This window comes from Salminus brasiliensis, chromosome 2 (assembly GCF_030463535.1).
Source record: "Salminus brasiliensis chromosome 2, fSalBra1.hap2, whole genome shotgun sequence".
NCBI classification, from domain to species: Eukaryota; Metazoa; Chordata; class Actinopteri; order Characiformes; family Bryconidae; genus Salminus; species Salminus brasiliensis.
In genome coordinates, this window is record NC_132879.1 from 24,490,952 (window position 1) to 24,763,632 (window position 272,681).

The 272,681-nt window shown below is 39.8% G+C and overlaps 9 protein-coding genes across 23 annotated transcripts in view; 6 read left to right on the plus strand and 3 right to left on the minus strand.

The window, feature by feature from the left end:
- Nucleotides 1-16,028: 16,028 nt before the first annotated feature.
- wasla (WASP like actin nucleation promoting factor a) lies at nucleotides 16,029-35,731 on the plus strand. 2 transcript variants are annotated; one of them, XM_072671317.1, is made up of 11 exons: nucleotides 16,029-16,433; nucleotides 21,289-21,423; nucleotides 21,622-21,708; nucleotides 22,128-22,224; nucleotides 23,311-23,334; nucleotides 28,460-28,640; nucleotides 28,808-28,850; nucleotides 29,613-29,766; nucleotides 32,150-32,682; nucleotides 33,450-33,558; nucleotides 34,546-35,731. In XM_072671317.1, the coding sequence occupies exons 1-11, from the start codon at nucleotides 16,329-16,331 to the stop codon at nucleotides 34,605-34,607; spliced, it is 1,530 nt and encodes a 509-aa protein (XP_072527418.1). In that variant the 5' UTR covers nucleotides 16,029-16,328; the 3' UTR covers nucleotides 34,608-35,731. The 2 variants fall into 2 exon arrangements, with proteins under 2 accessions (XP_072527418.1, XP_072527427.1); XM_072671326.1 differs by lacking the exon at nucleotides 23,311-23,334.
- Nucleotides 35,732-36,060: 329 nt separating this feature from the next.
- On the minus strand, nucleotides 36,061-38,775 carry lmod2a (leiomodin 2 (cardiac) a). The gene is made up of 3 exons (XM_072673394.1): nucleotides 38,500-38,775; nucleotides 36,318-37,547; nucleotides 36,061-36,090 (listed from the first exon to the last, which is right to left on the minus strand). Exons 1-3 carry the CDS (start codon nucleotides 38,773-38,775, stop codon nucleotides 36,061-36,063), a joined length of 1,536 nt encoding a protein of 511 aa, XP_072529495.1.
- Nucleotides 38,776-40,227: 1,452 nt separating this feature from the next.
- Nucleotides 40,228-48,588, minus strand: asb15a (ankyrin repeat and SOCS box containing 15a). Its single transcript, XM_072673714.1, has 9 exons — nucleotides 48,491-48,588; nucleotides 48,343-48,380; nucleotides 48,036-48,167; nucleotides 46,625-46,783; nucleotides 46,270-46,515; nucleotides 44,090-44,261; nucleotides 41,672-42,209; nucleotides 41,403-41,556; nucleotides 40,228-40,388 (listed from the first exon to the last, which is right to left on the minus strand). Exons 1-9 carry the CDS (start codon nucleotides 48,586-48,588, stop codon nucleotides 40,228-40,230), a joined length of 1,698 nt encoding a protein of 565 aa, XP_072529815.1.
- Nucleotides 48,589-51,458: 2,870 nt separating this feature from the next.
- iqub (IQ motif and ubiquitin domain containing) lies at nucleotides 51,459-62,043 on the plus strand. The gene is made up of 12 exons (XM_072673716.1): nucleotides 51,459-51,865; nucleotides 52,240-52,374; nucleotides 53,562-53,729; nucleotides 53,850-54,037; nucleotides 54,480-54,635; nucleotides 54,714-54,924; nucleotides 55,308-55,483; nucleotides 56,508-56,678; nucleotides 56,922-57,098; nucleotides 58,331-58,564; nucleotides 58,841-59,026; nucleotides 61,069-62,043. The coding sequence occupies exons 1-12, from the start codon at nucleotides 51,595-51,597 to the stop codon at nucleotides 61,234-61,236; spliced, it is 2,241 nt and encodes a 746-aa protein (XP_072529817.1). The 5' UTR covers nucleotides 51,459-51,594; the 3' UTR covers nucleotides 61,237-62,043.
- A 5,169-nt stretch (nucleotides 62,044-67,212) lies between these two features.
- On the plus strand, nucleotides 67,213-75,162 carry slc13a1 (solute carrier family 13 member 1). The gene is made up of 15 exons (XM_072671427.1): nucleotides 67,213-67,314; nucleotides 68,118-68,246; nucleotides 68,656-68,792; nucleotides 69,100-69,290; nucleotides 69,380-69,419; nucleotides 69,522-69,582; nucleotides 69,667-69,827; nucleotides 69,920-70,039; nucleotides 70,484-70,582; nucleotides 71,697-71,798; nucleotides 72,075-72,169; nucleotides 72,342-72,436; nucleotides 73,890-74,051; nucleotides 74,165-74,302; nucleotides 74,625-75,162. Exons 1-15 carry the CDS (start codon nucleotides 67,213-67,215, stop codon nucleotides 74,766-74,768), a joined length of 1,776 nt encoding a protein of 591 aa, XP_072527528.1. The 3' UTR covers nucleotides 74,769-75,162.
- A 4,247-nt stretch (nucleotides 75,163-79,409) lies between these two features.
- cadps2 (Ca++-dependent secretion activator 2) lies at nucleotides 79,410-213,159 on the plus strand. Of its 9 annotated transcripts, XM_072671339.1 has the most exons (30): nucleotides 79,410-80,012; nucleotides 102,857-102,970; nucleotides 129,987-130,319; nucleotides 141,110-141,190; nucleotides 141,819-142,049; nucleotides 144,010-144,131; nucleotides 150,406-150,517; nucleotides 151,095-151,234; nucleotides 156,441-156,507; nucleotides 156,715-156,823; nucleotides 158,055-158,264; nucleotides 163,127-163,254; nucleotides 170,675-170,862; nucleotides 175,958-176,059; nucleotides 176,947-177,010; nucleotides 177,704-177,827; nucleotides 177,961-178,064; nucleotides 183,992-184,148; nucleotides 186,382-186,523; nucleotides 186,890-187,009; nucleotides 187,653-187,682; nucleotides 190,390-190,545; nucleotides 190,738-190,885; nucleotides 192,552-192,566; nucleotides 194,376-194,450; nucleotides 194,815-194,898; nucleotides 194,975-195,007; nucleotides 200,391-200,498; nucleotides 212,033-212,137; nucleotides 212,258-213,159. In XM_072671339.1, the coding sequence occupies exons 1-30, from the start codon at nucleotides 79,695-79,697 to the stop codon at nucleotides 212,426-212,428; spliced, it is 3,891 nt and encodes a 1,296-aa protein (XP_072527440.1). In that variant the 5' UTR covers nucleotides 79,410-79,694; the 3' UTR covers nucleotides 212,429-213,159. The 9 variants fall into 9 exon arrangements, with proteins under 9 accessions (XP_072527440.1, XP_072527458.1, XP_072527448.1 ...); XM_072671357.1 differs by lacking the exon at nucleotides 194,975-195,007; XM_072671347.1 differs by lacking the exon at nucleotides 192,552-192,566.
- Nucleotides 213,160-218,036: 4,877 nt separating this feature from the next.
- Nucleotides 218,037-222,730, plus strand: fezf1 (FEZ family zinc finger 1). The gene is made up of 4 exons (XM_072673717.1): nucleotides 218,037-218,934; nucleotides 219,450-219,584; nucleotides 220,357-220,489; nucleotides 221,305-222,730. Exons 1-4 carry the CDS (start codon nucleotides 218,218-218,220, stop codon nucleotides 221,559-221,561), a joined length of 1,242 nt encoding a protein of 413 aa, XP_072529818.1. The 5' UTR covers nucleotides 218,037-218,217; the 3' UTR covers nucleotides 221,562-222,730.
- Nucleotides 222,731-225,289: 2,559 nt separating this feature from the next.
- Nucleotides 225,290-239,587, plus strand: aass (aminoadipate-semialdehyde synthase). 3 transcript variants are annotated; one of them, XM_072671440.1, is made up of 24 exons: nucleotides 225,290-225,561; nucleotides 226,135-226,386; nucleotides 226,489-226,665; nucleotides 226,874-226,958; nucleotides 227,299-227,366; nucleotides 227,600-227,746; nucleotides 227,872-227,950; nucleotides 228,076-228,203; nucleotides 228,747-228,895; nucleotides 229,876-229,998; nucleotides 230,407-230,518; nucleotides 230,842-230,901; nucleotides 231,121-231,188; nucleotides 233,165-233,286; nucleotides 233,420-233,549; nucleotides 233,799-233,909; nucleotides 234,053-234,161; nucleotides 234,431-234,571; nucleotides 235,457-235,624; nucleotides 235,961-236,056; nucleotides 236,647-236,762; nucleotides 236,867-236,955; nucleotides 237,052-237,228; nucleotides 238,768-239,587. In XM_072671440.1, exons 2-24 carry the CDS (start codon nucleotides 226,168-226,170, stop codon nucleotides 238,884-238,886), a joined length of 2,793 nt encoding a protein of 930 aa, XP_072527541.1. In that variant the 5' UTR covers nucleotides 225,290-225,561; nucleotides 226,135-226,167; the 3' UTR covers nucleotides 238,887-239,587. The 3 variants fall into 3 exon arrangements, with proteins under 3 accessions (XP_072527541.1, XP_072527555.1, XP_072527549.1); XM_072671448.1 differs by lacking the exon at nucleotides 225,290-225,561 and having other exon boundaries at nucleotides 225,571-226,386; XM_072671454.1 differs by lacking the exons at nucleotides 235,961-236,056; nucleotides 236,647-236,762; nucleotides 236,867-236,955; nucleotides 237,052-237,228; nucleotides 238,768-239,587 and having other exon boundaries at nucleotides 235,457-235,923.
- A 1,950-nt stretch (nucleotides 239,588-241,537) lies between these two features.
- Nucleotides 241,538-272,681, minus strand: part of ptprz1a (protein tyrosine phosphatase receptor type Z1a) — a 58,445-nt gene continuing 27,301 nt past the window's right edge. The window contains exons 5-30 of one of the 4 annotated variants that reach the window (XM_072671485.1): nucleotides 271,186-271,278; nucleotides 269,833-269,899; nucleotides 269,050-269,207; nucleotides 265,293-265,443; nucleotides 262,787-262,971; nucleotides 262,151-262,277; nucleotides 260,162-260,202; nucleotides 259,321-260,065; nucleotides 256,477-256,621; nucleotides 253,461-253,552; nucleotides 252,172-252,257; nucleotides 250,410-250,430; nucleotides 250,117-250,213; nucleotides 249,932-250,017; nucleotides 249,274-249,408; nucleotides 249,033-249,167; nucleotides 248,684-248,847; nucleotides 247,936-248,071; nucleotides 247,330-247,476; nucleotides 247,121-247,214; nucleotides 246,857-246,930; nucleotides 246,622-246,750; nucleotides 245,524-245,676; nucleotides 244,023-244,165; nucleotides 242,527-242,662; nucleotides 241,538-242,412 (exon numbers count right to left, since the gene is read on the minus strand). In XM_072671485.1, the coding sequence (XP_072527586.1) occupies nucleotides 242,269-242,412; nucleotides 242,527-242,662; nucleotides 244,023-244,165; nucleotides 245,524-245,676; nucleotides 246,622-246,750; nucleotides 246,857-246,930; nucleotides 247,121-247,214; nucleotides 247,330-247,476; nucleotides 247,936-248,071; nucleotides 248,684-248,847; nucleotides 249,033-249,167; nucleotides 249,274-249,408; nucleotides 249,932-250,017; nucleotides 250,117-250,213; nucleotides 250,410-250,430; nucleotides 252,172-252,257; nucleotides 253,461-253,552; nucleotides 256,477-256,621; nucleotides 259,321-260,065; nucleotides 260,162-260,202; nucleotides 262,151-262,277; nucleotides 262,787-262,971; nucleotides 265,293-265,443; nucleotides 269,050-269,207; nucleotides 269,833-269,899; nucleotides 271,186-271,278 (3,684 nt within the window). In that variant the 3' untranslated portion in view covers nucleotides 241,538-242,268. Of the gene's footprint in view, nucleotides 242,413-242,526; nucleotides 242,663-244,022; nucleotides 244,166-245,523; nucleotides 245,677-246,621; nucleotides 246,751-246,856; nucleotides 246,931-247,120; nucleotides 247,215-247,329; nucleotides 247,477-247,935; nucleotides 248,072-248,683; nucleotides 248,848-249,032; nucleotides 249,168-249,273; nucleotides 249,409-249,931; nucleotides 250,018-250,116; nucleotides 250,214-250,409; nucleotides 250,431-252,171; nucleotides 252,258-253,460; nucleotides 253,553-256,476; nucleotides 256,622-258,030; nucleotides 260,066-260,161; nucleotides 260,203-262,150; nucleotides 262,278-262,786; nucleotides 262,972-265,292; nucleotides 265,444-269,049; nucleotides 269,208-269,832; nucleotides 269,900-271,185; nucleotides 271,279-272,681 lie in introns of all 4 variants that reach the window. The other 3 variants (XM_072671466.1, XM_072671494.1, XM_072671477.1) reach the window with 3 other exon arrangements.

Genomic DNA, 272,681 nt, shown 5'->3' on the forward strand with positions numbered 1-272,681 from the left:
CAGGCTTTATATTTGAAATATGACCAAATTGAATCCCGTATAAATTACAAACAGATCAAAAGCACACACTATATATTCAGTGGAGGAATAGATATTAGATTCTAAAGGTGTTTGTCCATTTTTTTCATTTTTCTCCCAATTTAGTACTGCCAATTAACCCACGCTTTAACTCCCCCTAGCTCTAGCAATGCTCTCGACACTAGGAGGGTAGCATATGTCTCTTCAGATACAGGCAAAAACAGCCATGCCTCTTTTTTTAAACCTCACAGAGCATCTGACACACTCAAAGGAAAGCCCAGGGTTTTCAACCATGGTGTCCTTCTTGGTCGTCTCCCATGAAGTACACTTTGGCTCAAACAACGGATCTTGCAATCTGACACTGATGTTCCTTGAGCTTGAAGTTCACCTTTAATCTCTTTAGAAGTTTTTCTGGGCTCTTTTGTTACCATTCATATTATCTGTCTCTTTGATTTGTCATCAATTTTCCTTCTGCGGCCACGTCAGGGAAGTTGGCTACAGTTGGCTACAGTCCATGTTGAGTGTGGTACACACCATGTCACCAAACAGCACAGTGACTACCTGTAGCCCTATATATAGGCCCACTGACTGATTACAAGATTGTAGACACCTGTGATGCTAATTCAAGGACACACCTTGATTTAACATGTCCCTTTGGAAACATTATTTTCAGGGATCATTTTTGTCCAGGCCTATTTAATGAGTTTACTTTTTAGAATAATTCTGCTGAAGCATGGTTCAAAATCAATGTCGGATTTTCATTTGTTCATTTTCATAGTTATTTCGTTGACCATTGTTGGTTTTTCTTTCATCCGTCATGTATCAAATGTCATGTAATCAAATGTCATGTAATCAAATGTCATGTATCACTTAAAAGTAGCACACTTTATCAGGAATACTGTACTAATACTAGATATGGCCTCCGTTTTGCTTTTAAAACACCCTCAGTTCTTTGTGTCATGGAGTCCACAAGATGTTGGAAATATTCTTTGAGATTCTTGTCCATGGTGAAGTGACTATGTCACACAATTCCTGCAGATTTGCATTTTCCTGCTGCAAATCTCCCATTCTACCACATCCCGAAGTTAATCTGCTCTATTTAGATCCAGTGACTGGAAAGACCACAGGAAGAACACTGAACTCATTATCATGTTCATGAAACCAGTTTACCTTTTGCTGCATCTACTTTTGTGACGTGAAGCATTATAATGCTGGAAGCAGGAATTGTTCTCATGATGGGATGCACATGGTGAGAAAATAGGTGGTATTTAAGAAATGATTGACTGTCATTAATGGGCCTCTTATAAGAAAACATTCCCCACACCATTACACCACTTCCCCCCGCCTGGACTGTTGACACAAGACAGGTTGGGTCAATGGAATTGAGATGTTGACCCTACCATCTGTGTGCCAAGATCCATCAGACCAGGCTTTATTTTGCCCAGTTTTGGTGAGCCTGTGTCCACTGCAGCCTTAGCTTTTTGTTCTTGGTCGACCTGCATGTTGTGTATTTTGAGAGGCTTTTCTGTTTACCACAATCATACAGAGCGGTGATCGCAGTCACTGTACTGTACTGTACCACTGTACCCATCTGGCACCAACAGTTATGCAATGCCAGGAAAAAAATGACATGTTTGTTGTTGTAAACGATACCTGCAGGTGCTGGCCCGTATCTACACGATTTTATGCATTGAACTGCTGCCACATAATTGGCTGATAGATGACTGCATGAATGAGTAGGTGTGCAGGTCTTCCTGATAAATAGCTTAGTCAGTGTATGCCAGAAAGGAGAAATTTAAACAGATGCATTTGCAAAGAATGACTTCAGCCTTGTGGAACATGTAGGCCTGTTTAATTTAATTCTTTTGCTTCTCGGAATAAAAAGGAGTTGAACCAGTGGTTAAAAAGGATTTCACTGCTTTAAATGGTTCCAGGGCACAAAAACTATGTCAAGAATAAGGTCATGGTTTAAGGATCATTTTAGGGGCTTCCACCACTAATTGTAATTGATCGCAATCATCATATTCTGAGTGTAATTTCCCTATATTTAAACTAGCCCGCTTCTCCGTTCAAAATGGAAATGGAAAGGAAACTAAGTGAGTGGCAAAAAATGACATGTGTTTTGCATTATTGTTCTGCTCTAATCTCACTACAGTTTACTTCACACCATTCCTAAAGAGTCCAAAGAGTTTCTGTGCTGCATTTCCTGTAAGGACTGCGATGGCAGCGAGACTTGCCATCTCAAGTTGTGCCTGAAGACAACAACATGGTGAAGTCACCATGGCTCTCCTCAAACCACAACAATGCAGCGTGCCCAACCACACAGAGACCTCCTCAAAAAATGATGTCTGCAGCTAAATCTCCACTGTTTGAAGTTGCAGTTTCCTTCAACAGGCCTAAGTGACATAAGGGCCTTGTCCTGTTTTATTTGAGCAAGGTCTGATTGAATCCAGATGAAGGAGGTTATGTTCCTCATACAGTACTGATCTTTCCATCATGTTTGATTCTCTGTACACTTACTGTAGCCTTCCCAGGAGGCCCAGTAACCCAGGCCTTGGAAAGAATTTTCAATGAGGAGTCTCTGTTAACAGATTCCTTTAGTCTAGGACTGGGCCTATTCTTTAACCAACCCTTACTGTAATAATGCTTGTCAGTATCTATAAAAAGTATTAGAATAATGCACCTTGCCAAGTTTGTTGCAATTTGGTCAAATGTGCTGACCCAGAGAAATGTGCGGTATTTCGTCTGATTTTTACACTGCATTTCTTACCACTATGTTTTCTATCAGCAAATAAGGCAATAAATCAGATGTAATTTTCTGCAACCGGTTATTTATTGCAAGCCCTCATAAAATGCTAAAACCTACAATATTTCTCCTAAACTTTGTGGCAAAACAAAAACACTACTGTCATATCATTACTGTGTGTGTGTTTGTGAATGAGTGTCAGTGTAACAGTCATAATAACATGGTCTGAAGGAGCAATCAGCTTCCCCCTTGTGCCTTATCTTAGATGTTTAGCATATTACACATTTCTTCCAAGGAGAAAAAATTCTGAGTCTTGATCTTGAATCTTGACTGTTCAGAAAGTCAAATATTATTCTCTAAGTTAAAAACTGACTCTGTCACACTGCTTAGCATCTCTATCTCACTTTACCACATTGCTTCATGTCTATGATATTCTCTCTATGATGTTCATCTATAGAACTATAGACAAATTGTGGATGACAAGGAATAAGCCTCCAAGCCTGTTCCTATTTCTGAGCCAATTACCCAACCTACTGGTTAGAACTCCCCCTATCACATCCCAACACTAGAGGGTGAAGACTAGCACATGAAGTCAGCCACTGCCTCTATTTGAACTGCCACCAATACAGCATCACTAGGCAGCCAATGCGCTTCAAGGAAAGCGACTACCCAGCTCTGACACAACAGCTAACAGACACCTGTGCTACTAAGAGTGATGTGGGGAAAGATAGTGCTCTCTCAGGCTCCGTCTGCTGATGGCAAAGCAGCATGATCCTCAGATCGTAGTGTCAGTGTCTTAGCCTGCTGAGCCACTCAAGGCCCCTCTGGAGAGCTATCATTTATTGGCTGAATGAGGTGTGGGTTGGATTTGAAACCTGCATTCAGTAGATTTTCACTGGTATTAGTTAAGAGATGAACACAATGAGCCATATCAATGGGCCTGATTCACCAACCTCTTGGGGAAAAAATATCTCTTTAAACCATTTGAACCACCTGACATTCACCAGTGTTCTCTTATCTGGGATTTGTTCAATTTAGGAGGTTCATTATTATTCAAGCAGGGCTGTGAACAATTCTGCAGTTTAAAGCACATCATGACTCTGACATAGACATTTTGTTAGGACTTTTCTGAAGAACAAATGGTAGAACATGTTTAGGAAGATATTGGTGAATGAGGCCTGGTGGTATATGTGGTGGATATCAGGTAGTGGTCTTGCTGTTGTACTGGTCAATGTCAACATTAAAGTGATTCACGTGAAGTTGACCTAAAGTGTGTAGCATTGTCCCACTAAGGTTCATATGTGTATTTGTGTTTGCATTGAGTGTGTTTGTACAGTAAAACTGTGGGGTGAGGTGTGGGGTTCGGATAACAGTGTTAGTGTGGGAATAGAAGTAAACATTTGGAAAGCCAGAAACCACCCTCACCCTCAGTGATGGGCAGAAGAAGTGAGTCAGCTGCTTTTGGGTCAACTTGTGGAAAGATGAGATTACAGCCATTGTTTTTTTCTCAGCAGTGTTGCAGAGAAGGTTTTTGACGTGTGTGTGTATTCTGTTTTGCTGTAGTCGTGGGAGGCAAATTTAATCTGGCTGGTAGGAAAATGTGGCTTTTGCTTAAAAACAAGTGTTGGTTAGGTTAATGTTAATGTAGTATTATGTTGAACTACATATCTAAAGAGCACAAACCCTATTGTCTGCATGGGTCAGTGGAATGATTTCCTGCTGTCAGAGTTAAAAGTGCACTGTGCACGGCATAACATGGATGAATGGATGGAAGTCCATTGGTAAATGCTCTATTGTTCACTCTAACAGGTTGTGGTTACAGTGAATGAATAGGAACTGATGCTGCAGCAGAAAAACACATATTAAAAGCCCCTCATCTGAGAACATAGTGAACTTGTCAGTTTTCCAGTCCTCATTAACTGAGAGACTTAACTCTCTCTCATCACCATACTCTCTCTCTCGGCTTGTTTCACTCTCTATAGTTCACACGTCTCATCGTCCCACTTTCTTTTTATTTTTTCTCTCTCTATCTCATCTCTCCCCTTATTCCCCTTCTCTCACCCACTCTCTTTTTCATTCTCTCCTCATTCTAACTCTTGTTCCTATGCTCTCTCTTTCTCTCTCTCTCTCTCTCTCTCTCTCTCTCTCTCTCTCATTCTCTCTCGCTCTCTTTCTTCCACTTTTTCTTTCTTTTTCTCTCTTTCTCCTTCTTGTATTCTGTCTCACTCCTTTGGTCACTGTTACACCCCCCCCCCTTAAACTCTTTTCCTGCACCCCCCCTCCCTCTCTCACACACACTTCTCTCTCATCATTCTCTCTCTCTCTCTCTCTCCACTCTCTCACTTTCTTTTCATTCTCACTCTGTTCACTTTGGTCTCTGTTTCTTTTTTGACCCTTCTCTCACTTTTCTCTTTTTCGTGCTCTCTCTTTAGCATCTCACTCTCCCTCCTTTCTTTCTCCCTTTCGCTTCTCTCCCTGTTTGTCTCCCATCCCTTTATTTTTCTCTCCCCACGGTGTCTTTCTCTTGTTCTCCTACTTTCTCCCATTCTCTCATCCCTCCACTTCTCTCTCTCCACTCTCTTTCTTTCTTTCTCCACTCTTTCTCATTCTTGTTTTCATGCTCTCTAATTCTCATTACCTCGTCCCATCTCTCAGCCCCCTCATCCTTCTTTCTTTCTCATCCATTCTCTCTTTCTTGCTCATTCATATTTTTCTTACTTATCACTCTTGGTCTCTTCATTCTCACTTTTCTTTTTATGCTCTCTCTCTCTCTCTCTCTCTCTCTCTCTCTCACTCTCTTATTCCCATTCACATTGTCCTCCTCAGCTAAAGGAAAAGACATTTAATCACCAACCAACTCTTTCTGTATCTTGTATGTCAGTAGCACTGCTAGTTCTAAAACTTGACATGCTATAGCCTACCATGATACGAACACTCTCTAGTCATCCAACAGGGATGTCCAGTAACGATAAAGAACTTGTTATCTGTCTGTACATTCTGAATGTTTCTCAAAGCCTCCAGTACCATTACTACAATTCCTAGGACTTCATTGCCATTATAGTAATACATATAGTGAGTCACTTACCTCTCCAATCTACCAAGAGATACTGTGGGTTTCCTGTGAACCACGAGATAACCTTGAGGTTCAGAGGTACTTGTACTGTATCTGCTGTGTCCTTTTCCAAAAACTCCCCCTTTAAAAGGATTATCACATCATGTGTTCATTTGTTCAGGGCTGGTCCTGTGCTGATGAGATTCTACATGACTCTGTTATAGCTTTTCTGTGCCCCTTGGTGCATGTGCATGCACGGAACCAACATTTGCAGTCTTTTGTTGTTTGATTATAGTAGCCCCTCCTAGTCGCCCTCTAATCAAGCTGCCAAATAGGGTCAGCGGCACTGACCCAACACAACTGACATTAGAGAAACATGCAGTCTGACAAACAATTAAAACCTGATGAAAATACAGTTTGCTAAACAGAGAGAAACTGGTTCACAGTTCGGAATTGTTCAGCTGATACAGAGTACACTCTAAAAAGGGATCTTTAGTAAGGCTGATGGTTTTATATAGAACCCATTTGGAGGCTTACAAGCTTATTTGACTGGTTAGATGGTTCTTTAGCTTGGGGGAAACATTTTGTAGATAGGGTTCTATTATTACAAGTCCTTTTTTAGTGCTATACACAGGAGGGACCCTGTGTTTTACACATGCACACTGTAAGAAACTTAAAGCCATGCCAACATAAAATAATAAAGTAACTTAAACTGACAACTGAAGTATTTTTTTTTTTTGTAATCCATTCAACTTAGTTTAGTCAAAAGTTAACTCCTAACTCACATGTTTTGGTTATGTGTCTCAGTTTGGTAAACAACACATATTGAATGGAGCCTGAAAATCATTAGTAAATGTTATGCGGCTGAAAAAGCTTTTTAAGACTTTTTTTTAAGATTTAAGATTTTTAGTGTCCCTCAAATTGTTTATTATAAACCCTACTAAGACCCAGACTTAGCTTGGTGTGCATTTTAAATCTCTCCTATTGTAGGACCTAACAAGTATAAAACCTAAAACAAGTATAAAAACTAGACTAAGTTTTAGTTTTTGCCAAAAAAAACAATATGAGGCCAAAAGGTCAAAGTTTTAAAAAATGAACTATCATGGTGCAGAGAAGCAGAAATGCAATGTCCCCATATGAGGATACAGATTCTCAAAAGGTTAATACCCATCTGCAGATCCGGACTGCCCCCAACTCTGATCACATGAGGGGGTCGTATGAGGGGCGTATTCTGACACCTGACCGTGGAGGGCAGACAGTTAAACAGTTGCACCCCCCTAAAGCTGTTAAACTGACTACGTATCTGTGTCCAAGAGCATATTTACTCAGAACTGGTTGTATGTCACATAACTTCACAGCTCAAGAACAGCACAAGAGTCTAACTGCCAGCTCATCAAGTATAAAAAGATCATCAATTCAAATCCCTGCAAGCACTCCATTGTCAGATGCCTCCTAACCTACAGATAAACAGAAAATAATCATAGAACAAAATATTTAACCAATGATCAATCAAATCAGCTGCTAAAATTGGCTCAACTCGGCTTCTGACCAAAACAAGATGCGGAACAAAAAAGGTGAGTTAGTTAAGAAGTGCTCTGAAATCAATTACTATATTATTTGGCCTGCCTTGGCCTTTTAACAGTGCAGATGGTTCATGTGGGTTCACCAGAGTGTCTAGAACCCCAAGGGCAGGTGGATCCATCTGCAATATTCAGAGAACCACAGCAGTTGCTCATGCACTGTTGGAGGAACTTCTTAAGGTGCTTTGAGGAACCTTGAAGAAAAGGCTTGCTGAAGAAAAAGGTTCCTTGAAGGTTCCTCAAAGCACCTCGAGAGGTTCCTCCACAGTTTCAAACTGTAGCACCTCCAAATGTTCCTCGAGGACCTTATACGTTTAACAGTATGCTATGTGTTTTTTAATGCCTCAGCCAGCTACTACTGGCGTGCCTATAACGCGCAATATTGGATGCCTGCAAAATATGCCTACGACAGCAGCAAGTGCTACACCTGATATTTCCACTTATTTAAACAGATGTGAAAACATGGTTTCATCCTCTTTGCCTGTAGTAATGTGATAGCATCATTTTAACACTGGATAAGTCCCTTATGTCAACTGTTTAGGCTGCAGGGTGGGAACTAACATCCATTGTGGTCACGCAAGAATACCTGCCAGTTTTTTTCCCGGCGGGGAAGGGGGAAATTTTTTTGCTAATGCATGAGCCCTGAAAGCACATTCTTCCAGCTGAAGTATTTCCCCCTCGAAATCTGATGAGAATTACTTCTGAAGTGGGTGGATACAGTTTAATATGACTGACAGCCATAAAAAGAGAAAATCTGGTGGTACACTGACTGCGTTTATCAGACTGTGTTTAACCAAGATGGAACTAGAGTAAGGTCACAGCCCCACAACACACACACACACACACACACACACAAGCTGCGAAAACGCAAAAACTGCCTACCTCAGCATTGTCTGGCACCACACACAGATCAGAGACAGTATGTTGGCTTGGGGTTGCATATTCTAAACTAGCTAGTTAATGCTGGCAGACATTTGTGTCCACAGGGCTTACTGCAAAACATGTAGTGTAAGATTCAATATGAGGAATTTTTTTAAAAAACAGTATATCTGTTGTGTATGCACATGTTTGAACACGTAGGATATTAGATTTGTTTCTTGCATATTACTAAACAAACAACCTAGCTAAATGTGTTTTCAGGCCTAGTTAATTAGTTCGTTTAGGCCTAATGTCTCAGTCTTCAGAATTAAAGCAACATTATGTAGCATTTTTACTTTAATGTATCAGTTTAGCAAGCTGATAACTGCAGGATAACGCTCGCGAGAACCGCATAATGCTGCAAGTCATATTTGGTCAAATCCTGTAATATTCTACAGTGTTAGTCTGCATGCTTCTTTCAGTGACTGTTCTGTATCTCTCAGCTTGTCCTGAAACATGTGTCCTTTAGTGGCTGCTCAAAGTGCAAATTATACTGTAGGGGAGGCCCAGGAGCAAGAAATGCCATTTTCCATAGTGTTGCTTTAAGATTCCTAATGCAGTTCTAAGAAACTGGGAATGCAGTTCTAAGAAAACTCTTTAATGAGTATTGATCTTGTACCTGCTGCTAAGGTTCTTTCATCTTAAACTAATCATACCTAACGTCCCAACCTTTCAGTATGGTTCTTGACATCTAACTATAGAACCTTTACTTTATGTAGAGCTAATTCAATCTTCTACATAAAGTAAAGATTCTATATAAAGTTTAATACTTTTCTACAACTAACTAACTAAGAACATGTTAGGAACTTGTTTTCTGACTGGTTGAGGGGACAGGTTTTAGGACCCATCTCCCATAAGACGACAAAATTATATTTTGGGGGCTATATATGAGGGCTACATCTCAGTGTGGTGCTTAGAGACCTCCACAATCCAGTGTTCCTGTTTACCTGCTGTGATCCATACAACTCAGACAAGAAACATCTACTGTAACCTTTGTACAGGTGAGTTGCAGGTCATGGTCATAATAAAATATTATGGTCATGAACATATTTAAAAAAGGCTATTTGTATTTGTTAGGTATTTGGTATTCTAATAAAATAAAGGTGCTACAAAAGGTTCCCTAAGTGATGCCATAGAAAAACCACCTTTGCTTCTATAAAGAGCCATATTTGTTGGTAGGAAGGTACATTTTTAAACATTTAATCAATCCTTTGCAGCAATTTTTATTTTTAGGAGTGTAGGCCTGAGAACGGTGAGCCAGAAACCAGAAAGTGTTCCTGGTTGTGTCCTTGAGTAAGGCACTTAACCTTTACACATTAAAAGGTGTTTGTCTTCAGTCTTCACTCAACCACTTTACAAGAGAAAGGGAAATGGTAAATAATTCATTTGCTTGGCTAAGCTGCACTCCCTTGGTTCTTGTGGTCATCATTAGAGGGGTGCATGCCGCCATCTGGTGGTCAAAAGAGTCTGCTACATTTAGCTGCTATGAAGGACAGTGTCTGAGGAATGGTTCATTGTGTTGAATTGAACTTCACTGAGCGCGTATTATAATCAATACTCTTCAAGGCAAACAAGGTGATTAACGCTGAAACAGATGCAAAACCTAGCTGTAATGAGAACTGAATGACTTTAGAGGAGATTTAGGCCTTTAAAAACATCTCTCTCTCTGTCTCTCTCATAACATAATAATAATAATAATAATAATAATAATAATAATAATAACCTAACCTGTGACACTGTTTAAATAGCCCCATAATGAAGAATCACACTATGCATTGTCCTCCTCAGTCATGCAGGCCTGTTCCTCTTCCATTCAATGCATATCTGTCTTCCTGCAAATTACATGATTAGTTGTAACTTCATTGCTGGTGTGCAGACAACGCCGCACAGATTGGGATTGTGTCTTAGGAAAGGCACATTCTCAAAAAGAAGAGGTCTTGGGAACAATGCAATAACAGGGCTACGTTTTGGTTCCCTAAAGAACAGTGCATGTGATTTCAGTTGGCTTCTTTAATGAATCATTCCTTCACCATTTTTTTGGAGTTATCAAAGTGGCCTGTCTATGTTGTCACTTACAGTTAGAGCTCCTTCTGGCACCTTATTAACTATTTACTACTGTATTGCAGTGCATTGTGGAAGTATGGACAGTATCCACTGAAACACCAGTGATATCAGTCTTGTGTCTTGATACATGGTAAAATGTGCACATTTCACATTATTACAATTATTAAATTATATCACAGTGGTGATCATTATAATGGTATTAGAGGAATTCTATCTCATAATAAAAAAAATACATTCAACTACCACCATATTAAACACAACCAGAATATTTACTAATGGTAAATCCCTTGTGGAAGGGACCACAGTTTTATGAATTGTACACAGAATTATGAATTATACTTTAATTGTACTTAAATTGAATTGTTATAAACTGTGAATAAAAACTATAACAAAAATGCACTCATTTGGTATTTAAGGAATGTTTATGTAAATTGAAATGCACATGTATTACATAAAACGAAATGATATGATACAGCGTTTCTGACTGGTCTGTGTGTTGTTGTGAAAGTAAGCAATTAGAGGAAATCTATCTCTATCAAAAAAAAAATTAACCCCTGTTCTCCTTTTGAATTCTTTACAACCTTCTGACACAAGCCTACTAATTCAGAAATCTTGTATTTGGGAGTTGGATCTCATAATAATGTTTGAGATATAATGTGTAATCTGTGCATTAAAAACCTTCAGAAAATGCTGAAAGTTTCAGCCTACCTTGTATGTAAACCTGGAGAAACTAAGCTCATTGTAACTCAATGATCAAAATCGCTTACAAAAAAAAAGTTGCTTTTATGGTACAAAATCCTGAGAAATATATCTGTTTAATTGCTGCCCAAATTCTTAAATTACTATGGGGGCATGATATAATGATGATGAAAAGCATGTTTAACTTGAAAGAAGTTTAGGTACATTTAAAAACTACTGTGTTACTTTGTACTCTGCATTCGTCTGTTCCCCACTTTACCATACCATTTCTTTTATTTTGTCATTACGAAAAATTGTGGTTGGACTCTGCTGGTGCAATGCTGCAATGTTTGCTTTTGGTTATGGTTTGCCGTAGATAATCCTCGTTTTGAGATTATGACTATACTATCAGTGCAAATCCTTCGGGAAAATGGCAGTGGCAGTGTAGTATAAGTTGAAGTATAAGTTCAGCAAAACCTAACCAGCGCTGCAGTGGTAAAGATCTGTATCGGTGTCAGAATATTATATGTTGATATTTTTCTCTTTGATAACTTCAATACTAAGCTACTAAGGCATTTTTAAAAGGAGGCAGGCTCCTGGCAAGACGCCCTTTTCAGACAGCTCTCCATCTGGCCTGATCTTTTTTCTGTCCCTTCATCATTTGTTTATCAGTGGGGAGGAACAAGGTAAACTCAACGCCTGGTGGTTTTTGCGTAAGTGCCAGAGCGGTTATTCTTTTCATCCTTATTCATTAGACTATCATAAGATAGAGGCCTGTGGATAATGCAAAACACCCAGGGCTAAAACCTATACTGTGACTGGGCTTATAGTATGGTAGTTCATGTACTAATGTTGCTGATCAATATTGCTGACTATTCAAGCCTGAAAAACGTTTTTTTCACGAGGAACCTTCGTGACAGTGTAACTTTAATCCATGAGGGCAAATAGTGGTGCTTACTATGGCCCTAAAGCCTTGATTTGACATTAATGTTTGATACATTATTAAATGGTGTCCCACAGCCGGATTGAGCCTAAGCCTAGACTAAATTATTTGTTAAATATATAAGCGTAACATGACTGATATTTGCAATTCAGTCCATGTAAGAACATATTGAACAGTCCACATTGCGATATTTCTCTCCATGTGTTTTGGAAGTGACCTACCAAAGCTAAATTATTGAATTATAGAATTATTTGATTGTAATAAATGTAGTGGTGACAATCTTGTACCTGCCAGTCAGAACCATGTTTTGACTAGTAAACTATGATTATGTTCTCTCATTACATGGAAACATGTGTGACATTAGCTGGGTTTAGAGCTAATTTCAACCTCAGCCATATTTAACAAAATCAAAATATTTACTAATAGTAAATCCCTTATGCAAGGGACTCTCTAAAGCTTTTAAAGTTTATTTTTCTGGTATTTATGTGTTCATTGCTATAAACTGCTAATAATAGCTATAATATAAATGCTCTCATTTATATTTAATGTATGTTTATGTCAATTGAAAGGCATGTGTATGAAATAAAATTAAATGATGTAATACAACACTTCTGAATGATCTAACTACTAACCAACTAACTAACTAACTACAACTAAATGAACCCTTGTTCTCCTTTTCATTTCTTTACATGCTCAACCCTCTGGCACTTTCATCTTGTCTTTGGGGCATTACTGACAAAGCAGTGTTTCATAGAAAGAGAAGATGTGCTTCAAGATGCTTGCTGATAGCATGTGAGATAAACACATTAAAATAATAATAATATAATGTAACATACTAATGTATAATAACTATAATATATAATAATGTAACATGTATAAATGATTTACATACATACTGTAACAGTCCAATACTTTACTCTCACTATATAACTGCATTTATACAACTGTAATCCTGTACAGTGAAGTAACTTGCATACTATTTGTAACTATTTTAAAATATATATATACAGTGCCCTCCATCATTTTTGGGACAAAGCCTTGATAATGTTTGGGACATAGCAATGATAGGTACACTAAAGCATTCATGTGCTCACCAAGTGATCTCCTCTGGTGATGCTTTGCCAATCCTCTAATGCAGCCATCTTAACCTCTTGCTTGTTTCAGGGCCTTGTTCTTTTTTCAGCATGTGAAACGCTTGCTCAAATATATGTAAATCAGGTGACTGCCAAAAACATTCAACTTTTTTACTTTACATTAAAACACCTGTGTTGCCATATTATCACCCATGGTTTGGAATTAACTCTTCCCATTACATCAGCTTCACTTACCATGTAGAAGCTCTGTAGTTCTATAATTACACACTGTAGTCCATCTGTTTCTCTGCATACCCTTTTACCCCGTTCTTTAATGGCCAGGACCACCAGAGAGCAGGGGTTGTTTGGGTGGTGGGTTATTCTCCAGGACCACCAGAGAGCAGGGGTTGTTGGGGTGGTGGGTCATTCTCAGGGCAACACACACTAACACACCAACACCATTTCAGTGTCACTGCAGTGCTGAGAATGACACACCACCCAAATAATATCTGGTCTGTGGTGGAGGTATGGGGTCCTGACCATAGAAGAACTGGGTGAAAGGAGGCTAACAAAGTATGAAGAGAAACAGATGGGGACACCTGCTTATTTATTGTTTCTGAGTGTCGTGGTGAAATGCTGTGAGGATCAGTAAATGAGGTCAGGATGTTGTATGATTCCCACCCCACCTCATCCAAAAAAAGTACTGAATAGAGCATCATTAGAGAACACAGTCCACTGCTCCGCAGCTCAATGCATTTACATTTAAGGCATTTAGCAGACGCTCTTATCTAGAGTGACTTACAAAAATGGTTGTTAGGGGCTTTATACCCCTCTAGGCCACGCCTGGCATCAGGCATGATGCCAATAAGTTCATCTGCTATAGGCAATCTTTCTCTACAGGGACTAGACAAGCTTCTTTTCACTTATTTTGAACAGACAGTCATTTGTTCAACCTAGTGTTGTATAGTTCAGTCTCCCTGAAGTTGATGAACAGCCTTTGTTTGTACATCAGTTTATGAATCTGTGAAATGTCAACAGCAGCATACTGAATGTGTTTTAGCACACATACCCTACAGCTGTCCACGCGGTCATCGTCCGATCCACCACGGTTTCAGAAAAAAATGAAAAAAATGAATCCAGAATGTTGGTAAAACTTGTTTATTTTCAACCGCTTCACTTAAACAGAACAGTGAGAGATAAAGAATGAAGAAACCTAGGAGTCACTAGAGACCCAGAGAGAAGGAGGAGGGGTGGGGGAGACTAGACTACAGTCACATGTGCTTGTGAAATTAACGTGTTTACCCTAATAGCGTGTACTGCTTAATTCTCCATGCTCTGTAACTGTGTGCTTTGAACCATGACAATTCACCATACAATTACTGTTACACCCCTATATATATAACAGCTACTTGTTGTATACAGTCAAGTGAAAAAATTAGCACATTCCATTAAAACCATTGTCTTTTTAAACATGTCGTCATTTTAACAATATTGACAGATGGAGGTAATATAACTAAACAAATAAAACTAATAATGATTAGTAAAATGTAATTAAAAATGCTCTTAAAATGTTCTTGTAAGGAAAAGGTTAGGACAGGTGCAGCACATCAGCTGCAAATATTTAGGTAGGGAGAGTTTTAAAAAGTCTGTCCTATTTAAATCTCAGACATTTAAGTTAGTTTGCTCTTGATTATTTGTAGCACTATGTTGTATCACTATGGTGGGATCCAAAGAGCTCTCTTTGCTAGTTATATTACCTTCATCTGTTCATCTTCACCTTCTATTGTTAAAATGAAGATCAAATGTCCATGTGATTAAATATGTCCAAAAAATAGTACTGTGCTAAGGTTTTAGGCAGCTCTAAAATTAGAATTAAAAAGCTCCTTATCTGGGCAGTAAGTGTAAGTATTTGTTTTGTAAAACACTAATATTAGAATACATACAAATAATATTTATATAAAAGTAATGGTGCATGTGTGTATGTATGTCACTGAGCTCATTGAAACATTTCAAAAGTTATAGTACTATTTATAGTTATCATCCAACACCTAGTTTTATTGATGGTAAATCAGGTGAGCTGGTGATGGAATTGAACACACCCGTGTCTGGCTGGGGGCGTCCAGGAGAAATCTTTCTTTTCCTCAAACTGGCTCACATGATATCAACTACTTTCTTTATGTATACTTGCGGTACCTTAGAAATTATATATATATATATATATATATATATATATATATATATATATATATGTGTGTGTGTGTGTGTGTGTGTGTGTGTGTGTGTAGATAAAATAAATATATATGTATATATATATATATATATATATATATATATATATATTACACACTTTGGACTATGTACATTTTGTTGAAAGAGGGCTCTGTATATGTTTGCTATGCAGCATTACGTTAAAAATGTTTGGACTGATGTAAATTAACTGTATTTACATATACATTTGAATTCTCATCTCTTGTTGTTTGCTAAAGGAATGCTGATTAAATACTTCGCTTATTATCAGTTTAGGGAAGTGGTTTACATTTATGAACAGTGGTCAGAATACACTAAACACTGACTTTATGACTTTATGACTGTCGCTGACTTCATGAAGTAAACTTCTTACTGAATGCGTGTTAAACAGCTCACTGTCTGCAGCGAGGCTCCTCCCCTCCAGCTCCCAATGGCCCCGCCCCTCTGTCGCCTCCATCCGCAGGACTGCAGAATACACGGGAAAACAGGAGCGAACCATTTGGCCGGGAGAGGTGTACTTCATTAAAACGCAACATTACTGAGGTTTTTAACAAGCCCCTTCCCACCTAAAACCACCCCGTCTGTAGCGAGACTGGGGGTACAACAAGGACACTAATTAATGCTGTTTTTCATTGTGAGGATAAACATTTAAAAAACCGCTGATCCCAAGCCTCCCCCTTTCGCCAAGTCTTCATCGGGGCGTCCACCCCGCTGCCATGTTGGATTGAGGGATCGTGTTTGCTGTGGGAGTTGGAGATGAAAGTTTATTTTGTGCAGTTTGGCGATTATTGACACCTTCAAAGTGTCGTCTGTCCGCGGAAGTAGAGGATTGGTTTCTGGAGGGCTTGCGCAGTGAGAAAACGCGCCGACCGGGTCTCTGTGTTTGTGGAATGCGGGTTCCAGGATGAGCCGAGTGCAGGCCATGATGACCAGTGATTGCACGTATTTTACATAAAATACTCTTTTAGCAGACAGACATCTCAACTAGTTGTCCTCGTCTCTTGACAATATGAGTGGACATCCGCCTCAGAGGAGGGTGGCGAATGTCGGGTCTATGCTTCTGACCCCTCAAGAGAACGAGTGTCTCTTCAGCTACCTTGGCAGGAAATGCATCGTAAGTTGTGTGTGTGTGTGTGTGTGTGTGTGTGTGTGTATGTATATATGTGTGTGTGTGTGTGTGTGTGCTCTCATGATGGTCATCCCGTGCTCTCTGGAGTTCAAGTGAAAACCGGCCCCCGTGTAAAATGATTAACCTCGCGTTGTGTGCAGGGCGTCGCTGCTGAATGTTTACTCTGTAGCCTGAACCTGTCACAGCAGCGCTAACGTGGATGCTAGCCCTGTGCAAGCCTGCGGTGCATTTGGGCTGACTTTAGGGAATCCGGCCAGTTTTTTTGAGGAATCTGCTTCCCTTGGGGTGTCTTGTTCTGATGGGGGGGGGGGGGGGGGCGGCGAAGGCATCATTCCTCCTAAGCCATCTCCGGGCTGCTAGTCTAGTTAGAAACCACTGAGGCTTGTTTCCTTCAGGCGAGTAGGTCAGGCCTGGTTTGTTTACCACAGGCCAGGCATCCAGGTGTCAAGTGATCGGCAACGTAACTGTAACTTATTAGTGATTAAACACACTCAGCTGCTGCCTACGCTGTGCCTGCTTGGTAGGTTTTACTGAACCCTTATGTAACTTGCCGGTTGTAACCTTATAAAAGATTATGCTGCTTTCTTCCTTACTCAGTGACATAACATTAGATCATTAGGCAGGAGTTTCAAAGTACCTCCAACATTGTTCTTTGGCTCAATTTGAGAGCATCACCTTCACTTTCAGATCCTGCTTCTGATCCAGATTGGCAACATATGGGTTTTATATCCAAATGCTTCTAGGAAACACGCTGGGGACTAATAGCCCGGCTTGGGATTTGAACTATTTCCTGTCCTTTTTGCTAGCAGCGATAAATCACTCACAGGGAAGCATTATCCACTTACACTTCCTTTTTCCCCCGACCATCCAAACACGAACAGGTAACCCCTGTGCCTCGAGGCTGGGGTGCGCAGTTCCTGTTCAAGAGCCTATAAAGTTCTTCCAAAAATGTTGGCGCTGCAGTGCTTTTGGGTGAAATCTTGAGCAGATGTGAGTTTGTGCTTAGTCTGCTGCGTTGTGGCACAAATATTTTGAGAAGTGTCGAGGGAAAACGTTCATTACCCCGCTGATCTAGAGCACACCTTCATATTAAAGAAAATGACTGTTATTTGAGATAATATTTGACTCTTGAGCTGAAGACCCAGCATTAAAGGATGAGACCCGGGCTATCTCTGTAATCTTTGCTGCAGGAATTCAAATACAAGTGCCGAATTGCAAATTGTGGGGTTACATAATGGCTCTGAGGCAGGGAATAAGGATAAGCTTGCTTTTGTGAACCCAGAGAAGTGTCCTAAAGTCCATACGCTTTGTGGCTTACGGGCTGTGCTGATGGTGCTGGTTGTGTTGGCAAGTTCTGAATGATGCTTTATGTCCTTGTTATTTGTAATTGGGAATGACTGCTGGTCACAACTTCTCAATCTTAAACCCGCCTAAATATCTTCACTGTTTATGACTGACCTGAAGAGGGGATTGTCACTACGAGAGCCGTGTCTGCCTGGGAACTGCAGCCAAAGAGCCAGGCTATAAAGTGGGCTTTCATAAAGGATGACTGAATATGAGACATGATGGCAGGGCCCATTTCCAGCAGTCATGGGTCCATTCATCACTGTGTTCCGAACCAGCTCTGAAATCCGAGGGCTGAGAGTGGACCAAGTCCAATTCACACAATGGGTAGGGGGGGCTAGAGGGAAGCAGGGAGGAAGAGAGGGTGGAAAGCTAGAGAGAGACAGAGAGGGGCAATCAGGGACAGTTGTGCATGATCAGCAGTCTTTGCGGACAGGAAGTGAACTGATCTGCCTCTTCAACACCAACGTTTTTGCTTGGATGAATAAGAATGCTGAGCCAGTGCTGATCTATGATCGGATTTCCACATACCCCCAACAACCTACAGCTCCAAATAGACCAAGCTGCTGGTAGATTCATACAAAACAGCATTTTTGAAGTGAAGTCCGGCATACATACATGAGCCATGTTCAGTGTAAAGGTGAGGCGAGGTCAGGGTTTCTGTCATTATGAAGGTTGGGGTTATGCAGTTTATGTTCTGCATTGACGTTCAAAGAAAGTTATTCATTGGTGGAAATGCCTTAAGATTATGCAGTGTCACACAAACAGGGCAAATATCTGTGAACCAGATGAACCCCTTCCCCACAAAGCATCTCTAAAAAGGCCTCGCAGACACGCTTGCCTCTCTGTTTTGGATCCCTGGAATCGACCCACCCACCAAGCTTCCCGGGACGTTTACTTTAGTCAGAACTTTCTAATGCTGAGAGTGCGTTTTTCTTTGAGCATGAGGAAGCAGTTTTTTTCCCTTTGAGGTGAAAAAAAACTGTGTGTTGTTACTGACGTGGCAGTTTTGTGCATGGATTGAATTGCTTTCCTTTATTATTTGTGATAGTTATTTGCGTACTCTCTGTTCTTTATGAGTAGCTGTTTGGTCAGCCAATTACACAAGATCCAGCCCAGTTAAACCATTTAGAATTATACTGATTTAAGACGTTTAATAGTTGACTTCTGACAGTTTTGAGTGTGTGCATGCCTGTGCGTGTGTCTGTGTGAGCAAGCACACTTGTCCATGGAAAATATTTCATCTTCTGAGATCTTGGCTGTCTTCCCTTTGACAGTATTGCCAAGAAGCTGGCCTATTTTTTTCCCCTTGGTAACCCGTGTCCTGGAGGAGCACTTACTGCTGCTCTCTGTCACATGGACGTAGCACAGATGTGTATAGAAAAGTGAGATACTTGGACTAGGTTTGTGTGTTCTGTAATTTTTTGTTTGTTTGTTTTTTGCATATTTAATTGCAAATAAAGTTTCACTCATTTCACCGGTTTATTAAGCCGATATTCATTGCACATAAAATTGTATAAAATTCTATAGAAAAGCAATTCCTGCACAAAACATATAGCATAAGAAGTTAATATTAAATATTAAAACTGAACATTTGAGCATTATAAAAAACAGAGCTTCCAGGCAGTATCTATAAATACTAATTTTGCTAATAAATAGACCAATCAGTGTTTTAGGGGCTGACACAGATTCACGATCACCTTTCAGCTCAATTGGCTGATTACCAATGCTGATCGAGGGCTGGCCTGGATGCCACATTAGCCTTTCCAGGCAAACCTGGTAATGCATCATCTTGGGGGGCTTTTGTAATGTTCCCTGCATCGTCTCTCGAGATGAAATGCACTTTGCTTTTTGGAGTCAGCCACCTTTAAAACGTTGAACTCCATGCACGTGCTGCGAGAACTGCACTGTGTGGTTAGTGGTCTTTGCTAGCTCTAGTGTGTTGTGATACTGTACTGGGCTGAGTGAAAAATCAGTATCAGCACACAGAGTGGAATTTCAACACTGGCTTTAATGGTGTTCTGCAGCAGCCATGAGTGATGTCCTGCAGAGTGAACTGCAGCATATTGTGACCTTGGGCAGCATTGCACCAACTCATAAAATATGGATTATATGAGCTGACCAGCTTTTTCAAATAATAGATCAAACACATAAACAAGTTTATGATCGCATGAGAGACTTAACTTCAGGATATGCAGTATGATGATCACCTGTTTGTAGCTTGCATAGAAGTACACACAGTTTTGTAGTGCTTTTTGCCAGATACCATAAAGATTGGGTCCCAGAGTCTTCAGCTTGTTTCTCTGCATCTTTAAACTCACAAGCTATAGTTCTCAAAATGCACAGGCTCATACATCCAGAATTACTTTGTGATCAGGCTAGGACAAAACGTGCACATTCTTTCCCCACCTTTAACCTTACTGCCCACAAATAATTGTGCCTCTTCAGGCGAAGTTGAAGATGGACTATTCTGTTCCACCTTAAATGGGGCAGCAGTTACGTTCTGAAGCATGTAACGGTTCAGTGGAAGCTGTGCACACTCTGAAATCTACAGATGCTTACACGGGCCAACACTTAAACAGAGAGTTTGATGTCAACTCTGATTACAGACCGGTCAGATAATCGGTTGACCCCTTGTAGTGCCATCAGGGTCTGTTGTATTAGGTCACGGCATTTGTAATAACTGCAGTGACCGCTGTAATGTAGTGTACAGCCCTCCCAGTCCCCACTGTTGTTATATCACTAAGAGACTCCTAATGCTTGTTTTCTTGTTAAGGCCACCCTTTCTTGGCCTCTTGCTTATTAACCCTTTTTTCTTAGTTTCAGATTTCATTGGCAGTGGTTATTTTTGTTCAGTATCCAGTTACCAGTCTACTTCCATGTATTCTTTGAGTAAAATATGTGGAGTTTTTAGGGTGTGTATACAAACAGCTGTCCTGCAAGATTTTAAAGCCTACACACATTTCTGATAAATATGTTTAAATATAATTTTATTGTTTGTATTGTTATGAATGATTGTACCTATGACTCTGCTGTGATATAAGGATATATTGTTTGCATTTAAAATTGACCAGTGCACAGTAGTGAAAATAGTGATGCTCAATGTTGTGCGGTTTGTAAGCAATAATTATTCAAATGTAAAATTAAACTCCTTAACTGCAATGTTTTGCTCTCTATTAAGGTCCAAATTGTAGTATAGTAGAAGGCATTTGATTTGTTAGACATTTTTATGGGTTTTTCTTTGTCATTCTACAGTTGCATCTTTTTGCTGTCAAAAAGGCTGTGTTTCCAAGACTTTGGCTGTAAAATAAAGAAATACAAGTCATTTTATTAATAACTTGAGATATAAGAATGCCCATGCAATATAAAAGGTAGCCGAGGGACTGCAAATATAGAACATATTCAGTGTATTTTCTGTCTTGCTCATCAGTTTGAAATTGCTTTGAGGTTTGGGAATCTGTATGAATGACCAGAAGGTTTGGTTCTCTTTTGGCAGACGTTGTGTTCCGCAGTGGTCCAGGTGTATGCAGCAGACAGGGGCCCGTCCTGGACCAAAAGATGCTGTGGTGTGGCTTGCTTGGTGAAAGACAACCCTCAGAGGTCTTATTACATCCGTGTGTTTGATATCAAGGTGAGCCAGCTGCAAGGTTTTTTTTTAATTTTTTTTTATTTTTTATTCATGGCATTATGACCTTGATGAGCTCCAATTGCTGATCATGGATTGCACATGTATTTATAGGAGGGAAATGGTAGAGAATTAAAAAATATTAGTAGCTGAAATGGGCTATCGTTTACATCTGACAGCATTTTGTTTTTTTGTTTTTTGCAGGATGGAAAACCTAAGTTTGAGCAGGAGCTCTACAATAATTTTACAAGCAGTAGTACGAGACCATACTTCATTGCATTTGCAGGAGATGTAAGTCCTCCTTTTTCTTATAGTGCTCTACAAGATTTTGTAAAACTGTTAAGAAAGGTGAACGGTAGTACTGAACTGGAGAGAAGGTCCATGTCCTACTCCAATAATGTGCCACTTTAGTGACCAGCAGGTAGGCAGTAACATACGCCTTTCCACTGTGTGTGTTTAACAAGCGAGGTTAAGATAAAGGTAAGAGCATTGCTACACACTGATGACTAAGCAGAGCTCAGTGGTCCAGTGAGCTTATTGTTACTCAGAAGGCCCTGTTTTGTTTTGTTTTTTCCCCAAAATTGGAATGCCTGATGCACTTCTGTTGCAGCTAGTTAACAACAATCACTGTTCGGAAATATGTGATTGTGAACATGCATCTTCAGCTATTAACATGACCATAAGCTAACTGCATCTTCTGCCCTTCTCAGTCTTGTCAGGTCGGCCTGAATTTTGCCAGTGAAGAGGAAGCGAAACGTTTCCGTGCTACACTAAATGAACTGCTCAGCAGACGACAAAAGAAAACCGGTGAATATGCCTGTCTCTTTATTTAGCCTCATTTACATTTTTCCATCTTCATCCAGCTGACGCAACTACAATTCCAACTAAATTACCTATTGATTGATCCCTGTTTATTCTTCATATCTAAACACTTTCTACATGAGTTACATTGTCATGGGCACAAATCTTAATGCTGCACTAGTGAATAGACAGGTGGCTTCATTCTTTCATGTTTTCTTATGATTTTGGGGACTATGCCTCTTTCCTTTCAATTTCTCTGCTTTTCTCTGTAGCGAGGATATTGGGGCTCTGTCTGTAGATCCTCTAGAAAATGCTTCATAATGGCCTTCCCCTCTCCATGATCCTGTCGTAAACACAGTGGTGGCCTTGCGCTCTCTCTCTCTCTCTCTCTCTCTCTCTCTCTCTCTCTCTCTCTCTCTCTCTCTCTCTCTCTCTCTCTCTCTCTCTCTCTCTCTCTCTCTCTCTGTCTTCTGGCTTGTGTCCGGTACTTCTCTCTCCGTTTTGCATGCTGGGCTTTGAAGTTTCAGGTTTTCTCTGTGTGGACTGACTTTTAAAGGAGGGCCCGGTGCTTACTATCGCTCACCCTTCCATCTCCTTTTCCTTTCCCAGGCTCTTTACTATAAGCATGTGGCATAATTGAGAGTGTGCTTAGTGACTTAAGTGCAGAGTGCTTTAACATCACTCGAATTGAGCTTTGTATAACAAATGAATATAAACCAGTAGGATTCTGTTCCCATATAAACAGGAAATATACACTCTTATTGCTATGATGCGTTTAGCATTTACATTTCACCCTTTTTGAGGTGGGATTTGATCTTACCTGGTAAATGTTGTACAGTGTTGATGTCATGCGCTGAGGGATTAACAAAGTACTTCATATGCATTACAGTCTCGGTGCTCAGGGGCTTATCACACCACAGCACCTTAACTTAAGCCTCTCATTCCTCTCTGTCTGATCCTTTGCAAACTAACCTGACAAAAAAAAATGACCTTTTTTCATTTTTCCTTTCTTCTTAGAATTTACTCTCTCTGACTACACACTTGAGTTGAATTGGCCCCAGTATTTTAACAATGTTAATTTTGTTTTTGCAGAGAAAAGGCGTGATCCACCAAATGGTATGTCCTCTAGTACTTACATTCAGTGATCAATTACTTCTGACTTAATTATTCTAATTGGGTAGCAGTAGTTTCACCTAAATTAGGCTGCTCTATAATTCTCCTTCAAGAGAGAAGAGAAAAATATACTGTTTGTGTGCCTTCATGCATGAGGGCACAATAACACACATGCCTATACATGACCTAGATTAGAAGTGTTCACCCTTTGTGTTGAACCCTGGGCTAAAAAGTACTGTGCAAAAGTAGTAATCAATAGGGAGTGAGTCTTTGCTGCTAAAACTCCATACAGTTCCCAAAAGATTAAGTCATCTCTTTGGAATGACCTGGATTTTGCCATTGATCAGTAATAAAATATGGTTGCTGTCTAAGTTGCAATTATAGACAAACACAATCTAACTAAACTAATAACAACCAAGCCATTGTGCTATAAAGTTGTTGTTTTTTTTTTTCTTGAGCACATTGAGTAGACCTCCACAGTACAGGCTGAAAAAAAGTAAGTGAACCCTTGAGATGAATAAACTGTAGAAACCCTGTCATTTAAAAGCTTGGACTAGGTCCCTCCAGATGATCGTCTTGGGCATTCCTTGGGTATTCCACTGTATGAATTCTGTAACTGGAAAATAGGATTTGCACAATGTTGAGGAGGAGGTTTGAACTATCTCTTTCTGCAAAGGGAATTTCAGTTCATCAATATTTTTGGGATGCCATTTTTTTTTCTTGTTCCCTCAGTGATTGCAAGGCATCCAGGTCATGAGTCCCCAAAGTAGCCCCAAACCACAATGGTTTTTTGGGGTTTTTTTTTACTCTGCTGCATTGCTGGGAAGTGGTTTTGGTGTTTTTGTGCTAAAAGTTATTATTTTTTGTTTGTTTGTTGTTGTTTTTTTGTCAGTGCAGAGCACATTTCTAATTATTATTATTATTATTATTATTATTATTAATATTGGAGGGGGAAAGAGTTAAGAGTAATCAGTGCAGAAATCTAGGCAGTTCCAAAGGGCTTACTTGCTGTTTTTCTGATCCTGTGTAGCATTAGAGTCAGTACAAATAAACATAAATATAGTAAAAAAGTGATTGCTTGCTTACTTGTTAGTAAAGCTATTGATACAGGTTTGACTAAAAGTCCAGTCTCCTAAGGATTTGTTTAGGTCCACCATCTAGACATTGAATAGTAGCTAACTACTGGCATTTTTTGATGAGGGGTAAGGAAATTGTTAAGCTCACCCTCTCTCACATCAATTCACGGTGTATTGTTAATTGGTATCGATTCTATTGAGTCTAATCATTGTTTCTTTTGCTTTTCATGTCCGGCAGTTTGGTGTTTGTTTGTTTTTTTTCTCAAACACCTGATGTAGCTCTGTTAATTACCAGGTTTACATGGGTGTGTTTGAACAGACAAATGTCCAGGCTGTGCTGAGCACCAGTTTTCCAGGACTAGGATAGATGAGCTATACTGGTGAACAGTACTTTTGCACAGTGTTCTACACATGTACACATTTAATGTGTTTGTCCCTAGCTAGTTCCCTAACCTGCTCAGGCTGATGTCATTAGTCACCTTAATGCACTTAACAGTATGCCACAGATTTCTCGATTAGATGTAGCTTAGCGGGAATACGTCCCCCCACCCACTTTAGCAGATTTTTACCATTCTAGCCCTAGCTTGCCAACTTGCAACACAAGAAAATGAAATGATGGCAAGCAGCTATTCTTTTAAATAAGCATTGCAGCTGGTAAAGAAAACACTACCAGTGTGACCGCTTTACATTTTAAGATGGCTATGCTACTCACTACAGTACTCTGATACAAATTGCATTTAGCAATTACATGAACAGGCCACAACAGATCAATGCAGGGACCAGCTACTCTGTTCCCGTATGTGGCTGTGTCATGTGCACAGTGCAGTACTAGGTGTGTACTGTACAGTGTGTAAACCAAGGCATGATCCTATTGGGTATTTAATATTGTGGTACTTCAAAACAATGATGTTGGGGAGGAAAAAAGAGATTTTATCTTTTTTTTTATTGAGTGGATATATGGTTGTGTAAGCTTTTCAATCCCTTGGTTCTTCTTTTGAGGAGTATGTGACCAGAAACCTTGAATGATCTGCTGTGGATCCTAGTGATGACGTTTTTAGCAGTAGGAGTTTTTGTGTGTTCATTGTGAGTTCAGAGTAGGGACCCACGCACACACATACACTTATTAGAAATAGCGCGTGCGGTTCCCAGCTGCAGCAGACATGTAAGGCCTGAAGCAAATTTTAGAGCTTAGATGGGATTAGCTGTGGTTTTAGCGATTTATGTAATATTCTGCAGCATTTGTAATTTATCAGGATTTGACGTCCGTCTTGCTTATTGGTCGGCGTTTGGTTCCTCAAAACCGATTCCGAATGGTTTAGAGCCTCACAGTTGGGCACAGGCGTCAGTTAGAATGTGTCTGAAAGCTGATTCATGTTACTCAACTAGCAGGTCCTGCACTTAGCATGCTTTTCTTTTTGCTGGGCCAAGATGATGTTCTGCACAACTTTCCTGTCTGCCCCATCTGAGGAGTTTTTAGAGACCGTTTCCAAGCCTGAGGGTTGCCTTGCACCTCTTCACTGTGTGGTGTTGTCAGGGGATGAGCTTTATGCACCTTTAGTCCAGCCATGTCTGCCTGAGCTGTTGGCACAGCACAGTGACCGGGCATCCGTTTTAGCAGCAAGTGTGCTCTCGGAAGCTGCTGTGAGCTGTTTGCCATCAAAGAGGAATGTTTGTAAAGGTTGTGAGAAGAAAATCATAAAGGACACCCAAGGTAAGAGGCTGGGGTCATGTGGTTTAATGTAATGATTCATTGAAAAGTTGTTTCCAAAAGTTCCTTGGTGTTAAAATCAATGATTTTAAGTTATAAAGTTTGCAGAAAGAAAAGGAAAGTGGGATTTCTCGCAGGAAGGTTCTGAAATTCTGGGCCGGTGGTGTTCATATAGTAATGCCATCACTTTCTGTCCAGGTTTCTTACTTTTTTAGCTCACAATATGGAGAGCATCTTGTACCTTATGTTAAGAAAACTGTTATTCTTATTGTTATTAATACATCTTTGGCTTTATTTAGTAAGGCAGATTCAGACTTTTCACAGATCTGATTTGAGCAGCAAGGATTTTGTCTCATTAAATCTGACTTTTTTCCCCAGTCAGGCTCTTACTTGTTTTGTTGTTGCTTTGTTTGTGGTGTGGTGGTTCTTAAAGTTAGAATATGTGACACGAAGGTCAATCAGAGCTTTTAGTATGCACATAGATGTCATTTTTGCTGTGTGTATGTTATAGTTTTACAGTGACACTGAAATGCACAATCTGTCTCTGAATATTAGAACATGTTGGCCTGTTAAAGTTATCTGCTGATAGGCTATGGACTCATGTTCTGTTCATGTTATGGTTGATAAGAAATGCAATGTTGTCAGTAAATGATAATGAGAGCGGAATGATTCTGTTAGCTGGTTATAGTCGTTAAGAGCATGCCTTGATACACGTATGAGCTCATAAATGAGTTTTGCCAGCTCCTTCTTAGTCTAAGTACTCACACATGCACTGTTACTATGGCAACCAATGTAGACATGTGAGCAAGTGCGGCAATGCAAATTGGATTTGATCCCTAGTAACTTAAAACCCCAATGCTCTGTGTGTATACGAACCCAATCTAATTGGGCCTGCAGTGTGAACAAATAGTTAATGGTGGTGATTCCTTCTGATGAATGGAGGATAATAATGAGATGTTAGGTACTTCAGTGTTTCAGTATTGCCCACAGTCATGGAGTTGAGCCAAACAGACCGTGTTCTGCGGCCTCTTTTTGTGGTTCATTAATATGAATAGTGCGTGTTGGCTTTTTTGTGTCCTCTCAGACTTACTCTCAACTAGCGGGCTGTTATAGGTCAACATGTGATTTCCACACCGATCAGCCATAACATTTAAAACCACAGATGAAGTGATGGCAATAGTAGGCAGCAAGTGAACAGTCAGTTCTTATTGGTGTTTTGGAAGCAGGAAAAATGGGCAAGCATAAGGATCTGAGCCACTTTGACATCTTACAGTTGTGATGGCTAGACAACTGGACATCTCCAAAACATCTGGCAGGTCTTGTGGGAATCTTCTAGTATGTTGTGGTCAATACTTACCAGAAGTGCTTCAAAGAAGGATAACCAGTGAACCAGTGATCCATAGAGGCCCCACCCCACAACTACTAACGCCTTGGTACCAGATACCACTGGATGTCTTCAGAGGTCTTGTGGAGTCCATGCCTCCATGGGTCAGGTTTTGGCAGGATGGGGGAGGGCTAGGATGTTCTGGCTGATCGGCGTATATTTAAGGTTGGGTGCTGGTGGACGCATTTCACAAGTTAATGTGTGCCACAGATTTAGAAGACTTTGACTAATTTAGCTGTTTGCTGCCTTGTCTCACTAATCTAGTAAACATCTTTAGTGTGAAGAAGCTTGTAGTTTGTTCCACATTGTGTGGAATTAAGTATAGTCGCAGTACCCTTTTCACCTTGCTAACATTGCACTTCATGTACTTCAGAGATTTGGCTGTCACAGATGGAACGATGTGTGAAGGGTCAAAATAAAAACTTAACATCAACACTGTTCATGAACAGGTTAATTGAGACATTCTGTATTGCAGCTCTGAAAGAGGTTTTATGCAGAGCTGTTCGTTTGAGTCAGTCAGCAGCCCATATGCCTTATCAGTAAGGGAAGATGTCATTTGTCAGTCAGCTAGACACTGTTTAACTTGTACACTTTAGCCAAATGCCAAGGATATGTAATCCACAACGTCAGGTTTTTCTGATAAAACTGGTCATTGGACTGCATGTGCAATTACAAATCCAATGACCAGCTCATTCTCATGTTTGAATTTCAGTACTTTTAAATCTTTCAGGAATGTGTGTGAGAGAGAGTGTTCTCTGTGGATAGTCGGTGAAACACCCCCTCAGTGTCTGTGAATGGAAAGAATAAGCTGTTGTTGGCAACACAGATGCTGAGAAGCTCGGCAAGCAAGCAGTATTCTCTACATGCTCAGCAGTATTCATAGTGGAGTTATGATTCTAAGGTTGTAGCTAACTACTGCCCTTTTTTATTTATTTCTTTTTTTAAATGTGCTGTGTGCAGGACCCACGTTGCCAATGGCGACCGTGGACATCAAGAACCCGGAGATAAACAATGTGCGCTTCCACAACAATTCCCACATGAACAACATGGTGCACAGTAGCTTTAACAAGAAGGAGAAAAAGGTGAAGGGCAAGAGGAAGAAACTGACAAAGGCTGATATTGGGACACCAAGCAACTTCCAGTAAGTGTTCTATATAAAGTATAGAGATGTTATGTATTTCCATATTTACCCTCCTTCATTTGCCTTTTTTCTGCACGTGCTTTACCATTCATTGTTGTTCGTGTCGTGACTTTTGCATCCAGAAGTGTCTGTGTGTTACTGATATTGACTCTCCAATCTCTTTTTAGGCACATTGGCCATGTGGGCTGGGATCCGAACACAGGCTTCGATGTGAGTACCATAAGAAGGGCTTTTTGTTTTGTCACTTGTGCTAACCCTCATACACATGCACACACAAACACACACATACTGAAGTGGCTCTCGTCAACAATGCAGACCTGTGTGGCTGTGACATGATAAAGCATGAATGGCCTTCTGTTCACACAGACTGCGCTCAAACATCTCATGCCGTCATGTAGCTTCCCATCCCACTCAGCAATGTGTCCCAGTCACTTTTATGCCCTTTTCTTGAATCGTAACCTTTTATTCTTTTGATCATGCGTATTGTTACTCATAGCTGTAGGATATTCATTATTTAGAATATGCATCCTACAGACAAATAAATAAATAAAACGTGTGTGTATGTTCGTCATAGAGATACATTCATTCTAGGGACATTAACCTACTTGCCATAACATGAGTGTCCCTGTTTTATGTTCATCATTTTGTAATACAAGGTCATTTCTTCAAAAAGTCTTATTCACCGTTTTACCACAGGGTGTCAGGGCTACATCAGGGTTCAGATGTTTCTTTCAGACAAATCAGGAAAGCGTCTGTTGAAGTGAATGAAATACACGCTACCTAATTAAGGGTTCACTGACTTGGATTCACACCCATTTCAATTAACCATTCTGTTAATGTTTGGCTTTTATGGCTTCATCTTTTAGGTGAAGCAGGTTGAAGTCTGACTTGTCGGTCCTTCATAGATAAGCTTTTCCATTTTTTTAAGTTTGATATGAAAGAATTTCCTGACTTGAATATGTTTGATTTCAGCTAAATAACCTGGACCCAGAGCTGAAAAATCTGTTTGACATGTGTGGCATCTCTGAAGCTCAGCTCAAAGACAAGGAAACCTCTAAAGTGATTTATGACTTCATTGAGAAGAAGGGGGGTGTGGAGGCGGTCAAGAACGAACTGAGGAGACAAGGTTAGCGCTCACTACAGCTTATTTACATCTTGTCATGTAATTAGCTTTGACAGCTGTAACATAAAGACATGGGAAGATTCAACTGGATATATTGTTAATTTTGGAGCAGTTCTGTTGGTCCATTCAGATTCAAATGATGTCCAAATCATCAATAAAAGTAGCATAAATAGAGAAGTTTTTTAAATGACCCAGGAATGTGATCTGATTGACAGCAGCTTAAAGTAAAATACTTAAGTAAAATCCTAAAGATCTTTATCTGAAAATGTTTTTGGGACTGCATAAGAAATTAATGCATTTTTTCATGGATGCACATCATTAGAGCAACCAACAATATTTATGTATTGGGAATGAAACTGCAAAATAAGTCAAGAGCTGCTCTTTCTGGCCTACTGGCACAACAAAGCAGAGACATAAGGTGGATGTTTTGCTCTGGCTGGGTAGCTCTTCATCTTCCGATTGCATGAAAAAGTGCACCGTCTACAGAAGACGCCAAATTCAATGCTTCTCCTGTGTCCTCCTATCTGTGCTAGGTCATTTGATCTTGTACCGTTCATGCACACACCCAACATTTAAAAGCATTGAACATTGAACTTACCAGCCTGTTAAATGTTCACTGAGACAGTTAAAACATTCGTCTCTTGTGACTGTGCTCTGTGAATAGTATAGTACATGCCCTGCTGACTTTAAAATCCTCTATAAAATCTATATATAAACTCTTTGAAATAAAAGAATCCAACAGTTCATTTGCTCAGTGCTCACTGCATGTTTATATTTGATATTTGATACATCTTTGTGGTCTGTCTGTAGGTCCCCCCAGGTGGAGTGGTAGGTTTAGCTCTTTTGTTTCAACTGAAATATAAAAGTAGATATGCATGCAGTAGGTGTGTGTGTGCAGTGTGCTTGATGCAGTTGTTTGCTTATATTGACTTTGGAAGAGGATATTTTCAGTGGATGAGAAGGCTAGGCTGCAGGTTTTGGTGTGTATGTGTGCTTAAAAAGTGATGCAGAACACTTTAAACTGAAGGTGTCTGGTGGTGCATGGGTTGATCGGAAATAGTCCTAGTATGAAGTCATTAAAATCCCACTCTAGAAGGAACTGTCCTTGAGGCAGTGGTGCAGGTTTTCATTAGGACTGTTGTCAGCAGCCCATGCAGTAATAAGAGCCTGTAAGAGGTGCTTGGATGAGTCAGAAATAACTGAAGTCTGGGTAAAAAAAAATTTATAAATAAAAGTCTGTATCCTAAAATTAGCCCCAAAAGGAAACAATGCAGACCTGTGTGGCTGTGACATGATAAAGCAATTATGGCCTTGTGTTCACACAGACTGCGCTCAAACATCTGATGCCGTCATGTAGCTTCCTATCCCAATCAAATGTGTTCCAGTCGCTTTATGCCCTTTTCTTGAACCTTTTATTCTGTTGATCATGCTTATAGTTACTCATAGCTGTAAGTAACAGTTTAATTTATATACATAATTATTTAGAATATAAATCCTATAGAGAGACCAATTAAGTTTGTGTGTGTATATGTTCATCATAGAGATGCATTCGTTCTAGGAACATTAACCTACTTGCCCTAACAAAAAAAATAAATAAATAAAACAAATGTGTTTTAAGCCCGGAAAGACAAAATTGCAAGTTATATTTAGTGAAGAGCTCCCTCTACAGACGTAGAAGTATTTAGGTGTGTTTTTTGGTGGGGTTTTGTTTGTTTTTTTCTGGCTGATGTGATTGGCAGATCTGACTATTTACAAATGCATTACTTTCCACCATAGAATAAGGGAGAAAATATGCAAGTCAACAGTTCAGTGAAAAACCTCAGTGATTTTGTTTAATTTTCTTTTGTTAGGCTCAGTACAGTAGTTGATGTTAGGCAGGTCCAAAAAACTATGAAAACGCTGAAATCAGAGGTTTTAAAAGGAAACCCTTTTTTAAGCTGCTTCTTCTTTTGGAGTCCTGCTTTTATAACTCTTGCAAATTGTTAAATATCAAAATTAAGCACAATACATATACACAATATATGATGGTTGAGACAAAATACTAATACAATGCATGTTGTGGCTGTGATTTTTGTTTGCACTATATTTCAAAAAACAAAGCATTGGTTAATCAATATGTGATATGGTTAAGGATTGGCCTACATTCTATTGGTGAGCATCTACAGAAGCGATAATCTGTAATGGTCACTAAAAGGCATTAAAAATGAAATTGTTTATTACTGCATCCTTCTACGATATCAGCATTTCAAAAGCCAGTTTGCCGATGACGTTAACAGTGTATTGTGCAGTTCTGCTTGAAAGTTTTGCTATTGCTTAAACACACAGGAACAACAACAGTGACTTACCAGTAACACTCCCTCTCCTTTATTTTTCTTCCTTCCTTCAGCACCTCCACCTCCTCCATCACGTGGTGGTCCACCTCCCCCACCCCCTCCACACTCCTCTGGACCTCCTCCTCCGCCGCCCCCTGCCCGAGGACGAGGGGCCCCGCCACCCCCTCCGCCCTCTAGGGCCCCAACATCTGCACCTCCACCCCCTCCTCCGTCCCGACAAGGCATGGGAGCCCCTCCGCCCCCACCTCCGAGCAGGGGGCACCCACCACCCCCTCCTCCTGCTCATGCCAGCATGCCACCCCAAGCACCCCAGTCTCATCCTCCGCCCCCACCCCCTCCACCATCTGGAGGAAGCGCTCCTCCCCCTCCTCCTCCTCCACCTCCTCCACCTGGGCCTCCACCTCCACCCGAAATGGATGGAAGTGGAGATTCCGTGCCCTCTCCTGTGGGGGGTAAGTCAGCCCTGCTGGAGCAGATCAGAGAGGGCACCCAGCTGAAGAAAGTGGAGCAGAACAACAGGCCGGTGTCGTCTACGGGGCGCGACGCCCTCCTTGACCAGATCCGACAGGGCATTCAGCTCAAAACGGTGAGCGCTTCGCTTTCGCCAACAGCCAAATCCCACACATCTAAGCCCTGTTCCGGTTGGATGGCTTTATCGGGGGAACCTGTATTAAACATTTACACATCTCTTCAGTGATCAAACTACCACGACAATGTTTGCAGCACATGATCAGGTTTCCTTCCCATAGAAACATTGAGGTACAAGAAAAAATGGTCCTTTTTTTTGTGGAGTTCTGTAAACAGTTTCATTCAGAAAGGGCTAGCAGCGGACCTCTCGTGGATACCTGCGACTAAATACAGTGTAGCAGCAGCCAAAAACCTTTTTTTTTTTTCTTTTTTTTTTTTTCTCAGCATGAGCCAATATTTGCTTGTAAAATCCCAGAGATTTGTATTTTCAGCAGGGACTAAAATGATGAAACCATCAGTGAACAACAGTAGGTAATTCAGTCAGGAAGGAGAAAAACGCAGACAGACATGCTCAATCCGGACAGAAATAAAATCATAGAGGAGCTTTTGTGAAGCAAATTGCCTGAGAACCCCATGTAAATTTAATCCCTCCGAATAGGGCTTAAGACTGTCTAAACAGACACATGGGCCTTTGTGTAACAACTGGCTTACACACACAATGATGTAAGATGTTCCAGATCTAACAGCAAATTAACGCTGCACAAATCAACTGGAATAACTAAACGAAAAAAGATTCACTCACAATTACAGTCTGCTAGATGTTATTGCACATACAGGCTTTAAAAAATGTGGTTATAAACTATAATTTTCCCTTTTTGTTTTCAGGTATCAGATAGTTCTGACTCAGGCCCACCAACTCCTGCTCCCTCATCAGGCATCGTTGGAGCACTAATGGAGGTGATGCAGAAGAGGAGCAAAGCCATCCATTCCTCAGGTAACAAATCTCATTACAGTTGTTGGTAGTTTGGTTGTTTTTTTTAAACATGTTCATTTTAAGTTTTCACGCCTGCAACTTATCGTCGTTTTTCACTTAGGGCAGGTGTGAATACAGTAATCATAAACTGATCAGACAAGCATAAACTAAACTAATAAACCAATACTAAGCAGAATAAATGATGGTAGATGCATTTCAATGCTGTACTATGACCACAAGAGGGAGATTGTGGCTACTGTAACCAGAGACGGGTAACATTTAAAAGAGCCCTGTTTTAATACAGGGGTATGCCTGACTTTGGCAGTGTTCAATAGCTGGACTTATACAGAACTAAAGCTGCTTACAGCTGAAATAAATAATTTAACAGAATGTTGGGTGGTCTAAGACCCATTCCACACCCAGACACGGTAAAGGTCGTACGCAGTTTGCTCCCATGTTAGTCAGTTAAGCCTTTCACACGAGCGCTGAAGTGCAACCATGCGCTTTGTATCTATTTTTGACATGTGCTACGCAGCAGCCTAGCAGTTTCTACACTGTACATTTAGTGAGAACACTGCATTTTGTACTGTTTTAATCTAGGCCAATTAACTTATTAGCAAATGCCTAACTGAAGCTGTTATAGACAGGGCAACGTGTTTATCTGTAGCCCACAACAGTCTATTTGCCACCTGAGATTGTAAACAACAGCTCGATAGCTATCAAAATCAAAACACTATGCTCAAATTTGGTCTGCATATTAATTCATACTTTTTTAAGTGGTGGAAAACAATGAAGACGTTGGTAACTTGCTACTTTTGCCTGGGTGGATGGGTAGGGGTGTGTGTCCGCTTCTGAAACTATGAAATATCCTTACTTAGTATTATCTTAGTGTTTTAGTTTCTTAGCACCTGTCTGTTATTGATATGGTACTGGCCCTGTGTAGGTCATGTGGCCACACACTAGTAGAGTCTTGAATAATACGGTAATGCAATTTGTTTTGGTTCCCAGATGAAGATGAGGATGATGACGATGAAGAAGACTTTGAGGACGATGATGAATGGGACGATTAGTCCTTGTCTCCTTATGCTAACCCCACCCAGTAGAATAACTGACACTAAATTTCTCATCTTTCCAAATTGTACTCAAATTCTGTACATGTTCTTTCAAATCGCTGTATATTTTTGTTGCCTTTTTTTTCTTTTCTTTTCTTTTTTTTTTTAATAATTTGTGCAATACCTCATATAATCTGTAAAGTATTGTCATGTATCCTCTGTAAAGTAATCTCCTGGAATAACCATGTGAAGTTTAATGCCAGGCTGGGTTTTCTTGACTAGTTGATTTGAATGTTTTTGTTCCCTCGTTAATGAGGAAAGGGAGATGGACAGGATCCTCGAAGTTCTTGTTAATTGTTGATTAATGATTGAAAACGCTATTTTCATACCCTACTTTTCTGTACCTTTCGATTTTCTTATTCAAATCCTAGTTTAGCACTCTACGTTTTGGTAAGAGGTTCTTCTATCAGAATATTTAATCCCTCCACCCTCCCACCCACTTCTGTATAGTTACTATGTAAATGTACACTAGGCTGATATACTGCGGTTGTTCTGTTTTGCACGGATGTCAAAACAAAAGTCACAACTATACAACACTACATTCGCTGCATTCTCACCAATTATTCCCTGTGACACTTACTTCAGAGATAAGACTTCACTCAACACTGCACGTCACACGGTAGAGTTTTGAGTTTTGAGTTTTTCTTTTTTTTCCTTTTTTTTTTTTTTTTAGTTTGTTGCTTTTTGTTATTATTAAAAAGGATAATGCTGTAGTTTGAAACCGGCAAAGTTGGGAATGCAGCTTGCTTCTGGATATGGTCAACCCCCCCTCCCACAACAGGTTTTTATCTCAAGTCATATCATGCAAAAACACTACATGAAGCATTCGGTGAACTTAAACCATTTACTAGAAGCTTTTCAAAAGCCAATGCTTGACTGACACCTACATGCAAGGTAAAATACAAGGTAAAAAACCTTTGTGTAGCAATTAATGCTGTTTTAACAGTGTTTGTTTGAATTTTGCTGTCCTTCAAGGATTGTGCTGCATTAAAACTATAGAACTGACTTCAAACCTTACAAATGGGTTGGAATGTGGAATGAAAACACTAAATTGTGTACTTAAATAAATGGTAATATTGGTTCATTTTCTCCGTCATTTGTGTGTCTTGAAGGCTCTTTAAGTAAGGAGACAAATCTATTGCTGTGTGGTGCATCTGAAAAACGCAGCTATATTTGTGTTTGTACAGGAAGGCTGAAACTAAATGGACATGACTCATGACTTCTCAGAAGTGTATGTATAGTCCAGAAAATGCAAGAAATTCACCAGTAATTGTTCTGGACTCCTTTAAAAGGTCTCATTAATACTATTCCAGTAGTCAGACAGACATATTTATGTTTTACATAATTGTTCAGAACAACAGGGTGAAAACCGAGAGAGAGACGTGCTGTTAAACATCTTGTCAATGTTGCGTCATGAATTCTGTTGGCTTGTGGCGCTGACCTGTAAGGAAAAAAAAATAATAATAATAATTTATGTAACTTTCATTTCTAACAGACTGCACTGTGTATTTTCAGTGAGGCTGTGGAAATTTAAAGTGAGTGTCCAGTAAATCCCTGTTTCCATTCAGTGCGTCTTTGACTGTGTGGCGTCTCATGAATCATTTCGAAATGAAACATTTATGTAAGGCTTTTGTTGAAGTGATTTTGGACAAAAGTTGAAAGGCTTACCCTATTGAGTGTCCTGCGGTTGCTGCGAATGGCTGCCATTAGATCACCATGCACTGACTGCTGACCATTTCGGGCTTCTTGTTTTCTCCTGGGTGGTTGTTTTAGAGCATGTTTCATTTCCCTCAGGACATCTCCACTCTCCTTTTCTTTTGCCTGGCTGTGCACCTTCTCTGCGTTGTGTTTGTTTAGGCCCTGTGTATCTGCTGTGATCTCTTGTAATTTGCCCATTTCAGCAAGATTTCTGGTAGGTGCGTTCTTCTCATAGTTCCTTTCAGCATTAAGCAGTTGTGGTTTAGGGTTAAGAAGGGAACTGTGCTTTGGCACTTGGGGAAATTGGTCTGGTGTCTTGTGAGGCATGCTCTGAGGTTTTGAAATTGGCCCATTTCTTTTGATGTGTGTGGTTTGATCCACCATTGCTTCTGACATTTTGTGCTGTCTTTGCAACTGCAGTCGTGTTTGCCTCTTGTGGTCCTGATTGCGGGTCAGGATGCTTGTTGCGCTCATCCTAGGACCTGGAAGGTCAAACTGGTACCCCAGCTTTAGTAAGGTGGTGTTTTCTCTCAGAAGCTTCACCATCTCCATCTCCACCTGGCCTCCACAGATGTGTCTCTGGTTTTGGAAGCGGAGCTCCACCAAGCTGGTGTTCTGCTGGAGTGACCTGATCAAGGCCAAGATCCCTCTTCCTGAGATGAAGTTGGATTCAATGTTGAGGCTGGTGATGCCATAGTTCTTCTTGAGCATGTTGGCCAAGGCAAAGGCCACTTGGTCATCTGCGTGGGTGTTTGCAAGACTGAGGACTCGAACATGCATGTTGGAGGTCAAGGCCTCTGCAAAGCTTATCAGCATCTCCTGGGAAAGGTTTTCAATGTTATTCAGATTGACCTCAGTCACGGATTGATCGTTCCTAAGGATCTTCTCCAGGATGCCATCGGTATCGGTGGGATTTCTGCTTGGTCCCTCAGGCATCAGGTTTAGGTTTGAGCTTAGTTGGTAGTGGATATCTTTTCTGGCTCCACTAAGCTTGCCTCTGCAGTGACCGTTGCTGTCTGTATCCTTGCCGTCTGGTTGAGATGAGCTAATGAATATTTGGTTGGAGTTTTCTTGTCTGCTATTTCGTGCTAAGTTCTTTTTGTTGTTGGGAAGATGCAGTGTACCCTGAGAGGGTTCAGTGTCACTCTCACTTAAACATTCCTCTTCACTCTTATCTGTCTGACTCTCATCCATGCTCTCCTGTGTACCATAACGGAATGGAAAAAGAGGTTGAGCCCTGGCATACCAGGCATACTGAGACCTAATGAGGAATACCCTGGAACCCCCAATGTTGCTGTCAGTCACTCTGAAATTAGTAAATTAGAAAGTAGCTTAGGTATTTTAACCCCTTGAACTGCAGGACTATTAAGGTATTCAATTTTAGCACAGTAAATGAGTTATAAACACTAATCAGCCATAACATTAGTTTTGAGTAGGTTCCCCTTGTGCCACCACAACAGAGCTGACAATTCTTGGCATAGATACCAAAAGACCTCTGAAGGTGTACTGTGGTCCTGGAAGTGGGACCTCCATGGATCGCGTCAATGAGCCGTATGACCCTGACGCCAGTTCCCTGATGACTCCTTTCTTAAACCACGTTTGGGAGGTACTGATCACTGCATGCTGGAAACACCCCATAAGACCTGCTTGATGTTTTGGAGATGCTCTGGCCCAGTTGTCTAGCCACCACAGTTTGGCCCTTGTCAGAGTGGCTCAGATTCTTACACTTGCCCATTTTTTCCTGCTTTTAACACATCACCTTCAAGAACTGACTGTTCATTTGCTGACTATTATATATTCCACCCCTTAATTATATTACTTAATTATATTACCTTCATCTACCGACTGTAGATGAAGGTAATCAATGTTTTTCACTTCACCTAATGAAGGGCTAATGTAATGGCTGTCTGTGTGTATATATATAAAACACTATTACATTGTGTAGTTATGTGAGTGAGGAATTTGAGTGTGTGCCTACAAATTAGCCTCTGCAAGTTATGAAATTAACACAGGCTACATTACATACAGCAAATGCACAAAATCTTGACAATGCAGCAATACAGTATACTCCTCGAATCATGTCTTTTCCAGTATGAGCATGAACATTTGCAAACTACTTGTTTTGTATCACCTCTTTTTTCCTACCACTTACCTGTTGCAGGGCAAAGTGTGACCCCTCTGTCTCTCGTAGTTTGAGAGTTTCCCTCTGCCAGTGCTTCAGCAAAGCCTCCCTGCAGAAAGGTCCTGTGGGCTGTTTGGCTGTTTGATCCCACTGCCTCATTCCGATGGGAGTGTTTTCATCTGGATCAATTTCAGCCATTTCTCTTTCTAGTTCCTGCAGCTCTTCGCTGGTAAGGGTGGCCAAAAGTTCATCCTCGTCCACATCTTCATATTTATGAAGTTCCTCTTTGTAGCCAAAATTGCTCATAGTACTGACAGTAGTGCCAGCTCTCCACCCTGAACAGCTCTCAGCTCTTTGTGTGAGGAGTTGCAGCCTGCACAGGATATAAGTGTGTGTGTGTGTGTGTCAGAATCAGAAAAGCCCACTGTTAATCTAATCTATGAGCCCACTAAAGAAGATTAAGAAAGGAGGGTACAGAATACATTAGCTGCCAATGATATCACGTCCCTGTGATATGGGTAGGATGATAGGGTTTCATAAAGACTGTGAACTCATTTGTCTGTAGTCAACAATTGATAACTAAGAAATACCTCAGTGAGGCTTATTCTTAGATAACTAAGAAATACCTCAGTGAGGCATCAAATAACAATATGGCTTTAGATAGAACTGGTATAACTGGTGGCTTTAATTCAAGAGTAAACATGTTAGGATACAGTGGCTTGGGATGCATGTTTGTTTCATGATTAAGAATAAATGTCTTTCATAGGATTAGTGGAACTGGAAACTAGCAGAAGATTATTCAGGTTTAAGCAGTCCATACATTTCAGATATCGGACATATCATTAAACATTTCAATCATAGTAATAAGAGTGGGAAATGAAAAAAGGTTCACATTAAGGCCTGTAAAATTACTCCATTTAATCAAAGAATGGTTGGGACACTGACAGTCAATATTGAGTGTGAAGAAATTCAAGTCAGGCATTTTGAAAAGCAATGGCATAATGAATTATGCCATTGCTTTTAAAAATGCATCATATCATCATTATGAGTAACATGGTGAGCTCAGTCAGGAACATTGCTGATATTGACAAGTCATTAATATATTTTAGATATGGCGTTGCTGCTTTCATTTTTAAAAAGCAGATGGAATACCTGAACCCAAAATGTATTATTCTGGTAATAATTCAAATGAAGAAACAACTATCATAAATTTGGAGTCCCACAGGGATTTATTTAGGGTATATCTATGAATCCAATGTTAAATGTGGTAGTGATGTGGTAAAATAGGGTGAATACCTGTTGTGTGGGCCTATGTACAGAGTTTAAGGAACATGCAGTGTCTAAACCCACATCCACGTGACTAATGACATTGACCAACATTTTAGTTTATTGACTAAACACACAAAAATGCTGTTCCTTTGCCAACAGCACAATGGACATGGTCTTGTTCAAATATTTACAGTATTTGCCAAGTTACAAAATCTTTACAAATTTCCATATATTCATAAACAAAGAGCACTTTCTGATAACTCTTTTCAGATGTAGCACCAAAAACCAGCCTTTTAAAGCATAGACCTTTCAAATTGAACTTCACCGTTAAGACTGTCTGTGCATTATATTAACTTCCATACAAGAACAGTTTGGCTCTGTGTCTACTCTATTAAATATCTGTTTCAGTGCTGGTTTATTCAAACAACAGTACTATTCAAATGGGAAATAACCCCATATGTCTATCCTACTCGTGTAATTTCTAAGCTTTTAGACTCTGTCATACAGATCATACTCTCTATACATCAGGTAGCCCTTAAGTCCAGGTGGGAAATGAGCAGAGTTGAAAATGACTGGGTCACCCAGTCTCTTCGGAGTCATCCTTCTCCTAATCTCCAATCGGCACATGTGCTTCAGGGCACGAGGGTTTCCTGTAGTTCACAGAAAAGACATTAACTGCACCAGATGGCCATTACTGTTTTAAATAAGTTTTAATATGTTTTTTTATGTTGTGCATCATTTTAAAGGAGTAGCTCGACCACATATTGTATCCTTCAAAAATGAAATGCAGCTTCAACATGGCCAGTCTACAGGAGAAGTCAGAACTGTCTTAATTCTTTATGTGAATTAAAGTAAAAAGACATTATAAGTATTTATTATAAGAAATAAGTCATTTTGGAATATTGGTCCTTCATCATGAATTGTTTACACAGATGTGAAGTGCAGCTGGTGTGTTCAACTAATGTAGAATAGAAAATGACAAAGAAATAGAGATAAATAACGTTAACAACATTTTTTGACTGAATATTCCTAAATATTCTAGATACCCCTCCCCCCTATTGATCCACCTTATATGGTTTTATTGACCAAATCTTTGAATTCACTTCATTTTAGAGGAAAGATTCAAATGAATCTTTGAATGAATCTTTTTTAATGACATATAGCTTCAGAAAGTCTGAGATGAAATGCTCATGCTCACCTAAGCATAAATAGGTGATCTTAAACAGGAGGGGGGGGGGGGTAGGATAATTGTAAGGGCCTGTGACAGGGAGCCTAAATGTTTTAAATGAGTATTTTGGCAGACTTGCCATCCCTTTCAGTAGATGGTTCTTTAAATAAATAGTTGTAAATATGATTTTTAAGTTAACTGACAAGGAGCCTAAAAATGTTTTACTTTTACTAGTATTTTGGCAGACTTGCTAGAATTGTGGGGCCCAGTGTACTATCGTTTAATCGGGCCCAAAATGTCCTGTGGTCTGAAGAGGTGGATATATATAGATGCCTTGGTTTTCGTAGCATTTCAAAAGCAGTACACTTAAACAATGCTATGTTAACAGCTTCCTTTCCTGTGGATAAAATAGTCGTGCCAAGGCACTATGCTATGAGTGTTTTTTACACAAACCAAAGTGCAAACTAGTGGTGTCATAGTTTTGGTGGTCGTTCACCTAAAATGTCACAAATTTCTGGCCATTCTTTATGCTTCCCCAGAACCATTTTCAGCTTGGAACAGATGGGGACGTAGATGACATAGTCCAGAAGAACCCGCACAGCTCTCCCTGCATACTGCGCCAGCCACGAGACACTGATGAAGTCACAAAACTGCACAAAAGATGTGATGGAGGCTTTACTGTATATATTTATATGTGAACAAGGCAATAAGTACCCAGTATACCAGAAGAATTCACTATTTAAAAAAAAACCCAAACAAACTCACAGGGATCTTTTCACTCGAATGCTCTGAGTGGTGAACACGGGAGCTCCGTGCTGAATCATGAAGACAGCTGAAGCATTTGTCTGCATCGTAGCCACAGTTCAGTATCATTCGCATCATCATCTCGTCCCTGAGGCAGTACTGTAGAGCTGTGGGGAACTGTGTGTCACTCACTGCTGTGAAGTAGCAGTTCACATCAGCCTGCTTGGCCAGGAGCAGCTTGACTACCTCATACCTCCCGGCTCTCACTGCCACTAGGAGGCAACTCAGTGGATCCAGGTCAGTTTTAGCACCAGCATTCAGCAGTAGTTCAGTGCAAGTGACATCTCCATTGGAGACCGCGAAGAACAAGGGGCTTCTCCTCATGTCCCCATAGTTGTCAGACATATGTTGCTCTAGGGGGGCATTGACATCAAAGCCTTTCTCCAGTAGAAGCTCCAGGCACTGAACATGACCACCATCTGCAGCTGAGTGAACTGGGCTTTGGCCAGAAAGTCTGAGAGCCCTTTTTGTAGTTACTGGGATCAACATCCTCAGTGTGCTAAGGATAAAACATAATAGTTAGGTTATGGATGCAATGGATGTACAGTGAGTCCAAGAAGTATTTGATCCCTTGCTGATTTTCTTCGTTGGCCCACTAATAAAGACATGATCATTCTATACTTTTAATGGTAGATGTATTCTTACATGGAGAGACAGAATATTAAAAAGAAAATCCAGAAAATAAATCTAAGGAATATATATTAATTGATTTGTATTTCATGGAGTGAAATAAGTATTTGATCCCTTAGTATTCATTAGCAGTTCTGGCTTTTACAGACCAGTTAGACACTCCCAATCAACTTGTTACCTGACCTGAAGCCACCTGTTCTCACTAATCACTTGTGTGAAAAACACCTGTCCACAGAATCAGACAGATCACACAGATTTCAAGTCTCCAACATGGGTAAAACCAAAGAGCTGTCACAGGACCTCAGAGTCAGAATTGTTGACCTTCACAAAGCTGGAATGGGCTACAAAAAGATTAGTAAGGTGTTGGATGTGAAAGTAACAACTATTGGTGCAATTATCAGAAAGTTTAAAGAGTATAACATGACAATCAACAGACCTCGGCCCGGTGCTCCAAAGAAGATTTCGCCTCGTGGGGTGGCAATGATGCTGAGAACAGTCAGAAATCGTCCTGCAACCACTCGGCAGGAGTTAGCAAATGACCTGAAGGCAGCTGGGACCACAGTTTGCAAGGAAACAATTGGCAACACTTTGCGCAACAATGGATTCACATCCTGCAGTGCCCGAAAGGTACCCCTGCTGAAGAGAGCACATGTGGAGGCGCGCCTCAAGTATGCCAATGATCATTTGAAAGATGAACCAAGTTATTGGGAGAAGGTTTTGTGGTCAGACGAGACCAAAATTGAACTTTTTGGCCTCAACTCCACCCGCCATGTGTGGAGGAAGAAAAATGCTGCCTATGACCCCAAGAACACTGTGCCCACCGTCAAGCATGGAGGTGGAAGCATAATGTTTTGGGGGTGTTTCTCTGCCAAGGGTACAGGGCTACTTCACCGCATCACTGGGAAGATGGATGGAGCCATGTACCGCACAATCCTGAGGGACAACCTCCTCCCCTCTGCCAGGGATCTGAAAATGGGCCGTGGTTGGGTCTTCCAACATGATAACGACCCTAAACATACAGCAAAGGCAACAAAGGATTGGCTCAAGAAAAATCACATTAAGGTCATGGAGTGGCCCAGCCAGTCGCCAGACCTCAATCCGATCGAAAATCTATGGAGGGAGCTGAAGGTCAGAGTTGCCAAGCGACAGCCCACCAACCTTCATGATTTAGAGAGGATCTGCAAAGAAGAGTGGGCCAAAATTCCCCCTGGTGTGTGTGCTAAACTTGTGGTTAACTACAACAAACGTCTCACCGCTGTGCTTGCAAACAAAGGCTTTGCCACTAAGTATTGAGTGTGTTTGGCAAGAGGGATCAAATACTTATTTTCCTCATTGAAATACAAATTAATTAAAATATATTCTTTAAAATTATATTCTGGATTTTTGTCTTGATATTCTGTCTCTCCATGTTAGAATATATCTACCATTAAAAGTGCAGAAGGATAGTGTCTTTATTAGTGGACAAACAAAGAAAATCAGCAAGGGATCAAATACTTCTTGGACTCACTGTATATAATGTATGGATGTTCTTTGGGGCGTTTGATTCTACAGACAATCTTTCAGTGGATGGTTCTTTGAAAAAAAAGTTGTAAATGTGATTTCCTTAAACTGTACATCCAAGCCAAGAACCATTTAAGAAGCTAGCTGTATTTTTATAATGCACCTTCCCACATCATACCACAATGATCCATCAGACAATGATCACAATCTGACAGTTAATGTGGATGTGCCTCTCTCTCATATACTTACAGGTAGTGCCCTTCATAAGCTGCTCGATGTATAGGAAGCTGTGAGGAGAGATTGGCGATGTTTGGGTTGGCCCCATTTTGAAGGAGAAGGTCAATACAGTCAGGATTACCAGACCCAGCAGCATCGTATAGAACGCTATCACCGTTTGGTGCCTGGGCATTTACATCAGCACCTATTGGTGTCAAAGACAAAAAAATCTCTGGTCATTATGGTAATTACAATTAGATTCTACCACTTCTCTTGACACATGAGCATTACAGCATTTTTACACGTTTTCTCCTTACCCTAAAATAGTAGTGATCTGAAGCAGACTTGTTTATGTGACTTCTGACACTACATGACATGCTTCTGTAGATAAGGAGGAGGGGTAGAACTTAAAGAAGCAGAATTAGACTTAGACTTAGACAGACTTTACTATTATTCAAATTTACACTGTACATAAGAACGAAATTGTGTTGCATTGACTTGAGGTAGTTGTGAAGTCAACATATATAAATCAATATATAAAACATATATGAGACATATATGAGACATATATATATATATACATATATGAGACATTTTATAATATATTGCACATTCCAGTGCAATATATTATAAATTATTACTGGTATATATATATATATATATATATATATATATATATATATATATATATATATATATACAAGCAATAATTTATAATATATTGCACTGGAACTCCTACGTATGGAGTGATGAACATATGTATGTATATTGCACTGGGTTCAGCAGTTTTATGGCATGTGGAAAGAAGATATTGTTCAACCTGGTTGTTCTGTATCAAGGACTATGAAACCTCTTTCCAGAAGCCAGCAGCAAAATCAGGCCATAGTGGGGGTGGGAGGGGTCTCTGTGTATGTTCTGGGTTCTGTTCAAACAGCAACTTTTCACAATGTCCTGTATGAGACAACGTGAAATCCCAGTAATTCTTTCCGCTGTCTCTTCCACCCTCGGCAGGGACTTCCAGTCAGAGGCACTGCAGGTTCTTTCCCAGACTATATTATGCTCTCTGCAGTGCCTCTGTAGAAGGTGATGAGAATTGGAGTGTGTGCTCTTTTCATCCATCTCAGGTAGTGCATCCGCTCCTGAGCTCTTTTAACCAGGGCTTCAAGGTGAGTGGACCAGGTCAAAGTGTCCATTATCTGTACCGTTATCTCTGACATTCAGGGCCAGGTTGTTTATTTCACACCAGTCAACCAGGTTGTTCACTTCATCTCTGTAGTTCAGGTCATTGTCATTCTGTTGTGTCGTCTGCAAACTTCACAATGTGGTTGGTAGTGGGCCTGGTGCCACAGTCATGGATCATCATGGCAAAAAGCAGTGGGCTCAGGACACAGCCCTGTGTGGAGCTAGTGCTTAGAGGGATTATGAGAGAATTGTTTTTTTTTTTTGCTCCTGGGCTCCCCCTGCAGGTGGGGAGTGTAATTCACTTTTACTTCACTGCAGTAAATACAAATCACGCTTTGAGCCCACCCCCCATGGTACACATACATTCATCAACCTACTAGATACAGAACCGACATAGAAAGGGAAAGAATCATGTTGACGGACAAGGCCAGCAGTCTTGTGCATTTTAGTCTTATCATTTTTGCTTCACCAAAGTTACATGGTGCAGTAGCCAGCTGAGCCTGAAGCGGCAATGACAGAGATGCTATTTTCTATTACAAATTATTTTATGTAAAACTGCGACATACTGTTGCTTTATTTATACCTTAGAAAGTTAAACTGTATTTTCCTTGCGATAGTTGAGTAATAAAAGCTTGATACATGGAAATGGCAACCTCAAACACTGTTGTTTTCTCGCTCCAATGCAAATTCAACAAAAGCAAAAGACTGCTGTAAAAAATGTCATACCACAAGCTGTTTCATAAAAGTCTTGACTCCACCATATGTGCACCCCCAATATTTACATACACCAGTCCACATTCTAGCTCTGGTTTATGCTAGCGTGGTAACATGCATTTTGTAGTCAGTTTGTTTGAGATAATCATTCCCAGCTCATCCATCAGTGTGTGCTGTTTGCCTCCCATCTTTCGTGCAAGACTAAACAAACTACAGAACATTAAGGTAAGGTGATCATTCTCTAAGTTAGATTATTGCCCAAACTTTATTCACTTTATTCACCCACAGCAGGTTTTCATTTAATAAACATGTCTTACCATTGTGAATCAGGATATCTAACACCTCTGCTTGGGCATACTCTGCAGCGATGCCCATCGGGGTCACCCCACACTGGTCTGTCTCTGAGATCTGGCCTCCATACTGCAGCAAAAGCTTCAGGATGTCAAGGCAGCCTACTTTGGCAGCCTCATGCATGGCTGTCCACTTCTTCAGGCAGACCTGGTTTACCAATGCGCCTCGAGTTAAAAGTGCTCGTGCAATATCATACGCGTCTGTTCTTACAGCTGCAACAGAGAACGGCATTTTAGATTATTTGGAGGGTGGACATTATCTGAGTCTCATAATGTTAGAATTAATGATTTTGGAAAAATGCAGAGTGAAAGATAGACCTACCTAGCAGTAGAGGAGACTCGTTCTTCCGATTGGTTCTGTGAGGAGAAGCTCCATGTGCCAGCAAAGTCCGGACAATCTCAACCAGCCCGGCTTGAGTAGCTAGAGTCAGAGGAGTCTCCCCATCTTCTGTTTCTTCATCAAGGCTCAGCCTGTAAGAAGCTGGCAAACAAAGGGCTGAGAAGCCATTGGGTTATTCCATGCAGCTCACTTCAGGCCTGACTGGTCACAGCAAGGATTAAAAAAAAGTATATAATATAATTTATATATATACAACAGTTTCAGATTAGATTTGATTTAACTGGATGCTGATTTCAATCCAATGTCCATACCCTTTAATGCCAATGGCATCTCTATTACTATTTAATTTAAACAACCATGCAATATTTCAATATAGTCCTTCTAAGTGTTCATTAGTACCGATTGTTAATACTAAGTACTAAGTACTAATGTACTAAGTTTAATTTTTTAAAAGAGTTAGCTCTGGTCACACAAGCGGATGGGTTGAGAAGCAAACACAACACTGTATCTCTCCACGGAACACCGCTGCTATAAATCATATACTGAACAAAGAAGTAATGTACAATCTCTGAGCAAAAGAAAACAAGAAGGAACCGAAACTATAAAAGGATTAATACAAGAATAAACACTAACAAACTATAAACGGATGAAGAAAAAGTGGTAAACAGAGCTGGAGAAGGAGCTGTGCAGTGAGTTCGGTTCAGTGATGTAGCAGCAAGAAGCTTGTTAAGGAGCTTTAATTTGAAAGCCATTAAAAGCTATTAAATGTTAGGTTTTGCTCACGACTTAATTGATTTATTTCATATGTTACTTTTTCTGAAACACACTGCCTTTAGTTTATATATAATGTATATTTTACATATTATATATTAAATTGTTTCTATATTATGATCGTTTAACATACAGCTCTTTATCTAAGACATACCATGCCATAATGATTTTTTGTGAAGCTTGAAATATATAGATTAAAAATATATTGCAATAAATGAACCTGTTGTGGGCTCTGTTGTAACATAAAACTAGAATATTTCAAGTTAATTATATTCTTGAACCTAAATTTAAACCCATTTAATGTTTCAGCTCCAATCAGATTTCAGTATTCAATATTTAAGATGTGATATGAGTTCACCTTCTAAAGTTGTAAATTTGAATTCTAATGGGATTTTCTGGAGTACATTTTAGAAATATTGCATGGTTGTATAAAAGTTAAACAGAGCTATAATGGAAATCTATGGTGTGACCTGTCTGGCCTTGGATAAGCTGAGGTGGAATATCCCCACTTTAGATGAATGTGAGCTATGAGGAACTCTCTAGCTTGTAGCTGTTACTTACTACAACCACATTCCTTAATCACTGACTGCACACAAGTACTTGTTACAGTGTCTTTGCTTACCATAGAGCACCATCTCAAGCACTTGGACTGACTGTTGTACTACTGCTCTGTGGAGTGGGTACCAGCCTTTGGCATCCACCTCAGTAAAGGCAGCTGGGTAGTCAGCCATCTCCTGGAGTGTAAACAGGTCACCTGGAATCAAAATGAAATACTTGTTTACATCAGTTTTTCATTAGACATATTTTCAGCACCTTCCCATTATGCACTACTTACTACAACAGGCAAACAGTACACCTGCTCATGCAGTTTATGCATATTTATGAATGGTGTTTGCAGCTTCACAGCAACCATTGGCCTATAAATTTACCTCTTCTGATCGCATCCAAAATCTTTTGATTTTCCACACTGAAGTTTTGGCATAAAATAAAGAAGATTGTGAAAATGACATGTACAGATACCAACAATGAGATAGAATTAGAAATGATAATTTCTCATGTTCTTTTCTGTTATTATACCTTGCTTGAAAATCGATACTGTTGGATTCCTGAAGGCTCAGTTGGATTGCATAGTTGAGAAGCTGCTCATCCTCATCTACATCATCTGGGGCATCCATTATTCTGAGAAAAAAAAGAAGATTATTTTCCACCTCTGCACAAGCCTGTGTGCGCTATTATATTAGCCTTTTATTAGTTATGTAGTGAGGATAAGATCATAAAGGGGTAATGTCACGGCTAATAACATTTTCCCAACATTTATTTCAATAGACGTTTGACGTAGTTTGTAAATGCTGTTAAAAGTTCAAAATTTATAATTCACTTCCCACTCCATACAGTCCACACATACAGGCTAAGCTGCAGAAACAGCCCATTTTGAGTGAACTGATTTTATGATGTCATGAAAACCAACAGATTCACAAGAATCTTTATATCCAACCTTGAGAATTTGATTCCCACCCACTCAAACTGAAGCTATAAATGATTTCAGTTCATTCTTAGCATATGAACTATATAAACATCAACAATGGACCATAAGTGGGAAAAATATTATTTCAGTAGGACACAGGCCCTTTAATGACTAAACAGTGTAATATGCTACATTGATTCTATATGAATATATAAAGGGGCACACATGTAATATGACCAATATTATTATAAAAAATACAGACTATAGGTTATTGATAAAATATTTATTTATTATTTGCATATACTGAAAGCATGTTTATCATAGATGTACTTTATTATACAGACAGCTAACAGAACAGTATTTAGAGCATTGCTTAAAAATAGCGATGTCTAGAGTCTCTGCCCGCTGCTCGCAGGCCATATCATGCTTAAAGCGGCTCTAAAGATGTACTGACCTGATTCATTCAAGAGCAGATCTGACTCTCTGTTTGCTTTACTGTTATAATAAACCAATGCATTCACACAGTTCTACATTTTTGCACATGTAGAAATAGATAAAGGCACAACAATAATAAACAGTTTTTTTTTTTAAGTGGTGGTCAAATACTGCAGTCAGCATAGTGCATTGTTTTTAACATTAGGCCACTGAGTAACCAGACTTGACAAGGTATTGGTATCACTGTATATTGCAAAGTCTGCAGCATTGTACATCGTCAATGTTAAACCTACAGTGTTCATAGAAGCTGCATACAAATGAACTACGTTTTAGCAACACAATACAAGTCCAATATAATTAGTCAATGCACCAAAGGATCCCTGTGGGTCCCAACTGAGATCCATTCAATCGCTAACACATACACTAATCTCACCTTTTGAGATAGAGTTCCAGTAAAGTCACGGGTCTTGTACTGCTTGGTTTAGCCGTGCCCTATCTAAACTGACTGCCCCTACTCCAGACCCCCTTTCACCACACACATCTATTTTTGGCTGTCACCTGCTTTCGGCACATAACAGTAAGCTGAAATATTATGCTTCCTTGCTCGCATGCTTATTTTTGAATGGTAATGCTAACAATCTATCGCATTTCTAGGTCAACAGCCTGCACTGCACAGTGACCGACAGACTGAAAGTGAGATGACCTCAACAAGAATGTCCTAAGTGGTCTATGGAGGATTTGCCTTTCGCCTCTTTATGGACTTGACAAGTCAAGGCTACTACATGTCTAGCTGTGTTAGAGAGGGTTATAGGTTGCATAGACACTGTGTAAATGAATATAGTCAGTCTGCTGAATTAACTAGTTGTGTCATTTTGACAGGTTGCAAAAAAGGCTTTAACCAGTTTATGCAAACCATACAGTCGTCTATCCATCTATCCAACCTCGACCAAATGCTGTCAGTACAATCACTTAACTACTCATTTTTAAAAATTGTATAAATATATAAATAAATATATATACAAACAAAACATTTTATTGTCAAGACACACTGTGTGTCCAAAAGTTTGTAGATGAATGCTCATCTCATGTTTCTTCTAAAATCAAGGGGATCACTAAGGAGTTTGACCCTCTGTTCTGCAGTAAGACTCGACATTGGCTTTGAGTCACAAATCCTAGTGTAACAATGACCCTAAATACAACCTTTAATCCATCACGAAAAACAAGAACGTACTTGGACTTTGGCCAGGCTGATGGAGGGCCCTCTTTGTTATCAGGATATTCAGCACTATGTGAGTGACTGGAATAATGTAGGTCAGTCAACTCGTGACCTAAATATACTATGATGCTGACACTTAACAGATAACATCCTTCATAAGCAGTTAAATGAACGGAAAGGTTACAATGGTTACAGGCTCCATTTTTTAAACAGACAGTTCACAGACACAGTGTAGACTGCCTGAGATAGCTACATCTATCCACACTACAACACAGATATTCAACTGTGGTATAATCTACATTTCACTGAAATGTTACTCAGCTCAGTACACAAGCAGTACAGGTAGCAGAGGCTATGGAAGCTTAACTTGGGTAATTGGCGAAATTTATTCTGAAAAAAAAAGTTGTTTTTTTTATACTTGTTTTGAGCCTTTAGAAATGACATGTGACATGAATGACATGAAGTCACCAACAAGAACACCAACAAAATAGTTTTAGGGGAACCAGCAGAAACAGCGCTCTCATTCTCTATCCCACCATCATCGCTTAGTGCTTAGTGTTTGGGCACTGCTTTGGTAAATAAAAAAAATGTTCACATTTTTAAAGGAAACAAACAAAGCTGCTGAACAAAGAAAACAAATGAATTTTATAATGAATTTTTCATAAATTAAATACATTTAATAAATAATTATATTAAACAAATTAATGTTCTTATTATTTATTAATATACGTCCATTTTTATATGTATCGTATAATGTAGTTATTATATGTATATATCATATTTATATTGATATATTTCCAGTATATAAATATACAGTGGTCAGAGTGTAAAGCGACGCAAACCTCGCTGAGCGCCATTTCTCCTCCAAGCTGGATCACGTGATGGCGCAGTTACCATAGCAGCGCCCAAACACTCAGCGGTGATGGCGGGTTAGAGGACAAGAGCGTCGTCTTTCTGCTTGTTCACTTAAAACTACTCTGTTAGTGGTGACTTCCCTGTTTGTCTGTGTAGTTAGACAGCTAGCTATATTAGCTACATCAGCTTCTGAGTGTAGGTCTGTCCGAGATGGAGAAACGTGACACCGCCTCGGAGACGAATGAAAGCGCGAAGGTGGGAAACTTCAGTTCTTCACAAACACAAACACAAGCTGAGCTGGAGGAAAAGGCTGACGAAGGTACAGATGCTCAACCAGAGATGAAAGTGGTGATCAAAACTTTACTGACATCAGATCAGGAAATCCAGTTGGATTCAGCACTTCCGGTCCCCAGTCAAGACAGACTGTGTGAAAGTCAAATAACCCAGACTTCTGATGATGTTGGAAGCTCAACAGCAACAGGTAGCTAAGTTTGCCAGTGCTTCTGCTACTGCTTTAAAACATTGCTCATCCAGCCAGTTGTGGAGTGGTAGAGCTGCTGTGTTCAATGGGAGCAACGTATGCAGTTATTATTTTAACTGACAATACATTAATCTTCACCTTACTCTGTTGCATTCTGACAACCTTCCAATTCTTCATATTCTTAGTGCATTATATGCTTTAAACCTGACTGTTTAATTGGGTGCTAACATTATTTTTGCCTGATCCAATTCTACAATCATGTTGGCAGACTTCTCTCTCTCTCTCTCTCTCTCTCTCTCTCTCTCTCTTTCTCTCTCTGCTGGAGGTGGAAGAACTGAAAGCAGAAATTCTTAACCCATCTTCTATTTTTACAGTGAAAATCTTGCTTATGCCAGAGGGGCACATGATGACCATGGCCTTTACCATTGGCCTCACAACTCAGGACCTGAAGAATCATTTTGCCAATGAGCTGAGAGTACCTTCAGACATCATTCAGATCACACTGAATGGTAAATTGCTTCACTATTTTCCTTGACAGAAATGGCAAGCTGTTGTCTAACATTGCGTCGCTAATAGCTGCTGCTGTGTTGAAATGAACAAAGGTGAAGTTCGACACGGTCTATTTCATTGTACAGAATGTGAGTGATAGGCACGGGCAGGTCAATATTTCCCATCTTAACTATTTCTTTTGAGAATTGATCCTCACTCCATGAGCAGTAATCTTCATGTCTGTGATTTTATGAAACGTGTATTTGATGCTGAAAAAAGTCAGTGGCTGAATTGTAGAAAGATTGCAAGGGCATGGTGGGATAGGGGTGATTTACTGTAGCTGTACTTCTTTTTAAGCAAAAGTATTTCCACATTCCAAATTGTGGCCAAAAAGTTCTTCAGGAACTTTGTGGTGAGGATGTAGGATTACTCTTCCATGAAGGCTATATTTGTGCAGGTATCACTGCACAGTAGAACAGCGCACCACCTCTCCAGAGTCTGCTAAATCTTCCTGAAATCTTTCTTTTTCAGTCAAATTGGGGATTTGATTTGCCTCTCTTGCACTCCTATGAGCAGTTCTCTCTATAGGTTTTCTCAGCCTTTCATACCTCAACATGACCTTCACAATTCCTGTTAATGGACTTTTCAGCTGTCTGTTTAGAGGAGCCTGTGGCTGCTGATTGTTGGGATAAGGATGGAGGAGTCAGAGTATTTGTAAAGCTTTTAAATTTGCACCAGCTGGCTTTTCCTCATGATGATTGGGAACAAGTCATAGCACTAACAAGCTAATTACAATCTGAGACCTTGGAGAAAGATATCTCTTTGGAGAAAGAGCTCAAAACTTCTGGGTTGCCTAAACTTTTGTATTATTTGCAAATAATATTTTATTATTGCTTAAAAAAAGAGTGGTTCATGTTCTACTCACTCAATTATTCATACTAACAGATTGTTTTTCATGCCTTTGTTTAGGAGGAGCAACAGTTTTTAAATGGGGATTATTTTTTATCATTTACTGAATGGGGAGGGACAGCATCCCCTTGCAATCAGGGCCCTGATTGCAGCAATGATTGTAGGAAATAAACAGACTAGGATTTTTGTAAGAATGTTGTTTGTCATAAATAAATTTCAGTTGAAATTGGTGTTGCCTTCATTTTCCTGCACAGGTCATATGCAAATTATGATCTGTCTTTGCTGTTTTGGTTGTCAGGTAAAGCTATAGAGGACCAACAGACGCTGATGAGCCTGGGAGTGCAGCCCCTTGGCACAGTCCAGTTTGAAATGAGCTCATTAGATCCTGAAAATTACCCCATTAAACCAGTTAAGCCACAGCAGGAGTGCAGCATGCCTGATGTCATTACTGTCAGAGTGCAGACAGGTCAGGCCCAGGTTTTATTCTCCAAGCATTCACACGAACGTTTCTTATTTCTGATGTCCAGTTAAACAGTTTCGCCTCTCTCTATTATGGTCTCAGCCTCACTGTCTCCCTCTGGTCTAGCTTCATCCTCAGATGTAAACACCTTTCAGGATGTGGTGGTTGAGATAGAGAGAGCTACTCAAAAGAAGCCTTTCCTGGGAGGATATCGCCACAAGATCACTAAAACTGAGTATCACCATGCTGCAGTGCAGACTATGGCCAGGAGGAGGCCTGACAGGGGTGTGGAGTTGTTCAGCAGGGATACACAGGTGATGATTAAGTAATAATAATTATAATTAAGCGTGTTTTATTTGTCAGTGTAAAGTAGCTTAACCTCATAAACTGTAGGTTGAAATATGTGGTTCTCATAACTATATAACTGACATATTAGTTCCATAATAGTAGTTTAACAGTAATTTATAGTTGGCACAAAATAAGCTATGAGGGATTTGTCCTCTATGAATTAGAATAATGAGATAATGAGACCAGAGGTCATTTATGAGATAGAGCCAGTTTTATTAATTTCGTTCAGTTTGCAGTCAGCAGCACTAGGTCTCATGTGGCACAATTCAGGATCCAGTGACCGCATGACTTTAGGACATAAACCTCATAAAGTCTTCATGAAGCCCATACTATACAGTTGGTATAGCCTATGCAAGTGTATAGCTTCTTTTCTGAATACTGCATAAACCTGTACTCTCTTGTTTATAGACAGTGAACATGAAGAGCCAGGCTCAACAATGCACCATCAACACATCCACTCAGATGACTAAGATTGGCTGCTATATGTCCAACATGAAGGACAAACTCCTCACTCCGGGCACCTACATCACTGCAGATGAGTTCCACAGCAGGAGGCTGAAAGCTGTATGTGTGTGAGTGTCTGTGTGCCTGAGTGCCTGGTGTCGGTCATTGTTTTGACAGCATTTGTGTGCATGTTCCCAGGTAATAACAATACAGACATATTTTCGGCGCTGGCAGGCCAAACGGCTGACTGCTCAGCTGAAGCTGGATAAGGAGCTGTGGCTGGCCTGTGCAGAGAGAGAAGAGAGGCGGAAAATAGAGGAGAAGGAGGAGCAGATTAGGGATGAGTACCACAGGAGAATGAACCCAAGGAAAAAGGAAGACTTTGCCTTGCTCTACAGTGCACTAGAAAGTGAGGCTGCATGTGTGTGTCTGTGTGTGTGAGTGAGTGAAATGGACATATCTACAGCTCTCTGTCTGTCTGTCTTTCTGTCTGTCTGTCTTTCTATCTATCTATCTATCTATCTATCTATCTATCTATCTATCTATCTATCTGTCTGTCTTTCTGTCTGTGTCTATATATAAATATGTGTGTGTGCTTGTTTGTGAAGTAATCTGTGAATTACTGAAATGTCATCGACTATATATATATATATATATATATATATATATATATATATATATAAATATATGTATATATATACAGACATATTTTATCTGTATGCTGTAGCATTTGATGCCACTGGAATGTATGAGCATTTCTATGCGTTTGCACTCTCTGACTCTGTGTGTTAGAGTGGAGGCAGGACGAGTTGGAGCGTATTAATGCCACTCTGAGTGGAGCAGAAAGGAAGGCAGCGCTGTGTGCTCTTCTGGAGGAGGAGACGCAATTCATTGCTTCCATTGGATGCCACCGCACTGCTGCAAGAGAGAGGAATCAAGAGGAGGCAGTGCAAGCCTTCCTCAACAAGGTCTGCCTCCCACCGAAATCCAACTTTATATCCAGCATATTATACAGACACGAAATCATGTGCAAGAAATGTGCAAGTGAAGTACCTCAGACATGCCAGCAAAAGACTATTCTATCTGTTACAGTCAGGATAAGCACTTTCTCCTCCTGAAGGCCAACGCCGAGAAAATGAGGAGGCTATGAGCGGGCCCTCAACCAGGACAATAACTAGGAATATTTACATACACTTTTACATAGAACAGGACATTCATCTTCAAATATGTACACCTGTCATCTATAACATTAGCACCACAAATTGAGTATTTCCCCTTTGTATCGCCACAACTGATCTGATCATTCAAGGCATGGACTTCACAAGACCTGTGAAGGTGTCCTGTGGTATCTGACACTAATCACAGACTCTTAGCAGCAGAACTTTTATGTCCTGTAAGTTGTGAGATAGGGCATCCACAGATATCATCAGTGAGCCTTGAGCCAGTGAGGGCCCACGACCCTGTCACCATTTCACCGGTTGTCCTTCCTTGGACCACTGAACTGACCACTGCATATCAAAAAAAAAAAACACACACAAGACCTGCTTGCCAGTTTTGGAGGGGCTCTGACCCAGTCGTCTAGCCATCACTATCTGGCCCATGTCAAAGTGTCTTAGATTCTTAAGTTTGCCCATTTTCCTGCTTTTAGCACATCACTCTTTACTTGCTGCCTAATATGTCCCATCACTTGACAGATGTCACTGTAGATGAAGATAATCAGTGATTTTCACCTGTCAGTGGTGCTATATGTTAGGGTTGATTGGTGTATATTACTACAGTATTTATTAAGCTGTTTACTACTTCCTAATCACTGCACACACACTTTTTGCGCTTTATACCTCAACTTCACAATTTCTTACTATATCCTCATCCTTCTCCTGCATCACACATTAAATCTGTAGACTTTTCTGTATATTTCTGTATATTCATATCTATACATATTTCTATTTTTGAACCATTATATTTTTTATCTTGTCTTTTTCGATCTTACAGTGTGCAGCCCCTAAGACATGGCAAGCGTTTGATGGAATGATGACCCAGATGGACACTCCACAGAGCATCAGGGCTAAAGAGCTCCGAGACCTCTACAACAGCATCAACTTGAATTACCTCAGCCAGGATGAGCGTCTTGACATCCTCCTCACTCTCAAACACACTGTCAAGGTATCATTTCTGTACTCTTAGGCTGGCACTTCAATTCTGCTTTCATTACTATCAACTACATTTATGCTACTGGATGCTCAATGTCAGAGATGCTTTGTTCTGGTCCTGGTGATCTACCTACAGAGTGTATCTCCAAACCTAATCTAATGTTCAGGTGTCTGTTCTGATCTGGATCTGATCTCTTCAGGGTGGTAGACCGCTTCACCAGACTCCAGACCTTTTTTTGTGTTTGTGTGAGAACAGGAGCATGACTCCAAGCTCACCCAGCAGATAGTGGAGTTGATTGACAGAGAGGCTGACCTGCTGATGAGAGGGGTGAAGGAGAGTAATCTGGAAGGGCTGAGAAAGAGAATATCCACCCTCTTCCTCCAGTACATCAAAACCCCCACTTTCAACCCCCAGGTGGCCAAATTCTTGCGGGTATGTTCTGCTGGCTGATGTCTTCTCCACCTTCTAAAACTCCCTCCAACTTCTAAAACATTGAATTCACTCTTAGTCTAGCATAACGTTTCTGAATAGATGACTTATTTATTCCACAGGACAGAATTGCACTTAAATCAGTGTACTAAACCCCAAGATGCATTAAATGACTCATTAAATGAAACTACTCAAGCATAATTAATTGTTTTCAAGTGGAATCAAACGTAGTGGAGTTTTGGGTCTACTTCTTATAATACTTAGCATGTTCTGCTAAGTATAAGACTTAAAATATGTTCTGATGATGACCGCCCCTGTTTTGGCATAAACATGGCCCATTATATCAACTCCACTTACCATATAGGAGCACTTTGTAGCTCTATAATTAGCTCTAGTCCATCGGTTTGTCTGTATGCTTTGTTAGACAACTTTTACTCAGTGGTCACAAGGGTCATTCTCAGCCATGCAGTGACACTGACGTGGTGGTGTTAGTGTGTGTTGCACTGGTTTGAGTGGATCATAAACAGTAGTGATGCTGGAGTTTTTAGCTGGATTTCTGCATCACTGCTGGACAGAGGAACAGAGGAGCTTCTGTCTCTGACTTTACATCTACAAGGTGGACCAACTAGGTAGAAGTGTCTAATAGAGTGGACAGTGAGTGAGTGAGTGGTGTTTAAAAACTCCAGTAGCACTGCTGTGTCTGATCTACTCCAACCAGCACAATGTTTTCATTACAATTAAAATTATTTGACAATGATTAAATTAACCACATTGTCCTCTCTGAGGCAGAATAGGGTTTGATTCTTAAGCCCACCACACTGTAAGGCCAGATGTTTTTTTGCAGCATTAAGTGTATTTTTCTTCTTGGTTTAATTTAAAACAGGTGATCCAATTTAATGGCTAGTTGTGTGACTTTTTGAAGTACGTTATCACATCTGGGTGATTTATTCATGCCATTCCAAAGAGTATGTACTGTTTTAATTTGCAAAGACTCTAGAGATCTCTTATAGATCCATCTATTTCAAAGTCCTACATTTAAGAGCTGAACTTCAAGGGGTTCTTCTAGGGCCCTCATGTAAGTTCTTCTCTCATATATCTACAATTTCACAGCAAAGATTAAAAGAGACTGAAGAGCTGAAGTCTTTCAGTCAGGTCTAGTGCACATTAAGATTTACAGTGCATGAGGATTTACAGCCTGATTTACAGTAGTTTATTGTCCTGTTCTCCTGTCACAGGTGCCACAGGATCCAGCACAGCTGAAGAAGAACATCTACTTCTGTCGCAGCTGCGGTAATTACCTGCTCGCTCCTGCGAGCATACGGGTGATGGGGCTTTGCCTGCAGTGCTCAGAGCTGGACAACGAGGCTCGATGCCGAAAGGATTTCTCTCATTACAAAACCATCCTCAAACGCCTACACGAATCAGAGGCAGAATCCAGCCCAGATGCCAAAATCACTTACCTCCTTCAGGTAGCTTTTACATGTGTCTCACCCGAAGACATCTTCTATACAGAGAACAAAACTTAAGTGGTCTTTGCAGCACAGCATCCGGGCAAGAATAATGCAAAGAATAAAAAACACTGGAGTGTACATATAACACATGTATATCGCACATATCATCACCCTGCAGATTATTATCAGCTTCTTCATTTTTTGGACCATTTCCTATAAATTATGTAGTAGAAGACCACATCTGTGACCTTAGTTATACCTTGCTTGTATGGCTTGTCTGCATGTCTTTACTAGGAGCAGGATGTGTGCTATCTGGTGGATGTGGTGTGGAGGGCTCAGTCTGCTCTGAGTGCCTGGAATGACCTGCATGATCTGGTTCTGGTGCGCTGGGACAGGCAGTGGGAGTGGAGCCCATGGAACTGCATCTTACTCACCAAGGACGAGGCTTCTGCACACCTCAAAGTTGAGAATATAGAGAAGGTATATACAAATCACCATATTGCACCATATGGTGCTGAAGAATGCCTTTATTCAGTATCCAAGTCATTTAATGTATAAATAGTAAGTATGTAACTTGGGTTGAGGAATTGCCTTGTTTAACAGCCCTGTGGTGGTTATGCTAGAATTTCCTTTCAATGCAAAGACAACAGTGTTTAAGGTTTACAGTATGTTTCACAGTTCCATGTTTTTTGTTATTTAAGCCTTATTACTTTTGTTTTACTATGCCTTTCATATGCACGTTGCATGATAAATCACACTCAGTCTTCCACAGTAAATTACTAGTTATAGAGAATTGCATCTGGCTAATGGTATAATCAGGACATAGCTGCAGCATCTAACGGTTCAACAGCCCATAGGGCCCATAATTGGGCCCACATTACATAACTATAAATTATAATATAAGTCCCATTAACAAGGGTGTATAAAATCAAGCACCTAGCCATGCAGTACCTTACAGTAGCACACAGTACAAACATCTATGATAGAAAGGGTCATTCTAAAGACCTCACTGAATTCCCGCATGGTACTTTAATAGGATCAACAAGTACATAATATATTTTCCCTTCTACATATTCCACGATCAACTGTGAGTCGTATTATTAAAAAGTGGGACAATTGAAGTGGAATAATTGCTTCACAAGGCCTATAATTACAATTACATCATCCATCTCAGCGTCCAAATAAAAAGGGGTCAGTCAGAAATGCATGTAAGCAGAACTAATAGATCACATATAGGGTGTCTATGACTGCATGTGTGCCTATGTAAAGCAAGAAGAAATTAGCTCCTCTAATTCCAACAACAGCAAATCAGTGACTAATATTTGTAGAATTGTCCAAATGTCTGCAATGGAGCCGGTCTGAAGACTTAACTACCATCATGAAAAGTCCTGCACTTGATTAGGGGACCTTTCTGGCTAGTGACCAGCAGATGGCAGTGTTGGTAAAGTCACATTGCCACATGGCCAGTGAAATGATTTGGTTAATTGTTGCTTTTTGCAATGAAACAGACCACTAAGACTGCCTATAAATATTTTGTAGGTCCTCATATACTTTTGATGAGTGCCTCTCACCACCCTGTCACGTTAATGTTTTCTTTAAATGATACAAAGGAAATGCTTCCTACTCTCCTCTAGTGGTGGGATTTCTCCAAGTATTTCTCAGCACAATCTTAGTCAAACTCTCAGTCTTTGCCCCAGTTTATCCCTTAATGAGCAATATGGCATCTTGCATTGTCTTGCTGGCATATCAAGTTTAATAAATTTTTCATGCTTATCCAGAGGGTTATGTGGTATCAGCATTTTTTCTGCATTATTTTAAAACCCAAAAACGATAAAGTTGGGTCACAGACAAAGTGAACACACTTCACACTTCAACATTTAATACTTGTTAATCCATCAGTTAGCTTAGCTAGCTTCGACCGCAAATCCATCAAGTATCAGACAGCTCAATGCAGCTGCTGTTGCCTAACTGACACAAGGTACTGATGATAAACTCGAGCGACTGGTGTTAGAGTGTCAGAAATACGAAATGTGACCGGTATTGTCATGTTTTCACTCGAAGTCAGCTAGCTTAGCTTAGCTAGCTAACAACAGGCAGTGCAGATCAGAGAACTCAGCTCAGGATTCCTAAAGAATAGCAGTCATGATGCAAACATCACGACTTTGGCAACAATGTCAGCACCTGGGATAATTTTTACTATAGAGTGAATCTGATACGACAATGAAAGAAGGCAGTAAATCTCATCGTGTCTCTGCGATTGGTCGGCTGGCTATACTATGCTTATCCGCTCATCAGTTAACTCCCTCATCCTGAAATAAAGTCATTGTACAGTTGATTTTATTTCAGGCTGTCAGGGATTCCCCCTCTGAGAGATCAGAATGCTGCACATGAAAGATATTGCACTGGTATTGAAGTTGTTAATCTGTACAAACACTCATACAGACAAGGCCATCTTTTTGTGTATTACAAACAGAAGTCGAGTTATAAGCTCTCTCTGATACCATCACATCTCTGCTTTGCAGGCATATGGCACGGCATTTATCCACAACATCAAGCATAAACACACTCAGGCCCGGAAGTACTTCTCCCAGATCCCTGTGATGGCTGAGTACCTTCATGATGTGGACTCGAAGCCTGCAGCCCACAGGGACCTGATGGTCACAAAACCCATCACTACGGCAACCAAGTAACATCAGCAAGACAGCACCCACAATCCCTAACGTGCTCAGGACTGTCTGCAGCTTGATGTCTTTCTGTTTGTACGACTCTTTTTCAACACAGTAAACAGAGCTACACACACTGATTGCACTGATGTCTGTGTTGTGTCTAGATTCATGCAAGAGAGGCCTTGAGTGTCTTGACTCACTCTTTAATGGATTTCTAAAGCAACACCCAGCATGAAAGAAAGCTATTGAGCTCCATTTTTCACAGCTTAGCCTTTTACCATAAAAAAGTGTGTCATTATGCTCCATTCTACTATATTTTCTTGTCACACAGATTGACGGCTCATGCGTGGTGCATTACATACGAGGCAAATAAAGCAGGGTATCAAAACACACATCTGTGTTTTTAGAGAATACTATTTTGCATCTTCAAATGACAATATAATGCGTATGAATTTGCCATGTGTAGACAGCATATAGCAGTGCATATCAAGCAGGTCTACGACTACAGACATAGTTCACCATTGATCTTTTGAAAACTAATTTGTTGTTGCCTAAAATTTACTAATTACACCTTAAGGAATGAAATAAAATCCTGGTTATTATTGAAAGATGAATATGCAATAAGGGGAAAAGGTCAAGAACTTGCTTCTCATTTACTGCATGTGAAAAAGACTGTCTGAATAAGAGTCACAGCAAGATGTTCTGTTTCTCTTCTACCTGTCTTCAGGTGGCATCCAGTTTTTTGTTTTTTTTTATTGTAAAATATGGTCGGGCGGTATCTACTTTTTTCATATTGCAATACCACCTCAGATTATCATTGCGGTATACAGTATTACTGGGCCTAGGAGTAGCATAAGTAGTGCAGGTAGCGCAGATGGTTCTGTGTTTACGTGGCTTCGCATCCTTTTATTTTAAAAACAAAAAAAATCCAATAAATTACAAAGTTCAATTTGCTCACAGGGTGATAAGCTAAGTGAACACTGTGCAATTTTAAATTCAATAGATGTTAAATAGATGTTAAAGCGTCAGTTTGACAACAATTGTAACTGCTCTGAACCAGGAGAGAGAAGCTGGTTAGCCTTAGCTTAGTTAGCATGATAACGTTCTGTTCACCACAGAACACTTGCGATTCTGGCTGCCTGAAATCCCACTTAGAAACGCTTAGACAATAATGACTCAGAGCCAATGTTTATGTTCTAGACAATCATTTATTTTGTTTTGTTATTTAGTAAATTAAGTAAGAGTTTGATTTTTGCTTTTTAATGTTTTTTCCACCTGTCTTCAGAATGTGACATGACCAATTAGAGAGTTCCCACAGTGCCCCCATCCTGTGCCTCTCTTAAATGCACACGATGCAATGAGCTTATTTGATCGTGTACTAGATAGACACATCTGACACATCCAACATGTTGTGATTTTAAAATACCTTGAGATTCCTTGGCTTCCATGTCTCAGTACCCCAAGCCTGGTGATTGCTCTACTTTGTTTTTCACTTGTTTTCACTAGATAGAATTCACAATAATTACCCAGCAGTGTAACACAGCCAAACTGGCACAGTTTCATTTTGTGGATTACAGAGGTGGAGTCAGGTTTTAAATTTAAACTGCCTTTGTCCTATGTTAATTACAATTAAATGTGTATGTTTTAGTTTTGCTACAAAAGAACTCAAAGAACTGTACTCAGGAAGATAAGTAAAACTTTGGAAAGACAGCATAGCATGGTGGCTGGTATCCTAGTGTTATCAGTGGTAAGTTAGCAGCCCAAGTGTCAGGGATTTAAATGCTAGGATTGACTGGGTACTCCTGATTGTGCCTTTGGGCACTAATCCTCCCACCGCCCAGGCAGCACTACTCTGTTGGTAATGCTGTATTGCTCCTGGACTGGACACGGGAAGCAAAATTATGCATGTTCCTGTAGTAAAAAAGTAAAAGTAAAAAGTATAAATTAACCTAAATCACATAGTAATCATATGGTACATAATGAATTTAGAGTCAGAGTGTCAATTTCTGGACAGAAAAGGTCAGTGGACAGACAGGAAGCAGACAGGGACAGGAACTACAGTCGGCTGTACTTTAATTAACAGTAGGACTTATATATCTAGTTGTAGAGGCCTATGGGGATGTCTGCCATTTGAAATTTTATAAACCAGACCCCCAGATGACTGCCAACCTGTATGAAACTTTAGCAGAGTCAAGAGTGGTGGTGCACCATTCTACTGTGCAGCGTTGCTCTGACATACATCATCTTCATGGAATAATCCTGAGAAAGTATCTGCTACCGTATCTGCTAACTCATCAGAAAACTCAACATATGAAGTATGCTACAGAACCTATAAACTAGCCAGGTTGATTTTGTAAACACATGCTGTGGACTAATAAGGTTTAAATTGGCCACAAGCAGCAAAAACGTACTGTTGGAGGGAAAAAAGCCACTGCATTGCTTTAAAAGAACACATTGCCTGTAAAGCAAACTGTAAAGCATGGGGGTGGATCTATAATACATTATTAATATTAGCCACATTGCACAGGTGGAGGGAAGAATGGATTCCACAAAATATCAGCAAATATTTAATTCAAATGTCAAAACCACATGTGATGAAAAGGCTAAAGCCTACAAAAATGATGACTTTCACAACAGAAAAAATAACTAGTACCTTAAATCCACCAGAGACTAACTAAAAAGGCACAAACGAAATCTTTTGTAACTGCCTTCTTCAGCATATTCACCGTCTACAGTGCCAGGTTTAAACTTAAAACATGCTAACAGGATGAAAATGCTTGGATTCCAGAGCATTTTATGTCCAGAAATGGAAAACAAAATACTGGACAGGTCAGGAAAATCCTGTAAAACTGGATATTTTAAGTCCAGATTTTCTTTTAATTTAAAGAGAATGTAAAATTAAAACATAATAATAATAATAATAATAACAAGATGAAGAAGATTTTCTTTGATAGGGTGCAGGCAGGAAAAGTAATATCACATCCTGAACATAGCAACGATAACAGCATGACAGATTTTAATTCACTCTATTTTGATTGTAGATTCATTTACAGACATTCAAATGATTAACAAACAATCTGGCAAAAAGTCAGTTGATTCATAACAGAGTTAGGGGTAGGGTTAGAACCAGGGGCTTACGGTTGAGGATAGATTATGTGTTAATGTGATAGATACTCAAAGAGTAAGTGTCTGCAGTCCCTACCCCATGCTAATCAACATGGCTCTGTATGACCTGAATATTCCCATTTTTGTTGAAAGGTAGCATGTAAACTGTACACGAGTCAGGATTTCACAACAGGGACAAACACCTGCAGTCCAGCACTTATATAATCATGCAAATCAAGTAACTTCCAATTTTGAACTGAATAAATCAGCTGTATCTGCACAGTCACAACTTTCATTCAGTCTCTTATCAATTATCAGACAAGAACAACACTGAACTCTGCTGGGCGCATAAATAGACTGGCAGTTTATCAGCAACTGCATGTTCACAGCTGGTGAACTCGACACTGACATATTTTTATCTTGACAATAGTGACACACAGGTAATTAGAGAAAGTTGACAAAGGTTGACAGGCCTATCACTACCGAAATGAATTACTGAGGAAGATGAGTACTGTGTACCACAATGGCAGCACATAACAGATCTCCTCAGAAGTGCTAAATAAAGCTTCAATAGAATTTCATTTGAATTTCAGTGGAAGTCATGTGGTTTTTATTTACTGCGTGCAATCCTAAGCCTTTGCAGAGGGGCCATCATTTTTCCATAGCATTTTACCTGAAAATCACAGCTTCAAAATCATTGTGACGCTCCACTGACTGTAATAGGGAGAAAAGTGTTTCTATTATTCCCAATCTGTGCAAAATCTTGTAATTTTACTCTACAGCTGTGTCTGAAACATAAGGAATGCTTTCTTCTCAGACTGGACACCCAGTCCTGTCTGAATGGAAGGTTAGTTATTTAGCCTTCTATTTTATTGTGCAAAAAGGCTAATGGCTAATGGCAACACAGCTAAACGTCAGGACGAACTGTTGCCTTTGTGATTCAGTTACAGAGACCTTCATCATTGCACTGCCTTCTGAGACAGCGTGGACAGCAAGGCATCAGGTCAGCTATAGGTGCCTCCAGTTTTAGACAACCTACACCGTCATTCAACATGCTTCTTTCACTTCCGGTTTTGTATCCCTCAGCTTGTAAACTGGGTGTAAAAAGAATGTTTTTTTTAGGGGTGGCTCAAAGGGCGAATTGCACATCCCGATTGAAGGGGGAGGCCAGGAGCAGGAAAGTCATGTGCCTCGCATGGCGCTGTTCTTATAGACAAAAACAGTAGCGAAAGTGCTCTTTGGTCAGAATTCATAAGACACACTTCTTAGAATATGGTTAGAAGCCCTAATTCCAGTCAACTGCTTGTTCTGCGAACAGATTAATGAATAGAACAAGTTCATGGTAAAAGTAGTCCAGTTTGGGTTTGTTCATAGAAGCAGCTTAGTCCTTTTAGCTCTTTGCTGTTTTTTTTTTAATGTTTACAATCTGGACATTTTTAGATGGTTTGCTGGTTGGGAATGCTGATATACAGTATCTTCTCAGGACTTTGGACATTGGAGAGCTAGTGTTCCTTATCTTCCACTTCAAGGACAATGTGAGAAAAAACTGTAGATCACTGTACAATTTCTGGTGTGTATAGTAGAGGATACTATTATATAAATTCATTGCAATGCTTTTACATTTACTCCGCTTTGAAGTTAACCACATTTACAAACTGGTCAACCAACCAGAGGAGGCATTCAACGAGCCTTCAGAGAGGGAAAGATTAACTAACCCACCAGAGGAAGAGTGTGAACACACATTAGGCCTAACCCTGCTCAAAAAACTGAACATGTTGTCTCTGTGTAAATTGTTCAGAGCGTGGCTGATGCAAGTATTTTCCTGTCCTCGTCTGTTCCTTTTTTCAATCAATAATTAATCAATCACACTTAATGTGTGTGAACGCTGGACCTGACTGGCTTTATAATCAATGCATGATAGCATACCAGATAAAGTAAGATGTCAGCTATGTTCTAAAGGAAATGTAACGGGAAACAAGAGTAGAGATCTGTTCTGCGCAGTGACATAAGCAACTGGTTTATCTTTTTTAGGAATGTCGGTGGTTAAAGTTAAAGATAAACAATCTGTTTACTACTTGAACACAGATAACAGATTAATACTGCCCATGCATGACGGGCGTATGTATGATGCACCTAGTCCTTCCAAGAGATCCCCCTGACTGCAGCAGAAACCTCAACATGCATTTAGTCATGGGTTTGTGTTGTTTTAGGTGGCATCGTTATTCGTTAACAGCACCTGAGGAGCAGAGTGATCTTTGCTTTAGGGAGAAAGAATGGTCTGTTTCTGTAACAGCTGATCTAGGAAGAGCTGCTTCTTAGAAGCCAGCGTGGAAATCTACTTTCTAAGCATCTCAGTGCTTTGCCATGTTAATAGAAAGCAGCCTGTTACTGTATACCTATCCTAAAAGGTCTTTTTTAGTTATCTTGATTCAATTAATTCACATTACAGCATGGGCAGAAATTAGAAGATGAATCTTTGAGACCCAAATACTCAAATATCATTAAAAGTTTCGATTTTAGATTTTTGCACTTGATCCGTAAAAAGTCTTTGATAAAATAAATGTACAAATAAATATACAGAATTCTGCTTTGGAAATGCTAAAATGTGTGTTATAATACATCTGCTGTTTGTTTTCATTGTGTCAGTTTTTCTTTTTTTGAAAATGATAAGTGTCATTGGGGTCATGCCATGCTCCTCAAGTAAAGCGTCAAAATTCTCTGAATGTTAAAGCTTAATCTTCTGAGTCATTGCTTTATGACTGGCTTGAGATGAGAGGGCCGGCAACAGTGGGAATATAGGTTAAGGGTACCTCCAGGGCAAAGATTAATCACTGGCTACCTATTTAAGTTCCTCCAGGAGACACAATCCCTGACTTCACATCGTCCAGGGACACCATGAGGGCCTTTGTTGGAGGACTATGGAGCTATCGCAGTCTGCTCATCATCATTCTCACACCATTGTTATTGCTGCCGCTGCCTCTGGTCATCCCGACACAGGTACTGCACATACACACCATTGTATGAAGTACATAGTCTATAAGTCTAAGAAACATGAATAGAGACTATTACTATTGGTGTACTGTTAGTAAATGCTCTTAAGTAGAGAATAATGTGAAAAATGAAAAAGAGTGAAAAATGAAAAAAAGAATTTAATGCAAAGTAACCAAAACTACTACTACACTGCTCAGCATTTCTAGCATTTGTAACTGATAGCATTTACCATAGTGCAAACAGCCACAAATTGCAGTAAACACTATTCTTAGTTGGACTTTACCTGCAGTAAAGTCGACTTTCTTTTCAAATGCATTTGCTAATATTAATATCATAATTACTGAATATCCTGAATGCAACAAATAAAGCTTATAAAACTTTTAAGACTCTCTAACTGTACACATAAACAAAGTATAGAGAAACAGACACAGTATGTTTGATAATGATAAGTGATAGTCTATCACCTGTTTTAATAATGGCTAGTAATAAAGGACTATTCCAGTAATGATTCCAGTCATTAATCTTTAGATTTTATTATCTTGTGGCATTTGAGAATATTGATTTATAGACTTACAACCCATTTTGTGGCTTGTGTATACCTTACTACTCTACCTGTAAGTGTCCAGCTTAAAAAACAAATCTACTATTTACCCTTTCCTATATGCATAAAAAAGTAACTAGTTGCATTTAGAGTAGGAATACCAGCCTTTTGTCACAGTTAGTTTAAGTATAGAGTACAGTACTGACTGAAAAGTTTTGTATGTCTTCACAACTGGACAATCTGTAACCATGCATATATTGTCCAATAGGTGGCACAATGTGCATTTACCCTTATTCTGATGGCGGTGTTCTGGATGACGGAGGCAATGCCCCTATCTGTTACTGCCCTCATTCCAGCGCTGCTGTTCCCTCTCTTCGGCATCATGAAGTCCTCAGTGGTAATCTTCTCTCAACTTTTGAGTGCTCAAGAACATGACTATGGAAATATTGGATAAGCAACATCCACAGAGTACATGTGTTTAATTCCAATCGCAACAGTTTTAGTCCCACATTTATTATTATTTTATTACTGGCAAAATGATTCATCATGTAGCACTGAAATTTATTGTGTGTGGAATATCAACTCCCAACACCATCAAACAAACAATGGATGCAAATTGCTTTTAATGCATTTTTCATATCTTTCAAACACAGTATTTCCCAGACATGGTTATATTGTGTGCTTAAAACAAGACTCGACGTCACAGCATCCTGCAACAAATGGAAGCAAACTCTTCCTTGAATCAATAAAGGATGTAATTGAACTGTTTAGATCACCTTCACTCACTTCCTGTACTTTGTACCCAGGTTGCAACAATGTATTTCAAAGACTTCCACTTGCTGCTACTTGGAGTCATCTGTCTGGCGACCTCCATTGAGAAGTGGGGTCTCCACCGCAGAATTGCCCTCAAGCTGGTCACTATGGTTGGAGTCAACCCTGGCATGTAGGTCTTCTCTTATCTTCCTAATTTCTTCTCGCATTCCCTCTCTCCTCCAGGGCACACTGGAATATATTAGATATTAAGAACCTTTTTTTATAGAGCTCTGTATTGCTTAACACCCGTGCATGCCTTTGATGTTCAGTAATTTATTTTTGAACAAAAAAATTGGCCAAGGAAATTATTATGATGGGAGCTTTGTAGTATTTGTTGGAGGACATAAAGGCTTGAGAATTTGCTGGCCTACTTCTGAAACTCCTGTTCCTGTTCCTAAGGTGATGTATCACCTGATGCATATGAACTCTCTCCCCAGGTTGATGCTGGGCATGATGATAGGCTGTGGCTTCCTCTCCATGTGGTTGAGCAACACATCTACTGTGGCCATGGTGATGCCCATTGTGGAGGCAGTGATGCAGCAGGTGATGAGCGCAGAAGGTCAGGTCAGCAGCAATCAGGAGAAGACACAGTCAGGCATCTGCAACCCTGCACTCCAGATGGAAGGTGGTGCGCTCGCTTCAACTCCAACTCCAACAATCATTAAGTCACACTGTTTTTCAGCATTTTAACCTGTAACTTATTCTTTGTGGTCACAGATGCTGACAAACAGCCCGAAAAGGCCAAAGATGTGAAAAGGTGAGCAGGATCAGAATGAAGTGCAGGCTTTTATGGTTAACTCCTTATTTTGCACTCATTCACACTCTTCATTCTGAATGATGTTTTTGACCCCATATATAGTGCTGATCCAGTCATCACCGAAATAGTTCTGACTGTCCCTGAGGAGGATCATGCCACAGAGGTAAGCCTCTGTTCACACTCATATATACTGCCCTCTATTTGTCTGTTTTTCCAACTGCATTTTTTCACTTTTTCTGTCTATCAGGCTCTGCCAAATTCACCATTAAACTCAAAGTACAGGACCCATAGAGATCACATGATGTGCAAAAGTTTGTCCCTCTGCATTGCATACTCCGCATCGATCGGTGGACTGACCACTCTGCCAGGAACATCTTCAAATCTCATCTTTGCTGAATATATCCATCAGTAAGTTCTTAGAATTTTAACTGCTATTAAGGCTATTAATTTAAAATTATTTTTAAATATAGAGAAATTAAAATTGTTGCTTAATCTTACAGGTTTTACCCAGGGTGCAAGTCCATCAACTTTGGAAACTGGTTTATTTTCTCCTTTCCAATTTGCATCCTTATCCTGTTGTCGGCTTGGGTATGGTTACACTGGCTGTTTCTGGGCTTAGAGTGAGTGTTCATTATTTCCCTCAAACCCCTACACACCATTTCTGCTTCATCTTTTTTTTTAAGTAAAGTTCTCCCAGTAATATATAAATAAAATATGCGATTTTTAGACCAGCACTCTGAAATGACTGATAAAACAGTCTATGATTTGACCTGACTCCCATCCTCCCTCTCTTCCCACCCTGACTATTCTACTTTCACAGCCTGTCCTCAATCTTCTTCTTCAACATTGTCCGTATGCATCCTTCCTCATCTCTCACATTTTATTACATAATTCCTTTGTCATGGTTTCACACGTGTGGCATGTGACTAGATTGTGTGTGACAGTATTTTCCCTGTACTTTAGTAGTAATCTATAATCAGCTAATCCAGGTTGTCAGAGCTGTGGATTCACACATGAATGGCATATGCTGGAAATCTAAAGTGAATCTCCTCCCCTCTCTCTAGTTTCCGCTACATGCTGTGCCCCAAAGGAGGCCGATCCGAGCGAGAGAAAGCCGCAGACAACCTCATCAAAGATCACTATAGCGCGCTGGGGCCCATAAGGTCAGACTGCACAAATAAACACCCTGTTCATGTCGATAAGTCTTAAATCTGGGTGTTAAACAGGAGGGCTGGAGTTCAGCTCAGTTGTGGTGATTTCCCTGCTTTAACACAACCCATTAAATCTTTTAGCTGAATCAGGTGGGTAAGAACAGAGAAGTCCACACTATGCTGGATTCTCCATAATTAGACTTTGACGTACCAAACTTGGATCTCAAACATGGATCTGGGTCTGGAAGAACCTTCTAGTGTGAAAACGGGCTACAATTTTAATTATTTGTACCTAAAATACGCCTTAAAATCAAAGCCCAGATAAGTTCACTTAAAAACCTTTTGTTGAACAAATAAAGCTGAATGAGGTACTAAACAGTGAAAGATGACATTTCAAGTTCACCTAAAATCTGAATGAAAGGTGCATTTTTATGTGTAACTTTTTTCTTTCATTCCTTAATTGACTAATATTAACCATCTGCCAAACACTGGCAGTAGAATCCTGTGGCAGCACAAGAGTGAAGAGGATAGCACTATAGAGTCACATTCAGCAAAACAGTAACTTGCACTATTGCCTTCACCACTGACACTAGGCAGTCATCCAAAAATATCAAATATGTAAGGACACGTAAAAGAATATAACAGGGGGGGAACGTCAACACACTGACAATGAGGTGTGTGTGGTGTGGGGGCGGGGGTGTCACACCCAATATACAAATAGATGGTGCCAGAAGCCAATGCTACAGATAAATGTTTTACTCAAAGAGAATGTATTGCACAAACTAAACCTACAGGTCTATATATTATTGTTATGTTAAAACAGTCTATCTTACAGACACAGTAATTAAAACAGCATGTTTAATTATGAGCAGCTAAGAAAGGTCAAAATGTCATAAAAAATGTTGACTATTTTTGGTACTGTGAAAATAGCTATAAGCAGACATCAGGGAAACAGATAAATACAATGACATCTAGAATATAGGGCCTTTAAAAAAAAATAGTTATTGTAAACAATGTGATTTAATCCATAAATAGACTTGTTTTGCATATTCCTGCATATGAAACTGGACAGAAGAGAATGTAAGGGTTTGAGTTCTCTTATTTGCAATGTCTTTGCTCCCACTAGCCGGCAGGAGATGATCACCCTTGTTATTTTCATGCTGATGGCAGTGCTGTGGTTCGTCAGAGATCCTGGCTTCATGCCAGGCTGGGCATCTCTATTTTCTGAGTGAGTTTTCTGTGGACACATTATATTCTCAGTAGCTTTCGGTTGTTAACCTTAACATTGGCACACTAGCGAATCAAAAAATAATGATCATTATTCAGTTACGCTTCGCTAAGTACACATCTGAAAGGGGACGTTTCAGTTTTCTGAGACTTTTCCAAAAACATTTGCCATTTTTTCATTGATAGCCTATCAAAACACACTCACTTCTAATTGCTCTGAAAGTGCTTCTCATTTACTCTGCTTAATTCTCATTAGTGAAGTCTCCTTTCTCTGCAGTTACCCAGGCTATGCCACTGATGCCACTGTGGCTCTCATTCTGGGCGTCATGCTCTTCATCATCCCTGCTAAAAGAGCCACTTCGGACGGCTATGGTATGCTTTTAATCTTTTACATGTCTACAAAAACTGTACAGTAACCTGTGAGCAAGTGTGATTTACTTGTGGTATGCTATTCATTTTATGAGTCATTGGCTTTGTATATACAGTGCTAGTCTTTTACCACTATTCTTGCCTTAAGTACATTTCTTTGTCATTGTTCTAACAGAGGCTATGATCTCATGGAAGGAGTTTGAAGCTTGTATGCCTTGGGAAATCTGTCTACTCGTGGGAGGAGGCTTTGCATTAGCAGAGGGCACCAAGGTAACATTATTTCAAGTTATTAAGAATGTTCTTTTTTTTTAATATATGCACTTAACAATCACTTTATTAGGAACACTGGCACACATATTTATTGATGCAATTATTTTATTAGATAATTGTGTGAAGGCAGTGCAATGCATACAATCATGCAGACACAGGCCAGCAGCTTTGGGTGATGTTCACATCAACCGTCAGAATGGGAGAAAAAGGTGAATGTTAGTGTGCCACACAGGCTGCTTTGAGTATTTCTAGAACAGCGGATCTCCTGGACGTTTACTCAGAATGATGTAATATAGAAAAACATCCAGTGAGCGGACGTTCTACTGGCGGAAACATCAGAGGTCAACAGAGAATAGTCAGAATGGACTGAGTCAACTGAGATAACCACTGTGAACAATTGTAGTGAGCAGAAAGCATTTATTGAACAACACATCAAACATTGAGGCTGATGGACTACAACACTTCTGTCAGCCAAGAACAGAAAGCTAAAGGCAGTCAGCAAAACTAGACAGTTGAAGTTCAGAAAAATGTAGCCTGGTCTGATAAATCTTGATTTCTGATCAGGCACATAGATGGTAAGGTCCGAATTTTGCCAACTGCAAGAATGCATGGACCCAACCTGGCTTGGGTCAATAGTCCAGACTGGTGGAACTGGTGTGAGGAACATCTTTATGAACATGTTAATGAGCTCTGTGTTCTTTAGTGGCCTTCCCAATTACAGAATCTGAATCCAATAGAATGTGGTACCTTTAGAATGTGGTAAAATGGGAGATTCGCAGAATGGAAGTGCTCCTGACAAATCTTCAGGAATTGTGTGAAGCCAATAAGTTCACTTGGACCAAAATGCCAGAGGAATCTTTCCATCTTGTGGAATCCATGCCATGAAGAATTTAGGCTGTTTTGAAAGCAAATTATCCTCGTAATGATACAGTATAGTATGTATATTATTTGTGACTGTCTGAACAACAACAATTCACTTGTTCTTCTATAAGCATTTAAAGGTCATATCATCTTGTCACTCTTTCTACATATATATCTTCAATAATTTAAGCGTGTAGCATTACCTATAACATTAGCATGACATGGCTGTGATGCCACGCCAACAAGCTGTGAAACATACACTTTTCTTTATCAGTTCAGTAAGCTGCATTTGCTCTGTCAGTGGGTTTGACGGATAATGAACACCGTTTCCTCTTAATATTCTTCCAGCGTAGTAGAATGGGGTCTGGGAGGGGCAGGGGTGGGGTGGTTAAGCATTAAGGTTCCTGCGCTCTTTTGATCCAGCTTTCCAAATGTCATGGTAAGTCCAGGCTTTAGTTGCCTCAAAGGAGGAAGGTTGGCAGCTTTGCTGGACTTTGAGAATTTGAGCCAGGAACAGCTTACAGTCTAAGGCATATCTGACTAATGGCTTTCGTCACCTTTTTTTTCCCCTCTTCTCTTGTTCTCCCTTCAGGTATCTGGTTTATCCTCCTGGGTAGCAGAATTGATGACTCCATTGGGAAGCCTCCCTGTACTGGCCATCATTACTATCGCTTGTGTAATTGTCACCTCAGTCACTGAAGTGGCAAGCAATCCAGCGACCATCACCATCTTCCTACCCATCCTCTCTCCTTTGGTATGTTAGCTTTGGGTGAAATATGAAGGCATTTATTATGCAGCATAAGGGTTATCAGTATATTCATAAGTTCATAATTAATATGTTGTATATGTTACTTATACCATTGCCAGGCTGAAGCAATCAAGGTCAACCCCCTCTACATGCTGATACCTGCAACACTTAGTGTCTCGTTCTCCTTCTTACTCCCATTCTCCAACCCTCCAAATGCCATTGTCTTTGTCTATGGACATCTTTCAATTATGGATATGGTGAGTCCTCATCAAAACAAGTTTAGATAAGTGAATAAGTTCAGGCTGTCGCTACCTGTTAGGGTGAAATTGGGACACTTTGTAGACATATAAATATATGGCAATTCAGTATAAATGGGTGTCTATTGAGCTGTTTCCTACTTTAAACCAAATCAATGAAAGAAATGAAACATAGACATTATCTTCAAGCAAACTGCTGATGTAAATGTTCATAGATTTTTTAAATCAAATAACTGAGTTTACCCGTTTAATCTTTACAGCCCTATTATCAATATAGAAAATTCCACAGTAATGGATGGATGTCTTTTTTTTATCTCTTCAGGTCAAAGCAGGACTAGGCTTGAATGTCATTGGTGTTCTTGTAGTCCTGTTAGCTATCAGTACATGGGGGACATCAATCTTCGATCTGAACACCTACCCAGACTGGGCCTCCAGTCAAAGTCTTACAAACACGACTGGCTTCTGAGCACTTTCAGTATACTGTGCAGTATAATGAACAATGGCAAAGAGTGGCTGATTGATAATAAGTAAATCGCCACTAAATAGCAGGACGTAACTGGGTCTGAGTGGCCTGAAGCCACAGTGGTTGTGAGTAATGTGTGCTGTTCTGTATATAGAACTTTTTTTTTGTACAGAAGCTCCTTTAAAGTAATACTAGAATAATAACTTTATTTATATGAGCACTTTTTATACATTGCAGTAAAAGTGTGCTTTATAAAGGCATAAAAAAGAACTGGAAAATTATTAAAGAAGATCCATTGAGAAGTTGATTAAACGATGTAGGAAAAGAACGAGTCTTGATCCAGTACAAACTGCATTTTGCTTTTTATCCTTGTGTGTGTGTGTGTGTGTGTTACAGTAGTCTAGGCATGTTGAAACAAAAGCACTCAGTTCTTCTCATCTTACATTGTGAAACAATTGGTGTAACTCAGAATGAAGAAGATGAATAAGCAGTTGTCTTACTTGTGTTCTTAAATGTGATTGAAAACTATGTTTGTTTGTTAAAACGCACCGGCACTTATCCCGTCTTTTGTTATTTGTCTTATTTCATGTCATACCTAGAAAGGTTTTATAGCTTATAGTGTTTTTTATTAAGACAATATTTTGGCTATTTGAAGATTTGAAGACCGTATTGAAGGTATAGCTGGACGCCTGGGCCAGTCTAATCTGAAATTCTAAACTCTTTTCTTGAGCCAAGGTTTTTGTACATCTAAAAAATATCTGTAATGGGCAATGTCTTGTGCTTTGCAACACATTTCAGGAAAAACATGCTGAAAATGGATTCAGATAAGACTTCATTTGTGAGGCTTTTTTCACATAAGAGATTCAAGGATGAGTAGCTGTGCTTGCATAAGTACATAATAGATTATTTTACTCTTTCAGAGACTGAAAGCTTAGGTGTGTGATGAAGCTTATTTGTGTGACTTAATTAGACTCAGTACTGAAGGTGGAAGCAATCTCCACTCATCAACAGCTAAGTGGTGATCATAAAATCTGTATAGTAAATAATGCATTAAAAAAAAAGGTGTTTAGAATCCGAGTACAGTATCTATGAATGTCACTTTTATTGCGTCACACAGCTAAGGCTATGCAGGTGAATTTGGTACCTAGCATCAGATTCAGCAATGAAATAATTAAATATCATTTACACTATATGGACAAAAGTATTTGGATTGTATGTATTGTTGGACGTATTGTTTCTTCTGAAATCAAGGGTGTTAAAAATGGGGTTTATCCTGAGTATCCTATCTCTATTGTCCGGGTAAGGCTTTCTACTAGATTTTAGAGCACTGCTGTATGGATTTTATTGCATTCAGCTACATGAGCGTTAGTGAGGTCAGGATATTGGATGATCACAATCCCACCTACACTCCCAACTCCTCAACTCATCCGATGTATTTAATGGGGCACCATCACTCCAGAGAACACAGTTGCACTGCTCCACAGCTCAATACAGGGGGGCTTTATACCCCTCTAGGACATGCTTGGCATTAGGCATGGGGCCAATGGGCTCATGGTTATCTGCTCCAGAGAGTCCTATTGTATTGTCAATACTTCTCCACAGGGACTAGACAAGCTGTGTGTGTGTGCATTCACACATCTGTGTCGGCAATGAGTTCACAACTTAAAGTAGCTGAATGTATTAATTAGGAGGGTTGTCCATAAACATGTGGACATATAGGGAATTCTCAAAATGGCAATATATATATATATATATATATATATATATATATATATATATATATATATATATATATATATATATATATATATATATATATGCATATTTGTCATAAACACAACTCATACATATTGCAATCTCACATTCCTGGATGATAGCAACATACACAACTTGGTGAAATGAAATGAAACATTTATTATGTTTACACACAAATGTCTCTAAAGCACAAATGACACAGATAAATTAGTTTTAGTTAAGCGTGCCTGTGTGAGAGAGTGGTACTGAGAGTGTTTGCAGGTGTGTGTTGGTGTGTTTGTGCAAAAGACCAAGGGACAGACAGTGAGAGGGCCCCCTCCCACAGGGAGGGAGTGCATGTGCAAGAGAGCTGAGAGATGACCGAGAATGGCAATGTCCCAATTCTGAGTCCTGAGGCACTCCTTTAACTGAACACTTTAGTTATGTATTGAAAGGTGAAACAAAGGGGCGTAAGCATTTAAGTGGATGGATTACCACCAGTTGTTTCCTCTGCCCTTGTTAAAACCTAATACCAGATAGTAAGTTGTTTGCTATATTGGTTAAACAAAGCTGTGAATGGGCAAATTTAGATGACTAAAGCACATACATTCCTAAAGAAACGGCTGGGTACAAGCTTACAGTCTCACAGGTCGTAAACACCAACCCTAATAGATGCCATCGGACCTATTTATTACTATTTATGTTTACTTTAAAATTTGACTTTAATACTTTTTTGGTTTGGCCTCTTATACATTTTACTACTTTAGATTAGATTTGACTAAGTAAAGGCCACAAATAAGTACAATATTTAATGGACACACCTTGCTACTGGCCACAGTGTGCCTCTTTGATGACGCAGGGCATTTAATGAATTGGAGTTCCCTGAATCCTCATCCCACGGTCAGTGTGTAGGGTTTAGAAACCTGGTGGAAATGAATGCAGCTTCTGAATTCAAGGCCTTGCTAATTTGTTGACTGTGTTTAAAGAGGCTGTGACAATCATCACAAAGAGTTGATGACCATTAATTGAAACTAAACATAATACATTAATTAATTAATTAATTAATTAATTAAAAACAAAAATAAATCTTTATTTTCTGTCGAAGGTTGGGATTTCATCCTGTGGATCAGAGAGGTAAAGTTATTTTCAACCAGGAGTGACAACGCTAACAAGCAAGATGCTCTATGTAATCGTTAACTTCTGGCTGGAGTTCTGGCTGTCAGTAACAGTCCTCCTCTCAGAGTGAGCTCCTTTAACATGTGAGCACACGCATATGCTAAAAGTTAGGATAAATGGTTATTCTTCATATCAGATCTTCATAAGAAATCTCTTTTTTCCACTTAACCTTTCTATTGACAAAACAAGTGATATACCTTTGGATATCATACTGTACCTGGCTTCTTTTATGTACATCCCCAACCTGTTACATACATCCAGCCCACTAGCGAAAGCCTTGCTGCTTTGGACATTTAAAGCTTTGATGTGCTAAAACTGCCACTCCAGGCGAATATGGTGGTGTTGATGCAGGTAGTAGGCTTTTCTGAGACAATTCTGAGACAAATCAGCCATAATTATGCATCAGTAACACTGGAGAGATGCACACCACTACAAGACGCAAACCAGGCCTCAAGGCGGCTTTGGTTGCGCAAGTGTCCGCTGAAAGGGAGCTCAAAAGCAGGGCGCAACGATGTGAAAGCCGGGTAAGCGAGGAGGAATCTATGCTAAGCTAAATGCTAATCATAGCCGATCAGCTTTACCATCTCTTCAGGAAGATAAACTGCACCGATAGAATAACAGCACTATCTCGTTAGATTCAGGAATAAATACTTACACTGTTCTTGTTACAGGGCTCAAAATAAAGCTATGCTATGCAGCGTCTGTGTGAGCAACCATTAAAGGAAAATCAGGCAAAACAATAGCAACGTTGTAAAACTGCATTTGGGCATTTTTTCCATCCCCAACCAAAGTGACATATTTTCTATTAATACACCAAAGAACAACTACAAATACTCAATAAATGCAGTCAGTTGTCTTTAGTGTCAATCTAATTAGTAAAGGATGCTCAGACTTTTGCAATGTATCTGATGCAAACTACACAGTGTTAAAACAACCCTGTGAGTGTTAAAATGTAAAACTTCATTTAATACTAACAATGTTCATTTAACACTGGCAGATTTGCCCCGTCTTGTCCATGAGATGAGATCCAGTGGCCGGATTTAGAAAAGTGTCTTAAGAAAGAAATGCTTCTTTAATATGCTCTTATTTTTCTCATGCTTAAAAAATCGTATTTCCTCCTAAAATATATATATATTATTAAATAATAAATATTTTTTTTCTTGTCTTTCACTGTAAAAGTGCAGAAGGTAAGTCTCTAAAACGATCAGTTTAAATAGTTGAATTACTAGAATTAATGTCTAATTTAATAGGATTAAAAGCTGAGAGCTCTTAAAGTACTGTTAGTTTCTACATAAGAAAAAATCTCTGGCTCTTGTTTACGGAACATGTTTGAACGCTTAGATCCTGTTTTTCCTCCATTTTGATCCCCACTGCATGTATTTATCTGAATATTGGAAAATGTAAAATGTAATTGTGCGTTGTTTCTGAATTTTTTTTTTTTTTGATAATTGCATTTAAAAACATTTAAATATCTTCGTGTTTTTCTTAGGAAAACTTTCGTGAATCCGCCTTGATTAATGAAACTAACACATAGCGGTATTTATCGCTTGCCTCTAATCTTGCGCTGTGTGTGTGTGTGTGTATATATATATATATATATATATATATATATATATGACAACGACTGATTGATGATTTCTCTTCTGAAAGCAGGTAGGGTGTGTGCGCGTGTCCCTGCTGGCCCTTTAAGAAGCCTCCACCGTCCCACGTGTTGCTCGGTGCTACAGGTTGTGTACCTGTCTGCGGTAGCTCCGCATAGCGCCACTCAGGCTCGCGCTCAGGCTCGCGGTGGGCGGCAAAAAAATGAGCGGAAACCCGAGCAGGGGGGGACTGTGTGGCAGGGTAACTCCGCCCCGGCGCTGACACCGACACCGACACGTTCACACAGAAACTGGTTTCGCGTCTGGAGAGGAGGAGAGAAAGAGAGAAAGAGAGAGAGAGAGAGAGAGTACCAAAACACCTCTCTTCTCCCTCGCTTCTTCTGCAAGTTCCAGGAGTTCTCACAGCCTGGTGTCGACCATGCTGGACCCGTCCTCCAGTGAGGAATCCGGGGGCGAACTACCACCTGAGGATGAGCCGCCGGTCCAACCTGAAAAACCCACGAAAAAGAGCCCCAAGTCTGCAAAAAGCACAGGAGCTCCGCGCATACCAGCCAAGAAACCCCCACCACCTTCTTCTTCTTCTCCTGCGGACGAGAACGAGAACGAGCAGGAGAGACTTCAGAAAGAGGAGTCCGAGAGGAAAATCAAACTCCAGATTTATGTGTTCGTGCTGCGGTGCATAGCCTACCCTTTCAATGCCAAACAGCCCACGGATATGGCGCGACGACAGCAGAAGGTGAGTGTGTGTGTGTGTGTGTGTGTGTGAGAGAAAGAGAGGGAGCGCGCGCGCGTGTGTGTGTATGTGTACACTACCTGTTTCTAGCCGGCTGGGCAAGTGCAAGTGCAAAATCCCCTTCTTACAGCACCTGTTACACTTCCCTTCAGCATTGAGACACAACAGCTGCAGGCGCTTGTTATTGCACACCACACACACACATACACACACACACACACACACACACACACACATACACACCCCAGGCTTCCACCTGAACACCAGAACAAAAACCTGGGAACTGCCAGAGCTGATGAATCCCAGAAAAGCCAGAAGTCATTTCTGCCCCTTCTAAACAGTGAACAGGATGTAGGGCTTCCCACGTTTTAATAGCAGAATTAGAGCTGGCGTTTCTTTCCTCTGCCTAGACTGTGTTTGACTTTAGCCTCTCCAGAGAATCAGCACTGATGCTATTTTTACTAATCAAACACCTACGAGCTCCTAGAGGCTATCACATTTTAGGTGCTTAGCAGCAAAGAATTAAAAGACCACAACAAACAGAGAAAGAAGGAATTTAATGAGAGATGTATCAGATTGAAGCATCTTTTTTTGGTATGATTCCAGTGGCTGTTTCCTCTACAAGAGCTTACAGATTCTTGTCCCCCTCCACCCCCCCCCCCTTAAAACATAAATGTCAACCCATCAATCAGTCGGTCAAACATCCATCCTTACAAAATCAGGTTCAATTTTTCAAGGTAATGCTTCTACTTTGTGAATGCAAACATAATGTTTTGCCTTGTCCAATATGTAATCTCACCTGAAAACCTGCTGTGCGTCAATCTGTCTGAACACCTTTTGACCTAACCGGAGTCAGGCAGTTGTTCTTTACATACAGGCAGTTGACCTGTCATTCCAAATGACTGATCCTTTTACATTTACTTCCACTGAAAGTTAGGAAAGTCATGCATAACCTTTTTTGCATGGCAGAGATCTGATTCATTCAGAAGTAGGAATTCTGCAAAGCACTTTAAGCTTTCTCTTTTTTTTGTTATTCAGTGGGAAAAAAAAATCCTTCTGCAGTTCTATAGAGAACCCTTTTTGCTGAGAGCGTATCTGAATAAGAAGTTCAAGAATGTAAAAGCCAGTGCTACTTCTCTGTTCACACTCCTAAAGCCATTTGCTTGTGAAAGCGCTGAGTAGGAATGGGAGCAGGCTGTGGTGCGCTGATATACGAGTTCTGGAATGATTCTGACGTCAGATTTTTTCTCCCTGCTTCTCTGAAGTGTAGAAACTGGAATCCTATACCAGATTTCTATCTATCTATCTGTAGAGCATAAGGAATGTGGCCCTGCATTGCCGAAGCATGGTGCTCAGTCGGAGTATGATAAAGACTTCATCCATCAAATAACGGTCCAAATATCGCTCAAATCTAATTCTGATTCTAGTTTCCAACTCTAATAAGCCACTGTTGATCTTGATCTGGTTCAGTTTTAACCTGGCAACCTTCTATGTTTCATTTACTTCAATTAATGTCATTTGTACAGTTCACATGTGATTTGATGTTGATACACATGTGTATGCCTGTTTGTACACAGCTGTTTACCACTGTAAAACCCTACTTAGATTTCAAATGATTTCTTGTACCAAACCGAGTACTTTAATAGCACACTTGTATCCACTACATCAGCACTTATCGCACTTATAGAGCTTCAACACACAGTTCTGTACCATACTAAGTTGCCGCTGGCCTGATGTAAGCAACAATATAACTGCTTGCTCTCTGTTTGATTAAAAAGTTCATCAAACCAAATTAAGAATTGCCCCCCGGTTCTGCTGACAGAAAGCATCCCGATCAATGCAATAGATTCTGCATGATGTGATTGGGTTATCCTCCAGGTGCTGACGGCTTTGTATCGTCACAGTGTCCCAAAATGGGTTATGCTGGTTCTTTCAGGACCGAGTGATTTAATTAAAGCTCCCTGGCAATATTTCCTTTATGTGTGGGGTTCTGTGGTCGCACCGCTCCACTCTACACTGCAGATGTTGCTGGCTTCATGTGTACACATGCTGCTGTTATTGACTAGGAAGGTCACTGCCTCAGAGTTATCTGAAGGCATTCCCTCTGCCTGCATTTGTAAATCTATGGATGTTTGCTCATAAATATGCATGTGTGGATGAATGCAGCGAAATGTAAAGGTACTGGTTAAATGTCAACATCAGAAAGGCCTTTGTTTTTTTCTTTTCGTTCTAAAGGCGGTTTAAGCACTATCTGAAACGTGTAGTAAAGTGACTGCAAGCATACTTTCCCCTATTGCCACAGGCCTTTTATGCTTCTCCTCTGTGGGTTTAATTAAAACTTGAGTTTGACATTTATTGCAATTTCTTTTAACACTGATCCTCTCCTTTACACTGTTTTTCTGATGTTGCTTATTAACCTATATTAACATACACTAGTAGTTTATCAGTTATATTATGAGAAGAAATCACATTTATTCTTACTAGGGATTAACAAGTCATGTTGTTTCTATGGCCGACTCCAGTTTCTTTACAACCACTTTGGTTAATTGGTTGGTTGGTAAATCGACCACTTGACGATTGCCTGTTTGGGGGCAGAAATTGGTTGATTTGGAATTTTAGGCAATGCCGATTGTACACCTCTTATTTTAGCCTTTTTTTTTTCTTCTACTTTATAAGCTGTTCTCAAACATCAGGATTCCAAAATATTGTGATAAATATCATACATCACACATCATAATGGCCTTGATAACATTATAGTGTGCAGTGTGGCATGCAGTAGCATTGTTTGCATTTACAGTTACATTTACAGCATTTAGCTGACGCTCTTATCCAGAGCGACTTACAAGGTTACTCATATAACACAGGTGGGCCAGTGTAGTGTTAGGAGTCTTGCCCAAGGACTCTTATTGATGTAGCGCAGCATAGTCACTCAGACCGGGAATCGAACCCCAGTCTCCCACATGGTCTGGTCGGCCCTTCTCTGAGCGTAGCTTCACCCAGTCGACTAGCATTTCCATTCAGCCATGCCAGGATAGGGCACCTTTAAAGTTTGCTAACAACCAGCAGTAATCAACACCCAACTCCAGCACAGTCATGTCATGCTCTGCAGTCCTCCTGCCTTCCAGCTGTCTTCCAGTCTCATCAGTTTTGTGCAAATATTAAATTATGAACCCTTAATCCATGGGTGGATTTCAATTGTAAGCTGAGTGTATCATTACAACCATGTCATTTGAGTATGTTTTTTTGCCATGTCATATCACTAAGCTCTTGGAGGATTGACATTGGTGGTTTTGGAATGGCAAGTGTTGATGGAGACATTGGTTAATGTATTATGTTGGCTTGTGTCAGGAACTTCTGTTTCCGTTTCCTAATCGCCAAATGTAATAAGATGCAAAAAAAAGTCCCCATATGGCCATCTGTCTCTGAGTGAACGGACTGTCCCCAGTGCATAATGCTATCTTTTAGCTGATTCTTGTGGAGGAACATTTTCAGTTGAAGTTTTAAGCCAGAGGAAAGGAGGTTTAAAGGAAATGCTAATTAAGTTCACGTAATTACCAGGCATGATTCAGCTTTAGCGTGTGTAAACAAGAAAGCTCCTGTGTACTTGCTTGAATCCTTATTTGTGTGTTAGAAAAACCTTTTAATCTCAGTAGGCAAACCGGTATTGTGCGAAGGGCTTCATTGAAAGGCCTGTATTCTATATCCAGGTTCTAGAAAAGTGCATTTATTCAGAATTGGACTGTTCGTCATGAGAAGAGGATATGTTGCATTAGGTTAATGTGTATAGTTTATTCATCGCTCTGCTTCATTGTGGTATGAATTGGGTAGCAGATACTCATACAAATGGCATTTCATTCTGTGCGCACTCTGCATGAGTAGTAATTCTCTGTGTGAGTGCCTTCTACATTACTGCTGCTGCCTGCAAAGCTCTTTGGGTGAGATTTGAAGAGGAGCAAGCAATTGGGAGGCCAGTGCAACATTTTATGGAATATTTTGTTTTGGATAATGACCAGTCAGTAAAATGGCAGCAAGAATTGCTTTCTTTTTCCTTGTGGTTAAAAAGAAATGCCTAGCGGTTCAATAATTCCATTAACATTTTGATATTAAAGCGTGAACCTCTTAATGGACTGTGTAGCATGCAGTTCAGCATGTACTGTAGTACTGAGGCATGGTTATCTGCTGCAGTTAAAAGTGCATGATCTGGAAAATGATCGCAGTTCTTTTTCACAAAACACAAGATGCATCACAATAAGTTGTCTGAGGTTTGTTTAACAAGTCGGAAAAGACAAACTATGCTGTAAAACAGAAGTGCTAGGAAATTTTTAAATTGCTATGCATAGAATAAGTTCATGGGATAATAGGCTGTCATCTGATCCGCTGCTTGTTGGTCTACAGAGTGTTTGTTGCTGTTTACAGACTCTTTAGAATTGGCCTGTCTTTGAATTATATGCAGTATGTTTGCTTTTCAGTGACCCTACCAATGAAATAGTATTGTGAACTTCCTTATAGTCTTATTGCCTTCATTACGCAGAGAGCAGAGGTGTATAGAGTAGCCTGAACCCATGTTCAAGTCAAAGTATTGTTGCCAATTAATGCAGGCAAAAGTACCATTCCTAAAACAACGTAAATAGAAGCATACACGCAGACGCTTTATCAACTACTCAAGTACTGAGGACGTTCTTCATTGTGTTGGTATGTTTTCAGTGTGCCCCTGGTAAATGCTATACGACTCGCACTGTTAAACGTTCCTTGAGGAACGTTTGGAGTTTTGTTCCATTAGAAACTGTGGAGGGACCTCTTATAGTGTTTTGAGGAAAAGGTTTTTAGAAGAAGAAGGTTCCTTGAAGGTTCCTCAAAGCACATTAAGAAGTTGAAGAACCTCTAAAAGTTCCTCAGTAGCACAGTGTATGTGCTATTTGTCTGGTTGTGAACGATATGATTCATCTGATTTGAATCGCTTCAGTTCAGTCCAGTAGATTGACGATGCTAAATGGAATGTATGGGGGTTGGTCTGAGCTGGACTATCTGCTGAATATGTAAAGTGAATGTAAATGTAAATACCTAAACCCACTGGGAGACCACTCTTTGCTGATGAGCCAGGTTCTCTTTACACAAGAGCCAGATCTTGTGTGCTCAAAGCACAGTTTTCCTTGTGCTAACCCATGAGTGGGCTGACTGAGGCGCTCTCAAAGTCTCTGTGTGTGAGTGTTCCCCTTTCTCTTTCTCCTTCCACTATTCACTTTCTATTTTTAATCCTGCCTCTTTTTCATATCTTTTTCTTTTTCATTTTCTTTTTTATTTATTTTTTTTTTTGAAGAGCAGCCCCATGTGTTAGCCCTCACGTGCCTGATGTTCTAACAGGTTTTCTACACTTGATTCTAACTGACAGGGAATGACAGGCTGGAAATCTCACTGAAGGATGTCCCACGCTTCCCTCCACATATGTCTAATCCTTTGGCACCTGATTGTTGGGGTGTTAGTTTTTTTTTCTTCTTCTGAAATAGGTTTTGTGTTTGTGTTTACATAAGCAGATCTCCCTGCTTCCCACCACTACAGACTTCTTCAGCGGAGTGGGGGAGACTGGCAGTGAATACCTCGCCGGAGGCAGAGTCCCATCCTCTTTGTCATATCTCTCTCTCCCTTGTCACTTTAACTCTCCATGAGATGCATATCTCTACACTGAGTTATGTAAGAGCATCTCTTTGGTATGCAGTGTTGGTGAGTCATGGTGTAGCTCAGTGGGTTTTGCCCTTCTTCACGTTTTCCTCTGTGGAGCACTTTTAGGTAAACGTTGCCCTGTCTGCCTTCAAGGGGCAGGAAGTCCGTTGAAAAGAAGTGGGTCTTCTACACAAATGCTGCGTGGTTGCAGGAATAAATAGCACACAGCAAAGGAAAAAAAACTGAAGCGGTGGTCTACATTCTTAAGAATGCATGTGCCAAAAGGGTTATTTGAAGCACTTTTAGTTCTCTAAAGAAACTTTACTTTCTCTGGAGTTCTTTAAAGGAATATGGCCTTTGTTGTTGTCTTTGTGCGTGTTACCCCAAGGCAAATGCCATCAAGAAATATGAGATCAATTTCCGTAGCAATGCTGGCTATACGCAACTATATGTTTCTGTTCTTTGAAAAAATCAAGTATGTTGACAGGTTTTTAGCAGTTAACTATAATATTGAAAGCTGCTTTGGGAATCTAGGTCCTGTTGCTTTGTTTACCAAATCTAAAGTACAGAGAAACTGTACTTTTTTTGATACTTCCAACTAACCCACCCGTTTGTAATTCCCCCCAGCACTAGCAATGCTCCAGACCCTAGGGGAGTAAGGGCTTGACGTGTGTTTCTCCCAAAACACGTAAAGCCAGCCAACACCTTTTTATTTAATTTATATATGTGCTGCCGATGCAGCATTGCTGGGAAAAGCCAGTTGTGCTCTCTTAGAGTCCGGCTGCCGATAGCAAAGCGGTATGGCTCGGGATTTGAACTCACGACCCCTGGGCCGTAGTGGCAGCAAATATTTAAAAAAAGGATACTGTTTCATGCTGCACACACCAGAGTTAAATTTTAGCATTAGGATTATTGCTACACTTAAGAGTTTTCCATTTCAGAGGTGTAAAAAGGTTTGTTTATGCATTTGTTACAAGTAGCATTTGTTAGCAGTGCAAGTCTTTTTTAACTGTGTTGTTGTTGTTGTTGTTGTTGTTACTGTTACTTCTCCAGCTTTTGTCTGCCACCAAATGCACCAAACTTTCTTCCTCATTCTCCTTCATTCACAACAAGCTATCCTGAGTTCCACAGTGTTTTCTGATTTTAGCATCTTTTCACAGTTGAATTAAGGAGAGCCGTTGTGTTTAGTGTATAGAACCTTGCTTCATCACGGCAACACGAGTAATTGATTCCCCTAAAACCAATTAAAACAAAGTGATTCCCTTAACTGCTTCCCTTCATGCACTGGCTTGTGTTTAATGCATGCTCACTTTCCCCATGACTATGTGATGCCAACAAAAAAACATCAAAAAACATAAACAACAACAAAGCTTTACGCCTGATATATGATGAGGATGTTGAGCTCAATATAACATTATTTGCCTTATAAGAAGTTTCCTGACTTTTGATTCACTCTGTAGAATAATGACCAAAACAGTACAGGCCAAACTCCACAAGGGTCCGGTCCACTATCTTGGCACTTTATAGCCGCATGTTGCTTGTTAGTGATTTGTTTGTTTGTCTACTTGACAGATTGGATGTCCATGCATCACCCACCACCCCCACTGGTCTGTATAGCAAATGGTTCCGGTCGATGAGTCCTGTTTCTAATGATGCCCGTAGAGGCACTTCAATGCTTCACATCATGCACTACAAGTGCTCAGGTGACTGTTCAGGCTTAGCCCAGGTCTGGAGAGGTTGCCTCCATTTTTATAAAACAAAGTGGTTTGGACAAATATGCATAATCCTTCTTTCTCCATTCATCCTCTATTGTTGTGTTTCATGCTCTAACTGGTAAAAAAATCGGGGCTTGATAGTATGCACTTCTTCTAATTGTGTATCTGTATTCATTGCTATTGTTTAGTCAGTGTACAGATGAGGTACATGCAGTATTTGTCCAAGTGGTTGTGAACACCCCTTCTAATGACTGCATTCAGCTACTTTAAGCTCCATGGACTGCTGACACAAATGTGCTCACACACACATGCAGCTTGTCTTGTCCCTGTAGGGCGGTACTGGCAATAGAATTGGACTCTCTGGAGCAGATGAACATGAACCTGTTGACACCTTGCCTAATGCCAGGCATGTCCTAGAGGGATATCAAGTCCCCAGCCCCAATGTTGAGCTGTGGAGCAGTGCAACAATGTTCTCTGGAATAATAGATGGTGCTCCATCCAATACTTTTAGGATAAGTTGGGGGTGACATGGGTCGGTGATCATCCTACATCCTGACCTCACTAACGCTCTTGTCATAAAACCAAATCCTTACAGCAGTGGTCCAAAATACATGGAAAGATGGAAATTGCTGTAAAAGACCAAGTCTCATTTTGAAGGATCTATACCTGGCCCTTCATTTGCTTCACAATCGCCATGGTGAAGTACAGGCAAGGTGATATGCTTTGGATCACGAGCAGTTTTAGTTTTCCTACTTTCCATGCTAATACAATCACTGCATCTGTCTGTAAGAGTTCTGTAAATACTTGGCTGGCTTTCCATGTGCTGTGATTTTTAAAATGATCTGTGTGTAGTATATTATCTCTTGACAGTTGTCTAGAGATATATCCCTAGATAACATGCCCATGTAGGACCTGTATGGGTAGCCCAGCTGAGAATCAGAAAGTTTTATCCATGGGTTCCATGTTGGCCTCACATATGGATGCTCACCAGGTGTCAGTGATGGGACCAGAAGGGGTTAAGCATGGGTCCCATCTGGGTTGTACACTTCTCATTGGGGCCTAGATGGGACCCATGTGCGATAAATATGAGCTGTAATGATGGGGCCCATCTGGAAATCCCAACTGGGTCCCACTAACATGGGTACAAACATACTCCAAACATACACAATCCCATGCCCACCTGGGGCCCACCTAGCCCATGCTACACCCATGTGAGCCCCAATTAAGCATGGTGACAACTGGGACAGTTTTCTTGATCTGTTGAACAGTGCAGTTATAATAGAATGACCACATTCATCCACACTGTTTCTTTGGTGGTCTTCCAGGTTGTTTAACTAATGATTGGTAAATGTATTTGCTAGCACTAAAGTATGTTTTAATTTAACTGATTAGCATTTGATTATCAAATTATTATTTTTCTTATTGTCCTGGGAGAGCATAGACTAGAACGGAAATGAAGTGTAATTTGCAGGTGATTGCTCATCTTTGATGACAAAACCGATTCAGCGACAGTTCCCCAAACACCTGTGACCAGTCATCTCGGTGCATACAGCTGCTGTGGAAGGTAATTTGCTAGTCCAGTTAATTATCTTGTGGGAAATGCACCAGTATTCTGGGCTGATGCTCATAATTTGATGTTTCTGTGTCTGCATTGTCTGACACTGAGAACGGTCATTTAGATGAACTATGTTTATGCAGAAATGTGAATAACAGATCAGACCAAAGGACCTGAGCAGCTTTGCTGTGAAAATGAACAGTAGATTGTGTCTGCAAGGTGCTGCTTGCTATTCTAGGAGATCCGTTTGTTTGTATGAAGAACCTAAGTGAATATTTTGCTTGAAAGGAGTCCAATATTGATCCCATGTCTGTGTAACGTCACTGTTAAGGTGGAAAAAAAAGTTTACAATAACTTGTTCTTCATTAATTTGACATTTTTTGAATAATTTCTGAGCAAAAGCTATTCTTTCTCTCTGCTGCTGGAGGGCTGCTCATGCCGTGGGTGTAGCCGACACATTAATGTCATTTTGTCTTTCTTTCAAAATTACTTTTGAAATGAATGCTGATCGGGAACAGAAGGTTAGCATTTATCTTAGGCATTGTCAGAAATTGGAAGATTTTGAAGTTTTCTGTGTAATGTTATTAACCAGCATCTCACTGCTGAACTGCATGTGCATGTGTGTGTGTGGTGTACCTAAACTCTTGATTGAACAAACACAGTGGCTGGTTTGGCAGATCTGTTTCTGTGAAATTGAGAATGACACTTTGTATAAGCAGTCGCTTTGACTTTCATGGCTCGTCCTTCAGCTTGCAGTGTCTTCAGTCTGCATTTTCATCAGTGTGTGCATTTATGTTCATGTCTATACTATGATTTAATGATTAATGTTCAGAAAGTCATAATGGGTTATTAGAGTTTGAAGACTGGACTGCCCGTTATGACCCTGACAAGTCCAATTCGGACCCAGCATACTGTTTTTATTCATTGTATTTTGATGGGAAAGCATAAAGGGTTGCATTTTAAGTGCAGTCATGGCTACATCTTCCTAGAGAAGCCCAGTCAGGTTGTAAACAATTAGATTAGTTAGAGTTTTAAATACACCAATAGTATCTGATAGCGCTGAAACCATACTGGAGCCAGAGAAAACGTCATCCAGAGAGACGTTTAGGGCTCATCCTGCAAGAAAATCCTGTCCAGACCAACCCGGCACTCTACGCTTTAGCTCTGTTAGCTTGTTAGCTTTGTTTCACTTTGTTCAAACTCCTTCAAAATGAGGAAAATGGGGTTTTAGTGCCTTTTTTGGGGGTTTTGTTTTGTCTAACCTTTTCTTCTGTTGTTCTGACAGGATTTCGAGTAGTAGTTTGAGTTTCTCTTTCTTTTATTCCAAGCTTAGTTGTTTGTTTGTTATTTTGGCATATACTCACTCCAGTATTCGTTCTTTTACTGATTAACAATGAATTCATACTGGTTCACATAATTATATGGCGTTTGGTCTGGCAGATGGTTGAGTCGTGATCTCACTCACATTCATGCTCTACACCAGGTGGTAACAGTTTGTCTGGAAGCGTGATGTTATTTAAGCCCTGTGAACCCTAGTATAACAAGGCATTAAACATAGACAGACAATAGTTACGTTTGGTGCGTTCTATCGTCTAGATTAGCGCCTGTGTGTTTTCTCTTTAGGTGCTTGTGCATTGCGCAAGAGCTGCTGCTATTGTATGCCTTTGAAGGTTTGACGTCTAAAATTCTCTCATACTTTTGATGCTTTGGATCTTTATAAACATTTCAAATCCTATTTCACAACCTAGCCGGACTCTGCTAGGTTTTAAAACTAGCTTTTAAAGGAGCCGTCCGGGCTGGGGCCAGAATCGACTGACTTTATTGGTCGGTTACATTGTGCGACTGAGGGAAACCTTTGTTATTTGAACTTTTTGAAGTGTTCTCAAAAGCTGAAATCATAAAACTGATGCGCGGCCTTAAAATATTGGCCATCAACCATGGCAGCTAATCGCAGCAGCCCTACAAAAAAAAACCCTGTGAAGCACCTTTATTTTTATGACCGTGTAGTATGGAAGAGTGAAGTGCTTGGTTATTAATTAAGTGACGACTCCCTTGATAACATTTGAGGGGTGTTTGGGACACATTATGAAGAAATGGCTGGGAAAAGACACCAACATTATGCAGCATCTTTCATTGAAAACGCCTGGATCTGCTTCAACCTATTTAAAATATTCCCTTCTTGCCAGGGCTGCTCTGTGACAGTTGCCTTAAAATTCTTGCAGTTCACATTCCTTATGGTCCAGAGGCCCACATAGTGTGCATGAATTGGGGACTCCTCCCCCACGATTCATATGACTCAGTGAGGATGAGAGAAAGATGGAAGATGGAAACGGAAAAGGGAGTTTAAAGAAGCTCTGGCTGAAGGAAAGAAGAGGAGCGCAATTGCCCATAAACCAATTGCCTATCTCTATGCTGATGAATACAGCTCAGTAAGCCTCCTACATACTCCTCCACAACAGCATGGCAGCCCTGCATTCAAATGAGACTGTAAACCAATGATTAGTCTGTTTCTGTTGAATGACTGCTGTCAAAAAAAACAAAACATGTTGCTCATTAGGTTCACTAGAACCTTTTTTGGTTCCTCATTGTGTAAAGCATTTGTTTTAAAGGGATCATGAAAATGGAATTTGCCTCATAATTTAGATTTGATGTAGTACATAAACACTTAAGAGTTTCTCAACAATCACAGTTTGGTCCATATATTGTCACGGTCACCCAAAAACCATTGCCATTCCTCACTTTTTAGCATAATTTGAATCTGGCAGTAGTTCTTTACATCATCATATCAGAATTTCTTGATGAATAAACCAATAGAAATGCTCCAAAAGTACTTGAAATTGGAACCTTTGTCATTTTAAAGTAAGTTTCTATTTTGGCGATACAAGTTTTTATTAAAGACTACAATGATGTGGAAAACTGAGCTGCAATGCATCACAAATTTATGTATACCTATGTGGCGTTTATTAGTTTAGCCTCCCCCATTGAGTTCATTCATCTAGATCAATCTTTAACACACAGTAACAAAGACATCCTGTTTAAATGTAAAGACTCGAGAGGTTGGAAAACATGTACAGTAGCATGTACGAAGTATGTCACAAATTATGTTACAATTTACAATACTTAAGCACACCAATATCAAACAGTACTAAAACACACCAGTGGGCCCTAGAGAAAAAATAACATGTACAAGAAAAGCTGGGATTTGCAGATTTCCATCCCATTATCCTTCTCTGAGGCAAAACCATTTACATAAATTCTCCCGGTTCACTATTTTTATTTATTTATTTATTTTTTTGTCTAATTAATGAGCAATGCGAACCTTCTACAGATCAAGCACACTTATTTATTTATTTATTTTTTGGTTGCAGCCAGTTTCAAACCTGTGGGGTTCTGTGACGTCACTTCTTGTGAGCCAATCACCTTAGTACAGTTGAGATTGCGTTACCGCAGGACTGGCTCTATTCACAACCACTGCTTTGACACACACTTAAAGAAGGCCAGGGTCTGAAAACAAACCTCCACAGCTGGTAACATGAAGTGGGCGCCCTTCTGCATAGGCTCAGCATGCTACTGTTTATCAGCAGAGAGCAGACAGCAGCTCTAGGCCTACGGGAGTCGTGACGAACCTTCAGGACGCTGGGCTACTCCATCTCTCCTCCCGCCTTCCTCCTCCACTCATATGTGATCTTCCACATAACATATATGATGCTTTACTGCAGCAGTAAAGACCCACATCCAATACTTTTTTACCCTCCTTTGCAAACCCTGGCCTCTATTTATGACCTTTAGCTGGATATATTTCCCAGTCATAATTCATTTTGGACTACTCTAACCTCTTGTTATCCCTAACAATGAAACATGCTGTATTTGTTTCTGTATGTTTAAGGAGGATAAATACAAGTATCCTTCCTTGCATCATCGTGCCTCATTTTTATTACCATCTTTTACAGTTTCAGAATAACAAAAGAGAAGAAGTAGGCATATCACGATTCTTTCATTCTCGATTTATCGTACAATATATGGACGTGACCTCAATATTTATTGTTGACCTCAGTGTTGGCATTTGTGTTTACTTGTGTGTATTTTAGCAGAGATGTTGATTTTTGCCAGTCGTGCTGTTCTGTTCTCTCCTCAGCTCTCTGTCAGAGTCTGTGAGCAGACAGCAAAATGTATTGTGTAGGTAAAGACTGCAGTGTTCGCAGTGAGCAGTACATCCATAATGGCGCCTCCATAAAAACACAGTAGACTGCGACATTTTGCAACATTTTTAGCTTGTATTCCGACCCATCACAAACTGCAACCACCTCGCAATGCACTGCAAAAATGTTCTTCTATTCCCCTGTGCGTTCCGATAGAAAAAACTGTAAATTATGTTGTCAGTCTGTCAGGTTTGTTTTCATTTTAAAACTCAGCTAAAGCTACTGTGAAATGGGTAACACTGTAAAACTAAGGGACCTCTTGGGGGAAACATAGCAAAGACTACACCACTAACTAGATACACACCAAGAGTACAGTGAGTACTCCACAGCTCCAGATTGTTTTGGCTTTAAGTTGTATGAGTGAGGAGAGCCCTTTAATTAGAATAGGCCATTAGTGTTTTTACTTTATTTTATTTTTTTATTTACAATATTCAAATACTATATATAAATAATATTTGAATATTGTAAAATGTGAAAAATGAATAAAGTAAAAATGCTAAGTCGACACATAATGGCCTAATATAATTTAAAAATAAAAAATAACTAAATAAATATAAAAATATTCTTCTTTTTAATATCCCAGTTTCAACATCTGAATATTCGTAATAATTGGAAGGGTATCGTTCCTTAAAAGGATGTAAGCACATTATTATGGTTTACGTTATTATAAAATTCTTAAAATGACTAACATTGTTTATTGCAATTATTGGCTTAACAATAACAAACTTAACAAAATAAATGATCATGACAGGCAAACCTGCAAGGTCAGGACTTCGTAACACCCTCTATAGCAAGCATCAGTGGCAAGCACAGTTGCACAGGTTTTTCCTGGTCTTCCATACCTCAACCTTTTGAAGATTAGTTGATCATCTACTTGCATAACTTCCCAAAGAAACTGGATTTTTGACCATGGTTACTCAAATCTTTGCAATCCGCTGTATCCATTTATTATATCAGACTCTTAAAAGCATAACTTAACAGTTATTTATGGACAGATATCTGGTAAACAAACTTACAAGACTATAATTTGTGTGGGTTTACATGTTATATAATGAATAGAGACGTAGACTGTTTGTGATTGTATTGAGATATGTAATGTTCATTGGGTGCTCATTTTAGGGGTTATTCACATTGTGACATTATCACATGCTATTTTCATTCTGGCATATCTGCAGGCTCCAGTACCATTTCTGTCTCTTTATTGTTCCTGCTAAGATTATTATTCTGCCTCATTTAGTGCTTGTATCATCTGCTGCTTAATTGTGCCACTACTTAGACATTCTTACATCAGCCTTTTGTTTTTAGATAGTTGTGTATAGTAATGCCTTTTTAACTGATGTTATTAATGTTGCGGTGAATGTTGTCTTTTATTACCTAATATCAGCCCTTTCTTCTCCCACTTTCTACTTAGAATACTGCTTTCTTCATTTCCCCCTCTCACTCTTATGTTGTTAATCTCTACTATTCAACACTAACACCTGAACACAAAGAAAGGAAATAGCCGAGTAGGCAAAACACCCTGCACAGCTTCCTTCCTCCCGACGGTGCTGCTGAGATAAGATTAAGGGCATAGGACAAGAACAAGACAATTCCTAAACGGATGTAATCGGAACATGGCAGAATTTCCAGTGTAAACTGTTCAGTCAGCTAAACAGCGCTCCATGCGTATTGTAACAATAAAAGTATTGTTGCTTAGGGTGACCATATGAGAGAGAGGGAGACCTAGAGAGAGACCCATAGACCTAGACACAGAGACACAGAGACACAGAGACACAGAGACACAGAGACACAGAGAGAGAGACGAAGAGACAGCGACACAGACCTAGACAGAGAGAGATACGGAGAGACAGACACTGAGAGAGGGAGAGAGACAGAGACACTTAGACCTAGAGACAGAGACCTAGAGAGAGAGAGGGAGAAAGAGAGACCTAGAGAGAGAGACCTACACACAGACAGAGACACCGAGAGAGAGAGAGAGAGACAGAAACCTAGAGAGAGAGAGAGACACAGAGACCTAGAGAGAGAGGGAGAGGGAGAGGGAGAGGGGGAGGGGAGAGAGGAAGGGAGAGGGAGAGACGGACAGAGAGAGAGAGAGAGAGACACGAAGAGACAGCGACACAGACCTAGACAGAGAGAGATACGGAGAGACAGACACTGAGAGAGGGAGAGAGACAGAGACACTTAGACCTAGAGACAGAGACCTAGAGAGAGAGAGGGAGAAAGAGAGACCTAGAGAGAGAGACCTACACACAGACAGAGACACCGAGAGAGAGAGAGAGAGAGACAGAAACCTAGAGAGAGAGACACACACAGAGACCTAGAGAGAGAGGGAGAGGGAGAGGGGGAGGGGAGAGAGGAAGGGAGAGGGAGAGACGGACAGAGAGAGAGAGACACGAAGAGACAGCGACACAGACCTAGACAGAGAGAGATACGGAGAGACAGACACTGAGAGAGGGAGAGAGACAGAGACACTTAAACCTAGAGACAGAGACCTTGAGAGAGAGGGAGAAAGAGAGACCTAGAGAGAGACCTAGACACAGACAGACACAGAGAGCTAGAGAGACACACACAGAGAGAGCTAGAGAGAGAGACACACACAGAGAGAGCTAGAGAGAGAGAGACACACACACAGAGAGCTAGAGAGAGAGAGAGAGAGCTAGAGACACACACAGAGAGCTAGAGAGAGAGAGAGAGAGAGAGAGAGCTAGAGAGAGAGAGAGAGAGAGAGAGAGCTAGAGAGAGAGCTAGAGAGAGCTAGAGAGAGCTAGAGCTAGAGAGAGCTAGAGCTAGAGAGAGAGAGAGCTAGAGAGAGAGAGAGAGAGAGAGCGCTAGAGAGAGAGAGCGCTAGAGAGAGAGAGCGCTAGAGAGAGAGAGCGCTAGAGAGAGAGAGAGAGACACACACAGAGAGCGAGAGAGAGAGAGAGACACACACAGAGAGCTAGAGAGCGCTAGAGAGCTAGAGAGAGAGAGCTAGAGAGAGAGACACACACAGAGAGAGCGAGAGAGAGCGAGAGAGAGCGAGAGAGAGCGAGAGAGAGAAAGCGCTAGAGAGAGAGCTAGAGAGAGAGCTAGAGAGAGCGACACACACAGAGAGAGCTAGAGAGAGCTAGAGAGAGCTAGAGAGAGAGCGCGCTAGAGAGAGAGCGCGCTAGAGAGAGAGCGCGCTAGAGAGAGCTAGAGAGAGACCGCGCTAGAGAGAGAGACACACACAGAGAGAGCTAGAGAGAGAGACACACACAGAGAGAGCTAGAGAGAGAGACACACACAGAGAGAGCTAGAGAGAGAGAGAGAGACACACACAGAGAGCTAGAGAGAGAGAGAGCGCTAGAGCGAGCTAGAGAGAGAGAGCTAGAGAGAGAGACACACACAGAGAGAGCTAGAGAGAGCTAGAGAGAGCTAGAGAGAGCTAGAGAGAGCTAGAGAGAGCGCTAGAGAGAAAGCGCTAGAGAGAGCTAGACACACAGAGAGAGAGCTAGAGAGAGAGCTAGAGAGAGAGCTAGAGAGAGAGCTAGAGAGAGAGCTAGAGAGAGAGCTAGAGAGAGAGCTAGAGAGAGAGCGAGACACACACAGAGAGAGCTAGAGAGAGCTAGAGAGAGCTAGAGAGAGCTAGAGAGAGCTAGAGAGAGCTAGAGAGAGACACACCGAGAGCTAGAGAGAGAGGATTGCTATTGCTAAAGTAACTGTAGTTTTGTTCATTTTATTTTTTTCATTTTACTGTACAAACCGCAGTGCAAACTGAACCTTGACTTTTGTATATTACACCCTTAGTCCCCAGTGTCTACTTTTATATGTAAACTGCATAGTAAATATTAAAATAGTCACCCTATCATTGCTATATTTTTACCTTTTTGAAATCATTGTAAAGCACATTTCAGAAGTGAAATGACTGAATATTGATCATATTTACATTAAAGTTAAAAACCTTACATCTCCATTTTGAAGATACAAGGTTTTGTTATAAAAGCATCAATATGCCAAGTTTTGTAATTCTGTGCTGTTTTCCTCCTAATGGACTCTTAATGCTTTTGCTTCATGCTGTCGCGTAACAGAGGAAGTCATTGGGCTTGTTAGCGCTGCGTGTGGTCTAAGGATACATTTTTCCCCTGTTCTCCTCCATTAGCTAGCCATGGTGTGTATGTGTGTGAGTCTGTGAATGCTGCTGATGGGAGGTTGTGCACTGTGCTGGTATCCTGTCTTCTGTGTGGAGTGTGACAGGTTATTAATACATGCCAAATTTGGAGAACGTGTTTGTTATGTGGGGTGGGTGTGTGTATTTGATTACTGGGTGGAATGTGTGTTTTCCCATGACTCGAGAGAACAGCGGCAGCTGTTCCTTGCTGTTTGTTAGCTCCACTTGCGGAATAATCTTTAGACACACTACAAAGAGAGAACAGGCTTAAATCAGACAGTCAGTGTAATTGTTCTTAACCCTTGTAAAATATTTCCTTAATACCTAATCACTACAGCAAAAGACAGCAGGCTGCTTTAAATCTCAGAAGTAAATGTGTGCCCTTGTGTCCAGTCCTATCCACAAAGGGCTGACGTAGCTGCAAGTTTTCATACAAGCTGGAACACAGACTTCAGTTGCTTAATCAAGTCTTACCACAGCTGCTGTGTTTTGGAATAAAAAGCTGCACATACACTGACCTTTTGTGGATGCAATTTAAACACTACTGCTGTATTACTTAGTAGTTTTTACGAGAGACAGACAGAGAGCGAGAGAGAGACATGTAGGTAAACATTGTGGGGGAACATCACTAACTTTTACCAATGGGTAACTCTCAGAACATGATGTCTGTCTGGATAGTATATTGCTGCTGTCCAATGAAAACATGCATCTTCATTTTTGTCTGTTCTTCATTTCTAAATAATTCTGGATGAATAGACCAATAGAAATGTTCTTGAATAGAAACGGGGAAAATAAGGAACAAACTCTTATTTTATATTAACTTTTTTTATCTCCTGTAAAATCACTTTGGAGATGGTTTTTTTTGGACAACAGCAATATACAGATTTCATACTTTCATATATATGTATCTGTGTGTACACTTTTTTTGACATCACTTCAATTCTAATCAGATCATCATTCTTGTGCCAAAATGTCATGATTATTGACCAGTAGAAATGCCCCAAAATGATGGGATTACTATTTTTTTTTACATTTACATCAGTGGTACATTGAACAAATGCTCTCCTTGAGCACTGCTTTGCTTCTGAGCCTCCTGTATGTACCTCTCTGCCATGAATGGATTGTAAAAAAGGCAAAAAAGCAGATCCTATTCAAACCGTGCAAAAGGCTTATGTAAAATACAGTGAGAAAACTGTCTCTCAGGCACAAAGCCTGAAAAATGTGAATAATATAAATATTTATGAATGTATCGTAAATAATAAAATAAATATACAATAAGCAGAAGATCTAAACAATATAGAAATACCTTTGTGTAAAGTGGCTTTTTGGGGCATTTGAACACTTTGGGCGCCTGCTTCCAATCATGACTGTGGATGTTTATGACTCTCTAGAACAGAGCACTTCACTTCCAACCACTCGTAATGACTTTTGTTTATGTTTTGATCATTAAATTCTGCAGCTGTGTTGAGAAACAGGTGGAAGCTTTCTGTAAGTTCAGCTTTCTCTACACACATGGTTCGCATTCTGTGCTAGTATGTGAGCCTCAGGTGTATAGTGAGGAAAAGCTTGAATAGAAGTGTTGCCACACAGTTGACACACTTGCTCCTGCAAACCAATTACCATGCTTCACCCTGCATCCATCTGTGTTTCTTTCAAGAAAGCAATTGGTAAACCTTGATAATAAGCCAATTATTTGAATTCACAAGACTGTAGCAGTACAGTTTTCCCATAAGTGTTCACCTGTTCTGTGTGAATGTGTGATGCTATATAATACAAATATGTATAGAGGAATGCCTGTAATTATCTACTTCAACAGCAGCTCAGATTCCCTGACATGGCTAGTTTGCGTTCTTTTGACTAGGCAGTAGAAGGTCCAGTGCTAGTAGTGTTAGCCATGCTCACCCTGATATAGAACAACAACGCTGCACTTAATGTGCTGTTGCCTGGCTTGTCCTCAGAAACCGAGTCTTGCCACGCGGTGGGTGATGTTGCCATGACAATACAGAGGACTGTCATGCTCAGGGAGTGGCAAAGCAAAACAGCATCAATGAAGGACAGGAGTAGAGAGCAAAAGAGCTCTAAAGTCTGCCAGGCAGGCCAGAGGAGCAGCACTAGACTCAAGCAAATCTGAACATCATAAATCTGTCTGAAAAATGGATCTGTGATTGCAGTCTGTCTGCCAGCTCGATAAATATCAACACAGATCTATCACATGTTAAAGTGTAACCTCAAATAACGTCTTGTTCTGGATGGTTTCCTATGACATACACAGTGTGGTGTTCTCTGGAACCGTAGCAGTTATAAATCCAGTAACATTTCATCACTGTTGCTCCAAAATCTCACTTCTATAAGTGAGAGAACATTCATGACAAATGGACCAATGAAAATGGTCCATGTTATTGATTGAATAAGGCACTGCATCTGCACTGTGTGGCCGATTATCATGGACATTCATTTCAGTGTGTTTCCCTTTATTTGGAAAAGAACATATGAGCTGCTGATGCAGAGCAGACCCGTAAAGGAAACCATAGGGTAGTTGCCAAACATTTGCCAGTAATCATTTATGAGAAGCATGACTTTATCTTAAACTCTGTAGTTGAACATATAGTATTTGTAAATGAATCTGTGTAACTGTATAATTTGTTGCTGCGTGATGAACACTGATATTATGTCCATGTTTGTTTATGGATGGGTGGGTGGTTGAAGGGAACTAAGCACTGCCAACAAGACTGTTCCGAAAGAAATCATACTTTTTATACTCTATCAGTTGGCGTACATAAAAGTGTTCTTCCAACTGCAGCTGTTTTTTGTTTTTGTTTTATTCCCTCCCCTTACTTGTCTCACTGTCCAAAAACTGCAAAACGCAGCAATCTGTCCGAATCACTTGGTGCATCCAAACGGTTTACACCATTTGCCAGATCAGCAACATTTAAGACCATCTATATTATCGCATGAAAATATTAAAATATGATGTCAATACAAGTTTTGCTAAAAGTCAAAAATTTGATTGTCCCTCCAACTACAGAAACTGGGAGTGACACTGAGAGCAGATAGCAGCTGACTGATATGAACATCACAATATATCTATTCCGAATCACTCTTGTAAGAGACATCTGGCAGGATGGTGGATGTTTAGTGGAAATTTGAATAAGAAAAAGACAACAGGATACATTTCACTTGGAACTTTTTCCCTCAGTAGAAGAAGAAGGCTGACTGTGATTCTTACAGAAAGGTGAAGAATGGTGAAGCTCTGCAGCATGAGAAGATGTGCGAGACACCAAGGCCGTGCGAGTGAATGGCAGACGTGAGAGAAGTGAATTTTGCACTGTTGCTGGCTGCTGATGTCACATCCCTGCACTCGATTGCACCTCTTAATGACTGTCGCTGCCTGTAGGCTGCATTAGTGCTGCTCCAGCAGAGACTTTCACTGTCTGAAAGGAAAGCAAGACGGTGGCAAAAGCTATACAGAATTTCTTTCTACTAAGCTTCTGTTTATACAAATCTGTATTAGGTGTTTTTTTTGGGCCACCATGAAGCATGAAGTTATTAAAGCAGTGCAATAATTAAGAGTGGAAACGCTTTTGTTTGTGTATGTTAAAAGGAAGAGATATTGGCTCATGCCAGTCTGTTGGTCTTGATGCATAAACACATGGATTAGCATTACAGAGTGTCATGTGTGTCCCTCCCTTGCCCTCATTTCTGCACACCTTGGTCTTTGTGTCTGTGTTTTGCGTTGCTCCGCTATGTGCACTGTAGCACATGGCTGTTTTGTCTTGGCCCTTGTCTCCGCCCCAGCCCCGCCCAATCTTTAGTGTTCCCACCTATTTTCTGCCTATTTTCTATCCCTGTCCTCTTGTTATCCTCTGCAGGTGTTCTAGGTTGTTTATTGGGTTCTTGTACCCTTTTGCTTTGCATTGTTGGATGTTGACCTGTTAACTGTTTAATGTTGTTACTAGGGCTGTGTATTGGCAAGAACCTGGTGATATTTTGCATAGCACGAATTAGCGGTTCTGATTTAATGTATTGTGATACTGTAAGCATGGTGACATTTTGAGATTTATTTTTTAAATTAAAATTTAGCAAAACTGTCAGTATAAAAAATCATATATGCCTAAAATCTGAGTAAAAAAAGTTGTTTATGCATTCAGAACAGTGGGATCTGAAGACAACACTTTTCTCTGGCTTTCAAGGTTTAAACACAACACAGATTGAACCACTGTCTTCCATGTTTGCATGTGAGCTATTCATTAAAAGTACATACTGTGTTTTTGAGAATCAGTATGGCAGTTTAAATATAACATTGCGATATGTCTGGTTCATGTTTCACTGGTTTGGTATTTGTTGCTCATCTTTCTGGTTTTTATTTTGAGTTTGTATTGTTTTCTTTATTTTCCAAGTATTGATTTAACATTTGTCCTTAGCTCAATGAACAGTGAACTGCCACCTTGCCATAGATACACCGGGAACACTGGGAAATCCAACAAATTGTACAACAATTTACAAATGTAATATGAATTAAAACCTGAAATTTTACTTTAGGTGCCCAGCATCTCCTAAACAACCTGAAGCTAATATCATATGATCCAGAAATAAGTTACATTAAGTTTGTAGTAGTAGTAGTCGTTGTCATCGTCGTAATCGCCGTATTATCTGACAATTCCAGTATTGTTGTCCAATCCTTAGGTCCTTAAAAATCTAATGTTTAATGTGTGAAACTCTGTATGAGTTTCTACTACAATACCCCCCAAGTGATAAAATCCCCAAAAGCTCTTTCCCCCCTTCATATGTTCTTTATTTATACAGTTCTTTTGTTATCCTTTAAGTTAGTATTCGTCTTCTCTGACATGAAAGTGTGTTTACACTATATATATATATATATATATATATATATATATATATATATATATATATATATATATATATATATATATATATATATATATATGATAATGCAGATCAAATATTGTGAACATTTCTTCATAACATTACAATGACATTTACGTTACATTACCTACATAATTTTAATTTTATTGCATTTATCACACCGCTCCACCAGGTGCCTCTGTGAACACTGAAAAAACTACTCCCACCTTCACATTTCCGTATTATGAGTGCACAGTAGATGTTTTTCTGACTAATAAAGTTTTGTGTGTGTGTGTGTGTGTGTGTGTGTGTGTGTGTGTGTGTGTGTGTGTGTGTGTGTGTGTGTGTGTGTGTGTGGTGGTTTTGTGAATAAAAACTTATGGGTTGGGAAATGATTCAGTTCAGTATCCACAGAATGTTCGGTAATTTGAAACTGCATTAATAAAAGCTAATCATTGTGCCACAACTAAAACCTGTAACATATTATCAAACCCAGGCTACCATTATCAGCATAACTGTCTCTGAGGCTAAAGATGGATTTGAGTGTGAAATGAGTATGATTATATTAGCATTAGCATAGTCAATTGCTGAAGAAATGTTATCTTCCATATCACTGGGCATTAGGAGTTACAGTCAGGGAGCTGACTAAAAGTATTCACTTATTAGCATTTGGTCATGTTCCTGTGTTTTCACTAATGCTCTTTCTTCCTCTGTGTTTTCTTCTTCAGCTCAACAAGCAGCAGTTGCAGGCAGTGAAGGAGCGCTTTCAGGCATTCCTAAGAGGAGATACGCAGATTGTAGCGGATGAGGCTTTCTGCAATGCCGTGCGCAGTTACTATGAGGCAAGGCTTTCCTATTTTAAACACCTGTTTTTAGCTGGAAAACATCTTAATGATCATCTGCTTGTACGTGCTCAGCCATGGCTGTGATTAATTGTCCAAAATCCCAATTTCTAATCTTCTATTGTTTTATTTTGTGTGTATAGATAAAGTGAGATCTTTTTTACTTAGTTTGATTTATTTTATTTTTTAACAAATGGAGTTTACAAAATTATGAATTACAAAAAGGAGTTATTAGTGCATCACATACTAACTAAGAGTGGTCAAATGCTGTCACAATATTTAAAGACATCTTCACAGTACACAGTACTTATAAAGCAATATTTTGACAACAAAATCAGTAACAACTGATTCTTAAAAACCGCTGTTCATATACTGCCCCACACTTGTTCTTTCAGCACTGACGAAATCCATGATATGTTCAGAAAAATCTATTGTTTATCACAATAACACATGATTTCACAATGACCATTATCTGGTTAAAACATTGTCATATTGCTTCCCCCCTAGTCAAACATACATTTAAGAGGCCACTTTAAGAATCATCACATAAAAATACATCTGCAATGATGGTTGCAGTTGTTTGTTTTATTAGCATGTGCAAAATGGTATGGTATATTTATATTTTATTGTTGCCAATATGTCAATATTCGCAATACTTGCAGAAAAATGTGTGCAGCTGTATAACTGAACAACAGGTAGCATTAGTTTAATGCACAACCCTGTATTAGCAATGTAGGATTATTCAGTATATGATTATATGTATTATTTTATGCATTAAGTCAAATTCAGTTTTAAATGCTGAGGGTGTTTGATGGTCTAGTGAGAAGAAAGGTAAGCCAGCAAATGGGAGAGTTCTGGAGGCTCTGCCCCAGGCAACACCACACTGCTGATGACAATGTTCTGCTCCCAGTCTGGCACAAAGATCATTAATTAAAAATCACCAAAAAAAAGAATTCCAAAAAAGGATGCCTGTCTGTGTCCTAAAATCTAAGACCATGTACTATTAAGATTGTTTAATACTTATTTGAAGCATGTGTTTTTGGGCAGATTGAGACTTTTAAGGACCTGCAGACAACCCTGAAAAGAATCAGGTCTTGCCCTTCCATATCGTAATACAGCCTGTGTCTGAAGTCCCTGAAGAGCTCCTTCACAAAAACAGTGTTGTCTGTGGTCTGATCTTTTCACCACTGTTTCTTTTCTATCATCAACACTGGCAAGGGTTCAGGTACACCTGGCAAGCGACACCTCTCTCCTTCCCTAAGAAGTTTTCATTTCGATGTTAAATTAGCATCAGAAAATGTTTATTTTGAGGTAGAAAATGGCCTTGGTGTGAGGAGCGATGTCCCATCCTTTCCCTACTTTAACCCCAGCTAACAGATAATATATGAAGAATCTGCTGTTTCTAAGTCTGCACTAAAACGCCATTTCCTTCTAGAGTTGAGCTTGACGCTCTTCTTATAAGCATCTGGTAAAGGATTGGAAATCAATAGGCTGTAATGGTATGTGTGGGATGCTAAACAGGAACACTCTTGTATGCAGCCTTAACCCTCTCTCTCTCTCTCTCTCTCTCTCTCTCTCTCTCTCTCTCTCTCTCTCTCTTTCTCTGCTCTTTCTCTGCTCTTTCTCTGCTCTTTCTTTGTTCCTTCTTTGTTCTCTCCACTTCTGTTGACATCTAGAACGAAACAGGCACAGTATATCACATAAAAAGCTTGCCACATCAGATCATTCATCTTTTTAATGTTAGAGAATGGGTAGGACCCCATTTGAAGTTTTTTTTTTTTTTTTCCTGGTAGTCAGTCATGTAGAGTTGAGTTGGGTGATCAAAGACTCTCATTGTTATGCAGTGGATATCTTGCACGTATCAAGGCAGTTCATCGACTTTCGTTTTCTTAACGCCAAAAACATAAGGAGCAGAAGTGAGTCACCAGGGACATCAGTGTCCTGCTATAGACATTACATTAGAGTCATAACTTTGAAATATGGAGTTTGCATCGTTACACTGGCTTCTCTTGGGTTTGTAAACAGACTGTCGAGTTGTACAAGTCCCTTTGGACTTGTTTCAACGATATGCCGAAAAACATGTAAGACTATTCAGTCAGCAGTTACTGTTGTTTTGGATTTGTACACAGACTGTTAAAATAGAATTCAGCAGTTTTGAGTGTACACGCCTCCAATGTGGGTAAACATTGTAGGAATTACCAATTTATTCTTTTTTTTTTATTTTTTTTTTATTATTGTTATTTTTTTTTTTACATATTTCCCATTTTGTTGAGCAAAAGTAAGTGGACAGTGTGTTGCTCATTAGCTGTTTAATCAATTTCGAAACACTCTGACACAGTTTATATATATCTTTGTATATATGCAGTATAAATGAGTCTAACCGTAGGCAAGTGACCAGAGAGCTGGTGCACCATGACATATAAAACACATCAAAAGTTTCAGCATGTTAGCTAATTTACTTGTTAATTAATTCAAAGTGAAAAGTGGTAATTTATTTTCTTTTCTTTTTTTCTTCTTCTTCTTATTATTATTTTTTTACATATTTCCCATTTTGTTGAGCAAAAGTAAGTGGACAGTGTGTTGCTCATTAGCTGTTTAATTAATTTCGAAACACTCTTGACACAGCTTAAAAATAATACTTGCAATTGCTGGAATGTATGTAATATACATAGCTGCTAATTCTCCCTAGGATGTGTACTGCTTTCACTGCTGGTCTCATAGCAACACATACATGAGAGTTTTGCTCAGTTTAGGTTCCAGTGAACCTAAAGGTTGTGGTACTTCAAACACATCACACTGTGCAGTGTCCAAACAACTCCCAGCTTTACATGCCGCCAGAATCATTCACCGTTTATTGGTTGTGGCTTTCCATGACTTAAAGTACCATTTAATTTCTCTCAGAACTTTACAAATATGCTCTTGTATGCACTTTTAACAGCAGTACAAAATTATTACCAAACACATGCATCTCTGAAACTACTAATGATTAAAGGTTCATTGTTCTTTTAAAGTGTAATTGTATTATTATGCTGTTATTTTATCAATATCAGTAACATAAAATGGTCTTAAAATAACAACAGTATTTTTAATAGTATTTTTATTTGGTCTTTGTTTCATTTTAAAGTTTTCATTTATCACATTTTACTTTTTAGTTGCAATTTTAACGGTTTATTCAGATTTATTTTCTACTTTCATGACTTAATGTTTAATTATTATTTTTAGCTTTTCATAAGTTGTTTTTGCTTGTTTTTACTACTCTTATTTCTTCTATCCCTGATTTCTGTATAGGGCCAGCTACATTGTAAGGGTCACCCTTAATGTAATTACAATTGTTCTGTGATTAAATAAAGGTGAGTGAGTGGATGGATGCATTGAAGTAAATTTAATAAACCTTTCTGTCCAGTCTGTGTGTGTGTGTGATGGCCTTAAAGTGCAGAAGAGTAAGAGAACCGTATAACAGTGTAGAAGGTGCGGCTTTCATAATTGTGTAATTTTTGTCAAAATGGGACCGAATGGCTCGTCCTCTCATTTTGGTCGCTGACCCCAGTAGTAGGCAAAGGTCTGCAAAATAGAAGATCCTAGGAGTACAAGAATATAACCATGCTCGAGTATAGCTCAGGAATGGTTCAGGAATGCATGTTTTTTAAACATGCAGCTGCCAAGGTTGATCCCCCAAGGAGAAAGTGTTTGTTTTGTTTTTTTTCTTCTTCTTGATTTTCAATAAACGAGTCTTAGCCAGTTCCCACGCATGTAGGCCTATATTGTGGTAGTGTTCATTATGTCAATGAACAGCAAATATTTAATCTTTGTATATATGCAGTATAAATGAGTCGAACCGTAGGCAAGTGACCAGAGAGCTGGTGCACCATGACATATAAAACACATCAAAAGTTTCAGCATGTTGGCTAATTTACTTGTTAATTAATTCAAAGTGAAAAGTGGTAATTTATTTTCTCCTTACATATTCATGACTGGTATCTAGGGAGTACATGGTTGCGTAAATGCTGATTAATTTCCGACTAATTAACATTTTGGTGATGGTTGTCACATAAATTTCACACACTGACAGAAATATTTTTTATCCCCTTTTAACACAGTTATGCAAGAGTGGCTTGGATTTAAGGGTCTTTTGCGTCTCTGTGTGCCATCACTCCAGCATATTTCTGCTCAGTGGTTCCATTCACTCATTTCTGAATAATGCTGTAATATCTAAATATACTGTTAAACATGTATGATCAGTGTGTCTGTAAGTGTTCAGACAGGTACAAGTATTGTTGTTTTGGATGGTATAAAGGGCAGGGTGACTGCAAGAGGGAATACAGCTTCAAGCTTTAGCTTCAGCTTTAGGTGAACCATGCAGGAATTATAGCTGTACTTATATATAGATGTCTCATGTTTTAGGAGACCAAAAGTATGCGGACAGTTTGTTGTCCATCAGAGTGCTCACAGAAGGTATAGATCTATTCTACATTTGAGCTTGAAAATAACACTTTTGTGCCTTCTGATATATTAAGTTACACAAAGTTCTTTTAATACATGGTTCTTTAAGGTGAGTGTGAGAACAGACATGTCACACACATGAAACGCAAAGAACTTTAAGACTATGTAACCGTTCTCACACTCAAATCTCTCTTTCAAACATGGTTCTTTAGATAACCAATGTGGTTCTTCAATAGCCTCACTCAAAGGTCGCCCTTTGTTGCACCCTTACTCTACACTAAGGAAAGCAATGCATGAAGCATATGGCAACACTTGATGTAGATGTTCTTTTATAAGACGATTGACACTAGACATGACAGTGGTGCTTGACCATTTTAGGAGAATGTAGACTATTGAATGAGCAGGAACGGTCATCTGCAGGAAATCCCAGGCCTTATCTTTTATTCAAAATATAGATTATTTTCAAGGTCATGTTATGTATATTTGTAAAAATGCTTTCAGCTCCTCTAAAGAAGAATTTTCCCTTTGAGTTGTGTGTAAGGCTGTATGACGCATTTTATTTTTACTTTTTTTTAGGTGTTGAATGACGTAAAAAATCAAGTTAATTAAAAAATCATTAGTTATTTTATACTTTATTGCAGCCCTAGCAAGCAGCCTAGTCTGGCTTTTGATAAACAATGAATACATTTAAGAGGAAAACATTTCTGTCCTCCCAGGCTGACATCAAATTTCAATATAAGTATAAGTATAAGTAAATATAAGTATCAAATATATAAGGCATATAAAAATACAAACTATGATACATATCAGTTCAAGATCATAGTTTTCTAAACAAAAGAGGACATGAAACGCCTGTAGAGTATTTGGACAAGGTTGAATGGACAGATAAACTGAAGATCAACCTGTAGCAGAGCTTTGGGAAGAGTACCGTGTAACGAGGGGCAAAAGAAACGTGATTCATAGAAACGTGGTAGCCTGGCTGACAATGACTGCTAGTCAAATGATGTGACGGGCTACCCTGCAGAAGCAGGCTGAATTCAGTTTACTGCTCAGTTTGAACTATTTTAAATGTTTAAACTCCTCAAAACCCACTGGATGCCTCTTCACATTCTGTTAAGAGGTTTTCAGGGCCAAATGTTGTTGTCTGTCTGAAACAAAAAGGCCCTAAAACAAACTGAAAAGGGCTGCATTACAGACTTTGCAGAGCATCTGGAGTTTTCATTGGCTTCTGGCAGTCTTGGATTTTATGAAAATGACAGAATATCATATTTGCCTTGGCATAGCTGAATTCAGTTGAGTTGAGTGTAGTACATGGCACTGACTTACCGTGAACACCTGCTATGTCTTCACTGAAAAGAAAATCCAGCATAACCTGGGTTGTTTTCTAACAGTTTTGATTTATATTTACACACTCAAAATTTATGTAAACCTAGCCCACTCATGAAAGCCCTAATCAAAGCTGGCAACGCAGGAAAAAACAATGGTGACTTCAGGAGAAAATTGTGTTGTTGGTACTGAAGAGCAGCACATCACCACCAGACTCTGCTAGTAATGGTAATGTAAAGGAGATTCAACCAATAAAGACGAATACCCTCTAAGTAAAAGTTAGGTGTCAAGAATCAGCTTAAGACAATTCCAATTCCAGTGTGTAAACCTTGTGTTAACACAATAACCATGGACTCTTTTACTCAGCTCAGAGGATCTGAGTCTAACTAAGGGCTATCAAAATGCTTCTAGCTCAGAAATGTAATCAGAATGGTGGACAGTGGAAGTCAAGACTTGATCTGGACAACCCTCAGAATTGTGTTCATTGTGTTATGGAACCAAAATTGGTCTTCTATAGAAAACATTGTATTGAGGAATTGTCTATGTTTAGAGGCACAAAATGAGCAACACTGGCAAAATGGAACCACTTACCAACTGTTAAACATATGCATGGATCTTTTTAAGGGGGTTGTGACACAGGGAACATCACACATGTAGATGGAATGGTCAATTCCTCTACATATCAGCACATTCAGGAAGCAAATGTAACAGACTGTCAAGAAACTGAAGAAGCTAAATAAAATCTACCACCATAGGGCGGTGAACCGTGGACTGTGTTTGGGTTCAAGATCACATGATGAGTGAGCCAGTGAGGCATAACTATCTTTTGATCTCAAAACCAGATGCCAGAGGCCTTGCTATTACAGTACAGAGACTCCACTACTTCAAGAAATGCAGACTAAAGCTTTTGAAATAGTTTCCTGACTTAAACATCATTCAAAATCTATGGCTAGATCTTAAATATGCTGAGCTGTAAGATGTGCTTAAGAATACCACAGAACCAGAAGCGTTCTGCAAAAGGGAATGGGTGAAAATTCCCAAAGCAAGAATTGCTTTCATGTGAAATGATTTCATGTGAAATGATTTCATGTGATTTCTTGGAAACTAAGCTATTGTAAGTAAGACTTGCACTATGCACTGTGTGTTTGTCCTTGTTTACCTCTTGAATATCTAATATTGTTATTGTCTTGAAGCCTGTAAATCTTTATTTTTCTTATAGTTCTGCAGGGAATAAAGAGTTGGAACCTCGTGCTGTAGTCACTGACCTCTTAATGAGCTATGCCTAGCTGCATAAAATAACCTGAAGTATTAGGAGTTGAGTTCCTTCACCTATGGAATGTTGCATGAAGCCTGATTTTTTTTGCGACTGTGGTTGCAGCCTGTAACGTCATAGAGAATTGCTCTTACACCTACACCACTTTCAAATTTGTACCCCCTAAGGACAAAGAACCCCTTAGCATGAGGAATGTAATGTTGCTTATCCTAGTCCTCTTATCCTAACTCTGCCTGTACCGACTAATTGGACCATTTCTCATGTATATATTCAAGCTTCAAATTGCTAGCCATGAAACACCATTTACATCACCATCTACAGATCTTAAGGGGGCATTTAAAGAGGCTTTGTGTGTAATACTTTTTTAGAGTCCTAAGGGAACTCTTAAGATCTTTCATGCACTGTGCCAGACTGACCATGCTAGTGCTCAGTCTTAGTTAACGGCTCAACCATTCGTTTCTCTTCCTGAAGATCTGGCTTGCATTTTCAATAGAATTTCTGAATGGTGGTAGGATAGTTGAAATTGACTACTTGTTGTTGTAGCTATTGAAGGAACAACTATCGGATTAATCAGTTATTACAATTAATCATTGTTTGAATTACATATTTAATAGAGTACTGTTGATTTTGTGTACGCTCCTAACAATAAAGGTACTACAAAAGGTTCTGGACGCTTGTCTTCCATAGATATTAAACAAGAACAAACTGTTCTTCTGTGGTTCTTCTGTGGCAAAGCTTAATGAGCCCTTCTCTTTAGCTCTTTAGTTACCCATTTAAACTTAAAATTACTTGACTGAGTTGGTTGAGGAAAATTACATTTGGCTATAAAGGATAGACTGGTCTATTTGGTGTTTAATACAGAGGGTTCCAGAGTTCTCTCTTTCAGGAATTGCTTTAATGGCAGCTGTTTTTAGTGCTTTTGGGAAAGTGCCTGATGGAAGTGAGTCATTAGCTTCTAGCTGCAGATCAGCTGCTATAGCCTTAAAGACAGCAGTGTATCGAGACCGCACATCAATGATGTAAGGTGCTGAACTGTTTCCAGAAAGCGTAGCTTAGATATGTCAGTCTTCTTCAGCTCTCATATGGATGGGCTGTGCTCTTTTCATTCTGTATCTTAAATGTCCATCTGGCTATTAAATATGGATTGGATGCCTGATTTGTTGTTCTTTATCACAGCTTTCTTACAGCATTCTGTATGTTTTACAAACGCAGTACACAGGGGAGCTGCTTGTATAGATCCAAACCGTGTGCTATTCTCATACTTAATACAAAATTAATGTCCAGCCATATCCATCTGAGCGCTCTCTCTCTCTCTGTGCGCACACACTCACAACACTATCACATTTTTATGAGGACCGCCAGGTTACCAAGCAACCTGTTGGATTTAAGACCTAAGGACAGAGCTGTGGTCTGTGTAGCAAACGGCAGAGTTTGCCTTTAGTCCTTAAGAATCTTTGTTTATTTCTTTCCGTCAAAGTTTCTGTGCTTCTTGACTCAAGATCAAGGATGTTGGACGATGCATATCATTATTGCAATAAATGACATCATTTGTCTCACAGATGTCCGTGTACTTTTCTATCCATATTGTGTAAATCATCAGTACTTCTAGTTGCCATAGAATGCATTCATTGAGTATTGTAAGTCGTAGGTGGATGTATAAATAGAAGGCGTGTGACTTTGTTGGGGTGAAAAATGTCCAGATGTGGTTTTAGAAACCTATTAGTAACCATAGCTGTGTTCAAAACTGTGCCCTATTCACTGTCCCCTACTCCAGATCACTGAGACGTCGCTGCGGTGCGACAGCAGATGGCAAAGCATAAACGTCGGTCTTCCTCAGAGAAAAATGCACACACATCTTCAAACCAAGCAAAGAGTTATGAGTATTTCATGTCACTATATAGTGAATAGGGCACAGTTTCGGACACAGCACCCCTGCGATATTGCCTCAGAATGAACATATTGATTGTCCTTTTAAAACAATGAGCTCTGGTGTGGTCTTGGCTTGTCACAATAATGGTTCAAATAAGCCATGTAGCCTAACATAGCATAGCTTTACTTGTAGCGCTGTGAGGGGAACACTTATTATTTTTCATTTACACTGTAATTATTTTTCCATAGATTTTTTTTTTATGTGCCTCCACTGATTTCTTATCATATGTCCATACACCTGTCCCTATAACTAATTTATTTGTACTGTATATTCTACCCCAAAAAAAGATGAATGATATTGTTGTAGTGTGTAGACCATTTATTGCTACTGATATAATTATAATATATCATAATACAGTTGCACCCTTCTAAAAAGCAATTCACTTTTAAATATTCTAATTCATACAGTACATACAATACAGTAAAACCACTCACTGTTTTTTTTTTTTTTTTTGTTTGTTTTTGTTTTTAAGCGATTTTAAAGTCAATATACCAGCTCATTCATGTTAATGGGCTTTCCTCGCTAAGCAATCACAATGGACAATATTGAGGTCAGCAAAGAAGGAAATAATGTGACCCCCTGAAAAGTTTGTGAAGTAGCACGAAAGTGTGTTCATGCCGCATCTCCCGGTCCTAGTATTTACAGATTCTTTTAGTTGCTGGCTCTATAGTAGTTTATGAAGTCCATGAAAACTTTTCTCAGATAGAAGGTTTTGCCTCTGCTGCAGTCATCGATTGAGAGATTGTGCTCTGAATTAAAGATGGAGGATTAGGCCCTGCAGAAATTCTTCCCTTCTGTACTGATGTTATAGTTGGGATCAGGGCATACTAGAAAATAGAGTGCTGCTGTAGCATCCATCTGTGTGGCATTCACTTAGGCCAAACAGAGGTGGAGGTCTGCCTCAGGACCCCTGATGTCAAATTGTGTTTTTGAAAGAACCCAGAAAGATTAGGGCCTGGTCAAAGCATTATTTACACTGATAAAATAAGCTGGTGGTGAAAACCCAGCCAATAAAGCACCAATATTTAGTGCCTTTTATTGTATTGCAATGAATAAACAGCTCTGATGTGAGGAATACTATCCGGTTTGCAGAGACAAGAGCTAATCTCACAGCCACCACCTGCTCACTGGTATCACAAGATCAGTAATTTTAGTAAAAATAAAGAAAATAAGAGCAAAAGAACAGAAGTCAACACAATTACTAAGAAATGTGTAAAGCTCCACCCCTGGTGTGTTAGTGAACAGCTAAGGATTGACAATTCAAAAATAAAAATTATTGCACTCCGTGTAGTTCATAATCCTGATAATGATATCAGCTGACTTTAGTTATTGGAATATTCACTCCTTAAATCTGAATGGTGAGTTATGACACTTTATATCAGAAAGGCCCCTACAAATAGATTTGTATCTTTTGATGGGGATGTTTCTTAAAAAATGACTGTAAATTACTAAAAGTAAAATTACAACCTCCACATAAGACTGTACTTCTGCTCAGGTGTGCTGATCTAATCATAATATAATAACTAATATAATGGAGAATGGAAAGTGTAATAACAGTAATGGTGGGTAATGGTGATAATAATAATAATAATAATAATAATAGAGTTCATTTCAGTTCACGTAAACTTCAACATAGTCATTCAGCAAATAGCAGTAGCAGGAGGGAGGAAGCTGGTGTGATGCGGGTGGCAGGGAAGCCCAGTAGTGAGTCTATCTGTGTTAGGCTGGACAAGTGGGCAGTCATTAACTTGGAGAAGGTAAAGAGATAGAATTAGTCCTAATTGGATTTGTGAAGTACAGAGAATATGAACATTATCAGAGTGTGGCTAATGTCTCATTATAACTGGGTCTGATTATAACAGCCTAATTAGAATTGAAATTTATCAAACACTTTTAAAACATTTTGTAACTAAACCTAAAAGTAAAACACAAAGCGAGGCATCCATCGAAATGTACTTTCTGCCCAAATCTTGCTCAGCCAAAAACCATTGTGTGTGTGTTTTGATGTATTTCACTGCCAGGCATGGTTATGTATGCGTGGGCTAATGTTGGAGGCTACTTTTTAACTCGGTCAACTAACAAGGTCACCCTCTACCTTGAGCAGCCACCTCCGACACTGCAGCGTTCGGACAGAAGCACAGGAAATGAAAACGTAGGTTTTGGTGAAGCGAAAAGATCAAACGCCAAAACTGAATAGTGCCCAAAAAAACGTTTGGGTGGCATAAAAAACTTTTTTTTTTTTTTTTTTTTTTTAACAGATCTGTCAAATGTTCATCGCTTATAATAGCACTATTGTGTGTAGATGAGGGAGCTGCCATTTTCATCCTTCCGCAAGTATTTAACATGTCATTGTTTTCACAGCGTGCCATCAGTGAGTCTCTATAAGCTGTGTCACTGTGACATATTCAGGAAGGCTTCTCATACTCTTTCTGCCTGTGTGTGAACTAAACCAGCCTGGTTTCCCTCTGCATTTCATGGCTGTTTGTCTGCATTAAAGGCCAAATTCACTGTCCTCTGAAAGTAAATATCAGTCTTAAATGTAGAGCAAAAACAAATGTGTTGTGTCTTGTTGTTCCAGTACTTTCAGGGGAGCCTAAGCCTAATATATACACCCCCCACCCCCCCCCAAAAAAAAAAAAAAAAGATCTGTAATCCAGCATGCTGTCTGAAATGACGAGGCATAAAACAAATCAAAGACAAGACTTCACCTCGCCCAAAATGCTTTTCATTGCTGGAGAGGTCAGTTCATTTCACCATGTGCTTATCATTAGCTTTTGCTCTCCTTTGTGTCTGCTTTGTCCTTTCTCGCCTCACAAATCTAAAGAACCTGACCAGTCTGAATAGTAAAGTTAATGATCATGCACCGCCTCAGCCAAATTGGCCCTTTAGTGCTGAACCATTGTGAGGGAGAAAATAGTCAATCATGCCCACTGAGGAGGGGGTGCGGGGCTCCCGCAGGTTAAGGATGCTGAATTCCTCAGTGCTGTTTATGAAAATGCTTTGAGCCGGGTGCTTGGTAAGCAAAGACATGGCAGGAAATGAATGGTAAGAGGTAAGAGGCCGTGGATTTGATGTAGGGTCATTATTAAGGACTAAAGTGAGTGATTTGACTGTGGACCGCGGTATTAGCACTTTTATGAAATGCAGTCTTTTGGCTTCATGAGGGAACTGGCTTGCTTTTAACACAGACTCTATAAGTTAACTCTTCACAGCTGAAATTGTGTAGGAATAATGCATGTATGCACCAGGTTTCTTCACATGGTAGTGTGACCTGTCATCATATGGTTTTCTGGGGGAAAGCTCACACTCTCCAAAATTAAAATGCCATTGTATCTCATTCTCTCTCCCTATTCTTTCTTGCACTCTCTCTCGCACGCTCTCTTTCTCTCTCGCTCTCTCTCGTTATTTCTCTTTCTCTCTCACTCTCTCCCACTCATTCACACACACATTCTCACTACTCGATCACTTGCTTGCTCACTTGCTCGCTCACTTTCTCTTGCTGACTCCTCTTGTGTAGTCCGCTCATTCTCACTCTCTTCTTTTTCCTTTACTCTCTTGCTCACTCCTCTCTCGTTCCCTCACCTCTACCCTGTCTCTCTGACTCCTCTCATTCTTTCTTTTTCTCTTTCTTATTCACTCCTTGTCCACCTCTTTCCTTCTCGCTTGTTCACACCTAATTCTGTCTCTCGCGCACTCTGTTATGTCAACCCTTATTCTCTTTCATTATGTCTTCCTTTCTTGTTCACTCCAATAGTTTTTTCTTACACTCCTGTTCACCTCCCTTCTTTTTCCCTTTTTGTTCACTTTTCTCATTTTCTTTCTCTTATTTTTGCTAATCTTTTCCTTTTCCTTTTACTTTTGCCTACTCCTTTCATTCTCATGCTTTCCCTTTTAATCCCTCCTCTCTCTCTCTCTCTCTCTCTCTCTCTCTCTCTCTCTCTCTCTCTCTCTCTCTCTCCTGAAGTCTCAACTACATTTGAGATTTCTCTCACTCACTTCTGTCACTTTCTTCCCTTGACCGCATCAGTCACCCATTTCTTATGCATAACTGCTAGCTGAAGTCCCGTGTGACTCAGTGTAAGGGGGGGGAAAACTCCTGAATATGACTTGACACATTTCATACAACTGCAATCATTCCAAATCCTCTCCCCTCGTTCTCCCGCAGTTGATCATTTCAGCAAGGGATTTTCCTTAGTTAACTGGGGGTGTATTAGAGCTGTATTGTAGAGGGGAATGAAACAGTCTTGAGGAGAGTGGTCCAAGTTTCTCTCTTTTTTTTTTTCATAACTCTAGGAACTTTATTCTGGAGAATGTCAAAAATCAGGTTATTAATATCTGAAGAGATTCTGTGATTTAATGTGAAGGTTCTTCATAATCACATCTTTTTACAAAAAGCTATGGCATGGAGCTTTATAGGACCTTTATTTTTAAGGGTGTACTGCAATTCAGAATTTATATATATAAAAAAGAATGTAGGGGTGGGCGATATGGTAAAAACTTAATATCACAACACCAATTTCACCATACACAATATTTGGACATTGAGACAAAATGCATCAGTAGTGGCAAATTCTTAAAAACTACTACTCAAATACTGTCCCATATAGTTGTGATTTATGTCCAAAATGTGCTGCCCTTCATCCAGTTAAACAGGACTAATTACATTATGAATTAAGATTTTAATAGAATATTGTCAAACTCAAGTATATTCTGTATAATAAACTATTTTGTAAAAGTGAAAATGCTTCTTTTATAATTTCTCAATGTTTAAAGATGTATTCAAGGGATTCAACTTCAGATTTGTAATCAAACCTCTTTGTTAACCTTGTAAATGTTCAGTTAGCACATTTCAGTTTGCGGTAAAATGAGAATGTAAGAGCTGCTCCGTACTGTGTTTAGCAATGTCTAAGCTTAGAGGTATCTTTTGAATTATTAGCCTATTCTAACTAGCTGAGGTTTTCTTGGGTAAATAGCAAAGCACTTTGTAAGTCGCTCTGGATAAGAGCGTCTGCTAAATGCCGTAAATGTAAATGTAAATGTAAATGTACTGCTCACTGTGTGGGATGCTAGCTCATTGCTGCCTTTTGAGCAAGCTAGCTTAGCAATTGTCATTCTGAAGATACAACTGACAGAGCAGTGGCAACTTTCTATATTATTTTATTTAGCTTTTGTTTGAATAAAATCCTCAAAGATTATTTACCTGTCAGATTTTAACACCTCTTACTGTTTAACATTGCTTATCTGTTTTTGTAAACTTTATTCTTTAGCATTCCTTACAATAGGCAAGGTTGCCAGGTCCAGCACAAATCTCCAAAAATAAATACCTATTTTGTGCCTTAACCATGAACTTGTAAGATGAAGAACTACAGTAGTTCTGCATTCGTCTGCATTCGCCCATAATTTGTCATTTTTAAACAAGGATGTGGCGTTCCTTGCACAGCCCAAACAAGCGCAGTTCCAGTATTCCAGTTTTGAGGAATATTTAAAAGAAAAGGAAGGTAAAAGTACAGTAAAGTCAAATTAAAATAAGGCATACAGAAGTACACATGAACAGAGTCTATTTAAGAGGAGCCAAATAAATGACCTGTATGTACACATGTACAAGGTCTGAGGATAAATTCAGCTATTTACAGTGTGTTACAGTATACTATGAATATTTATACTAGGGCACTATGTAGTTTTAGCATCATTATCACAAAGTGAACATGCACAGTAGTCATCACAGGATGTGCAGTGTCAGGCCGAGACAATTTATTTTACTCTAAAAAAAAAAAGTATATAAATGAAAGTGTATATAAATGAGTGTGTATATATGCAGTTGAAACTAGAAGTTTACATACACAAAAGACATTCATTTTTTTTCTCCATGTCTGACATGAAATCAGAATAAACTTTTCCCGTTTTAGATCAATTAGGATTACCAAAACTATTTGCTAAATGTCAGAATAATGAGAGAGGGAATGTTTATTACTTTCTTCAAAGTTGAAATACATTCCATTAGTATTTGGTACTATTGCCCTTAAACTGCATTACTGGGGTCAACCGTTTTGGATATCCTTCCACAAGCTTCTCACAATAGTTGGCAGACATTTTGGCCCATTCCTCCTGACAGAACTGGTGTAACTGAGCACATGCCTTTTAAGCTTTGCCCATATATTTTCAATGGGATTGAAACCAGGGCTTTGTGATGGCCACTCCAAAACTTTGACTTTGTTCTCCTTAAGCCACTTTGTAACCAGTGGGGCAGTATGCTTCGGGTCATTGTCCATTTGGACAGAAGACCTATTTGCGCCCAAGCATTAGCTTCCTGACTGATGTCTTAAGATGTTGCTTCAGTATTTCCACATAATGTTCTTTATTCATTATGCCATCTATTTTGTGAAGTGCACCAGTCCCTTCTGCAGAAAACAACCTCACAACATGATGCTGCCACCCCAGTGTTTTACAGTTGAGATTAGTTTGTCAGACCACAAGACATGTCTCCAAAAATTAAGATCTTTTCCCTCATGTGCATTTGCAAACATTAATCCGTTTGATTGTCCTTTCAGCCAATGTCGATACAGCACTGGTTTCACTGTGGATAATGACACACTCTCACCATCTTCAGCCAGCATCTTCACAAGGTCTTTAGCTTTTGTTCTTGGGTTGGTTCGGGGCACATTTTGGACCAAAGCATGTTCATCTCTGGGACACAGAACCGGTCTCCTTCCTGGACTGTATGATGGCTGGACATTTCCATCTTGTTTGTAGTTGCATATAATTGTTTGTACAGATGAACAAGGCACCTTCAGGCATCTGGAAATTGATGAGCCAGACTTGTGCAAGTCCACAATTCTCTTCCTGATATCTCAACTTTCCCATGATGTTACACAAAGAAGCAGTGTGTTTCAGGTGTGCGTTAAAATACATCCACCGGTGTATCTCTAATTAACTCAGATGTTACCAATAAATCTCAAATCAGAAGCTTCCAAAGACATGACATCATCATATATGCTGTCCCTAATTGTTACTAACCTAAGACGGGAAATGTTTATTCTAAATTCAGACAGTGAGGGAAAAAATGCATGTCTTTTTAGTGTGTGTATATAATAAAATGTGTACACATACACACACTAATATATACATATAAATTCTTTAAAAATCAGACAATGTGATTTTCAGATTTTTTTTCCCCTCATTTTGTCTCTCATAGTTGAGGTCTACCTATGATGTCAATTACAGGCTTCTCTCATTTATTTATTTATATATATATATAAGTTTATGTTTATTGTACAGCCCTAATTTATTTTAGTGGTGTAAATGTTTATATACTGAAACACACCACTGTAAGTAACAATAGTGCAGTTATGAGCCACGGTAAGGAGGGTTTACCAGGCCCAGTTTAAAGTGCACAAGTTCCACTGTGGTTAATAAGTACCTCATACCTGTGGAAAACTGTTAGCATGTCCGGCTGTGTTGACTTTGAAGGCCCTGAATCTTCTAATCTTGTTCCAGAGGAAAGGGGATGGAAAAGGTGATGTCCAGGGTGAACAGGGTTGGCTGTGGACCTGCCTGCAAGCTTCATAACCCTGCTGTTGTGTATGTACTGAAGCGTTGGCAGACTACATCCTCTTCACTGTCCTCATTATGCACTGGGGTTTGAATTCTGTAAGGCAGAGGAGCCAAGCCAGATGGTTATACATAAAATGAGGACTGATCCAATCATCACTGTGTTTGCTAAGAAATAGGTTAAAAACAAGCCAGGTCATTTAGGGCATTTCTACAACCCAGCTCTGCTTCAGTAAATATTGTTTTGTTACATTTCTTTTTATAGTTGTTGTTGTTTGTACCTAAGAGAAGTTCTGCTCAATAATGATGAACTGTTCCATTAACATCAAGACTTTTATGCTGCTTCTCAGCTAGGTAGCTTCAACCTCCAACAAGAAAGTCACAAAAGAAAACAAACATTTATTTAGAAACACAGCAAAACAAGTGACAAAGTGTCAGAATCGCTCATCCTTTATGCTTGCCTATTTATCCTGCTTTTAACACATCAACTTCCCCAACTGACTGTTCACTTGCTGCCTAATACTGTATATCCCACCCCTTTGTCCGTACCACTATAGCTGAAGATTAGTCAATGTTTTTCAATGGTTATGGCTGGTCAGTATACTAAAAAGAGTACAGTCTACTAAATAGAGGTACTGTATATTTACATATTTCTTTTTAATCAGATGGATTTGAATATAATATATAAAATAAAAATATAGAAACATTTCCTCACAACTGTTTTGTCCTCTAAAACTGTTGAGGTGTGGGCTAGAATAGGAGCAGAGGTTTCTATTCAAATGTAATCGCTGTGCCAGGGAAGCCAAGGTGCCTGCAGCAGTTCTAGGTAAACCTGATAAGGCGAAATGGCTAGAATGAATGGTTGGGAGAGTGGAAGAAAACGGCAATATAAAAGCAGTGTACCCTGGGCTTTCTAAAGCAGCTGTCAGATATAGTGCAGCAATGTTTAGTTCACAGGCCTTTTTGTGCTGAAACAATATTTCTGATCTATGTATGTCTTAAAATAAAAGTAGATGTGTTTAATTCCAGGCTTGTATGAGGAACCACCCTGAGGTGCTTGCAGTTTTTTATTGCACTGGATGCATCATCTCATAGAATTTGATCGCCGCGATCGGTCTGCATGTCAGAAGGGAAGGAAAGAAAGGAGTAAAGATTTACCGTTTCATTGTTCCCTTCAGTTCCATTCTGGAAAGTAGGCATGTTTTATTCATGAGCAGCCATATAATGGATCAAGACTGTGTTGGCCATCATTATCTGAAGAATGCTTAGCAGTGAGCAACAGTATAGAAGCACAGCAGAACCACAAGTGTGACTTATCATCAAACGGCGAATGATCACTGACCTCGCTGTGCTATTTTTGGGGTGTGTGTGTGTGTGTGTGTGTGTGTGTGTGTGTGTGTGTGTGTGTGTGTTAAATCCGTTCCAGGTAAAAGTGTACTAGTGCTGTGCATACCATAGCATTGGCGTATACCATAGCATCAGTAGCCAGTTGTGCCACAATAAAGCTGCTCTTTCTTTGAGCACCACCATAAAGTACCATATAAAGATGTAAAAACTAAAATAAATAAAGAACTAAAGTTCAGTTGTAGCTCAAGTCTAATGTAAAATGCAACTGTGGTTGAGTGTACGAGCTAAAAATGACACAGTTACAAAGCTATGTAGTTTAAGTTAATACTTAATGCATTTAAGTTATAAATCATCATATTTTGTTTCATATGTTTGAGTCATTCAAATACTTGAACACAAATGTAGTCAACTTGTCCACTGATAGTTGAATTATGACTAATTCCAATACTTAACCTGAGTTAAATATGTAAGAGCTGTTTCCTCTTAACAGCATGGTTAATCTGGTGGTGTGCTTTATGGATTTGGCCCTATGTGTCAGCTTAAATACACCTGCTCATCCAGTGCACCTTTAGAAATCAAGGGAATTGTTTTGTGATGTGTGTCCCCCTTTGCTGCAGTAACCACCTCTGCTCTTCTGGGATGACTTTAAACTAGATATTGGAATGTTGCTGTGAGGATCTGATTGCATTCAGCCACACAAGAGAATTAGTGAGGACAGGTACTAATGTTCGATGAGTAGCTCTGAAGGACAAACACCACCCCAGCTCTTCTCAAAGGTACTGTACAAAGGTACACCTCTTGACAATGCTTGGAACTGGACATGGGGCACTTTTGTATCCATCTATATGAACCTTTCCCACAGTCCTCATCATCTCCATCTTGCCTCAAAAGAAGAACAAAGCAGATTTGCTGTGTCTCATGGTCACTCTCTATGCTTTGTGATAAAGGCATCTTTCTCCCGTCATGACTGTCAGATCATTTTAGCCTTGCTGTCTGGAGCCGGTTCTGCTAATTTTAGCTTTAAATGACATAATCAAAGGCTGTGAACGGCTCTCCAGCTCTCTTTGTCTCCTATTAATCTCTTAACTCGGGAATAAACACTGCTATGCACACTGTTGGTTATAAATAATTGAATGAGATTTTAACCCACCAATTAAGCCGAGCAGCAGGGAGAGAGGAAATCCCTTGGTGGCCGATTCATTAGTAATAATGGCTGACATTTGTACTGGCTCAAAATGGAGACATTAGGTGCCAACCTACAGAGCCCATTGCACTGGCTACAGCAGGTCACTCCATTGTGAAGTGTTACCTTTTGAAATGAAAGTATGATTAGTAGCGTTATAGCGGGGGCTAATATGGCCAGGTCCATAAGTACTTAGGCAGTGGCACAAGTTTGATAGGTTTGTCTCTGTTCACCACCTCGGGGGATTTTAAATGAAGCAGACCGTTAAGGAATTACAGCCATTTATTCCATAGTCCCTCTACCTTCACAGGCTCAAAAATAATTGGCCTGTGCCCTTATTAATTTTTGACATATTAAAGAGATAAAAGATATAAAGTTTACTGCAGGTGTTGAATATGCATTTGGTAGCCATTCATGTGATCTCTCCATATGTGGTCCAATGAAGTTTTAATTAAATTTTCTTAGTTCTTGTTTTCAGCTCAAATTTATTTTTTAGTTGATTCCTCTACAGAGCATCGCATGATTTAAATCAATGTCATGTCAAGCATAGACCAGAGTATGATTTTGCAATTTTGCAATTCATCTGAGAGAAAGAATGTTTCAAGCCTGTAATGAGCATTGAGGAAAAACAATTATTCAGAAGCTGTGCAGCTGTGTACGTGACCTGTTGACTTTCAGTAGTGCATTAATTCAAATAAAACATGGCATTTTTTTAATGGGCTCGAAAGTTTCACTTTGAAAACAGTGTTGAAGAAAGTCATTAACATGCCAGAGGACGTGAAAAGGGAGAAAGAAGAATGTGAGACTGGTCAGGAAATTCAATTCTCTTACTGGGTGTCGTCAAAGAAAAGAAAAACCTAATGAACACTGTTGTTTTGCAGGTTGGTGCACAGCTGCTGGGGAACTACTTTTATTTAAGATCTTTGCTGAAAAAAGGGGGAGGATTGCTGTTGATCTATAATTAGCAAGTTAAAAATGATAAATATTAGGTTTTTTGATAATAGGTTTAATGATTGTTAATCATTAACTGGGTATATATCTGAACTGGGTTTATATCTGAGGCTGAAGGATGAGATAATTATGGTAAGCAGTGGTTCAATGATTAGCTAATTAGTCTACGCTAGTCATTTAGTCTAGCTGCGCCTTAGAGCTGGTCGGGCATTCATCTACATATACAGATGTAGTTAGGGACAAACATTGGATTTTTTATTAAATACGATTAGTTCAGATCATTGCTGTTGAAGTCAGATGGACCACGGGATTCATTTTTTTGTGGCTTCTAGTTAGTTTAGAGGCAGCGCTGAAGAGAAATCCTGGGTTGTTTTTGTTGTCTCCTATTAGAGAGGAAACATACAGTGATTTGGCTTTAATTAGGGCATGTCTCCTAGGCATTGCTTCCTTTAAAATTTGGGAATGTTCTAGTTGTTCTAGTTCTTGTGTGTTGGCATACATTCATAGCTTCAAGCAGCCTGTTTTAGAGGATATGTGGTCATTGTACCTCAGCGCTCCCTTTTTGTTTTTTTTTCCTAATTCATTGAATCCTGATAGCTGCAGCATTATCTCCGCTTGAACAGACCACAGATTGTAGATTTTCTGCCATATGCTCGGGATCTTCAGGATGTGATGGCCAAGAGATAATGGTTAAGTCTGGAAGGTTATCAGTAAATGCATTTGCTGTTGAGATTGTTATGGCACACTTGCTAAGATATAGAGGGGCAGCAGGTGGAAATTGTGGCTTAGAACCACTTCATGCATAATGAGTTTGTGATTGGAGATTAAATCACGTTGCAAAAATGACTTAAGTTCTCGGTCTAAAAACCCAGAGCCAATACTAATTCTCCTGTATTGTTACATTAATGAGTGATCCCCTATGATGTTCTGAATGAACCCCAAACAATTTTATCCATGAGTCTTTTAGAAAGAATGGTGCCTGATAGAAAATCTATGGGCCCAGGAAGGCAATAAACTGTGATGAGCAAGAAATGACATGGCCTTTTGAAAGCAGGAGATGAGCCTGCCCCTTTAAGACTAAGCCCTTCTAAAGATCTGGCTTCATAACCTGTATTTGGGTAACGCCTATATCGAAATCATAGATAAGCACTGTAAGCACTACAAGCAGTTCAACGCTGGCTATTGTCCTCCAGAGCTACTCATCCAACATCAGTACCTGTCCTCACTAAATCTCTTGTGTGGCTGAATGTAATCAAATCCAGCAACGTTCCAATATCTGGTTCAAAGTCATCCCAAATAGCTATAGCTATTGGTGGAGTGGATTCATATGGAATTATTTGGTTTGCCCCACGTGTCGGGGAGATACAGTACATAGGCAGTTATCGGTGCTTTAGATGTCAGGAAAAGACATGTTTGGCTTCATTCAAGCAGTCACTCCATAGTTCATGCTGCAAAGATAAACAATTCAGTGATGCAGAACAACAAGCAGATTGCACTTTTCCTTTCAGTCTGGAATTAAAACGAATAATGAATTAATCTACAATTCATTCAGTAAAGGCAGATTTTTACTGTGTGGTAACTTTCTTTGTAGGTGTTCACAAAGGCTGAGAACTGTGTTCTGTATGGACACTCCTAATGTACTGGGCAGTTCTGGGCAGTTTTATAGCTTTGACATGTCAGCATTTCACTGCATCCTGAATTGGTTGCGTGAGAGGCAGCCACTTTCCATGACCTAGGAATTGTATGTAATAACAAATACTATTGACTTTTATAGATCATTTAGAGGCAGTAAAGAATACACACAGCCTGCTAAGAATTGATGGAATATTTTTTATTTTTTTATTTTTTGGAGAAATTTAATCGTCACAACAAATTGGAGCATTGCAGGTGTTCCTGCAGCCTGAGAATTGCAGGTGTTCAGTGTAGACAAATCTAATGTACTAACCACAATTCTAAATCAAACTAAAAAAATAACCACACAATAAATGGTTGTCACAGCCATGTAGTTCTGAAGAATATAGAAAAAATATGCTGAACATAAATATGGACTGCTCTCCACACCTTATCCTTAAAGGCACGACAGTAGTAGCGCTGGTGGAACCTTGGAAAATCCTAGCTGTACAACAATAGAACGTTTGGGGCAGTGGTGGCTCAGCGGTTAGAGCTCTGTGCTATTGATGACAGGGTTGTGGGTTCGATACCCTGGCTCTGCAAGCTGCCACTATTGGGCCCTTGAGCAAGGCCCTTCACCCTCTCTGCTCCCCGGGTGCTGCAGCAATGGCTGCCCACCGCTCCGGGCATGTGTGCTTACTGTTCACTGTGTGTGCTTCACTGGTGTGTAGGTGTGTGGCACAAATGATCAATATGGTTGTCTTATCTTGTCTTTTATTTTTTCCCCAGTGAGACCAATCAGCATCTGTTACACAGATCTTCTCCATCAACTCATCCAAGACTGAATTCATCCACTGATGCTTAGGATATCTGCATAAGCAGCTCATTATTCACAGCATTTTTAATCGCTTATTGGATAGTTAGTGTGCTACTAAGTTTATTGAAGCAGCTCCAAGCTTATAAAATGTTATGCTATTATCTTTTTAGCCTCACACAGTGTAGGAGAGCTACACACACTCATGGTCCAACTGTGCCTCCACATTGTCACCAATCAGAAACAATTTTCCAGTATAGCTCAATTGTGCTCAGTGAAAGAGCACCCACAGGTCTTAACCTTTGCTCAACTTATTATTGTGTTGTATGAGTGTCAATTATAGGCGACTTACAAGGGTTCAAGGACTCCTGTTGAGTGTCAGTCTGCCCTGTTCTGGGCAGTTTTATAGCTTTCACACATCAGCTTTTCTCTGCATCCTGAATTGGTTGCGTAGGAGAGCCACTTTCTATGACATGGGAATTGCATGCAATAACAAATACTACCAAATTATGTAGATCATTTAGAGGTTGTAAAGAATACACCCAGCCTACCAGGAATTACTGTGGGGAGGGAAAAAAAGATTTACAAAGCATTACAAGAGCAATTCGGTTTATTTTAGACTTTGAAGGACGGTGTTCTTTGTTCATTATTACTTACGTAACCGTAACTGCAGTGATTGAAATGGGGGGCAAAATATCTTTCACTCGACATTACATGTCTGAGAACAGAACAGCCTGAGGACACATGTTAAGGGAAAAGAAGATAAGTGAATTCTTGTTCTCTTTTCTCGCCACAGGCCTCCTAGCTTGCCTATTATCCTAGTCACCTCAACGGGGAGGGAGGAAGTGATTAATTCTGCCTGCAGGAAAGTGAAATATTTAGGCTACTTACTCATTCACTCACTCAAACATGCTGTCAAAAGTTCAGGGCTACAAGTCACTGTTTCACGCTAAGGAAATAAGTGGAATACCTACAAAAATACCTTTAGAAATCTCCTCAAATCTCCTCAACCATCAGTGAATGAACAGATTGGCATTTTTTATTGCATGTTGCATTTATTTATGCAGTAGACAGTATGTAAGTTATGTATGAATAATTCATGTTTGCCATCAATTGCCAAATTTTTGGGCATTTCACACATTTGTAGATATCTGTAACTTGATATGTACATTTCAGATTCTTCCGCTGGGATTTAGATTAGGTTTGGCTGATATCTGAGCTGTACAACGCAAAGTATTCATGCTGTAAAGGTGGAATTACTGTGGACTGCCAGCTTGGCTCCTGTTGCACACCAATCTTTCCCTGTGTGTCGTGATTATGGTGGTTTCGACATAAACACATTTCTTTCTTTTTCGAGGCAAGGAAGCTGAAGTGGCTTTATTCCGCTCCATTACTTGCAGTAAGGAGCCGCGAATCGTCTCCATCTGCTGCTGCCTTTATGCTTCACCAGCTCATGTATGCCCAGGACGCCACTATTACCAGGAGAAATACATAAACTAAAATGACAAAATGTTTCCCTGGCTTTTCGGAAGGTTTCTCCATCTGTCAGGGGCACAATATCGCTCACCCAAACAAACATCTTGTTTCTGGAGTCTGATATTATACACAGCCATTCAAACCTTGAAATGGATTACGTAGTGGGGTGTAAGGATAATAAAAAAAAATTGGAGGGGAAGCATATTTAAGAAACGAGGACAATTGAGCCAATAAATGCAAAAATAAAAATGGCACTATGCTAAAAATATGATAAAGACCTAACTATTCTTCGCTCACAAGTGTTTTGGGGTTTTTTTTGTATCAATTGTTAGAAGGTTGGATGTGTGAAGATGGACTATGTTTTAAAAAAACATTGCAATATATTATTGTATGCTGAAACATAAAAAAAATTGTTGTGACATATTGTGTATCATGGCCATTTCTTGAAGTATTCAAGGATACTATATTCATACCATATTGACCACAGCTGCATTCAACCAAATAGGTAAAAAGTTAGAGTCTAGAGTCTTGCTGCATAATGTTGATGCTTTAACAAGGTTATGTTGCTCTAACTATTCATAACTCTAATGAAATGTGTTTCCATGCCAACATTTATCTTGATTATGCAGCAGACGAACTACAACCATGACCCTGTATACACAAATAAAATAAATTGATTTAAAAATTATTCAAGTGTTACTTTAGAGTCGCATAAAGTGATGTCTAAAGACAAACTGAAAAATGATGGGGAACCTGAACGATGACTTCTCTGATAATGTATGGGATGCCTTTCTCGATAAAATATATCGTAGCTCTATTAATTCAAGACGTACCTTAATTCAGTGTAAAGCAGTTCTCAACCTCCTGTTATTCCAAGTCAAAGCTGCATGTCATATATACATCCCAGCATCTCTCCTTTATGTGAGAAGCGTAAACAAGACTTACTGGTGGAATGCTTACTGATCAGTTATTTTCAGGCACTTATATTCAATTATACCTCAAAGGCTCTTCATAAAACTGTTGTACCAGATCCTTTACTTGCTATTTTGGGGCAGTGTTAGTAAATGTATTCGTTAATAAATAACAAAGTCAGGCCATTTCCCTCAGTACACTATTGCTCAAACACCTTATTTTACCACAGTGGAGGTAGGAGGCTAGCCCTCTATTCCAGCAGAGGCTTAGGGATTTGTGTAATGTGCTGCATATACAGTGGCTTGCAAAAGTATTCATACAATTCATACTCACCTTACAACCACAGGCTTAAATGTATTTTATTGAGATTTTAAGTGATGGACCAACACAAAGTAGTGGTACGTTGCATGTCCAAACATCTAATGAATGCATTTAACTACTTTACGTTGCACCCATTGCTGACACAGATGTGCAAAAAACAATATTAAAAGTGTGACATGCAAATGTAATCAAGTCTTTACCAGCTTTGATTTTTGCCCATTCTTCTTTGCTAAAAAGCTCAAGCTCAGCCAAGTTGGATGGAGACTGTCTGTAAATAGCATTTACATTTACATTTAAGGAATTTAGCAGACGCTCTTATCCAGAGCAACTTACAAAGTGCTTTGCTATTTACCCAAGAAAAGCCTTAGCTAGTTAGAATAGACCAATAATTCAAAATATACCTCTAAGCTTTAGACATTACTAAACACAAGACAATAAGGTGACCATAGTACTCTAATCGTCCAAGTACTCTCTGAAGAGGTGGGTATTCAGTCTGCGTTTGAAGACCGCGAGCGACTCTGCCGTTTGGACACCCAAGGGGAAGCTCGTTCCACCACTTTGGTGCAGGACAGAGAAAAGCCTGGACGCTTGTCTTCCGCGAATTTTGAGGGATGGCGGGTCGAGCCGAGCCGTACTTGAAGCTCGAATGGCTCTAGGTGTCGGCTTTTGACCATTGCCTTCAAGTACGGAGGGGCTGGGCCGTTCTTGGCTTTGTAGGCCAGGGTCAGGGTTTTGAATCTGATGCGGGCAGCAGCTACAGGAAGCCAGTGAAGAGAACGCAGCAGTGGAGTGACGTGGCTGAATTTAGGGACATTGAAGACGACCCGTGCCGCTGCATTCTGGATGAGTTGCAGGGGCCTGATGGTGCGCAGAGGAAGACCAGCCAGAAGAGAGTTGCAGTAGTCAAGTCTTGAAAAGACGAGAGACTGAACAAGCACCTTGGTGGCCTCTCTAGTGAGGAAGGGTCGAATTCTCCGGATGTTGTACAGGAAAAATCTGCAGGACCGAGTTACGTTTGCAACGATAACGCAACGATAAAGATAACGTAACAATAAAGATAACGATAAGTTTTCATGTCTTGCCACAGATGCTCAATGGGAATTAGGTCAGGAATTTGACTGGGCCGTTCTAACACATGAATATTATTTGATCTAAACCATTCCACTGTAGCTCCGGCTGTATGTTTAGGGTCATTGTCTTGCTGGAAGGTGAATCTCCTTCCGAGTCTCAAGTCTTTTGCAGCCTCCATCAGGTTTTGTTCCAGGATTGCCCTGTATTTAGCTCCATCCATCTTCCCCCTTTAAAACTCAACTTCCCTGCTCAGCTTCCCTGTCCCTGCTGAGGAAAAGCATCCCCACAGCATGATGCTGCCACCACCATGTTTTATAGTGGTGTGTTCAGGGTGATGAGCAGTATTATTATTATTTTTTTTTTTAAACCACCACACATAGAGCTTTGTATTTAAGCCAAAAAGTTATCTTATGTCTTTTTTTCAACAATGGTTTTCTTTTTGCCACTCTTCTGCAAGGGCCAGACATTTGTGCATCACAAATAATAAAAAATAATAAATGAATAAAATAAACTTCTTAGGTTTGCCAATGTTCTTCTACTCTTGGCTCAATTCCCAGTAATGTAACAGGTACTACAGTATTGGTAAAAATGGTATTAATGGTTAAGACCCTGTTACAAATTTTTAGGTACGTTTGTTTTAGTCAATATTTTTTCATTAGTATGTGTACGTCTTATTAAATGTCTCTGTTATAACATGATTGGGATATTATTACAATAGTGAGTGCTATGGTCACTACGTGCGCGTACATGGATAGGTCCACACAGCAATACATGTGACTGTGAAGGTTTCATACTGCCCTTCCTTTCTTACAGGGCTTTCTGAAGAGTGATCGCGTAGCCCGCATGGTGCAGAGTGGTGGCTGCTCAGCCAGTGATTTTCGTGAGGTCTTTAAGAAGAACATTGAGCGCCGTGTACGCAGCCTGCCTGAGATCGACGGCCTGAGCAAAGAGACTGTCCTGAGCTCCTGGATCACCAAGTATGACGCCATCTTCAGAGGTGACGAAGACCAGCGGCGACCGCAGGGCCGTATGCCCTTCAGCGCAGTGTCTGAGCTTATCCTGAGTAAGGAGCAGCTCTACGAGATGTTTCAGCAGATCCTGGGCATCAAGAAGTTTGAGCACCAGCTGCTTTACAATGCCTGTCAGGTGAGATCACTCAAAGCATAGCAAGATCTATGAAAGGGTGATGTTGTTATTCTTTTTGTTAACTATTGTTTTTACTCTTCATATTTAGGAGTGTCCTTTCTGTAATTTGCTGAAAGACGGTTAAGTACATAAGCACAGACAATAATAAAACAGCATGGGACCTTAGTATAGAACATCTAGGGCCAATTAATTTGTTATCCTTTACATTGTTCTAGCTGATTGAACATCATTGATTATCACAGCTGCTGTGCAAATCCTGCAGTTGTGGTTAAGATTATATTACTTCAGTGGTTCTTAAGGAGATTTCTTTCATCTGGTGTTTCTATGGATGTAACAGAATGTGAATCGTAGGCTGATATCAAATATTTTTCTTGTGCTTATCTGCTGGTGTTGTTGCATGCATATTCATAAAATGTAGAAATTGGGAGAAAATGGCTGAAATGCAAATAGTTTAGTACAGTAACCCAGCATCAATACATACATCATCAAATATTAGTTTGAAAAATCAGTCCAATTTAAACACAAACTATATATCCTGACATCTGATGAATGCATTCAGCTACTTTAAGTTTCACCCACTGCTGACACAGATGTGCAAATGCGCAGACACACAGTAGTTGCGTATAGAAAAGGACTCTCTGGAGCAGATAAACATTAACCAGTTGGTCCCATTCTTAATGCAAGGTGTGGGCTAGAGGGCTATAAAGCTCCCCAGCATTGAGCTGTGGAGTAGTGGAACTGTGTTATCTGGAATGATTGCGCTCATGATGAATTGTGAGGTGAGGTCGCGATCAAGCAGTTATTTGCCAAAACCAATAAGTTGCAGATATCAGTGTGCACCCCTGTTTTCTCCTGCTTTAAAAAATGCTTGCTTTCTGGGGTCGCTCTGTACATATCTGTACATATTTTATATTTCATGTTTTTATACATTTTATAGTTTATAAAGGGGTTATATGCACATGGTGTTGTACCTTTTGCTGAACAAATGTAGTGTTTTGTTTGGGACCAGTAAAAAGGTTAATCTGAGCCTGCCTTTGAGGCAGCAATAGTAAGTACTAAATGATATGGTGTACAAATTAGTAGGGTTGAGTTTACACACTAGTTCTTTAAATCACATCTGCTTGTAATGTAATAAAGGAGCTCTCTCTGGGTCTATCGGAGTTGTTATTGCTGTGGCTATCTTTTAAAAATAGAAAATAATAGCACATAGCAGTAGAAAAGACAATAATAGCTAACACCATGGAACCAGTGAACAATTGTTGCAGATGAAGCCACAGAACAGTCTTACTGTGCATGAATGCACAGTTGAGGTAAAAGTGTGTATTTGATTTTGTGTTAAAGTGCAAAAATCCTGAAATCATGCGGTGAGCAGTAGTTGGTCACAGTGATGCCAGGTTCACCCAATTTCACTTATGAGCTCTGAGATCATTTTGTGGCCTCTGAATAAACCATGACTCGTAGTGTTTTCCTCCACATCAGTGAGTGTGTTAGCATGCCTTTGAGTCTCCTGCCCTTTACCTTAATTACCTGAGCTCAGGTGGTTTTACCCAATCACTGGCCTCTTTAAAGACGCTCCATAAAGGTCAGGGGCTGTTGGGGAAATGGTCTAATCAGCATGCCCTTGTGTGTCATCTGCCACAAGCCCTCCCTAGGGAAAGTTGTAGTGAAAGAGAGTTGGCAGGAGGTCTGTGAATACCTCTTCCTTTACCATAATTACTGCTAGCAGATTAGTGCAATTAGCAGTCTGGTCGACACATTAATGGGGCAGTAGGTATTCAGTTTATCTGTTAAATTTCTTTTCTTCATTTTGTTTTCAACTAATGATTATTTTCATTATGGATTAATTTGCTAATTATTTTCTGCTGTTTGGTTTTTAAACTCTGGAAATAGTAAGATATTTATGGGATTCTTTTGCATTTCGAATTCAGTCAATCAGTTTTCACACCATGGTATATCTATAACCAGTATATTGCTGTAACCCTACCCAGTAAAGAAGACTGCACTTTGAGAAACCACTCAAATACGTATATTGCTTAAGTTTGCTTGTAGTTTGTGTTTACAGTTTTAATTGGGCGGGAAATTGCCATCCCAGCCCAGTCAGGCTGGGCACTGAGCACCAGTTTTACAGTCCAAATCTGACCTGAGCCTGACAGAAAGTATGACCACCACCAACCTAATAAAGCAAACATCAACTGCTAAATCATATTATTGCATAGTGACTGCAACCGTTATTGATTATACAAGACTACTTAAATTATTAATCAGTGCCTTTAAACAACATGCTTTTAGTCTGTATAAGCTTTCCCTCTAGCTAGCACGGTGCAGCATTGTTTAAGATTGACAAGATTCCAACAAATTACAAGTATTATCTGTGCTTTCTAATGAACTGATGCATTGATTTTCAAAGCAGGGCTGAATCTTAGCTGCTGGCTGTCACTTCTGCTTCATATTTGGTCTCAATAGCTCCACTGACATGGCATGACTCTGTCCCCTCTGACATTTCCCAGTGTATTTGTGAATTGATAAAAGGAGGTTCAGGGATGTGATGGAAAGCAGACTGTGAAGACAAGTCTCCAAGCACAAGTTTCTGCTCAAGAGTGAGTGAAGAATTTCAAGTGCCGTTTAAGCTGTACACTACCTTTACCCAGGACCTCTCAGATGTGGATACCGTGGAAACGGGATTGGCAGGGACTGCTTAGGAAAATAAAAAGGATGAATCTGGAGGACTAAGCAAGAGAAAAGGAGCAATAAAAAGGATAAAGGAGGAGATGTGTCTGTCACATAAATGAGCTATTTCTGGAGCTCTTCATGTCCTCGATCAATTAACGTTTAAAGAGTTTATCCACCACACCCCCGTCTCAGGCAATTTTGAAAAATGCAAGCTAGGAAGTGCAGATAACAAGTGTATGAATGAGGGGTGAAGTTAGTGTGTGTATTGAGGCTGTTATATGAGTTATAGCTGTAGCAGAGCTAAATCTTTAACCTCTTGGGGCACACAACTGATTAGCATGGACTGATTATTGTTAGATAAATCCCTTGTTTTAGCAAAATGTAATTACAAAAAGTATTTACAAGAGGCATGTGTGTATGAAAATGTGTATAAATAAAGTTTACTTGCTCTTTAAGGATTGCATTGATGGATGGCTATTAGTCGTTTGTTGGCTTCTTCTGATGTCCACATGTATGTATGCACTCTGTCTGGCTGCCTGTCTGTCTGCCTATAAATCGGCCCATTAACCAAAGTCTATTTGTCCACCAGTCTGTTCTATCTGTCTGTCTATTAATCTGTTGGTAAAACTGTCTGTCTGCCTTTCTATTTGTCTAGCTGTCTGTCCGTCTGTCTGTCTGTTGGTGTACCTGTCTGTCTGTGTCTGTCAGTCTAGCTGTCTGTTTGTCTGTCTGTCTGACTGTTGGCCGGTTGGTCGGTCGGTCTGTCTGTCCGTCTATCAATTTGATGGTCTGGTATACCGTGTATGTGTGTATGTGTGTATGTGTGTATGTGTGTGTGTGTGTGTGTGTGTGCGTGTGTGCGCACTAATAAATGATCTATTTCAGAGTAGGCTGTTTGGGGCTAGAAACAGTCTTATTATGAGGCTCAGCTTGTGGTCTATGACTGACCTTGTTAGTGATTCATCAGTAATGACCGTATGGTAGACTGAAGGGCTTTGTTCTAGTCTGTCGTTTGACTGACATTTTGTCAGCCCATTCATATTAACTTGGTTGACATTTGTCAAGTTACAAATGGAAAGAAGTTCATCATTTCCAACCATTGCAGTGCTGTTGATGCTGATGTTTGATTTAAACCATTTCTTCCTTTCTCCTTCTCGGCATTACTTACTTTTCCACCTGCTGTTGGCAGGTCTTTTCCAGGGGAGTTTACAGTGAGTGAAAGTAAACAAAATGAAGAAATCGTAGCGTGGAGTTACTGAAAGCATGACTGAGCAAATGCCAGATGAGTGCAGGAGCGTGTGAGTGAGAGTGCCAAACAGAGGTGGTGAAGGGGGGTGTGAGGAGAGGAAAAGTGACAGGCACAGGGAGAGATGGATTGAGGAATGCTTACAGATGGAGACAGGCTGACAGACTGAAAGACAGAAACAGTTGAGGCGAGTGTTTGTGTTGAAGGGGCCTTGAGGGGGACAGAATTAGACTGTGGAGACTTGAGAGTGACAGCAGCGGACAGACTGAGACAGTATGAAGATTGAAAAGACAGAGACAAAAAAAATAGGAGAAAGACCAATAAATAAAAGAGAATGCGTGTAATTCTGAGGCAAACCGAGGATGAAGGGGTTTGGAGGGGACATAGAAGGTGAAAAATTTAAACAATGTAGACGAAAAATCTGTGTCATCTGTACTATTAATAACTGAAAATATGAAAAATTGTGATACATTAATATTCTCAAAAATTAAACTGAGACCCCATCCACACGTTTCCCCATGTTTTTGTCTGCATTTTGGCCTCTGATTCTCACGAAAACACAGTTTGTGGTCACTGAAAATGGAGCTTTTGAAAAGGCTCTACGAGTTGGAGATTATATATTTTGATATATGAATAAATGTAAATATTGTTGTATCACAATTATATAATGCTCTGTTTAGAATCCGTAATGTTATGACTTGCATGGTACACTACAGTACTACACACTAGTGTAGTGTGTAATTTGGGATTAAACCTCTGTGTTTCCTTCCTTCTTTGAGGTGTTTAATGTCTCTCATTATGAGGTACTGTCGACCCATACAGGGCAAGCATGCAAGCATTTTCATCTCTGTGTGGACGGAAATATTTTGAAAAACTTGAGATATCATTTGGATACTTTTGGCCGAGGTCTGACTTTAAACTTTTAGTACACATTGATGAATTGTCATATATGACTGTAATGTATACAATACTTTTTAATAGAGATGCACCCATCTGATATTAGGATCGGATATCGGTCCCGGTATTAACAAAATTAGCTGGATCGGTTATCGGATAATTAGGCTGATCCATGGAACCGATCCTTTCGCTTTCATTTTTTGGTGTGGACTGCACTAAATGTTTACATGTTTGCAGTTTTTGATTGCAGCTTCTATGTTTGACCAAGTTACTTATTTATTCTTAGGTTTAGCTGCTAGATTTTATTTTGAATTACGCTAAATCTTTAAAAATAAGATTGATTGCTGTGCGTTGTGCCTTTGACAAGGAGAAGGTACTTATTTTCACTTTTTAAATAGCAATAGTACATTTATATCTATGTGTTAATTTGTTATATTTAGTTTTACAAAGTTAGTAAAGTAATATTTAAGTAAATCCTGATGCCTTTAGTCTCTCCCACATGGTGAGGTATACAGGTTTTTTTTTTTTTGTTTTTGTTTTTTTTAACATTGGTACATGGTATAGGATCGGTATGGGATATCAACCAATATGCTAAGTTTATGTATCAGTATCGAAACTGAAAAAGCCAGATTGGTGCATCCCTATTTTTTAATGTCTCAAATAAAGTCACATAGTGTTAAATAATACAAAGTGATGAACAGTCCAAATATTCTGAAGCTGATCAGCATTCTTTAGGGTCTGGTTGGTATTTTTAATTGCTTAATTGCTTATGCCATATTATAGATTATAGGTGTAGTTTGGAAACACTGTAAACTTATGGACAAAAATATTTTTCTCCCCTTATAATTATTTGTTCTAAGGTGTTTCAGCAACATGTATTGCTGGTATGCATATGAATGATTCTTTGAGCAGTGCCATAAAAGAATCACTTTTGGTTCCATAAAGAAGCATGTTTGTTTTAGACATGTGCTAGTTTAAAGAACCTGTACATCAAGTGATGGTTCTTTAGACCTATAGCTAAGTGATGAATATACAGAGCCCAGTACACAAACCTAAAGACAGAAAGTGGCAGAGTAAAGGTGCTGGGGCAGCTGTCGAGGCAGTGTGAAGGGGGTTGTGGCTCAGGTGAGAAAATGGAAAAGGCCAGCTGTTCCCATCTGAAGAGGGAGGCCAGTGGCCCTGCCATGCTACCACATTTATGTCCAAACGAGGAGAGAGAGCGAGAGAGATCCCTCTATCTCTCTGCCTCTCCTCCTCCTTGCACCTGTCATCGTCTCCCTAATGAACACATTCGGCCCTTTCTGAGGCCCCATCACCCTGTCATCTCTCATTAGCGTGCAGTGGCCAGGGCCAAAGGAGACAGCAGGCAGGTGAAGTGGCAGGAAGTGTTAATGAATTAGCTACATCTCACTCCGAGAAAGCACTCTGATGGTCATATCCTCAAAAACTTGGTGTGACACCAAATATGGAGCCTTTTGTTTTTTTCCGTGACCTACCACAGGGGTCACGACACCATTAGCTGTCTTCCTGCCTTCTGGTTAATATTTCAAAGGGAGGAAAGACACTGACGGACCGTTCCAGGTGAGCGGTGGCAGCTTTGTTTTTAATGGGTTCTGTTAATTCAGCCAGGGGAAGGTGGGCTCTGTGGAGAATGGAGTGTGGCATTAGCATGCCTTTCCCCAGGCTGGTGATGTCTGTCATTAGGAGGTCCCTGAGCCTTGTTGTCATAGAAATGGTAGCCAAACCAAAATAGAGTAACGGGGGGAAAATAGCAACTTGGTATCACAGCAACGGGCAGGAAACCAGCCGTGATTAGGGTGTGTATGTGTGTTTGAAGGGGCGTAAATGTGTGTGAAAAGTCACATTGTGTGTGTGTGTGTGTGTGTGCGCCTCAGTATTGGAATGGACCACTGGGAACCTCTGCAGTTTTGTTTTTCTCAGCCCAAAGAAGGGCTGACACGGTCATTCTGGCTGTCCTTTATGACTGAATGACCTCTGGACCCAGGAGAGGCAACTGAGGCACATTTAAAACTTCAAAAAGTGCCATACTGAGCAAAGTGTGACTCACTATATGGACAAAAGTATTGGGACACCTGCTCATTCCTTGTTGTTCATCCTGCTTTTGTTTAAGCAACTGTCTCTACTGTCGAGGGAAGGCTTTCTCCTATATTCTGGAGCACCTGCTGTGAGGATTAGTGAGTGTAGTGAGTGTTAGTGAGGTCAGGATGTTGGATGATCACCACCTCACCTCATTGCCAATTCCCCAGCTCATCCCAAAAAAGTTTGGATGGAGCACCATCATTCCAGATCCACTGCATACCGGGGCTTTATACCCAATTTTTTTAATACTTCTCTATAAGGACCAGACATTGTGAATGTGTGTGAATGTGTGTGAATGTGTGTGAATGTGTGTGAATGTGTGTGAATGTGTGAGAATGTGTGTGAATGTGTGTGTGTGTGCATTTGCAGATCTGTGTCAGCAAAGGGTGCAACTTCAAGTAGCTGAATGTATTTGTTAGAAGGGGTGTCCATAAACATATGGACATATAGTATAGATAATAAATACTTTTATAAGCTATAAAGTGGCTCCACCAAACAACAAATTTAGCCTAATTGCCTTTTGTTACATCCTTTCCAAAAATGGTTCCACCTTAGTTTGACTCAGATAAGTTGGCAGTGTTAATGTATGAGATATACAGTACACTACAGTACAAAAGCATGTGGACACCCAACATCCCATCTCATTCAGCATCTGAGCTTAGATGTATCTTTTGGACTCTATTCACACTAACTGAGGATATTTTCTTAGTGGACAGCTGGTAAGAGCGTCTGCTAAACCTCTGCTAAAACACCAAAACCATGGGCTATAACAAAATTGGTTCCCCTCTTTTTGCTCGGCAGTAAGGTCTGACTTACAGTCAGCATTCACCTAGTTCAGCTTAAGGGTGTTTATTGGATTCTTCAAAGAACTCTATAAAGCACCTTTATTTGCAAGAGTACAGTGTGTGTGTGTACAGTGTGAGTCATAAATACTGAACATGTTTCTTGTTTACAATGCGATATTAGGGCAGCCACAACGTCCTAATAATCCTAATAAGTGGGTCAGGCATATGGACATCCACCCAAATCATTAAAGCAGCCTTAGACCATTATTCCTTCTCCACCAATTGCTACCACTGGCATTCTCCAAACAGTCGCCAACCCCACATTCATCCTGCATCCTGCCAGATGAAGTGTTATTCGTCACTCCAATGATTGCATTTTTACCTTTCTTAATGCAGTGGGTGTGGCTTAATTAGCCTAAGACACTCATTGGTGTTCACATACTTTTGACAGTATAGTGTATATGCTGCAGAATATCTATCTGCATTAAATTATATCTCTGTATTCTGAATCGGAACCACATTGGTAAGGATCTTAGAAGCAGCTCAGAATTTAATTTATTTGAGTACTTGGTAATTAAAGCATGTGCATGCTTGATTATAACAAGGTGTCACATTCTTCATGAAGGGTATTTTTAGTATAAACACACAAACCGCTTGCTCAGTGCCAACATTTTTCTTAAACCCCCACTAAAGTGCCTGGCTTTTACTGTATGATAGGTGCTGTTTGCAGCCACAGGTTCAACCATACCTTAATTACATCTCCTTATATGTTTTGTCCTTTAATATGCACTCATATGTGTAGCTTTCCATATTATGGAGTATTATGGTGTGCTGTATCTGAACATAGACTGTATTTAGCACTAATTAACCATAGATAAGCTTTGAATGTCATTGATTATCTGTTTTTGCATAGTCCTTAATTACCTGTCAGAAATGGAATACGGATGACACCATTAGTTCTTAATCAGTGACCAGTGTCTTTAATGAGCATCTCAGGCTCCCTCTCATGGCATATTGCTTCAATTATCATTCACGCCCATGAGCTCCTGCCTGCTAGCAGGAAGAAGGAACCTCAACTGTAAATCCATTGTGCAAATATTGGTTAGGCTCTAGAAATCACCATGTTACTGCTCTTTTCTGTTCTGCAAGGACTGTCTGCCTGATCACTGTGTTGGTAGTTAAGTGAAATGCAGATTTGCAAGTTGCCATAGAATGTATTTATTGAGGATTTCAATTGGACAGTGTTGCTGTCCTGTCATTGTGTCCTCTTAGTGCAATGTGCTGTTAGCAAGCTGAAGAGATTACTTGGGTGGCTTTTATCTTTACCCCTGCTCACTTCCTGGACCTTCTTGGCCCCACTATATCAATTCCTTTGTATTCAATGTTAAATCCGAATATTTTAAACCATCTTTTTTCATCTTTCCTTTCATCATCTAGCCCTCCATCAGTGATCTTTCTCTGACTATGGACTGCTGTTTCTGGGTGTTTGTGATATGCAGCATTGGATGACATTGGGATTATGGACTTTATTTATCCCAAAAAGAAACTGAAAATTAAAAAAAAAAAAAAAAACAGAAAATGAAAATTGTGCTTTAATCTGTCTGATTTGGTCCAAATGAAGCTCAAAGTGGACTACATTTTTAGGCCACATTCAGCCCGAATATAGGCATAAATACATTTTGAAAAACTGATAAACAGAACACAGGGAAACTAGTCTCTGTTGTTAAAAAAACATAGACATCTTGAAAAAGAACGAATGAACATGGGGAAACATTTGATTTTGATTTTGACTACAACTGTAGCAGTGAAGGACCGCCACCCAATGCCACACGTTTAATTTAGACGTAGGGGAATGTTTATGGAAAAATGGTGTTGTGTTAGATAAACTTGAACCAATAGAATGCTCAACAGCATGACACTACTATATGCTGGCTTCTGGTTAGCTGCACTCCTATAGTGTTCCCTTTTCATTACTGGTTGGGGTAGAGGGTGGCTAATGAATTGTGCAGAAGTGTAAAATCACATGCTGCTGTTATCTACTAATAAACTGGCATCTTGGTGTGTGTGAACACATGAGCGATTTCCTCACACTCTCAGTCAGTTTAGCCTGACAGATTAACGGTGGCTCACAACAGCCTTCCCTTTTGCTTTGAAAGTACTGGCACTTCTGCAAAGGTGTATTTCCGACACTGTGACTGCTCACTGTTTTGTGCAGACCTACTATGTGCTTGGACATGGCTATAACTGCATCATTAAGCCTGTATTCTTCACATTGCCTCTGCAGCTGTAATTGGTGAAAACAGTGCAGGGTTGATAGCCTGTAGTCTTCCCATCATTCCCCAGTATAATTCTGTCTGTGTGTGAGTGACCATTGATTCTTGTGAGTGTAATAATAATAAGGCAATGAATGGTAATGTGATATAAGTACTGGACTCAGCAGGAGATTGATGTGCATTGCTTCTTTAGTGATTTAATATGTGCTCATGAGAAATGCATATAGAAATACCCACACACATGCACACACATACAATATACCCATACACACACACGCACACGCATACACCCATGCTAAACTGCTGTGTGGTGGTTCTTCCAAACTTGGTGGGTCTATAATGATAGTGCTGTGTAAAATCAGTGAAGAGTCAACCCTGTTGCTGCCGCAGGGAGAGAGGCTTATCAAGTGGAAACAGTGCTAGGATGGGGGGGCGTGAATTTGTGTGTGCATGCATGTGTGTGTATGTGAATCTCCCACTCAATGAGCGAATAAGAGGAAACCTTTTCTTGACAACACGCCTATAGGTCTTTACTGTGTGATCAAATTAAATAGCAGCGTGTGTGTGTGTTTTACACTTCCAGTGAGGGGAAAAAAAGAGGGTTTCCTTCCCTCTACACGATGCAAGGCCAGCTGAGTGCTCATATAAAGGGATTTAGTGTTTGAATGTCTCTGTGAGAAGGTCCTCTCAGTATGGCAGCACAAAATATCATTATTTTTAAATGGCTGTGCGTCTCTGTTTATTGGTGTCATTACAGACCAACAGCCGAGGGTTCCTGAATTGTTTAGGCTGATTGTGTTCTTACTTTTCCCCCCACAGCTGGACAATGTGGACGAGCAGGCAGCTCAGATCCGCAGAGAATTGGATGGGCGGTTGCAGCTCACTGAGAGAATTGCCAGAGTATGTCATCAGAGCTTCTGTTTTACCGTTGTTGTCATTTCCGAGTTACACTTGGGCGTGTGCATACAGCTCTTGTCTTGAATGCAGATCCCTACTGTATTGCATCTAATCAGCATAGACATTGCGGAGAATTCAGTGGGGTGTTTTCACTTAACGGAGACTATGATTTGGTCCCCCGGAGTGCTTGTGAGAATTCCAAAGATTTGTTTTGTTCTCAAAACACACAAAACTGTCTGTATCAGGGTATGTTTGGCAAGACGTCACATTTGTTCATTTAGCAGATGCTCTTTTCCAGAAAAATTTGCAGATTATTTAGTCATTTCAAATGAGGGTAGTTTGCTTACTTGTTTGTAGTTGGCAAATGCTCCCTACACAATAAATGATCAAATCACAGGGCCTCGCTTTCCAGTCCAGAATCCTAGATGCATGTTCTTTTAGCAGGAAGTAATTATAATAGCCACTTCTTTGTTTTCTCATGTGTAGCATCTTGGATAAACACAATTTGGGTATTATTTCAGCAGAACACCACATATATCTAATATGACAATGCCATTTTATAACGTATAACTTTATCATGATGTATCATGACATATGTTGTCCTGATTTTCTTACCCGATATACTTGGTAGGAGAGAAAGTATCCAAAGTTTACGTCAAAGGACATGGAGATGATGTTTGTGGAAGAGCTGAGATCATCTATTAACCTGCTAATGGCTAACCTGGAGAGCCTGCCTGTAGCCAAAGACTTGAAGCCCAAAATCAAGCCAAAGCTCACACCTATGAACAGCTTCTTGGACATAGGTGACGAGAATGACCTGCCCCTCTCCAAGTCAGACGTGGTGCTGTCCTTCACCTTGGAGGTAAGCAAAAGGTCCCCAATTTCATCCTTGCGTTTGTCCTTTTGTGTTTCTCTGTTTTGGGTCCAGATTTTTTGCTCTGTTCTGTTTTTACTGTTAATGTTAATTACTGATAATGCAAGTTGTAGTAAAGTTCCATTTCCCTTCATGTGCTAAAGCAGCGGTTCCCAATCCTAGTAATGAGGATCCCACACTATGCAAATGGCTGTGCTTTTTCCCCTCATCTAGCACACCTGAATTCAACTCCTTACCTAATTAACACACACTAATCCTATGTGTGTGTTTTTTAGGCTGTTACGCTTTAAGGCACATGCTCAGGAGAGCAATGCCTTGCGAGAAGTTGTGTTTTCATCTTCACCTTTAGCACAAGAGCCATCAAAGAGGTCCAGTGGCTTACAGCTGGGCTTATCACCAAGAATGTGTCTGAGCTCACCGTAAAAGAGGGCACGCTATTCACCCGTGGCCATTTTTTGTTTTGTTTTGGTCTTTGGTTTCTTTAAATGTCGCTTTTAAGCTATTTATTTTCCTTTACCACTTCAGCCACGTTTTTTATGGTTTTCTGCGGTTGGCCATTTCTTTACACATTTCTTCAAACACTGAGCGCTTTGTTGCGATATGTGCCTTCTACTTTAATTTGAACTAAGACCTCACTCCAAATATTTAGGTGAGGTCTGATGCATAATTTTCCTGCCACTAAAAACCTCCCTTACTGCTTTCGTCTATTTTCCCTTCTCCTTAGCCAATGTTGGATTGACATAAAAGTTGCATTAAAAAAAAGGATTGACATTAAGTCACACTGCCGCAAATGAGATATTTACAATGCCACGTATCAAGACAGCTGAAATCAAAAAAGAAAATATCTGATTCAGTGTGTTTTTTGCCGTTCACACTGCCACACAGAAAACACACCTGTGATACTTATGACTAATAAGATTCGGGTCACTTTGACCTGCTGTGTGAACATAGCGTTTCATATGCGGTACTGAAACAGATCCGATACCTGTGCCTATACTTTTACGCCAAGCCAGCATTCGCTGAGGAGAAGGGGAAACGGCCGACAGCAGTAAGGGAGGTAAAATACCCTAATAATTGGTTGGGGGTGATGTCTCTGTTCAAACTAAATTAGAAGTTACATACCACAACCGCTCTGTGTTTCCTAAGAAATGTCCCAACGGGACCACGGGAGATTGTGGCTGTAGTGTCAAAGGAAAATAGAAAGCCTAACAGTGAAGTTTAAAGGAACCTTGTACACAAACCAGAGAAGTGGCCAAAGCTGAATAAGGTACCTGAGCGCATTCTCAGTGATGAGCCCAGCTGTCAGCCTGTCAGCATTGCTCTTTTGCACATGTACATCGGTTTAGGAGTGTGAACTGGATATAGGTCACATTTAAAATTATATTGGGAACAGCCTAAATAAATAGAATTGGTGAAAACATTTGGGCCAATTTTACCTGCTTCGTGAACATAGCCCTTGTGTGCTGGGTAAGGTGGGTTATATTAGGGTAGAGATCTAAAGGTTTTCTCCTACATATGTGTGCTGTTCCATAGTTAGCCACTAGCTGTTGAATTCCCACTGCAATGCGTAAAAGTTACCCAACTCTGTCCGATGACCAAGCCGACACTTGAGGAGACACATTGAGGAGGAGGAGGCAGGGACCCAGTGAGAACATGCCTGATTGTACTCTTTTTATTCTAAGCCTTCAAGCACAAGCTCACATATCGGCAGAAGGGTCCAGCTCTGATTGTAGTAGTGATGTTTAAGGTGAATCTGCTCATCTGCTCTTATTTTAAGATGTTCGCATAACAACAGTGGCGATAAACACTGGTAAACAGTAAAGTGCAGGACCAGACAAAATAGGAAGTTCTAAAGTGTTCCATAGTACTACTGTATGTATTTACTGAAAATAGCATTTAAGGTTAAGTTGCTGTAAAGTGTCACTGTTGTCTTTTGGTTTCTGTGCAGATTGTAATTATGGAGGTGCAGGGGCTGAAGTCAGTGGCTGCAAACAGAATCGTTTATTGTACCATGGAAGTAGAAGGAGGAGAGAAGCTCCAGACAGACCAAGCCGAGGCATCCAAACCACAGTGAGTGTTGAAACTTAGTATATGATGCAGGTTTTCTTTGAATAGGATACAATGGAATCCAGTAACCAACCTCCATTTACATTTATTGCATTTCGCATGACACTCTTATATAGAGTGACATAAAAGTGCTCTGTTTTCCACTCATGAAAATATCTCTAGATACTATAGATAGTATAGATGCTAGAGTTCAAAGTAAAGATGATGCCAGAAACAAATCTGTGCTAATGACTAGTAACAAAGATGTACAGTACCTGTCAGCTAGATATGAATTATATACACTATCTGGACAAAAATTTTAGGACACCTGCTCATTTATTGTTTCTTCTTAAATCAAGGGTGTTGCTTTTGTTAGAGTAATATTCTATTCTGCCCAGGGAGGTCTTTCTACTAGAGTTTGGAGCATTGCCCTGAGGATTTGATTGCATTCACCTCATCCTCAACTCCCCAAATTATTGGATGGAGCATCATCGTTCCACAGAACACAGATCCGCTGCTCCACAGCTCATTGCATTAGGCATGGTGCCAATAGGTTCATGTTTATCTGCTCCAGAGAGTCCTATTCTATTGGCTGTACTTCTCTACACAGACTAGACAAGCTGTGTGTGCATGTGTATTTGTACATCTGTTTCAGAAAACGGTGCAGTTTAAAGTAGCTGATTGCATTAATTAGAAGAGGTGTCCACAAACATTTGGGCATATAGTGTAGATACACGATACATAATGCAGATATAAGATTTATTGCGTGTGTTAGTGTTCAGTTAAGTGCTGCTGAAAGAGATGAAAGAAAGGTCTTCAGTCTGCCTTGAAGACTGCAAGAGACTCAGCTGTTCAGACACCTAGGGGAGGTCCATTAACCACCTCTGTCTAGTCTAGGTGCTTGTCTTTTCTTGAAGGATGGTGGGTTGGGCTGAATCATGCTTTAAGCTTGAAAGGCTTTAGATACAGATCGCCCTGGAATGTTGGCATCAGTTAGGGAGAGATTGGTCCTTTTTATTGCCTGTGTTTACCATCATCATAGTTTTAAATCTTAAATTGAATATAAATAATGTTATATGACCCTACTCTCACATGGGTTTAAGCACAGGACATTCTGGCAAAGGTGAGATCACAGTGTTTGAGGCTATTTGGTGTCAAACTGAACATGAAGGTTGAATGGGCAAACTACTTTTTACAGTGTAAAAGCATCATTACACACAACAGTCTTTATACAATGCATACATTTGGTAAATGGGAGTAGCCTGCACTTACATCTGGACGTCTACAATAAAACTGCAGAATATTATGCATCAGTGCCTTGAAATCCAAGCACACAGTATTTTACTGATCCAGATCAGAACCTTTGTGAATGTCCAGAATCAGACCTTTCTGACGTCTTGTGGGCTGCCATGAAAATCTGTACTCTTTTGTCACGGTGTGAGTCTCTTTAGGTTTCATCAGCTCAGTGTTAGCATAGCTATTGGCATTATAAGCATATTTAAAACAGGCTGAACTGGATGCTCTGAAGTGCAAATGTCCTAAATGCAAAATGCCATACTTTATATAAGAGGCAATAGCCTGCATCCTGTGTGGATATGAATGGAGGCAATGGATATTGTTTAAAGCCTCTTGAAGGCTGCTCTGTGTTACATAACCCGTTGAGCAGCCTTAATGGCTCCATGGTCTAGTCGACTTGAAGCCATGTCTACTGAAATGATAGGACTGACCTCGATTGCACTGTGAGTAAAAGCCACTGTTTTGCGGGCATGAAGGGGGAAGAGTGAAGCTTTTAGCCTGCCTGATGACTTGTGTCTGAGAATGTCTCATATTGTTTGTTGAGTATGCTGGTGTGCACTCATGGGAAAGAAATTTGGGGACATGGTTGGACGTTGTGACGTTCTGCAGTCTTGACGCAGCACTGTTTCTGCAGAGGTCCCCTTAAGGACATACAACTTTTTTAACCACAGATGTCATTTAGTCCGGTCTGTATTCTGTTTTCATGAGGTTGCGTCACTTCCCTCAGGTTGTAAGCATGCAATGCATGTTCAGGAACATGATGCCAGACTGCAGATGTTCCAGCCTAATACATGATTAAGCTTCATGCTCATATTTTTGGAGCATGTTTGAAGCGTGGCATGTTATTAAGGTGGCAGTTGAACTGTGTTAAACCAATAACTTTTAAAACAGCCGTGGAATTGGCACTGTAGGAGAACTGTGCTTATCTCCAATAGCTGCTGTATTTAAATAGCAGCTATGAAGGAAAGATTCATCAAGCCTAGATGAGCTCCACTGCTGATGATATTTGGCAAAAGGCAGGTGCCCTTTGCGCGTGTCATCTGGAGCACTGAATGGATCGATTATTCAGTTCACTCTCATTTAGCACTCTCATTTAGCCTCATTTATCATCATATCCAGAGTGACTATAAGTAATTACTCATCTGTGGGGAAATGCAATAATGCAAAAAAAAACTTCACCGGGTGCATCTCTTAACCTTTAATAGAAAGGCAGGAATTTGGTGAAGTGCAGTATTTCTTGCCTAGAGACTTGCCTCCTCCTCCATCTCTATTCTCTCAGCAAGCCAGCAACTGTCCCATTGTCTCCCCCAGTGTGCACTCGAAATTGAAATGTCTCTCTTAATAATTTGATTAAGGTGAGTGTGTGGCTGTGCGGTGCGTCTATGATATGATTCCGGTGGGGTTATTAGGCTTTCTGCTACTCAGCCTTGGCCCTTTAAATAATCATGCTGCCCTTTTCTTTATACGCGCATGGCAAAAAAAAAAAGTTCACTGTAATTCATTTAAGAATATTTGAGCAGGACCTTTCAATGCAGCATTCTTTTAATTAGCTCTGGTAAATATGGCGATTTTAAATGGTTTACATCCACAGTATGCTCTGGAGTACTTCTACTGATCACTGAACAACAGCATTCCTCATTAGTGTAGGAGTATAAATATTCTTGTTCAACTGATAGTACAACATCACAGTGTGAAATGTTGAATAAAATCATTGTTACATTTTTTTTTTTGTTTGTTTTTGTCTAATTCCCTCAGATGTTTGAGAACATAAGTTTGTGACAAATATTATGTATCTTCAAAAATGTATTAAAATTTTAGGACATTTTTATTTATGCCATATGACTTTTAGTTACCATGGAAACATATCACTGTCATGTAAAAATGTTTTTGTAGCTTAATTTCGACATAATGACAATTTTAACATCATTTGCTATTGTTCCTCACTTTTTGTAAAAAAAAATATGATGAATCGACCAATAGAAATGCTCCAAGTTAACTAGGGAAAAATCATTTTACCTTGTCTTCCATTGAAAGTTAAGTGTGTGTGTGTGTGTGTGTGTGTGTGTGTGTGTGTGTGTGTGTGTGTGTGTGTGTGTATTCCTTCTCCTGTAAATTTGCCAGGTTTTTGTGTGACAACCGCAATTTGCAGGTCAATGTCAGCTTTCATGAACAGCTCTAGTTGGCTCAGCCCTAAACAGAGCTCTAAATACAGTTGAAACAAATTATTATTATTGTTGTTGTTGTTGTTGTTGTTGTTGTTTTTCTTATTTTATTTTGTTTGTTTGTTTCTGGGCCAAAATTTACCATCACTGCTCATATGATGGACAACTACATTCAGAGCAAAGTTTAATGTAAAATGTAAACTTCAACATCAAAACATACAATTCACTCTACATTCAATGTGGTCCATATATAGAAATGACATTTACATACTGTATATTTACCCTTGCCCCATTCACATTGTTTGAAAACACTGTTTACCTGAGCTGCTTTTTCTCTAAACAGTGGTCACATGATGTCATCTTATAGACTGCTTAAAAGCACAGCACAAGCACAACCTGTGTAATGCTAAAGGATGAGGAAAGACCATAATGTTACCATTAAGTTATGAAAAAATAAAAGTCTTTTCTATTTCATCCCACACATGGGTCATATATCCTGATTATTTTTTATGTATTTTCCAATTTGGATGAATATTTTAAAGTTAAAGTGACCAAAACAGCATCTCATTACATCTCTGTTGTGTGGGATAAGTGAGAATAGATGATCTGTACATGTATTTCTCCTCAGTTCATGCATAATTTTAGCACAATTACCAGTCCCAGTTTTAATCTCACTTTAATGATTCGGGTCACAATTTGCTAGAAGCTGCCAACAGGTTTTGGCTTCAAATCTGGAGTTTTGTCCACGGTCTCCTCATGTCTTATCTAGTGTCCCCACATGCAGTGTTTCAAAGGAAGCTCACACTCAGCCTTAAAAAGATACGACTAATCAAGCATGTGACACAATTTTCACTTGCTTAAGTTTGTGAGTGACTGCTGCAGGCATTAGAAACAGATGTACTAGACATGGACAAGCAGAGCCTTACTTCATAGATAACACAGAAATGGAGATAGTGATTCTGGGTGCAGGGCTGTATCCAAATTGAGTTAGAAGGGACCAGAGGTATGCTTGTGCGCACATATGTAAGTATATAGGCTGCTTGTGTTCAGCTGGAATTTGTCTTGGTCAGAATCTAACCGTCTTAGCAGGGGGAAGGCCACATCTCTGATCTTGGGCTAATATACCCAGTGTAGTTTTACATCGCCACATTGATACTCACAGTTTATGCAGTTGCTGTACTCTGTTTACAGCTTCTGTGTAGTATACTGAGGAAAGTGTACCATAAAGCCATTTCTATAGCTCTATGTTGGGTACCATTATTTTAACTGATTGTGGCATCTCTTCTTTACTCCTCATTAGAGCTGGGCAATATGGTCAAATATATAACATCATACTTTTCCTAATATGCAATATTTACCACAATATTTATTTAAAAAAGGTTGGAATGTGTAAACCTGTATAGTATACTGAGGTAAGCGTTCCATAAAGTGATTTGTATTATAACTCTATGTTGGGTGTGATTTGATTGCCACATGTACTGCACCACACTCCTAATAATAAAGATGTTTTAAATGGTTCTTTGAGTCATGCCATAGGAGAACCACTTTTGGTTTCATAAAAACACATGTTCGTCTTAGAGATGTGTTCATGTCAAGAACCTTTGAATTGGAAAATAACTTGTTGTTTAGGCCTTAAACCTTTTGAGCCCTAGGTTTATTATTCTGCTATTAATCCTAATGCAGAAACTATTATGAATTACTTGGCATGTTTTGTGGAGTGCCACAGGGTTCTATTTTAGGGTCAGTGAAACTGCTAAGTAATGCAGTTATGAGGGTGAAGATGTGATCTGTGGCCCTAATTAAAGGGTTTAATACGTTCACAATACACTCATCTTTACATCTCTATAATGAACATGTTTCTTTGAGAACCTAAAAGGGTTCTTCTATGGCATCAGTCAAATAACCATTTCAAGCATCTTTCATTTTAAGAGTGCAACATTTCTCCAGCTCTCCAAGGCATAACATAAGTAATATGTTTGTATGTATGCAAATGCTTGTATGAAAGAGCCATAATTCATGCTACTAGTTCATGACGTATGATATAGAAATTGTACACAGTTGTGTTACATACAGAATATAGTGGCATTTCGTTGCCTTGGAAACTGGGGGGTCTAGAAACGGCGGCTCCACATTGTTGTGGCATCCAGTCAGCTCCTAAGAGGTGTGAGGTCATTTAAAGTGTGTGCGGACAGCACTACACACACTCATTATTTCTGTGCTGCTGTGAATTGTGTGTGTGTGTGTGTGATTGCTAAGCTGCTGAGTCACAGTGACGAGTCCTTATCTGGTTCAGAGGCCAAAGTGTGTTAGAGCGTGCCTCCCCATGCTACCCAGCTGGCTGTCCAGCCTGACTGCCGGCGTCTGTTTACTATCATACAATGGATAGCACCAGGAGATACACACACACTCTCTCACATACACACATAAACACAAAATATAGGGCAGTTGCACTGTCTGGCAGCACCCCTGGGTGCCTTTACCCAATATAAATCCACAGGTCTTGAGTGGACAGTTCTCATAAACAGTAAAAGATGAATGTCTGACCTCTGGTAAATGTTACTGTCCAGGACATAATTTTCATCCATAAGTTATTCTTATTGACCAGTTTACAGTTTACGACGCTTATAAAGACAGCATGTAATAGCATCAAGACACATTCAAGACATCAAGACACATTCCAAATGAATGTGAACTCCAAAAACATTGCCAGTTTGGCATTATCGATTAGTGGTTTAGGGCCAGCTGAAATCCAACCTCTTATGTGAGCTCAGCTGCAGATTGTTGGGCACACACTGAGCGACCAGCCATCCATGGAGACACTATGCTATGTTCTTGTGCAGGTGGGGCACGCAGGGGGACTTCACCACAACCCACCCCCTGCCTGTGGTCAAAGTGAAACTGTTCACTGAAAGCACTGGCGTTCTGGCCCTGGAGGACAAAGAGCTGGGAAGGGTAAGGCTCATCTATTGACCTTCATTCATCTGACTTTCTCTGCACTTTGATCTGACTTCATTTGTGTCTGCTTCAACACTATGGATGGTTTCCACAGCTTACACAGTAGAGATGGGATGGTCACTGGTTTTAATGCTGTTTAATGGTTCCCCTGCTCTAATCTGTCTCAGCCCATCTGCTAATTATCACACTCTCAGCTCCACATTAAACTGTTACTATTATTACTGTTATTACTATTGTTATACTGTAGTGCTCCAGGCCCAGTCAGGAGCCCTTGCTGTATTATCCTGGAGACAGAAATTGCAATAAGCTGTGTATGAGTTCATGAATGTGTGTGTGTGCATGAGTCAGAGCTACATGAAGGAAATCTTAAAGTCATTAGGGCTCAAGCTCCCAGGGTAACAGATGGAGATTCCCATTAAAAACCCTCACCAGGCATTTGCACTTCTTCCGTCTACTTCATCCAGTCTTTTATGTCATTTTCTGTCTCCTCACTCACTTCTTTCTGCCTCCTTTACATCCATAAGTTTTCTGCTCTGGCCATTGGTACCGTCAGCTCTTGTTATTTCTTAATCAGGTGGTTTTGAACCCTACAACAAACGGGCCAAAAGCTGCAGAGCTGCACAAGATGGTGATCCCCAAAAATAGCCAGGACACGGATCTGAAGATCAAACTGGCCGTACGCATGGACAAGCCCCCCAACATGAAGCACAGCGGGTAAGTTTCCCCCTCAGGGTGTTCACGCAGCTCCTGCATCAGCATACATATTAAAAAGGCCGAACCACCTGCTCCAGTGGGGTTTTTTATATGTGGAATAAAAATAATGATCGCAATCAAACGCTTAGAGCTGTTATGTGCCGGAATCCCACACAGCAAATGTTTCTGTGTAAAAATAACTTTTTAGATACATGATCAAAAATGAAATGTCATTTCATATTTGAGGCACATTTGATAGCTGTCAAAACTGATCTTCAGAGTTTATTCTAGTGTATTCTAGAGATTTCATTTTTCCACAAGGGGGAGGCAAAGATCTGTTTGGATCATCATAAGACTTGCATGTATTTCAATCACTTTGACAACCCTGCGATGCCTGACAAAATAGGGCAAAATGTAGACTCTTAGGTCCATGTAGTTGCTGAGAAGCTGCTTGATCATTTGTAGAGTTCACTGAAAATCACTTAATTGCAGGTTATTTGGGAACATAAATTGGTTTTGGAAAAGAATGTTGTTGCCATCTAGAGGCCAAAGATTGCAGATACAAATATGAGTATTTGTTAATGTTTTTCTAAGAAACTGGACTGCTCTGTGTATCACGATTTACAGTTACAAGAAAAAAGAAGTGAAATTCCTTGTGGAATTATCTTGAGTTTGGTTTGGTCACTGTCCAAGTGACAATTATGGGTTTTTCAAGTTTATTAAACATCCACATTGCATAAACATCAGTAAACATCAATACCATTATTTTAACTGATTGTGGCATCTCTTATTTACTCCTCATTAGAGTGGGGCAATATGGTAATATATATAACATCATAATTTTCCTAATATGCAATATTTACCACAATATTACAAAAAAAAGGTTGGAATGGACAAAAGCAATGAGTGCCACATTTAAAAAAAAAAAAAAAAAAAAAAAAAAAGTACAACAGCTGTTTACAGACTATGTGTAAACCTGTATAGTATACTGAGGTAAGCGTATCATAAACTGATGTGTATTATAGCTCTATGTTGGGTGTGATTTGGTTGCACCACACTCCTAATAATAAAGATAAATAATAATAAAGTTTTAAATGGTTCTTTAAGTCATGCCATAGGAGAACCACTTTAGGCTTTTAAAAAAACCCAAAAAACATGTTTGTGGCAATTAAGTTTTTTTTTTCGAGTTTATTAAACATCCACATTGCATAAACATCAGTGAACATCAGTGTTAATGACTTATCCAAAAGATAATTGCAAAAGGTGTTTCAATTGAAATGAGACTGGATGTGGGAGTTTCACAGATGATCTGTCCATTAAATAAAGACAAATCCTTGGTTAGTGTGAATCATGCCTAGGTGCAAAAAAGCTTTCATTTATTACCACATTTTATTAGTAATACAGAAAATGCAGAAATCCAGGTAATTCCGAAGGATTAATTTGCTTTATCTACACATAATGCAAAGTGTATATCTTACATTGGACAATATGGATTCTCATTTTTATCCTTTACAAGGTTTACCCTGGTCTCCGGCTAATGAATAGTCATGGCTGTGGGTTGTGGCAGTTCCCATAGTTCCTGTAGTTCCCATAAAGTGAGTCTACTGAAAGGGCTGAGGTGGGCAGGCTGCTGCAGTTCTCTCTCTGTCTGCCTGGCTGGGTCAGGGGGTCGGCCCTCTGCCATTAGCTTGCTAATTATGGAGGAGGCCCAGCAGGCTCTGTCTATAGAGCTGCACAGTGCGAGGCCCAGTCTAATTGGAAGAAGCCCCTTCTGTCGGTTATTACCATTTTGTATCTGACCTCACAAGTGGTTTTTAAGCAACCCTGGTTCAATATGTATGAAGATTCATGTTCATACTCAGGCTTCATGGTCATTATGTGTTGATTATTTGATAAAAACCTTTATAACAACACTAAAATATAAGTTCTCTGATGATTACACACTAATGTAGGCTATTATTGTATTTATTTCCCTTATTAATGTAGATAATTGGCTTCTTTGACTGCCTGAGCTCACGAGTCAAGGGAGAATTTCTGTTGATATTGAAGGTTATTTGTGATTTCCAAGGCAACCAGTGTAATTTTCACACTGCTAGAAAAAGCGTTTTTCTTGTAAGTATGGCAACCACTGTCAGGTGCTGATCCATCACCTGTTTCGCTGAACTCATGACATGCTATTATAAAGCCCATGAAAAGGCTGGCTAATCCGGGGCTGCTTGTGCAAAAGCCCTGCAAGGGCACTTGATTCAGAGTTGATGTTATTTTCCTCTTATGCTGTAGCTCAAACACAGCCTGATTGCTAGTGATGTCATTTGAAGTCCTTCAGGAACATCTTCCGAGCCTTCAGATCGGCATCAGCGATTACAACGTCTTACAACCTCTTTTTTTTTCTTTTTTTTACAACCTCCTTTTCCGTAGAATTTCAAGCGTTTGCCAGGTCAGCTCCAGACTCTGCCAGTAAGGCGTGCACACACACCTGAGGACTTTTCATACATAAAGGAAAAGAAGGAGAAAGATTGGAAGAGGATTTTCAGGTTGAATGCTCCCCATTAAAAGCAGCCATCTGTTTAGCAGTGGAGAGAGTGAAGAATGGGGAACTATTCAGTTTATTGAGTTTGGCAGCACGACCCCTCTGCGGCTCAGAGCGGGACAGCCGCCAGCTTCGGGCTGATCGAGCTTTTGTCTGTCTGTCTGTCTGCCTCCCTCTCCTTTTCTTTCTGGCTTTCTTGCTCAATCTCTACCCCCCTGTCGGACTGTCAATGTGGGTTTTTTTTTTCTACTACATTTTTTCTGTTTTCGTAAAACTGTAGAACCATCATGTTGTCCGTCAGTAAAAAAGCAGAAAAGACACGGGTCAGGGCTCCTTCACTTCTTTTCTCTCAGTTCTCACCGTTGACCCTCTAACTATCGTTTGATCCGTCCTTCACTTTGGGGTTGCGACACGCTCGCTTTGTCTTTTAATGCTCTTTTCTTTCTGTCCTCGTCCACAGATGGCCAGCGCATTAAACAGGACTCGGCTTCAGTAATGACGAGCTCGCTTAAGGCCTTTACGCACTTAACTGCATGTTGACAAACCTGAAAGATGAAAGAAGCACATTGTTTGTGTGTAGTGCAGTATATTTCACACTGCGCTGTGCGGTGCTGTCAGTAAACATTTGTTAATCCCATTTCTCTTCATAAAATATGAATTAAAATCCTGTATGACATGATATAGTTCATAACTCAATGCTTAAGACTTAATTTACTCCCCTATTTTGATGTAATAGACATTGTACGCTACTCTAGGATAAATGGTCACACATGTGTTGTGCTCATAAACATCTGTGTTTCTTGAAATACTAACACACCTACTACTATTTTAAAATAGTAGTGTATTTGATAAGCAGGAAGATCACTTTCATGACCGTTTGGTTGTATAGTGTAGTAGCAATGCATTGTCTGGAAATCGATAGTGACAGCCTACGACTTCTAAGACTTGTGGTGTTCAAACATTTCACATGTGAAACTACTGTATATGTGTAAAATGTTAAATGCTGATACAATTCTGATGACTGATTAAGATATGTTTTTATTGTTAGGCTTTTCCGCATTGTCTTTAAATATTTCCCAGTTTCCTGTAGTAGAGAGGGATACAGCACAGATCACACTCTATCCTGGCATGTTGGAATGAGCTTCCTCTGGATATCTGAACAGCAAAGTCGCTTGCTGTCTTCAAACGTCAACTGAAAACTAATTTCTTTTAAGAATACTTAGCACTATTCTTGCACTTGTTAAAGACTTGATTGCATATTGTCTTATTGTCTTACTTAGTTTTTCTTTTTGGGGGGGGGGGGTGGTCAGTCAGGCGAAGTGGAGGTTTCAGTACTGACCTTGTCTATTTGGCTGTTAAACATAACATATATAAGGAGTTCTTGGCTTCATTGGAAATCTGTGTGCCCTGTTCTGCTATAATTCATAACATAAAAATAACATTTTTAATATTATATTGAACTATATCACAGTGGGTGGTCTAACATGAATGGAACTACTGCTTACCAGCTAACCCCCTGTTATTTGAGTTAGACAAGGAAATTACACACAGCTGTAGTTATGCTAGCTGGCCACACACGGGCACTGTTGCCAAGTTTATTGGTGGACATGAAGCATCAGCTCGTTTCTCTCATTCGGCTGCTTTCTCTCCTCGCTTTGCGCTTTAGAGAATTTCCACTGGGCTGAAGTTGGTAATTACGGGTACCACAGATATTTGACTAGAGCTGGACTGTGAAAGTGTAGACACAGCCGTTGGGTCTCAATCTTGGCTGGTAAAACGTTTTTGAGCCTTGAACTGCTGTAAAATGATTTAGTGCTGGACAGAAATGTGGTTCTGTGCTCTTTTATTGTCCTAAATGATGATAATATGCTCATAATCACTTTCTCAACAAATAAATAAGTAAACAAAGGCTCCCTAATTCCTGTAGACAGTCAGATTTAATATCTGTCCATATAGCTATCTGACTATATATATCTAACTGTCTATTTTGTTTTGTTTTATCCGTTGTCCTCTGAGGTAGGTTTGTTGACACATTTGTTGATTGGGCTAAAGGGGCTAAAATGGCAGACACACTCAGGTGCACCAGTCAGTTGAGTGAGCTGCCGGCTGACCGGCAGGAAAGTGCCTGCGGCCGGGATGCTAAACCAGGGTCTCCTCGACCCTCCACCGCTGGGATATTGACGGCGTCAAAATGGGATCGTGGGTGTATGAAAGGTGTGAGAGAGTGAACCAAAAATCATTTTCACAAGTGGATGATTTCTTCTGCCACATGTTAACCCAGCTCCATTGGACACGCTTCCCTCCCTTTCTTCCCCACAGACAGGCACTGCCTCCCTTTCATAAAGCCTTTCGCCTTGAATTGATTTCTCATCGCTTACAGCCTCCTTCTACCCTGATCTTTCTTTTTGTTTAAGTAAAAATGCGAGCTTGTAGTGGCACCCCTCATTTCTCATTTGGCCATGTGTGGTAAAGAGAAAAGAATGATATAATAGAATTGCCTGGCTGGGATGATTTCAAATTGAGCTAAATAAAGCAGGTCTAAATGGGTTTAATAAAGCCAGAACAATCGGAAGTTATAGAAAGGTTATAGGTCAAATCTCTTCGTAACATTTTGTTTGGACCTATTGAATACATTCGGGTGTGTGCGAGCGTGTTTGTTCAGTCTGATAGCGTAATGTTTTTGGTTTCTTTCTGAAGGTATCTCTATGCATTAGGACAAAGAGTGTGGAAGCGATGGAAGAGGCGATATTTTATTCTTGTTCAGGTGAGGCTATTTATTAATCCAGCCCACTTAATTACCTTTTGACCTTGTGAAAGAGAGAGATGAAGGTTCATTAAATCTGCTCTGCCCTGTCCTTCAAGCAGTCAAGACGCCTTCAGAGCTGTTGCATGTCAGTAAATCATCTCATTTGCTGTGGCCTGTTTGAAAGCAGAGCCACACAGAGTCAGTGAAAGGTGTGTTGTGTTGCAGGTCAGTCAGTACACATTCGCCATGTGCAGTTACCGAGAGAAGAAGTCGGAGCCGCAGGAACTCATGCAGCTGGACGGCTACACGGTGGATTACTCAGAGCCACAGCCAGGTAGCTGCTCCTCTTACTATAGGAACATCAGAAGTGCCGCTTACTGCTCAGTTCAATCAGAGCCACACAGTTTTGGCAAAGTGTTACACTGATCCAGATCTGACCAGTCTGTCTGTGCAAAAGCTGGTAACATGGTTGCATCTCGTACTTACGTTCTCTGGAACCATATTCCCCAAGAAATAAAGGCGCTTCAGAGGGTTCTTTGAGTGATGCTAAAGAGGAACTACTTTTGGTTCCATGAAGAACCATTTTAATACAGATATGTAAACGTGAAGAACCACGTAGGGTCAAAAAACCTTCTCTTTATGTAATGGTTCTTTACCAATTTAAAACAAATTCACACATATAATCTTTTACAGTGGTTCTTTATGGAATCAAAAGTGTGTCTTTTAAGGTATTGCTCAAAGAACCATTTGGAGCACATTCTAAACTTAGCAGAATGAATTAATTCAATGAAAATCCATTAACTATTTTAATTTACTTATTATTTTAATTTAACTACTTATAAAAATTGCCTGTTTTGTGCACGTTCTGTTCAGTATTGGTATTGTGTTGCTAACAATCACCTCAATTCCTATCAAGTACCAGCTGAACGTCCCTGCATCTTTTACCTCCCAGAAACATTTTGCTACTTATTCATGCAAACCTGAGCCTTTTAAAAGCAAAGGTGCATCAGTTTGTACAGCCAGGCAGTGTTGTGTAGCATAGCTCTGTTCTGTTCTTGTCCCACTGAAGGAGATGTTCGCAAAGATGATGATCTTTTGTTGGTCCTCAGCAGGCCAAGAGTTAGAGAGAAGGTGAAAAAGTTTGTAAGTTTCTGTTAAGAATCTATTTAAAGCATTGCATTATCTGAATGTATGCTCATGCGTGTGGGTGTGCATACATCTATCTGTGTTATGCCTATGTATTGAAGTGTCTTTATAAATAATGTGGACTAGGTTATTTCCGTATATAGTTTGTCAATGGTTGTTGCTGTATTGGCCTTTGCAACACTGATCTCACATAGGGCAGCAATATGCAGGTCAGTGAAACCTCATGCTTTCTGGATGGATTACCATGGCTGCCTGGATGAGCCAAGAAATTTGTGATTCTGCTTTAGTAAATAATTCTGGTTCGAAATTATTTAAGTGTTGCAAAGCATGTCATGATCACAATGTGTAGGAAATATGATTATGACAGAGTGTTGTATGCATACAGAGCATCTCTAGTGTGCAGATCTGATCTCCTGCAGGTCTTCAGGGAGGTAAAGCTTTCTTCAGTGCGGTCAAAGAAGGGGATCTGGTGGTATTTGCCACAAGTGATGAGTCTGACCGAATGCTGTGGGTACAGGCCATGTACCGCGCCACAGGCCAGTCCTACAAGCCAGTACCACCCGCCCAGAACCAGCAGCAGAACTGCAGAGGAGGCAGCATCCAGAAAGACAGCCCTGCTTCATTACTCAGTAGGTTGCATCCTCTGAAATCTATGAGATGTTGTGTGTGTGTTTTTTTTTGTTTTGTTTTTTTTTATAACGCTAACTTCACACCTTTGCTCTCTGTTCTCTTGTCTGCTTGTTTAGATTCCTGTTTACTTTAATGTGTTTCACCGCAGGCTAAAAGCCCCTCTTTCAGTTAGAATGGAGCCGTTCCTTTGAGGAGTTTTCAATACTGCGGGTGGCGGAGTTGGGGGGGTGGGGGGTGGCTGGGGGTGGTGGTGGATGGCTGGCTGGCTGGCCATCGATCCATTGGGCTGCAGCTCTCGCGCTCACACACTCTAAACAAATGTCAGTGGGGGGCTTAAATGACCCAAACACTGCCACAGAGTGAATGAAATACCACTTGCAAAAACTCAAATGCTACAATTTGCTCACTTTGCTCCACAGCCTGGATAACCAGAGAACCTTTCTATAATAGCTTATTCATGACCGGAATATTATAAAGGGTACATTCCATAACTGAACGCCGGTGAGAACCGTGCTTTTTAAGCCTCTCTCAAAGAAGAAATAACAAATTATAATTTCACCTCAGTCCCATGTACCTTTTAGTGTTGCCACCATCATTTCCTCCAAACACCTCTTCTGCATCCAGCGCTGCGCAGAATAATGTTGGACAATGGTCAGAATAAAAGGCGGCACTGCGCGTCTCAGACATGCGAGCATTTCAGAATGTGAGGGCAAGCACTGCACTTCCACCTCTGCAAATGCATTACATCTTCCCGTGCTCTTGTTAAAAGTTCAATCCAAATAAAAATGTGCATCTTCTCTTACATCTCCAAGGCCCTCCACCTTCTTATTTATTGCATTGCATTGGAGCTCATACAGTATTTTTACTTTCTCTCTCTCACAATTATGCCACTTTTTAAATCTTTTTTTTCAAGCCTGAGCCTTTTGAAAAGCAAGGCACAATAGTTTGAAGGAGGATGTGCAGATGAACAGTAAGTGTTACTCCAACTAAAACAGCACTTTTGAAGAGAAGAGGTCATTTAAACATCTGTAGACTCACTAGAGGTCTCAGTAAAAGTACAATCTAAGCAAAATGTCCTTTCTATGGTACAGTCTTAAAATTAGAAGTGATACAAAGGGTTTGTTGAGCAGTGCAACAAAAGAAGCATTATTATAACAGATATTTCAATAGATTTGAAATCTTCACACTCTCACTTTTCTCAAAAGAGAAACCAACCACAGGACATTTTCCCTGAATTTGAAGAACCATTTAACCTGGTCCTTTGAGTTGTCTTGATTCTATACAAAACCATTGCAAGAACTGCTGCAGGGGAAAAAATGGCCAAAATGGAAAGTTCATAAATCATTCTTCAGCCATGTTTGTCCTTCAGATGAAAAAAAAAAAAGTGTCCCAATGAAATAAGGCTGTATTCACTGCCACATTTAAAAATACCTCTATATCTTTTAGAATGACAGGTTTAAAACCACTAATTATTGTGATTCAAAGTGCATATGTGCATTTTCCATCAAAAACATTCTAAAATGTTAAACTTTGGTGAAGTTAATTCCTTTGGACGCTTAACTTTTTACCAAGATGAATTCACATGGATTCCTGATGTGCCAATGAGGCCTATATGTTGAATAAAGCTTGGTCAGGGTCTGTGCTGTCCTATTGCCTTAGTCTCTTCGATGACCACTGCAGACCCCTTGTCTCATAGCCCAGATGAGTGTCGCAGATGAGCTCCTGCAGCAGGGGTTTGAATTCCGTTTTGTGTGTGTGGACGTGTGGGTCCACGCCATGATATCCCAATGTCCCGTCTGTCTGGGCTCATCTGTCCCTCAAACTCTTGCTGCTTGCACTGAAGTGACCGGCGGGGGCCGTACCTGTGATATGGGCTCAGCGCTGTGTTAATATCTGTCATAAAGCTCCTGTCCACCTTGCTGCCTCGTGTCAGATGGATGTGACTGCTGCCATGAAGACAGGAAACGGGAGATGGCCTGCCTCTTCTGGACCGGGGTGGCATGCCCTGGCCCTTCAGCTCCGATTAAAGACGACAACAACCCCTCCCCACACACACACACACACACTCCACCTCCTCCTTTCCCATTCCTCGTCCACAGATAATAGCTGTAAGTTAAAGTTGACACAGATCAATATGCTTCTTCAGTCGAACTGGATCTGTCAGGCTCGCGCCTCATGGATCAATATGAAGCTTCCCTCCTCTTTATTTCTGCATTTAATCTATATTTCCTTTTGTGTTCTTTCTTTCATTCTCCTGCTTGTTTCTTTATCTCTTTAACCCCCTAGCCCACCCACCCAAACATTTCTCCGCCCCCCTTTTCCTTTTCCAAATGACATTAAGGAGCTGATGCTTTGGTAGTAATGAATGTAATATGACCTACATCGGAATTAAAGTGAGTGGGGACAATAGAGACCCGGACACTTTTCCGGGCCAGAAGAGAGAAGAAGTGTTTGCGAGTCGATCGGAGAACTGCGACTGTCTAACAAGCAGCGGTCAGGGGGAGCTAACAGATGCCCACAGTGCTCCTGGGCACACATGGGGCTTTTCTCTGTCCATACAAGCGTCCACAAAGTCGTCGGCATGCCAAAAATGGTAGCGTTAATAAAAGCAATCACTAATGCCCGGCTCAGGAAGGTGCCGCTGGCCATGCAGGCGTCAGGAGATGCGTCTCAAAAGCCTTGGTCTTTTGTGGTCTTCCCGGGGCGAATGCACGCTCCGCATATGCACGCTCTTCGATTGCCGGCAGCGAGTGTTAGGCTTTTGATGGGTCCCCCATTAGCCGGTTTTCAGGACGTGTGTGACGAGCGCAATGAAAAGACTGGAAATGAACTTGGACACACTTTTAGTGCTCCCTCGTCCTTTTCTTTCCTCCCGCAGTCTTTCTCTCTCCCGCACACGCTGACCTGACCCCATACCCTCCAACATCTTGCACGTGTGTGTCATTTTTCTCTTTTCGACTTGATGCGTGCGCTCTCAAAACCACCCATCTGCTTGTTCTTTATTTAAAAAAAACACACACACACACACACACACAGAGTGCATATGGGAATGCGTAGAGACAGATGGCACACACAGACACGTTTCTCATATCTATCGAACCTTTACAAAGGTGTAATGCCTTCTTCAAGGTCGAGCCTCAGTCAAAATGGTTCAGCAGAATGACCATCACTTGTATCTGAGCTTGGTGTGTTCTGCGCACAGCCCTCAGGAGTCATCTACAGGCCATCATGTTCTTTTGCTGGTGCCAAAGTGAAGCTTGCATTTGAATAACAGCAGTGTATTCAAATCATTCTCAGAACTGATTGAGTGATTCTGGCTTATGAAAATGATTTAACATACTAGCAGTTCCTGACTGAGATACAGAGATGGGCAGATTCTGTTTGTTAGACAGAATTGTAGAAAAATTCACAATGCAGCAGCTTTCTCATGACAGTTCCCATGTGTTTGAGCGGGCTCATCAGTTTCAAATGTTTACTGCTGAAATATGGAAACTGACTGTCACAGTAGCTTTGGCCAAAAGAGGTGACATGCAAATACAGGAAGATGATGATGCCAATGCAAGCAAACACCAATTTAGTCATTCACAGAACATTGTGAAGCGTGAGCTGTGTGTGTGTGTGTGTGTGTGTGTGTGTGTGTGTGTGTGTGTATGTGTGTATATATATTCACATACATAGTCCATACTACCTCTAGTTCTGTCTGTAGCATGAATATTTTTGGAAGGGCACTGCACATGAACTGACAGATGTATGTGCATATATATGTATTGATATCATGTCACATCATAATTACCACCAACTGCCTAATATTGAATAGGTTCCCCTTGTGCCGCCACAACAGATCTGACCATTCGAGTCCACAAGACCTCTAAATGGTAACTAGCACCAAGACATTAGCAGCAGATCCTTTAAATCCTGTAAGGTGTGAGGTGGGACTTGGATCACATCAATAAGCCTTAGGTGGCCATGACCATGACGCTGGTTCACCGGTAGACCTTTTATTGACCACTTTTTGGTAGGTACTGACCACTCTGCGAGTTCAAATTAAAGCACATTCCTTGTTATGTTGTTCTGTAATGTTTACAGAATTTCCTTCACTCCAAAATGAGGGGTTTGCTGCTGTTATATATATATATATATATATATATATATATATATATATATATATATATATATATATATATATACACACATTTTTAATGAGGCTAAGTCAAGTGCGCTATATATATGTGTATGTAGATGTATGTGTGTGTGTGTGTGTTTTTATATTTTTTCATGTTCAATAAATGATGATAAGTTCAGAAATGTTGTGCATCCACTTGTTGTTATTATTAAGGAGACCTTTTAGCATGCAAATAATGCAGAAAACGTCTAGATATCGTCCAAAACGTCGGCAGCACTTACCCTGACCTGTAATCATTGTCATTGGTTATATAAAAACCCATATTGGTCGATTTCTAATGCTTTCCCATTTTTTTCTGCTTTTAAAACATCACTTTCAAAAACTGACTGTTTACTTGCTGATTAAAATATAGATCCCACTGCTTTAAAGATGCCACTGAAGATAATCAATGTTTTTCACCTAACTTTCCAGTTGTGCTTTCATGCTATGGCTGATTGGTGTATGTATATCTATATACACGTAAACTCTATCTGTATGTACAGTACACAGTGCAATGCCATTGCACAGAGAAGACCAAGTACAGAAGACAACATTAACTAGACTCACTGTGTGGAGTCTGTGAGGTATTGTGGTTAATGTGAAATGTGAATCCATAGAAAATGTCATTGTGTGTGTATATATATACATGTGTGTTGTATGGTTATGGCTCAGGCTGAAGGGAGTGTGTTTGTGGCTCAGGTTTGGAGAAGGCAGGAGTGGAGGAGCTCATCTCTGCAGTTCCCTGCAGTTTCGATCACGCCAGCCTCTTCCGAACGCTGCAGAAACACACACTCGTCCACCGCATGAATGACTCTTTCTCCTGCCTGGTGAGCCCTTCCTCTGTGTGTTTGTGTGTTTGTGTGTGTGTGTGTTTGTGTGTGTGTGTGTGTTTGTGTGTGTGTGTGTGTGTGTGTGTGTGTGTGTGTGTGTGTGTGTGTGTGTGTGTGTGTGTGTGTTATTGTTGTTTGGGTGCTGGGGGGGGGGTAGTGCACACATGGACTTGAACATGAGACAGAGTTTGGGTTAAGGTTAATCCTGTTCGCTTCAGCTTTAGTAATATATGACTTGTAATAGCAGAGGGTTTTATTGTGCTTTTTACTTTGACCTCCTCTACATGGCCTTAGACTCAAATGGAACAAAAGAGAATGACTGAGCAAATGTGGTAAGATATTCATAGAAAAGATTTAAGTAGTGAAACACACTGAGGTGTCAAATTACTCAACAGAAATGTAGATTAGGAAGTGGCAGTGGGTTAAAGCTCTTAGCTGCCAGCACAAATATCTCTGATACATTGAAAAAACAGAGGACATTCTTACAGAGCTCCACCAATGTGTGCTGCAGGTGATCAGAGTGTGTGTGTTTATCTGTAAGTGTTTGGGGACGTGGGGTTGGGTGTGTATGTGTGCGCGTGTGTGTGTGTGTGTGGGGGGGGGGGGGTTAAATGTCCACAGGGGAGGGATGTGGCCCTTCAGGCTAAGTGAGAGCTCACGCTCAAGAGGAAGATAAACGGTTCCAATCAATACAGCCCGGATAGCAAACCCAGCTCCCTGCACTGCTGCTGAGCGTCTCCGTGCGCTGTAGAAAAGAGCCGTGCTGAGAGTTACAGTGCTTATATGAATGTGGAACGAGGCTGGAATTGCATTGCACCAGCAAATCTTCCCTGTTCTCTCCGTTACACTTCTCAACGCACACTGTTCATGCATATTGGAGGGATTCGTATGTATGACTTAATATAAAGGTGTGTATGAGTGTGTGTTCTTGCTGTTATATCAAGACCTTATAACCCTATTCCTTTTTCATTTTACAGCATTTGATAAAACCAGCTGTCCTTTACATTGCATTAGAAGTTCATTGTTAATGGGCCAATAGAAATACTCAAACAAAAAGAAATACAATTTCATTAACATATATTTCAGCTATTTCAGACATGCCAGGTTTCGTTTCAAGAGTGAAAATATGATATATTGATGATCCAATAGGTCTCTATTAAAGGATACAGAAAATCAATTTTTTTTAAATTTCTAATTCTCATCTGCTCGACATGATAGCAGAGCAACAAACAGCTCAACGCTCCTGTGCTTTTGTCTTCCCCACTGTTTGTGTGTGTGTGTGTGTGTGTGTGTGTGTGTGTGTGTGTGTGTGTGTGTGTGTGTGTGTGTGTGTACCTGCTCTCTGTGAGTAGCTTATATTTTGTAGCCGTCTGCTGTATGACTGAGCCTGTGCTTGGTTCTTTGTAAGGGTGCCAAGGCCTTTGTTCAAACTTTAGTGGATGGCAAAAAGCTCTGTTCAGACCACAGCGAGCCACAAAGGACACCTGAATGTGGTGCTTTTCCCATGCTTCCTGGGACAAGGACATCTGTGGGGGGTGTGTGAATGTGTGTGTGTGTGTGGCTTTCTATTAAGGGGAGAGAAAGGAAACTGAGATGTGTGTACATATAAATAAATATATCTACACGTGTTTACTATACCTGTGTGTGTGTGTGTGTGTGTGTGTGTGTGTGTGTGTGTGTGTGTGTGTGTGTGTGTGTGTGTGTACTATTTGGACCAATAGAAATGCTCCAAAATGACTTGAGAATTAAGAGGTGTTTTTTCCTCTCCCCACCTTGGCATTTACAAGATTATAAGATACAAGGGTTTTCCATGACCATATGTGTATTTTTATGCCACAGGGGAACACAGCTAAACTTGTGCTGGGTAAACATTTTATGAATAGAACATTTTTCAAAAAAACTTAGACCAGTAGTTATCTTGCGACATTTCATATATGTTTTAGTTAAGAACAATTTCCCCTTTTATGAGCAGCTACCATTTACAGAGCTCTATAGTGTTTATAGGGTAGGTTAAAAAGCAAACAAATATATGTATTACAGTGAATCTTCATCAGTCAATTACTGATATTTTCCTGAATACAAACTACATCTAAATATCCAAATGCATACATCGAATTTGTAAAAGCAAATAAAATCTAGTCTTTAGACGATATGTTCATTGTGTACATTACCCAATGAGATCTCAGAAACATGATTTGAAGAAATTTGTAGAAACTGTTACAAAGGAAATGTGGCCTTAAGGAAAATCAATAAATGTTGTCTTTTTGTGGGAAAAAAAAACGTAGCTACATAAAAGACAACTTTTTGCGTCAGTTGTTGTGTGAGAGAAGGATTAGGCTCAGTCAAGTGTTGGTGATTTGAAGACCAATATTTAGCTTTTTCAATCAGTAATTCTATACAGGGTTCCCTGAGGCACACTGCAAAATGTGTGTTAGTGTGTGTGTTTGGCTGTTCTCCCTTTTTTTCTTTTTTCTTTTTTTTTTTTTAACCCATCAGGTTGTGTAATACTACAAAAACCTCTTCTTCCCCTATATTCCTATGACAAAATTAAGACACCAGACGCCTATGAATGTAACAGCAAATGAGGGGCAACGAGGGCCAGTCATGTTCGGCCCTAATATAATTGCACACACCCACCCCACTCCGCGTTCCACCCCTAATCACACTCCCTCCCCACAACACACACACACACACACACACACACACACACACACACCTCACCACACAAACATGCATCTGTGCTAAATTAATGAATTAATGAAAACTAGTTGCTTTATCATCGCTGCTCCTGTCAGAGCACAATAGACATTGTTAAAGCTGGGGCTGATTTTTATTTATTTAGTTTGTTGTTTTAAGTTAAGAGTGAGAATAATAGTACTGTGTAAGGAATCAGATTCTGGTCTTTATCGTTAAAGTCCCCACAAATGGCATTTTCCTGATTTTTGCATATGTTCTTAAATTCACCTTCAAAAGCAGATTGATGAGACCCCATGTGACCTAGAGCACCATGTGAAAAGATACTCTGACCCCTAACCTGAAAAAATTTAATCAGATTTTACAAATTCTTCATATTTCTTGTGAAAACATGGACAAATTGTTGTGGTGCTTGAAATGGGTTTACCAAAGTCTTAGCTTCACAAAAGCTGTGGACTGTAGTAGTAACCTAGTATAGAAATGGCTAGAAGCGAAAGATTCATGTCCGTTGGTCAATTTCACTCCGAACCATAGACTGACGCACAAATTCGCCAATTACAGAGGAGTGGCAAATAACGGACACACAAATCCACTAGTTAGACACGGCAAGAGGCGGGTGATAAGTTTCTGAGTGTCCACTGGTCAGGGTCACACAAAACCTAGACGGACACACAAATTCAATAAATTACAGATGAGGCAGATGACGGACGCACAAATCCACCGTTTAGACACTACGGAAGGCTGAGTATCTCGACTTATCTTCACAGCCTCATAACTCCGGAAGGAAGTCACGTACAGTCTTGCTATAAGATGCAGTGGAAAGGCTGGGCTCTACAGATGCAGGAAATGTTTGCACTGTATCATCGCAAATATTTTAATAGAAACATGAAGAAACATAGAATTTGATGTGTCAGGCATTTATTACTTTTTATTACTTTTGAATTTATATATAAACTCTTTTTGAGCTGTTTGTTCAGTTGTGCCTGTGCTGTGGTTAGCATTGAATTCAATGAAGAGAACAGACTGATTTCATTGCTATCGATCATCAGTGCTTTTAAAAGGTTATTGACAATTAAACTGTGACAAAATGTGTTAAAAAAAAAGAAGAAAAGCAGGTGTTGTTAAGGCTTTTGCTTTCTGTTAGTCTTCTGAGTACAGAGAACACGGTACACTACACTATCCTTGCCGAGTAGAGAGTCATTCCGTGTTTATTTATTTATTTAGTTAAGAATTTAATTAAGATGTTTACGTTGAAGATGAAAACTGACTTCACAACTTCAGAGCAAATGGAATCCGACATTTTTTTGAAATACCTGAAATACTTAAACTACTTTCTAATCTTAGATTTCAGAAGCATTACTACCAGAAGGAAATAATAAAGAAAGGTGCATTAGATTAAAACAGGCGATCAGATTTAGTTGCATTTCACCTCATCTCCTCATCATCTTTAAAAATACCATAGCAAGGCTTTGCCTCTAATTTGTATTCAGAGCTGTATGACTCCAGTCTCCTTTTCAGCGAGTGGAATGCTATTTATTGTAGGGGAGTTTTTGACTCCTCTGTCCATTAAAACGCCGTTGATCAGAGACCTGCTGCATAGCCTTCGTGATTCCTGCCGTCAAAGTTTTGTCCGTGCCCTATCGAGTTTTCATCCTTCCTCTTGTTCATAGATGGTCCTCGTTCCGTGATGGTTTATACCTACATGCTCCAAAAGGCTGATGTCAAAAATGAGAAGGTGAATGCAGCAGGCACGTTCACAGCTCTGCTGTGTGTGTGTGTGTGTGTGTGTGTGTGTGTGTGTGTGTGTGTGTATGTATGCATTTAATACAGCTGCATGAATCTCCCCTAAATAAAAGCACAATACAGTTCATTGTATCAGTACGTCCATTCACTTAACCTGGAAAGTGAAACAATTATTATTATTTTGTTACATCTGAAAATGAAAGATGTAATGTTTGGTTTTGATTATTGTTCTTCTTTTTAAACTTGAACTTTTAAGCTTGAATATAAAATAAAAACGGCCCTCTGACCACACTTCTGGGTAATATTGTATCGGAATTGATAGCCCTTCTCTTGCTGTGTTCTTGTGTGTGCGAAATACTCCAAGTATAAGTGTGTGTGTGTGTGTGTGTGTGTGTGTGTGTGTGTGTGTGTGTGTGTGAGCAAGTGAGGAGTGTTGTTTTTTTTTTTTTTCCTGCTCTTTCAGACTATGAGCAGCAGTGTGAGCCAGACTGTGCCGTGTTCGTTAGGACGACGCGACTGCCGTCTCAGTCAATTGCTAGTGGTTAATTGAGCGGTCGGAGCCAAGACACGAGCAGGCCATCTGTTTGTCACGGTGGAACATCTTGTGGCACTCTGCTCGGCACAGGGCCATTCTGCCGCAGCTCTGAGTGGTGCGATATTAATAGATCTGGGGAAGAGACAGGCAGAGAGACAGACATACTGATAAAGAGGGAAGAGGGATCGATGTATGGGTTAGAGGGAAGACAGGAGGGAGAGACAGAGAGAGAGAGAGAAGAAGAAGAAGAAAGGGAAATCTGTAGAAGGATTATGGGTATTTTTAGACCGAAGGTGTGGATTTAGAATAGGACCAGAACGTGTAAAAAGGCGAATGATGAGATGAGCAAAGTAATAAGCAAAAACGTGCAGCGTAGTTCCTGAGAAATGAAAGGGAAGTTTATAAGTGGCTTTGATGAGCGCAGTCAACACATGTAAGGTCACTCTGCACTGTTAAAATTAGAGGTACCTCTACTGGTTCTTTGAGCAATGGCATGGTTCTTTATGGGAGAAAAGTGGTTCTTCTGTGGCATCACTTAAAGAACCCTATAAAGCTCCTTTATTTGTGACCGCTGAACTTATGTCCATTATTGAGGCTTTCACTTCACTCCACTACATTTTAGTCACTACCGGGCTGCACTACTTTCTGCAGCATGCGTTAGTACGTCAGAAAAGAAGAAAACTGTGCTGTCTATTCAGCGTCTAGTCTACGCTGAAATACTGAAATACTTGTTTTTGATTAATGCCGTTTTTTAAATAATGTAAAATCTGCCTATAAGCAGTATTTATAGGTCTTTATATAAATTCAAAACAATAAAACATTTAACCATAATCTAGAATATTATGTCTAGATATAAGCACATTTGCTTTTGTTACTTATGGACCTTTAAAAGCAAGTACTTACTGTACAGTACATCTAAAATAAGAGAACATCTGTTTTTACTCAGTGAACTTTTACAGTATTTTACATTTTAATTCCGTACTTCCACTCATAAAAAAACTTAAAGGATAACTTTAGAAAATTAGAAAATTTACATTTACATTTACATTTGTGGCATTTAGCTGACGCTCTTATCCAGAGCGACTTACAAGGTTACCTGTATTACAGAGGTGGGTCAGTGTAGTGTTAGGAGTCTTGCCCAATGACTCTTATTGGTGTAGCGCAGCATAGTCACCCAGACTGGGAATTGAACCCCAGTCTCCCACGTGGTGTGGTAGCTCAGTGGCATGTAGTGGTGTTATCTGTTGCGCCACACCAACCACCATAAATAAAAACCAAAATGTTTACTATAATAAGGTTTAATTCCAAGTCATTTTGTATCATTTCTGTTGGTCCATTCATCATGAAATGTAAATGTAAAGAGCAGGTATTTTCAAATAGTGTAAAAAGTGTTAAAAAATAGTGTAAAAAGGAGATACAAGATTTTGATAGGAAAGTGATGACACGCTGGCACAGCTACATGTTCGTGAAACTAGACTAGGTAATTCACAGGAGGGCAAGCCATTAAGAGTTGTTGCTTTCAGTAACATGAACAAACATAATCTAAAGCTTCTTTCAGGTCAAGAGAAAGTCGCATAGTGAGAAAGGAGGAGGCGAAGGGTGAAAGCAAAGACGAGGACGCGAAGGCACAGCTATGAGGCACACACTCGAGTCAAAATACACGCGCTATGTGTCAGCGCAGTGTACCCTTTGAACCACGCTCCTCGTCTCTCAATCTTTAACAGTAATGATCACTTCATCTTCATATGCAGGCTGGGGGAAGGGGGGTGGGGGTCATGGGGGTCCGTCTCCAGCCTGCTCTTCAGCGTCGTGCCTTCTGCTCCCTGGTGGCTGGCGGTCTCCCGCGAGCGTCTGCGGTGCAGAGTCAGTCCTCACGACTCCCAGCCTTGAGCACTGCCGTGGGCGAGCGGCCCCCTCGAAGTGCTAATTTGTTAACGTTCCTACAGAGAAGGCGTCTTAATTAAGTTTGTAAGATTCATGCCTAATTTAGTTATTATGTGAGGGATGAATGAGCTAATGAATGCAACAGGAGCCTCTCGGCGCGCTTCACCCGCCCGCATTATGTGTGACTTTTCTGCCTATGAATTAATTGTTTGCGCTTAACCTTGCTCTCACTCGTTTGTTAAAATGTTGGAAAAAGATAGGGTCCTTTTTTCCGCAGGGCTTTTGCCTGATAAATAAACTGTGGGATTTATTTTTTTCCTTGTTTTAATTAGATTTCGAAAAGGTGTGGCCTGTCCAAATGATAAACTGCAAATTTCTAAGTGTCATTTGTGCATTTACTGTATTTTAGAAAGTTATGATATTAAAAAAAAATAGCACGTCAAATCAAACCGCATTTGAATTGTGACCTGTGAGTAGATTAGATTTGTTAAGCCTCTTATGAGGCTGTTTTTCTATTCATAATCTGCCAGAAGCTGCCAACCTCTTTTGTTGTGTGTGCAGGGATGGTTCAGCCCAGGCCAGGTGTTCGTGTTGGATGAGTACTGTGCTCGATATGGTGTGAGGGGGTGCCATCGCCACCTCTGCTACCTGAAGGACCTGATGGAATTCTCAGAGAACAATGCCTTGGTGGACCCCACCCTGCTCCATTACAGCTACGCCTTCTGCGCTTCTCACGTCCATGGGAACAGGTACCAGTTCAATCTCTACACCACACTCTTTTAATGCTTGATCCTAGACAGACCTAACATTCATTTCATAAGCAATGACTCGTCTCTTTTATGATCCTGGGCTTCAGGAGAACATAAACAATACAGCTTACGGAATGACAATATTTGTTGTTCAAACTTTATTTACATGATTAAACTAGTAGAAATACACTCTTTACATTAACCTACGCTTATAGTTAAGAACATGTTTGCTTTTGCTTGTAAAGTTATGGCCAGTGACATTATGTTTAGTAATAAGTTCTCTGTTTTTTTTATCTCCTGTGGTTGCACTAAAATTAATAAACATTAAAAGATTTATAGAATACGGTGTAAACATCTTTGTTTTTCTTCATAACAAAGTAAAAACAGTCTAATGACAAGTATTTGCAGGTTAGACACCAACGAATTCAAAACTGTTTTAAAATAATAATAAATATTATAAATATTAAAAATGTTGTTCTTTATCACTGTAATAATAAAACAATGTAATTCTAAAACATTGAAAACACTCTAGCTCTAGAATTCAGGCTCATTACGTAAGCTAAACATGTCCCTTCATTTATCAAGAAACAAATAGGAATGGATAAATCTAAACAAATTCAAAAATGGGGTTAATGGACTTTTTTTTAAGGTACCCTGAACCATAAGACTATAAACATATGAACAAAATGAGTACAAGGAAAATGCCTTATGGTTCATCCCCAAAAATATCATTGTTTAGTTGTATGCATAAACAAACATATATGCTACTTAAACTATTAGTTACAGTTTATGCAGCTAATCAATAAAAATACATACATTCTGCTGCAATTATTCTGTTCACACAACTATGTCCCCTTATTACCCAGTTACATGGTGAAATGCAGAGTATTCAGGATTTGAAATCGAGAATTCCATATGGTGGTTCAGTGGACTAAAGAAAAGCACTCTGAAGTGCTTTTATATGAATATAATGAGTGTCGCAGAAAAGATCATTTCAAATACACAGCACTGCAGGCCTGTTCAGTGTCACTGTCTCGTTGTTATATTACTGAACAGCAGTGTGCATGAGTTTCTCCTCGCTACATTAATTAACATTCCTTTATTATCTGAAAATGCTAGGCAATTGACACGGAACTGCTGAATCTATTTTAGCAAGGCTCACAGCCTTAAGTGTAATTTGTTTTGTTGACTTTTTGACGAAATAGTAAATTAATTAAAACTTTTCTTGTTTTTTTTTTTTTTTAATTAATTGATGTTTTACAGTCTTTTAATGTCAAACAGACCATATGTATCAAACCACTGCAGAGCAGACAAGCTGAACCTGAACAGAGAAGAATGAATAGGGCTCTGGGCTCTAGGGTATGAGCAATGTTCTTGTCCACTTGTTGGTTTAAGTCCTTTGTGTTCAGCTTGTAGATTGTCCTCTTTAAAGCTATTAGCTTTCTACTTACTGCAAATCGCCTTCATTTGACTTATTCCACGCTAAATACACATGGATGTGCTGCTTCTCTCTAAACGTTAATTTAGCCAATTAGGGACGGTTATGATTAGCCTCTCTGGCTAATCACTAGGTACAAATGAAAACTGGCAGTAGTGGCTTTTTGTCAGTTTGCAGATTCATTTGAATAATTAATGTCTGTTCAGAACTGCAGATTCCACAGTGGTTGTGGGAGAATTAGCCCACAGGAGGAACAAAGGTTTGTTTTGTGAAGTTTTATGCATGCAGGAGTTTGTCAGACATTTTTGTGCTCTCCATGTAGATGTTATCATTTGAAGCTCTACTTTTATATAATTAGACTCATTTTGGAGTCCTGTATCTTGTTTTATCTTGTTGTATCTATCTGTTTTGGATGAGCCTGGAAAGGCAAGGGCAGTGTTCTATATACTGTAATGAATCGACTTCACATTAACATAAAGGTAGCCAGAATAGTTTTCGTATACTACCATACTCAGTTACTCTGTTATTTTTTCTTAATAGCGCTATAATAGTATGTCAGGTAGCAATTTAAAATTCTTTAAATCTCACTTTTCTGAATGAAATGCGTCATAGGATGAAGATTACCTTCATGCTGGTCAAAAAAACATTAAGCATCCACAACTATCCATGAATTCATTCAGTTCGTCAGCTCGTATAAAAGCCTGTAACCTCAAAATGAAAAGAATAGCCAAAGATATATATGTACTTCAGTGCTCCTCAGCCTGTTTAGATGCCGCTCTGCAGTAAAGTATCTTATTGCTGTGATCTGCCTACATCTATAGAGCCCGTATGAGGAAACTGAATACCACTAGACATTCAGAGAGATTAAGTGCATGACACCAATGAAGTGGTTCAGCACCCTGACAGCACGTACAGTGCTGGGATTCTACCTGACTGAAGGCTCCAGTGACGCAAAGTTGCTTTCTGGCGTGTTGCTGATTGACTGTCACATCAGGAACTACATGCCTGTGACATGTTTGATTGGGTGATGGCTGCTTATTTATGACAGATGCACGATGTGGTCGACAAAGCTTGCTAGCGAGCAGGGTTCACACAGGAGTTAACGTGTTAGTGTGATGCACCTGTGGGTGTGCAGTGACAGCGTTCAGCCGTCCCAGGAGTGACAGCCGAGACAATAATCGCAAAGCATCCTCCTTCTCACCTGTCAGGCCTAATCCCCGCCTCACTCTCCTGTCCGTCACACATAGACGCCCAGTTTGACGGGAGCATTTACTAACTCTGCCACCCCCTGACCGCTCTCCCCATGTAAACATGACATGCGTCTGGGTTGTCATCTCTTACTTCGTGGCTTATTCTAGAGGTGCAGATATAATCACACTTGCACACCCACGTAAACGTGGACATACGCATATGCTAGAAGATGCATCATCATAAACAAATATATCCTCTGCTGCGAGAGAAAGGCTGTCATTTACAGCATGATAAGGTAGTCAGTTAGTTAGGTAGTCAAATTATTCTCAAAACAAACACAAAAATATCTTAAATATTCATAGCCTTCACCCACGTTTAGAAGTGTGTCGTCTGTGTATGGAAAAACTCTTGTATCTCCCGAATTGGCAGATTTACAGAACAAAGAAAAAACATCCTTAGCTTTTAGTGGATTAGAGATTTATATTGGTCAATTGATAAAAAGTTTAAAAATGTACTTTTTAAAAATTTTTTAAATTAAAAAAAAGACAAAAATGGAAGTAGAGCGTTTTTGCATGGCAGCAATGAAATGTTAGATTGAGCTCTTCAGAGAGGTTTCTTTTGGGTTTCTATAACTGATTAACCCTCGTTGACTAGCTGAGCACCGGGTCAGCGTTTAGCTCGTCTCAAACACACTTGCTTCATTAGGTATGGACAATGAGTTTGCCCCTCAACGCCCCACTCCCACCAGCCCAGCCAAGCGTGATGCAGTGCTGCCAGAGATTTTGATGGCTAAAATAAAGAGTAGCCGCTGTATGGACAAGCTAATCCTGCTCTTTAGCGTGGCAAAGTATAGCCCGCACTAATGAGTATTTCTTCTTCAAAAAGTCATTCAGGCAAGTTTCTAAAAATGTAGGATTGTGTGTTTATTAAAGACTATTTGACCTGCAGCCCTGTGACTGAATTATACAGAATGTACAATTTTAATACATAAAAAAAATATGCCGCTCAGTATGCTACGAGTAACCATAAACCTGGAGGCTCTCTGTGATGTTTTTGAAGGAAGGTATAGACTTGTGATGTGAATCCATAATTGTAGGTTGGTGGGTGACCTGCAGCATGGCTTCATCTGTTGACTAAGCTGGACTCGCACAAGGACAAACAGAGCAGCAGAACAGAGCAATTCACACTGGTGCTCACAGTTCAATTCCCAGGCCTCTTGTTAGCAGCTGTTAAACTATGAGGCCTACACTGGAAATAATGAGGTGGGACAGAGCGAGAGAAAGGGAAGAGAGAGGGAACGTGGGGATGGGGGTTAAAACACCCCTCTGTCTTTTCTACCATGATGTCTCTTTTCTCCTAAGAACAAGCTCAGGACAAGGTTGATCTCTCCTTCTCTCCCTCTCTCTCTGTCTCGGTCACACACACACACTCACTCGCATCCACGCACAAAATCCACTGCAACCCTTTACACCCCTCATTGTGCTCTCTTGGGATTAGCTGGCTCTTGTCAGGAAGAAAAGAGGGATTTCATTTAATAGAGAGGGATTTGGAGCACAGGCCAGTTTACAAGTTGCACTTACAACGGCTATGTAAAGAGAGAGCTTGGTTTTTAGCATCAAGCTGTGCCTTTCATAAAGAAAGTGGAGAGGCTTGGATAGGCCAACACAATGCCGAGTAACAGACTATTGTAGCTCAAGTTTAAAAATCTTCTGATTACATTTGGATTATAGGTAATGGGTTTTCTGTGTCATTATCTATTACTTGAACATACGCATGTGTAACATATTCAGGGTAGCTGCCATTTGTTCCAAGAAAAGTAACCTTTAACTGGCCAGTACAGATGAACATGACAAGATGTTTGCATCAGAAGCTCTTACATCTGGTGACTCTTACGTCTGGTGATTCTTCCTGAATGACTGCAGATGAGCTGTGACATGCAGTGAAATTCTGATGACTGGGCTGAGGACATAAAGCACAGGTTAAGACCATAAATTGGTCATAAGTTACAAGAAACATTGCAAAAATGATTACACAGACACACTTAAGCTTATATCATTATATATTAAATTCAGGTTTGTTTTCTTGCTGTTTTCTAGTTCTTTACTTGTCAGACCTTACTGTAAGTATTTTATCCTCAGCATTATTATAAGCAGTAGTGTAACAGATTTACAGTTCATTTTAAGCTCTAGTCCACTTTTGCAGCTCTAACAATAATAATTATGATTAAAACAGATATGTATTACTAAAATGAGGAAACCGTGAGTCAGTGCTGCAATCTTGCAACTCAAAATGCAATGACTCCTTATGCTGGTATATCTGTTCATCAGAGGTTCTATTTTTAAAGATCGAAGAGCTGAAACACCTAGAAGTTCCATGCTAATGTTAAGATTTTGAGACCTACTCCAAAGAACCAGATGTCATCTTTATTCATTAAATGGTTAAAGATAGATGGCTCCTCTTTTGCAGGCCAGATGGAATGGGCACTGTGACAGAGGAAGAGAAGGAGGAGTATGAAGAAGTAAGAAGCAGACTGTTAATTCTGCTAGAGAACCAGATCACTCATTTCAGGTAAGCGCTCCTTACCACAGCACCATTTCACCATTAAAGAATATAAACTACCTGTTATGACACACATTGTGTAGCGTATCACGCTGTTATTTTTACTGCATCTCCACTCTTATGTTGGCGACGCTTCTTTCTGAGATCTTGCGATTAAAATACTCAAGAGACAAGAACCGTTCAAAGTGCAAGTGATGTTTGCAGTACATCTAAATGAGAAATATGGTGTGCTGCTAAACCACGCAAATGCAGCAGTCACACTTCAGGCTTCACAGTCCCAGCTGCCCCCCTGCTGGGTCCACCTGTAGCCTGCTGAGAAGAACACCACTAATGACAGATATAGTCTTGAAGTTAGGCACCAAGAGCTCCTAATAACAAGCTAAGACCTCTCAACAGTGACTACAAAACAATGTATTGGATTATGCAAATGTGTGGCAGAGAGAGGCAAAACCTGTGAGGGGTGTGTTTAGGACTAAGAGCAGGACTCAGCCCAAGCTGATTAAAGCTGGTTGAGTCATTTGTTAAGTGTGCCTCATGTGCCACCCATCCAAATAGGACAGCGGCCTGACAGAGAGGCCCTCTTTACTGAGTGCTCTTCACGAACACCTGTGGTCTGCACTGCCACTAAAGACCACTAGCCTTTTTTCAGCATGTTCTCTATTCATTCAGTCTGATGTTTTCCCTGAGCGTGGTGACACCTGTTCTTTTTTTTTCCATTTCTCTTTCTTTTTTGAAAAATCTGGAACATTTTGACTTTTTTTAAAAAATGTCCTTGTAATTTTGGAAAAACAGCAATTTGGCACGAACTCTTTGATCTGTGCACAAAGATATGCCCTTCTGTTTATCTTGCTCTCCTCTTGTGTTTATTTAGCTATTCTGTCCTCCATTGTCTATAGATACTGTTTCCCCTTCGGACGACCAGAGGGAGCTCTGAAGGCCACGCTGTCTCTTTTAGAACGGGTATGTGCCCTTTTGTCTGTAGTGAAGCAGCTAAGTAAGCATGTCCAAGTTCACTGTTATGTATTGCTGTGCGTTGTGACGATTCACCCGGCCCCAATAGAATACATGCTACGTTTACAGTGGGAACTGTCTTTAGCTGTGATTGGAGTAAAACATGGAATTAAAAATAGGAAACTTTGAATAGATTCTTAAACTCTGAAAACTAACAGTCAGTCGACTGATTTCAGTAACACTGAATGATTTAAAAAATACCTACATAGAAACATTACAACACATGCATAAGAACGGAATAGCATTTGTAATGTGGTTCTTAAGTAAATAAGAATCATTACAGAAAAATGTGTTCCATTGTACAACAGAAGCATCTTAAACCTAGAGGCAGAGTTATTCTAAGTTAAGGACACTCTATATTAGTCATATGGCTTTGACCCCCTCAAATTAATGTTATTATTTTGAAACATTTATGTTTGTCATTTGTCTGATGTTCTCATTTGTTCAGTAATTCCAAGTAATTCTTGTAACAGGTGGGTGAATGTACAGTTCTGAGGCAGTGTAGTGTGCTCACCTGTAGTAGTTACCCACTAGGCTGTCATGTTGTTCATCACTTCATAAAATAGCTGATGTCATTTTGCCACTAATGACAATCGCTTTACAAATACTCAGGTATTGCACAAACTGACCATCTTCCTGTAGGTTCTTATGAAAGACATCACCACACCAGTCCCTGTTGAGGAGATGACTAAGATCGTTAAGAAGTGCCTGGAAAAAGCTGCGCTCATCAACTACTCCCAGCTGACGGATTATGCCCAGTTTGAAGGTTTTGAACACTCCACATTACTGCTGTACACTCGCTTTATATACCACTGCAGTGAGCATCTATTTTCAGCTAATCTCTGTGAAAACAATACAGTACAAACAAGGCACGCTTTGTTGTCCTTTCTTTTCTCCAGCTGACAGCTCCCAGGCCCCTCCTGAGAAGAGGTTAGAGGACATGATGCGTCTCGGAGAGCTGTGCATGGAGGTGCTTCAGCAGAATGATGAACATCACTCTGAGGTAGGGCTCTGTGTGTCGAAACCACTCAAAGTTCTAAAAATGAACAATGGCATTTGTTACAGGAACCTCAGAAAAACTCATCAGGACCTTCCCTTTTCCAGCCTCTATACATTATGTCAGGAACACCCTGGCGCACGGAATGACAACCCTTGTTTATCATCGACTTCTGATCATTTACCATCTCGCTGTCCATTTCCTTACTGTGTCTCCACGACAGCTGTTAGTGAATAGTTTGGTTAGACAGCTAGTGCCAGCTCATAGTAGCAGCAAATGAAAACAACGCCCACAGCCAATCCATGCAAGTCCTTTACTTTAGCAAATGTTTGCATGCATTTTTTTGGATTTTTTATTTAATTTTATTTAAATTGATCAATCATAGGTGTTGAGGCTTTACTGATAGAGACTGTGCTCATTTGCCTAAATGCGAGAGCAGCAGTAGACATCTGTTCATGAGGTGTGGAGCTATTTTTAGGCCTCCAGCCACCAACAGCTGTCACATGTGAAGATGACGATAATGCCAAAGCATTTGCACCTAATAAGATGAATGTCCCACGTGCTGTTACTAAGGAAACTAAGGTGGTGCTGGCACTGCGAATACTCAGATATTGAAGTGCTTAAAGATCTCATTTTGGATTTATGCGACAAATCTTTTGTCCATGGAAGTATACTCAAAACATTTGATGTATTGAATAAGAGCCTTTCAGTTTCTGAATCTTGTCTTTACAGTCATGCTCTACTGCCCGGTGTGTGAATCTGTCTGTAATAGCCTTTCTCTATTTCTCTCTCTCTCTCTCTCTTCCCTGTCATTGTTTTTGTGTGTTTTTTTCTTTCAAATGCACAAGGGAAGAGAGGTAAGAAATTATTTTCCGTTGTTCATTGTTGTCCATCAGATACATTATCGTTGGGCAATTTTTCATTTCTTGATTTTACGTGCTGTACCTCATACTTTTCCCTCCATAGTAAACCTTATTTATCATGCCATATTTGAAATAAATAATTTAAAGTAAATGAGATCACAGATTCTATGGTTATTACCACTTCAGGAACCACCTAAACGAAGCTAAGACAAAAGAACATAAACGACTGCGTATGATTTCAGCCCTGTGAAAAATCCACTTCACTACTGTTCCAATGGGTTAAGTTTAGCGTGGTTAGTGGTAATGTTGTTTTGCTGCAGTGTGTCTATGTATATTGTTTATGACTGGTTTGCACAGGATACAAAGTCTCAATGCTACTCGATTTATTCATCGCATGTTCCTTATGCAGTACTTTTAGCTGCGGCCTTGAATCGAACATTATTCTTCGTTTTTTTTTTTTTTTGTTATTTTTTTAGTTTATTATTCTTACTGGAATCCATACTGACTCAAGATTTTGGGCTCCCAAGCTAAACCCTTAAAAGCAGCTACATCGGCTTCATACAGGAATCTGATTTTGGCTTCAGATTTAGTGCTGTGTTCTTCGTACATTTTCTTTTGACCTTTGTTTTGACCGTGTGTTTACTGAAGCACCTTCAGTCAACTTTGATGGCCAATGCATTTGTAGAATTAACAGGTGTTTTTAAAGTATTAAACCCTGGTTGTGCTGGATTACTTTGACCTGTGTAGGTGATGAGATCTGTAACTTAGCTCCAGTATGAATCTGCCATTTCCATCGTTTTTCTGACAGCGGTACATCCTGAGTGATTTCTCTTCTATAATTGGCTGAAGCTGCAGCACTCGCAGTAATAGCAGCCCTGTCCAAATCAAACACCCTGTAATGTAATAAGAAAACCTGTAAATAGACACTGCAGTGCACTGTGCGGTGTTGTTATTGCTATTGAGCGTGACACCTGTTTTGTAAAGCTGACAAGAACATCAGGCCATCTCTTGAATGCTAGGGTGAATATCTCTTTTATCTGTTTGAACCTGCCAGTCAGATAACTTCTAAATGACATCACAGATCTTTAACTAGCAAAACGAATAGTGCAGGAAACGGTGGTTTAGAGGGAATGGTCCATGTAGACAGTTTTGTATTCCCAATCCTTCAACTTGATGAAGAGCCGAAGCTCCTCAGCCACTCGTGTTAGTACCCAAATGAACTGCATGCACACACTGGTGGTGGTGTTTAAGACAGGGAGAGTAAAGGAGGCGTTGAGGGTGTTAGTTGGCCCGACGCTGTTGAAAAGCTGCCTCTGAAAGACTCGAAGATGAGCATCCTCAAGGCCAGCTCCAATATGACAGAAAGTCAGATAAGAGTGGCGTTTCTCCCACATACCCTCCTACACCCCTTACACATGCACGCATGCACACACACACAGATATCTACTCACAATGGAATCTTTCAATAGAACTGCAGCATTCTTCTCTTCAACACATTTTTTCATTTGACTTATTGCACTTTTCATTTTTGCCTGATGCTGGCAACTATGGACAGAGATTTCTTGGCTCTCCTGAGATGGGAGGAGAGAAAGAATCTGAGACAAATGACGGGCTTTCCTTTACACTTTCAGTTAATTGGCCAACAGCCACCCAACCTTCAAGGTGTGTAAGAATAGGGAGAAAAACCGATAGAAGGACTTGAATCTTTTCAGCGTCCTTTTAATGCATGGCATACTGCATAATAAGACAGACGCAGTAGAAAAGAATAGCAAGTCTTCACTCTTTCCTTTTAGCACAGAAGAAACAGTCTGATGCTTTGCAATCCTAAAGGCTGTGTTTGTTCAGCTGACATTTACCATTACTCTGTATTTGCTCCAGGTTTAAGAGAGGCCAATAAAGGAGTTCTGAAATGCTTTATTGTTACTATTTTACTGATGAATTTTCAGAAGAGATGCTTGAGCTAGCTTGAGAATAGTTGAAAGTGAATATATGGTCTAGCTCATACAGCAGCCTGGTCATTTACAATAGGTGTGCACTTGACTTCCCAGCTCTTCCAACGCGACTGTGCTTATGTCAGTGTGAATAAAACAAATGCTACAGACGTTCATTAACCGATGATATAGTCTTACTATACATCCATGTAGCTTAGCTTTGTAATAAGAATTCATGTTCCGAGGTCTGTTGTTGCCACTCATATATTTGCAAATCTGCAGGTAGTTGTGTGTAACTTGTGTATAGATTGCAGGTTCACTAATACCACTTTTAGAACAAGAATATAAATAATGAGACAAAAGAGAAACAAATCTAAACCAAATGTAAACCTTTTTTAGCATCATAAGACAAGTTATTAAAATAAAACCTGTATATAGAAGCAAAACAGCTTCCTCAGTAGTTTAACGAGTAGTTAAAAGTCTTATTTTGCTCATAAAGCCTTTGGTATGGAAACACAGACCCTGTATGTCCTTCTGTTGTCAGTGTTATGCCTGTTTTACTCCAAACTAAGCTGGATTTTTCTATGGCAATTATTTAAAAACTGATTAGTGGTGAGCTACAATGTTGTAAACTCTGTAGATTCTGTCCTGTGTACACATTTCTCATATCAGATTTGGAACACTTTTGGTCTGTGCAATTTCCAAAACTCCTAATCATTCCATCCAATCATCCGTCTTTCTAATGTTGGCATGAAGACCGTGTGACATCACTGGTCGATTTGCTTTGCCAAAAGCATTTATACGTATTGTTTTGAGTTTCTTATTTGTAAGCTGTGTTTATCATAGCCATATAGTATATAAAACATGGACAGTTCATCTGTAACATTTTTGGCAATTATTCATCCTTTTTAGTAGTCTCATGTTCTTAGAAAAGCTTCACCATAGCAAACACTGAAGTTCTTTGCCTATGTGGTTGAGAGCACTCATTTAACCTCGGTTCACTCTGGAATATGGCACACACAGAGTGTTCCTACACTTTGAGGAGGATGTACTGCACTCATATCCAGTGCTTTTTACTACGTCATTAACCGACAGTAACTGCCTATAGACTTTGTGAGCACTCATGCTAAAGTGAGCTGGTTTTGAACAGAATATAAGAAATAAGAGGTCTAGGATTCTTTCCTTTTGCAGTTGTGGTTGAACTAGCCATTTGGTAGATGCATATGTGGCATGTGGAATCATTTTCTTTGTGTGTAAACTGTTGTTTAAAAGGTCAGAATCAGAGCTTTTTTTTTTTCTTTTTTTTTTTCTTTTTAATATTATCCGAATATTTCCCCAGTGTTCAACCGTGCCACTTGTCACCACTTGCTCTCACATGGTAGCTACCAGTCTAGGAGCCTATTTGTGTATGTAGCCAATCAGTGCATCTTTCGAAACTCACACAGAGTTATAGAAGACCTGCACATGCTTAGAGGAGAGCACTAACTGCCCAGTTCTGTAAATGTGACCCAACATACGCCTACAGTTGGCTGTGGAGAGGAACTTAGCAATGCTTCCCACCTAGTGTGCTCTCTTGGCTCTTGGGCATGGGTGGCTGTGGCATCGCTGGCGACTCGGGTCTCAGTAATAGGACTCAACATCCTTAGCCAACTGCAGCACCTCAGGGGGTCGTTCTTGAAGAGAGTTTGTGTGATATTTTGTGCTGTTTGCGGTTTTAGGATTTAACATTAACAAAAATCTAAAAATAAAAAAGATGGGGGAGGGGTGTAGGCCAGCAAGTTTGGCCATCTGTGGCATACATCACCATCCACTATTAGTGGATAGCAGCAAGATTATGGCACCGTCTGAAATGTTATTCAGCCTTTAAATCATCATAAGTTGCAGTGTGTCTTGTGGATTTCATAAGAACGCTGGTATTTGTTGACCCTGCGATGGACTGGCACCCAGTCCAGAGGGTATTCCTGCCCTACACCCAGTCATTCCGGGTGGACTCTGGACCCACCATGACCCTGAGTAGGAAGAAGCGGATAGGAAGATGGATGGATGGGTGGATGGACACTGACTGCTGGCTGGTTGCTCTAGCCTGGCTCACGGCTTGATATTCCAGCATATTTTAGCTGTAAAAAAAATAAACAAACATATTCATGGATCTTACCGGATGGCGTCGCAGTCCTCTGAGGCGTGAGAGCGATTAGCTTGCTGAATAACATTAGCTTTTAGCCTAGTGCGTGGCGTGCAGCGTTTCCATCTACGGTTTTATGTGTCACTTCCATGTATCAAACTCTCAGAATTCAACAGCTTTCTATTCTAGGGTCCCTTTAATGAATTTTGGTCAGTTAAGAGCTCAGAGCCTTCAGTGTGATAAAAAAATGTGTGGCTGCTGGTTTGACACATAAAACCATTTAGACTATTAGCCTTCACACTGAAGCTGTAGTCCGTAGTGTCCAGTGTTTTTGAAATGTGTTAAAATGCAGCTCTTACCTTCAATCTGCGCCCCTGTTGCATGAAATAAGATGATTGGTGTTTTAATAAAAGTGTTTGCCACTGAAGATGTGTACATATGTCTGACATTCTATATATTTTGGCCAAAGCACAATTGTGTATATATGTGTGTGTGTGTGTGTGTGTGTGTGTATGTATGTGTGTGTGTGTGTATGTATGTGTGTGTGTGTGTATGTATGTGCGTGTGTGTATGTGTGTGTGTGTGTATGTGTGTGTGTGTGTGTGTGTGTGTGTGTGTGTGTGTGTGTGTGTGTGCACGCACATGCATGCAGCGTTTGAGCACTATGTATTCTCTGCTCTCAAGGCCTTTTTATTGTACTGCTTGTCATCCAGTGAGCTTGTGGTTGGTAACACCCCTCTCATTGTTTTTCTGTTAAATTCAGGAAAACCTTGAACACACTGGCGTTTCTCTGGCGTGTGAATCTGATTTTTGTTACGTGTTGAGTTCTTTGTGTGTTTCTCAGTGGATACTATGTGCTGTTTGAAATGTATCTGCTACATTTTGTGCAGTTATGTGGATGTGCTAGCCTAATGCCTAATGTGTGTGTGTGTGTGTGTGTGTGTGTGTGTGTGTGTGTGTGTGTGTGTGTGTGTGTGTGTGTGTGTGTGTGTGTGTGTTTGACTGTGCGTGTTGTAGGCCTTCTCCTGGTGGTCAGAGGTGATGGCAGAGCATGCTGAAATTTTCCTGTCCCTCTACACAGTAGACATGGACGCTGCTCTGGCTGTACAGCCTCAGGACTCTTGGGACAGCTTCCCTCTCTTTCAGCTGCTCAACAACTTCCTGCGCACTGACCGTGAGTCCCCCCTCAGCCCCCTTTAGCCCAGCTGTTGTTCCGTCGTTTCTTTCTATCACTTTTTCTCTTTCACTCTTTAACTCCCTCTATCTTTCTAGCTCTCTCTTTCCTCCTTTCACTTCTTTTTTAACTACTTTTCTTAATTAACTTTTTCCTTCCACTTCTTTCCTTCTTTTACTCTCTCTTTATTGACCACCCCTGAACTCTTTTTAATTACCTTTACGCTTTCTTTCTTTTTACTCTATTTATCCACTCTTTCTTTCGCTCTTTTTTTTCTTTTTGCTCTCTTTATTTATTTATTTATTTATTCATCTTTTTATTTTTATTTTTGTCATGCTTTATTTGTTCATTCCTGTATTCATTTTTTCAGTCTTTCCCTCCTTGCTTCACTCTTTATTTGTCTTTCATTTTCTTAGTTTTCTTCTTTTTTTCCCCTTTGTCTATCAATCTGTCCCCTACTCACTCTCACACACACTTTCTCTCTTCCTCTTTTTACTCTGTCTTCTCCTGCATATGATTGCATGCAAATATCTTCTTGTCCATCTCCACGACCCACCACATGGTGTAAAGCACAACAGGTCTGAGCTAACGCTGACGTTTAGAGAACTCTCAGCTCACTCTCTGCTAAATGCAGGAATTAGCAGCAGCTGTGTAACGGAAAACGATCGTGGTTAGAGAAGGAGGTGTTGAGCTCCAGTGTTGTCAACATACTAATTAAATGTATAAGGTGTTCTATCAGGAGTAGTATAGAGGATCCATTGCCTTTGGGGGGAGGGCAGTTTCTAGATCTGAGCACTTCAGCATTTCTGCAGAGCTTTTAATATACACCGCTTTTTGGCCTTAAATTAACAACCAAATGTTAAGCATGTGTATACTGTGCAGATATGACACACATTGTATATCTGGACTAAATTTCCAAAGATTAAACTCAGAGTGTATTGATGGATTGTTTCCAAATAAAATCCTAGTATCCTTTTGTACCCTCTTCATCCCCTTTCACTCCAGTTCTGCAGGTGGCATTGTGTATGTGACTTACAGCTTTACCATTTAAAAGGTCAGCTACACTGTTGAGCCACACACTCAAGACTAGCACTCCTTAAACGAATGCCTTTTGGTGCACACTTGTTTGTGCGAAACTGAAGTAGATGCACATTGTTTTCTCCTCTAATTGCTTTCCCCGGCTCCACACTCAATTATTTAATCTGTCACAACACTTCTTTTATACGGACTGAAGTATAATAGGAAAACCTTGTAGGATGAGTAGAAAGGAGGGAATAATTATTTGGGGTTTTAGTGTAAATGAGATGCATTGTCTTATTTCAGTGTAAGAGCATTCAGTGGATTCAGTGCTGTGAGCACGTTTTTCAATGTATTTTTATGGATTTTAGCTGAGAACACAAAAAGCTGTTATTTTATGGTTTGTTTTTGGTTGAACAGAGCTGCTGAAATCTTGTGTGATAAAAAAGAGAAATAGCCGTGAACAGCAGTAAGTGTGTTTGGTGTGTATTTTAGCAGTACATGGTCATCTTTCAGTCCTTGAGGATTAAACTTAGGAAAGCAACTTCTGTCAAGCACTCGAGCTCAAAGGCTGCATAATGCCGCCATCACTAAATGCTCATCATCTCATTTCATCATCCCCTCAAGATGTTAAATGGTTGTGAAACGTGCTCACACACCCACAAGAGTAAAAAGGCTAGTGTTCATAATGAAGGAACAGAGTGAGAGGGAACTAATGATGCCCAATGAGACTTTCTCTTTCCCTCTCTCCCTCTCTTTCTGTCTCGCTCTCCCTTTATCGCTCTCCCCTCTCTTCCTTCCTCTTGCTCGCGCTCTTCTCCAGCTCTCCCTCCCACCCTTCCTCCCCTACTCCCTCTCTCTATCTCTCTCTCTCTCACTCACTTTCATTAGGATGAAATTCCATGGGGATTTGTGGGAATGTGTCGCCTTTACTCATCTGCTTCTTCTATCCCACGCACTACTGCATGCTGTTTCTACCAGCTTGCTTTATTTATTTATTTATTTATTTGCTTACTTATTTAATTGCAGAATTCTCTTTAGGAGTTGGGATCAGATTAAGCTCTGTTCTTTACACATTTAGTGCGACCTCTCAAAGGACTCATATAAAGCAGTTTGGTCCAGGCTTTGGATTTGTGCCAGAATTATAATTTTACATTGAAGAGTGTTTGTTGTGTTTCCAGTCACACAGTCATCTGAGTATGTTTCCCACTTCTAGCTCAGCTGTGCAATGGAACATTCCACAGGCACCTGCAGGATCTCTACATGCCGCTGGTGGTGCGCTACATTGACCTGATGGAGTCGTCCATCGCTCAGTCTGTCCATCGCGGCTTTGAACAAGAGACCTGGCAGTCAGTTAAGTAAGGCTTTTGCCACCTCTGAGTTGACTAGAACAGAAAGGCAGAGACTGTCGTCTGGCTTTCATCAGATTTCTTTGCCTTCTGTGACTCTAATCTCGTATAAAATGTGTATCTTTAAAACTGGAGAATATTTTTGCATTATTTTATGACTCCATGTTTCATTGCTTCTATTCTGTAGCCATCCTGTGACGTGATTTAGTCCTGATTATGGCTAGAGCTGCACTTCTCTTAGCTTTTGTATTCTTCCTTATTCTGCTTTAAGAGAATCTTTAAAGCCCTGCAATATTTCCTTATTTTTCTCTTCACTCTTCTTTCTTCTTCTGTCACTTTTTCCTTTCTTTTTTTTTTCTTTTCACTCTCTGGCAGGACTATTACCAACAATCTGCCAAGTGTGCCTTTGCCTAAAGTTCCCAACCTGCCCCTCAATCTTCCTCAGATGCCCAGCTTCTCCACCCCCTCCTGGATGGGACCACTATGTGATAACACGTGTGTATGGTCCAGCTGGGCACCATCCATACTTAATGGCTATGCCATTTGCTTATTATAGCTATAAAGAAAGCTTTTTACTTTTTTGGATTGAGCTCCCAACCTATAGAAGCACCCAAAACCAAGTTGAAGTAGTATTAGAAATTCCTTATTCCTTTCCATTTCAAATAATTTCCATTCCAATTCAAATAATCCATTTCCAGTTTGTTTTGGTTTGTATTTTTGTCATACATAGCTAAATTAAGCATTTTCAGGGTAAATATGAGACACATGCCTGTTCAACTTGTTACTTGAAGTAACAAGAATTAAACCATGTGGTTTGCACATGTGTCTGAAAGAGCATGTGAAATGGCATACTGGAGTGTGTGTCTGTGCTGCTCCCACTGTTTTAAATATACAATTGTCTGGTATGCATGTGCTATGCCGGTTCAAGCATTTCAACTTGAGTGTGAAAATCGACTTGCTTGGTGTCTAGTCATCATTCATGCGCAATGCATTCATTTGCTTTATTATGTCATGGTCAAGTACGAATTTCCTGATCCAATACTGATTTGGATTGTGTCATACAGTGTCGGTGCTTGACATTTTACAGTGTCTGTTTGGATTCTCAAAGTTTAACATAGTTTTGCTTTTGAATTCCCAGCTTGCAAGGAATTAATTTGCCAGATATTTTGTGAGTACCAGAAACCTAAGCTTTTACATTCTTTTAGACATCATGTGAGTTTTAAAGAATTGGACGTATTCTCTGTTCCTTTCCTGGATTTGTTTTTAAAAGTCATTAACGCAGAAATTCTCACTTTCCTACAGCGTCTTCCAGGGACGCTGTAGTGGAAAGAAAAGGAATGGATGAATATGTTTCTGTAATTTACCATTTTCAGTTTGATGTCTGACACACTCGACTTATGTGATCAGTGGAATGTCTGGGCCATTTTTACTGTTTTCACCCATTCCTCTTGGCAGATTAGCTTCAGGTTGTTTGGGTTGGGTTTTTACAGATTCTTCATGAGATTGAGATCTGGACTTTGAATTGGACGGTGTAGAACATACTCATTTTTGTTGTTCAACCTCTCGTGTGTTGCTTTGGTGTTGTACTTGGATCATTGAGGTTTCTCTCAATCTTTAGGTCTTTACTAGACTAAAGCAGGTTGTCTTGCTGTGTCTTCCTGTATTTATATCACCATTTATTCGTTCTTTAGTTCTAACGAGATACCCAGATACTGCCAGCTGAGGAAAAGCAATCCCCACAGCATGAGGCTGTTGGGGTGATGTTTATTGAGGAATGCCAGTGTAAGGTTTGGGCCACACATAGCATTTTGGGTTTTTTTTTCCCCAGAAAGCTCCATTTTGAATGCATTGCTTTGAAGCTACAGGCATTCTTTAAAGCCTTTTTTCTTCAAAAATAGCTTCTTCTTTCTAGACACCTCCTGTACGGGTTGCATGCAGAGCTCTTGATGATGTCGACTCCAGTCTCAAAGTTATTGTGGCTATTGTGGAGTTTTGAGGCTTTCGGTCTTGTCTGGTCAGCGCCTGGGTGGTACAATGGAGCTTGCGTTTCCTTATAATTGACCCAGTAGTGCTTACTGGTATTCACTTGGGTATTACTTTGTAGTCTTTTCTACAGCTATGTCTCTAAAATATATATGTTATATTTTGACAAGTAGATACCAACTGTAAGCTAATTTTCTTCTTTGGCGGAAATATCATTCATCTGTCTATACTTGCCACTTCCACACAGAATGTTTAGAATATTTTTTACAATAATATCAATATCCCTTTGAAATAATTTCTTTTTTAAAGTTGGTCATTTAAGATAAGATGACAAAGCGCAAAATACTAAAGAGAGAGAAATCATAATATCATAAATTATTTTCAAGGGCACGGAAGACTAGATAAATAGGTGCTACAGTAGCAGGAAAAAAATGTGGTACACAGAACCCTCTCAAATAAAATATACAAAACAAGCAAAATGTACAAATAGTTCTGGAGCTGTAGCTGGCAGCCGCTCAAGGAAGAATGAAATGTTGACGACTTGGTTGTGAGAGAACATTCAGAAACATCATAATATGTATATGATCTTGTTCATTGTAAACAGTCTGGACTGTAAATGCACACCAGGTTTCAGGCCTGAAACAGTGTCTGTAGTGGGAGTAGTCCTGTGGGTGTGTGTCCAGGGGGACTGTGGTTAGCTGGTTGTTAGAGGCAGTCAGAATGCCGTGTTCCCCCATGGGAATCCCTCGCCTGGCGAGAAACGAGTCCATTTGTTCATACTGCCTCTTCCCCCGCTCACGCAGGCTTGAGGGGGCGGCGCAGACCCCCGAGGGGGCCCTCACGGACTGTACCGCCGCTAATTAATCGAGTGGGAACTCATGCTCATCCTTTTTAATTGCACTGTGGACTTTGCCAAACTATTTTCCAGGACTGCCACTTGTGAAGGTAACAGTCTTTTAACAGCGAGAGGAGTGAGTGCCCTTTTTTTCTTCCTTACTGCCGAGCGTTTTGCGCTGTACACTTGAATGCTGCTTGTGTCAGCCTCTCGGTGTGTTGCTGTGTTAACTGTGGTTGACACGGTGGTGTCAGTCCATCTGTCTTCTTTGCTAAGGCTCTCTTGAGCCTCTGGAAAGTCGGTAGCGTTCTACAAAAGCAGCTTCAAGCTTTAAAGACAAAGCTAATGTTTTTTTTTTCTCCCCCCCCAACACATGACCGAATTGTTTTGTCAGAACTAAAGGAGTGGTGATAATAAAAGAGTTGTAAATGATCTTGATAAAAGAAGTTCTAAGAATTTCATAGTAATAAGCCCCTACTCTTAGCCCCATTTAAACTCATGCCCTTGCAAATGAATCATTGCAAGGTTCATTGCACTTAAGGTACATCTGAATGTGATTTAAATAGCCATGCGCAGCATGTAAGGACTCAATGCACTGAAACTAGAGTGCTCCTCTTAATGATTTAACTGTGGCCTTCTTTTGAATTAGTTGCTAAGTTACCTTCTTCTGTCTAAAGGGTACTTGCAACTAAAGTTAGATTAGATAAGTTAACAGAGTACAGCCACTTCAAGCTTTCAAAATATTAACAGCAACACTGTTAGTACATGCGAGACAAGCTAGAGAATGAGACAGAGGTTCCATTTCGAACCTCAGAGGACCCCGTACCTCAGGGTACACTGGGGTGGTGCCCTCAATAGCATGTTTTCTGTACCTTTAGTTAGGGAACATAACTGTTCCATCTTCTGCTGCAGTTATATTAAAGTAGCATTGACTCCCTGTACCCTCCTTTTTAAGTTATGAAAATGTACACAATGTACAAAAGTGGACCTTAAAAACCCTTTGTACTGTTCATTTATGTTTACAGTTAACATGATTCTGTATTGCTCTTTTTACCAGTAACGGCTCAGCAACATCAGAGGACCTGTTCTGGAAGCTGGACGCCCTTCAGATATTTGTGATGGATCTGCACTGGCCAGAGCCAGAATTTGCCAAACATCTGGAGCAGCGGCTCAAGCTAATGGCCAGTGACATGATGGAGGCCTGTGTCAAAAGGTCAGGGCTTCGTTGGGGTTAATTAACTCCTATTCTGATCATATTCTATATTTTATAATGGATTAGAAATATTCAAATTGTCTAAAGGACATATATGGTTGCTGTTGCTGTGTTTATGTTTTTTCAGTTAGCAGTATTCATTAATTAAGTTATCTGAGTTTGACGCTGACACTATACCCATTTTTAACACAGGACCAAAACAGCCTTTGACTCGAAGATGCAAAAGTCAAATAAGTCCACCGACTTCAGGGTGCCACTCTCTGTGTGCACCATGTTCAACATTCTAATGGATGCAAAGAAGCAGTGCTCAAAACTCTGTGTCCTTGACCAAGGCCAAGAGGTATGTAAACGACAGTCTTATTGGGGCTATCATACAATAAACCCTTAAGGTACATCTGTCATTATTACCAGTTCCCTTCTTCAGAATGGGTTATGTGTCAAGATAGTAAGGTGAATAGCATTTTACAGCAATGGATCATCTTGATGAGAAGCTGTGTGTCACCAAGAGACAGTGCTGCAATCTGGCTATAACTGGCCGTGCTGCCTATTTTGAAGTCTTCCCACAGCTTAAGCTTAAGAATACGGTTTTATGTCTGCCTTCATGTATTTTGCGTGAACTGTGATTTGAGGGAGAAAAAAATACACTTTTAACTGTAAAGGTTTCAGGGCTTTCTTTTTTCCATGAAGATCACCCTCCAGGAGAATGGCATAAGTGAATAATACAACTGGGAAGGAATTTCACCTGACTTTCATAGCGCATCATTGTAGTACCAATGACTTGTCCAAGGCCAGTAAAGTGCATGTGCTGCTATATATATATTTTTTTTGTTGTTGTTGATTCAGTTAGTTACTTGTTGTTGTGAAATAGCTGCTTAGAATGGGAAAGAAAACGCCAGCTGAATAACACATTTTGGTTCTTTACATTAGTGAAGCCTAGTTCAACATAGTCATGTTGTCAAAAGTAGTTAGCCTGCAAAAGTGCCAGAGAATCAACCACCATCAGTCATAAGCATTTCATGCAGTAGGATGGAATATGGGAAGTTCTTGAGTAAAACAGTCATTTGGCATGATGTAATAAGTCCCCAATCATTTACATTACTGGCCAGTATCCTGCATTGCATTAATATGATGTTTTATTACATTGTTTACCCAGTTATGTGCACAACGTAATTATACACTGTATGTCCAAATGTTGAGGACACCCCTTTTAATGAATACATTCAGCTACTTGAAGTTGCTGACCTATTGCTGACAACGTGTAAATGCACACATAGAAGTATAGCCAATAGAATAGGACTCTCTGGAGCAGATATCAGCTGTAGGCTAGAAGGCTATAAAGCCCCCAGTATTGAGCTGCAGAGCACTGGAACTGTGTTCTCTGGACTGGTGGTGCTTCATCCCATTACTGTTGGGATGAGGTGAGCATCAACATACTGACCTCACTAAGGCTCTTAGTGTTGCTCTCAGCAATGCTCAAAGTAGTAGAAAGATTAAAGTTTTTTTTAATACCCTTGATTTCAGAAGAAGCGATGGATGAGCAGGTGTCTCGATAAGTTTAGTTTTGAATCTACTCTACAAACTGCACAAATTTTATCTCTGCTGGAAGCAGTGTGGCACTTTCAGCAAGATGAAAAGCTTCTGTTATTGTGTTTTTACACCAGTTGGGAGTGAAAACAGTGTGTTTGCTGTATATCAACAGTTAGTTTGTAACTAATCTAAGCTTACAATTTAGAATGTGTAATTTTTTTGTTCTTCCTCCTCAATGATTACATAATTAAAAAATTCGGCTTCATAGACCAATACTGTAGTCACAGTGACAGTTTTGTTCAGTTGTGTTTTGATTTCATTTATCTGGTATGTGTTTATTTCATGTGTCCTGCTACCATACCCTCAGTATCTAAGTATTTCCTCATTGTTCCATATTAAGATTTTCATTTCTGTTTTACCTTTTATTTCTTTTTCAAATGATGTTGTCATGTGTCCTGCTCTTCATCACATAATCCAAGATTGACAAACAGTGGGTAAGTCTACCATCCCTCCTCAAAAGAGCGCGTTTTGAGGTTTAGTTTGTCAGCCAACTACATTTTCACAAAGCAACAGTAACGATGCCCTTTTTTATTACGTAGTTTTTAAATTCATTGTTATGTTTTTTTATTTGTCTAGTGTTCGCTATCATTGTTAGTGCTTTTTGTGGGATTGCAGAGACGTTTCTCTGTATTTTTGCAAATCACAGTAGGCCGAAAAATATCCCACTACTTTTTGAAGTGGGTTCTGTTCTCTCTATCTTACTTGCTCTCTGTCTGTCGTTCTGGCTCACTCTTCATTTTCTACACTCATCTTCATCACTGTTTTATCTCTGATGCAGACAGACTGGACTAAAGTTTTCAGTGAAGAACAGAGATCTATGCAAAGTCCTATAGCCTAGCGGAACAGCTTCTTTTTAAGCCCTCAGGCTTTGTAGTTTGAACACCCTGAAAAGTACTCAAGGCTCAATTGAATCTGGGAACAAAAAAAATACGAATTTTGCGACGGCTCATGTACACGTCTGTTTGTTCTATGTAAAAGATAATTTTACTACCCTATATGTTGGCCTGTTTTTGCTTCCATTGAAGTTTGTGTGTAACAGGGGGTTGCCGCATTTCAGAACACAAGGTTACTCTTTAGAAACTGCTTTCTCCCTGAAGTGCCTCTTACTGGATCGCTCCCAGATAAATGTTTTCAAAAGAAATTATTGTTCTTTTGGTTTTCACACACACACACAGCAAAGACCTCACAATTTAATCTCCTCTAATGCAAAAAGAGCCCTCGCAATTTGGCCCCCACTCTTATATAAAAAGCAAACATGGAAGTGTTAATTGAGGTAAAAAGTCCTTAAGATTCGCCCATAATTCCGTTTATGGAAAAAAAGGCCATTTCATGTAGTAAAAAATGGTGAAAAGAAAATTAGGGCTGCCAACGGTGACCTCTCGGCACCCTCAATTTGTCACCGATCTGCGCTCTTTGTTGATTGAAATTTTTAATTTGGGTGTTCTTTAGATGTGCTGTGAAAGGCCATTGTTGGCAGAGATGAACTCCTGCTTGCCTTGCATGCAGCAAAGGCATCTATTCAGAGGAGCCGAATGGAGACTCTCTTTCACACACACACACACACGCACACACTCTCTCGCGCGCTCCTGCTCTCACTCGCTCTCTCTCTCTCTCTCTCACTTCACTCTCTTGCTCTCTCTCTCTCCCTCTCTGTATCTCCCTCCCTCTAACTCCTTTCCATCTTTTTCCTCTCGTCTTTTTCCAGCATCGTGGTTTTTTTTTTTTTTTTGGCACAAAAATCCGTGAATAAGGCTTATCAGACATGAAATGGCAGATTAATTGAATCCTGTGTGAAGCTTTGCTTGCTGCAGCTGGATGGGTCCTTTAGAAAAACACAAGGCTGCCCTAATTGTGGCCTGCATAAAAAGTATCCTTCAAATTCCTTTGCCCTGAACGAGAAAAGGAATTCCATTCACCGGCATAATGGGCCTATTAGCTGCTTAACTCAGCCCTGTTACATGGGAAGATTTTTCTCCTCCACAATATATGTTTATGTGATTACGCCGCTGTTGGAACAGGTTGTCCATTTACTGTGTTGATGCAAGATTCATTCTGCTGCTTTGCGCTTTTGGTCAAGCCTGGGATTTAAGCATGTAAACTGGTTGTAGTTCACATAAAATGATGGCAATTCTCTCTTGTGTTCCACAACCAGTTAGTTATGTGTTTACGTACTAACTAGTAAGCGGTTATAACCTGGCACTTTATGTTTGTGTCTCTTTCCCACCCTCTGCACATCTCCACAGCAACAGTACCATTCTAAAATTGATGTACTGATCGATGAGGCCTTTAAAGAAATGATCTCTTGCCTGGTTTCAAAGGTACGCTTCCATTTACTTCTGTAAAACAGACCCATTTTCACAACAGCGAGGCATGGCTTTTTCTAACTCTTCTGCTGGCCTTCACAGGCGCCGCTGAATGCCTCAAAGCGCTTCCATTTAGACTGAATGAATAAAGTATGCTCATGAATGCTAGACATTTTCCTCCTGAAGCCTCTCACTGAGCAAGCTAGCAGCTCACTATCAGAGATGTCATTTTCATCTGGAGTTGCTATTACTCAGGCAGCTTCTTATTTATCATGTTCTCATGGGTTGCTAAAGATTTTATTATGCATCATCTGTGCTGCTTAAGTGTTGTTCATTGTTTTGATGGTCATACAAATCCAGCCCTCTCCTGCCTTCGCAGTTTGCAGCCGTTTTGGATGGCGTGCTGTCCAAGCTGTCACGATATGATGAAGGGACATTCTTTTCTTCAATCCTTTCTTTCACTGTAAGTGTCCTTCCCTCTCATTTGAACAGAAAAAAATAGCTGAAATAGCACAATAAATGTACACTTTCTCTTAAAGGTAAAAGCAGCAGCCAAGTATGTGGACGTCCCAGTAAGTGCTTCTCCATTTAGAACTGTTAATGGTTACTGTGTGCATGTCTCGGTGCCTGCTATGTGACTGTGTATGAAGTATTTTATTAGCGCATGCAGTGATTTTTGTGTGCTTGCCAGTTTTGTAATATCATGTAAACTGTGGTATCCAACTTTGCCGAGTGTTTGAGCCCAGCCATTTGGCATGCCCTCTCTCAGCAAGAAAACCAACCGGCAAGTAATAAACGCTGTTTCAGTATCACTTGCCATCGTGCAAAATATCTTCTATTTATTCATCAAATGGCAACATTAAAGATGGCTGTGGAATTAGCATTTTGCAATGAGCTATTGTAGTGCCAGAGTGCCTCTGAGAGCTGGCTAAGCAAGGCTAATTAGTAACCCAATTGGCTTCAAATCGGTTTCACGATTCGGCAAGTTGTTGACAGTGGGCGGTCACAACAAGCGGCGAGAGAAGAATTGCTAAGAATGTTCAGAGATGTGGCAGGGAGACAGCAAACAGGCAAAGGAATCTTTAAATTAAGTAAAAGAAATGAGCTTCTCAAGGCCATCTTCATAGTCACGGCAAATGTGTTTAACGGAACATACATATAGATCGTACATATATATAAAGTGACCTTAAAAAAAATTACTGCCCTTTACTTTATCTTAATATAATGAAGTTTTGGACATTTCTATTTCTATTTCCGATAAAGTCATGGAACAGTGTAAAAGACAAATGACATTTTCAAACAGTGTATATTGAACTGCAAGTTGCAAGGTTTTTTTTGACTGCAACAGTGTTCTGTTTAAATAGTCTGTTACGTTTAGGATGTGCGCTGATCTGCAGAGTTTAATTTTGGCGAATTTTTGCTTAGAAAATGTATTATATTAATATTTGTTTATTGTTTATTTATATGCTACTGCAGTAAAATCATCATATATTCACATCATATGTAAAATATGTTGTCTACATTTGTGTTATTTAATTGTTTAAATAATTAAATGATTTAAAAGTGGAAGTTAATTTTTTACATTGTGTCAAAATGTCATGATGAACTGACCAACATAAATGCTTCAAAATGACCTGGAGTGAAGAAGGTTGTTTCCTTTTCCTGTAAAGTTATATTAAATAACTAAGCTATATAATAAGATATATACAGATAGACAAGATATATAAGTCTATTTTTGCGTGAACGTTAAATATTTTTTTTATTCCACTACATTCTACTGAAATAAATTGTATTCTTGTATTATTAATTATCTGTAATGCTAATCCAATAGAGTTAGTCCCAATTTGGATATTTTATCGAGTATTTATGTATTTGCATCGACTGATATGTGTGAAAATGACTGGGATCTGCATCAGCCCACAGTTCCCATTTTGGTGCATCCCTAGCTTTTTTTTTTTTAATATAGTGCATTGTTCTGTTCTATTGTATGTGTTATTTTAAAAGCCAGACACACGCTGGCCAAACAGACACTTAGAAACCAACAGTTTGGCATTTGTTGTAGAATATTTGGTTGCTGTATACCCAAAAAGACTTTCTAACATCATTCAACAAAAACACAACGATGGAAGGAATGTTGTTGTTGTCCACTGTTCACTACAAATGCCAGCCTGATAAACATGTGCTGTTGGTATCAGTTCCCTGAGGTGTACAGCAGGCAAATAGCCCTCCCTTCCGTTAAATTAGAATGTAACCTCCACCTTGCGCTTTTGTGTGGAGGGAACCCAGCACCTTGTAAGCCCGTTTGACAGCCATGCCGGGGAGAGAGAAAGAGGGCGGGCAAGCGAGCCAGGCTGTGGTGTGGCCTTTGGCACTGAACATTTTCTAGGCCCTTGTCACGAAAGGTTAAGCTGTCCGCTTCTTTTGTGAAGGCTGCCATTCAAGGGCTGGGGGTATTTTGGCAAGATGAGCTGTGCTGGGGTAGCTCCGTTAAACACATTCAGTCACACATTCACACCCTCCAGAACACATGCTTTGATTTGACGCTAACGTTAACACATAGGCATTAGCACTCCACCTCGAAACTATTTACCCCTAGCTCGCTTGCAGAACCTTCTACATGCCATACAAAACACTTCACACATACTTCTTCGTCTTTTTTGCCTTTTCTCGCACACACTTTCTCTCTCTCTCTCTCTCTCTCTCTCTCTCTCTCTCTCTCTCTCTCTCTCTCTCTCTCTCTCTCTCTCTCTCTCTCTCTCTCTCTCTCTCTCTTACACACACACGCACACACAGACTCTCTCGCACGCATTTACACACCTGCACCTGGGCAGTGAATGGGCCAGTGGCAGTAAGCCAGAGCAGCTTCTCTGTGTGTAATTACGGCCCATTTGTCTTTCCTTCCTTTTCTCGTCTGTTTCCCATCCCCAGCGCTTATCCCCTCCGCTTAACCGGTCATTAACCTGGCCTTAATCCGTCTGTCCCACACCTCTCCATTCATTCAGTCACACACTCCCTGTCCCAGGCTGCTCTTGCATTGTTCCGGCGGCTGTGGCTCAAACGCTGCTGTGCCGTTTTGTGTAAGGCAACATAGCCAATGGGCCAGTGGTGTGTGTGTGTGTGTGTGTGTGTGTGTGCTTGTGTGTGCTTGCTTGCTTGAGCATGTATTTGTGTCACATTACTTTCTCACCCTGTCAGAAAGACAGAGTGTGGGAGTAGAGAGGGAGGGAACAGGTTAAAAGGCCTCCTGGTGCAGCTCTGCCGTGGGGCTCTGGGATACCTGAGGTGACTGCAAAGGCAACGATATGCCAGTGATTAACACATTTCTCTCTCTCTCTCTCTCTCTCTCTCTCTCTCTCTCTCTCACACACTCACACTCACACACACACACACACACACACACACACACACACACACACACACACACACACACACACACACACACAAGTCAGTCAGTCAGTCATGCAGATTTTTTTGTACAGGAACAGGTGGGCCACCACACACTTTTTTTCTGTTTATTTCAGGATACGTAAAGAGGGAAATCTGTGTTGGAGGCCTAATGTAATACTACCAGCTCAGGTTTTTATTTTTTAAAACTGAAAGAGCAGAATCTTTTTTTTTTTGGTTACTGATGTTAATGTTAGGGCTATAGTTTGGGTTATATTTTGTTTAATGTGTTATTGAATATAGTACGTACTGCGTTCAAGTAAAACAATCATTAAGTAGCAGTTATTAATTTTTCAACACCAGGGAAAAAAACTACAAAACAAAATTACAGAAAATGCACAATCTTCAACTAAGTACACTGATCAGCCATAACATTAATAACACCTTCCTAATCTTCCTTGTGCCAACACAACAGATCTGACCATTTGAAGCATCGGACACCATAAGACCTATCCGATTAGTGGCAAGTCCTGTAAATTTTGAGGTGGGGCCTCCATGGATTGCATCTAGGAGCCCATGCCCATGACTCTGTTGCCAATTCACTGGTTGTCCTTTCTTGGAACTTTTTTGGATAGGTACTGTCCACTGCATATCAGAAAAACACCACAAGTTCTGCCTGATGTTTTGGAGATGGAGATTTTTTTCAGTTCAGTCTTGGGCATTGGATAATTTTCTGCTTCCTACCAGCCAAGTAACCCCAAACACACGTTTTTCTTATCACAATTCCCCAAAATTTGTAATTTTAAACGGAAATTACATGAAGGGTGGTCTATGCCTTTCGCCTTACACAACACTGTGTAAACATATGGACAATACTCTTATCACAGTAGTTGGAGTGCTGTTTTTGTAGAGTGTGGTTTTGCTTGTGAAAGACTATAACTTTGTTATATAACTAATACATGCAGGTAGAGCTGGGCAATATGGCGATATTTTATCATATTGTGATCAATTTTTTTTTAGTATGATATGTTGTTCTAAGCATATCGAGGATACTGTTAGTGCTTAATAAACACTGATCAGCTGCAGGTTTGCTTTGCTAACAGTGTAGTTAGACTGGTTTAATAAGATGGAGAGCAGCAGATGTTGAATAAAAATCACTGTGTTCAGTACCGGTCAGTATCTGAATAGTATTTTTTAAGAATCTGTCGCTACTGATGTTTTTAGTCTGTGATTGCATGTATCGTGATAAATATTGTGTATCGGGAAATGAGTCTTTAAAAATCATGAAATAATATTTTTACCCTATCGCCCAGCCCTGCATGCAGATGAACATAAGTACTCTAGATATGTACTCTGGTTTAGACTGCGTGTGTTGTTAGTCAGTAAAGTTATTAATATGTAAGTTAGAAGAAAACACAGGTTTGGTTGCTGACTTGTCTGTGAACTCCAGTCACTGTAAGGATGAGTTCAGTTCCACCAGCAGCTCTCCTGATTCGCTTCAGTGAAGGACGGATTAGATAAACTAGGTGTTGCATAGTGAGTGTAAGAACTGGTCTTCCTCGAAGATTCCCCAATAATCACAATGCATTGAATTTGTATTTATTAGAATATGTGATTTAATAATAGATATAAATTAAATAAAGTTACACAGTGTGTTCTCACAGGTGTGTAAATATAACATGGCTGAATGTCTCACCCCGTGTCCTGACGGTGTGTAAAAGTGAGATGCTTCAGAATGTATATAAACTCTGATGACAGTCAGAGGTCAGTCAGCTGAGTGTGTAATCAAACCTCTGAACCAGTGTGTTAGATCATTCATGCTGTTACACACCTGAGCCATCAATATCGTCAGAGATGTGTCCTCTAATATCTGGCATCTAGTTATTCCTCCAGTCTCTCTTGAATATCCGGGAGGGAATTTCCACTTTGCTGGCGTTCCTGCGTCTCCCAGCGTGCTGCAGGAGGAGAAGGAGGGAGCGTGGCGTGCTAAAGAGCCTGCCTCTGCCCCAAGGCTGTCAGCCCCTGAGAAATGGGTGTGAAAGGTGTCAAAGCAATTACAGTAGTATTAGAGCCTTTTCCTCCTCTGTGAATAGAAATGTTTTTTCCCCGCTGTTTGGCACTCAGGTAAACTGAGAGCATTGCTTTGACGCTGCATAGTGTTTCAGGGGTATTTCAAGCCGTTATTGTTTTAAACTCGGCTGCTGAAAGATACTTGGAGTGACTTAGATGTCTTTTTCCCTTCAAGGCGCATTAGTGAAGGCAGACATTCTCTACGGTATTTAAGTGTGACTTCAGATTTGCGTCTTAAAATGTCTGCCCAGGGCCTTGAATGGACCTCATTCTCTTAAGCTGATTGAACATTGCTGACCACGATTGAGCGCCCACGTAACAGAGCTAGAGGCACTGGCAAAAATTGTCCTTGCATGCAAAGACAGGTGGTGTTTTGTGAGTTACTGCTTACCTCTCATAATGAAACGTCTAGTTAAGTGGTTTGTTAGCTTTTCTGTACATGAAAACAGTCTAGTATCCCACTGCAGTTCTCTCTTTCTTCTTTTCCTCTCCCTCTCTTAGAAACCTGGTATGGATCTAGCGGACACCTACATTACATTTGTGAGACAAAATCAGGACATCCTCAGAGACCGTGTCAATGATGAGATGTACACAGAGAAAGTCTTTGAAGTAAGTACCTGCACTGATACATGCACACACACACACGCACACACACACACAGTATCAGTATTGGAGGTTGAATGTGCAGTACTTCATTTATTTCATATATATATATATATATATATATATATATATATATATATATATATATATAATATTATACTTCATACATATACAGTGGGGAGAACAAGTATTTGATACACTGCTGATTTTTCAGGTTTTCCCACTTGCAAAGCATGTAGAATTTGATTGCAAAGCATGTAGAATGTAATTTTTATCATAGGTACTCTTCAACTGTGAGTGATGGAATCTAAAACAAAAATCCAGAAAAATACATTGTATGATTTTTAAATAATTAATTTCCATTTTATTGTGGGAAATAAGTATTTGATACACCAGAAAAAGAAACTTAATATTTGGTACAGAAACCTTTGTTTGCAATTACAGAGATGAGACGTTTCCTGTAGTTCTTGACAAGGTTTGCACACACTGCAGCAGGGATTTTGGCCCACTCCTCCATACAGATCTCCTCCAGAGCCTTCAGGTTTCATGGCTGTCGCTGGCCCACACGGACTTTAAGCTCCCTCCAAAGATTTTCTATTGGATTCAGGTCTGGAGACTGGCTAGGCCACTCCAGGACCTTAAGATGTTTCCTACGGAGCCACTCTTTAGTTGCCCTGGCTGTGTGTTTTGGGTCGTTATCATGCTGGAAGACCCAGCCACGACCCATCTTCAGTGCTCTTACTGAGGGAAGGAGGTTGTTGGCCAAAATCTCGCGATACATGGCCCCATCCATCCTTCCCACAATACGGTGCAGTCGTCCTGTCCCCTTTGCAGAAAAGCATCCCCAAAGAATGATGTTTCCACCTCCATGCTTCACGGTTGGGATGGTGTTCTTGGGGTTGTACTCATCATTCTTCTTCCTCCAAACATGACGAGTGGAGTTTAAACCAAAAAGTTCTATTTTTGTCTCATCAGACCACCTGACCTTCTCCCATTCCTCCTCTGGATCATTCAGATGGTCATTTGCAAACTTCAGACGGGCTTTGACATGCGTTGGCTTGAGGAAGGGCACCTTGCGTGCACTGCAGGATTTTAATCCTTGACGGCGTAGAGTGTTACTGATTGTTTTCTTTGAGACTGTGGTCCCAGCTCTATTCAGGTCATTGACCAGGTCCTGCCGTGTAATTCTGGGCTCATTCCTCACCTTCCTCAAGATCATTGATGCTCCACGAGGTGAGATCTTGCATGGCGCCCCAGACCGAGGGAGATTATCCGTTATTTTGCATTTCTTCCATTTTCTAATAATTGCACCAACAGTTGTTGCCTTCTCACCAAGCTGCTTGCCTATTGTCCTGTAGCCCATCCCAGCCTTGTGCAGGTCTACAATTTTATCCCTGATGTCCTTACAAAGCTCTCTGGTCTTGGGCATTGTGGAGATGCTGGAGTCTGACTGATTGAGTGTGTGGACAGGTGTCTTTTATACAGGTAACGAGTTCAAACAGGTGCAGTTAATACAGGTAATGAGTGGAGAACAGGAGGGCTTCTTAAAGAAGAAGTAACATGTCTGTGAGAGCCAAAATTCTTACTGGTTGATAGATGATCAAATACTTATTTCCCACAATAAAATGGAAATTAATTATTTAAAAATCATACAATGTATTTTTCTGGATTTTTGTTTTAGATTCCATCACTCACAGTTGAAGAGTACCTATGATAAAAATTACAGTCTTTTACATGCTTTGCAAGTGGGAAAACCTGAAAAATCAGCAGTGTATCAAATACTTGTTCTCCCCACTGTATGTGTGTGTGTGTGTGTGTATATATATATATATATATATATATATATATATATATATATATATATATACACACACTGTATACTGTATATATGCTGTGTATATATACTGTATAATCATTGGCTATACCAGTGGTCTCCAGCTCTGCTTCTGGTGACATGCCTTTCTATGCCTTGGATCCAACGTTAATCCAGCCTGTCTGTATTACTGCTTTCAGAATAATGTGTCTTCAATGTAGGTTGGAGATGAAATCTGCAGGAAGGTAGCTCTCCAGGAGGGCTGCAGTAGTAGTACCTCTGGAATGATCAAATAACAGAAATCCCTTTTATAAGTCATAAGCAACAAACAGAGGTTTGATTTGACCATGATGATATACTGTGTGTGTTACTATTGATACACACTGATTCCTTGGACTATGTAAGTATGTTTTAAATAGTTGGGCTATTTCAGTGTGACTTGAAATGATTGAACATTTGAGGTTGATGTGTTAGTAGGAGAGCTCTGTAATGGCTACTCAAAAACAGGTGGTTGTTGTTGCGGGAATTCTAATCCGAGCTGGAGAGGCGAGCGGCCCTTCAGGGCCAGCGAAGGCCAAACAGCCTTACTTAAGGGATCACTTACATTTTGCTTGTGATTGCTCTGGTCTCTTAGGACATGCTCATAGACACATGGCTCACAGCACATCTTAAGAAATCTAATGCTTTCTATTTCACTGCTCTTTCTTGTAATAGATGCTTTTGAACCCTTACACTCTGGAAAAGATGGATTGCGATTCACCATTTAGTCTTTAGAACTACATTCAGTTTTTGTTAGGAAGGAAATATTTCGATCCTAGTTTGAAAGCTTACACCCTGAAAAGAGTGGATTATGATTTTTAAAGAAATATTTAGAAATATATATTCCATGTTAATGTTAAGAATGAAAAGTTTTATCCTGACTGCTTTTATTAAGAACCATGTTCAGCGTTTTAAAATAAATCCTTTTCTCCTGGTTTTAATGCTCACGCCTTGAGATGGGTGAATTAGGAGTTCTTTAGAAGTAAATTCATAATGAGAGCATCAGAGCATTTTTTTTTTCTTTTTTTTTTATACATATTTCTATGTGAACATAACCTTGTTGCTAAAGCCATACACCCTCCCACTCCTACTCCCTCAGGCCCCCAGCTCCTGGCCTCCTTCTGTATTGTAGAACCGAGTGAGTGGGAGGTGTGGAAAGTTTTTGGTGCAAGAGGCAATGAGGCCTCTTCAAGAGCACTCATCACCCCCATTGAGACCATTTCCAGTGTCTGTCCACTCACCCTGCTCCCCTGTCGACCTGTTTATGCTAATGAGATGTCGTGTGTGTCTGTTTGTGTGCTGCATGTGTGTCTACAGTCTTCTGTCCTCAATTTTGTGTACATTCTAGGCCTTTCACTAATACAATACAAAGTGGAACAATAGGAAGACAATGACTTGTTTATATTGACAATCGAGCACGGAAAAAGCCAGGATGTAGACACAAATACAACAGCTAGCTTCAGCAGCATGTGTCTATATTGTGTTTGGAAACTTTGTGTGCGGGGCCAGATTGGAGAGACGCTGTGTTTGGGGCTCTTCTCTTTATTTGGCGGAGCTGCGGCGAGGTCTGTGAGAGCGGCAGTGAGGAGACAGGCAGGCAGAATGCTTAATGCATCTCGCGCTCACTCCCCATGCCTCCTAATATGCCTCACACACACCCAGTCATGCACGCGGAGAGGGAGCTGAAAGTGGGGGTCTGGCTGTGTCACAGCAGAAGCTTCCTCATCACACAGGCTGCGAGAGAAAGACAGCTTCTGGATCGTGTTCCTGGACCCGTGTTCTTATTTGTTTTGTGGTGTGGATGGATTGATAAGCTGTATGTGAGTGACTAAAATCACCACTTTTGAGAGTGTATATAAATGTAAAACTGAGCCACAAATCAGACCATGCATGCCCTTGCAGGCAGCAGTATATCAGCCTGATTAAGAGTGTGATGAGGTGCGCATGGCGAGAGACCTTCAGCCTGGCCACAGGTGCCACATGCGCCCTTCACTGCCTCCTTAATGATGAAGACAAGAGGACACTTAAGTGTGTGATTATTGCCACACAGGAAGGAAATGTTCTCTGTAATGTGTTCGTGCCTGACTGATGGTAAGACGCAGAAATGCTGCTCGCTACCCTTCACCTGCAGAAATTAGTGGCTCATCACACAAGCCGCCTGTTTCTGTCTCCCGCCTAAGCGCCTCAATTAAGGACAACCTCTGCTTTCTATTTTGTCTGCATTCAATTAAGTGTAGGAGGAGGTATTGCTGATTGCTTCAGAGATGAGTGCTGGCAGTGTTCAGAATCGGTTATGCTCCGCTGACTGTCATAGACCTGAAATGAAAGATGTTATAGCAGTGGTGAACCTAACAATCTTTTCATTACGGTTTTGAAAAGCTGAAGCTTAAGAGAAATGTTAATAGGACTGACTTTATTAAACTCTGATTCTTAGGCCATATACCGTTGCTGTTGCCCATAAACCTTGTATCGCCATTTTTGCCAATTTTTCACTATTCATCATTTGAATCTGACAGTTGTTTTATATATTGTGTCAAAATGTCATGATGAACGGACCAATAGAAACGCTTCAGTAAGAATGTTTTGTGTTGACTTGTTGACAAAATAAATTGGTTATTACTTAAAAAAAAGATTATTATAAAATAATTGATTATAAAAAGCAATTATTTTGTCTTTAGTTTCTTTTCCCTGCACAAAAAATAGTTGTAGTTATATATGTTAAATGTCATGATGAACGGACCAATAGAAACGCTTCAGTAAGATTGTTCTGTGTTGACTTCAACTGAACGCTTTCCCCCCTTCTCCTGAAGATAAGAGGCTTTTGTGTGGCAGCAACAAATACAAATGTACTTAGATGCACTAAGGTATAGAAATACAAATGTCACATTTATATAAATGCATATAAATACGACATATGTATATGTATATATATACTCTAGTGCATCTAAAAAAAACGTTACATCGTCAAAGGTTCGTTTCGTTCATAATTGAATTCAAAAAGGTAAGCGGTCATATTTTATATTCATTACACGTTAAGAGTAAATATGACGTATAAATATAGCATATCTCTCTGCCTTGTTTAGCACACGCAACCAAAATCATGAGAATGCAGACTTGACAGTTGTCTAGAGGACGATTATTGACCCTCTCCACAAGGAGAGTAAGCCACAGAAGGTCAGTGCTAAAAGGACTGGCTGTTCTCAGATTGCTGTATCAAATCATATTAATGGAAAGTCAACTTGAAGGGGAAACTATGGTAGAAAAAGGTGCACAAGCAACAAAGAGGACATCAGCCTTAAGAGGACTGTCAAGAAAAGTCTATTCAAGAACTTATTCAAGAGCTGCATCAAGAGCGACCACGCACTGCAGACTACAACTGCTGCATTCCTAATTTCGAGCCACTCCTAAAACAGGGATGTCAGAACATACCAAAAGAACTGGACTGTTGCTCAGTGATCCAAAATCCTCTTCAGATGAAAGTAATATACCAGTAATTAATACCAGGCATGCGCTAGAAGGGTATAAAGCCCCCCTCTGGAATGATGGTGCTCCATCCAGTCATTTTCGGATGAGTTGCAGAGTTGGGAATGAGGTGGGGTGGTAATCACCCAACATCCTGACCTCACTAACACTCTTTTAGCTGAATACAATCAGATCCTCACAGTGATGCTATAAAATCTAGTAGAAAGGCTTTCCTGAACAGTAGAGACAGTTACTCCAACAAAAGCTTTTTTTTTTCTTTTTCTAATACCCTTGATTTAGATAAAGACTTTCATGGTACTTATCAGATTTAGACAAAAACTTTGCTCTGTACATAATTATATCCCTGCTGTCTCTGTTATTGCTTTACTAAAATTGGCACACCAAGAAAAGGATTTTTTTTATCACAGCTGTATCAAACGTGCTTCTTGTGGTAAATAGCTTTTCACGGTTTGGTTTGCATAGAACCTAAAAATCCTCAAATCCAAAACCTTCAGCCAACTTTCAGTTCAGCCAAAAGCAGAGATTTGATAGAATCACACATCACCCCTGCTTCTAAATCACCACTTTCAATACAGATCCAAATATAAGTTAAACCAGATGAACCTTCCAAACAAAATACTTACAAACTCATCATCAAAATGAACATAAGTGAAAAGAAACTGAAAAGAAAAGCTTATTTTAGACCAGGAAGGACCAAGTGGTAAAATCAAAATTGTCATGTTTAAATATGTCTTATTTCCATGACATGTTTATCGAATCTGTGAATAAAAAGAATTGATTAATTTTGTCTGTCAGATCATATTTGGTCGTTCAATATGAAAATCTGCCCTTCATTCATAGTTTGCTTTTGCCATGTGGGAACATATTTTTGAGCATTTAAAAATCAGTAAAAGAGACACTGTGTATGATGCAAGATTGCAGACTATTTTAATTAGCAGCATATAATGTCGGGCTGCCAAAAGGATTTGTGGAATATTGAGACAGACAGCACACTTTCAATTAAATTTGATTTATATAGAGCTTTTCACAACAAATGTTGTCACAAAGCAGCTTTACAGAGCTACGAGTCTGAGCCTCTTTTGAGCAAGCCAGTCGCGACGGTGGCAAGGAAAACCTCCCTCAGAACAAGAAGAAATATGTTTATATGTTTAATATGTATTTCAGTTGAAAATCACTTTTTCAACAGTATCTGCCCACTCCTTTATTTCTCTTTAAACATTAAAACTCATAAAGAAAACTCAGTTAACAAAATAAATTGGTTATTACTTAAAAAAAAGATTGACGTTATTTTTAGATGAAAAGAAATATGATAGGCCTGACAGAAATTCACTTTAAAATAATAATTCCTTGTCTTCTACAGGCTTGTTAGGCGACTACTTTACAGTAAATATAAATAAATCGTAAAATAAATAATTAAACTCTTTTGATTTAGATTCTAAAATATTGAAAAAGCAATTATTTTGTCTTTAGTTTCTTTTCCCTGCACAAAAAATAGTTATAGTTATATATGTTTATATATATATATATATATATATATATATATATATATATATATATATATATATATATATATATATATATATATATAGTTATATATATATATATATATATATAGTTATATATGATGCATTGTCATACTTGTTTGTTGTAACTGACCCAGCATAGATATACATAACATATATTTAGAATTAGCCTGTAAATAGACTTACTGCCTGCATTAAATCTGCCCAATTAATTAGAGATTTACCGCCTATAGCAACTTGCCAGTTTCAAATGGTTTGCCATGTGTTGCGATGATGTTGAAGGAAGAGCAAATTATTGCACACAGAGCTTGCATTTAGGTCTTCAAAACAGGCCTCCTTACTTTCAACCTTTTCTGAAACATGGTTATTTCTTGCCTAACTTACCACCCTGTCTGCCTCAGCTTCTCAGCTTCAGCTTGCCTCAACAGTGAACCAGAGTGCACCACTAGAATATACAATATATTTATGATTCCCATAATTTATAATTCTTTATTAAATTGTAATTCCAGTGTATTTTTGTCAGCTTTTGTCTGTTTTACAAAAAAAAAAAAAAAAATACTTGACATGAAGAATCTGTCAGCTGACAGGTCTCCGACTGATGATTTGACTTCTCAAATTTCAGGAGGCAGCCCTATTCATATGCCTCAAGAGGGTGATTAGGACACCACTTTCTTATACATACAAATGACAGAATGGGGGTAATATGAAACCCCCATATTTAGTGAAGATGACCTGTTTCATCAGTTAATAGCCACTTTTTTATGTGTACGTTAAATTTTGAGGTGCACTGTAATTTGTTAGCTCTGTTTGGGTCTGCAATTTGTAACAGTCATGTCTTTCTTTCTGCTCAGAGGGCAAGTGCTTTCTTGGAATGTGGTATGCATGTGCTCATCAACTGCACTTTAAACGCTTTACTCAGTCTTTCTTCATGCTGTATTACACAGAGTGTAATACCTTCCCTGATGGAATAGGGTGTTTTTAAATCAGAATGTATCTTTAAATAGAATTGCTTGTTCCTGATACCTTACAGTGATGATTGAGGCTTTGAAGAAGTGAGTGATGTGAGCATAAACAGACGCATTAGCCTAAAGCCTGTTTCAAAAGGCATTATGTGTGCATCAGACTGCCTTTGACTAAAACTCACTCATGGCCTGTGCGTGTCAAAGGCTTTCATACAGCGATGCTGTAGTGCGAGTATTTGGAGGTGTAATGACCTAGAGTCTCACAGCCAACTAACCAAGCATTATGTAGTCATTTCAACTTCCTGAATGTTTAGTGGAGCACTTAAACCCTTAAAACACCAAGAGCCACTTCAATTGTTGAGGGTCTGTGACTGCAATGCTGTTTTTCCTCACTGTGAACATCCAACTTGCTGACCTTTTTATGCAGGGTCGGTTTAGGTGCAGGCAGATGAACATCTTCATTAAGCTTCTGAGCGTGCAACTGTATAAAAAGCAGCTGCAGGATTGAGTATAACTGGCTGCTCTCGTTGAGAGGAGAGCATGGCAGGTCTCTCGGCCCTGACCCCTGCACTAGCACATCATGGTCAAATGCTTTGCTGTCCACTATGAGCACACTGAAGCATGCTGTGTGGTGAGTAGTTGGTAACGATGCAGTGATAAACTTGATATGCTTTAGAGGAGAATAACTTTGGCCTCTGTGACCATGATTTTTATTTCAGCATTATGAATGGACACAGTTTTAATGGATTGCTAATGGAAGTGCTGTGCCACTTTGTTTACATGGTAATAGTGTTTGTGCAGAAGAATATAACCTGCACATGAATAAAGCAGTATAGCGGTGTCCATCTGACTCTTTTCTCAACTGTGTAAAACGTCTTACTGAGTAAATGGGTGGTATTTCATGGAAGATGGATTATGTATGGTGTTTAAGGTACAACTTACTATTGTAACATAATAGGATGACATTGAAGGATAATTTCATTTTTAGTTAAGATGTAAAGTTATTTAGAGTGGTTCAGTGTGAAATGCTCTGTTCTAAAGAAACTTGCCAAGTTAGAATGAGGTGAAGAGGAGATAAGAGTCTGAAGAGTTTCATTCCTCAAAAAGCTACTTCACAAGTTTTTCAAGTAAAAAGGTTATGAATATGCTGCCTGATACATTAACACAGCTTCATTGCAGTTTTATGAAAAGCTTTTGGCCTTAAATGTGTTTTGAAATACATTCATGGTGGATGAGTACATGTAGGGCATTGTATGGATAAATAGAAATCAAAGAAACGCCCCCAAAAAAACATTTTTTTTTTCCGTATGTATGACTAATATATATATATATATATATATATATATATATATATATAATGTGTGGGTATATATGTGTATATAGTCATACATATGAAATTAAATAATAACAATAATAATAAAATATGAATAATAAATAATAACTAATAATATAATTACTTTCTTTGGGGACCATTTTTTCCATACATGCACTGTATAAATAAAGCTGTTTCTCTACAATGCACATTTCACACCGCGAAAAAAGCATAACAGCCATAACATTAGCACCACTCACAAAGGTTGATTATCTTCATCTACAGTGGCATCTGTCAGGGGGGTGGATGTATTGGGCAGCAATTGAACAGTCAGTACTTGAAGGTGATGTGTTATAGCAGGAAAAATGGGCAAGCTTAAGAATCTGACTAGCTCCAAGAAGGGACCCACCTGAAAACTTATGGGATCTGCTTCTAATTAATGCCTGTGGATTTAGAATGAGACATCATAAAAGCTCCTGTGTGTGTATGTGTGTGTGAATTTGGGTTAGTAAGTTAGTTAATATCATTTGAGCTAGTTTGAAGAACAAAGTTCGGTTCAGGATTTCTCCTGGACATTCACATGAATGGCAAGACCCAATGTTTCTATTAGAACATTACCCAAAGCAATTATATTATATATAATATATTTAATATTATAATTTTATATATATAATATAATTTATTAGACCAGGCCACCTACTTCCATTGCTCTGTGCTCCAGCCGAATGCTTGTGTGCCCATTGTAGGCACGTTTGGCATTGGACACGGGTCAGAATAGGCACCCTGTCTGTCTGCGACTATGCAGCCCTATATTCAACAAGCTGCAATGTGTTCTGACACCTTTCTGTCAGAACCAGCATTCACGTAATGTTTGGTCTGACCAGCTTGACCTTGACATTTTTAATTTGATGCTGCAATGTTGAGACAGGAGCAAGAATGAAAGGTTTGTAAGATATTCTACTTATACCGTTTTGAAACCTTTGACAGTAAGCAGGTGACTTGGTAACAGGTGAGGGCATCGTGATTGAGATATAAAAAGAGCACGCACCAAAGGCTCAGTCTTTACCAGATAATCTGCCAAACTATGTGAGACAATTGTCCATTAGTTTAAAAAAGAACATTTCACAAAGCAAAATTGCAAAGAATTTAAGTCTTTAACATCATCTACTGTACAGAAAACTGAGAGGAATCCAGAGGAATCTCGGTCCGTGTGGGGCAAGGCCAGAAACCACCATAGAGAGACGGCATTGCATGAGAAACTGAAAACAGCCACATGGGCTCAGGAGTACTTCAGAAAAAACATTGTCACTTGACACAGTCAGCCGCTGCATCAGCAAATGCAATCTAAAACTCGTACGTGAGGGGAAAGCCAAGCGGCTCTGTGCCAAAGATGAAAAGGAATAGTGTTGGCAGTGAAAGGTGTAAAAGCCAATATCTGTCGTCAGTGGTGCGCCAGTATGGTGCATCAGTGGCTCTGGCATGAGTGATTTGCATATATGAAGGTATGGTGGACACGGACTGGGAGGTGCATGATTAGACAATGGCAGGTGCATCATAAAGCACAATAGGCAAAAATTATTATCCACAATTCCTAAATTCCTAAAAGGTTTTCATTAATAGGCAAGGTGACACAACAGGTATGGCAGGCATCAAAGCTGGTCAGGGAAATCTTTTCTTTTGTTCTTGATCAGTTAAATAAAGGTTCTAAGGATTAACAAATCACAGATTTGAGTTTTTATTGGATTTTACAAAATATCCAAAAGTTTCTTGACATGGGTTTGAGCACCTTGTCCAGCTTACAGATCTTGCTGTATGTTGTTTTTTGGTTTGTTTGATGTTCAGTTGAGAAGTCGTGAATGCAGTCTTTCTAACTAAGCAAACCGAAATCACAATATTGTCAGCAAATCATAATGCACAGTTACTGTCTTTCATAATGAAATAAAATAAGACATTTCAGTGTAACCTGCACGAATGTTTGGACACCCTAAGCGTTGCAAAGGCTCCCATTTGTTTTTACAGGATCACAGACCTTAATTATCATGTAAGGCTTCACCAGTTGCCAATGTTCTTGAAGCAGGGGAAGGCTAGAAGAAAACAGCCAGTCCATGGACTACCTAAAGAGACACAAACTGAAGCTTTTGGACTGGCTGTTTTACTTTCTTAAGCTGTGCTACAAGCTGACACCGGAGCTGTCTCAGAACTAGAGACTTTCTACAAAAAAAGAGAGGAAATATATAGATAAATATAGAATGAATGTAAATATTGATCTAACAAAATTGCTTTATTTTGTGAATTTTATTCCAGTAAAGTGAAAGAGGAGTTGAGGAGTAAAGGATTTTATCTTTTCTGAAAGATTTGTAATCTTAAGCCACGGTTTCTGTTTCTTTTTTATATATATATATTAATAGCAATGGTACAACACCTCCATGAAGGCAGTGTGCGTGTGGCTGACTGACAGACTGGACCTGCAGCTCCATGTATATCAACTCAAAACCCTCATCAAGATAGTCAAGGTCAGGCCAACTCGTCTGCTGAATGTGCACGATTTGTCTCAAGACTTGTTTCTATGGTATTTAAATGGTGGTGATGATTTGATGATTTCATCAGTCTGACTGTTGGTGTTTGTTGTACAGAAATCGTACCGGGACTTCAGGCTGCAGGGTGTGTTAGACAGCACCTTAAACAACAAGAACTACGAGACCATCTACAACCGACTCACTATAGAGGAGGCCACAGCGGCAGTGTCAGCTGGAGACGGCCTGCAAGGCATCAGCATGAGGGACAGCGATGAAGAGGACGGTTAATGCTCAATCAACACTGGCAGCCCGTATTCCACTTGGCCTGACTCAGAAATGTATTAAATGTTTAGTAAAACTCTTTGTCGGGACAAAGCTGTTTCTTCCCCACGCTACAGTGCCCCGTGTCCAGGCTTAGCTCTACTGATGTCACTACAGTATGCTTGTACGGTATAGTTCAGTGACCACCTGCGGACAGCTGACACGTCTGGATCTCTGTTGTACTTCATTTTATGTCCAGTGGTATGGTGAATTAATGTCCAACAATGCTGGTTCTAACTGTGAACATTTGGGGTGCTGGTGATGGAAGCTACATGTAGGCACTGCTGAAGAACAACACAAACTAACTAAACCGCTTGGTCAGTGTGTCAGACCTGGCCCACGTGAATCAAGATCAAAACTGGAGTAATGTTGTTTATGCTCGTTGCACTGTGGCTTTATCTTTGTTGGTACACGCAGACCACATGTCTGAAAGGAGGATAAGATGCTAGTTGTGAGCTGTTTGATGGTGTAAGTGTTGACACTATTCCACTCGGTATAACTATCAACTTTAATTCTTCTCTGAAAGTAACACTGAGTTGTGTGCATTGTGTATATTACTGTATGTCGTTTATGTCTATGTTTTACTTGTCACTGAATTTTAAGAAGAGATGTAGACTATATTTCTATTGTCTATTGTGCACCTGAGTTGGCACAGGTGTGTTTAAAGTGTTAGAAATAAAAAGTGTTTTTAATGTTAATACCTGGCACTGGGAGTTGTGATTTTCTGCAGCACAAATGAACATGCATGGTCCTGCAGGGGGAAGCACATCACCTGGGGTCATCTGGGGTCAGTTTCCCGAAAGCTTCTTCATGGTGAGAGCATCTTCAATGGTAGAGAGAGTGTTCAGTGTGATGCTCCTATTCAAGAACCATCTTTGTGCCGTCACTGTTAAAACATAAAAGTTCCTTGAAGACTTTTTAGGGGTTCTTCAATTTGAAACTGTGGAGGAGGAACCTTCAGGAAACCTTCTTCTTCTAAAAACCTTTGCTTGAAAGTTCCTCAAAGCCCCTGAGGCTGAGGAGGTTCCTTTTCGGGAAGCTCAGTTATAGCAAAGCCTCTTTACTTCAATGGTAAAAGATTTTATTCCAAGTGGTGTTGCATTTCCTTTAGTCCAGTCATTTAAAGATAAAACAACTGCCATAATCAAATTTGTCAAACAGTGAAGAACAGCACAAACTGAGACATGTGGTTTTGCATTGTTGTGAAGAAATGATATGAATCGTTTAAAATAAATAAATACAATAAAAAATATGAATTGCTTATGCAAAGGTTTGGGCACCCTTTTATTATTGGTTTACCTAAGTAAAAAAAATCTAACGTCCCTTACAGAGAACATACCTCATAACATAGTGGGGTTTTTTGCCAATCCAATATTTATAAAGGCATCTCCAGATTTATCTGTTCACCGGCGATTGTGCACTGGGGATGATGTCGTGATATTTGCTCATTCAGAAGTGACCTATAGACGTGTTTGACTGTTCGTGTGAACAGTCACAGCTCTGATGAGCCCCCGGATTTAACATGGTCGTTTGCACCTGTTTGGATTGAGCATCAGGACAAATATCCCAACCCCTGAGGCGAACTGGACTCTTCAGAGGAGACTCAGTCAGGCAGATTAAAACTCAGAAGTGTCACGATGTAAAGGTCAGGACTGCAGTTTCTGCGCGTCCAGGCAGTTTGAGTCCAGCCCTGAAGTCTGCTGTGTATCTGCTCTACACTCGACTGCGTTTGCGGTCCAGAGAGGCTGCTTATGTTCTGCTCATCTCATCATAACTCATCGTTGTTCTTTTTTTTCTCGGGAAAACAAACAGAAGTAGATGTTCCCGACAAATCAGTTTGTTATTTTGAGATCACGAGAAAAAATGTGGTGTTTTCACCAGATAAAAGTCCAAAAATAAAATAAACTTAATTCTGCGTTTTGTTTGGAAGTTATTGTTACATTTGATATCAGGCTGATGTTGTCTGCTTACAATATAGATAGTTCATAATGATGTGTTATTTTGTCTAGAGTGGGCGGGGCGTTGTTACTTAATTTGCGCATATTTAATCTCATTAACCGGAGAATTGACTGCCTGTTACTGAGATCACGTGGTGCAGCATGTAACATTTCGAGATGCTATGGGCTTCAGTTACTCATTTAATCATAAATTGTCCTGAAAATGTTCAAATGTGAAGACAATTTCTATATTATATTATATACACATATACCTGTAAATTATGATATAATGTGGTTTTATACTATACTCTTAACCTTTTGAAAAAAAAAAAAAAAACATCACTGGAACGGAGGTGTTCAAACTTTTGCATATGACTGTATGTTGGTTAGTAGTCAGATTCCTCTGTGAACTGCAGTCCCTGGATGGATGAGGTCAGTTCCACTAGCAGCTCTCCTAAATCCCTCAGTGAAGGCCTGATTAGAGGAACGAGGTAATGAAGGGAATTGAAGCTATGGTTTAGCTAACACAACAAATATATAGCTTCAATATATAGATTCCTGATATTTAATATTATATTCTAACCAAATTAGTACTCTCTTCATAAATAGCTTTACACGCCACTGTTCTATGAAATGCACCTCGGTAACATTAAACAATCACAATTATTAAAATAGACTAAACGGGAAGTCATGCAGCTTTATTATATTTAAAAAAGAGAGCATAATTCCATGTATTTGATGTATCATATAAAGACAATTGTATGTCAAGTTTGGACATTCATGTTTAATTAAATATTTAATTAAATTAAAGTAAAAAGAAGTAGAATTCCTCCACAGAGAATGAACTGAAATAATCCCAATAAATATTTTTAAAAATATTTCCTGCATTTAACCAATTAAATAAAATTAAAGACAATATATATATAATTCCACATTCGTTCATTTTCTAAAATGTGTAAAATTAAACTGCTGTCCAATCAAAAAAGCATGTATCTCCATTTTTACCAGTTTTTTTCCATGGTTTGAACCCTGTAGCTGCTCTGTACCCTGTGTAAATCATTCTGGATGAATAGTCCAATAGAAATGTTAAAAATGACTCTGATTCATTGACTTCTGTTCACATATATTCATTATCATCTCTCCTGTAAATACACCCTTTTGGAGATACATATTTTTTCATTGGACAGCGATAATATGCTGTTTGTTGTGTATTAATATGTGCAGCTTTCTGCAGAGGACTGAGCTCATTTCCACTCAGTAGAGCCCAGCCGCTTGCATACGGCAGCACGTGTCTCCTGCCTAACTGGACCTGTGCCCTGTTCTGCTGCGCTGCTCTGACGTGTGGCTGAGCTTTGCAGGCTGAGCTGCATCAGTAGATACTCAGTCATCCCACTGAGCCTCTTCACTGGGAGGACTGAGGAGCGGAGCTGAAGGGAAAGGATGGAGAAATGAGCAGCATGGGCCCTCCGCCTACCCTCCATCTGGCCATTAAGCCTGAGCCTGGGGTCAGCTGTCCTCTGCTGGAAGAAGCCTGTCTAATCACCACAGGCCTAATTATCTCCTTCCCTCCTCAGATCTGATAAGAAAATCATCTTGAACTATCCGCGCTTCGGCAGGCTTCAGGTAGAGGAGTTCTGCAGCCCAGTCGTCTCTTCATTTGGATGCAAATGGAGGAATTAGAGACAGTTTGGAGATCTCACTGAATCAGTCACCCCTAGCTGCTCTTCCTAAGCTAAACACATTAAAGCTCGGTAGAATCGCACTGTTTTGTTGATGAGCTCCAATATGCTGTGAAAGTGCAGAGACTCTGCTCGAGCTGAATGAAGTGAGCTGCGAGTTTGTGTTCATTTTCCTGTTCATCCGATATCACACACCCCACACCACCAATCAGCTCCAAACACCCTCATTACGTTCTTCAAAATCACAGGCTGTGTGTGTGTGTGTGTGTGTGTGTGTGTGTATTGCGGTGTGGACGCAGCGCCTCCTCAGTACTGAGATCAGCTTTCAGATGAAATTGTGAATATATATATATATATATATATGCGGATTAAACACAGCGCCGATCAGATATTATATATATATATAACATAAAGAGAAGGGCGCGCTATTTATACATATCAGCCTTTGTTAATACAGCCGTGTGTGTGTGTGTGTGTGTGTGTGTGTGTGTTTGGGGGGGGGGGGGGGGGGGTTCTGTTCCAATCTAAATAATGTAGTTCTGTTAAATATTTCTGCTCGCTCTCACACAGCACTTCTCATTACGTCATCGTTAAAAGTAGATATAATTAGAAATCACTTCACTTTATTATTATTATTATTATTATTATTATTATTATTATTATTATTATCATTATTATTATTATTATTATTATCAATTCAAAAACAATATAACAATATTGTCAACAAATAATAAACAAACTACGATCTACGCTACGATCAATTCGTCTTCCCACCTCTCTCTCTCTCTCTCTCTCTCTCTCTCTCTCTCTCTCTCTATTCTTTCTTTCTATTCTTTCTTTGTTTCTCTCTCTTGCTATTTTTCTCGTTCTCTTATTTCATAGTTTATATATATATATATATATATAACTATGTGTGTGTGTGTGTTTGTAATAAGAATTTTAGACCTTATTTATTATATTCGCATTCTTCAATACATTAAACTAATACATAAACTATTACTGAACCCAACATTACATAAATATTAGGAGTAATTATAATAACAATAATAGTTAGTAGTAGCAGCATTAGCGTTGTTGTTAAAATTGTTAAAGGTGATGTTTGATTTGTACACTAAAACTGTGGCTGTGATTTAATGGCGTTTTATTTGTTTCTGTCATTTTATTTCATCCAGATTCAATGTGTTCTTTTTATTAGTAAGAAAAAGAGTGCTATGTTTTTTACAACATACCTGTAACGCATTATTATTATTGATAATACTACTGCTACTACTACTGCTACTACTACTACTACTACTACTACTACTAATAATAATAATAATAATAATAATAATAATAATAATAATAATAATAATATAATAATATAATAATAATAATAATTATCATTATTATTATACAAAATTATTATTAGTATTATACAAAAAGCCGTATATTATTAGTGTGATGATTATGATGGTTATTATTATTATTATTATTATTATTATTATTATTATTATTATTATTATTATATTAATACAATGCTGGTGTTATTATAAGATCTGCAGTTGGTCTATAATGCGCTGTTGATGCGGGACAGAGGGGCACCACACTGTTTAAGGCGGAGTTTTTGTTTTTTTGATTGTGCTCTCGAGCCGTTTAGAGGTTTTGAGCTCAGCCCCTGGTGAGCATGCCGCCCACTGCTGAACAGCTCACACACTCACTGCGCTTCCTGAGAGAGAGAGAGAGAGAGAGAGAGAGAGAGAGAGATGACTGATCTGACTGACTGGGTGAGTGAATGGGTGACTGAGTGATTGTATGAGTGAGTGAATGTGAGTGAGTGTGTTAGTGAATGAGTGAGTGAGTGTGAGCGCGTGGCCAGACGCTGCGCTGCGCTCTCTCCCTCTCTATCATTGGTGAGTTGGAGGCGCGTTATTGGCCAACACGCCCCGCTGAGGTGCGCATAAGTGCCGATCGCCAGCGGTGAGGCTGCGCCACGCTCTCCGCGCGCTCACAGGGAGCCAAACTCAGGCGTACCGGCACGCACGCGCGCGCTCACACACGTACACACTCACACAGGGGGAGAGTGAGAGAGAGAGAGAGAGAGAGAGTGGGGAATAGGAAAGAGAAGGAGAGAGAGCGAGCGAGAGCGCTGCGCTCGGAGGCGATGGACGGCGCGCGCTTCTCCTCAGCGGGAGCGCCCGGCTCCCCTCCGCCGCCGCGCGGCCCCGCGAGCTCCATCACCGCCGCCGCTGTGAAGCCGCTGGCCTTCTCCATCGAACGGATCATGGCGCGCAGCCCGGAGCCGCGCTCAATGCCGCTGTTCCCAGCGCGCGCCTCTCCCCCCGCGCTGCGCTGCGTGCTACCGCTAGTGCCGCTCGCCTACGAGGCCACGCACGGGCTTGAGCTCGGTGGCGGCGGCACGCTGCACGCGCCTGCCTCTCAAACATTCTCCCAGCACCAGCACCACCATCACCACCACCAGCAGCAGCAGCAACACGCTCACGTGCACGCGCCCGGCAGCGGCGGTGGCGAGCTGATGGGCTACAAGCACGAGCACGGCCACTACAAGCTGTTCCGGCCGCGCGTGCTCAGCCCGGCCACCGCGCACGCTCTACACGGCGCCGCGCGCTACGTGAGCTGCGCGGCGGATGGCGCTTGCGCGCCCGCGGCGGCGGCTGCAGCAGCGGGGCTGCTCGGGCTGCATCCCGTGGCCTCGTACTTCCTGAACGGGCCGCTGCAGAAGGCCGCGTGGGCGGAGAAGGCGCGCGCGGGAGCCGAGAGCGCGCACCTGCTCACAGAGAAACTCCTGAAGAGCTCGGCCAAGATCGGCGGCGCGCCTCATAACAAACCCAAAGTGTTCACGTGCGAAGTGTGCGGCAAGGTAAGACAACACACACACACACACACACACACACACACAGAAGTGTTTTTGTTATTTAACGAGATCAGTGAGTTTTCAGATTTTTTTACAGATCAGTAAAGTTTTCTGAGATCAGCGAAAGGGGGATAGTTCTTGGATCAGTGTGAACATTTCAGTCATGCTTGCTGGTTTTTGTAACAGACCAGTTCGTCAGTGTCGACTCTTATAACACACCAGCAGGACAGTCTGAAACAGTTTACACAGGGTTAAGCGCAGTGTTCTTACACTGGTCTCAGTGTGGGCAACAAGCCGCTGCTCTTCTTCAGGACTTGTCTTTGCTCAGTGATATCTTCACTGTAACAGTGCTACTGAGGGCTGGGTGCATTTCTTCTGTATGTGCTGCAGGGAAATGGGCCTGTGTTTGTGCTGGGTGCGGGTTAAATGTGTCCGAAATTATCTTATTTAATAAAACAAAAACTGACAGCTAACTTTGTCCTCGTGTGTGTGTGTGTGTGTGTGTGTGTGTGTTTGTACAGGTGTTTAATGCGCATTATAACTTGACCCGCCACATGCCCGTGCACACCGGCGCCAGACCGTTCGTGTGTAAAGTGTGTGGCAAAGGATTCCGCCAGGCGAGCACTCTGTGCCGACACAAGATCATACACACTCAGGTACAGCTGCTTCACACTGCCCCTCTTACATGGCTTATTAAATCACATTTACTCTTACATAGACTGTAACATAACACTAATAATAATAATAATAATAATAACAATAATAATCATAATCAAAATCATAATAACAGTGAAATTACGATAAATAATTAACAAATAATTGCTGTTATTATTATTATTAGTAGTAGTAGTAATAGTAGTAGTAGTAGTATTGTTATCATTATTATTATTATTATTATTATTATTATTATTATTACGTGTAGTAGTATTGACATTATTTTGTTGCTGTTATTATTACTATTATTATTATTAGTAGTAGTAGTATTATGGTTGTTTCTACCATAACATAATATGCAACATAATCAGCCATCGCACAAATATTAGTAGTAGTACTACTAATAATAACTATACCACTATTACTACTATTATTAATATTATTATTAATAATAATAATAATAATAATTAGTAATTGTATTATTATTATTATGAATACTAGTGCTACAAGTATTGCTATTATTATTATTATTATTGTTCTTCATTATTGTTGTTGCTATGATTATTGTTTGTTATTAATTGTTATATTAATTATTGTAGTAGTATCATTATGTTTTACAGTAAGCCTGTATGACGGTGTGAATTAGCTTTGATACCCTCAGTTATAGATTCAGCCTTCCTGCAATTTATTTTGCTGCAATATATTGTTTTTTATCAGATAGGTATTTTCAGTGTGTGTAAAGCCGGTGTGTGTGTGTGTGTGTGTGATCTGCAGGAAAAGCCTCACAAATGCACTCAGTGTGGGAAAGCGTTTAACCGGAGCTCCACTCTTAACACACACGCGCGCATCCACGCCGGATACAAACCGTTCGTGTGTGAGTTCTGCGGGAAAGGCTTTCACCAAAAAGGTACACACATAGTGCTCCCCTCACACACAGGGGCTTTCAATGTAGAGTCCTGTTCGCCTGTTCAGTTACTTTTTATTTAAGAAATGTATAAATATAGCATCGCTGTCACGCAAAAACCTGCCTCTCACTTTTTGACACAATGTGAATCTGGCCAATAGAAACGCTCTAAATTACATGTCAGTATTACAGTATTTGTTAAAATATATATTTTAAATAAAATATTTTTGATATAGTTTTTTTCTCTTCTTCCTGTAAATTGGCATTTTGGGGCGATACGTTTTTTTAACAATGTCTTGGACTTGTGATTTCTGAGAGTATTTCTGAGAGTATTTCTGAGAGTATTTCTGAGAGTATTTCTGAGAGATTCTGAGAGATTCTGAGAGATTCTGAGAGAACTGTACCAAACCGGACTAAACAGCTATTTTGCACTCTGCCTATTTGCACTATGACTATTTGCACACCTGTACAGATGTTCTTTTCTGTAAATATCAGCTCTTTATTACCTTTAGTACTTTTTTATTTTTTTAATTTATCCCCTACCCTATTTATTGTTTAGTGTCACTTTCCTTTAGTTTAAGACTGTGTTCTGTGTTTTTTGTTACTTGTCATACGTGTTGCTCTCACCAAGACAAATTCCTTGTATGTGTACCATACTTGGTGAAATAAAGAGATTCTGATTCTGAGTAATTCTGAGAGTTGCTGGGCACGGCTGTGTGTGTAGTTTGAAATGTTCAGCTCCTCCTGAATGTTCTGGAAAACGAGATTTCTCTCTCTCACTCTCTCTCACTCTCTCTCACTCTGTTTCTCGTTGGCAGGCAACTACAAAAACCATAAACTGACCCACAGCGGAGAGAAACAGTTTAAGTGCAAAATCTGCAACAAGGCCTTCCACCAGGTGTACAACCTCACCTTCCACATGCACACACACAACGACAAGAAGCCCTTCACCTGCCCCACATGCGGCAAGGGCTTCTGCAGAAACTTTGACCTAAAGAAACACATCCGGAAACTGCACGACGTTTCCCCAGGACCCCCCTCACCGCCCACCCCGACTGCCGCCCACACACAGTGAGCCTCAGCACTGCCCGCGCGCCCGCGCCCTGGACCTACTGCATCTTTAACATCAGCTTCATCTTCGTCTCTTCCGCTCTTAGAAATAAAGAGACCGAAAGGTTATTTATTTTCTTTCTTTCTTTCTTTGGAGTGATGTCATAGAAGAACCGCCCTTTGGTTCTCGTCAAAGAACCATCGAGGAACGTTCTTCAAAGAAGCTGAAGTCCAGAACCGTTTGGGAGCCTTTATTTTTAAGAGTGCGCAGCGTCCTCACCATCTCCCGCATCCAGCGCGCCGCCGCCGCGCGCCTCCACCCGACCCAGCGCGGCTTTGAGGAGATTTCAATCCGGGTTTCTTTTCTTTTAGAAGCTTCCTTTCACTCTCAGGGTTTGATCTGTTTCACTAAGTTGTAAATTGTATCCTATTCTACGTTTTATTTATTTGCCATCGCAATGCTGTCGTTAAGTTAAAGAGAGTGAGCTCAGATATACAGGAAAATTACTGTTGTGTACATTTCTGCATTTTGTACAAAGTGTTTCTTATTTATAGTCACTTCTTCTTCTTCTTTTTGTTGTTATTGTTAAATCAGCGTGGGTTATGCAAGGGTTTGTTGTAAATAATTACCACTGACATCAAAACCATAGATTATAAATCATTATAACGAGGGCAAATACAGTCAAAATAAAGTATGCTTTATGTTATAGCGTTTCCAACTCGATGTTCGGAGCATGTCGTTCAGCTGTTCTGCTGCTGCCTGAAGGCGTTTCGGACCCCAGTAATGGAGGAGTAATGGGACTTGTGCCTAATGAGAAAATGAACCATAATTAGGGAGCGGAGATAAACATTGTGGATGGATGGGCTGCTGCTGCTGCTGCTGCTGCTACTGGTGGTGGTGGTGGTAAGGGGGGTGTGAGGACCACCACGTCTCAGCCCTGTGAGTGCGAAGGGTGAGTGTTTCCCCCCCTCTGTACACGTTAGGGAGTTGTGAAGTGTGTAACGTCTAAAGAAAGGCCTATGCAGGAGCGAGGGAAGTGCCCCAGAGAAGTGCATTAAGGTCTATGCAATGCCAACCATTTATTACTGTGACTGTATTACTGTTTCAGTACAGCTAATTTAAATAAACTGATCAGTGTCAGTAACACATTCGCTCTGATTATGGTGGTGATAATAACTCTCATCTTCGTGTTGTAAACTGTGATTATTCTGTGATTATACGGCGCTGGAGTGAAACACGCAGACCTGCTCCTCACATCGCCGATGATCAGGAATGCCACGCATTCCTGTAGAGAGGTTTTCCCCTTAATGCTCATATCTGAATTCTAACATGGATTGAATGTGTAATTCACATTAGGTGTTCTCTGAGCATATATATATATAATCAATTCAATTTAATCATAATTTAATCATAAATATCATAATAAATATCAATTTCAAATATCAATTAAATACATTTGATTTTTGTTTCTCTTAATTTTTCAAATGAAATTTAAAGCCTGGGTCACATGTGCTGAAGTTAAACAATGCAGTATTTGGACAGAGCTTTGTAGATGTTTTGTAAATGCTACATTTACATGTGACTTATGATCAGACAAATATTTATTCAATACACCCTTATTTCCCCTAACCTTCTTCCAATCCTGACCCAAACGCTAATCATCACATAACATTTACCATTAAATCACTGTTATAAGATCTAGGGGTCGCGATGTCACCCATTTCTTTACCATCCATATTTTATTGATCCATGTTTATTCCCTTTTCGATCTGTATTATTATTTTAAATGCGTTTTATGTCGAAACATGATCTTAAATGCAGTAAAACAACGCTCTCTAAAGAGAAAGCATTACAATGATAGAATTCCATTACATGTCACCCGTCAAATGTGTTCACTTCTGATACAGTATAAAACGTTTTATTATTATTATTATTATTATTATTATTATTATTATTAGTAGTAGTAGTAGTAGTAGTAGTAGTAGTAGTAATTCATCGTTTTTACCTATCAGATGATCGAGCAACCGTACTATCCAAATAAAATAATCCGGGAAGCCCCAATTTGATTGTGAATAAAAGCATGTAATCAAAGACGACCCATTAGGTGCTGTTAGATTCAATAGTCTAAATGTTGTCTTATCATATCAAAAAGAAACTCTACTGGACATGAGTGGGTGAATCGAGTTGGTCCGGTTTGTTTACTCCGGTTATAAACGAATGGGCTACAGTGCAAAGCAACGACTCACAAAATCAAAAGCTGCTCCTAAAATTAGCTACAACATCAAATTAACAACATCAAAGCGTTTCATCTCCAGCTGATGATCATTAAGGTTCATGAAGGTTTACAAAATCGTCTTCTACCAGTGAGGACCATGAAGAACACCAACACACCCAAAGCAGCCGTGTTCCTCCCGCGCAGACACACGGCCACACGTTCAGCACCGCGCCACTGAACAGCTCCAGCCATTACGTCCCTGACTTCACCGTCAAAGTTCACTCTCTCTCTCTCTCTCTCTCTCTCTCTCGAACTGCGTCTCCCTCTATCTGTCTCACTCGAAATTACTCCAGGTCTGGATGCTGGATCACTTCTGCTGCGCTTCGTTTATTTGCATCAGGGGAAACGCTTAAGCGCATTAGTACTGTTATTAGTGGCCATCTAATATTAATATCACAGTATTAAAAGGGATGTGAACGGGGTTTAATGATTGTGAAGGGCTGAACCACCTGTGTCAGACTGGAGAAGGTGAGTCCACGGTGGGAAATCTCTCAGCTCCAGTGTTTAAAGCTCCAGATCAGGCTGGCACTGAAAAACGTACACAGCAACAGACACAAATAAAACAACAACAGCGTACGTAGAGAAATGCTCTATGGAGGGGGAGGAAGGGGCACATTGCTATATACAATATTACAGTATTTACGGTTATTCATTACTTGTGGCCGAGCACAGCGTTTTACCTGATCTGGTAGTAATGTGGATCTACTTGCTAGCCAACTCTGGCAAGGTGTTTAGGCCGCTGTGTGTGTGTGTGCTACAGATTGGGCAGGATCAAGCAATAGTAGATACAGAATAATAGAGTATACAGGCCATACAGGTCATACAATATCACGTACAAAAATACTGCTTGAGGGGGTGGGGTGGGGGGTTCACAAAGATTGCGTATCTTTAATCGTGATTAGTGCAACATTTACAACATTTACAACATTTACACAACTGCTGACCAAGCGAACAGTGAACTGTAATATATAAGAGGAAAAAAAATATTTTGCATTATTATAAATATCACTTTATTATTACTTCATTATTATATTATAACGTGCTGGACTCTGAGAAAGGCTACTGTATGCTCTACACCTATTTCTTCTAGACCATTCCTATCTCATTCAGACAACACAAACCATGCACGTTACAAAATAGCACGTACAAAAACATTGTGAGAGCTGGTCCTCGCAGCTTTGGTTTTTTGGTCTTTGCTTAGATGTAGGCGAACGAGTGTCCGAATGAGGTCAACACTAAACACAGCTCATTTCATAAACCGAGTAGAGAAATGTCCACGTGCGGACAAAAATAACTTCCCCAGTCCTGGCATGCAGCCTCCGCGCTCCTGCCTGCTGAAGTCATAACAGTGCGACGCGGGCTGTAGGAGGCAGATCCAGGAGCTGTGCTGTGATTGGTGTGAACCTGAGCTCGGCTCACATTACACTCGCACAGTCCCACAGCCCTGACAGCCGCTGGAGACCAGCAGGTTAGACGTTATAACGCGCGTGCTGCACGTTCGACGAGTGGACACTGTCTCCTTCCTGAGACAAGTGTCTCCTGTGCTGCTCATAGCCGCGTTTACCTCATCTAACCTCGCCGCCGCCGCCGCCGCCGTGGCTGTTTACACCACCCCGTGGTCTGTCTCGTCTGTCTGTCTCGCACTACCTGCAGCTCTGCCCTGCTGTCACTCCTCCACGTTGTTGATGAGCTTACAGGGGGGGTCGAGGCCACGCTTCAGTCGACTTACCACGTTTTGAACGCTAAAAGGTATGTGTAGGCGTGCTAACCCGCGGTGTAATCAGCAACAGCTTCTCTAAAAACACTTGTTGCTTGTCGGCGAGCCTGCGAGGAGTTAATGCTAACCTTAGCTAGCAAGCGAGCTTCCTTCTTCTTCATTTCTAATAACCTCGCGTGACCTCGCTAGCGTGCTGGCTAACTGCAGAAGACTTAAAGCTACGGACGGTTGACGGATTGTTGACGTTTGGGAGTAGCACTAGTGCTACGTTTTGTCGTTGACTGCAAAGTTAAAGGCTTATGCAATGTTTAGGACACCAGTCAGTAGTTTCCTTAAGGTTGGTAGGTTAAAATCCTAGATACCGACTGTATATTTATCATATTATCGACTCTCTTTACACTAGAACTCTGGTGTACATATGAAATCATGCACTTCTTACCCTTGGTCTGAAAGTTAGCTACATTTCTCCCCTGAAATAATGCAGGTGGAAGAGGTTGTGATCAGCTGCAGTCTTCTCCCTTGCAAACTGAACCCAAATGTACATTTGATTTTATTATGTGAAATGTTTCCCTCTGTTTTTCATCATTCTTATTACATTTGTGTAGTTCTAACTCGCTTTTCCGAAGCCTGGGTAAGCCATGCTCCGACTTGTCAGGAACCAGGGTGGGAGAATGAGGGGCTGCATGTGCAGCCAGCGGAGGTCAAACCACTACAAGAGTGTGATGGCCATCCGCCGTGAGGACGTCAACGTATGGGAGAGGCGCGCACCCCTTGCTCCTCGCCATGTAAAGGAAATCACTGCTGCAGGCTACAAAGTCCTGGTACAGCCCTCCAACAGGAGAGCGATCCACGACAGAGTAAGTGAGCAGAATCCTGATGAACAAGACTAATAAGCAGACTACTAGATAGATTCAAAAGTAGTGATTGAGCTGAGTTACAATAATCTCTCTCTCTTTCAGTACTACGAGAAAGCAGGAGCCATCTTACAGGAGGACATCTCGGAGGCTTCTCTCATTGTGGGTGTAAAGAGGCCACCAGAAGAAAAAGTCCTTCCACATAAAACCTATGCTTTCTTTTCTCACACCATCAAAGCGCAGGAGCCGAATATGGGTCTTCTAGATGACCTACTTAAAAAGGTAAAGCGTACCTAATGGCCTTTTGGGGTTAACACAGAAGCAGCTTCAACAGTCTGAAACACAATGTTTTTTTATCCCCCAAAGCACTGAAACGATACGAAAGTACATACATTTGTTTATGCTGGAGGAGTTATAAGTTAGGAAGCACAAGCATGTCTTTACAAAGGGACCTTTCAAGGTTGTTAAGACAGGATTTTCTTCTTTACAGAATGTGCGACTCATTGATTATGAGAAAATGGTGGATGAGAATGGATTCAGAATCGTAGCGTTTGGAAAGTGGGCCGGTGTCGCAGGTATCGCAAGTGTTCATTCTGTGCTAATGTTGTTAAGATCGGTGGATGATGTTCAGAGTCTCACGTACAAAGAGATTTCATTCTGGTGGTGACCCTTTTTAAAGTTCATGTCGCTTAGTATATTGTGAAAGGTTCTGTAGATCTTTCATCATGGTTTGTGTAACATTTCACAAAACTTATCAAGCTTATTTCCTGGATTAATAAAAGTGAACATTAACTGTAATATATAAAAGAGACTTTCATGCATGTTTTCCATTATTCTTAAGAAAGTCAGATTCAGCCACTTGTGCTGTATAGGTCTCTGGGGAAGGCTCCTACTTGCTGTTTCTCATTCATGCAGGAATGATTAATATTTTACATGGCTTGGGTCTGCGTTTTCTTGCCCTTGGACATCACACTCCCTTCATGGTATGTTTTTCTTTTTTCTATGGAATATTATATACTTATCACCACAAGTCAGCCAGTGCTACACTCAAAAGAAAATGTCACAAAAAAAACAATTATTTATAACAACTCTTTTTCAGTGACAACATAGCTGTGTTCATAAAAACAACACCCCCCCCCAGGGCCACAAAGCATAATAATATGTATTTCATTAAGTAATAAACGTTAGGTTGTTTATACTTCTTTTTATTTAACAGCATATTGGAATGGCTCACAACTACAGAAATGTCAGTCAAGCCATACAAGCAGTGAGGGACTGTGGATATGAGATATCGCTTGGCCTGATGCCCAAGTCCATTGGTCCACTCACATTTGTGTTCACTGGCACTGGCAATGTATCTAAGGTAGGCCTGGAAAGGACTCACTAAATCGCAATGCTAAAAATATATGCATCTGCATATCACACAAAACAAGCACACACAACCTACATGATTAGCTTAATAATCTTGTTTTCAATACATTCCTTTAGGGTGCACAAGAGATTTTCAATGAACTTCCATGTGAATATGTGGAGCCACATGAACTGAAAGACGTCTGTGAGACAGGAGGTACTGCAGTCCAACCCTCCATCCCTCCTTTTGTTTGTATTTAGTGTGTTTTGACATTGCTTCTCATGCATCATTTGTCAGTGTTAGTTTTTTTGAAAAATAACTTCTTGTGCATGCTACTGCAGACCCAACCAAAGTGTATGGCACAGTGATCAGCAGACACCACCATCTAATTCGAAAGAGTGATGGCGTATATGACCCTTTTGAGTATGAGCACCATCCTGAACGCTACACCTCGCACTTCAGATCCACTGTGAGTACAAATAGTCAAAAGATGAATCAAATGCAGTACTCAACCTGATGTTGAATGATAGCAACATTTCTCTGTATGGGTTTATTTTAAAAAGCATCTTTAGATGAGGAATCACATTCACAGGTGTTAATTGGACTTAAGTTTAGTCTTTAAAGCAAGTGTGATTTAGTGTATAAGGATGATTGTTTCTAAAGTAATTTGTTTTATAGGAAATTCAGGTTCAGGCCATCTCAAAACACCTAGAGTCTTTATTAGCATTTGTCTCAAAAGAATATTAATTGTTTCACACAGCTGCTTACTTTGTCATGCTTTGCTTCAGCTGAACATACCCTTTAAAAATACTGGAGGTCAGCAGGGCACACCGACAAATGTTTTTAAGATGAACGAACTCCTGTAATGATAAACGTTTTTGGACTCATTTTGGTCGGTCTGTGTGATAAAGCAGTTGGCCTAATGTTTTAGTGTTGGGAACAAAATGTGAGGTGCATCGTTTTAGATGTAGAAGGACTGATGAAGAAACTGCTGTTGCTCTTATGTTTAAAGGTAGCACCCTACACAACGTGCCTTATAAACGGCATCTACTGGGACCCGCACACTCCAAGGCTGCTACGACGACTGGATGCACAGAAGCTTATGAAACCTTCAAAGCTTTCATCCTCTGCTATTGAAGGCTGGCCAGAGCTGCCACACAAGTCAGGTTTTTTTCTTCTTTTTTAATCAAAAAAAAAAAAAACTAACAAAACATAATCCTTATGATTTACAGTATGTCATTATGTGGAATTATCTGTTCAGGAAATGAAAATTATCTCCTTCTCTCCTAGTGTGATGTGTGTCTTCTAACTAAACAATCTCAATAGATGTCATTATGATCTGCTTCGTTATTCAAAAAATAATTTTCAATAGCCTGTGTACAACTAAAAAGTTTTCTTTATTACATGCAGTAATGGCCTTCAATCTGTAATATAGATTAACTATACATACAAAAGTATCCAGATATCCTTTTAATGAGAGAGTTCGGCTACTTTATGGTTCATCTATTACTAACACAGTCATTTAGATTCACATCACAGCTTGTTTAATTGCCATAGAAAAGAATTGCCAATATAATTGGACTCTGGAGCAGGAGTCTAAATTCACCATACCCAATGCAATCCAGTTAATAAAGGGGTATAAAGCCCCCAGCACTGGGCTGTGGAACAGTCAAACCGACTTCTGTAGAGTTCTGGAGTTCTGGCCAATACCTGTGGGATGTGTTTGAGTGGCGTTCTTCATCTATAACTAATCATCAATTATGTTCTCCTCACTAATGCTCTTGCGACTGCCAATGCTTGCGAATGCCAAGTTCTCATTTCCAAAATGTAGTTTCTTTTGCAGAAGAGTAGAAGTTGTAACTACAGCAAATAGATTATTACCCTTGATTTTGTACACACAGGAATGGGTGTCTACAAACTTTTAGACATATAGTGTATCGTTATCTCTGTTAGTGCTGGGTTGTACACTGGCAGGAAAGTCATTGGATGGCCATATCTTATCTTCTACAATGTTTGTTCAAGTTGTGTACATATTGAGTACATGCCTCATGTTACCCTTCATGATTTAAAATGTGCCAAAGGAAAGCCCACTCCATCTGACATGTGATTGTTCTTTTCTTCACAATTTCTTTCTTCCTCAGGTTCTTGGCTATTTGTGACATATCTGCAGACACAGGAGGTTCCATTGAGTTCATGACTGAGTGCACCACCATTGAGAAGCCCTTCTGTATGTATGATCCCAACCAGCACATAGATCATGACAGGTATGCCATTGACTGTCTTTTTTTTTCTAGTGTCATAAATATGTCATGCAAGAGGAAACGGTGGATGTAATATAAATCTGAACTCTTAAAAATAAAGCTCCCAAAAAGGTTCTTTGCAGCAATAAAGGTCATTGTTCTTTTTTTAATTCTTTGAGTGTGTGTGTAGGAAGTTTATATAACATCTACATAATGTGAAGATTTTATACTTATCACAAGGCTTTTTTTCTACAGCTATACATCCACTGTTTAAACTCTTTAAAACTTCTTTTAAGAGGGTGTAGGTATGCAAGAGACACACATACTTTTTCAGATTCATAGCGCTGCTGTCCAGATTATGGCAACATGTGAGAGAGTGCGTAATTGATTGCCCTTTTATGTATTTTTTGTTTTGTTTTGTTTTTTTTGTAGCGTGGAAGGAAATGGCATTCTCATGTGCTCAATTGATAACTTGCCTGCCCAACTGCCTATTGAGGCTACGGAGTATTTTGGTGACCGCTTGTTCCCCTACATCTGGGAAATGGTAAGAACTAGTGTTTGAGGGTAAGTAACAACACCGTCTTCTGTTTCAGTTTGGTTTGTTTTGGAGAAGGCTGTGCTGGGTACAGACAGGTTTGGGTCTCTCCCCTTATTTGAGTCTATTTACTTTTTCAGTTCTGGACTGGTAACAGCTCATTAGCTACGTCAGCTGTTTTAACACCACCTATTCTGCTATTCACTAACACCACATATTCTGCTTTCACTAATCCCACATATTCTGCTGTTAACGGCACTGAGGCACAGTGTCTGTCATGTATGGCATTTCATGTTCAGTTATTTTGATTTTGTATTTGTTTTTATTGTAAGCTTTCCTCAGATGCTACCAAACCACTAGATGATGAGGCCTTATCTCCGCAAGTTAAAGATGTAAGTGTGACGAATGTGTCTTAATGGTCTTTTAACTTGGCTGTGATCAATTGTGGTCCATACATTTCTTGATAAATAGAGTATTTGCTATATTGTTTGCACCTGAAGACCTTGCAGCGGACACTAGGATTAACCTTAACTAGCCATGTCACACATTCGAGGCTAAACATGTATTTTGCTACTGTCTGATTTAATGTTTGATTCATATTTCACTCTCAGGCTGTTATAACATCCAATGGCAAATTGGCTCCCAAGTTTGAGTACATTGTGAAGCTAAGAGAAAGAAGGTAAGGAATGTTGTAATAGCAATACATCTTGCAGATCAATATTCTACCATACATTCAGATCTATTAGCACACAAGTAGCTCTTTTTCTTCCACCGAGCATGTTGTATACCATTAAGACATTGCTTGTGAAATTGTTTTGAAAACAATACACTTCATGGATGTTGGATACATGAAGATCTCTCCAAAGACTGGAGGACAGGTACATTTTACAGAAATGACACATGTAGCCTAGATTAGACTTTTCCCTAAGTAGCATACAGTTTGGCTTAGAGCTAAACAGCTTTTGCTGTCCCTGGAAAAGATTTAAATAAATAATGTCAGTCGTTGTACTAATTAATTTGACTATATGGTAATTTACATTCAAATTCATCTACGTTAATTTATTTCCCTACCTATTCAAATACTATATAGTAGCTTTAGGTTATGAGTGTCTTGTGATAAACACCTTGACCTTACCTCAGCTCCGGAGCAGTTATGCCTCATCTGCAAATGTAAGCCTGCATTGGCGCTGTCCACACTAACATCCAGCCATGTCTGTTCTGTTCAGGCACACTGCGGTCATCGTTTCGGTGCCTTCCTCACTGCCTTAACACCTTGCATGACTAGAGTGCTCCTGCTTGGAGCATTTCCTTGTGGGTAGACCTCATCTCATTCTCTCTCACCTCAGCCGCCATGTCTGTCTCCTACTCATTGCTAATCTTCTAGCTTCATTTTTGGCATGCAACCTGAGCCCAGAATTAATAATGTCATACTAGTTCAAAAATCAGCAGAAGGAATTCACATCTGAATGTCAGTTCATCAAGATTTCTTTCAATAATTGATAAAAGATGTCTTTCAGTGACCATCACAATGAATCATCGTCTTCTTCCATATAAAGAGGCTCTTTTGTTTTTATAAAGCACTTCTCCACAAGGCCATCTTTTCATCTTCTTTTCCTAGATGCCTAATTCATCCTCCACCAACTTGCATGCAAAAAAGCTTTTGAGTAACCTCCCTCCCTGTGCTTCTGCTAGTTGATATGTAGTTCACACGTCCATGTAGTTTGTGTACAGTAGCTGTGCAGTATTGTACAAGACACCTAAAATCAATAGAATTGTGTGATTATTGACTACATTTCTCAGTTGGGGATATGTTCATTGTGTTGTGTTGTGTGCTTACTGTGGTTTAGTACTCAAATAGACAAACCTCCATTTATTCAAAGAATGACACCCAAAGTAAATGTCATTAAATGTAAAAAAAAAAATAATAAAAAAAAAAAAATCAGCAGGTATTTAAATATCTGTTCTAACAACAAATTAAAATAGCAAAATCTAGAAAGCATAACCTTCAACTTACGAGTCTCAAGGTTGCACTTGTGCACATGTGCAATGTCAGATCTAATTAGGCTAAATACCACTGGTTGGCTGACAGCGACTCTCGAGGGTCTGACCGACTAAAGTGCTGATTTAGCAGCCTGTAATAGCACTGAGGAATTAGAGCACCGCTGTTAATATGTACTGGTGGCTAAGTGATGGGTGTCCATACATCTATCTCACTGCCAGCTCCAGGCTACACTGTACATTTAAAGGCTGCCAAACTGTTTCAAACCGAAACATTTTTTACAACATAGTCTAGGATCAGTTTAGGTTAAAGTAAGTAAGTAAGTACGATTATGCTTGTGTTTAGTTATGACTGCATGTTGCTAACATTTTTGTTCTTATTATTCCAAATTATTTGTTATTCCCAATCACTTCTTATAGAATACAATCATTGAACTTTTAGGTACCAGTTTCAGTTGGCCGTTCCATTTTAGTTTGATATGACTAGAAACCCATTGGATGTCTTCTCCCCTTTCTGTAGTGTTACTGTGTTGTTGCTGTGGTGTTTTTTTTTTTTTTTTTTTTGAATAGTGTTTTACTTCACGTTTCAGAATGTGTGTGTGTGTATGTGTGTGCATGTCCATATTACTAGTAATGGCTGAACCATCTGGCTCACAGGGCATCTGAGCAGATCCTGCAGAAAGTGGGGATGAAGCGTGTGCTGCTATTAGGCTCTGGCTATGTGTCTGAGCCAGTCATTGAATATCTCACCAGGGATGCTGGCATTCAGGTCACAGTGGGTAAGTGCTTTTCAACCACAGGTTTGTTTAACCTCTTAAAGCTACAGGCTTACTACTCCAGTTATTCGTCTTTTAGTGTAAAACAATTAGCAGAGAACTAATTTCTGCTGTGGCCTTTATTGTCTTGTCATAGCATCAGTGCTGCTGAGCCAGGCTGAGAAACTTGCTGCCACTTACCCCAACACCATACCTGTGATGCTCGACGTGTCCAGCCAAGAGGGCCATCTTGAGTCTCTGGTCAAAGACCATGACATCGTGATCAGGCATAGACCTTTGCTTTTATATCTTTATTTTATTTTCTAGCATTTAAGTGTTCTAAATCAGCTTCCACCACCAGCATCACTATGTTAGTTGGGTTACTACTTTGCTGTTTTGGTACCTCGGAACACTCACTTTGGTTAGAAGGTTCATTGGCATATTGTAGACTCCTGCAGTATCAGTATTTCAAAGGATCGTGTTGTAATTGCAGCTTTTTGTGAAGTAAAACTGCCCACTTCTTCCCCCATGTCTAGCATGCTGCCATATAGTTATCATCCTCTGGTGGCTAAGCATTGCATCAACAAGAAAGTGAACATGGTGACAGCCAGCTACTTGAGTCCAGCTATGGGGGAGCTTCAGAGCAGGTTAGCAGCTCCAAAAATCATTTGAAGTCCTCTTTCTTTTGTTCTTTCACAAGCAAGTAACTTGACTGATCTCAGCATGTGTTCCTATTTGCTGGCTTTCACATTGACTGACGTTGCTTTATCGTGACTGGACGTTTTGCCAGTGCTGAAGAGGCTGGCATCACCATACTCAATGAGATGGGCCTGGACCCTGGCATTGATCACATGTTGGCCATGGAGTGCATCGACCAGGCCAAGGCAGACGGTTGCACTGTAGGTATTGTGTGTTTGTGTTCACTCATCATGTGTGTTTATGGATATGTGTGATGGTGTGAGATATCACCATTGGTAGAATCATTAGCATGCGTGGGAGACATATGACTTGGCTCAATATATTGACACTTTGTCTTGCATGTTCATTTTTGCTCATTCTTCATAGCCTGGAGGAAGACAAGCCTTTTAGCCTTTTTGTGTTCTGTCACTGATCCACAGATGTGTTGTGTTCTAAAACAACCCCCTCCTCTTTCCACACACACACACAGGTGGAGTCATACAGCTCTTATTGTGGTGGTCTTCCTGCACCAGAGTGTTCTGAAAATCCGCTGCGTTACAAATTCAGCTGGAGTCCATATGGAGTGCTGCTTAATACCACCAGTCCTGCTGTGTATCTTAAAGACAACCAGGTAATGAATGCTTGAAAAGAAAGCACACAAACTAGGACCTCATTACTAAGCCACACTGCTTTGTAGCCTTTTTTTTCTGTCAAAAGATCTGTTGTCAGGATTAGGTGTGGGTGAAATCACAAAAATATCACTTTTTACAGTATACTTTACTTTTTAAAACCTTCGAATCAAGGTTTTTCAACCATATAAAATCTTTTATATATAACATATTTTTGCAGATACATGTATACATTGATTTTAATATAGTAAAGCTTTAGGTTTCAGGTTAATTAACAGATCAGTCAGAAGCTGTAAATGAAAATCAGCTAGAATGATAAGCAACATAGATCATTCTAAATCAACTGAATTAAGAATTGAGTTATAATAAAAGTGATCTTGCAGAAGTGGAGCTCAAATCTTAAGGCTGAGCTGACAAAATTATGTAAATCTATAAACAGCATTCATTTATTCAATATTTCAGTAAAATGTTTTTTTGTTGTCTTGTTTATTATATTTAAATCCACATTGTTTTAGCTTTACATCTAAATAAAAGTGTATAGGTTGCTGATAATGTGGGGCAAATTGCACCAGCAAAACTGCCACATTAAAAGGGTACAAAAATGTTAAGTACAGTGTATAATAATATGAATATGAATATGAATAATTTAATTTGTTTATTTATTTATTTAGATTTAACATCTGCAAAACTTATTTTTCAGAAAACTAATTACCAAAGAAAGAACCAAAAGGGAAAAAATCAAATAAAGTTCAAAAATAAATAAATAAATAAATAAATAAATAAATAAATAAATAAATAAATAAAAAGTGCTTGCTAGTTTTAGCTATGTGTTACTGTAAAAGCAGAAAAGTGGATTTTGACACACGTGTCTTTTATTTCTTGATCAGGTGATCAGTATTCCTGCTGGTGGTTCACTCCTGGAAAACACCGTGGACATGGACTTTCTGCCAGGTTTTAATCTAGAGGGCTTTCCCAATCGTGACAGCACCAAGTACGCTGAGGCCTATGGCTTAGATTGTGCACACACACTGATCAGAGGGACTCTGCGCTTCAAGGTAGCCCACAACTTACAGCAATATTACAGCAAGGCACCTAACCACAGTATTCAGGAACTGTCTAACTTAACAGTCGACACCATCTTATATGTATCTGAAGTAGAGCTTGAAATGAAAAGTTGGAAGTCAACAGTACTATCAGTTCTCTTTTGTTACTCTATAAACATGTTTGCTGTCCCTGGTTGGACAGGTCCGGTTTGTCTTCACACACACCAGTAATGTTTGATTTGATAAACATGCAGGGAGTATGATTTATTTTAATTGAGGAAGAACATGATGGCCTGGACACAGTCTACTATAGTACATTCCAGCATGTGTCTGTGCTCATTCCTGCAGGGCTTCTCCAGTGCAATGATTGGATTTGTAAAACTTGGACTGATCAACACAGACCCTTGCCCAATGCTGAAACACACAGCCAGTCCTGTCTCTTGGGTAAACACTTAACTAAACACTTTTAGAACCCATTATAATATTACTGAGTGGTTCATTGTAAATTTTTTTGTTGTCTGTTTCACTTTAAAATAACTGTTCAAATGTCTTTCTAGAGTTAGTAGTGTTTTTTTAAACTAGACCATTATAAATGTTCCTTTTTACCTACTTTCATACCTAAATTCATCTTTTTGGGATGTTGAGTTATGAAACAACTGTTTGAGAGTAGTCTAAAGCCTCTGCTCCTCCTAACATCCTATAAACACCGGGGGGTGTTTATAGGATGTCTCCTCCATTTAACTTTCCCATAACAGTTTTAACCTTTAAGAAGTGGATCTGGTTTTCTCCCACAAAACAGGAGTCCCCTCCTCTCTTATAGTGTCCTCTCAATATTATTTGCTGATGGCACATTGCACAGCAATGATATGCTTTATTTCTACATTGATTACTTTTATTAATAGTAAATTGAAGTGACTAGTAACTGGAATTTACTCTACAAGACTTTAAACTCAATAGTTTCCTATGGGGATTTAGAAATTTTCTCAATATTGTTTGTTGAGATTTCCTTAATGTGTTTTCCTTTGTAAACACAGAAAGAGCTACTGCGTACGAAGCTTGGCTTGCCGGCATCTGTTAGCGATAACTCCTTTGAGGAAGTTGTGTTCAACAAGATGGGGAGAGATGAGTTTAGAATGCAGACACTAAAATGGTGCGTATCAAACTGCTAATAAGACAAACACAGGCTGGGGTTCTTTATGAAATTAGGTATGGTTGGTTAGGTATGGTTGCTGAAATGGTTGGTGTCTTTAACAGGCTGGGAATGCTGAGTGAAGAAGCTGTGCCACACTGTGACACAATCCTGGCATCTCTCGCTAAACACCTGGAGGCCAAACTATCTTATGGTAAAGACTGAACTTCCATCATTCTCACTCAGAAGCCCTGTTTCTGGCAACAAGGACTAAGCTGATTGGATTCTGTGTTGTTTTCTGTTCCAACAGAAAACAATGAGAGAGACATGATCATCATGAGGAATGATGTTGGCATCAGGCACCCCACAGGCGAACTCGAGATGAAGCACATTAGCCTGGTGGTCTATGGGGACCCCAAAGGCTTCTCAGCCATGGCTAAAACGGTTGGCTACCCTGCAGCTATTGCAGCTCGTATGCTGCTAAATGGTGAGTGTCCACATGTCTGACAACTGCAAATGTTAAACTTCTCAAAACCAGGAAAGAGTTAGCACTAGCTTAGATAGCAGGAGAATGTTCTGGTTTGGATTGCAATCTGATCACTGAAACTACATTCGGCGGTGGTCAGAGACGGATCTCATTCACATTTGAGTGTGAACAGAATGCGATTTCTTTGATCAGATTCCGTCAATCAAGTGGAAATCACATCTGTCAAAAAAAGTTAATACAAATAATAATACTGTGAATTTTGGCTTCTCTCACCCTCTTGCTTAATTTCCCTCGCTCTCTCTCTCTATCTCGTGTATGCGTGTGCACACTCATGCTGATTAACTGGAAGAGGAGAGCACTATTAGAGAATTTGCTCCCTTGGTTTGTTGCATTTCCTGATTAGCCGTTACGGCAATGTAAGAACCGTCTTTTCCTTTAAAGTCTAGTCTCCCAGAGCAGGTTTTAATGAGCAATCAGAAAGTAAAATCAGATCTCACGTCGCTCTGGGAACAAATTTTGACGATTTTACTTGTAAAATGAATTAAAGTACATCCAAGTACAAAACGATTGTTGATGACCGGTGTGAACAGGTCCTTTAGAAGGGTTTAGACAATAGTCAGTCAGATTAAGTGACTGCTGGTGGAAGGACAGAATGCTAAAATCGGGGTTCTCCCAGGGTGGTTAAACTGTAGCCCGCTCACTAAGCTCACCTTTGCTTATCTAAGCTCAGTCAAAGATACAAGTGTTGGCAAGAAAAACTCGTGAGAAAGCCAAGTCAAGCGACAGGTGTTAGTGACCATGTAGCTGGCAGGTATTGTCATAATTGGACCCATAGCTGGCCAGCCAGGCGTAAATAAGTTAGCTAGCAGGCTGAACACCACAGCTCAGGCTGCATTTCAGCTGAAATCGCACATTGGCTGACGGCTTTTTAAGTAACTTAACAATGGACATCGAGCATGTTCTTGTTGTCGTTGCTCCGTGTAAAGTTTAACCAGTACAGCACGTCCATGGAAATCATGTAGTCTTAGAGGGCGCTTCATTTGTAGATCGAAGTGCTTGGGGGATCTGTTTATGCACATTCGCCAGGCTGATTTATTCACATTTTTCTTTCCGCTCGTTTTTAATTTGCATGGCAAATAGTTCCTCACCTGTTATTAGTGTGTGACAATTACTAGTCAGTGCTTTCGCACCTTGTGGCTCTCTTAAATGCATGTAATGGAATTATTGTTTATTGGCCGTGTATTATGTATATCATACATGTCAGGATTTTTTGGTAACCACCACGGAGATGCCGTCATCATTTTTCAGTATTGTGGAATACCTCACTACTATTAGACTGCCCGGCTCTGATATCTGATATTGTAGCTTCAGAGGAAAGGCAAGAAAACATTTTTTATTTCCATGTAAGTCATTTTGCACCATTTCTTTGTTGTCCATTCATTATGAAAGGGTCAGTGTAAAGGGCAGCTGGAATGTTTTTAAAGGTTTGGTGGAAAACTATGTCATGATGGAATGTAAATGTTGCTGTTGTCTTTTCAGGTGAGCTGAACACTAAAGGACTCGTAGTACCAATGACAAAGAATATATATGCCCCAGTTCTGAAGAGACTTGAAGAGGAAGGCCTTCAGTTCATCACCAAAAGCACTGTATCTGAGTAATCTGTTCTACACACTCAGGCTCGGCAGAATCAAAGACAAATGTGATTTGTCGCTTACACTCACAGACTGTAAAGTATGTGTTTTAATTGAAGGACAGACACTGGAGGCAAATCACTGACTTACACTAACTCAAGAACACCATGTGTTCACCAAACCTCTATCTTCTTACATTAATCTTCACCATTAAGAGAAAAGATACTGATATAATTGAAATGCAGACTTTGGCGGATGTACTGTTCCGAACGTACTAGTGCTGTGAAGCAGCGCAATGAAGTACATGTTTGATTTTATGAGATCATTTTGCTTTGAACATTTTATTCAGTGAATATCCTTTTGTTTAAACGTGACTCTTTAAACTCTGGATATCCCTTAGTTTCCTAAATTACTGCCTATAAATTGAAATGTTGACCGGGCTTTCTCTGCTGTACTGAAGCACTTTTATGGATGTCTGGGTTTCAAAACTGTTACATTGATCCAGAAAGTTAACATGTTACAGAGCTCCTCATTCACTGAACCACATTTTATTAACTGTATGAAATCCAGATTGAAGATGTTCGCTCCAGGCTTTGTCATGGACGCAGCAATTTTGCCCTTTTGACAAACTGACGGAAAACAATAGTGTGTGTACCGTGTTCAGAGTTGGAGTTACAGTGGTGTCCCTTAATGGGATTATCCTTTTAAAATAAAAGAAACAAGATGCCTTCTGTTGGTCTACTTCATAAGCCCTCCATTCAGATACAGAGCGTATTCCTAAATATAAACATGCCATGTTTAATGAACAGGGAAAAACAAATCTTAGTAACTAAAGTGCGAGTGAACTGAATGCCACATTGCCGATGTGTTGGCACTGACATACCAACAAAAATGTTAGCTCACTACATAATAGGCCAAATAATGAGTAATCTCAGGCCAAATCTGTTTGCAAGCCCAATGAAATGCTGGATGTGCTTGAGCTGCAGAGCCCTTTTGCTCGTTGCCTTCTCATTCAGCAGAGCCTACTCCATTTAGAAATAGTAACTGCAGGACTATGCATATGATCAACCCACTCACAGTATCAAAACTGGTGCTTGAATCTCCTAATCTGTACTTGGTGTGAATTTAAAAATCTTCTGTGGTTCTTTCAGTGATTTCTTTGCTCGAATCTTGAACTAGAATCCAGAACTTGAGGGCAGTTAATTAATGGAGCATAACAGAAGCACCTTCACTGGAAACAGTTCTGTGGTGTTGTGGTTTTAAAACCAAAAAAAAAAATAAAAATTGATAAAACAAAACCAAAAAAACATATTTCATATACTTGTTTCAAATGCACTCTTCTGGCAGAACATTGAATGCATAAATGTATTTTTCCATCAAGCATTTAGTGACATCCATAATAACCATGCCTGTTTACTGCACAGTAGCAGTCATAGAGGTCTTGTTTTTCCTTAGCATGGACCACTTGGTGAGTCATCTCTAAGTAGGCCACCAAGCTCAGGATAATTGGGTTTGTAATTATTAAAAGTCAAAAATGCAAATTAGGGTAACGATACACTCAGTGGTCAAGACGGTGTCTGGACATTTGACCTATATTTCCCTGCAAATGCGCATAACCTTTTGCGTCTTAGACTGGATTAGAACATAGAAATAATTATGGAGCGATTCTTGAAACGGATTATGCCATAACTCCATATAGTTGTCATCTTGGTCATCAAAGCAAAAGCCCTAGTCTTAATGCTGGTTTTAAAGCTGCCCCTTCCTTATTTCTTTAAGTATAGTCTGAGTAATGGCTTAGTAGGACCACAGGGCCCCTTAAGAAGTGTCTTGCCATGATCGTTATGATTTAAAAGGCATATAAAGTACTGGGTTAAGCCAGCGCTGAGGTGATGAAGGGCTTTGTAGGAGTTAATTGGAAAAAAACAACCCTTTTTCACTTGATTTTTTTTACTTAGTCACATGACACTGCATAAACCATGATTGCTAACTTGACCTCATTGATAGTATTAATAGGAGTGAAGTGCGGCACGTGTAGAATTAAACACAGACCGGCGCCAAGCGACTTGGTGCATCATCAAGATGAGTCTGTCCTCAGGGCAAAAGCACAAGAAGTGGAGTTTTGAGATTTATAAAACAGAAGCAAGCATCATTGATTAGAGAACTATGACAGACCATTTTTGGAATACTTTACTACATTATTCTGCTACCCAATTACAGTAAACTCACACTGAAACACCAACCAGCCCTGAAATCTGAACAGGTCATATTGTAAATTGCATTAAGATTCAAACTGTTGTCTTTCATATTATTAAGATCTATTTTATGGCTTTTTAATGCAACTTAATGATCTAAACTGAATTCGACTCAAACAGTTTTAAATAGATAAATAATCTGAAATAGTAACTAGAAAAATTAAAAACAGCGTATATTACTTTCACTACACCAACAAAGTAGTTGGTGGGTAACAACACCACCTTCCTTTAGGAAGAATAGGTTTCAATTCTACAGGCAGTCAAGCTCACCATGCTACACCATTAAAAGCCCTTGGGCATTACCACCACTGCTACATTCACCTCCCTGTTTAACCTGATTCCACTGTAAGTCACAAGAACATCAGCCAAAAGCTGTAGATGTAAAATGTAAAATGGGAACAAGCAAACAAACAAACAAAGACAATGTCGTGCAAAACAAATAACTCCTGCTTATTTGGTTTTATTTGTGTTGTGTTTTATCCTACATATAGCAGAAACAGTCTATGAACAGCTAAAGAATGTCAGTATATCACGATTTATGTTAAGTTGATGAGAGTACAAAACATCAGGACAACTTCAGAAATATCACAACAATGTTTTGACTACAGTATTAGAGTGCGTTCATACATACAGTGTAAAGCACTACAATAGTAAAATATAAAAATCTAATCTTATAAATAGAAATTTGGTCCATTGACTTGGTTGCTATAATATTATTTACAAATTAGAATATTATTCCATGACCTTGTCTGAAAACCATGACTGGAAAAAGGTGCCACATTCCTTGTATTTACATCCGTATGGAAAAACAATGTGGCTTTCAGTTACTACAAAATATAGACTAATAAAATATGTCTTATTAAAAAGTGTTTTTTCTTCCCTTAAATGAGACATGATGCCAATAAATATGCAATTCTAGGAAAAGAAATTAGTTAAAGGTTAGTACAAAGTGGCAGCGACATAGACTATATTAGTCTACCTTAAAAGTGGTTAAAGAAAATGCATGTACAAAGGCACACGTTCCAAGTTCCAGGATCGCACCATGTCCAGCAATGCGGGCTGTCTGATGAAGGTGGTGAACAAATGGATAAAAAAGAAGAGCAGAGCAGCAGGGAAAAGGGAGCGTCCGTGTGAGCTGTGTATGCTGGTTGCTATGGTTACACCAGGGATTCCAGACTCTCAGCGGCACTTGCAGGGCCTCCTGGGACTGCGCCGTTGTTGTCGGAGGACTGGAGTGCTTTCTCATCTTCTTGGGTCCCAACCAGACTCAAGATGGCTTTGTAGAGGAACTGGTACTGCTCCTATCAGAGAAACCAAGACTCGTTTGATACTCTTCACCATATCAGATAATTATAACGATATAACTATCGTTTGGCTTATAGAGTAATGTATAATGTATTAAAGGGGAAGTGTACAATATCTGTGAAGACTCCTGGCCTCATGAGGTTGGTCATCTTGGCCACCAGGTAAACGTCCACTGAGCTGTCAGCCTCCAGTTGCTGAAGCAGAGTATGAAGGGCACAAAACGTTCCGGCCATCACTCCCCCACAGCTGCGCACACACACAATGACAGAGCTGCAGTATAATTGCATTGAGGTGTTGACAATTAAACAAGAGGAATGTACAACACCTGTCACCTTATGACAAGAGTTTGTGAGCGATTACACATATCATTTAAACAATGACAAGTTATGGGGTACTTTCAGGGCTAAATGTTTGTTCATTTTTAGAGAGCACCTTAACATCTGAATCAGCCTCCAAAGCTCTTATGAGAATTATAATGAACCATAAAAAGAAAACACTATCAAGACCAACTGCTGGAAAAATATGATTTAGAGAACCTTCTTGATTGAGAGAACTTGAGAGAAGTATTTTTGGATAAAGTAAAGGCCTTTCTCAGCATTGTTGTATTCAGCGACGAAAGCATTAGTGAGGTCAGGATGTTGGATGATTACCACCATACCTCATTCCCAACTACACAACTTATACCAAAAATATTGAATGGAGCGCCATCATTCCAAAGAACTCAGTATACCCCTCTAGTCCACGCTTGGCATTAGGAATGGTGTCAATAGAGTCCTATTCTATTGGCAGCAGTTTTCTACAGGGACTAGACAAGCATCGGTGTCAGTAATAGGTGAAGCTAGGGCGGGGCGATATAGTAAAAATATTGTTTCACGATATTTAATGATATTTTCAAGATATTCATCACGACAAAATGTATCAGTAGAGATGGATTTTTGAAAACTACCATTCAAACCCATATTTAGTACTGTGATTTTTATTGAAATGTGCTGCCCAATTAATCCAATTAAACCAGACTAATTACATAGTTTGTAATGACACCTGCAATTGATCAGTGTTATTTAAGCATTGATCATATCCTCAATATGCTTAGAAAAGCGTATTGTGTATCACAATAAGAAAATTTATTACAATACGATAAAATATTGTCATATTGCCCAGCTCTAGGTGAAGCTTAAGATAGCTAAATGTTTTTTAGTAGGGGTGTCCACAAACATTTGGATATATAGTGGATGGTTATTTTCTAGGCTGGTATGCAAAGAAATTTAAGTTGATCAATTTATTATGAACTAAAACAAAAAAGTAGTAAAACATATACCAGGATGCCCAATGTTGAGTATATGGTCACTGCCATTCAAAGACCTTGTCGATTTTCACTTTTTGACATAATGTGGATCTGGCAGTTGTTTTTTACATTGTACCAGAATTTCATGATGAATGGACCAAAAGCAAATCTTTTGACATTGGCTGCCATTGAAGCTTAAGGCGTTATCTTTTTTTTAATCATTAAAGTTATCATTTTGGAGATGTGAGGTTTTTGGGACACACTCATGATATGTTTCCTGCTTCACTTCAAAAAATAAACTCAAATGACTCTTAAGCTTACTCATCGTGTACTACAATGGGCCCCTCCTTTAAACCCCGCTCCTCTCGGATGATGTTGATCAGCTCGAATGTGTTACTGATGGGGGAGTCTGGGTTTGGCCACCGAGGTGCACGGTAATGCCTGACTTCCACAACATAGTCGTCCTTAAAAGACAGAGAGAGAGTAAGAGTAATGAGTTCATAACACAATGAAACAAAAAGTATGAATATAAAAGAGCATTTGACAACCTGTTTGGGTGTGTATGTGTGAATTTGCATGTGCGTGCATTAGACAGTTCTGATAAGCATGTGTGTGTGGTATATCTGCTACACTAATTGCAGATACAGATGGAGACGTGTTCAGTTTGTAAAAGAGAACAGATGTGTCCGGCTGAGGCATGCTCAGTGTTTACTCTCAGTCTTTTCAGCAGCCATGTGTTTCTGTAAATCAGCTCCACAGTTATTTGGCACAGCCTTCTGCAGATGTATTGACAATGCACTGCAGCACAGGTTCTCCAATAGTGAATATTGTCGCTGTCCATAAAAAAATGTATCTCCAAACAGGTGATTTTACAGGAGAAGGTAAAAATGTTCTTAACTTTAAGATAAGATAGGATAAGATATTCCTTTATTAATCCAGCAGCAGCAAAGGGATAGCAAGACATTCAGATGCAAAAAAGTAGATAAATTACCATTATATACACAATATAAATAACAGAAGTCAAAAACTCTGAGGAAAAACAATATTATTTACAGATTATTTACATATAATTGCAAAATTGACCCTTAATTTCACATGTGGGGGGGGGGGGGGGATATTGCACATTGCACATTGAGGGACCTCTATCCCTGAATATGTTAAATGTAAATTAAGAGTTTAGTCCAAGTAATTCCAATTTAGTTTAAGAGCATTTCTATTGCATTTCTATTCGTTCTGAATCATTTACACAGGGTACAGAGCAGCTACAGGGTCAAACCATGGCAAAAACTAAAAACTGGCAAAAATGGAGATGCATAGTTTTTATTGGACACCAGCGATGTATAGCTTCATTCTAATAAGTTAAACATTTTTAACATTTTTTATTTCAGTTCAGCAACTTTCAACAGTGGGGTAGAGATTCTATGTGTCTAATCAATGTGAAAAAGGAATTTATTGGAAAATGTCGAATTGTTTTTTCTGCTGCAATGTGTTTTGATTAATGCACTCCACAACTCTATGGCACAACGCTATGAGAGTTCTGCACTGTGATACAAGTTCTTCAGTAGAATTCGGGGGAATCTGTAGCTCCTTTTTTTACTGTATAGCCCAATGCATCTTAGCATGGAGAGTAAGTTTTATAGTTCAGCATTTTTTTACCTGGATACGGTTTGGTACAGAATACTATTGAACATACTACAGGGTTTCCCTGATTGGCTTTGCATTTACCCACCATAGTCAAAAGTACCTAGACCCTTGTCTAATTATTGTAGTAGGGAATTATTATATTATAAAAACAAGCAATTTAACTTGGGTAAGTTCTGACCTTCGTAGCTTCTAGGATGTAATCCTGTACAATCAGCATCTCCTCGTTAGACATACACACACGCTCCTCCCCTCTTAAAGAGACTGTGAACATCTTGCAGCTAATTGGCTGATCTCTTTTGGGCCAGAAGGTCATTGGCTCAGTCTCCTCTGTCTGAGAAGAGAAATAAATGAATGAGTCTTCATCCAACACAGGAAAATACAACTACCACCAGATCCAGAAATTGTGATACTACTCATTGACAAACATACTAAGGGTACTGCAATAAAGAGTATTGTAGTGAAGCATTTGGACAGTGATACTTTTTTTGCCTCAGTACACCACCTCATACCTCACTCTCAGCTTTAATTCAAGGGTTCATTAACCATTTAGAAATTACAGCTAATTTAAATAGCGCTCCAAAACTCAAAAGCAATTGGACAAACTACAATAATTATATACATATACATATAATACATATAATTAAATGACTGCCGGAAGTCTGAAAGCCATGGACATTACCAAATCCTAAGTTTTTTCCATTCAGATGGCTTGGTAGGCCTTTACTGATTTGATCTGTCTGTCCACAGTTGTCTGCAGTAAGCAAAACACTTCTCAACTGCGTTAGGTCAGGTTACTGACCTGCAGAACATTCAGTTTCTTTGCCTTACAAAGCTCTTATGCTGATTCTGTGGTGTGATCAGCAGTCACATCATCATCAAAAACCAGTGACTCAGTTACACTGGCAGCCATACATACCCATGCCATGATACTGCCTCCGCCATGTTTGGCAGATGGTATGGTATGTTTTGGATCAGAGCCCTTCCTTTCCTTCTTACTCTTCTTAGACTATCATACTGGTACAAGTCAATCTGGGTTTCATCTGTCCAAAGAATCGTGTTCCAGAACTGGACAGGCAGCACAGTCTACTCTGGCCTTTGTGTTCTTGAGTGTTAACTGTGACTTGCATTATAAGGTAAGCCTGCTTTATTATATAAATATGTAAAACATGGCTGTCATTACTAAACATTAATTAAAGCTGAAAATCACTCCAATCACATTAAAAAGCAGATTGGCACGAAGATCAATACATTCCTTCAGAAGAAACAGGCTACCTACCAGGCTGCTCGTGTCAAGCAGAGAGACTATGACCTGGGCATTGTGGTCCCAAATCATCCTCCAGAAGTCATTCACTGTACCAGGCAGAGGATTCTGGGTAATGATGTACTCATTGCTCAGCTGATAACCCTGCAGCAAAACCCCCCAACAGGCTGAGTAGACATGTATATTGTGTATAAAAATGAACATCGGTTGATATATAATTGATAAAATGGTAACTGTATAGTGAATTTACCAGAATATAAGAAGCGTTAATGTAGTCTGAGGTCTCCTCTGCTGAGGTTGACAAACATACTCTAGATCCCTCGACTGAAACGGAATACAACAGTTACTGAAGTTTCTCTGGTTTTAAGATGCTGTTCCCATACACCAATAGCCACTGGCTATAAAATACGGTGTGTAAAAAACACCTAGGCATTTTGAGCTTGGATGCACACACTACAGTCACAACACTTTCATGTTTAAAATTGTAAACATGCCTGAAGCTCTGGGAACTCACCAGGTATCAAAGATGAGCTCCTGTTCTTTTCTCTGTTGCAGTCTTTTAAAGCAGCAGAGTAATCAGACTGCTTTGCACTGGCCTGGATCACCAGCTGCAAAGACATGAAGTACAACCATCAATGCACATCACAAAACATCACAGACAAAGGACAAGGGAATACCAATTGGAAATCTGTTGCCTATATTTTCATACTCATTTCTTCATACCTTGAACTGCTTCTCCAGGCGCGTCCTGCACGAAGGCCCAGTGGTCAGCAGCTCATTAACATAGTTATGTATACGGTTCGTGGGCACCTCTGTCTCTTTACTCAGAATGGCCTCCACCAGCGCGTCATGGATGAAGATATACTGTTCCTGCAGAAGAGCATGAAAATATAAAAAACAATAAATGAATCTGTCCATTTTGATGGTGTATATTAGTGGTTGTGAACCCTGGTCGTAAACGACCCTACGGACATTTTAATGCTGTTTTCAACTGATCAACATTTGATACAACAAATCATCTAATTAACAACCCCTTCTTGACTCGAGAAAAGCACTAACATACAAAAAAACACTAAAATACACAGCACAGATGTACCCCATGCAATAAAACCTGTGATATTCATGAATATCAAAAATATCGAAAATTATTACAGATTGGTTTTTCAAATTATGAATAAGCAAGTTGGAATATGGCAGTATATAACTATATCACGTGAACACGTTTTCACAAACTGTACAAATAGATAAATCTGTCCTTTATTTTATTACCTAATCCAGTAGACTGGTATAAATATGTTGACAATAAGACACTCAACCCTAAACCTTTACCTCAGTCTGCACAAGGTAGTTCCTCTGTGTGCGGATGTGTTTAAGGAAGCCCAGGATGTTCACTGAACCCTGCTCACTGATCTGCTTCATCATACTGTCCAGCACAATGTAGGTACCGGTTCTTCCAACACCAGCACTACACACACACACAAACACACACATTAATGAATTAAATCATCAAAACATCCTTTCTTTTAGCACACATTTAAAAGCAACATCATACATGTGTATTTTTGGTGCTGACAGAGACACAATCGTCACTGAAAGTGAAAGAAGCTTGTGGGCTGACATGGTAGAGTAACATTACCAGATTTTACACAAATATGACTTGAGTTACACAGTTCTTACAAGCCTTGTCCTACCTGCTTTAACAAAATTACATGGTGCTGTTAAAAGTGTCTAAAACAGAAGGTATGAACACTACTGTCCTTATTAAAGGTCAGTTGAGCAACAGCATGGCTCTGAAGCTGTTATTTTAACATAAAACAACTACAGCTACATAATGTTGCTTTAAAAAGTGACTCTGGTTTATGTAATCAAACCCCTAAATCCAACAGGCCTACACTTGAATTCTTACCTACATAATTAAATATTAGTTTAGAAGTTACTGAATAATTTATAGAAGATACTGAAATATAAATGTTTACATAGATTCATAATAATAGTTCATATTAATAACATGAAAAAAATAAACGTGTTAGGATTATTAAGTCTGGAATTGTTTCTTAATCTCTATATGCAGTCTTACCTGCAGTGCACCACAACAGGGCCCACATTTTCTGCCCTGGCTCTGGACGACCTGCGGACAAACGAGAGCACCGGCAGCACATACTCTGGTACACCCATGTCTGGCCACTGTGTGTAGTGGTACTGCGTTATTGTTCGCTCATTGGCCCGACCCTTCTGAGAGCCCTGAAGGAACACGAGGGGAAGAAAGCAGAAATGGTCAGAAAACAAAAATCTAACTCAAATCAGTTTAGGTAAAGAACTACAGTTTTTATCTACAATTTTTTTGACCATAGATAATTCTGTAGTATTTAACTTCTACACAATATATGGACTGATAAGGAGAAGGAAATGACTGTGCACTTTCATACCTTCTTTAAGTGTGTGTTTCTAATGATGAGGGTTCGCTGGGTATAGTAAGCCATAACCTTAGTGCTCTTAACAGTCACAAGGAAACTGCCATACTCTTCTTGGGTCTCCAAGGGCCAATACTGGTCACATTTTCTCTGTGAGATGGAATAATAAGCATTAATGTACCATAATAAGCAACCTCCTTTTTAAGTGATTAATGTAAAGTGCGTGTGTGCGCAGGGATGCTTATAGACGGCTTACTTTGCCTTTCTCCACCAGGTTTGTGATCATGACGATCACTCCCACATTCTGCTCCCACACCATCCTCCAGAAGTCCACAGTGCTCGACTTAAGAGGGCCCTGAGCTGCTATATAGGCTCGTGGTTTGTTAAAGCCCTGTGTGGGCAAAAGAGAAAAAGGTGTGGGGCAATCGGAGACAGGGAGAGATAAGGAGAGTGTGATCAATGTGCCAAGTTGCAAACAGAAATGTAATAATGCATCGTGAGCTCATTTGTTGGCTAAAATACGAGTCTTGTGCTATTTTCAAATATATAAATAATAATGCATGTATTCCACTATTGTGTAATCAAACTGTGCTCATATTAGTGACTTCATAATGAGTTTTAAAAAAAATAAATTATAAAAAGAAAGAAACCCATATAATAACAGCACAGCATAGTTTGAGCAAGGGGTTATATCCCTTTTGTTTTGTCTTTATTGTGTGGTTTCATATTAACTGAGGCATTGAATTATTACTTCCTTCAGCTTCTACTTAGTACAAGTTTACTAATCTCAAAATAGTTTCTATCTGAGTTTGCTAATATCCACTGAGTCTTATGGCATGGAATAAATGCTTTAATGACATAACCTGCCTGAAAGAAAGTCTACGACAGCATTAAAAACAGGACAAAATACCCACATCCACATAGTTGGCATTGATGTAGTCCCCTTCATTCTTTCCATCTTTGTCAGACTGTGCTGAGAGTCTAACTCTGCTGTGGTCATCTGATACAAAGTACAAGAAAAAAAAATCCTCAGCACTCTTCATCATTAATAAAAGTGTATTCATTAAACAAACAGATGTGATTTTATTTTGCTGCATACAGGCCAAAATGTTGACATATCGGTTCTTGCTCTTGTTGTCTGGGTGGTTGGAGCTATCGGTTGTAGTTCCCAGATCCACAGTGCAAGTCTGAACCTCCTACAATTAAATACACACACATACACATGCTGTATCCTCTGCCGGAATACTATACTATAACACTTTTTAAATGCCTTAGCTATTATCTCTCTGAAAATAGGTACATACGCATTGGTGGACGAGTGGTAGAAACAATGCATGCTACAGATATCAAGTGCAATCAGATCAAAGAAATTAAATGAGAGATATGACTTACCTCAAAATACTCTTTCAATATCTAATTAGGGAAGTGAGAATGCAGAAAGCACAGAAATGAAATTACATGACACACAGTGCACAGACAACACGTGACAAACAAAAAATGAAAACACAGGACACAGAACACAGCAAAAAAAAAAGCTACTGGCAGAACACTTTCAGAACATGCCTCATGCACTGTGTGGGTCTGAGCTGGCAGAAGCAAGGAGTTTGCAAAGTAGTCTGGACTAGTTTGGGATCCTGTCCATCCTTAATATTCATATAATATACAGTAGAATGCTGGTTCCTTGGATTACATCTTGGGAAGGTCACTTTAATGTAAAACTCACTGGCATAAACCATGTCTAAACATTTCAGATGATATTTCACACATAACACATGTGCAACAGTTATGAAACTGCAAATTAATATGTTATAAGGCTATATGCTATAGTAGACAACATGGTGTCACTTTTTATGTCTCTAATAACTATGTAATAACACATTAACAATGCATATAACAACAACAACGTAAAAGGTGCATTACAGTAGCACAGCTTGTGAAACTACACAATGTTTATCAACTTTAGTTTTGACTGTTGTAACTACACTAGTACCCAATCTCAACAGATCTTACAGTAAAAAAGCAGCAGTTACAAATACAGTAACTTATTTTATTACAGATGTATAACCATATTAGATTTAACATGCTGTTACATCTATACAGATACATTTGTATAATATAATGACTCAAAACTAAAGCTGATAAATGTGTATTAACACATGTATTCTGTAACCAAACAGACCACCATTAGTAACACTGTTGTTGTCTGGATTATTCATGTGTAACTACACAGTTATTAAATATAAGATAAAGTGGAACTGGCAATATTAAGGACATTCAGAATGGCATATGGGTTAAAGACAGGCTGCTTTGGTGTGGTGAGGACAAGCACTCACAGTGTCCCTGCACTGCTTACAAACCATGCATTTAACACTTAATAGGGTAACCATATACTGTATGTGATGACACTGAGGTAAGTGTGGAAAAGAGCAGAGGACAAATGCCAAAAAAACAAGGAGTAATAATATAATCCCTTGTATTGGCAATGTTCATGTAGATGCCCCAGAACATTCTCATGCTACCACAGCTAAGATGATTTAGGTTATGCAGCATGGCATAGACAACCATTTCCTATTTTTCGCTACTGAAACTCATTTACAGTGTAGCCTGTACAATCTCATTTATTTTAAATGGACGCATACCTAATTCATTGTTAATTATCTAATCAAGAGCAAATAAATGAAACTCAGAAGTGGGGGTGGTTCTAATTTGACACTGATTGATGCTAATTAAGCACTAATCGTGTACTAGTGTATTTCTGTGTGCATCTGAGTGGAATATTGGCATTAGAGTCAAAAGCAAGCGAGTGCTTGAGAGTGATTTATTTATTCTTTCGGAAAAGTTAGCTGCAGCTTATGTTCACACATGGCTGGATATGGGCAGGGCGAGTGGGCCTGAACTAACTAATGGGCCAAAGTGTATCTGGCAATCTGTACTGCATGAGTGAAATTAGAGGAAAAAATCTGCTCCACTATTTAAAACTCTAAATGTGCTGTGAGAACGAAGCTTGAAAGCAGATGCCTAAGAGAAGTCAAAGGTAACAGAGATACCTGCAAATTCACTGTGATAGGCAGGTCATTAAACTAGTTTTTTAGCTATTTATATGTGTAGTTTCTCAAGACGATCAATGTTGTAAATGGGGTTACAGAAGACGTACCTCAAACTCTCTGGAGAAGGAGTTGTTGTTGTGAAGTTCTGCAACATGTTTGACAAACTGCTTCACTGAAAGAGACTCATGCTCATCTGCAAGGGTTGAGAAAATAAAGTTCATAAACGTCATTAATAATGTTATTCAACAATCCTGATCAATAGTCTTCTAGGATTCTCAAACCTCCTAGACCAGTGGCAGACACATTAAATATTTTTTTAATAAATAAAAACAAGCACAAATGAGCAGCTACAGAAGTCATTTACTGAAGAAAAATATGAAGCACCACGTTAAGGTATCCCCATGTTAGCATATTTCAAGTTGCATTCTCACTTTTGATAGAATCAAAATATAATATTGATACAACGTCATATGTCAGAATACATAAAGTGTACAATGATTTTCTTTTTTTATGCACAGATCAATGGATCTGAAAGATATTACAGATATCATGTAAAGAATTTGTTTGTTAATTTGTTTGTGTTAATATTTTCTGTTCTTAATGTACCACATTTGACAGCTTCTTTTCACTAATCATATTTATTAGCCTTGCCCAATTTGCATGCACTTTCTGCTGACTTAATCATAATCCACAGCTGCTTTAAACAAAGGTCATGTTTTCATTTGTAGCAGAGATATTAAAAATGCTTATATAAAAATTAGTAATCTTGCCTATCCATCCAACTATCTTCTTATAGGTCATGGTTGCAGTGGTTCATGAGAACAACCTGGAATCAGTGGGCAATAAGGACATACAACCTGGACCCTCTGTGCAGACACACACATTCACTCACACATAGAGAGCAATATATCTGGCCAATTTGCCTACTGTGTTTTTGAGAGGTGAGAGCAAACCCAAATACCAGGAGAAAATGTGCACAGACACAGAGAGAACCTCACAGACAGAGACTAGAGTGAGGATTGAACCAACAACCCCAGGCCACTGTAGCCTTGCTCAAAAGCTTTTAAAATTGTTTGACAAAAAAAACAAATAAGGCCTTGGTCTAGGAATTTTATATATTGTAGTGATACCGTTTTTCCCATGATAAGGATAAATATGGTCAAATTGCCCAGCCCTATTTAATTGTATCTGGCCTTTTTTGGAATTACATCCAAATTGTAAAATTCTAAGCCATGGTTACAAAACAAAGCCAGTTGACCTGTGTATAGTGGTTATATATCAGGTCTACAACCTTTGTGTGTTCTTACACCATCATCATGCATTTACCTTAGGGAAAAAAAAAATTGCATGCCACATGTTTTCTGCACTTTCCATCTATGGACGTATGAGCGTTTACCTGTGCGAATCAACAGATGAGCAGGGGAGGCAGATATGACTCGAGGGGAGGTGCTGTCCTCTATATAGAAATGAGCCGTCTGAAAGCACTTCCTGTGGAGAAAATGACAATTCACTCATTTCCAACACTGGCACCCTAGATGACTTCAAACACAAACACAAAAGACACAAAAACAAAGTACAAACCAACAGCAGACAGGCAAACAAACATAAAAACAGGCTCCGTGACAAACAGTAGCAACCGCAGGGTGAAATGGTTACCACAACACAAACATTTTTTGAATATGCAGAAGAAAAAGCATGAAAAGTGGGTGGTTCTTAGCTGGGCTTCCACCTTTTCTATATCTATTCACATACACATTTAAGCACAAGGATCTGAAGAAGTTTTTCTATCGAGAGGCCTTTTTTCTTTTGTTATTTTCCAATCTGAAACTAACAAAAAGCAGGGAAAAACACATCTCTGGAACTAACAAAAAGCAGGGGGAAACACATCCTTATGTGTGAGAATATACTCTAAGCTTTAAAACACAGATAAAAAGATGTTCAATCTAATCCACAACCAGCTCTTAACAAGATCGCCCCACAGATATTCTGATTAACCTGGACTTGCGTTTGTCCATAACAGCAACTTCTTGGAAGGGATTAGTGGCAACAACACATCACAATGATGTCTCTGCAGATTAATCACCAACATTTGAAGATGTCCTCAAGGCTCGCATCAAGTGCGCAGCTGTGCTCAACCCAAATGAGCACCATGTAAGCGTGGAGGAACAAGCGACAGAACATGCCACTATTACCGCAATTCCGCCACCCATCTCTGTGCCGACAAGACGCCAACATCACTCTGGCCTTGTCAGACATAATCATGCGCAGGCCCTTTCTTTAGTACTCTTGCGCTCTAGCGCAGGGCCACAAACAACAGATCAGCATCTCAGAGACTTAATCACCCGCTTCAAGATTAACGACTTAATCTGGCCCAATCCCCACAGTGTAATAACATAAGTCAAGCATGAGGAACACGCCGACGAGCCGAGAGCCTTGCCAGGATAAGAAATGTACAGCCTCATGCGCTTGAACTGTTTACACAGCAGAGCCATGTACTTGATGGGATTGCAAAAGTTGCTTATTTCACAGTTGAAAAAAATTATTAGAGGAAAAAAAGTCAATGTTCAATGTGTTCCCAATCTGCTGGGCTAAAATATTAGCACTACTTTGCTGAAGATGCACAGTTCCAGTTATCTAACTACATAATACACGCACAACATCTATACATACGCTATTGGGGATCACTTAAATACATACACACACATATACTAAATTGAGGTCACAAATATATACCACATATATTTTGTTAGTTGGGACCATGCCTTCAGCATATGATAATTTGGAAGGAGACTGGGGAAAAGGGAAAGGACTTACAAACTGAAGGGCTTCTGCTTATGGTAGGAAAAAAAATGGTAGGTGACAGGGTGTCCATGGACAAGGTAGAGATGGTATTTAGAGAATGTAACTTTCTTTACTTAGTGGTTATATATATATATATATATATATATATATATATATATATATATATATATATATATATATATATATATATATATATATATTATACTATATTCTATTTCTCTCTTTTTATATTGATATTTATAAGATTATGTCAGTAAATGGAGGAACTGCAAAGTAATAATTTCATTGTACAGTGTAACTGCTTGAATTTTAGATTGGGAAGAGGGGTTTCAGGTATGTTCCTGACCCCACATTTTTAATATGACCATATTTTACTCCTTATAACTAATAAGCCTCTTCTAAATGAACTGTGATATTAACTGCAGTAACTAAAATGTCATGGTTGTAATAAAGCCTTAAACTCTCAGAGGAATGAGAGCAAAAAAACAACTAATTAAGCAAAACAAATTCTGCCCTTTCAGAAAAAGAAAAATCTTCAAAGCACTTCACAAATTAAGATAATTTGCTAAATCTGACAAGGTTGGTTAGGTCTGTTTTTTCTCAGGTTTTCCTAAAAAGTCAAGCTATCCCTTTCCTTAAAATGTATGAAAGCAAACATACACACACTAACATACAAGTACACGTTCGTTGATGTAATCATTCATACAGACTGACCTGTCTTTGGCATGTTTGACTGGTGAATGGGATGGGGCAAGACTGAGGATGGGTCAGAAAGATTAAACCATCAGCCCCAGTAAACAGGATTCTCTTTCCCCATCCCTTTCAAAACCCTGCCTTACACATGATTCTCATGATTATAGATTAATAGCAATATGACGTCAATCATCAACAGCAGTCTCTAGGGAAATTATTTGTTTTGTCACAGTATGTTAGATCAGTCATGCTGTGTGCTGAATATAACTATACACTGAATCTACTCATTACGTTTCAAAAATGGAATCAGTTTATTAACACTAGTCCTGCAATTCTAGAGTGATAAAATTGAGGTTTTTTTTTGATTAAGTGCCTCAGTGTTTGTCAAGAATTCTACAGTACGTGTGACCAGGTGCACCCGACAGACTCAGCACCAGACCCAAGAGAAAAAGAAATACGCCTGCTTAAATCTGCCACAAGATGGCACCAAGTTTATGTCTACGTTACCCAGGGCAAAAGTACACACTGGACCAATATGTCTAGATTCTAACAGATTCTAAGCAGTGCTGTGTTTTCTATCACTACATAACAGACAAAGCAGGACCACTCTCATGTTGGCTGAGCGCAGGTTTTATCTGAGAGAGCGTGTTATCACATAAGGGCTTATTACTGTTCTTCTAAATTAAAGCAATAAAACACCACCACTTATGTTTGCAGTATACTGCTTTTCATGTGTTGCATTTTCACAGGAGCAGTTCATGACACAGATTTGTTAGATAAATAATCCAAATAATGGCACGCTGAAATTAGTTATTAAAAGGAAAATGTAGATAACAGACAAAATAAATAGCAAAAAAGTGTTTAGGTAGGTCCAAGAGGCTATGCTTGTAGATTATACAGTAGAATATGGAACTCACCTCCAATAGATGAGAATGCCAATTAGTATGACAAGACACAGGAAAGTGAGGGTGGAGACCACAGCTAGAGGAACCACAGCTTTCCTCTGACGCTCCACACTGCCTACCAGACCCACGCGGGACTCGTGACTGCTGTTACTGGCATCTACGAGCAAGAGAAGGGTTGATATGAGAACAGTGGTATATGCTACATCATAGCAATTTCTAATTGAGGTCCTGGGAGGCATAAATCACAAATATCATCATTCGTTCAAAAAAATCTTTTTTTTGCTCCCTACAAACAAAATACTGTCATATCACATCGAGAGGAATCAAGTAAGTTCATACTAGTGCATTGTCGTTTGCAAACCAGAAAAGCTTAAGATTAGGTATAAACGAGAAGAATAAGCCAAGAAATCCGACTTACCTCTTAGCTTAAGTAAAATAAGCAGCTTGATTTAAAAATGCTCTCTCTCACACAGCAATGTGTACTACTGTAGTATATAAACACGGATAAAAGGGAAGTTACAGATTCATCTATTCCAGTAATGATGAGCATGACTGTACAAAAACGAACATGCAACTTTATGGAGCAAGCATGATCTTCCTACTGAAATGTGATTCAAATGAAAGAAAAATTATATGTCTGCCTTCTAAGAGTTCATTAGTCTCATTGTATTGGTTTATATATATATATATAAAACCACCTGCAATAAGTAATTCAATTATATCACTACATAATTTTTTATTAGGAAAAAAATGCAAAAATCCTGCATTATAAGTCTGACTAGTTGGCTGGCCATGATTCATAGCAGACAGACTTTTGAGAGATTAGGAGCTAACCTAGGAACGACATGGCCCTGTCAGTACAACCCAAACACAATGGCACCAGCTGTCACTTATTGATGCGCCAAAGTAGGACCTCTGCTACCCTCTATTGGGCAAACCATGACAAGACTGGCTATATATAACAAGCAGCTGGTGTAAGAGAAAACATAGATGTGAACATGGCTAATAATATTCCGAGTCATTACTAAAAAACTGAGGTTATAATAATAGTACAATTTAAGATTGACAAGTTGTAGTTTATATCTGTATATCTGTATCTTTTCAAGGTTTTTCATATAAAATCTGGAAAGGCATGCTTGTGGGTATTGCAGACAAAAGGCACACAGGACAAAACACAACACAGAGGGTTAAGGATTTACGCAAGCAGTGTGATGATGGCTGTGGGACTGTCAGGTTGAGATGGCGAGTTGCATTTTGGCTAGTTTGTTAGAGAGAATACAGAGTACAACAACAACAACACAAATTCACGATGTAGTTGTGATGTTGTTAGATGATGGAACAACTACAAACTCTTCACACCTTACCTGCCCATGTGCTACTATGTTATATAGAATACTTTCTACCAAAGATTTTAGTTGGCACACAGACACAAACATATTAGTCATCCTTTTGCCAAGGAGTGGTTTAATTTTCTTCAGAACCAGGGAATCGAGTTCATTCTAATCCAACCGGCTACAATGGAGCCTCCTGAGGAGCAGACGTGACGACGGCGAGGTGAAGTTTTACCTGCCACCGGTTCTTCCTCTGGATCTCTGTCTGCGCGCTCAGGAATACTGAAATCTGAAGACGTTTCGTTATCCGTGAGGCTCTCGCCTGAGCCGCTGTCTTCCTCCACACCTCCCAGAGGCCAAGGTGGGCTGGGCAGGAGAGCAGGGCTATTTGGTGTAGTCTCAATCTCCATCAGGCTTTCATTCTCAAAGTAGAAGGACGAAGAGTGTTCCTCCTCCATCTCCTCAGGCAGGGCCTCAGTTGGAACTACAGTTGATGTGGAAGGAACAGAACTCCAATCTCCAGAAGCTGAGCTCTGGCCCCAGTCCTGGTCCACTACCCAGCCAGAGGCACTGCTTTCCACAGGCCCTTCAGCAGAGTGAGTGGGTATGGAAGAAGCAGTCTCTTGACTGAAGGTAGGCCACAGAGTGGGTGATTCCATAGGAGTAGATACACTTTCAGTGTATATGATGGCACCAGTTGTGGCTGTAATAGAGAAGTGCAGGTCACTAGATGACTCGGTAGAAGACAGAGAAGGGGCCTCAGCGCACAGTTCCCAGTCTGCTGCACTGCACACTGTGGGAGTCCCCATGCTGGAGGAAGACAGAAATGAATGGAAGTCTACTAGACTAGACAGGTCACCCGAAATGTGTTCCCAGCTGGAAGAAGGCTTTGAGAAGAGAGGAGCAGCATGCAGAGAGGTGGAACTAAGACAGCGAGCGCAAGGACCATCGCCATCTTGGCTAACAGTCAGAGCTACCGCAGAAGACTCTGCCAACTTCACCAGAAAGCCAGAGTCTCCAACGGTACCTGAGAGTGAGGAGCTGAAGTCAGGAGTGTCCGTCACCAAAGAGAAGACGCTAGAGAGGGCAAGTGAAGGTTGCAGAGATGAGACAGAGCTGAGAGGCTTAGAGAAGTGAGTGTGTTCAGACCACTCTGAGAGCACAGAGTCAACCGAGTCGGGTAAAGTTTGAAGAGGGAGAGTACCTGAACTGCTACAGAGGGCGGCGCTAGAGGTCGACCCGGACAATACGTCACCATCATCACCATCATCATCACCACAACCACTGCTAGAAACAGATTCCACGGGCCAACGAGACACAGAGCTGGAGGATGACTGGGTGGGGTAGGGAGGGAAGGATGTGACAAACTGCGGCCCATCAGAGGCTACTGGGGTAACAGTAGTATCTGGGACGTCCCAGTCAGGGATGGAGGCAGACTCATACAACAATGCACTAGAAGCGGGAAAGGACACAGGACTGGCATGCAGAAGGTCAGATGCAGAAAGTGCAGAAGGGGAGCTCTCACCCTTGAACACTGGCTGGGTGGTCTGCAAGAGGACTGCACTGAAGGCAGTAGTGGTGGGGAAAGGCACGCTTGGGGTTGTAGGCTGCAGTGGGACCTCCGGAAGGAGGAGGGAGGAGGTTGATGTTGCAATGTTTTCAGAGAGGGGGCTAACTGTAGTAACAGTAACTGTGCTGTTCCCATAGTTATCAGAGTCAGTGATTTCCTCTCCAGCTGCAGGTGACGTTGATGTAGACTCTGCACCAGGGGTGACCGCTTCTATTGTAGGTTCTATAAAACTATGGCTGCTGCTGTCACCCTCAGAAGCCATGCTTTGTGTTGTGCTGCTACTATAAGGTGACTCAGAAGTGATTGAATCTGTCAGTGCTGTGCTGCCACTGTAATCTGACTCAGAAGTGAGTGAATCTGTCAGTGTTGTGCTACCACTGTATTCTGACTCAGAAGTGAGTGAATCTGTCAGTGTTGTGCTGCCACTGTAATCTGGCTTTGAAGTGAGTAAATCGGTCATGAAAGTAGTGCTAGTGGTCATGTGGGTAGATTGTGGTGTGTTTTTCACTGGGGTTTCAGTGGTTGTCGTAGTAGAAGTAGCCGTGGTAGTAGTAGTAGTAGTGCTTGTTGTTACACCAAAGACCGGAGGAACTGGTGTGTCTGTTGTAGTAAATCCGGTCCAGGGTGTAGTGGTCTGGATTGGATAGGGTGCCTGATTCAAGCCATGTCTGACCGAAAAGAGGTTGGGTTGATAGACCTCCTATGAGAGAAACAGAGAACAAAAAGAGATGAATGAGGTGTGCATCAGGGTTTTATATTAGGCAACTAGTATTAAATGTAATGTACTCATAGTTACCTCCTCATCCAATTCAAAAGGATCAGAATCAGGGTCAGTTTCTGAAAGAAAGACAGAAATACAATAAAGGAATCAAATAAGAGAAATATGCTCTCAAGCCTTGCCTTGTGAGTGTGCAACTACAACCCATTTATGTACATTACAGAGTACCTAAGACTCTATAAAATCTTTTGTACAGGTGGACAGGGCACTGTTAAGTATATTAAACAGAAAAACAGAAGGAATATCTAAGTTGATTATATTAATTTGGAAACAGCCTTTAAGGGAAGGTACACACAAATATAAACATAGATGAATCTGAAGGGCAAACAAAAGACAGTTTTGTGTTCATGAGCAAATCTCAGTCACATCAATCTGTCATCTGTCAATCTGCTCAACTCTACATTTAAATCTTTGATCTTCACAATCAAAAAAAATTGATCTTCAGAGTGTACCTGAAGGATTCAGGCTGTAGGCCATATTGTAAGACATACAGCTAAAACAATAGGTCAGTGTATTGTGTAGAATTGTGTAGCTGCTTCTGGTTCAAACAGTAGGTAAGAAACTCTGCTGACGAAAAGGAAGGGAAAGTATTTCACATCAGCAAGTCGGGCATTTCAGGTCACACAGCAAAACAAACAGTAAAAAAGGAGAATTGTCCAGGTCAGATTACAGGTTAATTAAGAACACAGAACAAAAAGAAAACGAAAAAAAGAAAACAGCACAGGGGATACTGGACACTCTCATGCACCAGAGTGGCTCCCCACACACAAGCAGAGAGACTGCAGACTCCTACTGAATCTTACCTGCTGAGTGGGAGCAACTGAATGACACAAAATGCAGAAATGACTCCAGCATTGTCATGATGTAGGCACCATAACCATTTGTGAAACAAGTGTTTTGTTCATTAAAACATGCATTATAGGCTGCAGAAGGACTGTAGTGTAGTGTGTATTTCACCAGCAAAATTTTACTTATTAGCCACTTGAACCGCAAAATGCCACGGGTGCATGGCATCAAAAAATGAGAACACACACATCCATAGACACTGAAATATGATGCAAATGATTTTGTATGCAATCCAGGTTAGTTTATTATAAATAGCAGTAATACAGATTCCCAACATGTCAGTGCATTAACAAATATACAGTAAATATACTGCAAAATGTGAATTATTGAATAATCTCGGTAAAAAGGGATGCTCGTATAACAAATGACAAAACATCAACTCCCTAAAAAGTAAGAATTTGCATAGAAAGCAGTGGATAGCACATAAAATGGGCTGAAAACACAGTGGACTGGCAAGTGCACTTAAAATATTAAGATTCTTCTCAATACAAAGAGAAGAGCAGTCGGAATGCACAGAGAAAGGAGGAACAAAAGCAGATGTAAGATAAAAGAGGGAAAGAGGCAAATACGTCAAAACTGTCATTAAAAAGAAAAAATGTTGACACTTGAAGACTCAAAAACTCTCTCAGCTGAGGGCGATTCTCACTGAAAATTTTTGAGAAACGAAACTAGTCCAGTTCTTGGCACACAGTTAGCTTGACAATGGTTATTTTACTGTGCATTTAAATAGCTATCGAAGAATTAGCGCAATTTGGCTCAAAAGGGGCTAATTTACTTAAATTTTTTCAAATTACTGTTAAACGGAAACCCTTATCTAATTCAATGAAAAGAATTAACTTACACTCCTATTTGGAGATTCACACTGCTGCAAAGGAAATATAATCAGGGACACATTAATCAGTCAATATTACCTACTGAAGCCTACCCGTGCAGCAGTGTGGCAAACGAATGACATGTAGAACATGATTAGGCTTTTTTCACATTGCTAACTAGTACTAATCCTTACAAACACCATGCCGTTATCTACACAAGGAACTGGTTTGCAAAGGATCAACCTATAGTATGAAGCATCTGCATGTTATTATTTTTTAAATAACAAAGCTAAGAGTATGGTAAATCAGTTTCCACGAAGACGAGGACGGCGAGCGCGAGTGGTCTTACCAGGGTCAATCACGGGCATGTCCACTATCAGCTGCTCACTCGTGCGGCCATTAAGACCATTAGTGCACACGGCCACCACCTTCACCATGTAGCTGGTGTTGGCTGCCAGGTCCTGGATGATGGCTCCCTTAGAGAGGTAAAAAAAAAACGAAACAACAAAATTACAGCAGGTCTATCACAGTCAGTGGTTCACAACCCTGGTCCTGGATGCCCCCTGCGCTACATTTCTCACACACACTCATTTCTCACACACTCACTTAAACTTGATAAGGGTTGCTAATTAGATGATAAGCTGAATCAGGCGTGTTGAGAACAAGAACATCAATAAATAATTTGGGACCACAGATCTAAGTACACTAGTCCAAATGTCAAGTATCCAGATTTCCTATTTAGACAATTCACCTACTTTAAGGTGCACTTAATGCTAACACAAGCATTCTGTTGTGCACACACACAAATTACACAATATGCCCAGAAAAGCTTCACTGTAATTATTTTATATGTATATTATTTTATTTGTATTGCATGGTAAATAAGCCAGCTAGCTACAATTCAGCTAAAAGCTGTCTGGGTTAGTTAGGCTAAACAATATCATCATTTTCACAGAGTGAACTATATAATGTGTAGTTTAATTACCACGTCCTGGTCTCCATCAGTAAGGTACTCAAGTGTGGGAGGGTCCTCTCCTTGTGTTTGTTGGTAGGTGACGGAGTATTTCTCTATGTTGGCATCGTACACAGCTCGTGGTCTCTCCCAGATCACCAAAAGACTTGTGTAGTTGTGAGGATATGCTTGCACATTCTCTGGCTCTGAGCTACAAACTGTAAAATGCCAGAGTGCACATTTTAATAATTATATTAACCCATTATCTAAAAAAGCCATGCATTTTAATGGATTTCAGGCAAAAAGCTGCCTTGTGTTGGAATGCATCAAATATAAGAAAGATAATTCATCCATGTTTTCTATACATATTCAACATAATGTCAGGTTTAACAGATTCATACAAACAGAGTGTGATTTCCATTCATCTCCCTCATTCACTTACTGTTGGTCCTAGCACATGATGACCTTATCATGGGGGGCATTCTTCACCATCTGTGCTCAGAGGCTGAGACTAAGAACCTCCAAATAAACAGCACTCAGACACACTGATAGGACCAGATTACAGCAGATTAGACTGATCCACCAATTACACTAACAAAAATGCCGATTTGTTCTGTCACTTTTAAAGTCAACAAATATAGCACACTATAGAGCTTACTAAACATTGATTGTTTTCATCTCTACTTATAAAACATCTTGAGAATAAACACAAATGGGCTGATTAGTGGTAATAATGTCACTTTAAACACCAGAGGGCAGAATGTAGCTGCACCGTAAATCCTTAGGAGCATCAGAGACCATCTAACAGTCTTCACCTAAAAAAATAACACTGTAATTAACATAAAAGCTAATATACATGTTCATTTTTGTTCACAATTATTGGTTCACTATATTACCTGCTTCTAAAACAAAAAAATAAAATAAAAGTCCTGGAGCCAGACAGAGCGAAGGCAATGAAGCTAACAAAACTGAAAAGAAATGTAGTACAATTATGTCTACTAAATAAGACACTAAATACCAATTCATTAATACCCTTTTCTATACCTTGACAGCAACAATTCAATACCTTTTCTGGGAGTGTAGGAACTTCTAGCTGGATAACTAGTTCTCTTTGTAAAACAAAACACACAAATAGTAAGTACTGTAGATAATTTAAAAGGCGCCCTAGTATGAAAAACCTTGGTATAGTTGTATAAAGAAAGTTCAGTACATAAAACCGACGCACCCTGAACCTCAAACACTGTTTCATAATAGTCTTGAGTTGCCATATTTATCCCCCCAAAACTTACATAAACCCAGCCCACAAGAGAAAACCCTAGTCAAAGCTGGCAAAATGGTAAAACAGCAAACTTCAGGAGAATATGGTATTGTTGATACCAGCGAGCAGCACATCACCAGACTCTGCTAGTTAACAAATGTATTATCAGGTTGCTACATGAACCAAGCCTCAAGACTTTAGTTTTCCTGTGTGTCCAAAAAAGGTGAGTTCAAACTCGGCATAAAAGCAGAGCTTACAGTTTTGGTTCACAAGTCTGCCGTTAAAAGGAAAATCAGAGTGCTTCATTCTGAAGCAAAATAACAAGGTTGTGAATAGGTTTGGAAATAGAATAATAGGTTATTGTTCAACTCAAACATTGCACTCTTCAGAACCTTTAAAAATGGCATCACTTTTTCCTCATGGTATTACATAGTTTTTCAAAAGTAAACTGTGTTAAAGATACAAAATGAACACTCTTATTAATCAGTAAATCATTAAGACTACAATCTAACCTATACAAAAATGAGGTCAGCTAGAGGAGACTGTCACTTTTGTAGGTATCCTGTTGTAGGTATGCTCACCCTGGATGGGTGGATAGATGGATTAAAACAGGAGAACTATAATTCATGTCTATATCTGTATGTCCTGTGCTGGTGAAAAGAACCACATTCTAAACGAGCACTAAGGCCTGCAGCAGAGATATCTAAAATAGGGCACTGCCATGCTAACAGCTGGTCGAATTCCCTTTCTCTGGTGTGGAAATACGGAAGGCAAACCAGTCCACGTCATGGACACTAGTACAATCCAAACTACACACAGATTCTTACAATGAGGTTAACGGGACACTGCTTCAATAAAGTGTATTGGCGCACTACAGATTGCATTCTCTTATCCACTAAAGAGTTTCCTGTCTACATGTTTTCACTGGCAATAACACAGCATTATCAGATGGTAATAGATGTAATAGATGTAATTCAGGCAATCAGTGTGTAAGAAAAATGCAAGCAGGTCATGATACTGTGCTGCCAACAGTATGTATATAGGTCAAAGAGTTAATTTCTTAGTAGAGAAAAGCTGAAAGCCTTAAGGACAGATTTGTAAAAATAAGAGCTTTATTTAATTTATTTAAAGTTTTCATGACACATTAAACAGTGCTCGATAGATGACTGACCTTTTTTAAAGTTTTATTTAAAAATAAAAGATTGCAATGTACTAAGTTTACAGAATGCATGTGTGTGTGTGTGTGTGTGTGTGTGTGTGTGTGTGTGGAATAGTACATACCAGGTGTGAGAAGTTCTTCTGTGCCAGTGTATGAAGAGAAGACCTGGCCCATGAACTGACTTTGCTGCTCTCTGTAGTTATTCTGGAGGTAGTCCATCAGCATCACATAGCCAGCCTGCTGCATGGTCATCACCTCACAGAACATCTCCAACTGCACCAACATAACAGCATACAACAGCATATCTGTTCACTATAACATTGATTATTAGTTTTTAAAAAATAACACAGCAGATTGTTTCTGTAAGAGATTCTGTCACCATGTAAAGTTTTACACAATATCCCTCAAGTAGGAGCTCACCTGGAACCAAATGATTTCTCACACTTTAACATACATCTATGCAATGCACTGAAAAGACAGAAATAAGAATATACATGTATGCCATCTAATTAAAAGTACTAAAGTCTGTGTTTTTGGAACAAAATGCACACTGCAAATTTGACAGTGTTAAATTAAAACCGTTAATAGATTTAACACTTCCAGTGTTGATTTAACATTAACAGTGTTGATTCAATGCTGGTAAATTTGATGGTAGGCTTTAAGATGGTAGGCTTTAACGCTGGTAGGCTTTAAGATGGCTGTTACTACTGTTTTTATCCAAGCTAGATCTAGTGTCAAACTACAGAAGAAAACTGAACACCAAACATCTCTTGGCTGAATGACTACACTTGAGTAAAGGAAAAATTGTGTACACTGATTTATGTTTCTCATATGTTTTGACAATACTATATTTAAGCTAAGATCTCTTATTAGTCTACTCATGAACCAGAAAACGGGCAGAGAAAATCATTACAGACTCCTCGCACCCTGGTCACAACCTCTTTCAGCAGCTCCCATCTACAGAACTATGTCCACTAAGACTGTCAGACACCAGAACAGTTTTTACGCTCAGGCTATCACCTTCATCAACAGTTGATCACCATCATCAGCTATAGGCCATATATATTACTGAAAAACTTTTCTGATTAACCTTATTCATTTCACACGTGTGTGCACTGTGGTTACACAATATTTACCCTGTATATTGTTGCATACTGCTATTCTGTGAATAACACTGTAAAGCACACTGTATAGAAATGTCCCCGTATAGTCTATATATACTGTGCATACTACTGTTCTATTGTTCTCTGTATGTTGTGTGTTGTGTACATTATGTGTAGAGTAGCTGTATATTTTAATACTGGAGAGGCACTAACGGCCAGAAACAAATCCCTTGTGTATGTGAACATACATGGCCAATAAATCTGATTCTAATTCTGATTTTTAAGTCCAGTGTGAGACTAGGGAGAATTTTCTCCTGTTTCTGAAATTCAGCTCCTGAGAAACAGCCTTTGAGTTTGGGTCACTTTGATTAAAAATAATGTCTCACGGATGGTTTAATCTCTTTTTGGTCAGACTGCTCAACCCTTGGTTTCAGTTGGATACAAAATTAAACGTGTAACATTGTGTATTAGAAGTGTAAGATCTACTCATTTCTCAAAAAGCTCTGTTCCATATCTCAGAAATGGACATATCTCTTTACTCCTAATGGGTGGGTTAGATTTCAGAAACAAGTGAAGCAATCTGCTTTATTTTGATCTCTAAAGGTCCACTTAAGAGACAAAAGGGTTTTTAAGTCAACATGACTGGATCCATTGGAACTACTTTAGATCGTATACAGGAGAACCTGTCAACAAAAGCCCAGCAAAGGCGAAACAGAAAATAAGGATGTGCCACTGTATTCCAGTATTTCATTAATCCAGATGAACACAGTTCTACCTGTTTGTTTAGACAAGGCTCTGCTTGACTTCACCTGCTTGAGCACTGACCTATCCTAAATGGTAACATGCATCAAGAACGCTGTCTATTGTACTCAACCTTCGAGCTTGCTCTTGATCTAATGTGTCTGAAACAAAGTCTGAGTCACTGTGCGCTTCCATGTCTTGTTTTGAAAGAGCCAGACCACCTGTATTTGCCTTTCTTCTTCCTAAAGCTTTCAGGCATTCAGCATTCATTGCATTCAACGACACCCTGTGTCTACTTGTAACTGACTTAAGGGAAATAGCCAGAGGGTTAAATGACACACAGCAGAAAAAGTCTTTAAGTATTCACACCCTTTTGATGTGGGTAACTTTACCCTTGCTTGCTCCCATTCCGGCTTAATGACAGTGTACTTTAGAGAGTTAGACACGCTAATGTCACGTTAACCGTTTCAAACAAAAAGGTTCAAAAGAGGCGGCTTCTGTGTTGACTGAAAGCCAGTATATTAGCTATCATAAAGGGAGTCATTTCACGACTGCTAGTTACTTTATAAAGGCTTCTCATACAAAACAACTTGTAATGCATTAATAATTTTGACAGTACAATAAATCTATGCTAGGTAAATGTTATTTATTATCTGCAAAGAGCAAATAAGGTAGACAAAAGTTGTGTTTATACTTGTCCGCTTTGGTTTGATTAAAGCTAACCCTGGTGTGATTGCTCAGTTAGTGCAGTTTGTTAAGAGTAAGTGTGAATTCCGCCAAACTCTTGTGCACACCAAATAGTGGACCACCACCGCCTGAGCAGATGGACTCTGGTGCAGTTTGATTGAAGTATGAACAGGGATCCAAACAAACCAAACGTAGGATGTGATGTTACAAAATGGTTGTATTATATGCATTCTTGCAGCTAGAGTTGAGCACAGGGAGTGACCTACCCAACTTTTGTCCGAGCTGTGTCCCAAACCACACACTACCACACCACACAGTGTTTCAAAAGTAGCCACCATTAGAATGGCATACAGTAAGTTGCCTAATAAAAAATGTGGGATGCAGCCACAGTAACGTTACATTTGACAGCTTTAACATACGTTGGTCCGCAGCAATTTAATACTGATAAATACAACATGATTTAATAGGTTGATGGTTGATGTCATGGAAAATGAGAAGAGTGGGAACATTTTTGTATCAAGGAAGTTGATAGCATGACGTATACGGTTTAATTTGCCTTATGTGACATTGCATCCCCTGCCATCTGACTACTGCGCATGCACACATTGTGATGAAGATGTTGTAACGAAATATTTTACAACAAAACCAAACAATTGGTCAGGATTTTCCTTGTTTATGGCCAAAACAGTGTGGGTACACAAGGCATTATTATGAACAAGAACCACCAGTTACATACTCTACCCACTGCTATCTCGAAACCTGTCAGATGACACAAACACATTCACACACAAATATACACTCAAACACATTTACTTTTGCAAAACATCTGCAGACATTGTTCAAAAAACAACAACTGATAAAAAAAAATGTTATTTGGATGCATATGTATGTACATATATGTTAAATGTTATCTGATTGTGTGATCTGCCATGTTTGGTCATCATTGTACCCAATGATAAAGGTTATTGTTTTAGTGCATTGTCCAGAGATATGTACACACGTGCAACAAACACTGAAATACTGAAAGGTAAAAATGGCCAAGTGCATCACAATGCATCAATGCGTCAAGTGTGGCAATTCATCTACACTGCTTTGGAAACATTTAAATGATAATATAGTCAATATGGCAATTTTTGGTCCGATATTTAGAGCATTTTTTTAAATAGTCATATCAAAGCACACAAAATTATGGACAAATTTAAAATTTCATGACACAGTAGTCATGAAATAATCAAATCAAATCAAATCATGAGGTCATGCTTTTGCACCCCTCTTAACAGCAGTGGACAAAAAAGGACATGCAGAGAATGTATAAGCGAATACTACTAGTTCAGTCCTGTACACTCACCTGTGCCTCAGAGATGGCCACAGTGTTCTTAAAGACAATCCATTCCACAGTCTCAGAGCAAGGAGGGGAGGTGAGGGAGCCATTATAGATGAAGTACTTCTCTGTGGAGTTAGGCAGGAGGCCTTGCAGGGTAAATGGAGACACACTGCCAGTCTTCCCTGAAGAAAAAAAAAAAAGCACATAATAGCTCGGTGTCATTTTCCATAGGTACATAATTCATGTAGGCGTTTTGTTTGATGAGTAGCAGATTACATGAGTCGATGGTCATGATATATATGATGTGGTTGTTAAACGGTGGCCCTCTAGACAACATAATAGATAGAAAAGAGGTGAGATGCTGAGGATTGTGGTGGTCCAAGTCTGAATAAAGTTATAATAAAGCTTTATATGCAACTTTTAATTTCTTTTAAAAATATCAGATTGAGGTTTTTAAATGTGCTCTGGAATGGAACTGTAAAGTGTATTTGGCATAGACAAAAAATGAGAATTAGGTACATGGAACTTACAAAGAAAATTCAGCATAACCAAAACAGGCTAGGTTATGCTACATGGCTCCTGTGAGTAAAGTAAATCAGTCAATCAAAGCAAAGCTCATTCTCTTTTTCCCCCCAAGCTCTCCACTAAGAAAACCATGTATTATTTTGGGACAAAATAACAGAGGTGTAAATAGGCTTGTAAAATTACATCTGAGCATTGTTTGCCTCAAACAAAGTCTCATACTTTCAATTTATACATCTAATAACAGCATAAAATACAGTACAAACAGATTTAAAATGCACATACCATGTCTGCTCACACTGTTGACTGCATCAATGATGGCTTCATAGTTTTCATTATCTTCAACACTTGTCTGTGAGAGAAGACGAGACAAGACACATTTTTTAAAAGGTCACCTACAGATACAAGACAATGCCATCCTATCACTGCTGTTGTATCAAAACCTTGTACATCTTCTTCTGGATTTATAACATCTGTCTTACAGCAGAGAGGCCAAAAAAGAGAAGACTAAAAATAACTGACACATTTATTTTACTGCTGCCATATTTACTGATGCCTTACCAATAAAAGTTATCATTTCAGACTTAAAGGTTTTATTATTACAGCAACTATGTATATAGTAATTACTAAAGTACAACAGTCTTAATGATTCTGTAAAGTACTTTACTAATGGGACTGTATGCAGTGTCCGAACCTCTTCTTTACCGCGTAACTGCTCTCGGCAGGAAGAGCAATAAGGAAAAGCCAAAACACACAACTTTCCACTAATCCCTCATCTAAGCACTCTCCTAAAGCAATAGGAAGAATCTTCCATTATCATCTCACACCTACTGAAGGCATCATTGTGTTTTCACAATGACACACAGGATACGATATACAAAAACAAATACAGGCATAAACACACACTCAATACTCATTAACATGTTCACACTCCAGGCAATCTATACATGTACATACAGGCCATATCCATACCCCAAGAGATACCATGTGTGTGCTAAACTGTCTAGTTCTTCCACAGAGAAAACATGTTCATACAGGCCATGAACTCATGCTAATATGTAAACACACTGAACATTTCTAAGTCTGTTTAGCACACAGGAATAGTCTATTACCCACTGATGCCTGTACTGTTGTGCAAGTCCGTGACTATTCCTCTCCACGCCCCACTAAACTGGAGTCCATTCCACAGGCTAAACTGTGGGGAAGGTGCTGCTGTTTAGAAAGCAATGAGCCTTCAATATCTGCTGGCTTACGTGTCCCTAACAGCACATGGGGCCTTTAACATTTAATGAACCATTTAATTAAAAAAAAAGACAAACAAATAAAATATAGCCTGAATTGATAAATTCTTCCATAATACCATATCACTGTTAGTTAAAAAAATCATGAATAAATCATAAAAGGTGGGTGGCATTTCAAAATGGTGTACCACACATTTGCTTGACTCACTGAAGAAAAGACAATCAAATTCAAAAGGTTCACATATAGGAGGTTTTACCACAAACAAACTGCACTCAAAGTTGGAAAACTCACTGTCAGTCATTTAACAGCACAAGGGTTAAACGTCCTCATGCATTTGTTCACACACAGATACATATACAGTAATAATTATACATAGTTCTAGACAATAGCACCCACCTCAATCAACACAGAAAGGGCAGTTATTTTTCCTCCATCCCTCAGGGCTGCATCAAGAGAGTCGTGATTGACTTCATAGCAATATATCTGCATCTGCGTGCAAATTTTATACACATTATTAAAGTCTTAATTAATCCTAACCAATTTGAAAGGTCAATTACCCAATGCCCATTCATGTGAACTCCCCCTATCACTAGCAATGCCTCTAACACTAGGAGGATGAAGAATAGCACGTCTCCTCTGACACGTGTGAAGCCAGCCACCACCTCATTTCGAACTGCAGCATTGCAAGGTAGCCAACACACTCAGAGGAAAGTGACACTTGCGCTGACCAACATGTGGGGAGGAAGTGCCATCAACTCACCCCCTCATCACTGCTTCTACAAACATTCGTAAAAGAATTGGTTGCTCTTCTGAGATTAGTGAATTCCAGCGTTGTACTGTGATAGGATGCCACCTGTGCAACCAATCGAGTCGTGAAATTTCCTTGTTACTCGTTATATTCCACAGTCAGCTGTCAGTGGTATTATAAGTGGAAGCGATTAGGAACAGCAGCCATGAAGTGGTAGGCCACTGCGACCTCTGCGCATTGTGCCAACTTTCTGCAGAGTTAATCGCTACAGACCTCAAAACGTCATGTGGGCTTGAGATTAGCTCAAGAACAGTGCGCAGAGAACTTCATAGAATGGGTTTCCATGGCCAAGCATTCACCAAGCGCACATGTGCAAAGCGTCAGATGCAGTGGTGTAAAGCATGCCACCACTGGACATTGTGGAGCAATGGAGACGTGTTCTCTGAAGTGACGAATCACGCTTTTCCGTCTGGAAATCCGATGGATGAGTCTGGGTTTTGCAGGTTGCCAGGAGAGCGGTACTTGTCTGACTGCATTGTGCCACGTGTAAAGTTTGGTGGAGGGTGGATTATGGTGTGGGATTCTTTTTTTAGGAGATGGGTTCGGCCTCTAAGTTCCAATGAAATTAACTCTTAATGCTTCAGCATACCAAGAGATTTTGGTCAATTTCATGCTCCCAACTTTGCAGGAACAGTTTGGGAATGGCCCCTTCCTGTTCCAACATGACTATGCACCAGTGCACAAAGTAAGGTCCATAAAGACATAGATGAGCAAGTTTGGTGTTGAGGAACCTGACTGGCCTGCAAAGAGTCCTGACCTCAACCCCAGACTGCGAGCCAGGCCTTTTTGTCCAACATCAGTGAAGGTGTGATAACAAACTTCTATTACCACAGAATAGCCCCACCAATTTGTACAGAAGTCCTTGTAGTTATATGCCTGTGTAATAATCCTTGCCGTGTTATGGGGTTAACAAATGTTCTTTTTTTCATCAAATAAATTCACCTCAGTCACGAGTATCAGATTGTTTAGCCTTATGATACACAAAACTACACACAGTAGAATTAGCTCAGACAGTGTAGGACTAAACAAGAACAAGATTCAATCTGTTTATACTCCACAAATAACAAGGTAAGTGCAGAGATTC

Coding starts and splice junctions, on each gene's coding strand:
- wasla (XM_072671317.1), top strand. CDS start 16,329: ATGAGTGGACATCCGCCTCAGAGGAGGGTGGCGAATGTCGGGTCTATG. Junction 21,424..21,621: donor TCCGTGTGTTTGATATCAAG/GTGAGCCAGCTG, acceptor TGTTTTTTGCAG/GATGGAAAACCTAAGTTTGA. Junction 32,683..33,449: donor AGGGCATTCAGCTCAAAACG/GTGAGCGCTTCG, acceptor TTTTGTTTTCAG/GTATCAGATAGTTCTGACTC.
- slc13a1 (XM_072671427.1), top strand. CDS start 67,213: ATGAGGGCCTTTGTTGGAGGACTATGGAGCTATCGCAGTCTGCTCATC. Junction 69,583..69,666: donor AGGAGGATCATGCCACAGAG/GTAAGCCTCTGT, acceptor TCTGTCTATCAG/GCTCTGCCAAATTCACCATT. Junction 72,170..72,341: donor AGCCACTTCGGACGGCTATG/GTATGCTTTTAA, acceptor TTGTTCTAACAG/AGGCTATGATCTCATGGAAG.
- iqub (XM_072673716.1), top strand. CDS start 51,595: ATGGAGAAACGTGACACCGCCTCGGAGACGAATGAAAGCGCGAAGGTG. Junction 54,038..54,479: donor TGTTCAGCAGGGATACACAG/GTGATGATTAAG, acceptor TCTTGTTTATAG/ACAGTGAACATGAAGAGCCA. Junction 59,027..61,068: donor AAGTTGAGAATATAGAGAAG/GTATATACAAAT, acceptor TCTGCTTTGCAG/GCATATGGCACGGCATTTAT.
- fezf1 (XM_072673717.1), top strand. CDS start 218,218: ATGGACGGCGCGCGCTTCTCCTCAGCGGGAGCGCCCGGCTCCCCTCCG. Junction 218,935..219,449: donor CGTGCGAAGTGTGCGGCAAG/GTAAGACAACAC, acceptor GTGTTTGTACAG/GTGTTTAATGCGCATTATAA. Junction 220,490..221,304: donor GAAAGGCTTTCACCAAAAAG/GTACACACATAG, acceptor TCTCGTTGGCAG/GCAACTACAAAAACCATAAA.
- cadps2 (XM_072671339.1), top strand. CDS start 79,695: ATGCTGGACCCGTCCTCCAGTGAGGAATCCGGGGGCGAACTACCACCT. Junction 158,265..163,126: donor CAGCCCTGCTTCATTACTCA/GTAGGTTGCATC, acceptor TTTGTGGCTCAG/GTTTGGAGAAGGCAGGAGTG. Junction 200,499..212,032: donor ACACAGAGAAAGTCTTTGAA/GTAAGTACCTGC, acceptor ATATATTAATAG/CAATGGTACAACACCTCCAT.
- asb15a (XM_072673714.1), bottom strand. CDS start 48,588: ATGGATGCCCCAGATGATGTAGATGAGGATGAGCAGCTTCTCAACTAT. Junction 42,210..44,089: donor GCTTATGAAGGGCACTACCT/GTAAGTATATGA, acceptor TTTTATCCTTAG/CACACTGAGGATGTTGATCC. Junction 41,557..41,671: donor ATTCGAGTGAAAAGATCCCT/GTGAGTTTGTTT, acceptor TCTTTTGTGCAG/TTTTGTGACTTCATCAGTGT.
- lmod2a (XM_072673394.1), bottom strand. CDS start 38,775: ATGAGCAATTTTGGCTACAAAGAGGAACTTCATAAATATGAAGATGTG. Junction 37,548..38,499: donor CACACTTTGCCCTGCAACAG/GTAAGTGGTAGG, acceptor TATGGTACACAG/GAGAGCATGGATGAGAGTCA. Junction 36,091..36,317: donor ACCGCAGGACACTCAATAGG/GTAAGCCTTTCA, acceptor TTTTCCTTACAG/GTCAGCGCCACAAGCCAACA.
- aass (XM_072671440.1), top strand. CDS start 226,168: ATGCTCCGACTTGTCAGGAACCAGGGTGGGAGAATGAGGGGCTGCATG. Junction 227,747..227,871: donor GCACTGGCAATGTATCTAAG/GTAGGCCTGGAA, acceptor ACATTCCTTTAG/GGTGCACAAGAGATTTTCAA. Junction 234,572..235,456: donor TGTATCTTAAAGACAACCAG/GTAATGAATGCT, acceptor TTTCTTGATCAG/GTGATCAGTATTCCTGCTGG.